General features: G+C 43.1%; 3 protein-coding genes and 1 long non-coding RNA gene across 24 annotated transcripts in view; 1 reads left to right on the forward strand and 3 right to left on the reverse strand.

Moving 5' to 3' along the window:
• Positions 1–3,012: 3,012 nt before the first annotated feature.
• LOC147200767 (ras and Rab interactor 2-like) lies at positions 3,013–42,465 on the forward strand. 3 transcript variants are annotated; one of them, XM_086119548.1, is made up of 14 exons: positions 3,013–3,209; positions 3,868–4,044; positions 16,375–16,518; positions 20,351–20,445; positions 20,600–20,810; positions 20,891–21,005; positions 23,678–23,750; positions 24,309–24,400; positions 29,277–30,656; positions 35,263–35,345; positions 36,625–36,850; positions 37,071–37,202; positions 37,803–37,966; positions 39,175–42,465. In XM_086119548.1, the coding sequence occupies exons 3-14, from the start codon at positions 16,450–16,452 to the stop codon at positions 39,493–39,495; spliced, it is 2,961 nt and encodes a 986-aa protein (XP_085975674.1). In that variant the 5' UTR covers positions 3,013–3,209; positions 3,868–4,044; positions 16,375–16,449; the 3' UTR covers positions 39,496–42,465. The 3 variants fall into 3 exon arrangements, with proteins under 3 accessions (XP_085975674.1, XP_085975673.1, XP_085975675.1); XM_086119547.1 differs by lacking the exon at positions 3,013–3,209 and having other exon boundaries at positions 3,733–4,044; XM_086119549.1 differs by lacking the exon at positions 3,013–3,209 and having other exon boundaries at positions 3,733–4,044; positions 37,803–37,993; positions 39,175–39,324.
• On the reverse strand, positions 24,802–26,094 carry LOC147200768 (uncharacterized). The gene is made up of 3 exons (XR_015101787.1): positions 25,500–26,094; positions 25,014–25,070; positions 24,802–24,941 (listed from the first exon to the last, which is right to left on the reverse strand). It is a non-coding gene; the product is annotated as an uncharacterized LOC147200768 (long non-coding RNA).
• A 3,602-nt stretch (positions 42,466–46,067) lies between the features above and the next one.
• On the reverse strand, positions 46,068–187,600 carry LOC147200769 (potassium voltage-gated channel subfamily KQT member 5-like). 2 transcript variants are annotated; one of them, XM_086120265.1, is made up of 15 exons: positions 187,208–187,600; positions 80,789–80,879; positions 79,306–79,432; positions 74,917–75,092; positions 74,312–74,437; positions 73,888–73,998; positions 73,174–73,269; positions 72,230–72,324; positions 67,938–67,964; positions 61,738–61,961; positions 59,807–59,912; positions 59,176–59,307; positions 58,183–58,290; positions 57,200–57,326; positions 46,068–50,643 (listed from the first exon to the last, which is right to left on the reverse strand). In XM_086120265.1, the coding sequence occupies exons 1-15, from the start codon at positions 187,549–187,551 to the stop codon at positions 49,390–49,392; spliced, it is 3,144 nt and encodes a 1,047-aa protein (XP_085976391.1). In that variant the 5' UTR covers positions 187,552–187,600; the 3' UTR covers positions 46,068–49,389. The 2 variants fall into 2 exon arrangements, with proteins under 2 accessions (XP_085976391.1, XP_085976390.1); XM_086120264.1 differs by having other exon boundaries at positions 59,807–59,915.
• Positions 187,601–199,192: 11,592 nt separating this feature from the next.
• The window catches only part of rims1b (regulating synaptic membrane exocytosis 1b), a 94,008-nt gene continuing 4,842 nt past the window's right edge, over positions 199,193–288,358 (reverse strand). The window contains exons 2-33 of one of the 18 annotated variants that reach the window (XM_086119056.1): positions 271,266–271,479; positions 261,246–261,266; positions 253,943–254,244; positions 249,759–250,573; positions 241,711–241,751; positions 241,405–241,515; positions 237,217–237,316; positions 236,888–237,011; positions 236,424–236,470; positions 235,771–235,886; positions 235,538–235,668; positions 234,948–235,119; positions 233,457–233,610; positions 231,574–231,727; positions 229,323–229,439; positions 228,847–228,909; positions 228,330–228,407; positions 226,003–226,122; positions 225,231–225,320; positions 218,276–218,353; positions 217,775–217,840; positions 217,360–217,473; positions 215,948–216,054; positions 211,778–211,881; positions 211,309–211,469; positions 209,682–209,834; positions 207,662–207,879; positions 206,136–206,280; positions 203,859–203,968; positions 203,492–203,593; positions 201,023–201,162; positions 199,193–200,897 (exon numbers count right to left, since the gene is read on the reverse strand). In XM_086119056.1, coding sequence (XP_085975182.1) covers positions 200,679–200,897; positions 201,023–201,162; positions 203,492–203,593; positions 203,859–203,968; positions 206,136–206,280; positions 207,662–207,879; positions 209,682–209,834; positions 211,309–211,469; positions 211,778–211,881; positions 215,948–216,054; positions 217,360–217,473; positions 217,775–217,840; positions 218,276–218,353; positions 225,231–225,320; positions 226,003–226,122; positions 228,330–228,407; positions 228,847–228,909; positions 229,323–229,439; positions 231,574–231,727; positions 233,457–233,610; positions 234,948–235,119; positions 235,538–235,668; positions 235,771–235,886; positions 236,424–236,470; positions 236,888–237,011; positions 237,217–237,316; positions 241,405–241,515; positions 241,711–241,751; positions 249,759–250,573; positions 253,943–254,244; positions 261,246–261,266; positions 271,266–271,479 — 4,687 coding nt within the window. In that variant the 3' untranslated portion in view covers positions 199,193–200,678. The other 17 variants (XM_086119039.1, XM_086119038.1, XM_086119040.1 and 14 more) reach the window with 17 other exon arrangements.

A 288,358-nucleotide genomic window follows, 5' to 3' on the forward strand; every position in this document is an offset into this window, starting at 1 on the left:
AGTCCTCCACAACCTCTATGGACGGTATTATCAGGAAAACCAAACTCCACTTCTGCCAAGGATCCGAGGTGCACCCATCAGTAAATGCCCCAGGGGGGCAAGAAGGCTCCCCACCCCTGCTCTTGTCGTCGAAAATATTGTATCCAAAGTGCGAGTCCAGCTGACTAATTGTATGGTTTGTTTTCCAGCAGAAAAAATACAGCACCTTTAACCTAGTCAGCAAGCAGAGGAGTGGCGGCGGAGAAGCAGGAGCAGACCAAAAAGTGTCCGCCTTCGCCAAGCAGAATCTTACCTTACCACTTGGATAAAAGGAACTCTTCATTTGCTAACCAACCGTCTCGTCGGAGGCTACAAATTTATATTGGCCACAAATTATATTTTGAGAATGTTATTTTTATAGTGCTTACACCCCCCCCCCCCCCCCCCACACACACATACACACACACAAATTCCATATTCTCCCTTTTGAACTTGCATGGCCCTCGTGCAGAGTACAATGAAATCTCAAAACCACCAAGGTTCTACAGTGTCAGAATGCTTGGTCTCATCACCTGTCGTGGGTCTTGCAGCAGGATAACTACCCAAAACACACAGCTAAAAACACCCAAGAATGACCAAAAGCAAAACATTGGACTACTCTGAAGTGGCCTTTGATGAGCCCTAATCTAAATTCTGTTGAACATCTGTGGAAAGAGCTGAAACACGGCATCTGGAGAAAGCAACCTCCAAACCTGGGACAGCTGGAGCAGTTTGCAAAATACCTGCTAAGAGGTTCAGAAGTACCACTGAAAGTTAAATTGTTGCAGCATTTGCCTCAAATGATTTGTAACAAAACATTAAGGCACTTAATTTAAGGGTACCATCATTTTCTGTCCAGGCCTGTTTAATTAATTAATTATTATTGGTATTATCCATCCATTTTCTAATTCGCTTATCCTCATTCGCGGGCGTGCTGGAGCCTTTCCCAGCTGTCTTCGGCCAGCATGCGCGAGACACCCTGAACCGGTTGGCAACCAATCGTAGGGCACGTAGAGACGAACAACCATCCGCGCTCACATTCACACCTAGGAACAATTTAGAGGAAACAATTAACCTACGGGGCATGTTTTTGGAATTTGGGAAGAAACCGGAGGATCTGGAGAAAACCCATGCAAGCATGAGAGAACACGCAAACTCCACACAGGAAGGCCGGAGCCTGAATCGAACCCTGCACCTCTGCAATGTGAGACAGACTAACGCACTGATGTCTGACATCAGGGATTTGGAATAAATGCTCAAATGGCTTGCCATACATAACAGACTGCTTACCAGTTGATCACCGTGCCGCCCGATTATTATTATTATTATTATTATTTTCCTTTTTTTTTAATCTGCTGAACCACAATTCAAAACAATGTCTGATTCTCATTGATTCATTTTAATTATTTCTTTGTTTACATTTAATTTTTTCCTTTATTTCAGTATTTTTATTTCATTTCATGTAATAGAGGGGTAGCAGCATTTTTCTCCACGCGTGTAGTTGGCGTTTCTGGAACTTAGGACTTTCAGAAATCATTACAGAACACAATATCGTCTTCAGACGCAACGCTATCGCCATCTCCTGGTCAGTATGGGAAAAGCTGTCGGTGACAACTTCCCAGACCCAAAACAAATACATACCTGTCAACTCATACGGTTTAGCCATAGTTCATACGGATTTTGTGGTGAATCTTACGTATATGGCCGTATCGTACAAATCATACGGATTCTAAAAATTTCCGCCCCCCCCCCCCCCCAGAATGGTGCTAGTCTACTCGAATGCTTTCATTTCCAAAGTAAATATGAATGGATGCTGTAACTTTGAGCCGATGGGTAAGCATTTGGAGTTGGTGAAAAAAGTAACGCAGGAATACAACTCTGAACACAGTAATGCCACTAAGTAGAATGATGATTAGACATTAACCAGACATTGTATTATGGAGATCTACAATAAATATCATTGAAAATTTCGTGGGGTTTTCTTTCTGCCGTTATTTTGACATATAAAATGCTTTGGTATGTTATAAGGATTTTTTGCTCTTTATAAGGATTTTTTTGGTAGTTTATACAGGTTGGCGCTCCGAAAAGTTGACAGGTATGCAAATATGCAAGTCCATGCACAGCGCCACACAGGGCCGAGTGTGCTGTAACAACATCAGAAATCTGACGGGCCTCCGTTCAGTATCCCCAGCAATTTATCCATCCATTAACCGAACCGCTTAGCCCCATGAGCGTCGCGAGGGTGCTGTGGTCTATCCCAGCAGTCTCAGGGTACATCCTGAACTGGTTGCCAGCCAATCGCAGGGCACACATAAATGAACAACCATTCACCTGCACTGTCACACCGATGGATAATTTGAGAGTGTTGAAGTCACCTTCCATGCATGTTTCAGGAATGTAGGAGGAAACCAGAGCAACTGGAGAAAGCGCACACAGCCGCAGGGAGAACTCAGCAGAGGAAGGCCGGAGCCTGGATTTGAATTCATGACCTTTCTGCACTGTGTGGCGGATGTGCTAACAAGTTGTCCACCACGCTGCCCACTCTTTATTTATTAATTTTAATCAATAAGTAAGTAAGTAAGTTGACTTAAATAAAGGAAGTAACTAAGTAATTAAAAAAAACATTAAAAAGTTCACAAGTATTCTGTTTTGTCCCAATACAATTCCTGTTCCCGTGTTTGTGCTACAACTGTAGCCTGTGGTTGCAAGGGCAGCATATTGTGGGTCTTTCAGTTACTCGCGCCATAGGTTTATAGTTACAGTAGTCATACCTGTCAACTCATACGGTTTAGCCATAGTTCATACGGATTTTGTGGTGAATCTTACGTATATGGCCGTATCGCACAAATCATACGGATTCTGAGAATTTCCGTTTTTTTTTCCCCCCCTGACAAGTAGTTCCGCTTGCTTTTGCCCAGAACGGTGCTCGTCTACTCGAACGCTTTCATTTCCGGAATACAACTCTGAACACAGTAGTATAAGTAGAATAAGGAAGTAAGTAGAATGATGATTAGACATTAACCAGACATTGTATTATGGAGATCTACAATAAATATCATTGAAAATTTCGTGGGTTTTTTTCTGTGCCGTTATTTTGACATAAAATGCTTTGGTATGTTATAAGGATTTTTTGCTCTTTATAAGGATTTTTTTGGTAGTTTATACAGGTTGACGCTCCGAAAAGTTGACAGGTATGAGTAGTACATTTTCGAACATATTTGCAAACACCTTTGAATGTATTGATTAAATTTTTACCATAATACCATGTGCAAATCAATACCCCGTGGGATTACGGGAAAAATGTCGTTCCGAAATCCTGTTCTTTTTAGCATTATTCTACACTTTTTCAATAAATTCGAACGCACTTTGCAAATATGTTCGAACAAGGTTGCTTGTCAAAATGTTTACTCCTCATTGGCAGTTCCCCGTTTCCGTACGAACATGCTTGTGGTGTGTATTCTACTTTTTATTACTATTTACAGAGAACCTCTCAAGTAAGTGAAGTATTTTTTTTCTCAGCCCCAACACATATCAGTCGAGCACTCTACACCTAAAGAGGAAAAATCTTGGCGCCGTGCCTGTACAAGCCATTTATCGATTTGTGTCTCGTTTTACATTTCAGTTGGCGTTTTAGAAATAACAATTGAAGCCATCTTTCTGTTCCTCCACCAGTAGAGGGTAGGATAGTACAAAACGTGGATCGGAAAAAATCTATTGGAGATGAAAAGTGAAGGGTGATGAGCGAGAAAAACATAATTTTCTTTGTGTGCAAGTAACGCGTGAATCACCACAGCCGTGAATCTTTACGGCACACCGACAAATCGCAACTGTTACTTCTGTTGTCGACAGGCAAAATGAGGACGTCTGCTGGAAAGTATGCAAGTGTGTGGGCCAGCGCGTGTGTAAACAGATCTGGTGAATTCCGCAGACGTCCGGCGTCTGCGTATTGAAAAGAGGGGACCCGAAAACATTCTGCACTGGCGGACGAATGTGGGGCAAATGGATGTTTGAGGACCCTTCGGAAAGGTGAGTAAACATTTTTGGTTGACACAATAAAGCCCAGTCACATTTATCATGCAATGTTTATTACAGTCGGTCGGATAAAGCTCAGAAAATGCATGTAGGCAATTTAGCCATGTCAGTTTGCATTAATTACAGCTGAGCACACTCATTTTGAATTTTTATTTATCACATAAAGTACAATTTTAGCGGGTGTCTTTGAGAAGAATGTTTGTGGCCATGGCGTGATTTAGCTGCTCCCTTTCGTTCCACTCCACGCCTGTCAGAACCTGTCTGAAGATTTTGCGAATGGCCCTTGTCTCTGGAAATCAGTAAGTCCGCTGATTTCTCATTTAAGTCTCTTTGGAATTTGTTATGTTTTTGGGTTGTTTTTTTTTTTTGGTATTGAATTACTTACCTGGGTGGCCCGGTAATGGAATGGTTACCGCGATGGCCTCATATTGCAGAGGTTCCAGGTTCGATTCCGATCTGGAGTTTGTATGTTCTCCCCGGGCCTGCGTGGGTTTTCTCCGGGTACTCCGGTTTCCTCCCACATTCCAAAAACATGCATGGCAGGCTGATTGAACACTCTAAATTGTCCCTAGGTATGAGTGTGGTTGGCTGGCAACCCGTTCAGGGTGTCCCCCGCCTCCGGAGACAGCTGGGGTAGGCTCCAGCACCCCCCACGACCCTTGTGAGGATAAATGGATGGATGGATGGATAGTTGTTCAAAAAGTATTGTAATTAGTCATTTTAAATATTTTTTGGAATTTATACAAGAAGAATTTAAAGTTGCTTAGCTGTTAGTTCTTATTACATTGCTTTTCTGATATTGTAAATGTTTGCCAGGGTATTGTTTCAGTGACGTTATCGAGTTACTTGCAGGAATAGTTTCAAAGTCTAAATTTTGGAATTGTAACAACACTAGGATACGACCCTTGTGAGGAAAAAGCGGATCAGAAAATGGATGGATATATATATATATATATATATATATTAGAGGTGTCAGTTTAGCGCATTTTTATTGGCATTAATTTAAATGAATTTTAACGGGATTAATTTTTTTCTCGCAAGATTAACGCGGCACATGTCACAGCGAATGTTACGTTTGTTTTGTTTGTTTATTGTTTATTGAACATATATAGAACATACAATAACAGATTGACAAAAGTGAAGGCAAGCAAAATGATAAAATAAAAAATTAAAAAAACGCTCTATAAATAAACCAGAAACAAAACAACAAGCGAGCTGCACAGGTCCACGCACGTTTGTTTTGCCAGCCACGGCAGCGCGAGACAGCGAAAACGGATACTTAAAGAGTTTATGAATGGAAAGCTTACTTTTAAAAAGTTGCCAGATTGTTCCACTGACAAGACCAAAGTTACCTGGATGTTTTGCAGTCGTAAACTGAGCTATCATCATCGCACGTCGAGTCTGAAATACCACTTAATGGCCAAGCACACAGCTGATGTGAGTACTCCGCCCCCTCGTCTAAGACAGACAGCTATAGATCATTTCAAAGCGAAGAAAATGGATGACACGACAAAGAACAAATTTGCTGAAGCCATAGCTAAATGTATGGCTACTGCATGCAAGCCTGTCAACATTGTCCACAGCTCGACTCAAGCTGAAATCATTCACATTGCATCTAATGACTCCACTACGGATTGCCAGCGAGAGCCTCCATTACAATCTGTGTACAGAGATTGTACATAGCGAAGAAGGCTATGGTACACCAAGAGGGAGAAGACACTGTTTCGGGAGAGAAATAAGAGACTAGGTTGATGAGCCTCTGGTGAATAAAGAGCAGGTAGCCTGTCGAATATGCCAATGACGCGATTGTTACTTGTTTGGAACTATTTTGTGTGGAAGGTTACCGTGTTCCGTGTCCATATAAATAATGGGGGTGGAGCTTCTCTGTGTTCGTCTGACAGCGACGGCGCGCTGAGGCACGTCGAGAGTTCAGCGGTGCAGTGGTAGCGACCTAGCGACCACACTGAAAATAAAACGTCTCCAGTGTTGTCATCGAACCAAGTGTAGTCATCCGAAATGATGTCCACACAAAACCATAGCGAGACTTCTGCGCAAGAAGGACCAACAGAATCAACATAGCCTGACTGCTGTGTTCAAAGCAAACTTGAGAAAAACAAAGTATGCAACCATGGCTTAAATCCACTATGGGCTGAGCACTAGTTTACCTTAAATGTGCACTTTATAATTTTATATTGCTCTGTTTTGATTCCATAAAAAGAGCCATTAATGCAGCTGTTGTGTGACAAAATATTTTTTTTCATGTTGTTGATGGACAGTAATATTGTGTGAGAGATTATGTGTGAATAACTGCTCCAAGTGAAAAATGTTCATGTAAAATTGAAAATTGAATTTGTTATTTCACTAAATATTTGCATTTTGCACATAGAAAACTGATTCATGATTCCATGTTGATGAGAGCATTAAAATGGGGAAAAATAGGACAAAAACATATCAAAGAAAATTCAGAACCGATAAAAAATGTGTGAGTATTCACAATTCATTTTTAGTGAATTTGAGTTAATTATGACAGTTGCATTTTTAATTAGATTAAATATTTTAATCATTTGACAGCTCTAATATACAGTATATACAGTACATACATACACACCTACATACATACATACACACACCATCAGTGGCCCACCATCACCCACTAAAACACAGCCACCTTAACTTAGATTCAACAAAATGGTCCCCCGTGACGTGGTTCGATAATGCGGAGCGCAACGGTGACCGTGCAGCTGGTCATTTTCGGCCGCATCGCGGTTACCCTACCCCCACCCCTTCCCATTACCCCCCTTATACATGTTGTCTTGTGACTTGTTGTAACTGTCTAATGCTTATTCATGTGCTAGGGTCTTTTTTATCCTGGACTTAAATTATCCTCGGAAGAGGATAGTTCGAGCGTGGTTTTTTTTCCCTCTCCCTACCCAGCGTTTTTCCTTTCTGAATTCTGATTGTAATTTCCCCATTGCGGGACAAATAAAGGATATCTTAATAAAGGATATTCATTCATTCATTCATCTTCCGTACCGCTTGATCCTCACTAGGGTCGCGGGGGGTGCTGGAGCCCATCCCAGCCGTCACCTGGGCAGTAGGCAGGGGACACCCTGAATCGGTTGCCAGCCAATCGCAGGGCACACAGAGACGAACAACCATCCGCGCTCACACTCACACCTAGGGACAATTTAGAGTGTTCAAACAGCCTGCCACGCATGTTTTTGGAATGTGGGAGGAAACCGGAGCACCCGGGGAAAACCCACGCAGGCCCGGGGAGAACATGCAAACTCCACACAGGGAGGCCGGAGCTGGAATCGAACCCGGTACCTCTGCACTGTGAAGCCGACGTGCTAACCACTGGACTACCGGGCCGCCCTAATAAAGGATATCTTAATCTTAATTTTTCATGTACAAGTTCATTCTATTGTTTTTTTTTTGAGGAAAATGAAACTGTCATTAATTGTTTATGATATCAATCATTTGTGGGGCAATCTGTAAATAAATCTTGAATGCCCCTTTTTCAGCACCAAAATCAATACATCCACATGTCTTGGTCTACACTACAGTGCTGTTGTGGACAAAGGCATGTGAGATGCTATGAAGCGGCATTATATATTTTATATATCGTTGCTGTCAGGCAGAATCCCCCCACCTCGAAAATGGCAACTTTTCAGGAAATACATACAAAAACCTTATAGTTTGAGTTTCCACACCCAATTTTGTACTATTTGGAGCTTGCTGCCCACTGTTGCCGCACACAATCGTTAAATTACTATCCTAAAAATTATGTGATTTATTAAGTTGTCATTGATGAAAATTAGCCGGAAGAATGAATGTGGGAGTTGTGGTCATTTTACTGTGTGTTGCCATTTGGTGCCACCAGATGACGTTGCACTTGGGTGACGAGCCGTCAATGTGACTTGCATGTTTCAGCACCCTTAAAAACGGGCTGGACACGCCTTTGAAATTAAGCGATATTGACTTGTAAAGGCGGACGTTGTATCAGTCTGTCGTGGTGAAGAAGGAGCTAAGCCAAAGGGCAAAGCTCTCAATTTACCGGTCGATCTACGTTCCAACCCTCATCTATGGTCACGAGCTATGGGACGTGACCGAAAGAACGAGATACAAGCGGCCGAAATGAGTTTTCTCCGAAGGGTGTTTGGGCTTTCCCTTAGAGATAAGGTGAGAAGCTCGGTCATCCGGGAGGGGCTCAGAGTTGAGCCGCTTCTCCTCCACATCGAGAGGAGCCAGATGAGGTGGCTTGGGCATTTGATTCGGTTGCCTCCTGAACGCCTCCCTGGTGAGGTGTTCCGGGCATTTCCCACTGGGAGGACACCCCGAGGACGACCCAGGACACGCTGGAGAGACTATGTCACCCAGCTGGCCTGGGAACGCCTCGTGATCCCCCAGGGAGAGCTGGAAGAAGTAGCGAGGGAGAGGGAAGTCTGGGCTTCCCTGCTAAAGCTGCTGCCCCCGCGACCCGACCCTGGATAAGCGGTAGAAGATGGATGGATGGATGGATGGATGGATGGATGACTTGTAAAGTAAATGCATACATGTCTGAATGCTGGCATGCTTCATTGAAATGTATAAATATTAATTCTAAACATGTTTGCTTTTCAATTGAAAGGTTTTCATGACGGTATGGCCTTCACTGAGGTATGGATAAAACATACATACTACATGGCTCTTATGAGCACCAAAAGTTGCCATTCTTGAATTAGAATTGAATTTGTCTCATCACAAACACACTGGATAAACCAGGTGCAGTGCTTTAAATTTTTTACTTTTAGGTTTAGGTATGAGTGTTTATCTTGCAACTGAAAGGTTGCATGTTCAATCCGCAGTTTCCCTCAGTTCTGTGATAATTTGGATACTGAAATTAGAAAGCGTGTGAGCGCTTTGAAGCCCTCCAAGGTGTCTATGAGAGCAGAAATGCAGTCAATTTATTGAGGGTGAACCATGAACATTTCAAGATGATGATCACGGGAATGCTGACATGTTATTCTTGTTCTTGAGGGAAGGAAGCAGTCAAATTCCTCTGCATTCCAAAAAAAAAACAACCCCAAAACATTCCTGTCTAACCAAAACAACGTGGGCCAGTCCGTTCAGCTGAAATCAGGCAAAACCACTGACCCAGATTCTGCTCTGTGGTCTCATACAGCGGTGCCGTAGCGAGGATTACTTTGCCATTTGTGCAGATGTGCTTCGTCAAACGTCATCTTGCTTTAAAGGCCTCTCTGACCTTCTCTTTCTCCCATGTTTGTCAATAGACGTAATGACAAAATCATACATCCAAGTCTGTCTTGAAATAAATGTTGTCTTTATGCTCAGAAGAGTCTATCACAAACTACTCTGACAGAAAATTACATGGTGTAGACCTAAAATTAAAGATAGTACATGATCGGTCCTGCTTGCTCTGTGTTTACAGCAAAGAACAGTAAAGTTTGTGTAAACGGGAGTGCGGTGTGACATTTCGCTGTATGCCTTCAAGCAATGAATAACAAGCCTCCGCTTTTAAACTTCACTCTACTATAGATTTAAAAGGTCTACACACCCCTGTTCAAATGCCAGATGTTTTTGTTTTATAAAACAAGCTAAATAATGTCAATACTTTTTACACCATTAATGTGACCTGTCACCTTCACAAGTCAATTAAAAAAAAAATCAGAGTAAAAATATCAAGTGAACTCATGCAACCAATTTTTTTTCACTTGCTTCTTTTACTTCCTCTCTCTATTTGAGTTGCACAGGTTATAGGTAATATTAATAGTGGAAAAGCTTTTGTCTTTTGGTCTTAGCCCTTTTTATACCTGCCATTTGGACAGGGGTGTGATCGACTTTATTTCTCCTATATCTAGTTTTAATAGGACTAGTATATTACTGTGTGTGTGTGTGTGTGTGTGTGTGTGTGTGTGTATATATATATATATATATATATATATAAGATGTGATCTCTTAACGTTATGAATTGATGAATGTAAACCAGGCCCATGGCATATTGAAGGACGGTCTGTTAAATTGACATTCTCTGGGTAGGTAGAAGAACTAGAGATGGGCACAATAAACAAAGAATTGGGTTTAAATAATTTGGTAGATTGTGTTGAATTGATTGTAGATGAATTGTGTCATGAAGCAGTTTTTATCAAAAATGGGACATACCTCCAGAGTTGGAGTGGGACTAATTTTCAGCCCTGGATTTACAGGGCTCAGACACATGCACCATGTTTTAATAAAGATACACAATTTTATAGATACGTGTATCAATATAAAATAGATTTCCCTTGCTTCCAATGATATTCATATTGCATTTGATCAAAATCTAAGTGACAAGAATGAGAACATAAGTAGTAACTGCCCGAAGACAGTCGGTATAGGCTCCAACATGCCCGCTACCTCGTGAGCATAAGTGGTTCAGATAATGGATGGATGCAAGATTAAGGCATTAACACTCCAGTTCCGACTAGTGCTCTTATTTTGAAACCTATTCACACCACTTCTGGTGCACTATCCAGCCGACTGACGCTAACTTTAAGACGACGATGGTATGCGGAGGAGGCTTTCCACTCATGCTTTGTTGCTATCACAACACTTGAGAACGTGTTATGCCTCTTTAACGTGTTATTTTTGTACAGACAGGGTGTACTATAAATAGCATATGGCTGTACAGTATACCATACTGCTACACGATGTTACGGCAGTGTCGCAAAGCAGTGGTTGAGTGACTGCACACACCTGTTACGGCAGTTACATAAAGACCGTTGACAAAGCAAGTCGTCTCCTCACGTTTTCGGACACAACAATATAATTACTGTGGTACTGTGGTCAGTGTTTATAGTCGTGTCTTAATTTTTTTTCTACTTTTCGTATTAAATTATTGTAACTCGGTGACACCCTTAAGGGCTATCTCACGTGTTGCGGCGAAGGTTTTCAAGTGTGTACGCACGTAGCGAATGTTGTTATTTTTCGTCACGGTCCTCTCAGGGCCAAAAACACGTTCCCCAACTATTTTAATGGTCTCAAACAGTTTTTCCATCCATCCATCCATCATCTACCGCTTATCCGGGGCCGGGTCGCGGGGGCAACAGCTTTAGCAGGGAAGCCCAGACTTCCCTCTCCCTAGCTACTTCTTCCAGCTCTCCCCGGGGGATCCCGAGACGTTCCCAGGCCAGCTGGGTGACATAGTCTCTCCAGTGTGTCCTGGGTCTTCCTCGGGGTCGCCTCCCGGTGGGACATGCCCGGAACACCTCACCAGGGAGGCGCTCAGGGGGCAACCGAATCAGATGCCCAAGCCACCTCATCTGGCTCCTCTCGATGTGGAGGAGAAGCGGCTCGACTCTGAGCCCCTCCCGGATGACCGAGCTTCTCACCTTATCTCTAAGGGAGAGCCCGGACACCCTGCGGAGAAAACTCATTTCGGCCGCTTGTAACCGGGATCTCGTTCTTTCGGTCACGACCCATAGCTCGTGACCATAGATGAGGGTTGGAACATAGATCGACCGGTAAATTGAGAGCTTCGCCCTTTGGCTCAGCTCCTTCTTCACCACGACAGACCAATACAACGTCCGCATCACAGCAGACGCTGCACCGATCCGCCTGTCGATCTCCCGCTCCCTCCTGCCCCCACTCGTGAACAAGACCCCAAGATACTTGAACTCCTCCACTTGGGGCAAGATCTCCTCCCCGACCCGGAGGGGACACTCCACCCTTTTCCGACTGAGGACCATGGTTTCAGATTTGGAGGTGCTGATCTTCATCCCAACCGCTTCACACTCGGCTGCGAAACGCTCCAGTGAGAGTTGGAGAGACCCGTTTGAAGGAGCCAACAGCACCACATCATCTGCAAAAAGCAGGGATGCAATACTGAGGCCCCCAAAACGGATCCCCTCAACGCTTCGGCTGCGCCTAGAAATTCTGTCCATAAAGGTTATGAACAGAATCGGCGACAAAGGGCAGCCTTGGCGGAGTCCTACCCCCACTGGAAACGATTCCGACTTACTGCCGGCAATGCGAACCAAACTCTGACATCGGTGGTATAGTGACCGAACAGCCCGTATCAGGGGGTTCGGTACCCCATACCCACGAAGCACCCCCCACAGAACTCCCCGAGGGACACGGTCAAACGCCTTCTCCAAGTCCACAAAACACATGTAGACTGGTTGGGCGAATTCTCACATACCCTCGAGGACCCTGCTAAGGGTGTAGAGCTGGTCCACTGTTCCACGGCCGGGACGAAAACCACACTGCTCCTCCTCAATCTGAGGCTCGACTTCCTGACGGACCCTCCTCTCCAGCACCCCTGAATAGACCTTACCAGGGAGGCTGAGGAGTGTGATCCCTCTGTAGTTGGAACACACCCTCCGGTCCCCCTTTTTAAAAAGAGGGACTACCACCCCGGTCTGCCAATCCAGAGGCACTCTCCCTGTTGACCACGCGATGTTGCAGAGGCGTGTCAACCAGGACAGCCCCACAACATCCAGAGCCTTGAGGAACTCCGGGCGGATCTCATCCACCCCCGGGGCCTTGCCACCGAGGAGCTTTTTAACCACATCGGTGACTTCAACCACAGAGATAGGAGAGCCCACCTCAGAGTCCCCAGGCTCTGCTTCCTCCAAGGAAGGCGTGTTGGTGGAGTTGAGGAGGTCTTCGAAGTACTCTGCCCACCGATTCACAACGTCCCGAGTCGAAGTCAGCAGCGCCCCATCCCCACTGTACACAGTGTTAGTGGTGCACTGCTTCCCCCTCCTGAGACGTCGGATGGTGGACCAGAATTTCCTCGAAGCCGTCCGGAAGTCGGCGTCCATGGCCTCACCGAACTCTTCCCACGCTCGGGTTTTTGCCTCGGCGACCACCGAAGCTGCCTTCCGCTTGGCCAGTCGATACCCGTCAGCTGCCTCTGGGGTCCCACAGGCCATAAAGGCTCGATAGGACTCCTTCTTCAGCTTGACGGCATCCCTTACTGCTGGTGTCCACCAGCGAGTACGGGGGTTGCCGCCACGACAGGCACCAACCACCTTACGGCCACAACTCAGATTGGCCGCCTCAACAATAGAGGCACGGAACATGGTCCACTCGGGCTCAATGTCCCCCGCCTCCCCCGGAACATGGGAAAAGCTCTGTCGGAGGTGGGAGTTGAAACTCCTTCTGACAGGGGATTCCGCCAGACGCTCCCAACAAACCCTCACAATACGTTTGGGTCTGCCAGGACGGACCGGCATCTTCCCCCACCATCGGAGCCTACTCACCACCAGGTGGTGATCAGTTGACAGCTCCGCCCCTCTCTTCACCCGAGTGTCCAGAACCTGCGGCCGCAAATCCGATGATACAACTACAAAGTCGATCATCGAACTGCGGCCTAGGGTGTCCTGGTGCCAAGTGCACATATGGACACCCTTATGCTTGAACAAGGTGGTCGTTATGGACAATCCGTGGCGAGCACAGAAGTCCAATAACAAAACACCACTCGAGTTCTGATCGGGGGGCCCGTTCCTCCCAATCACGCCCCTCCAGGTCTCACTGTCATTGCCCACGTGAGCATTGAAGTCCCCCAGCAGAACAAGGGAGTCCCCAGCAGGAGTACTCTCCAGCACACCCTCCAAGGACTCCAAAAAGGGTGGGTATGCTGAGCTGCTGTTTGGTGCATATGCACAAACAACAGTCAGGACCCGTCCGCCCACCCGAAGGCGGAGGGAGGCAACCCTCTCGTCTACCGGTGTGAACCCCAATGTACAGGCACTGAGCCGGGGGGCAATGAGTATGCCCACACCTGCTCTGCGCCTCTCACCTTGAGCAACTCCAGAGTGGAAGAGAGTCCAACCCCTCTCGAGAGAACTGGTACCAGAACCCAGGCTGTGTGTGGAGGCAAGTCCGACTATATCCAGTCGGAAATTCTCTGCCTCACACACCAGCTCGGGCTCCTTCCCTGCCAGAGAGGTGACATTCCATGTCCCAAGAGCTAGCTTCTGCAGCCGAGGATCGGACCGCCAGGGTCCCCGCCTTTGGCTGCCGCCCAGCTCACATTGCACCCGACCCCTTTGGCCCCTCTCATGGGTGGTGAGCCCATGGGAAGGGGGACCCACGTTGCCTCTTCGGGCTGTGCCCGGCCGGGCCCCATGGGTGTAGGCCCGGCCACCAGGCGCTTGCCAACGAGCCCCACCTCCAGGCCTGGCTCCAGAGGGGGGCCCCGGTGACCCGCGTCCGGGCAAGGGAAATCTTGGTCCATATATTTTTGTCATCATAAGGGGTCTTTGAGCCGTGCTTTGTCTGGCCCCTCACCTAGAACCTGTTTGCCATGGGTGACCCTGCCAGGGGCATAAAGCCCCAGACAACTTAGCTCCTAGGATCATTGGGACACACAAACCCCTCCACCACGGTAAGGTGACGACTCACGGAGATTATTTATTTCTCCTCGCAAATAAATTTTGAACAAAACACTCTCAGAAAATGCGTACTGTTAGGACATCACATAAATGTGTGGTTGCTCATAATGAGCATCTCAAGTATGTTGTTTTGATTGGAACCCAGAAAGTAAGACAAAGACATACAAGTGCCCCACAGGACATTCCTCTGAGGGATTGAATCTTCCCAAATTCCTTCTAATTGTTTTTTTTTTTGTAGCTTGTAGCAAAAGGCTTTCAAAGATGAACAACAGAAAAATCAGTCAATGTTCACATTTGAGAAGCTTTAGCCAGGTAACGAAGTTTTGTTTTGTGATTGTGCCAAGTTTTATGAGAAAACATGTGTTGCAACAGTGGAGGGGTTGGCCTCTTAGACTGTTTGTCTTCTTACTCTGACGACATGGACTTTTAAACAGACATCTTCATGTTGCTAAATTCGAATTTCCTATTGGTGAGCAACGAAATATACATCAATTCCTTTCCTTCAGCTCGGAATGGTAGGGGGTTGCTGGGGTGGGGGGTGCTCTTCCTGTGTGAGTCACGTGCATATCTGGTTCACAGAGATGTTTTTGCCATGAAGAGAAGGACTGACCTAATGATTTCAGCCTGGCTAGAGAGAAAGAGGTGGGGTGAGGCAGAAAAGAGGTGAAGGTTTCCCAAAACAGATGGGAGGTGGGGGAAGGCAAAAAAGAGGTGAGAGGATGGCAAAACACACACAAATTAATGCATTCAAAGGAGAAAAGAGGTATTTATACCTGGTTCCTGTCCACACCCAAATTATTTGAGTCGCAAAATGTATGCAGTGCAGTGGAAGATAACAATGTTCTCTTGCTAGCATTTCAGATTGGGGTGGATATCTCTTTTCTCCACTACTTCAATGACTTGTTGTCTTTGGGCAGTTGTTGGATAACAGTCACTTCATATTTGGTGCAAACTTTAATAATGCATAATTCATAGCTTCCATGTCTGTTTCAATCTCGGCCTGACCTTTACATGTTTGCATACGGCTTCACGCATGCCCCAGTTTCCTCCCACATTTCAAAAACATGCATGCCAGATGAAGACTTTCATGTGCACATTGCTCAGAATGAGGGTTTACATATGAGCCCTGTGATTGACTGGTGACCATTATTCTAATCGAGAGTGTTCCCTGGAAAGTTTACCAATGACCCTGAACTGTTATTATGGGTCTTCGGGGGGTTGAGTGCAATTTAATTATTCACATTTGGGAAAAATCACATATTGTTACCATTATCTGTATCATCTGTATCTGTGTCTGTATCTCACTCCAATTCATCGAGAAGTTGTGAGCGATGAGACAAAAGTGTTATTTGGAAGGGTCTTACATTTCACAAAAGAGCATCGCAGACTCACATACAGTTGCAATCCAAAAGAAAAAAAATGATCAAAGGCCGAAACGGTCTGATGTCAGGATCAAGATCACTTTTTCATCTGCTCTGAGAGTGTGCGATGCTGTTTTTTCCCTCGACATTTGCACCTCCTAGACAGTTTATGTGTGCGTTTGCCTCTTTTTTTCCGATTTGAAAGGGTCTTGCCAAAGCACATACTCTAAACACATTCAAGTGGCAAGACTGGGTGAAGAAAAGCAGCTGTGCAGGAAAAGGGGATTTCTATAAGGGAAAATCAATTAAAAATATGAGACAATCGAAACAAACTATTTTTGAAGTGCAAAAGGTACGAAAAAATGAATAAGCATCAGAAAACTTGAACAGGAAGTCGTGAATTCAGAGTGGCAGAACGGTTGGAGGCACGAAAGTGAAAGAAGCGGAATAATTAAAGGCAGTTAAGGAAAAAGGCCAACTCAGGCTGACTGATTCTTAAAAAGTGGAAAAGGTGGGAACCTTTTCCTTCTCCACCAGTAGTGAAATGTGTGTGTGTGTGTGTGTGTGTGGTGTGTGACCCACAGAGCTCCGGCCCGCCCATTGACGCAGATGTAAACACACAGCCATCAAGCGATTGTCCACATCAAAAGTAAAACAAAATGGACTCTAACACTCCAAGCGACAATCCTCAAGATGTCCCAATGATTCGAAGCGGCAGCTTCTTCAAGGTAAGGACACTGTGGCTGACAATGACTTGACTGAGAATGTATCCAAAGAACATTTCTAGCTCAGGAACATGTCACATTCGGAGTCGGAAGATGTTTCTGCAACCAAGAAATGTCAGTGTTGCTCTGCTTATCGTTTGGCTTTGACAACTTGTTTCAGACAGCGTTTCCCAGCTGGGGCTTGAAAGGGGACTTTCTTCCCCCAGCCTAGTTTTCAGGTCATGGAAAGTGCAATGTCTGGGTGGTTATTATGTAAATGAGACCAGTGTTGTGTCGTAGGGGGCCAATATTCACAACAACGCTCACAGACATACAGTATATTTGGAAATAGGCTGCTAACAAAAGCTTTACTTGGTTCTGTAATTTCACTCTTGGTGGGTAGGCATGCATTGCAGACACCCAACTATTGTAGCTTAAAGCATAACAATCATAACGTAATAATGGAACATACCTTGTGTCTATCTTACAAACCCGTATTGGGATCTGGCCTTCCTTAATTTGGTCTGCAATGTTGTGGCTACATCTCAACTCATTCACTCCCAAAGACACATTTATGTCTTTTCACACTCCACACATTCAACCCCAGATACTTTTTATTTTTCAAATTTTCCAAGACTTAGGGGGAAAAAAGGGTCTAGAATTGGTTGGTACTGAATGAGTTTTAATACACTGTGAGCAAGCAGCACTCACATGTCACTGACACATTCAGTAAAACATTTCAGGATTGATGGCGTTCAAACAACATTGAGCCTAATTCATCATTTTGTATGAATTTTCACTCATTGCTTCACAGAAAGGTTGAAAGGGAGTTTTTTGGAATTCATATTATCGACACCATTGAAATGTGCGGGAGTCAACTTGATGGAACTCTCCCCCTGAAAAATATAAAAGGACATCTTGGCAGAAGCTTTTATCAATTTTAGACACACACACACACAGACAGACAATTCATCCTGTTATGCAAATTCAGATTTATTCACTGAATGAACAAATCTGAATACGTCTCGTGATATTGCAGTATCAAGTCACAAGCTCCTATGGACACAAGTTGAAGCAAGCAATGCCGTGATGATTTCTTGCGGCTTAGGTGTGCTCCATACAAATATTTTCTGTAGGTTGGTGCTAGACTCTGATGCTTTATGACTTTCGAACAACATTCGGGTTCCGGTGGCACTGTAGGAACCCCCAGTCGTGCATTGTGTGGTTACTATCACCTTTAACAGACAAAACACGATTCACATAATAGTCCACTGGTTTTTGTTTGTTACATGAACGTCATATTGTGTTTTCATTGCACCACATGGATTGCACAATGTGGGGGCTTATTTGTATTATACACTCGTTTTTGACCTGAGTGCCAAGCCTTTGGGGAGGGTGGGACTTGTGAGGCATGAACAGAGTGGACTTTACCAAGAGGGTTGGGAAGCCTTTGTTGAATGAGCTGGTGCCGGATGTTGGAGAAAAGCACTGGAGAATACTGCACTCTGTTGGTCAAAATGGGTCATGTATTTTGTGAAACAAAAACCCTCAAAGGATTCATATTACCTCAACTGCACGGCTATATCACGAATGCAAAAACGAGAGGCACTTGAGTTAAATAGACTACAGCAACACCAATCAATCAATAGTTTATTCATACAGAATTTTCAAAGTCATGAAAGCGAGAGGACATAAGAGATATATAAAACTATTAAAACATGAGAAGTCTCTATTTCCTGCAATCGTATTGCTGTGCACTACACTTTTGTGGTTTTCAGGCCGGCACAATACAATAGGCCGTAGCTGCAAATTATTTTTACAGCCGACAACATTAAATGCCATAGTGTGGGAAATACATGCCAGTAATGTTAAGTTTAAGCATACCATCGACTCCTGCATATTGGTGGTGTGGCACCCACGGATTCACATATTGGCTGATTGTTTTTTGTTCCCAATTTTTCAAACTACACTTTTCTGGGGGTGCGTTTGGGGGGATTTATTTTTTTTAAACCCCAATTTCAGCATTTTTGTGGAACACGTATTGAATGTTTAACAGAATTTAATGAAGACATTTTAGGATTTGTAAAATAAATATAAAGCCTTTTTTTTCACCCAATGCATTTCATTGTGTGTCAATGACAATATACGCAGATTTTCACGATTTGTGTGCTGGCCGGGTCCCTATCACCCATGCATAGCTGGCTCAGCTGTAATGCGTTAACATTTTAATTAGATTTTAGAACCAACAATATTTTTAAGTGCAAAGAACCATGCATAGACATTGAGGGCTGGGCGATGAATCAAAATTTAAATCAGATTTTTTTGGGGAGGCTCCTCTCAATCACCAAAACGTCATACTGTAATCGATCGGGTCGCACAGCGCGTTGTATTTTTTTTATTTTTATAGTTTTTGATTTAGATTAGTTTCTTTGAGAAGGGACAGTGCAAATCCTGAGAACACATGAAAAATAAAGCCAGAATTAGCAAAGAGGCTATTTTTCATCTGTAGCCCCTTTGCGCATGGACATTTTGCATCTGTGACGTGCTATTCTGCCTTCTGGGCGTGTTTTAAGATGTTTATTGATAATCAAATTTAAAACTGTACACACAATGAGAATAATTATTCAAAATTAGTTATCAAAACACAACATATGCTTTGTTTTAGTTTCGTACCTGAAAACGCTTAATACTAACCTTGAATGTGAATCTTTATTCACAAGCTAGCAACAATTAACGTTAAAACTCACAAGAAGGATTTACGATCAAGGCACAAATAGTCCCACACACAAACGTTGGAGTAACACACACACACACACACACACACACACACACACACACACACACACACACACACACACACACACACACACACACACACAGGTAATATGATAATACGCGCAGACATATGTTTTCCTACTTTGTGAAAAACAAGGTACCGTAGATTAATAAAGTTAAATTGCGACATTCTTGCGCTGATCTTTTCATCCTAATGTATGTTTCTCCGTGCATGCACCACACTGCCCCACAGAGGCCAAGGTGCGCACAGCATTTCGGATCGATTCAAAGTTGACAGAAGAGAGCAGTGTTTCACTTCTCAAAAGGACGGCGAAATATGCTAAACTGGCGGCGTTTAGTACCGTCAAATCCCATGGCAGTATTGTGCGAATTTTGAGTTTCAAAATTCGCGCAATAGAGATATACTGTATTTACAATACAGTTACGTCCCTTGTAACGACACACGTATAATTAATTCACACCTACCACTGTAAAAGAGGCTGGTAGACCCCCCAAAATTATCACCAGAGGCATGCTGGGTACAATTAGAAAATTTTATTTTCAAGAGTATATAAACATGTCTGAACTGACTGGAAAATATGGAAATGACTAACTGAACGGCACACGCAAGTCTGATGCAAACTGAACAGGACAAGACAAGCTAACTGGAAACTATACAAAACACGTGCAATTGTGAACCATACTAAGTGCCCGCAAAACAAGAACAAAAATAACGATGACTGCTGCTGAACAAGGTGCAATGTAGAATGCAAGACATGGAAATATGAGAGACCAAAAAAAAAAAGGCCCAGAATCATCTGAGCGGTCCAAAAATTGAGTGGAAAGCAATACGTTTTCTCACACTTTGGATGTAGGTGTGCACAATGCTTTGTGTTTAGTTTCCTGCCGGTCGGAAATTAACACACACACACACAGGATGGCTGACGAACCCTTTCCCTTGTTGAAAGCCAGATCGGTATCAGTGTCTTCATCTGGTTTGAGAAATTCCTTTGGCTTGGTTGACTGCTGTTGCCACTCCTTACATTTATCTGTCAAAGCCTCTCATTCTTTATTCTTGCAGCTGATTGATGCATTTGCACTGGAGATTGGGGAGTTAAAGAAGGAGATGGTTCACACCTCTCCCACAGTGGACCAGGAGCCTGTGGACCTACAAGGGTATGGTTGTTGTCAACACCTATGCTGTCTAATTTTGTAAAAAAAAAAAAAAAGAAAAGAAAAAAAAACTTCATTGTGTTCAATTTGGGCTTGGCACTTGGGTCTTTTGGTACAGTAAGTGGATCAAATCTCTGTTCTGTCCCCGCTTTGTCAGGCCGGAGAGCGAAGTGTGTGGCGACGTGAGGGCCATTGATCTGGGGTCCCCCCAAAGTGGCAGCGCGAGATGTGAAAGGGATTATGGATATGACTCATTACGGAGGAGGATGAGCGTGTTGGACAGACTGACTCAAACCCACCCCGTGTGGCTGCTGCTGACAGTCAATGAAGAGGAGGCCACACACATCCTACTTAAACAGCCGCCAGGGGTGAGGACCATGATCTTGAATAATCACGCGTCATGCACATTTTCTACGAATGTATAATCTCCCACGGTATGGGGTTGCAGGTTTTCTTGGTAAGGAAGTCAGTCACACTGCAGAGGAAGGTCCTCTCTGTGCATCTGAAAGATGATCGGGCAGGGAGCTCCATCAGCCACTTCCCCATCAGAGAGAGCCAGTATAGTAAGTTTCATGCACTGATGATTTATATGAAGATTCAAATAAAATACAGTGGTGCCTTGAAATGTCAGTTTAAATCATTCCTTGGCTACACGTGTAACTCAAAATGTTTGTATCACAAATTTTAATTCCACTTCGAAATGAACGCAAAGGCCATTAATCTAGTCCAGCGTCCCCCCACAAAAATGTACTTTGAATGAGAAAAATATCTCTCCAAAATATTACTGTCATTAAATACAACTAAAAAGTATTAAACTGTTTTTTTCAGACTTTCTCCTTCAATTGCCTTGGTCACATGTGGGCAGTATAAGACAAACATACGGATATACTGTACTAGAGGCTTAGTTCCTCTCTCGGCTTCTCAGTATGGCAATATGGTAATGTTAGTCCTTCTTAGCAGAGGATAAAGATTATATGCCTGTTAGTATTGTTATATGTTGCGTCTCCATGCGTCTCTATGTGTTGCTGCACGTTTTATGTTCAGATATCCATTGTTTAATGCAATGGTTCTCAACTGCTGTCACTTTATGACACTTTATCCCTACTTTATGGAAGTAGGGATCAATAAAGGGTTTTTTTTGGTTTAAAATAGTCTTGAACATACATGTACATTATATGTTAAACGCTCTTTCAAATGAGTTGGATGCCAAAATAGGGCTCTATATTAGTCATTTTAGGGACAGCGGTTTCTACAGTGGATAGCTTATCATGTTATCAGGTAACAGGTTATCATTATTGGTGCACAAAAGCGTTCACTGTTGCGCTGATAGCACCAGCACAGACTTTTTCGGGGCGGTATAGCAGGACCATATTTGCTGATGTATGGCCGTCTCAATTGGCATACTGATCTCAAATCGGGCATATTAAACCTGTTGGACTGTTTAGGCCCCACCTTCTCACAGCGTGTGGTGGGGAGGAAGCAGGAAGTGGAGAATTTAGAATCAAAACAGTCATGACGCAACAGAAAATCTGTGCTCGCTCTGGCTTCGGTTCTTTGACCAACGTCTTTTCATTTTATGTCACTGCTTTCTGGTTAAATTAAAGTGCAAACTATCGCCACTGCCTCATTTTTGCTGCCACGCTTGTTGACTCTTAAGTCATTTTGAATCTTGAGAGGTTTTGCATGATTTTCTGTCCGACCCGGGAATTTCTATGAACATGATCAGTTCGTATGTAATGTGTTGACTGTCGTGTGGCTGCACACCGCACAATGTATGTATGTTAAAAACTGTTTCATCCGTGATTTTTTTTTACTCGTCATGTGTGGAAGTCTGCCAAACAATTTGAAATCTTGCCATGTGAATCAGGCTTCATATTTCCTGTCACTTGATACAGTATGTTCCATGTGGGAACGTGGTACACCACCTCAAAAATCTGAATACATGTACTCTACCTGTAAATTTCTACCAGCTGGCCTCAACCCACAAAAAACGGGGCCTTCAACCCGCTTTTTGGTACCTACCCATGTCACCAAGACACGTGAATGAGCAGCGCAATTGAAGAAGAAAGTGGGACAAAAACTGTTTCTTTTTATCCATCCATCCATTTTCCGAACCGCTTGATCCTCACTAGGGTCGCGGGGGGTGCTGGAGCCTATCCCAGCCATCTTCGGGCAGTAGGCGAGGGACACCCTGAATCAGTTGCCAGCCAATCGCAGGGCACACAGAGACGAACAACCATCCACGCCCACACTCACACCTAGGGACAATTTAGAGCGTCCAATCAACCTGCCATGCATGTTTTTGGAATGTGGGAGGAAACCGGAGCACCCGGAGAAAACACACGCAGGCCCGGGGAGAACATGCAAACTCCACACAGGGAGGCCGGAGCTGGAATCGAACCCGGTACCTCTGCACTGTGAAGCCGACGTGCTAACCACTGGACTACCAGGCCGCCTGTTTCTTTTTATTTGAATTTAATTATGTCTAGGGCTGCAACCAATGTTTTCTTTAATCAATTTCTTTTTCTGTTAATCGTCTTAGTGTTTTTTGAATCATAATGTGCAATTGCTATCTGTAGCTGAATCTGAGAAGTCTGAATCTAGTCAGTGCTTATTACGGCCCAATTTTCAACTCACGCGACCTTCGAGAATAATTTTTCTGTTGTGGAGACCATACACTAGAAGTAGTAGTCGTCGGAGCACAAAAATCTTTTTTTTTCCCCTTGGAAAAGCTTTTAGTGAGCAATGCTGCTTGCAATGTCACGGAAGTGAGGGAAGTATCTCCGTGTCAAACAATGAGCTCATAGCAGCTGTCACAATTCCTTGATATGACTGCACATATGCGAGGGCGTGTCTGTGTTGACATGTGGGTCATCTGCTCACCCGGTGGCTTTCCCAACCTGCACACATTGGAGTGGAAAATATTCAGTGAACACTGCATTCCATCCACATATTTTACAAGGTTGCACGAAGGCAAGATGACTTCTGGCAAAAGGCAGACAACTCCCTAGTCCTTGGCTGGTTGACAGTCAATCACAGGGTACATTGAAAGCAACCATTCACACTCACATTCACGCTATTACTGCAATGGGGAACACCACCTTTATGAAAGTTAGGGATGCTATGATATTTGGATGGCCATACTGTATATTACTGTATCGACTCTACAGTATATTGATTGTTATATTTATAGACAACATTTCATATCTACTGTATATGTTTGATTGCTTTCTAGCATTTTCTCTTGATGGATCTGGGATCAGCTTTGCAGATCTTTTCCGCCTGGTGGCTTTCTACTGTATAAGCAGGTACTTAGTACTTTCTCCAGTACTTAGTACTTTTTTTTGTCTTTATTCATTTGATACAATGCTGCTGGGGGATGTCGAAAAGCGATGTTTAGACTAATTTGTTGGTTTTTACTGCACTAGATGCAGATTACAGCACATTAGGTCATATGAAGGAATGTAAGGACAGAACCACACAATTTGTTGATTTGCATTCATCTTATGATAAAATAAGATGTCCTTTATTTGTCCCACACTGGGGAAATTTACAGTCTACAGCAGCAAGATTGTGGGTAGAAAGAAGAAAAACAAAGTGTTTACATTCACAAAATAAATGTTACAGTTTCAATGTTATATGACATATACTTTGATTAAAATAGTTATTCAAGATTCATATAATGGGATAATCAACATCATAACAACAAAGAGCACTGAGGAAAATGATTGACAAACTGCATCGTCATCAACTATAAATATAAATCATAGACATTAGTTTCAGATCTGTTCATAAGACATAAACCATGTCGTGTTTTGTTGCTTTATGAATAGGATTTCTTAATTTTGTGTTTCTCATCACATTAGGGATGTGTTGCCCATGCCTCTCAAACTACCCGAAGCCATTGCATCTGCCAAGACACAAAAAGATCTGGAAGAGGTGGCTCAACTTGGACCAGGTAACCTAATGCATTGCTTCGAAAAGGAGGCAGTTCTGAGTCAATAAAAATGTTTCCAGTATTTTGGATTCACATATTTTAGTGGACTGGTAACCAGCTACTGGTAGAGGACTGTTAGAAAATGTTCACGTTGCGGCACTGACGCTTTATGACCTTTAACTCATTGAATACCACCCCTTTTCACTGGAGCAACCCCCTCAATCCCTCACATTTTACTGAATTTTGGCAATCAGCATTAGAAAACTGCTAAATTTTATGGGAAAGGCCGATTTTCTGCAGAAATCCAGAGAAAATGAGCTTTTTGTAAAAGCATCATTTCAAGTTTTACACTATTTTTTGCTTTTGTGGCAGCTCAAATACCTCAATAATGTGTTCCTCCTACAAAAGAACATTACAAATAATGTTTTTGTAGCAAAATAATTTATTTGCACACAACAAAACTATTGAACTATGAACAAAAGTGCAGCTGTGGAGAAGATGGTTTTGGGCTTCCATCCAGTTTGTCACCATCGATTCATTCCACCACGTCCAGATGCACGACCTATAAATTATAGAAACATAAAAAGTTGCAAATATATCTTGCTGCAGAGTGAGGTACAATCATTTTATTTACCTTTCTTTCCACCACCAAAGCGAGGAGTCGTCATCTTTTGGCTTCTGGTTGGACAATCTGTAATTTATAGAAGTATGTACAATTACCACACTTTTATTTTTCTATTTTTTTTATTGTTGCTTTCCACATCTCTCCCACACACACATACATGCTCGCACACTGCTATTTACACCATTCATTCCACGTTGCTCAGCATCCAATTTGAAATGAAATGGAATATGAATTTAACACTAGTGGTTTTAGCAGAGCTGAGCGGACCAAATGTGCCCTGTTTTTTTTTGTTTGTTTTTTGAAAACCTATGGCGACATGCAAGTCAGCGCATATTTTCATCCACATCTACGAGACGCATCAACCGTACATAAATGATTAGTGTTACTGGCAACTTCATAGTATAGCGGGGAATGTAGCGGTGCATAAAAGTGACTGAGGAGGCATAAAAAGTGATGAAGTTTTGAATGGGAACTTGCAAGGTCGTCAGCAGTTACCTCCTCGTTCCAGCGGCTCTGGCGAGGACTCTCAGCTGCTTTCCGTTACGTCCGAAGGCACATATTCGCCCGACATCGGGATCCAAATCGCTCTCCAATTCATCGTTTTCGCCGTCGTCTTTACGAGACGATTCCAACGAATCGCTGACGTGTGCCCGGCGTCGGCCATGCGCAGCAATGCAGCCTCTTTGCCGTCATCGCTGGAAGTCGCCGGGGAGACGATTTGTGGGCGACGTGGGGCATCGGGAGGCACAAAATGCTCTGCCAAGCGATGATCGCTGACGTGGAGCAAGTTCATCTTCATCAGATGAACTCGAAACTCGGCGTGAGCTATGCGGGCTGCGTGTAGCACGCCATGTTTGTGCAGGCCGACGTTCGTTTGACGGGTGCCGCTTTCGATTAGTGACCGAAGCGTCATTTTCTCTTCCACACAAACACCATCTCCTTTGTTGTTTTGTTTCGAGGACGCTTTTATACCGAAAAAAAATCCTTTTTAGTTAGTTATTTCCTTTTCTCCATCGTTGCTAGTTGCTAATGTTCCAATCCACTATCCACATATGCCCCTCCTTCACTGTACGCCCTTTCTACTCCTTCTGCGGCGTGATCCTGGTTGATTTTTGCACCACTGCCACCCGATGGCCATTTTTTTGCTATTTAACATTGCCGTCAAGCCTAATCCTGTGGTGGGAAGTTGCATCGGACTGTCTTGCACCCTCCCCCATGAAAACACGTGATTGACGTATAAATACGTCATGGGGAGGGAACGGCTATGCGCAAATTGACATATTTATACATCAAAGGGTGTAAATGAGTTAATGAAAAATTTCCAAGGACGGCAAATCCGTGCTAGGGCTCCTGCTGGTCAGAAGCCTAATCATTTCCCCCCGCAAAATGGTGTTGGTGCTGAAACATTGTGTACTTTGACACTTTTATTATATTTGTGTTATCATTTGGATCAGAAATATTCAATAACATTTCATCTCTTACGCAAAAAAAAAAATCCACCAAGATCAGTCAAAAGGGTAAAATGACGATGACAAGGCAATTTTATTTCTATAGCACATTTACAACAAAAAGCAACTCAATGTGCTTCACACAACCAGCAGCCCAACACCTAAAAGCATTTACAAAAAGACATGTCTTGCTCTCATAAAGAAGTGTTCACATCATCGACAAAAAGTGTGACGATTTGGGAAATAAAGTGATCACTCGCTACTTAGCGATTCACTTATCGCGGATTCAGTGCATTGCATTTGTCAAAAATATGAAAAAAAAGCGAAAATACTGTAAAAGGTCTGCGAGAGGCAGCGAAAGTCAGCAAAACAACAGCAAGTCACATAGAGCAAGATATACAGTACTACATGTATATTTCATGTTTATGTTTACTGTATTTTGTTATTTATACACTAACCTAACCTAATTTATACATCTTATACATGTATATATCAGTGGCGGATGCTGGTCTGTCAAGGAGGGGAAGCTCAATTTCGGCCTACATCATGAAATGTGTCCGTTTATTTTTAACAAGGCGTCTTTTCCAGGGTAACTGTGGTGATATAAGTCAGTCTGCGAACACAGGCAATTACAATACAACCCACCATAAATAAAAGATTAATTTGTCGCGAGTCGTTTTCAACAAGGAGAGTGTCTTGAAGATGATTGGAAGAAGTCTCCAGTTCAACTCAGAACAGAATGAGAATTGAAAAATGCTCCCACGGACGCCGACACCAAAAGATCGGTGATTGGCTCATTTCACTGTCAATCAAAAGAGATTCCGCCTCAGACAGATCATCCAATCATCATGAAGAAAAGCTGTAAGTCCCGGCCTGCCCATAAACGCCCACTGTCCATAGACTCCCAGAGACGCTGAGCGTCCGATGGTGCAGGACTAAACCAGCATTTATCCAATGATTCGCCTTGTTTCAATGCATTGGGACTACTCTCTAGACGCCCAGCGTCCGCGCTGTAGACGCTCAGCGTCCACACAGTTTATAAAGCACAGTGAAGCTGCGGGAATGAATGAGAAGAGAGTTGCGTCGTAACCAGTAATAGGAAGCTGATTCGGAACAAAAGTTGAGTGCGTTGTATTTAGTCTCCAGTGTGCCTCGAACCCAGTGTAGTCATCCGAAATGATGTCTACACAAAACCATAAAGAGACTTCCGCGCAAGAAGGACCAACAGAATCAACATAGCCTGACTGCTGTGTTCAAAGCAAATTTGAGAAAAACGAAATATGCAACCATGGCTTAAATCCACTATAGGCTGAGTACTAGTTTACCTTAGATGTACACTTTATAATTTTATATTGCTCTGTTTTGATTCCCTAAAAAGAGCTGTTAAAGGAGCTCTTGTGTGACGAAATATTTTTTTCACTGTTGTTGATGGACAGTAATATTGTGTGAGAGATTATGTGTGAATAACTGCTCCAAGTGAAAAATGTTCATGTAAAATTGAAAATCGAAATTGTTGTTTCAGTAAATATTTGCATTTTGCACATAGAAAACGGATCCATGATTCCATGTTGATGAGAGCATTAAAACGGGGAAAAATAGGACAAAAGAAACATAAAAGGAAATTCAGAAATGATAAAAAAAATTGTGAATAATCATTATCAATCATTATCAATTTGAGTTAATTATGACAGTTGCGTTTTTAAATCGATTAAATATTTTAATTGTTTGACAGCTCTAATATACAGGTATATGTTAGTATATAGCATTCAGTAATGTTAATTACTCCAAACATTTACTTCTACATGAATGTATACCATTAAATTTGGCCTTATAAATATTATATATATTCATACACATGTGCACATCCATCGAGGGGGGGTACCTACTTTGCAGATTTTCCTCTTTCGCGGAGGGGTTCTGGTCCCCATTAACCGTAATAAGCGAGGAATCACTGTAAATGTTATTTTTTATAATACAAAAATGTCTATCTAGTAACATATAAATCCTGTAACATATGTAGTTTCACTTGCTTGCTTGAACGCATATGAATGCCACAGGCCTCAATCTGAAGACAGAAGGACAGACACATGACAGCAGCTGTGCAGTAATGTAACGGTCAACGTTTCCTTTTTTAGCCTCCCGACATGTCATCAAGAGGATTAAAATATATAAATGGTGCACACAAGCTTTTGCTCTTCTTTTTTACCTTTGTCAAAGTGTTATTTTTGAAGGACTTCTGCAACCTTAGTGAAGAATTGCTCTCTTCAAAGAGCAATGAAAGAGCATTGGGATCCAACAAGGCCGTTACAAACATTATTGTCATAGAAAATTACATACTGCATATTTTTAAGAGACATATATAGTACGAATATAACAATATATTTGATGCTAAGTCTTTCATGTCACAGAAGTGATAAATAATCCAGAAATGATACTGCATGCATTTGCGAGAGTACAAAGCTGAAAGGGCAATGGAGGAACTGGAAATGGGTGCACTTTGTTGTTTGTTGAGTGCCCGCCCACACCATGAATAACATTGGCGACTCCCTCTCTGTGGCTTTATGACGCACCAACTGGATCAGAGCAAAGAGACACAGGACTGAATCACTGTGTCTCAGCCACCAGCAAATAGAAGGGAACACATACTTAACAGGGGATTACTTCAAAACCCTGAAAGACAACCTTTGAATCTGTGGTGAGGAAGACATGAGAATGAGGCCGTGTGCTGATATTCTTACTGTGATGATCTGTGTGCAGAAAGTTTGCTGAATGAGTTAGCCCTACAGTATGCAAGTCAGTATATGTGTTCCTGTCTCTTTTACAGGCTTTTGGGACTCTGCCCTGTCCAGCCAGCGGGCGACCTCCCACCCTCCCCGTCGAACTTCAAGCCGAACTCTCAGCCCCCAACGGATAAGCAGGACCGGCGAGGACCAGGGGTCGGAGCAGTGTCATACTGGGCCCCAGTGTGACAGCGCACCACCAACATTACGCCACCGGACTCCTTCCTCCCGAAGTGACAAAAGGCATTCCAATACTACTCTCTGCTTTGTCAACCCACTGTTTTTTCAGACTCGGCAGCACCACCACTGTACAGAAGATCCAACTTCACACGAGTCTAACAACGTGCCTATGAAACCCACAAGTGGCGGCCAAGAGAGCAAGGAGCACTCAGACGAAATTCAAGTGAACCGCAAATCGCAACCCCCTCCTCGTCCTCCCCCACCTCGCTTGATGCTGCGCAAGCGACCGGCACCACCTCCACCTGGAGTTCCAGCTCTTACCACCAGACCCAAAAGCATGCCAATGGCCATTCCCGTGGCCCCAAGACAACAGCCTGCCCCCACCCGGCGCCCGGCCCCCCCTCGACCGACAATAGGTACAAAACACAGCAGCCCACTCAAAGGTTCACCAAGATCGCCAATCGCTGTGCCTTCAAACCCACCACCTCCAAGACCAAATAAGCCCGTTGTGGACCACCACTGCCACGTTGCCCTTGATGACGAGACCATTGCTCAAGCTTTGTCTCGAGTCAAGCTCCCCGCTTCCGTTCCGGATCATCTTCCACTGGAGGACAGCAGTGTGAGTCCATCGATCCAAAACGAGAGGAGACTTCAGCGGCTCAGTGACATGAGCATGTCGACTTCTTCCTCTGATTCATTGGAATATTCACAGTCTCCTGGGTTATCCCTGGCCCTGGGCTCCAGCCAGTCATGCCATCTTAACCATCAAGAGAATGTAGAGGACACGAGTGAGGATGATGATGATGATGATGACGAGGATGGTGAAGAGGAAATGGAGGAGGACTACGGTGTGGGCCTAGAGGCTGACTTGGAAATGCGTCTTCGTCCGTCCTTTAAAGCTAGAAGTCGCAGGGTGGGTGTGAGTCTAAGTGGGGGATCATTTATTCTTCCCCGGGCCTTGAAGGGACGCCTACGCAAGGTCAGCGGTATGCTCTCGTCTTTGATGACTCCAGAGAGACGGACAGTGAAAAAGATAGCTGAGCTGTCTCGGGATAAAAGTTCATATTTTGGCTCACTGGTGCAGGACTATATCAGCTTTGTTCAGGAGAATCGTGGTTGCCATACATCGGGAGAGGATTTTTTGCAGACACTCAGGCAGTTCATGACGCAGATGAAAGCTTACCTGTGCCAAAGCTCTGAGCTGGACCCTCCGATCGAATCGCTCATCCCTGAAGATGTGATTGGTAAGGCATTCATTCTATTAGATGTCTTTGAAAGCATTGTAACATCAAAAGAACCATTTGTGGTTGTAAAGGGATTGCGCATCGTGTTTTTTCGACGCAAGCGTGTGAGCGGTGGCTTAGTATCACTTCTCCATGATGTGAGATAATACCGTATAATTTAGGAAGTAAAAGCCAGTGGCAGCTCATCAGTAGTGGACACTTGGCACCGTCCTCCCACCCAGTTGAGTCAGAGTGAAAAGGACAAAAATACACAAATGAAGATGAAATACTCTAATAAAAATACTTGAAAATATTATCAGTTTTTAGACGAGCAGGATGAAAATAGGACAGTTACTGATTTTATTTATCTCTGGTGTCGCAAACGATGACAAACTCAGGGTTTTAGGCCGATAGACTCTGGTTGAAAGTATGGCACGCAGCTGGCAGCACCTACTGTACGTCATGCAATACCCACAGATTGGCCACTTTTGGGTGCAGAATTCCACTACTCACAGCCGAAAACGTTTAAGTGGAGTTATCATTAAAGCAGACAACATTTTCTGTCCGAATCCGAGTGGCTCCCGCCTGCGTCAAGAACTTAACTGTCAGATGGACGTGGTGACCACATTGGATGGGGCTCAGCCAGCCTTCTGCAGTGTATCATTTTCATTTCCTTGAAGTCACTTCAACGAGAGGAGAACGTGTAGTCAGGCCACATGGTTGATAACAGGTGTACTGGATTTATGGAGTTCAATTGTTCTCAACAAAATAACATACACAAAATAAATAAATATTTGTCGCTTTTGCCATGACCACACTCTTAGGCCATCTGAAGAAAAGCATTGGCTGGGTGTTGTATCGCGCGATTGGAGATGACCTTTTTAGAGCAAATAGCTTCAGCTGTGAAGGGTGATTATTTTTCTGGTCATACCCTCTCGAACTGAGCCGCACACTATCGAATCGAATCGCAATCCCACTGGATTGTTCCATTTATAAATCTAAGAGTCCTTGAATTTTTTTGCACCCCACTTAATGAAAACCGTGAAGCCTTTTTACCCTGGACATCATTTGTTGATGAAAAAGTGACGGTTCTAGTCCAGTCTTCTTCCTCTGAATCAAAACTATTTAAGTGCTTCAAAGCTCGTGTTGAGTTTCAGTGGGGGCAACGGCATGTGTCCATTTACTTCTTCTATTCTTAGACCCCACTTTTTTTTTCTCTGCCCATTGCTGAGATCTGAGGGTCATTTAAAAGGCAAGCATTATTGCATTAAATCTAAGTTCTTGGTGACATTTGTTGGAAAATACGTTAATTTAAACATACTTGAGGCCCATTATGTGACTAGAGCAACGCATGAATATGTGAATGATTTTTCAATTCACTCTTGTTCTTTGTCGACGATAACAGCAAAGCTTTGTTCCAAAAAGAAGTGATCCATTTTGTTTGTACAAACAGACACTTAAGCCCATGAAGTATCTGATGTCATAAACCAACCCCACCGAACATGCAGAAAGAGAAGCACAAGTGGAGCGAAGCTTTTTAAGGCAATCCCACTCACACAACAGAATTGACACAGATAGAGGATGCCATAGCTTGTTGTCATGAGCAGCAGCCCTGCTCCTGTCATCTTAAACGTGTGGTGGGAGGTCTACCACCAAACATTTCAGATTTATATTCACTTGAAATATTGAAAACTGTTGATCATTTTTGTTCCTCTTGACAACTAGGTATGTGCTGCTTTGTGTTGGTCTAGTATATACAATTAAGATAAGATATCCTTTTATTTGTCCCACACTGGGGAAATTTACAGCCTACAGCAGCAAGATTGTGGGTAGAAAGAAGAAAAAACAAACACCGTTCAATAAAGTGCAATATAAATACAAAATGGATAAATGGCAGTGCTATTTACAATTGTTTTTCACATCATTTAATTATTATTATTATTAGTGTTATTTTTATTCAGCAGCCTGACAGCAGTCGGTAGGAACGAGCGTCGGTATCTCTCCTTCTTGCAGCGCGGGTGTAACAGTCTCTGGCTGAAGGAGCTACCTAGTGCTGTCAGGGCGGGCTGGAGGGGGTGGGAGGGACTGTCCATCATAGCTTTTAGCTTAGTTATCATCCTTCTGTTGCCCACCTCCTCCAGAGTGTCAAGGGAGCAGCCCAGGACAGAACTGGCCTTCCTGACCAGTCGCTCCAGTCTCTTTCTGTCCCGGGCTGAGATGCTGCCTGACCAGCAGACAATGCCATAATGGATGGCCGAGGCCACCACCGAGTTATAGAAAGTCTTAAGGAGCGACCCCTGAACCCCAAAAGACCTCAGTTTCCTGAGCTGTCCTTTCCTAATCAGGGTGTCCGTGTTTGTAGACCAGTTCAGTTTGTTGTTCAGAAGAACACCTAGGTACTTGTAGGAGGTCACCCTCTCTATGTCCATACCCTGGATGTTCATCGGTGCTGGTGAGGACTGTTTCCTGCAGAAATCCACAACCAACTCCTTAGTTTTCCTAGGGTTGATCTGGAGGAGATTCTGCTGGCACCAGTCCACAAAGTCCTTCGTCAGTCCCTTGTACTCCCGATCGTCCCCCTGTGTAATGAGGCCAACAATTGCAGAGTCATCTGAGAACTTCTGAAGGTGGCAGTTTGGAGTGGCGTGTCTGAAGTCCGAGGTGTAGAGGATGAACAGGAATGGAGCCAGAACAGTCCCCTGCGGCGCTCCAGTGCTGCAGAGAAGCCTGTCCGACTCACAGCTCTGCAACCTCACGTACTGCGGCCGATTTGTGAGGTGGTCTATGATCCATGCTGTGAGATGGTGATGATGGTGTGTGATGGTGTCAGTGAGTGCATCAATGTCCTCCCCATGAACCTCGCTGAAGAGTTCCCACCTGGTTGTGTCGAAGCAGTCCCGCAGAGCATCTTCAGCTTCCGTGGACCATAACCTTACCATTCTGGTCACAGTTGGCTGCCTGTGCACCAGGGGTTTGTACACAGGCTCGAGAAATACCAAGTTGTGGTCTGCTCTTCCAAGAGGGGGGTGGGGAAGGGGTTTATATGCCTCCTTGGTATTGGCATAAAACAAGTCCAAAATCTTATTGCCTCTAGTGGCACAGGTTACATATTGCGTGAAGGTTGAAAGGGAGGACGACAGAGAGACATGGTTGAAGTCCCCAGAGATGATCAGCAGGGCGTTGGGGGACTGTGTTTGCAGCCTGTTCACGACAGTCATCAGGGCATCACACGCTGCATCACCATTAGCCGACGGGGGGACGTACACTGTCACAGCTATGACGTGTGAGAATTCCCTCGGGAGATAATGGGGCCTGAGGCTAATGGCTAGCAGTTCAATGTCCCGGCTGCAGAGTTTGTCGTTGATTGTGATATGCCCCGAATTGCACCATTTGTCGTTCACAAAAACAGCCAGTCCCCCACCTTTTCTCTTTCCACTCCCTTCATTCCTGTCCGCACGTATGAGTTGGAAGCCTTCAAACTCGGCATGTGTGTTCGCTGTTAGCCACGACTCCGTGAGTAGCATTAGGCGAGCCTCGCGGTACTCCCTTTGATGTCGCATTAGCGCCGCCAGCTCATCCATCTTGTTAGGGAGCGATCTTACATTCCCCATGATGACGGACGGGAGGACATGTCTGTACCTTCTCCTCCTTGTGCGGCGGTCCTTCCCGGCTCGACACCCTTGTCTCCTCCTCTTCAACTCGCGTGGGATATCCGGTTTGTCACCGGCCAGTAGCCCGCTGTTAGCCCGCCATGCTAACAGCTGGTCCTTACTGTAAACAATGGAGTTGCGTGTGCTATCGGGATCAATTGCAACATAATACATTCATGTTGGTGATTGTAACATCACAAAAGGTGGAATAAGTTCAAGGCATATGAGTACAGTTGTGCTGGTATCTAAACTTATGAGCACAAGTGTTGGAGAACTTTATTTTTAAAGTTATTTGTTTTGAAAAAGTAGCTGTTGATAGGCTACATCAAATACATTCTGGTCCTCATGATAGGGAACACAAATGTGCCAATTTTGTTAATTAATTTTCTTAACACTGACTGTCCAATGCTTTATCATTGCTGCATTTATATTTCTTAAACATGTCATTTTTGAGAAATTGATGAATCAAACCTGGTTTTGTCCTAACATTTTTTTTGAGCATGTCATTTTATGACGAGTTACTCAGCCACAATAGAATGTTGCTGATGTCAGGCCCAAACAGTGGCTCCAGTTACCTCAGATATTAATATTGGGCTCAATTTGCCGCTGTTGAAATAATCACAGCTACTTTGTCATCATGTGCCCACACAGACGCAGACACTGGTGTCTTAGTCATACAGCACAAACATCCTCCTTCAGGCGACGTTAGGACCACACCAACAAAAGGACATAAAGAACATGCACATCCAATAAGAACATTTGTGTGATGGCTTTTTTTTCCATCTTTTTGTCAACAGAATTCCATAAAGTGATCTTTGTGGATACAGTAATAAACCTTTTCCTCTGCCCCACGAGATGCAATGGCTCACTCTCAGTCATAATGAATTGTGTATCTGTTCACCCCATAGAGTTAGTATCCTGATAAATGAATGCATGTGCTTTAAAAAAATAAACGTGTGATGCTTAATATTCAACAGAACAGGTGCTGGAAAAGGCCATGCACAAGTGTGTGCTAAAGCCCCTGAAGACTTTCATCGACGTGGCCTTACATGATTTCCAGGTAAGAGAGCAGATCATCTTCCATATGCTCTCACAGTGTCACAGTATGATGACAAGGGCAAATGGAAACTCAACCGGAGGGTACTGTAAAATAAGATAACCTTTATTAGGGCCACAGCGGGGACATTTGCAAGTAATGCAAGTACAGTAAAAGGCTTTCTCTGTCAAATTAAATTTGGAATGGCGGTGTCGTCATGATGTTCCTTTCATAAAAAGTAAGCGACAAAGTACGCACTTAGGACTCATGACCAGCGCGGGTCTGGCTACTGAGTTGTGTAAATCTGCGCGGGAACCTGGCGCTGGTAATGTTTATGTTATGCTTCAACGCAGCTTTAGGACACCAAAGGGCACACATCTTCTTTTATTGATGCAAATAGACAAAGTCAAGTAGCATCAGCACATCAGACAGCATGGCAGGAAAGTCAGCAGCAAACTGCTGTGAGCAGCTCAGGCATTTGTAGTGGGGCTTTACACAGGTGCAGTTGAACACCCTGTTTGGCCACCACCAACCAGGCTGAGGGGCAGGCAATCAATTAAGTCTTGCCAGATCACCACAGTTTCAGATGTGCGGGCACAGGAACAAAAAGGGCAGTTTGAGCTGTTGTGGCCGTGAACACAGCTGACTTCTTTTGCCGGCAATCAAAATGTGGCGCACTCCCATCTCGCGTGGAGACATCTGTGTGTGGAAAGGGAACCAGTGATCAGTGTGTATCGGGAGCATTGTCATTAAGGGAGCAACAGACATGAAATACAAGATGAGCTGCTGGCAACTTGGATTTGTCCACCGACCCCATTTCTTTCGTCCCACCCAATCCCCAATTGGTAGTGTGCCACCCACAGAGCTATACTAATGTTGATAATGATAATAATGCCCACTGTTAGGAATGAAATACAATGACATCCACCAAATGTTCTGCGGGGCTGAACGTATCTGCCAGCACCTCGATCAAATCCACCAAAATCGTGTTTGACAAGCGACCTATCTTATCCCAAAAGTTAGACTTAGTCTTAGGAGACCTAAATTTAGACCAATCCTGAGCTATCAAATTGTCAGATGTGCTGGGTTCATGTCAAAGGACGTACCCTCGCTGTTAGAACCCCCATCAGATTATAATCGGAGCAGATACTGTTTTGGAATGTAAGAGCTTTCTTTTATGTAGTTCTTGTACACATAGAAATGTTGTTCTGGATCTTAATGGTGACATGTCATATGTTCTAAACTTAGTCTGGAGTAAAACAGAAGCTGGTTAAACTTATTTTTTTTTTTTTGTTCTTAATAGGTTCGCAGTGGAGATTGGCAGCAGATGAAAGAGAATTTGGCCTTGGCTAAATCCAAGAGGCCTCAGGAGCTGGGCGTGGATGGTGCGGTACCGCCTGACGCTGTGGCAATTGAGAAGATTCGACATAAGTTTCTTGACATGAGGAAGATGTACTCACCTGAGAAAAAGGTGTCGCTGCTGTTACGCGTGTGCAAGCTCATCTACACCATCATGCAGGACAACTCAGGTATAGAGTTTTCGCCGAAAATAAATTAGAGCACAGAAACATAATGGCAATTGAAGACTACACAATGGTGTCGCTACCCGTTTGTCTTTTTTTCAAGCTTTAACACATTGTGGGAATTTGTATTGCTTCGTTTCAAAGTAAATGTGCAGCCTCCAAGTCTGTTGCCCCCTCCCTGACCTGTATTCACACCACACATACCTCCACGTCTGCTTCCTTCCAGGGAGGATGTACGGCGCGGATGACTTCCTGCCCATGTTGACGTATGTGGTAGCGCAGTGTGACATGCCTCAGCTGGACATGGACATCCAGTACATGATGGAACTACTGGATCCATCTCTTCTTCAAGGAGAAGGTACTGCTTTGTATTCCTATTTTATGCATGGTAGGTTAGGTGAAGACTCGTAAGTCTTAAATATGATTTCTATTTTGCAGTCAAGAAACATCAAATTATTCTGCCTTTATAATGGCTGCCGCACAGTCTACACTGACGATTTTTACTCTTTCTTGCTGCTGAAAACTCTCTTGAGATTGTCTATCTGAAATTACACCCGGTTAGCTTTACCAAGCCAGCTGCATTTGGGGGCTCAGAGAGGCGGAAATTCCAGTCGCTTAGACTTGAATGGCCTGGAACAGTTTCAGAGGAAAAAGGTTTCAGAATGTCTGCCAGCCCGTCGGCCTTTCTTCAGTCAATTAGCTGGGAAATAACTGTGGTATGAATACCCCTTGTCAACCGCGGTGCCTTTGGGAGCATTTTTCAGCTGAGAAATGCTGCCTGGCTATCATGCAACATTTTCTGATGATTTGAAACCGATTCCTATCAATTAGACAGTGCTTTACTCGTAACGCTGAATTACAATAATCCGTCAATCTGTCAAACCAAACCACACTTTAATGATGCCATCGTTCCCAGTCTTTCATACAAAGTTTATATTTTCGATCTCTTTGATCCTAGGAGGTTACTACCTAACAAGTGCCTATGGGGCGATGGCCCTCATCAAGAATTTTCAGGAGGAGCAAGCAGCAAGGGTGCTGAGCTCTGAGGCCAGAAACACTTTACATCAATGGCACCGCCGTCGCACTGCTCAGCGTTCGGCACCCACAGTGGACGACTTTCAGGTAGCACACCTGACCTGATCCCAGGCTGTGAGTTGTACCAATTTCAAATAGATCCTAATTTCTTCTCTTTGAATGATGCAATCTGTAAAAAAAAAAAATGGCCAAAAGTAGTGGCACACCTGCCCATTAGATATAGTCAGGTCCATAAATATCTGGACAAGGACACCATTTTCAGTATTTCAGCTCTGTATAACACCACAGTTGATTTCAAATGACACCGTTTGGATTTGTTTGAGGTGAAGAACTGAGCTTGAGAGTGTTTACATCCAAATCAGGTGAACGGTGTAGGAATTATGACAGGGTGGTATCTCATTGAGCGGCGAATGCCTGCGAGGGCATCGAAAGTGTGATGGTCGGGGGGGGGGGGGGGGGTTATTCTTCAGGACCTGCACGACTGCGATTGCTGTGATGATTGAAGCAATGAATTGTGCTGTCTTAGAGAAAACATTGAATGCCCGGCCATCAGCACAAACATACCAAAAAAATTTCATCTCTAACGCAAAAAAAACAAAACAAAAAAACAAATACAGTTGAGGTCCCGTAGTGTGATCTTTAAATGGCTCGAACAATTCTGCCAAGAATAATGCGCCAATATTCCTCCATAGCAACGCGAAGAAGCCAGCTATTAGGTTCAGCGAGGTAATGACTTTTCTACATAAGACCAGATGGGTCTGCAATTTATTTTCCTTGTTCCTAAATATATTCATTTAAGCACTGCATTTTCCATTTGCATCGGTTGAAAAATACACTGACAAAAAAAAAAATCTGAAATCAGCAAAGCTGCAAATACTTTTTCAGTCACAGTAAAAAAGGGTATCTTGCCTCATGTATTTGAAATTACTTACCCTGTATATTCAGAATATCATTAATAATTTTAATAATTTGTGTGCCTTCTGCGAAATGTTTTCACATACTGTCAGTAAAAACAAAGAATGATGCAAATTTGAAAGTCTGGAGAGGACTACGCCTGGAACCCAAACGTTTTATTCAAAGATTCATAAAGGTGTTGCCAACTCATGTCCATTCAGTATACAGTATTTGAAGTTGTCACGATTAGAGCACATGACATTTCAGATCGGAATCTGTTTTCATTTACGTTATATGTGAACAATGAAAAATGTGCATGCCCAGAATGTATGCTTTTCCGCATGCTTGTTTGAACTTCCTGTTCAGAGTCCTAAAACCACATTTTTGCTCTTCTCCTTAAGAATTATCTACGTTTAGCCCTGCAAGATGTGGACACAGGCTGCACAGCCAAAACCTTACTCGTCCATTCATACACCACGACAGAAGAGGTCTGCTCACTTTGTGCTTCCAAATTCAAGCTTTCAGAGCCTGAGTGCTACGCTCTCTTTCTGGTCACCGAAGACACCTGCCAGCAACTGGCGCCCGACACGCACCCTCAGCAAATCAAAGCTGAGCTTCACAGCCGACCCCGTGCAAAGACCTTCAATTTTGTCTACAGAAGGGTGCCTCATCTAAACCTTTGTATACCGGCCTCCATTATTGATATTCAAGTTGAACAATGAGGGAATATTTCCCCAAATGGCCGTTACTTATATGCAACCAGTCACTGATATTCAACTAGTGTTCTCGTACTTTAACAAGATTGACTGATGATGCGTTTTAATGGTTCTGCCATGTGGGACGTTGGACTTCGGGAATGTGGTATGAGTCATAATGGGCCCTTAAACATGTATTATGACAACATATGACAACATTTTGTTCATGGCCTCATGTTAGCAAAGATACTGTACGTGGAAGGGGAAATTTGGAGGTTTGAGATGCAGAAGAAAGTTGGTTGTTTTTTGTTTGATTCTAAATATAAAGACTGTCTGAAAAAGCAGCGATGACATATGATAAAAGCCTTTTATGTATTTAACTTATCCATTAACTGCTGTAATTCCATTCTGCCTTCAAAAGGAAATCGAAATAGTGTCTGCTACTGCAAGCATTCGGATCACCAAGTGATGAGCTGTCTTCAATGAACATGAACTATGTAAAACCACGTCAGCTATTGTTACTATTAATGTTTCACTCCTGTTTCTTAGCAATTGCTGGTCAATTGTGACTTGTATGCAATATCACACGTTTTATAGTCAAATGATCCTTTTTATATATTATTATCTCTATTGTAGCGAAGATTGGTGCTGCCGTGGACTTGATACAGGACTTTCTTTTGTTATTTTTAAATGTTTTCTTATTCAATGCATTTGTGTACTGCCATAAAGTTTGCTCCAAACAAAAGAATATGACAAGATGTCACATTACATTTTAACATGACAAAACATTTATGCAGCGTTGTAGTCAGCACAGTGGTCACGGGGGTAAAATAAAATCTCATGGAATGCGAGGAAAGGCCACTGCAAAGAAGTACCGTATTTTCCGCACTATAAAGCGCACCTAAAAGCATTCAATTTTCTCAAAAGCCGACAGTGCACCTTATAATCTGATATGCCTTACATATGGATCAATATTCTGAAATTTTAAATCAAGCTGTATTGTCTTCCCTTTAGCGTGGCTCCATCTTATGGATGCATAACGCAACTGCAGGCACTACTGTAGCTTCTATGCACCTTATAATGTGGTGCGCCCTATATTCAGTATATGAAACCACCAGTTTTAAAATAGACCCTTAATTGAAGGTGTGCCGTATACTCCGGAGCACCTATTGTGCGGAAAATATGGTATTTTGCAGTAGTAAGCATCGCAATGAGGCGCCAATTGTTCTCAAAAGTGGATTGAAAAAATATCACGTCATGAGTAAATGTAAATATTACAAATATATGAAATTTAGTATTTTGAGGTTTACTCCACCTCTTACCTAAAGTCACCTGTGATACAATATGAGTGGCAGAAGAAATTAGATCCATAAGTAAAGGGGCATTGTGTAAATGAAAGTTGTTTTTTGGGTTTTTCCAAGTTTTGGTGATGTAAACTTGCACTGATCCTTTTACACCAGTTAAAATTATTGTATCTCATAATATAGACACATGGCCGTCAGCATGAATGCAGTAAGTACACCGTTTGGCAGCGGTGAGAGTACATGGTCAATGTGTGCCCACCCGTACACTCAGCACATCAGCTTGAGTCAGCCATAACGTGCAAAGTGTTTTACCCTCATGGTGCACTGGACTTAACTATAGCCTCTGGTATGTGCAAGAGGAATGGCGCTTGCATATGTGACAAGTGGATGGGTGTAGCTGAACAGCCAAAGTGCACAGCTGTGTCTTTTCCACCATAAACACACGGGATATTATGCCCCTTTGTCACTAACCAGTCATTTTCCCCCCTCATTTTAGTTAATGAACACTCAACCTTTGTTGAGTGTTTTCCCCTTGCCTGCCAGTCAGTGTCAGGGTAGCTGTTTTTCAAATAAAGCTTTGCTTTCTTCAGATGTGTCCAACCTGCTTCTGACACAATTTTGTCATGTCCACGCTCAAACCAAGCTTCATGGTTGAATATTTAATAAGGTTTAAAAAAGAACCTTATTTGAACTTTTTCGTTACAACATATAAGTGCACATCTTCAGTCCACTGTCTCCTGGTCATCCAGTCACTAGATCATAAAACAGCAAGATCTCACTACAGCGGATAATCCTTGCCTTTCACGTGAACTAGAGATCTTCAGTCATGTTTTGTGTAAAACCTGAGCACAAGAATATGTGTCTCTTGATGATGTCCTGTGTGTTCCTATTTCCATATCTGGTCACATAGCTTCAGCTTTTGATAAATGACCACTTGATTGAGTCAAGACTACGGTACGAGTATCTCTGAAATTCCTGTCCACAGAAAATCAACTTTCAAGGCGTGCAAACAGTTCTCCGCAGAATCAACACTTTCTCTTAATTCCTGGGTGTGACTAATTACACACACAACTCTATCAGTATGTTCAATATAAGTAGCAAGTACGTTGGCATTTAACCTTGCAACTTGATGGAATATTAGTAGTACTTAGTAGTATGTTTCTCATACTACACTATATTTTCTGCACTATAAGGCGCACCTAAAAGCGTTCAATTTTATCAAAAGCCGACAGTGTGCCCTATAATCCGATGCGCGTAATATGAAGAGCCTGTAACTCGTAGTTCCCCATTGAGTTGTTTCCCTGTGAGTGTTCTTATGCCATCTAGTGGTGATTATTAGCAGGAACCAATTGTAAAAGATTTTGCCCTACACTAATTGACATGTGCATTCGCCAACACACAATCAAACAGACAACTATTTTGTGAGATCTGCGCAGCCATTATGAAATGAAGATATTACCACTTGCATAGTTTACGACTGACTAAACGTAGAGGGGGACAAGCAAGACTTGGAAGGATGTTCAGCCCCTTGAGGATGTGAGCCCACGAAGTTTGTTTGCCTTTTTGTTGAATCAGTTGTCTTTATCACGTTTGTCTTTCATTTATTATTATCTGTGTTTGTGACCAGTTTTCATTGTTGAGCTGCAGCGGTTGTGAAGGCTCTATACATGTATATGAATAAATCTGTACTGTATTGTCTTGTAGTTCCTTGAGCATAGCACCATCTAGTGGATGCATAGCGCAACCGCAGCCACTATTGTAGCTTCTATTCTATGCGCCTTATTTTGCAGTGCGCCCTATATATAAAAACAGTTTTAAAATAGGCCATTCATTGAAGGTGCACCTTGTAGTGCAGACAATATGGTACTTCTGTATCAAATGTTGCTGTTACCGCTGGTGTTACCGCTGTCATTGGCAAATAGTAGGCGGCAAGTATTTCTCTGTAGCCCATGCAATATAAAGAGAATGTGCAAAGAAAACAAGCGCAACCAAAATATATCAATGTAAATAATCAATACTGGCTATTTGGTATTGATACAACACAGATTTAAGCCACGGATAACGAAAGACAGAAAACACATGTAAAAAGAAAAACAATTTATATAAATTGTTTTTAAAATTGAGAACTGAAGAAGCAGAAAAAAATATAAGACCTATAAAAATAAACGAGTAAAAATTATAAGAACCAGTAAAAGAGATCATTATCATGCACTATTAGAGCAGAATAAAAGTAACACACAAGAAATATGGAAAATACTTAATCAAGTAATCAGAAATAGTCCTAAAAAAGTGGATTATCCAGAGTATTTTATCAAAGACAAAAATACTATTCTGGAAAAAACTGCAGAAATAGCAACTGAATTTAATGAGTATTTTGTCAACATCGGCAGTAACCTAGCAAAACAAATTCCTGATCCAACAAACTTGTTTGAAATAGATAGATACGTAGAAAAAAAACTCCGCCACAATGTTCCTTACTGCTGTAAAACAAGAAGTATCACATATTGTGAAAACTTTTAAAAATAAAAAGTCAACTGATTGCTTTAATATTGATATGACAATAATAAAGCAGATTATAGAATATGTACACACATACATATGTTCACGCACATATGCAACCTGTCATTCAAAGCTGGTATCTTTCCATCAAAAATGAAAATTGCTAAAGTTATTCCAATTTATAAAAGTGGAGAAAGACATCTGTTTACAAATTATAGACCAATATCACTACTACCACAATTCTCAAAAATATTAGAAAAACTATTTTCTCACAGACTTGATAGCTTTATACAAAAACATGCGCTGTTAAGTGAGAATCAATATGGCTTCAGGAAAAAACGGACCACCTCAATGGCAGTTATGGAGTTTGTGGAAGCAATAGCCACTAATATAGACAACAAAGAATTTACTGTTGGGGTTTTCCTAGATCTAAAAAAAGCTTTTGACACAATAGATCACAGTATATTATTGAAAAAACTAGAAAGATATGGCATTAGAGGTGTAGCTTATAAATGGATAAAAAGTTATTTAGAAAACGGATATCAGTACGTGCAGCTCAACAATAAAAAAACGATTCAACTGAAAATCTCTCATGGAGTTCCTCAGGGGTCAGTGTTTGGCCCAAAACTATTCATCTTATATATAAATGATATTTGCAAGGTCTCAAAACAATTTAAATGTCTCCTATTTGCTGATGATACAACTTTCTACTGTTCTGGAATAAATCTGAAACAGCTCCTGACAACCGTAGAAAATGAATTAAACAAATTAAAAAACTGGTTCGACAGAAATAAATTGTCAATTAACCTGAAAAAATCGAAGTTAATTGTTTTTGGCACAGGACCAATCAAACACCAAGCTAAAATTATGGTAAACTCAATTGAGATAGAAAGAGCGTATGAAACCAAGTTTCTCGGATTAGTAATAGACTCAAAACTATGTTGGAAGCCACATATCGATAACGTAAAAAGAAAAATAGCCAAAACCGTAGGGATCCTCTACAAAACCAAGGAAGTGCTAAATAAGAGATCTTTGTACACATTATACACTTCATTATTATTACCATATATGACCTACTGTGTGGAAATATGGGGAAATGCCTGCAAAACAAACACACTCCCTATTCTAAAACTACAAAAAAAAAGCAATTCGAATTATTAATAGATCAAACTATACGGAACCCACAAATCCACTATTTATCAAATTAAATACGATGACATTTTATGACCTGGTTGACTTTAAAATCGCCCAATTAATGTACAAAGCACACAATAACCTGCTCTGCCAAAACATTCAGAAGTTTTTCGAAATTCGAGAAAGCAGCTATGATTTAAGAGGTACCAACTTATTCAAAAAACTCAAAACAAGAACAAACATCAAGCAAAGAAGTGTATCTATCAAAGGTGTTAATCTGTGGAATAATCTCGAAACGGACCTGAAAATGAGTAAATCGCTTGCTGAGTTCAAAAACAAATTCAAAAAAATAGTACAAACAACCTACATCACTCAGAGTTAAAATGATAAATTCTAAACATTAAATATAATGATAAATCAGAACTAAGTTGATAAATAGAGAAAGGTATTGAAATATTATTATGAATACAAGAGAAAATTGACACAAGAGTGCCAGGGTGTGGATGTATATAATCCCGATACAAACCAAAAGTTGTAAAAATATCACGGTTAAGGGTAAAGTATGAGCCTTAATGGAGACTTCTTTCTTCTTACTTTCTTTCTTTTCTGATTGATATAAAAATGATTTATTAGATATAAACACATAACACGGGGTAGGACTAGATACGTTCTTTACTTCTTCCTCCTCCCTTGAACATAATAACTGTGTTGAATGATGACTGATTTCTCTTTCCTTTTTACTATTTTATTTACGGTACCTTATTTTCTGTCAAATTATTACTGTATATGTCCATCCATCCATCCATCCAATTTCCGAACCGCTTGATCCTCATTAGGGTCGCGGGGGGGTGCTGGAGCCTATCCCAGCTGTCTTCGGGCAGTAGGCGGGGGACACCCCGAATCGGTTGCCAGCCAATCGCAGGGCACACAGAGACGAACAACCATCCACGCTCACATTCACACCTAGGGACAATTTAGAGCGTTCAATCAGCCTGCCATGCATGTTTTTGGAATGTGGGAGGAAACCGGAGTACCCGGAGAAAACCCACGCAGGCCCGGGGAGAACATGCAAACTCCACACAGGGAGGCCGGAGCTGGAATTGAACCCGGTACCTCTGCACTGTGAAGTCGACGTGCTAACCACTGGACTACCGGGCCGCCCTACTGTATATGTTTTATGTTCAATAAACAAACCAAACCAAACCAAACCAGATGCTCCCTTTAGAATCAATTCTCTTGATACTCGGAGCAATCTGTACAGCCTGCCTCTCTGGACTGTGCCCGACAACTGGGCGAGGGAAAAGAACATCCAAATATTTTATTGTCCATAGGTGGCTCAGTGCCATGCTTTGTGTGGTCTTTGAGCAAGGACCTATTTACCCTGAACCTACCAGGGGCCTAAATCCCTCGACAACTTAGCTCCTAGGATCCTCGGAACACAAAAACGACTCAACCACGGTAAGGCAATAGCTGAAGGAAGAGCCATCATATGATTTAATTTGTTTCCAAGAAGCGCTGATGAATGCTTCTGTTAAATTCATGCACCTGAAATCCGTTTGGTGTTGTGGGCTTCATTATTTGGTCGTAATGAAGCCTCAAGTCTTATTTGGCACACATGAACAACACAATCAAGTAAACGATTGCAACACGCAAAAACAAACCTAGATAGATGGTCTTTATTCAAGAGAGGAAAGGTTTTCCAGTACAAACCCAATTCCTAGACATTTCGTTAAACATAAATAAAAACAGAATAAAATGGTTTGCAAATCATGTTCAACCAATATTCAAATGAATACCACTTCAAAGATGCATTTAATGTTCAGGCTGATAAACGTTATTGTTTTTAGTAAACAATCATTAACTGAAAATTTTATGTCTGCAACATGTTCCAAAACAGCTGGAACAGGGTCACTGTGGTCCATCACCTTTTCTTTTAACAACATTCAATCAACATTTGGGACCTGAGAACTCTAATTGTTGAAGCTTTTGGAAGTGGAATTCTTTCCCATTCTTGCTATTTGTACAGCTTCAGCTGTTTAACAGTCCAGGGTCACCGCTGTCATATTTTATGTTTCATAATGCGCCACACGTGTTCAATGGGAGACAGGTCGGAAGTGCAGGCAGGCCATTCTAGTACCCACCCTCTTTTACGATGAAGCCATGCAGAATGTGTTTGGCATTGTCTTGATGAAATAAGCAGCTGTGTCCATGAAAAAGACTTTGCTTGGATGGATGTGTCTCCAAAATGTGTATGTACCTTTCAGCATGAATGGTGCCTTCACACGGGCATGTGGTGTAAGTTACCCATGGCATTGGCACAAACACAGCCCCATACCATTACAGATATTGGCTTTTGCACTCTGCGCCCCTAGCAGTCCGGTTGGTTCTTTTCCTCTTTGGCCTGAAGGACACGATGTCCACAGTTTTGAAATACGGACACGTCAAACCACAGAACACTTTGCAGTAGTCCATTTTAGAAGAGCTTGAGCCAAACTGTATTTACTGACAATGGTTTTCTGAAATCATTCCTGAGCCCATGTGGTGATATCCTTTCACGTTGATGTCGTTTTATTGATGCAGTGCCGCCTGTGGGATCAAAGGTCACGGGCATTCAATGTAGGTTGTCGGCCTTGCCGCTGAGACGGAGTGATTGATTCCTCTACATTCTCTGAATCTTTTGATATTATTTTTTGATGTTATTTTAATGATTGATGATGAAATCCCTCATATCCTTGATATTTTACATTGAGGAACATTGTCCTTAAACTCAACTATTTTTTCACACAGTTGTTGACGGCTCATTTTTGCTTGTGATTGACTGAGCAATTCAGGGAAGCTCCACCAAACCTGTTCCAGTGAGCCCGATCACCTGTGGGATCTTTCAAACAGGTGTTTGAGGAGCATTCCTCAACTTTCTCCATCTTTTTTGGCACCCGTAGCAACTTTTTTGGAATGTGTTGCTGCCATAGAATTCGAAGTTAATGATTAGTTGATAACAAAATAGTTTATCACTTTGAACATTAAATATCTCAGGGATGGCAATTTTCCGCGGATATGCGGAAATCCGCCGTTTTATTTCTTAAATTGATCATTTTTGTGAATCGTCTAAATCCGTTGAGAATATTTTAGGGGGGTCAGGTACCTTATCGTCGAGTTTTCACGAGCTCTCCCGATCAGTCTTTCCATCTTCCGATTGTAAACAGCCCTGCGATTGGACGTGTATGATGTCTTACTTGTTGTGATTGGTCGCCCCGTCCAGGCCACACCCCTCTCCGCTTTTTTCATCACTAGCCATTGCCATCCCTGATATCTTGTCTTTGTAGTATATTCAATCCAATATAGATTGAATAGGATTTGCAATTCATTCTGTTTTTATGTTTAACACAACTTGCCAACATCATTTGTATTTTCATGACATTGCAGTCGGTATAAATTGAACATTATTTCGTTTGTGAGAATACATGTACGTCATTTAAAAAATCAAAAGACAAAACACGATTAAGGCCCAGTGGGATGCTTTATAGCCAGTAACAAAATAATCAATGGGCGAAAGAAAATCTCTAGTTGGAAAGAAAATGCAAAATCTACAACAGTTAAGGAACTTCATGATTTTTTTTGGGGGGGGGGGGATCCCAAATTTGGAGAGAATGTTCCACAAAAGCAAGGCACCTGCATATGTACAGCACATTTTGTCTTGATGTCAGAGCTGGCATTTTACATTTAGCAGTCACATTTTACATACATTTGTCATATTAATTAGCTTTTTTTTTTTCTCACAAAACACGTCGGATATAGCAGCCAAGGCCGAAATTTGAAAAATACGAGCAGAAATCAACATCAATACTTAGCAAAATGAGTTTTCGCCCTTCCAAACACACACGCACACACACATTCTGGTCTTCGAGATGGTCTTCAATAAGGTAGCTTTTCATGCAATCATGTCCTACACTTTAGAGAAAAGAATCTCTTGGCATTCAAAAATGGACCCACTTTTGTTTCATGCAACAGGAAGAGGAGATTTACAAGTCCAATTAATGCAATAATTCAATATTAAACATCTTTATGGCACATGTTATCATTGGACGCTATGTCAAGAATATAAAGTTACAACAGCACAATTCTCTTTTTCTTGTCGTGGATGGGGGTGGGGCATCGCGTATTGCATAGCAGCAGGGTGAATTTGGAAGTGGACTGATTCCACTTGTCTTAACGTAATGGGTATAAATAGCTGGGTGTGCCGCAGGTGCTGCCAGTTCGTCGATGCCGAGATGAGTTGGGTAGCGCCATGCACTTGCTAGTAGTTACTCAGCCAAAAAATGCTAACGTAACAATTTATTTCTGAATGAGCTGAAACGGCCTTTTGGAGCTAATCAGTGCACGTTGTATGTTTGTGCAGGTACATTTTCATTGTATTCTTTTCATTTTATATTTTGTATTACATGTAAATTGTACGCCGGTTTATTTGCATTACAGCCGAGTGCGCCGATAAGGCCTTGTGGAGCTGACCAACACGCGTTGTGTGTTTATGTTGGTGGAAGTAAGCTAAGTGAGTCAAATAGTCATGTCTCTTTGAGCTCCACCACCAACAAAAAGGGTTACAATTGCGATGGGCATATGATATTAATATATATATATATATATAGAGAGAGAGAGAGAGAGAGAGAGAACTTGGCCACAGTCACAGTCCAGATTTACATTTTTGGAATGTACTGTAAACATTCTTGCCCATATCTTTAACACTCAATGAATACTTCAACCAAATATCTTCAAAGTCTAAAGTTTAGAATGACAAGTGGCTACTTCATGCAATGAAACAGTAAAACAGTATTGGTAAGATTCATCACCAGTATGAAAATATTGTGATTGTTATAAACTCAGATCAACAAAATAAAAAAAGGACACCACTCTATTCCACGTTCACACAAAAAAATGACAAAAAGCTATCCTTCTATGACGTGAGATTTCCATGCCCTCTGAACACGCACTATTTTAATCGAACACGCTGCATTTTCAGTAATTCAGTGCTGCTAGCAGATGGTGAGGATGAATGAGCAGCGACCAGGCTATGGTTGGACCCGCGGAATGCCCCTTTTGCCACAGACTCTGTTCTCAAGAGTTCTGAGGAATATGAGGGAGTCTCGACTGTCCCATGTGACAGGAAATCAAATCCCTGCATGTCCACTTCCCCGTCATTGATAAAAAGGTCACCTTCCCCCCAACCTTTGTCAGTTGCCCCTGCGCCTAGGTCTTGGCAGCTTCTTTGGAAGTCAGTGGAGGAGTTTCGACTGAATCCTGGGGATGAAATGTTGCAGTGGGTGCCTTGCATTTTGCCTTGGGCTGTCTGCATCAAGTCCTGCACTGACAAAGACTTTCCCAGACTGTGATTTACCTGGCTGGGACCTGAGCAGCAGCTTATGGTTGGTGGCACCAGGGGTTCCAGCTCAAGACTCATATGTCTCCTCCATGAGCCCTCCTCCTTGGCATTTAGTCGGCCCTTGTTGGTGGCGTTACCCCGTCGATGCTTTCCCAGTGTGCTGGGCCTCAAATCTGGACCGACTTCCTCCCCGATGCTGCCGTCTTTGATTTGGAATTCTAGACTTCCACAGAAGTCTTCACTTTCAGGTGAATTTTCATTGGAGGTTGCTCTCATCAAGTTGCTAAGACCTACATTCCTGTTTGGAGGAGGTGGTGGTGGGAGCCTTGCCAGAAGACAAAATCTCTCATCTGCTGCTCCTCCACCCCCACCGCTGCAGATACTGTTTGGTGTGAGGATGGGAGGAGAGGTCCCTAATGTTTCATCGTTGCCACTTTCAGGTGTAGTAGACTGATCCTGTGTGTGATGTTGGGGTTGACGATGGTGGTGGTGGGGAAGATGGTGGTGATGCGGCAATGGTGATGGGCTGAAAGATGAGGAAGCAGGGCCTGAGGGAGGTGTAGCGCTGGAGGTATTAAGGTCGAGATCATTCGGGGGCGCCAGGATGAGATGGAGTCCACCCTGGGACAGGTGGGGATTGGTTGAGGAGCGTGTGACGCAGCCGCCAGGGTGAGGCACTGTGCCACTGCTCACCTGGCTGGGGAAGGACAGATCCTTGCTGAAGACAGAGGACTGGTAGTCAGAAGTCTGTTCCAGCTCAAACAGTGGCAAAGATGAAAGCGTGAGAGCTGTGGATGAGCCCTTCCGCAGAACCTGCCGATAGATGTCGAGCAATGAGTCGAGCTTTGACTCGATTGACTGGACCTGTGATGCGAGAAAATAGTAAAACAACAGCAACAAGAATTTTAAATCCTCTGAGGTTTTTATGCAATTATATACAGTTGAATTAGGTTGGCCTGTGTCAGAAATCCTTCTGTATTTACAATTGTCTGATTACATTCACACTCTTGTTAAATATTTATCATGTATCTACATTGTTGCCTCGTATGCGGTCCACAAGATGCAGGAAATATATCATAGGAGTCAATCCGTACAAGGTTAGAAATCTTAGGTGTTGGTTGTACAATGGTGCGAAACTATCAACTAAAACACAGGTGTCAAAGTCAATGCCCGGGGGCCAGACCCGGCCCGCCACGTGATTTTATGTGGCCTGTGGGAGCAAATCATGTGCGTCAACTTTCATGATCCTTGTTGAAATCTGTACCGAAATGTCAAATTGTCTTGGGTAATAAATAACGTTGAGATTTTGCGTCGGCCCTCCGAGGGAAGCCGGAACTCCGAAGTGGCCCGGAACAAAAAATTAGTTTGACACCCCTGAACTAAAGGATGGCACAATTTCAACTTAACAATGAGCTGACTGAGCCTCCAAAATTCATCAAATTGCGTGATAGCCTTAAGGCCCTTTCGCGTATGAAACAATGGCCGCATTGCATCACCTTGCCGACACATTGTGTCGTGCAGCCTTGTCTGTGTTCCCTCTCCAACACATGTTGCACAAACGACAGAAATTGTTGCTGCACGTAGAATGCCGCACACATCTCTCCTGATTGATCCGTTTAGTCACGTGCTGTGATGACATTGTACTCAGCTTTCCCTGCCTAGGTTCCTAAATACACAAGGTCTCTGCCGCACCACGCAGCTTGTTGGTGCTGCTGCGAAGCAAGCTAACTTGGCGGCGGCGTAGGTGCTATGTGTGTTTGTAGAGAAGCCTATACACCAGTGGTCCTCAACTAGAAAGGCTGTAGGTCCACCTTTTTTTTTTTTTATAAGACCAAGGTCATGGGGAGCAGGGCTATATGCCCATTTAGTATGGTCAAGCCAAGCTTATACAAATCAACACTCCTCACAACCAACCAATAATGGGGTGCATGAAAATAACAATTATTCACTTTGCCAGTACACAGCAAATAATGAGAGGTATTGTGTTGAGGGTACGACGGGTACGACGTACCCTCAACACAGAGGGTATGTCCTGGGTACGACGTTAAACTGCATCCAACTGGTCCTCCAGGTTGGGGGTTGGGCGTGAGGTTAACAACCTCACCCCGTAAAACAAAACCTGTTACAGAAACGACGAGAGGAAGCCATTCCGGTAAACCACGGCGAAGAAGAGACGGCACATCCTTGGATGTATCTATGACGGGGCCGGGTGAAATCCAGCAGGAAGCCCGACCCCTGATGACCCCGATCTTTGGAACCAAAACCAACACCAGAGTAGGCACCTGGAATGTGCGCACAATGTTCCAGTCTGGTCGCATGGACCAGGTGCTGAAGAATATGAGGGACTATCGCCTGGACATCTTAGGCGTTAGTGAAATGAGGTGGACGGGGCAAGGGCGTCTCGTGGTTGATGGAGCAACTTTTCTGTACTCTGGGAAGCAAGACCACCATTCCCATGGAGTCGGCATCATCCTCTCCAATAGTGCAGCAAAAGTATTGATTGGATGGAAGCCGGTGAATGAACGGATTATTACAGCAAGGCTCTACACCAGATATGCCAAAGTAACCATCGTACAAGTCTATGCCCCAACCGAAGCTGCCTCAGCGGACGATAAAGACACCTTCTACAACCAGCTCCAGACCGTGCTTGAGGAAATCCCCAGACATGACATCAAAATGCTGATTGGAGACTTCAACGCAAAACTGGATAATGACAGAAGGGGCCTGAATGCCACAGTTGGACCACATGGGTCTGCAGGCTCCACGAACGACAACGGGGAGAGACTGTTGATGCTAACCAGTACCAACGGCCTCAGCATTGGCAACACCTTTTTTGAGCACAAGCGGATCCACAAAGTAACCTGGGTTTCACCTGGTGGCGGGACCCAGAACGAACTGGACTACATCTGCATCAACACAAGGTGGCGCTCGTCATTGCTCGACGTTCGCTCCCACAGAGGTGCAGATGTGGGTTCAGACCACTTCCTTGTGGTGAGTAAAATCAAGCTGAAGCTGAAGAAGGTGAAAAAGGTGCAGCCCAAGAGACCTTACGCAGTGGACAAGCTAAAGGATAACAACATCTCAGAAAGCTTCTGTGAGGAGTTGAGTAGGAAGCTCAAGGTATCACAACACCTTGCAAACATTGAGGAGCAGTGGAGTATGTTCTCTTGTGCCATTGCTGAAACTGCAGAAGCAGTCATCAGCAGAAAGAGGGGTACCAACAAAGAGAGATGGATAACAGACAACACCTGGAAGTTGATTGATGAAAGGAAAGTGGCCAAGATAAAAAGAGAACAAAAGAGGAGGCTCCGGAGCTGGAGGATGGAAGACGAGGAGTACAGGCGCTTGGACAGGGCAGTGAAGAAGAGTTGCAGGAAGGATAAAAGACAGTGGCTAGAAGAGAAAGCAAGAGAGGCACAGGAAGCAGCCGAGAACAACAACACGACGACCCTATACAAGATCGTGCGGGAGCTAACCAACTCCAGGAGCAGCTCTAGCGTGCCAATCAGGAGCAAGGATGGCAGGACACTTCTAAGCGACGAGGAGCAAGAAGCAAGATGGCTGGAACACTTCAGGGAGGTTCTCAACCAACCAATGCCTCCTGTGCTCTTCAATTTCGATCAAGAGACACCAGCTCCAGCTCTAAATATTACATCGAAAGAGATATCCGAGACTGAGGTTGCCAAAGCAATCAAGGGCCTTAAGAACAACAAGGCACCGGGACTCGATGAGGTAGCTGCCGAGATGTTGAAACACGGCCAAGACGCTGTTGTGGAGAGCCTTACCCACCTGTTCAACCTGATTTGGCATGCTGAAGAGGTTCCTGCCGACTGGAGACGTGGGGTCATTGTCACGCTTCCTAAGAAGGGAAACCTCGCAGACTGCAATAACTGGCGGGGCATTACACTGCTGTCAATCCCCAGCAAGGTATTCTGCAGTGTCCTGCTACATCGCCTTAAAGATGAAGTGGATAACATCTTGAGGGAAGAGCAAGCCGGTTTCAGGAAGGGAAGGTCTTGCGCCGAACAGATCTTTACCCTTCGAAACATCATAGAGCAGTGCCAAGAACTTCAGACACCACTCATGATCAACTATATCGATTTCAAGAAAGCCTTCGACAGCATCCACCGGGAGTCACTGTGGCAGATCGTCCAGCTGTATGGTGTACCCCTCAAGTACTTCAACATCTTCAGGTCATTGTACCACAACTCAACCTGTTGTGTCAAAACCAACAGTGGCACAACTGATGATTTTGACATTGTCACTGGTGTAAGACAGGGTTGCATTCTGTCACCCCTACTCTTCATCATCATAATTGACTGTGATGAGGAAGTCCATCACAGGGGAAAAAGTTGGTATCAAGTGGGGAGGGAGCAGACTAGCTGACCTGGAATTTGCAGATGATTTGGCTCTGTTAAGTCACACCCAGCCCGCACTCCAGGAGTTGACCAACAATCTGCATGAGCACGGAGTTAAGGTCGGTTTACGAATTAGCCAGGAAAAGACCAAGGCCATGGCCGTCGGAAAGCACCAGCACCTTCAACCACTCACTCTACACCAACATGACATAGAGTACATTGACAGCTTCACATATCTTGGGAGTAACATCTCAAATACAGGTGGTGTGGAGAAAGACGTCAACAGTAGACTTGGTAAAGCTGCGGGAGTGTTCCAACGCCTCCGCAACATCTGGTCATCGAAAGCCATCACTACGACCACCAAGCTAGGCCTCTATATGTCAGTGGTTATCCCAACAGCGATTTACGCCTGTGAGACATGGATGAAGACAGCCAACATTACCAACAAGTTAGATGTCTTTCATCGGCGTTGCCTGAGATCCATCCTGAGGATCTCATGGAGAGACCACATCACCAACGAGGAGGTGATGAAGAGGGCAGGAGTGGCTGAACTGTCAGACATTGTCTATGAAAGGAGAAGGAAAATGATCGGCCACGTACTCCGGCTGCCAAGAGAGAGACCGGCAAGTGTGGCCATGGACTGGATGCCAGAGGGTGGAAAGAGGAAGAGAGGTAGGCCAAAGAAGACGTGGAGACAGACTGCCAAAGAAGACCTCAGTGAGATGGGTGTCAGCTGGCATGGAGCAAGAAGGGTCGCCAGTGACCGGAACAAATGGAGGAGGCTCGTCGCCCAATGTTCCAAATAGGAGCGGGCGGAACTAACTAACTAACTAATTGTGTTGAGGCAGAGGAACTCTTTTATTTTGTTAAGTTGTGCCTGCTTAATAATAGAAATAGCCCTTTTAGGGAAATAAGACATTTTTACTTTAACTTTGTTAAACAGTAGTTGTCTTTTTTCCCCTTAATTTAACAAAAGCAAAACAAAATACTCATATTACCAAAATAAATACTAAACATGAAAACAAAAATATTATTTTCATTTGTACAATTCCCCTTTTCACATCCCCTCTGAAATCACTGAAAAATATATCAGAAGAGGAGTTAAGAACCATTTGAAATACTGACACAAGGGAGCACAGGAATGTGCAGTGCTGTTCTTCCACTAAAGGTGAATGCAATGTCTGAGGCATGCAAATATTATTTGAGGACGCCATTGGGATGTTCATTTACCATGTTGCGGTGTTCTGCTGTTAAACAGCTGCAAAGATCCCCGGGTAGACGGGAGCAAAACTGCACACAATCGAAACCTCCCGCGATTCGTCTTGTCTAATTGTCTGTGTGCGGCTCTCCTGGGCTGAAGCACACTGTGGCGTCGCGCATGCGTCTGTTTCCTGACACAATCATCCATTTTGAATGCGTGACGCTTATGTATGGGCGCACCTTAAGTTCAGAGGAGCCAATCAGCGCATCGTTATCGCCGACATGCCCTGTTCAGGCATTATACACACACAGTCGCGCTGCTGCGTCCTCTGCAATACATCTGTTCGTGCACGCAAATAATAAAACGGATAATTTTAACAAGCGATCGCGGTAATGCGCAGATTATAGTCCAAAAATATAAAATGTATAACGTAAAAATCACTTTATAATTTATTATTTTATACAATTTGCCGAGGGTCCGGACAGAGGAGGTCGGCGGTCCGGTCGTGGATCGCGGTCCGGCAGTTGAGGAAGACGGCTATACACACACATACTGCCTATGGCGCCGCCTCCTTGATCGATTGCGTAATACAAATAGATGCATTATTTAGTCCTCTAGGTCCCTTTGCTCTAGCAGGCAATGTTACATGGTCTCCATTATTGTAGCTTTGTTCCTTGTTCCGCAAAGTAAAAATGGTGACCAGAATTGGACATAAAACGCAGCGGAAAGTTTTTCAAAACAACGCATGCGGGTTGCATGCGAGTACAAAGATAGATTGCGTACGGCATTGCCGCAGCGTCGTCCGTGCGACTAAAGAGAAGCCCATCCATCCATCCATTTTCAACACCGCTTAATCTTACGAGAGCTGCTGGAGCCTATCCCAGATGACTTCAGGTGGAAGGTGATCTACACCCTGAACTGGTCGCAAGTCAGTTACAGGTGGGAACCGATCCCACGCTACCCGCACACAAGTCAGGCAAACGTACCACTACACCAGGCATGTCCAGCTCCGGGCCTGGAGGGCCACTGTCCTGCCTGTTTTCCAGCTCTCCCGGCTGCAACACACCTGATTCAGATGATCAGCTCATCAGCCAGCTCTGAAGCAGCATTAGAACTTTCCTGATGATTTGAATCAGGTGTGTTGCTCTTGGGAGAGCTGGAAAACAGGCAGGACAGCGGCCCTTGAAGACCGACTTTGGACACCCCTGCACTACACCATCGGTGACGGCACGATAAAGAAGCCTTCACTCTTAAAAGCTATGTTTCTTTTGATGGAACGTCAAAACCCCAAAGTTGGGCTGTACTTTGCATTTGCATATTGGTATTATTTGAATTTATAGGACATTTGAATACAGTTGTACATTCACATCAAACGCGAGTATAAAAGGCTTCTGATGAACCTGACACATTATTTATAATCAGAGGTGGGTATTTTGCAAAATGTTGTCGGTTTGTCATTCGTCGGCAGACTGGGAACCTGTCCATCATCATCGGTCAGTTTTTTTCATGCCGGACCAAACTTGTCTGCCAGTCTGTCAGTTAGTCAGTTCGTCCGTCACCCTCCACGAAGAAACCTACGAGACATGCGGTGGTTCTGTCAATCGTCAGCAAAACAGGCGTCTGTCGGTGACGGCCTGAGATTTCCATTGGTCCTCGAACCGGTTAGTGACAATTACACTGATAAAACTCCATCTCCGTCAGTGCCCAGTCCAACATTTTCAAAGTTTCCCATCATTTGTCAATTGTCAGCAAAATTGGTATCAGTCAACGGACCTTTCATTAGTCCTGACAAAATGCCCACCTGTGTTTATCATTACATTTACAATCAATTAAAGCGTAATAAAAAGAAGAAAACAAGCACCTGGCGCTCCACTTTACAAACGCGCCCCAACATGCTCATGTCCTCCAGTAGATCTCCATCAGACAGCAACTTGTCACGAATCTTCTTATCCAGGGGGATCTGTCCCTTCCCAAGGATTTGGTCCACCCTAAATATCACAATGGCACACCACAACACATTTATTATTATAATACATTGTAGTGGACTCATATATATATATATATATATATATACTGACATAATGATAGTCTGGGCTCACTTACGAGTTTACTGACTCAACATAAAATCTCTTCAGTTGAACACAAAGCTATGAATAGTTACAAGTAGACACACAGGTTAATTATATCTTCTGCCATCTAGTGGAAGGGCATTTACTTGTTTTGCCTGTCACTATTACTGTGTTCAAATTCGTAGGTGGCATCCTCCAAAGGCCCAAATTTGAAGGCTTCATGACGTAACTTCTGGCGTATCTTAACCGAACACCGGTGTGCAAATGCATGCGACTTTCAAATTTAGCCTTCAAATCTGGCCATTGTTTTCATGGACACGGGCCCTGAGCGAAGGCTGCACTGAAGAACACTTTTGTAGCCTACATTGCCCCACCCTTCTCCCCACGAGGCATGGTCTGTGTGTGTGTGTGTGTGTTTGTGTATGTACGTGTTTATCTGAATTTGGGGTATCTGATCATTTGACCAGTTGGTGGCGTATTTTGTTGATGTATGAATACAACAAAACAAAACAATCAAATCAAAAGCACCACAACTTGATTCATCCGAAGCGCTAAAAGAAAGCTCATCAAGATGGGGTATGACTACAGGATGGGAATTTCATCCGCTGAACAGTTGACAGATGGAAGCAAAGAGCAATGCATTTGGATGTGAGACCAAAGGCTGCGCTCAATTCTTTATATATTTTGCGTGAATCTTTCTGAGCATGCGTTGTATCGTGAATGAACAGAATGGAAAAGAAACGGAAACCCATTTGATGTGTTTGGGCACTCTGACCCTTGGGTGGAGTTCTTTCTGCCCTGGCTGTAATAGAGAGGCAGGAAGGGGGAGGAAAAAGTCTTGGCACGGCTGCTTAGGGGCTGTGGGCCTACAATCATGTCCAGTCTGTGAGGAAGCAAAATGAACACACATACACAAACGCACGTGCATGAAGTGCAGATGCAGATGCAAACATGCGTACACACACAAATACTCACATATAGATATAGATATGTATATACAGTTGTGCTCATGTGATGAATACACCGGCAGAAATTGTTTGAAACTGACTTTTTTTTTTTTTAACTGATGACTGACTGGGGATCATCTCATTTTCTTGTTGCTGCTGTTTTCCTCAATAATTGTGTAATTTGGAAATGCCATAATCGTTTTAGAAGAACTTTAAAAATGAAATAAATATATTTTGCTTGATCCCTTTTTTTTTTGAACGGTATTTTGAAGTTACAAATTCTGCCTGGGTATGTCAACTAATTAGCACAAGTGTACACTAGCCAGCCTCAACGTTTGACCTTTTGCACAAATAATGATATCCAATACAAGAGTTCAAATATTCTGCCTTTGCCATATAATAATGGTCGATTTTGATCAACCTCCACAGAGATTTATTTTCCTCTTTATTTGATTTGCAGTGCTGTAGAACTTCTCTACCTCATACTGAGAGTTGTTCTCACTATTTTTGACACTTTCAGGTAGCTGAGGCAACCAAAACATCAGGAGCAGCTCTCACGCTCCGCACACGATCTATGCCACTGCAAAATATAAGTAGAAAAATGAACATTTCAAATGACTCCCTTTGAAATCAAAACCGATGATTATGATTAACTTTGCATTCGCGAAGCATGTATACAGTTTTTGCATTGGATATCGTTACACTGGCTGTCATAATGTTGTGGCTGTCCAATGTATATATCTTTTTAAATGGAATAGAGAAATAAATATTTGGCCAATCATGCAGAATTGACTGAACATGGAATATATTGACGGTCCTACCGAGTTTGTAGGCTCTTAATGCGGCACAACATGTCCAAATGCCCTGCAGAGTACTGCTCAATCACATCCTTCACATCATAAGGACGCAGGGTCTCCTTAAACTTCTTCTTTGCAACATGGAACTTCATTATTCTGAGGGAAGAGGAGGTGTCTCACGGTCAACCACAAGAGAGAGTTCTGATTTTGTCAAAATTAAACTGAAGGGTTTTTAGGATCGATCAGCGATCAGGGAAAAACATTTCAATTTTAATTTTTTTTTACATTTTATTTCTATAGGCAACTGGAACCTCCGCATCTCAGCAACTGTGAATGCAACAAGACTGGTCTTTGTTGAACGCTACTTTAAACAAAGGACACAAAACTGAATGAAGAAAGCAACAAACATCATCAGGCTTACGATCAGTCAGAATTACTGTTGTAATATTGAGGATTGATTTCGGAATATTCAGGTAGTGGAGAGTACCATTTAACTTATCATTTTAAATAAAGATTTAAAAGATTTAACTGGAGCAATCGGCCACGGCCAAGATTTATTTGTATGAAGAAAGCTCCAAAGAAACTTGGACCAGTTCATTAAACATGATTTTTTTTGGGGGGGGGGGGGGGGGGGATATTGATATCTTTTGCTTACCTAATTGCTCTAATGGCAGACTTGACTGAAGGCAGCAAGTCCTCCACTGAGATCTCACAGTGACAGCCTTTCTCATCAAAACCATCGTCTGCTGCCATGTTAGAGTCTGCTGTTTTGGAAAGGGGGCAAAGAAAAAGACAAACATTTACATGTTCATTTGATTCATCAATATCCATCCATCCATTTTCTCCCACTTATCCATGGTCAGCTCGCGGGAGCAACAGCTTTTGCAGGGAAGCCCAGACTTCCCTCTCCCCAGTAACTTCTTCTAGCGCTTCCCAGGGGATCCCAAGGTGTTCCTAGGCCAGCTGAGAGACATAGTCTGTCCTGCGTGTCCCGGGGTCATCCTGCCGGTGGGATATGCCCGGAATAGGGAAGTGTCCAGTTGGCATCCTAATCAGATGATCAAGCCACCTCATCTGGCTCCTCTCAATGTGGAGAAGTGGATCGACTGTGATCCCTTCCCAGATGACCGAGCTTCTCAATTTATCTCTCAGGGAGAACCCGGACTCCTGCGGAGCAACCTCATTTCATCTGCTTGTATCCGGGATCTTGTTCTTTCGGTCATGGCCCATAGCTCGTGACCATAGGTGAGGCTAGGAACGTGGTTCGACGGGTAAAGAGCTTACAAAGTTTGCATCAGAGCAAAGCTGCACTGATCCGCCTGTCGATCTCCCACTCCATCCTAACCCTCACTCGTGAAGAGCCCAAGACACTTCAACTCCTCCACTTGGGGTAAGATGTCATGCCTGACACCCTCCAAGGTCTTACTGTCATTGCCCACCTGAGCATTGAAGTTCCCGAGCTGAACGATGGAGTCCCCAAGGAGAAGTACTCTCCTTGGGGACTCCAGCACACTCACCAAGAACTCCAAAAAGAGTGGGTACTCTGAGCTTGTGCTCCCGTCCACCGTTGTGAACCCCAATGTGCAGGCACTGAGCTGGGGGGCAATGAGTATGCCCACACCTGCTCTGCGCCTCTCACCGTGGGCAACTCCAGAGTGGAAGAGAGCCCAACCCCTCGAGAGAGAACTGGTACCAGAACCCAGGCTGTGTGTGGAGGAAAGTCCAGTCGGAACTTGTCTGACTCGCACACCAGCTCAGGCTCCTTCCCTGCAAGAGAGGTGACATTCCATGTCCCTTCTACGGCCATTAAAACTAATTTGTGCATACATTAGCCCCTTCGGACTAATCGTAGTTGGTCTTCACATTATTAAATGGACTATTATGTATGTTAAAACATCCATTAGATGCTTCTTTTTTCCCACGACAAACAATGCCCAACGCGGCTATAGTTACATACTTTTCTCAGACTGTCACACAAGATAAATTCACAGATGAGTTTAGGGTCGCACTGCTGAGATGGCTCTATGTATTGCACATGAACTCTTGGCTCAAATGAAACAAAATGTAAAGTACAGAGCCGCATGCCCCGCTCCTGTGTTTTTTCCCCCCGTCCTTCGAGGTTATTTTTCTCTCTCTCTCTCTCTCTCTCTCTCTCTCTCTCTCTTTCTGGCTCCTTCCACAGCTGTAAAATATATTTTTCTAACTGCAAATGAGTATTCAATATGAGGGCGCATAAATACGGTCCATTTAAAATTAACCCTGAAAGATCATGCATGATATCAATTGAAAAAGATCACAACAAAGGACATTTTTACTATAATTACACTGGTTCACAGGTTGAAAATGTTTGTCCTCACTGTTTTGAAAACAAGAGGAGACATTAGAGTTTAATGTCTCCTCTTGGTCTAATGATTAGACCAAAGTGCTGGATTGGGCCCTTGAAGCAAAATCTGAAGCTACTGCAATGGTTTTTCCACACAAACGCATCGTTTGAACCTTTGAGTGAAAATATGTCAAGAATGTGATGTGTATAAGAACAGTGGCAGCAATAGTCACTCAAGGGATCGAAACCCAATAGCCACTCACCATCAGTGGTGGATCGCGACTGGCTTTTAAGGCGCAGTGAGGGTCTGAAGCGCGTGCGATCATTGAAACTCCAGCTCTTCTGTACCTTGGCAGGGCTAGTGCCTTCGGTACCAGCCTCTGCCACTGGAGAACGACGGTCATTCACTGAGGATGTCTGCCTGTTCTTGATGCTCTGACCTCTTGGGCTAGCCATCCTCACCCGCTCCTTGAAGCTGAGTTTCTGGCTGTAAAACGAAAAAAAAAAAAAAAGACTGGTGAAACAGAGCAGCACAAGTCTGAAAACAACAATACAAAATGAAGTTCTATTAACTGTTTTAGGGAAAATATTTAAAAAAATAATGTCAGTGCTTGTTTGATCCATTGTTGTACATCGTCATTCATAATCAGTGACTACAAGGTAATAATGTTTAGGTGAAGAGCTACAATGGCAAAGACCAGCATGCACCACTGAAACATGGATGCGTGTGTGTGTGTGTGTGTGTGCGTGCATGTGTAAATACACAAAATACCATAAATCTGCCTAAATCTGTTCGTGCCCACTGACAGATTTTTCGGATTTGATGCTTTTTGATAAGACAGCATGATTATTGCACAGATGTGCCTTAGGCTGGCCACAACAAAAGACCCCACTGAAATATGTTGTAGATGATGAAAAAAAAAGCTGGGACAAGGGGCACAAAAACTGTAAGCTAGGGAATGCTTTAAAAAAAAAACACTGATTTGGAGAATTACACGATTTTTGGGGGGGGGGGCAGGTCAGTGTCACGATGGAGTAAAAGGGAAAAGCCAAACCAAGTCCACACTATGCAGGTGGAGTTTTTTTTTTTTTTTCCCCAGGAGCAACTCTGTTTCGCTTTGGGTTTTGGAAAGGGCTTTCCGCACTCCAAACAAATATGGAGGCAGGACATCCACTGCACTGTGCACTGTGCATGCTGTGATTGACTGGGTGGGTGCGTGTCAGCAGCTCTGAGCCCTGATAGAGCTAAACTGGATAGAATGTGCCCGAAAGACAATTTAAATCTTTCGGCTTTATGAGATCGTCAACATGTTCAAGTCTTTAAATGATCTTATATCGTCGTATCGTCCACCTCTATGTTAAAGGGAAAGGAACACAGTTGTCAACATCTCCCTGCCCCAGCTTTTTTAAAAACGTGTTGCAGGCATCAAAGTCAAAATGAGTCAATATTTGAAAACATTACAAATGTTTTATCTGTTTGAACATGAAATTGCTTGTCATTGCAGAATATTCCATTGAATATATAAGATACGCATATATGTTGAAAAGGACTATTATATTCTTTTTTTATTTACATTTTAGACAATGGTCCAACTTCATTGGAATTGGGAATTGTGTATTTAAATGTGAATTTTGGACACACAACTCAACATCACCATTTTTTGCATTTTGTGAGGTTTTTCCAAGCTTTCAACCACAGCCTCTTTCAGTTGTGATTTTGGGAGTTATTCCCTTCATTTTCTTCTTTAACAAGAAAAAACATCAGTGTTTAAATCTGAAGATTATATTGGCCAATCTCAAAAGCTTCTACTTCTTGCCCTCAGTGAACTCCTTTGTTCTTTTGGCAGTTTATTTTGGATCATCAACTTGACGTATGATCATCTCCTAATCAATTTGGTTGCATCTAGTTTTACAGTGACAGTCCAATTTGATGCTGTTACCATTTGTTGCATCAATGAAGCTTGATGAAGAATATTCAATGCAATGGGACACACCTGGGCAAAAAACCCCCCAGAAAAACCCCAACAACAACAAAAACATCGATCAATTTCTTGTTCCAATACTTTTGCTCAGTGGAAAATGGGTTGAGTCAAACAAAATATGCCGTTGTCTGATGTGTATCAGATTGAGAAGTAATTCCCTGATACATAAAAGTGGAATGTTCATCTCTTGCAGGAAAAAAATAAATAAATCTGGCTTCACTTTTGGGGCATAGTGTAAGCAGGCTACAACAATTCCTCTCACAGTTTCAATCAACAATTCTGTAATAAACTGCTGTCCAGTGTATCATCAAAGGAACCCGGGTGACAACATTTTTATTTCGACTTTTTGCTGCCCAGAAGTTGTAACGCGAATGTGCACCCCAGTAGTTTGGACCCGTGCCTTTTGTATCTTGAGGACAACTTATGCATGCGGCTGACACATCTGTCATGCAAATTTTGGGAAAAAAAAGGCATGGGTGCGGCTGAATGGACCATGCTTCCAACTCTTCAACAGTCCTTGTTTGGTTCACACTTGGAGGTCAGGAAATCGAGAAGCTCCAGTTAAGACGTGCAAATATTTTACCTCACTGTATTGGATGAGTCCGAATGTGATCAAATTGAGAATGGATGAGGAGGAGGACTGACATGTGCAGCCGCGTATTCAATCGAGGATCTCTTGTGCTGTATAAGACATGTGTGCAACTTGTGCTCTCAAGATACCGTACACAAAGTGCACACGCAACTTATATATCTTGGAAGTGCTTGTTTTAAGTCACGCACACATAAAAAAGGTCTCCCTGTTCCAGGTACCTAGCATTCATGATTATTCACTGATGGCTTTCCTCAGTCTTTGTTCAGTTCAAGAGTGCATGCAATATGAGTTCACAGGCAACGCTAAGAGAAGCTATGCAGAGAGGCTGAAAAACCAGTTCTCTGCTAACGACTCTGCATCTGTATGGAATGGCCTGAAAGCAATCACTAACTATAGAATGCCATCCCCCCAAACAGTGAACAATAAGGGTCTTGCTAATGAACTAAACATGTTTTTCTGCCAATTTGAAAAGGACACCCCCATTTCCCAGACACACCCACCTCTACCAGAAACGACTCTATCTACCCCCCCCCCCCCACCCTCTTTTTCTCCACTACAGATCCACGAACAGGACGTGAGACGGCTCTTCAAGCAGCAGAAGATCAAGAAAGCTGCGGGGCCCGACAAAGTGTCCCCCTCCTGCCTGAAAGTCTGCGCTGAGCAGCTGGCTCCGGTCTTCACACAAATCTTCAACAGATCCCTGGAGCTGTGTGAGGTCCCATCCTGCTTCAAACAGTCTACCATCATCCCAGTTCCCAAGAAATCGGCAACATCGGAACTGAACGACTATAGGCCTGTCGCCCTGACGTCTGTGGTCATGAAGTCCTTTGAATGCCTTGTGCTGAACCACCTAAAGAACGTCACCGGACCTCTGCTGGACCCTCTCCAGTTTGCCTACCGGGCAAACAGGTCTGTGGAAGACGCAGTCAATATAGGTCTGCACTACATCCTCGAGCACCTCGACAGCACAGGGACCTACGCAAGGATTCTGTTTGTGGATTTCAGCTCTGCGTTCAACACCATCATCCCGGAACTCCTCACCCCCAAACTTCTCCACCTCGTGTCCCCTACGATCTGCCAGTGGATCCTCAGCTTCCTGACGGGACGGACACAACAGGTGAGACTGGGAGCAACAACATCATCAACACGCACACCAGCACTGGAGCCCCACAGGGATGTGTCCTCTCTCCACTGCTCTTCTCCCTCTACACAAACGATTGCACCTCAACAAATCCAGCTGTCAAACTCATAAAGTTCGCAGACGACACCACGGTCATCTGTCTCATCAAAGACGGCGACAAGTCTGCGTACCGCCCTCAAGCGGAGCAGCTGGAGCTCTGGTGCAGCCGACACAACCTCGGGCTGAACACGCTGAAGACTGTAGAGATGATCGTGGACTTCAGGAAACATTCTTCTCCACAGTTGCCCCTCACACTATCCAACTGCCCTGTGTCAACCGTCGAGACCTTCAAGTTCCTGGGAATCACAGTCTCCCAGGACATGAAGTGGGAAGTCAACCCCATCTCCATCCTGAAAAGGGCCCAGCAGAGGATGTACTTCCTGAGGCTGCTGAGGAAGCATGGCCTGCCACAGGAGGTGCTACGACAGTTCTACACGGCAGTCATCGAATCAATCCTGTGTTCTTCCATCACGGTTTGGTTTGGGGCCGCCACAAAAAAGGACAAAATCAGACTTAAACGGACAGTTAGGACGGCGGAAAAAATCATTGGCACTGCCCTACCCACTCTTGAGGACTTGCACACTGCAAGAATCAAGACAAGGCCACGGAAAATCCTCCTGGATCCCCCGCACCCTGCCCACCACCTTTTCCAGCTACTCCCCTCAGGCAGACGCTACAGATCCATGCGCACCAAATCCAGTAGACACTTAAACAGCTTCCTCCCTCTAGCCATTAACTCCCTAAACAGTCACTGACGTAGTCACTCGTCTTGTACTACAAATACTGCTACTGGTCACTCTAAAATGGTTCAATGATTTTCTGCACCAACTGTACAAACTGTCATAGTATTGTATTCTACCACTGTTCACTTTAGCTCTGCTTGATACTTTGCACATTGTCTCACAGTTGTCACTGGGTGGTACCACCGCACTACGGTTCACTTACATTACGAAAATGTCCTTGCATACCGATTTGTCATGTCCTTGTTTACGATGATACTAATGCAGCGTGTTATACCGGAGACAAATGCCTTGTGTTCTACATACTTGTTATTTCATAAGTCATAGCCCTTTGCATGAATAAGTACCCAAGATGTAGCTCTCACTGACAAAACAATTAATGACCACTCTTTTAGATTGACGGGAATTTGTTTGTTTGTTTTTTAATGTAGCCTGCATCAATCAAAATGTAAACCTCAGCCCTTTTATTGCCATTTGAAATGCTTTGACCTCAATCTTGTGTGCTGTAACCCATTTGACTTATTATACAACGCTGAGAGTAACAACATGTGATTGTTCAGGTTGCATTGGCCTGAAACGACACACACAACAAAAACAACCCTAAAACAAACACAGTACAGCAAACGTAATGATGTTACATGGCTCTCACTTGCTCTGTATGATTTTTTTGTTCATTTATTTGTTAATTTATTCCATGTTTATTTGTCCAGGTAAGGCAACGGAGGATATTTTCATTTGCAGTGCCAATCTGGCTGCAGACAGCAGATGAGAAGAAAAGCTTCATAATTTTACTGAGTTATGTTTGTATTTCTTACCCATATCATTTAAAAAAAATATTTTTTAACGACGGAATGTGATGGACAAAAGGCTAACTCTTGAAAAGGTTCATTTGACTCGATAACAACAGAGGCAGCACTGCAGTGAGTTTTACACTGAATATATTCGATGTTCCATTTGGTTGACCGTTCGATGTCTTGTGTACGAGTGCGGATATACATGAAGTCCCAGGTGTCTCATGTTGACTTGAGTGTCCTGTCAACTTCACAAATTACTCACTGTTAATTTTCGTTTAACTTCTGCAGTTTCCCGACGTTGGTTCAACCACATGAAGTATCGACACCAACCATGTATGATTAAAACTGATGTTTAAAATCTGACAGCGCATAAAATAAAAAGGCTTTGGTCAAAAATTTCACAAGGGGATGCTTATGCAGGCTTTCGGATATAAAAAAAAAGTCGTCTTTGTTTTAGACTGACAACCAAAATAAGATTGTGATGATGATCGTGATTATCAGTTTAACCCTTTTGGGAACAGAGGTTACTACAGTGGACAGCTAATCATGTTATCAGGTTACAGGTTGCATGAAAAGGTTAAATTTGGCACAAATCAGTGATCGTGTATTACAGACAAAACATAAAGGACACAGTCTTATTGTTGTCATTCCGACCAAAATATGAATAGAATAGACAGGAAAAAGAAAAGAAGAGGTACGTACATCCCCAAGTGTGAATTGGCCTGAGCATTCCGTTCATGTGACATCACAAAGCAACGTAGAATTTGACACATGGGCTACAATGACACAATTCTTCACGTGTACGACAGGCATTGTATTGAAAGAACATTGACATTTTTATTAAATGTTGACTGCCTTGAGTTTTAGGCTCATCACAGCCAGAGACGCAAAGTAAAACGAGACAAAATTAGGAGGTGTTCCAAAATGGCTAATCAGGAAACTTGTTCACCAATGTAAACAATGCAACATTTATGTATGTAGCCACCTACATTTCTACCAGGGCATATATGATGACTTTGCATCTTGAAACTCGGTTGATTTGGAACACATATGCTGTGGAACTGGAAGGAACAGTATTAGGTACATCCAAGCCATGTTTTTCCTTTTTTTTTTTTCTGCGCGAAGCTAATTCTTTCCGAGGAGACGGCAAAAAAATAGTGTTTTTCATCACAAACCTTGTAGTTGGTTCTCCTTGGTCTTTTCTGGAGTTGTCAGTTGACCGTTGAGGAAAAAGACAGAAATTGTATTAGATATAATTGTGAGCATTGTGATGAATATTCATGAGTTAGAAAAATTATTTTTTCATATCCATTTCAGCAATTGCACTCACATTATCACATGCATTTCGGGTTTGACCCCCTTTAGTATTAAATCGACTTTTATTCATCATTTATTTCTAATGACATAAATAGAATTCAAAATATCATAACGCTTGTTTTAACACTGTACAGTTAGCAATGTATCGTACTTACATACATCAATACATGCACTACTGGTCCCCCCAGGTTTCCGCGATTACAGATTTTTACTTCAGATTTCAGTCCCCGGTGGACGAATGTATTCACATGTATTTTCCATCCCAGCCGCTAGATGTCGCAGTCAGATAGCCGGACGGCATCCAAGACTCAGAGCTCGGCTGCTTTAAATAAAATGCCTTGGTTATTTTTTTTAAACTAGATTATCGTCGGAACGTTTGTCTTCATTTTTTTTTTCTGATTGGATCGGTAATGTGCACAATACTGTATCCCCAAGTCAAGTGAATAGCTTACACTTCGACACTTCATCGTGTCCTTTAATGCTTGACACTTGGTTCTGTTAACTATGTTCCCAGATAGTTAAATGCAATGTGTTGCACTTTCGTTTTTTTCTGCTGTATACAGTATGTTTACGATATTCAGGTCAAGTGAATATTTTACACTTAAATCTTTGCTTTGATATCACTTGTTCTGCCTCAAACCCAGTATTGTGAAATGTTTTGCATTTTATTCATTCATTCATTCGTTCATTTTCCGAACCGCTTTATCCTCACGAGGGTCACGGGGTGGGCGGAGGGGGGGGGGGGGGCGTGCTGGAGCCGATTCCAGCTGTCTTCGGGCAGTACGCGGGGAAGACCCTGAACCGGTTGCCGGCCAATCGCAGGGCGCACAGAAACGAACAACCATTTGCACTCACACTCACACCTAGGGACAATTTGGAGTGTTCAATCAGCCTACCATGCATGTTTTCGGAATGTGGGAGGAAATCGGAGCACCCGGGGGAAACCCACGCAGGCATATAGTGAACATGCAAACTCCACACAGGAAGGCCGGAGCTGGAATTGAACCCCGTACCTCTGCACTGTGAAGTCAACGTGCTAACCACTCGACGGCTTTGCATTTTATAAGTAATGCAAATAAATCTGCCAAAGAAGAACAAAGAGAATATCGATGTTCATTGTTTGAAAACCACGTTTCCCCAATTTTATAGGGGTTTTTTTTTGGTTTTAAAAATAATTTCTTAAGAGAATTTTTACTTCTTTATTACATTAATTAGCTTTATTCCTGCTCATTTGAGGTTGTTTTATATAATGCCTTGGGAAAATCAACTTTCAAGCCGCAGGTTCAACAATTTTTCTGCGCAGAATCCCGATTCTTCCTTGCGGAATCACCTTTTTTTTCGATGCAGATTCCTGGGGAAACGAACAGACATACTGTAGATACCAACATATATATATATATATATATGTGTGCGTGTGTGTATATGCACACACTCACATGCATACATACCCTACTCACAAAAGTTAGTTCGCTTTTGGGTGAAATTCTATAATTACCCTAAATGTGCTACAGTCTTCCCAGGGGACCTTCTCCAAACTTTGCGATGAGCATGTCCAAATGTTCTGTGTTTCAGTACTTTGTGGACAGCTTGCTTCTTTTTGTTTTGTTTTGTTTGTTTAAAACGGAGCTGAAGCCAAAATTCACAAGAGGTGTTCTATATGCGAATCAATCAATAGACTTATTTCCTGCTTCACTCAGCATCAGTATTTGACCGATCCTCTTCACGATTCTGTTCACATTTTGACATCATGAACCCATGACGACACACAATCAACAGTACCTTGCCAAGGCTTTCAACAGAATGTTCTTAGACAAAAAAAGTCTCCACTGAGCTTAGAGTATCACACAGTGTCATCGGCAGGTTGTAACAGAGATGCAGATGCTGGAAGAGTCATAGGGAGGCAAAGAAGCAGAAATCCTTGGAAATGTCGGTCGATTCATAGCTGAAATCCCTCTTGTGAATTTTGTTCTTTGGGCTCCTTCTGAGAGAACAAGTTGTGCGAAATGTACTGAAATTTCAAAAATGTGCATTCGAAAGTTTACAGGTCAAATTAAGTTCACCTTTATAGCTTGTTCTGCCGTTTAAATGATTCTTAAATAAATCATTTCACCAAAAACCAAATATCCCGCACCGTCTTTTACTGACATTCATACATACATACATGAACAATGATCTTTACTATGTTTTGTCAAAGAGTGAATGTAAAAATGTAAAAGTACAATGTATGGATGTAACATATTATTAGGGATGGGCAAGTACTGAGACCAGTTATCAGTATCAGGCTAATACCAGTCTTATTTTTAAATTACAGAACATTCTGAACTGCATCAATGTCACTACGGTCCTTAAGTTGCAATTTCTGAAAGTATACTGTATATACGTTGATAAGCTATATATTCTTGCCTGGAATGCATTATTAGTGTCGTCTAAGTGTATGTGTTTATTTGTTGACTTAACATCCGCATGGCTACGCGAGTGCTCATCTCTTTTAAATTCCCTGCACGTCCATCCTCTCATATTCCCATTAAAATGCAATTTCTAGAAGTATGTGTATGTTTCGAATGTTAAGATTAATAGTTGGAGTGCAGTATTAGTGTGTTGGTTTGAAAATGAATATGTTTATTTATTAACTAAATTCCCGCATGGCTGAAAGAGAATTTTAATCTTTGAATTACATAGACGTTCATCCCTTCATATGCCCACTAAAATGTAATTTCTATAAGGTTGTTTATGTTTAAATGAATGCACATTTTACATGTATTTGCCAACTCAGTTTTGGTGGCATCATGACTTCCTCCGTTTCGGTATTTTAGACATTTTCCACTTATTTTAGACATTTACTTATTGTTATTGACATAGAAAATTATTATGATTATGATGATGATGATGATTATTATTACATTAATAAGGTCTATTTTTCCGACAGAATGCAATACAGGCAACATAGAACTTTGACTTACTCGTGTGCATTGTACAGTTGCCAACTTCATAGCGTACGCTTAACAGTTAACAGATGAACATTATTTTTCACACAATTTATTTTGAAGACCAAAACTCATTGAGTTGTCAAGTTTAATTTTGCAATTTTGTTCATTTATTACCAATACATCTTACATTCTGAGTAAGTTGTTTGTGTTTAACTTTGGCTTTTTATCTTGGACTCTTATTGCAGATTGACTGTTCTGCCTTTTTTGAACTAAAGGACGGGTGTTTCTTGATAATGATTGTCAAAAGTTCATGGGTGGTTGTTTAATAATTTTGGCACATACATCCAGGGTCTATAACTGGGTGAACCTTTGAAACAAAGCCACTCCTCAAACTGAAATTTACCAAAACATCCCCCACAAGACACCTTGTGAACTGAATTAGAATCAAAATGAAAACGAGGTTCAAATACAATTAATGTATGTTTTAAATCCGTGTTTTTCCTCTGCAATATAAAATGTGGTTACAGCTATTAAAAATCTAGAGCAGTGGTTCTTAACCTGGGTTTGATCGAACCCTTGGAGTTTGGTGAATCACTCTCAGGGGTTCGACAGAGCCTCTGCCATGGAAGTTAAGACACGCCGGACTCAACATGTCAATTAGTTCTGAGACGCCCGCTTGGCCATCACTGGCCAGTTCATTTTTGGGAAAAATAAAAAAATGTATACTACTTTTTTCTGTATTTAATAAATGCATTTTTTACGTCTTGAATTTTTATTTTTCACTAATGAAGGGTTTGGTGAATGCGCATATGAACTGGTTGGGCTCGGTCCCTCGAACAAGGTTAAGAACCACTAATCTAGAGGTAGCTGAGTCGTGAAGTCAAATGGCTGACTGCACTTAATTTAGTCGACTCATGCAGGTCAAGCCACGATCGCAATTGATCTCTGCATTACTCGCAACTCAGGGCCACCCGCTAAATGACGGAAAGTCTGATTGGCTTAATAATTGCATACATCATGGAAACGAAATGCTACAATTGCTGTTTTGATTCCAAAATTTTGTCTCTTCAGCTCTCATGTGACTGAATTTACATAGAAGCTGTAAATTGTGAGGGTTGAATAGGCAACTTTAAGGGCAGTTCTTTATTATTTTTTCTTACAGTACACATACAGAAATAGACAAGTGACCAAATACAGGCAACAGTTGCCGTAATTGTACCTACTTTGTAGGGCTGCAGGTATGCAACGCTTTCAAGTGAGGCTTCCAGGTAGCAATGGAAACCGAGTGCTCATCAGCTGCATAACTACGCCAAACACACTGCATGCAGAATACACAAAACCAAGAAGAAGAAGAAGTAGAAGAAGAAGGGAAAAGTACAAAGAGAGAAGACTCATAAATATAAAAGAACAGAATTTAAAAACAGGGAGTGGAGAGAAAAAAGATGAGGGAGATGGAAAAGACAAAAAAAAAACAAATAGAAAGCTGATTAGTGAAAACACTAACACAGGGGTGTCACACGTCTTGGCTTGGAGCGGAGGTCAGGCATGAATACATGCCTGTGGGAAGGCAGGAGGCTCTCATAGTGCCGCCATGTGGCCTCCAGGTATGGCCTGGCGCTGTCTGTGGAGTAATAACGCCACGCAGCCTGGTACAACATGTGAATGGACAGGATGACACAATGACGGCAGGAAAGGGAGGCATGAAACATGGCAGGAATATGGGATGGCAGAGAGGGGACGTGCAGCAGTGGAAGAGGATTGAAGAAGAAGCGGAAGGGCAAAGTCTGAGGTGTCGGATGAGAAAAGGGGGGAAATACTTTGTCATACTATGCAATGTGAAATTGTCAAAGAATACAGGCATGAAAATTAAATGCACGTTTGGGGAGGCTAGAAAAGGAGGAAATATGTGCAGCAGACAAGACAGGAAATGACAACGACATATTCCTCGATGCCAACGATGGGGGAAGAATGGAACGACCTCCCGGATTAATACAGCGACATGCCGGGAGATTTTTTTTTTCTTTTTACATCAAATTCTGTGATTAATTACACGAGTGCACAGGAGTTAAAGGGAGGATGGAAAATGATAATAGTGGTATGCTGTTTTGCATCACAGCAACATTCATGTTGGCAACATAGAGATGTGAGGTGCGCATCTTCAATTTACCTGAATAAGGTAAGCTGCAGGGTTTCTCCTCTTTTCAAAGTGCTTCTGTCTGTGCTGCTCTTGGACCTTCAGAGCAAAACCTGAGCCCAGAATACCCTAGTGTGGAAGGAAGGAATTTTGTGAACCGATGCTTTCACTTAAGTGTCACTATAATTTGTCACCATTTCAATAAAAGGGAGAACATGTGAAAGGTGCCCTGTCGAGTTTTTACGATCCCTTCAAGTGAGTGTCTCCTTTTGTTCTGTCCCCATTCAGTCACTTTGCAGGTGACAAGGCTAAACAGAGATTGACCTTGAACGGCTCACAATACAAGATTGCTTTAAAATGTGACCTTTGCCGAAAGCATGTGGATTATTAGTCTACTTCTCCTCATCAGCTTGTTACAATTAAATCAATGCCATGCCTTCACCTTGTAAATCTTGATTTATCGATAAAGAGATCCCCGCGGTGTAACATGTCATCAAAGGTGTGGATGTTTCCTCTCGGGCCAATTATGTGCCTGGACTGACCCCGTAAAGGCAGATGGACACTCAGGTGTTTTATCACCTTTTGAGGCACAAATATACATCCGTCCAAAGCGAATCAATCATTAGAAGCTCCTGCTTGAGGTACAGTGTACAGTGCCTTTCATGAGCTCATTAAAAAGGACACCCAAATCGATGGGATCCGTAGGAGCAGTCATTAAAAAGAATGTCTTGAAAAGTCTGTACTTACTGCAGGTAAGGCAAAGAAAGAAATCCCCAACAGTGCAAACCCAGCAGACAACATCCTTCCTGTCCATGTCTTTGGCGTCTTGTCCCCATAGCCAATGGTTGTCAGAGTGATCTGTGAAAAGAAGCTCCTGATTTACAAAAGAAATACAGTTCCAGCCTGAAAATTGGTTGTTACACAAAGTGGAATGCTTTGTAGTCCTTTTTTTCCAACAACAACAACAAAAAGCAATACAGTATGAGGACGTTCTAGTAAAATATCATGCTGGCATCTTGGTGAAAAGACTTACCGGTACTATACATTATCGAGTTGGGTAAAAAGCAAAGGCAAATGATTCAATATTTATGGGACTATTGATAGCCTGTTAGGAGTTTAAAAAATGCACGACATCATTCAACTCTGGCAACAGATAGTCCTCAGAACTCACCGTGCCCCACCACAAGGCATCCGCATATGTGGCAAACTCTTTGTTGAATTTATTCTCCACAAGGTAGACAAGGAATGAAGAGAAGATGAGAACCAAGAAACCAATGTACCAAGCAGTAACCAGTTCCTGTGGGCAAAGATGAACAAATTCAGAGCACAGTGGTACAATTTAGGGCTCTATTTTTATGCCCGGCGCAAGTGTAGCACAAATCGCAGTCGAACTGTATGCATGAGTGGCGTTTTGTTTCTTTTGGGATTGTGTGCGTGGTGCAACGTTGTGGGCGTGAACAAAGCCGGCCGGCTTTGCCACCAATGGAACCAGCTCTTCTCATTCCCTTTAAATCTAGTGCGCAAGTGGTGCATTGTCTTTGACGCTGCAGAAGCAAAAACGGACTCACTGGAGTCCATGTATGAGATCGAATTGCACAAAGTACATTTATAAGGTGCAAAAACATTTGGGGACCACTGGCCTAATGCATATACTGTACGGCAGTAGAACTCTGACTGTACTTGAATACCGCTGAATTGACATTGTTCTGTTATGATATACAGTCAAGGAAAAGTGTGCGTATGTGTTGATTAGTTTGTGGTTGTCCTCATGCTGACCTTGCTGTGTGCGTAGACCACAGAACCTAACAGCTTCCATGTACCCCCTCTTCGGTCCATTCGCACCATGCGCAGGATCTGTAGGAAACGAAGGCTACGCAGGACTGACGTGGCAAAGATGTTGCCCTGGCTTCCAGCCGACACCACAGCAACTGATGCAATCAGCACAATGATGTCTGCAAGGTTCACAAAAAAAAGAGATGTTTTGTACTTACGATACAAAAACACATTCGATAGTGTGCATTGTGCAGAAAAAAACTAAGCAAGGGAGTGTTCTTGTGCTCATCAAACAATTAGAATATATGAAAAAGTTGATTTATTTCAGTAATACTATTCAAAAAGTGAAACCTGTGAATGAATAATTCATTAAACGCAGACAGATACATTTCAAGTGTTAATCCGTTTTAATTTAGGTGATCCATCCATCCATTTTCAACACCGCTTATTCTGAACAGGTTCACGGGGAGTTGCTGGAGCCTATCCCAGCTGACTTTGGGCGGAAGGCAGACTATCCCCTCAACTGGTCGCCAGTCTAATACTGAAGGCTATACAAAGAAAGGACTTTGAGAAATGTTGGCCAAGCGAAAAGTATAAACATGGAAAGTATGTACATGTACATCCCTCAATACTGAGTTGGGGCGTCTTATTCCTGAATTACTACAGTCGATCAGTGTGTGGCACTGCTCACGTGTTATTAGAGCCCAGGTTGCTGTGATAGTGGCCTTCAGTTCTTTTGCAATGCTGGGTCTGGCATATCGTATCTTCCTCTTCACAAACCCCATCGATTTGCTATGGGGTTAAGGTCAGGTGAGTTTGCTGGCCAGTCAGGAATAGGATAATCCTTACACCAGGTACTGATAGCTTTGGCAACTGTGTGCAGGCGCCAAATCCTGTTGGAAAATGAAATCTACATCCCCATATAAGTGCTCAGCAGCGGGAAGCATCAAGTGCTCTAAAATGTCCTGGTAGACGGCAGCGTTGACTTTGGACTTCAGAAAGCACAAAGAACCAGCACCAGCAGATGACATGGCACTGCAAACCATGACTGACAGTGGAAATTTGACACTGGACCTCAAGCAAAATGGATTCTGTGACTTCCCTCGCTTGCTCCAGGCTCTGGGACCCTGGTTTCCAAAGCAAATGCAAAATTTGCTTTCATCAGAGAACATAACTTTGGACTATGCCTACTCAACAGCAGTACAGTGTGTCGCACAGGCTTCTGATGCGCTTTTGTTTTTCAAGAGGGGCTTGACACAAGGAATGAGACAGCTGAAACCCATGTCTCGCATACAATTTTCACAATATTGAAATTATCTGAGATAGTGAATTTGTTTTTTTTAAGTTAGTTTTCAATCTAAATTCAAATAAATTACCACTTGAAATGTATCAGTCTGTGTAGAATGAATATATGCATTACACAAGTTTCACTTTTTGCATCGTATTGCTGAAATAAATGAACTCTGTTCAAATATTCACATTTTTTGATGAGCACCTATATATCCATCCATCCATTTTCTGCTCCGCTTATTCTCACAAGGGTCGCGGAGCGTGCTGGAGCCTATCCTAGCCGTCTACGGGCAGCAGACCCTGAATTGATTGTCAGTCACTTGCAGGGCACACAGACAAACAACCATCCATGCTCACACTTTCACCTCGGGACAATTTAGAGTATTCAATCAGCCTGCCATGCATGTTTTTGGAATTTGGTGTACTTTGAGTACCCAGAGAAAACCCATGCAGGCATGGGGAGAACATGCAAACTCCACCAAGGAAGGCCGGAGCTGGAATCGAACCCTGCACCTCTGCAGGCCAAGGTGCTAACCAGTCAACCACCGGGCCGACCAGCACCTCTATAGGATTTCAGGATTTTTACTTGGACTGAACTCGAGCTGAATCACCTTTGTGTTTGACAGGAAGTGGACACAGCAAGAATTGAAGGCACAAATCAAGAGCGCTACATGATTTGTTTGAAATTTATTTCTCAAGAGTGGTGGAGTGTCATTCTTAACCGGTGCCCTAAACCGTACAATCTTTCATTTGTGGTTGACTCGCCAGACCAGAAAGTTTCAGGGAGAATCATTCATATCATGTGGCATGTTGCATTATTTCATGTTACGCAGACCACGAAAACTTCTTAGTGGTTAATTAACTACTGTAATATGTTTTGATCAGGCGCGCATGACTTCTTCCATCTTGATAACAGTGTCAAATGCCTCATTGTCGTTCGTAGCAGACTGCAGCTGTGATTCACCTTATTCTTCAAGTCACAGCCGTTAATGTAATTACGTATCATACATTTTGCCATGCTCTACTTCTGCCTCAACCAACAACTCTCAACACAAATAAAACAGAACCACTCCAAGAAATGTTTCAACCATTTAGTCCTCAAGAAAAGATTTGAATATTCAAATGTTAGTTTTTGACATTAGGTAGAGATGTTTTACATTCCTGTCATTTGTATTTGCCAAAGTAAACTAAGGAATTGTTGGCTTGGGTAACACGGGCAACAGCAGCACATGTCATCAAGAATTTATTGGTTGAAAGATTTGACAATCCCTGACCATATAAAGCCCAGACCTATATTTTAGGCACCCGGAAAGTATCCACAACGCTTCAATTTGTCCACATTTTACATGGCAGCCTCTGACTTAAATGTGCAATGCAGTGTTTACAGCACTTTCTCGCCTTTTTCCCCCAAAATTGATTCAATGAATGTTTACGTCCAAATTCTACACATAACACACCATAATGAGAATCAGACCTGTGACCAGGCGGAAAGAAAAAAGCTGGAACCTGGAGATGGTCTGAAGACACTTGAAGGATTCTCAGACCATGAGAGACAAAATTACCCGTATTTTTGGCAGATGTCATTTTTAGAATGAACCATACTTATCACCAAGCCAAACTAGGCTGGTGACAGTCGCGCTGATTTTCCAGAGACATTCAATATGAAATTTTGCTCGTACTAGGATGATGGGTCATCTTTTTTTGCAAGGCAATGGCTCCAAGCACACGGCCAAGATATCAGTGACAAACACATCCAACCCAACCACATTACTTTCGACATCCTGGTGAATCACACTGTCGAGAAGAAGGGGGCCAGCACTGTAGCGATACACACGACAGGGCGTCAGAAGACGGTTTTTACTGTTGTGCTTGGTTTCCATATTAATGGACAGAAATTGTCACCTCTGAGGATTTTTAAACCAAAATAAAAGTTTCCAGCGGGAGTCAAAGTGAAGTTGTGAGCGGCGTGGGAGGGATGGAGAGCACGGCTTTACTAAGACTGGGAGGCAGTGTCGGTAGAGTTATGCCACAATTTGCGAATGGATTCTGGATGCTTGGGGTAATGTGTCTGCTTGCACTGTTGTTCGAGCCTTCCCTCGGCAACGAGACTGACTCTGACAATGATGTGAGGGAATTAAACGTGTTTGATGGAGAACTTTCCCAGCTGTTCATTTCGGATACAGAAGATGAGGACTGTGATGGATTTATGGATGAGGATTGTTCAAAAGATAACATGAGTACATTGTTAAATACTTCAATAAAGTACAAACCAACTCAGTTTTGCTCCTGTTGCCTTTTTAAAAAATACACTAGCGTGCATGCATGCTTCTGTATTTTTTAAGGTAGCGTTCGTTTTATCATGCCAGTGTCCAATAATGCAGTGCACTTTGTGTTTGTGTTAAAAACAGAAGTAGCACCCATAACTGCCACTGCGCCTCTTAATACGGTGCACAGTATAGTTGTGAAAATCTAGTGTACATGCCTAAGTCAGCTCAACAGGGTGGCAAGCAATTCAGGCTGCCTCTTGCCCCAAATCAGCTGGGCTAAGCTCCAGCACACCCGCGACCCTTGTGAGGAGACGCAACAGCAGCAGTGTTGAAGTTAAACTTCCCCACTCTGTCTTGTTCAGTTGCACACTGCAATTTGCTGCTTGTCTGTTTCCACAATTCTCCAGAGATCAGCAACATCATAAACAAGCACATCGATGTTAGCGTGAACAAAGTGGGGTCAGATGTAACCCATGAGCCTTATTCCCCTTCCATCAGTCTTTCCAACTGTTCTTTCCAAGAGGCAGCAGTGGGATTCGTGTCTAAATATTGGAAAAATAAAAGGCCATTGATGCAAGCTCATTACGTAAATGAATTCTTGTCTTATGAGGTTTGACCACAGCTCTCAATGACACGTGCAAACGCTGGACAATCGCATGCAATGGAATATTACTTACGACCTAAAGTTATATTGCGAGCGTGCCACAGAACACAAAAATAAGGCTACTAAGCGATGCAACAGGCATCAAAAAATGGGAGAGGAAACAGTAAGACTGACTGAGAAATTACATTATTGTGGGAAGTGGAGGTGGGGGTGGGGGCTGTAATAACTCACCGATGACGCAGAATGGCTTTCTGGCAAAGCGGAGTCGTCCCTGCCATCCTCTATAGCGACAGCAGCATCCTGCCGACCAGATGCGGATGATGTACTCCAACCCAAACACCACAATCATGACAAACTCCTACAGGATGTTCAACAAATGATGTATTAGTCTTAGCAGAATGCACTGATGTGGTGTTCATATATTCAGAACGAATCAGAGCCTCTTAGGATCATGAAAAAAAATTATGACAAATCCTTACATTGGGCAATTTTAATGGCGGAGAGGACCACAATTGGGGCATAAGACCACGCACTTCCAAACCAGATGTATGACAAAAATGGCATTTTGAAAATGGACAAAATCCGCGCATATGTCTTTTTTCATAATAGCTATCGCAGGGCACATATAAAAGAGCCATCTTTCAGCAACAAAGTGGTTGAACAATTAAAAAAATAACCATGTGCTGTGATTTTTTTTCCAGTACAAAGGGCTCACATGCATTAAATTTACCATTCAAGGACGGCACAACCCTACCAAACAGCAAACCAACATGAAGTCATTTTGTGCATTTTTTCACAAAAATCAACTAAAATTTCAGACACGATTGTATGTCATTCCAAATCCGCATAAAATGATATGGCCTACTTACATTGTAGTTTAGAACAACATATGACTAAGCCATGTCTGCCATCTCGTGTTGAATGTTAACATTTCTAATTTAAAACTGTATCATGGAACCTCACTATTTGCGTGGGTAAAGCAAAAATAGCCCATAAATGGCCCATAAATAGCAAAAATCTGCATATACCTGACGTCCATTGAAATGCACTTTTTTTTTTTGTAAACTCAAAAAATTCTCCCCAAAACACTGATAATCCTCCAATCTACACCCCCCCCCCCAAAAGAATACTGAAACTATTACTGGGGGGGGGGGGGGATCCACAAATAAGTGAATCTGCAGGTGCCATGCTACGAGTCTGCAGGGCTCCACTGCAGGAGAGGAAACATGTTTATAATCCCGCAAACCCAACCGCAAAATCGCCCCTCCACCACCACACACACACTTTTTTTGTAATTAATCAAGGTGCCACTCAGAGTGTGTGCCCCCCAGTTGCCCATCCCTGATCTAAATCATAAGATCTTATGCACATTAAGCACTTAAATAGTGACTCAAAAATTGTGTTGGACAGATCGGTAATGTATCTGATCATGAATTTGAGAAGACATTGGTTAAAACACACACACTGCCTCCGCACGTTGCTCAAAATCAACACACTGCCTGGAATGTTATTTTCGCTCTAATTGCAACTCTTGCTGCATACACAATTACTTAGTTCCTTCAGAAAAAAAACACATTAAAGGTCTTTTTAAACTAAAAACGTTGCAATGATTTAAAACGTAAATACTACACGAGTCAAGGGTTTTAAAGACAAACTGTAATACTGATTTAGTGTGAAAGAGGAAAGTGTAGTAAAACTTGAAGAATGCTCATACCAGAATAAGCAGACAGTAAGAGGAGAAGTCCTGATGAGCTGGAATAGTAGAGAACACCGAGAGGACCAGGCAGCTGAAGACCAAGGTGAACCTGGACAGAAAAAAAAACAGAAAATGCCCAGCATCAATACAGTATTGTAAACAAACAACATTTTATTTATTTTTCAGACTGATAACACTGGCCAACAATCTGATGGGTTCTTTTCTACAGCGAGTCATGAACCTAACTATTATTCAATTTCCTCCTATATTAAATTATTCCTGTTGGTTTGCGCAACGTGCTTTTGCGAGGAACAAGCAGTGAAAGCGAGGCACTTTGCATCGTTTGCACCATTTGACATTCGAATAAAATAAAATTAATAACGAACCAACCATCTCTGTATTGAGAATAGTCTGAGAAATTTCAATTCAGGTAAAATATGGGCGTGTAAATAGGGACACGGTTGTTGGTATTTCATGAGACTAATCGACATGATTTAATGCAATGTTTTATTGAGTAACTTTATTTTGGCATCTTCATGGTACCAATAATCCAATCTGGAAAGTTTCTGTGCTGCCGGCGGCTCAGGCCACTGTGACGAAATGGGATGGGAGTGAGATAATGTGTGTGTGTGTGTGTGTGTGTGTGTGTGTGTGTGTGTGTGTGTGTGTGTGTGTACATGTGTGTGCGCGCGCGCCATGCTGGACGTGAATTTTAAGTGTCGAAATATGTGTGATCGCATGAGAAACGTAATTTAAAATTGAATGGGTGCATGCAACAAAAACCTGACGGTACGTCACAGGGCTTATCAAAATTTGCAGCAGGTCATCTCCGAGGGTACCCAAATGATGACAACACATCAGTAGAATTTTCTATTTATTTATTTTTGTCTTTGCTTGTTTTTGTCACATCTTTGATCTGCAGGGATGACATTTTTCCGCTTTTTGGCGGAATTCCGCTTTTTTCCAGTCAAAATGGACCTATTTTATATTGTTACAAATCCTTTAAAAAAATTCTGTGTGTTGTCCGGACTTGTCTTCGGCAGATTCGGGGTTCGTAACGTTTACAAGTAACGTTTGCAAGCATCCATTTTGAATCCCGTTTTTTATCGCGAAGCGTTAGTTTGTCGTTATTTCCTATATGGGCTAAAACTAACGTCTTACTTGTTGTGATTGGTCGCTATATCGGCAAATACAAATCACAACCAATCCGTGTTCGCCTTCCTAAACCCCTTTCTCGCGAATGCCGAATGTTATCGAGACTCGCGACGAAGCTAAAGTGGGTCAGATAGATGCGGATCTGAAAAACACGTTTCGATGGGACGGGTTGGATAGAAAGCTGACGGTGTCCCCAGTAGGAAACAGTAAAGAGGAACCATTGTGCTTGTGTCGGATTCGTGAAAAGGCTCGATGTTGCCGGTAAAGCTCTGTGTATAGTGTGTGACGATGTCATTCTATACGGATCGAGATGGAAAGCAGAGTCACGCAACCTCGGTGAAACACCAAAAACAGACCTTTCTACTGAAAAGTAACTACTCGATCTCAAGCGCTTTTCGACAGCCTGAAGCATGCGTAAAAACAAGAGGAGTTGGCTAAAAAGAGAGTGGAAAAAAGACGGAGAGGACCAATAAGCTTTTAGCGCTTGCTAAAAAGCTTAAAATGAAGATAAAATAAAGTATTCTACCTCATGAAACTGTATATTGTTGTATATACTGTAAATAGACTTTATATAATAAAATACATTCATAACCCATATATAGTAAACAGTGTGGGACTTCACTATCACCGTATGAGGTAAGAATCAACAGCTTTTTATCACATTTAAACAACACTTTATGAATACAAGTAATAAACACATCTTAAATATGGCAGGGAATGTGTTTCCCTTTTTAGTTTTGATTTTGAACTGCAAATTTGAAGTTACATGCTGGTGCTCACCAAGAATGCATAAGCAAAATTGCACAAGTTTTCACTTGAAAGAATAGTGAACAATCTTGGGATTTTTTTTCCGTTAAAGTTTCAATTAGTGTGTAAATTTAATACACTTCATCTTCATCATGTTTAGTGCCACTTTTGTAAGTGGCCCCGCCCCCCGTCCCGGCCACGCCCTTTCCGCTTTTTTCATCACTAACCAAATAGTGATCACTTTGTGGGGCCTGCACACAGCGGTCCCCAATAATTTTCTGCTCAAAGAGTCACGGTGAAAAGCAGTGAAATGTCAAGATGACTTTATAGACTGTGTCATTAAACTCGTGTGTTTTGTCCAAAGGGATGTCATACCGTATACAGTAGTGCTGAAGTATTTGCAGTTTTGCAGCCAAGCACAATTTGTTTCTTCCTGCAGTCACAGTCATTACACGTTATGTAATTTGTCTCCAAGTCTCCACAGCTGGATTGAAGTGGAGGCTGGGGACTCATTACCGTCAGCCCCTTGATGCAAAAAAAACATGTCGCAGAGTTGAGAGGAAGTCTTTCAATCTTGAAAATCCTTGGAAATCGGGTTTTCATTCAACATATGATTTGTAGCCGTGCGAAAATGGTGGGCGTACAATGGGTCACTGTCCCATTGCCAACAATATGGACACAGAAGAGGACAGCGCTGTTCTGACCCCAGTAAGACCTCGGCCCGCCTCCAGAAAAAGGTCACGATTTTTCCACAGCCACAAGCGGCATTATGCCATTTTTGACCCATCTGGTTTCATTGCAATGTGGCGTGAAAAGCTCCTGGTGCTTCCAAGTGAATTCAAAAGGAAAAAGGAAGTATCAAAAGTTTGTGAGACATTTCCAGACATTTGAATCATGTGAATTTGACTGGACGACAGTATTTAGTGACAAGTATTGTGGAGCTGTCAGATGAACAGCGAGTTCCTTGTCACGAGCACACCTACGCCCCTTGCACTCGGCACAAGGTTGTCAGAGCGAAAAATAGTAGTGACAATCAACCCCCTCCAACCGCAGCCTCACTCATGCTTTCATGCAGAATGTATTTAATAAAAAACAAAAAGAGGGCTGCCGAAAAGCACAGTGACAGTGTCATCAAGCACTCACTGAAATTCATCAATTAGTCCCATAAAGTAGCATTCTCTGTCGCCCTTGGTGTTGTGATGCGTCACTCTCACCAGAGTCTGCTTTCATGCTGAGTGTCTCGCTCTTCACTCCCGGCGCTCGTGATTGCTTTGAACTTTCAAATGAGCAATTTTGTATGAACGAAACTAACAGGCAACAATATGCAGACACACACAAAAGAGAGACATTCACCACACAATGTCCTGACACCAAATTCCAAATAGATAGACTTTTTTTTTTTTAATAGCAACTCCTCCACACGTGCATCACACCACACATCAAATGCCATCTTAAATGTCACATAACGATGTAATGAAACTACTCTTGTGTGATCCACTTTGAGGTCAGTGTAATGTGCGACCTAAAAAGTTGGGTTCAATACATCTGCGTTATTTCCCCCTGACAGCCCAAGAAGTTAGAAGTCAGTGTAACCTCAAGTCTTGCGGAGGGTAATGAAGCAGGTAAGGAAATGACTTTGATGCATCAGAGCTCACTGACAGACGCATGAGACATCATGATGACAACATCGAAATTTAGTTCTCCTATTTAATCCAAATGGGGAACCGGTTACTCACAGGGTGTGGGGATGCTGTCCATGGTCCTGAACTCAATCTGCACCCTTCTGGATTTCTGTTCCAATGTCAACAGATCATTACTTGAAATGACAAATATTTACCCCAATCAAGTGTGAATCCACAATAATGAATAATGAGAGTTACTATTCTGATCACCACTTTTGTCTTTGTGATCGAGTCACAATGAACCTATGCTGGCTCTCACGCAATGCTAATTGGTCCCTTCATTCTAATCTTGCACCATTCTCCCGAAAACATAAAAATACAAAAAAACCCCAAAACAAAACACTAGATACTTCATGTATTATTATCTCCAAATCTTTCATCATCCTCAACATACTACTGGTCAAGCTTTTTGTTCATCGACTGTAAGTTGTGTTTTATGTTGCACCAGAATTACTGGCAGGTCACAGATCCGTGGCTTTATGTTCATTCATTCATGAATTTATTCATCATGACCATTCGACGCATCGAGTTTCATTCTTGCCTGATTCCACAGACTGCAGCTCACTTGTGTTGGCTGTAGCTTGCTCTGTAATACAGTTTCATAGTTTTTGTCAACATTTGTCTGTACTCATTCCAAATAACAGTACAAGCCACAAGACATCCCAAAAGTTTTATTTCAAATCCAAATTACAAACTTTCCTCTGTGAAGTAATACCCCTGGGGTCTAATGCACTTCAACCAATTCAGGGTGCACCCCGCCTAGCACCTGAAGTCAGCTGGGATAGTGAGAATAAGCGCATCAGATAATGGATGGATGGATCTGATGCAGTGCCAGCCTTCTCAGCCATGCCTTCATGCACTCCTGGAAGGAGGCTGGCGATTGCTTCAGCACGGCGAGGTTTTTCTCAGTCCGGAACTGACAGAAGCTCAGGACCTTGTCCGAAGACATGTTGTCACGGCAAAACAGCCACAGCTTCTCCTGCCACATCTCTTGCCTCTTCTCAACACTGAATGAAGCAAATTCCACAAGATCTTTTTGTGCCTGATTTTCTATGACAGCTTTCTTTTATGATTGACATATTTTTAAAAAATAATCAATGTACAAAGTGCAATGGGTATCTATTGGGGCACAATTTCATTGAAAGCTCACTTTATGATGAACAACTTTTTAACAGCTTTCCTCCCCTCCTTCTTGTGCTTTGCTTTCAACAACCAAGTCCAGACAAACGTATGGATGTTGGTGGATGGCGAAATTGGCGAAATTTTATTTTGACTATAAGAATAATCAGTAAAAAAAAAAGGGCCGGATTAGAATATAAAATCACTCTGCAGTGTTTTGATGACCATGTGAGCTTTATGCAGACATGCACCCACAATCTGCGATGAACATAAAATCTCATACATTTCCACCCATCATTGGAAGCCCTTCTAAGAGATACATATGTCGTTATTAGGACACGGTTATCACGGATGAAATCATGATGAACGTTATAGTGCATAATATCACATTTTTTGTTAACTTTTCCTTTGATGGCGGCGCGAACACCCGCAGCGGCTCCTCTTGTTTTATGTTGAGAGGGAAGAAATTTCATCTGTGCTGTATGTTACACATACAAACAGCACATTTGACAATAAAGTTGTATTCAAATTCAAATTCAAACATCCGCACATTTTGTACTACCTACACAATTTTCCACTGTTCAGACTTACACATACATTATCGTTTCAAAATTATTTCTGTATTTGTAGCACTGAGGCATTCATCTTGCCTCTTTTTTCAAAATAGGTTTATGGTTTTTGTTTTTTTTTTTTTTTCCAGACAAAGTATTTCAGACAGCTTGAGAAGAAGAAATGTTAAACCTGTGCACTACTTCAGCTTTGCTGAATAATTTCTTTTGTACTTCTGGTGTTGCATTTGACTGGCAGCTTTGCACAGACAAACAAGTTCAATGAAATTCATCAATTTTACCTCTCCTTCTCGAATGTACAAGAAAAGCAAAAATCCCTACGAAGCCTTTTTTTTTTTTACCCAGGTCACAAATAAACAATCTGAGGAGGATTATCAGGGGGACACAGGGATTGCAGTGCTTGTGATGATCTCCACAGATGAACTATCGTCAAACCAAGAAAGGTAATTTTACGCCCTCCCGAAGCACTTTGGGTTTTATCCCTATTTATATGCAGGTTCCTGGCTCTGTACTAGTCCATTAATCTTGATGTATCAGACTCATGGTTCCTGCCGACAACAACAGGACTCAGATGGTCGCATCAACAGAAAACTTGATGATACAATTTAATCTGAATAGTCTGCATACTTCGGGATTAGCAGACTGAACCATAGATGACTGAACAAATTGTTATGCCAGATCCCAGTGCGATGGCATTTGAGGCCCAGTTTTATTATTGATGTTTGTGCAATATGCTAATGAGTTTCCTGTATGTGGGCCCTAATAGTAATTATGATGTTTGAGAAACATCACCCAAATATTTGCATAAGCAGCTGCCGTATGCTGCAGAGGGATGTGATCTTGTGTCTGTATGAAGAGTTTACTGGCTGCATCTCTGCAGCTTTAAGTACAAGAAGAGAAAAAAAAGAGATACCATTCAAGCAGACCTAATATTCACTTACTCCTTGGGTTGCCCGTGTGGATTTGTGCAGGTACTCTAACATCGCCAAAACCTGCTTCTTAAAGCATGCAAGAAGACCTAAACTGAGATTGAAATCCAGAACATCTTAACTGTGAAACAGTATATTCTGCAAAGTCTTTAATCTGCAGTATGCCTGGTCTGTTCTTAATTCAGTGGAGAGCGAGATATGATACCATATTTTCCGCACGATAAGGCGTGTCGGTGTATAAGGTGCAGCTTCAATTAATGGCCTATTTTAAAACGGTTTTGTTATGTAGGGTACACCACATTATAAGGCGCATAGAAGCTACAATAGTGGCTGAGGTTGCGTTATGCATCCACTTGATGAAGTTATGCCATAAACAGTAAACATTCTCTAGTACAGACTCGTGTTTGCGCTGTCCAATCTGTCCTGATAACAGAAATTCCTCATTTGGGAAATGAGCATGGTACATGTCCTTTATAGACCTGCAAGTATGTTGACAAAATGCACGCGTAACAATACAATCAATAAAATGCAAAAATATACTGTCCAAAAACAGTTTATGTAACAAAAACTGCAAGACAGTTGTAACCAAAAAAATCACAACAGTACAATACGTACAATATTTTAATGTTTATTTTTTTCTGTCTTGGGAAAAATGTGTCTATTTTGGATTGTTTTGTTGGATGCATTCTTTGGATTATGATAATGTTTGCCTGCGTGTCATACATTTTCTTGCTAGTTGCAAGTAACTGTCCCGTTGATCACCGATGTCTGGTGATTCTTGTGCATACTGAAGGAAGTGGCGTTCCGTCAGGGCCAGCAAGACCTTCTCTGCTGGCCTAAACATTCTCAGAAAAGTAAATTTATTAAATTTACTTTTACTTTACTTTTACTTACTTTTTTAAATTTATTAAATTTACTTTTCTGAGAATAACAAATTTAATTTGTTATTTTATTTTCATAAATATGTCAACAAAATTATTCTCTGTATTCTTTACCTCATATTATTTCCATTTAGTCGAGTGGCTTTCAATGTTATTTTAAATAACATTGAAAGCCACTCGATAAATAACTTATTTATTATGGTAGTTTTTAACCAATCATATTTCAGATAGCTTGTGTTGCCAGGTAAACTAAACTTGTTCTGGGCCTTCAGATTAAACAGAGCAGGCCCCTGTGCGCTGTAAATGAACGGGCACAGTCAGCTTGCAATAGCCAATCAGATCACAAGTCTGCGTACCAGGGCCAGCGAGAAGGGCTTACGTCACTGGACGTGCGCGTTCGGTGATTGGATTAGCACCTGCTAGAGGGAGTTGTTGCTGCATTTTGACCCAAAATGGCCGAAGGAGAAGACGTTGATCTGTTTGCAGAACTACCGATTTAAGTTGTTTTACCAAGGCAGCAATGAAACATTAGAGCACGGCTGGGCACTTACAAGCTACGGTGCGTTTAAAAATGTTTGGGGACACTCGCGTAGATCTGCAGCTCAGTGAACAGGCACTACATTGGTGAGTAAATGAATTTTATTTTGTTAGTATTAATGGTCACGAAATAAAATGACAAAGATACAAAAATGTATCAAATAAATCAGCTCACCTGCAATTTATAATGGCGCATTGTAGTCAGCTTCATGCACTAAAATTCGTTCAATCTCATCTGCTCAACATTTTCAGTTATTTGCTGTTGTATAGCCTATTCTCAAAATGCAAATGATCTGTTAATTTTATTTTCAAAGAATAGTTTGTTTTGTTATTGTGTGGTTGGTGTCTTATATGAAACTGCAACATTGCGCAATTTATTGGACAGACTTGTTTATGATCACACAGCGTAATTTGGGTGGCATTTTATTTAGTATTTTTAAAATCTTTTTAGTTTTGACAATATCTGTAAATTTAGTTTCCTGCTCTTAATTGTGAATGCATACTTGATGGTTTTAAATGCTCCTGAAATTAAGTGCTGCCTGACGAGCCTATATTGTGTTAATGTACTGTATGTGACGTCACTGAAGGCCTAAGGTTGAAATGCAGGGCCTGCCACTGACTGAAGGATTTTTGTTGCCATTTGCATTGCTTCCTTGCTGGATGGTGGCTTGTCATCAGGAGTTGAATCCATGCCTTGTTTTTTAAAGTTTCATAGATTTGCGTCTTTCCGACTCAAAGTGTCTCCTGGATGCTTTTTACTTTGTGTCCAGCCTCGCTCAAACGGATGCATTTCACTCACTCCCCTCCAGTCATTACAGTTCTTCTACGTTTCGATGCCATGATCTACACGACGTAAGTGAATAAAGTTAAAATCTTTCGCAATGACAGTAAAACGCACGCCAATAAAAAGTCACTTACACGTCGTCGTTTCGAATCTGATGAATGAAAATGGCGAAGCGAACACGTTTCTTCCGTCGTGTCGAGTGGGCGCTGCTTTTTAAGCTAGTGCCGCGATCTACGGCACGTAAGTGAATAAAGTTAAAATCATTCACAATTACAATAAAACGCACGCCAATAAAAACTCACTTATACATCGTCGTTTCGGATCTGATGAATGAAAACGGCGAAGTGAACACGTTTCTTCCGTCGTGTCGAGTGGGCGCTGCTTTTTAAGCTAGTGCCGCGATCTACGGGACGTAAGTGAAAAAGTTAAAATCTTTCGCAATTAGAGTAAAACGCACACCAATAAAAAGTCACTTACACGTCGTCGTTTTGGATCTGATGATAGAAAAAGGCAAAGTGAAAACCGTCGTGTCTTTCCGTCGCATCGGGTGGGCGTTGCGTGTATTTAAGCTGCCGCGGCCTCCCGTCTCCATTCGGGTTACGGCTAGTGGAATTTCCGCTTACGTAAGTTCCAATAACATGTCATATCGTAGTCAAAATGTTAATGCATAGGTTTTTATTCCGGGTGAAGGAAATTCCTTTTCATAGAATTCCGGGGATGGGAATGTTTACTGTACAATACAATACAGCCTTATTTATACAGCACTTTTGCAACTGCTGCAGCTGTAACAAAGTGCTTTACAGAACATTTCAAATCCTACATCAAAGAAATATTGATCCATATATCGGTCACATCAGATTATAAGGCGTACTATCGGCTTTTGAGAAAGTTGAATGCTTTCCGGTCCACCTTATAGTGCGGAAAAACGGTAAATATGCCCTGTTTATCCATGATGGGAGTCCTAAATAGGAATTGCTACTGTGAGTTACGGGCTGGACCTTGAAATGGCAGCACATGTTCACAAAGAAAAAAATGAAAGATCAGATTTGTTTGCACAGTGAAGATAGTTTTCACATTTTAAAATGTTTCAGATGCCATTGCTGATTCCTATTTGTAGGCTTACATACAGCAGGAGAACAGAGAGAGTCTGTGGACAGTTGTGCCTGCTCTTGTCATGCTCTGTTCTGTTTGTGTTTCAGTTTCCAGCGGATCGGAGGGTGTTCCCTCCAGAGCCGCACCTGTCATGTATTACTATCATCTACCTTTATAAGCTCAACCATGCCAACAAACTGCTATCGGATAATTCAGCCTGGCTCAGAACTCGTGTTCCAAGTGTTTGATTATCTAGACCAATGGTGGCCAACCCGCGGCTCGCGAGCCACATGCGGTTCTTTGGCTTGTTCAATGCAGCTCCCGGGCTTTCACACGAGAAGCGCCAAAAACACCTCGGCAGTGGCGCTGCCATTCAAACTAAGGTGCTAAATACACCGAACACCCTACATCAGGCTATCATCAATCCCATTACTTGATTGACATAGAGGCCAACCAATCAGATGACTGCATCACCCCTCACGCGCAAACAACGGCGCTAAGCGCTAAGCGCTAAGCTAGTCAGCGGATTGCCTCTGATTTTAAGGCAGGTGTGCCCAATACGTCGATTGCAATCGACCGGGAGCCAGGGGACTGGTCACAAGTCGACAGCAAGGGGTGGGGGGAGGAAATGGGTGGGGGAAAAAAAAAGATTTGTGTGTTTGTGTCTTTAGCTTTCATTCATGTTCGGGCCGTTCCGGCTGTTGCTCATCGTGGCGTGGGTGCATATGTGCGCGAGTGCATGATTGGGCACCCACGTGCGCGTGTGCATGCGTGCTTGTGTATGATTGCACGTGGGCGATCGGGTCGATCGTGGGAAGTTGGTCGCTTCAAAAGTCAATCTTTGGACAAAAAAGTGTGTGTGTGTGAGTGTGTGTGTGTGTATGTGTGTGTATGTGTGTGCGCGCGCGCGGACGGGATGCCCATGTGTAAGATTGGATTGGATTTTTGGATTGGATAAACTTTATTGTCAAATGTACTGTTTGTGTAACATATAGCACAGATAAAATTTCTTCCCTCTCAACATAAAACAAGAGGAGCCGATAAAACAAGATGTGGCTCTTTGCAGTCACACAGTAAAAAAATTGGCTCTTAGTCTCTGACTTGTTGGCCACCCTAGACGTTCTTGACCTCGTTTCACAGTGCTCTTGTTAATGTTTTGTACTTTTGGTGTAAGTAGTCTGCGATTGGCTGGCAACCGGTTCAGGGTGTCCCCCGCCTACTGCCCGAAGACGGCTGGGATAGGCTCCAGCACCCTCTGCGACCCTTGTGAGGATAAAGTGGATAGGAAAATGGATGGATGGTTTAAGTAGTGTTTTTGTCACTTTGTTTATCTTCCTGGTAATTAGATTATCGGTACCTTGTCTTTTTATGACAAGTGATTTTCGTTCTTTATTTCCGCTTGCCTTTTTACAAGCTATTTGTGTTCTCCTCGTGTTAGTTACTGGCGAACTTTGTTGTACATTGTCAGTTTTGCATTTTCTGTAGTAAAACGTTTTGTTCAATCTTTACCCGTGTCTATGTTTGCAGCGATCCACTTTGTTCCAGAGCAATCCGGAACCTGACAACTGTTGGGGATGGGTATGCGTCCTGGATTTTTTAACCATCGACAGTGCTGCACTGTAAAAGCACTACCAGAGTAAAATGTGATGTGCTTGGACAGCCTTACACATTTTCCCAATGTAAATCTTCATTTGAAAGAATAATGGGCAAATTCTGATTTAATTTCAATTGATGCCAGCAAATGTAGTGCAGTCATCTGTTGCTGCTCCTTGGGGTCTTGTGACTAAATCCTAGTCCTGAAATGGAGGTTATTTGGGGTTATTTTTGAAAATAAGTTATAAAGGACACAAAATGAGAACACAATATCAGAGAATGGGGCAGGAGGGTTGTTTGTGGGGGACCATGACAAAAGCTATGAAAAAAAATGGAATTAAATTGGAGTGTTTCTCACATCCAGTTGCCATGATCCACGTTATGGGTGTGAATTGTGTCAATAGCAGTCACTGTTGGGATTTATCTGTGTCATTTGCTAGCCTATTGATCCCTTTCCCCATTTTAAAACGCCCACGGTGGCTTTCTCATTCACTCTCATTTACTTGGCCGTGGTGTGGTCAGTTTAAATGGTGACCCACTTTTCAGAGAATCTTTCCATTGATTCACCCCATTTGTTAGATTTCTCTGTTCAGTAGCAGCTCATTTTGAAGCCTCGGGCAAACAAATATGTATGATGCCAGGTGAAGAAATAATCAAGCATTAAACAGTGGCATGGCCACAGCCATCACTGTTGGACTGAAGAAATTGACGTGTAGGCGAGTCAAGATGTCTCAAGATGGTAAGAAATGATTGATTTGGCCAGAATCGGCCAGACCAGATGATGTTCTGGTCACTACACTTATCAGCATGTGGTCAAAGGAACCCCCCCCCCCCCCCAAAAATAAAAATAAAAAATAAACAAGGACTTCGGTTCTTTGAGCACACAAAAGTCAAAATTCTATCTCGTAGTGCTTAGATGTAAAAACAGAATGATTTTCAAACACGCATGTAACCTTTGTACTGTCATGGAAAAGTAAAGTAGATTGAGGAAAGAGTTGTTGGTGGCATGTTTTGCTGATTACTGGTTTTTTTCTGAGCGTCTGACTTTTTCAAACCAAGCCATGGAATCACATTTTCTGGGCCAGCTCGTTGGGATCTGTTTCCACTTTGTTTTCCACGTCTGGCATATTTATATCTATGCTCCTCCGCCGAGCAATGCCTTTAAGAAGTACTTTCCGTTAAAAAGATGAATAAAGATACTTTTTGCCCATTTAAAAAAAAAAACTTTCAATATAAAATGTCAAATATAGTCTTTTAGATTTTAGGAACATAACATTACATGCCTAACAAGGCAGGATTATTTCTTATTTTATACATGGACTGTGAATAGGCGGCCCGATGGTCGAGTGGTTTGCACGTCGGCCTCACAGAACAGGGGCGCTGGATTTGATTCCAGCTCTACCCGTGCCTGCGTAGGTTTTCTGCGGGTCCTCCGGTTTCCTCCTACATTCCAAAAACATGCCTGGCAGGTTAATTGATCACCTTTTGGTGTGATTGTGAATATGAATTGTTGTTCGTCTCTGTGTGCCCTGCGATTGGCTGGCAACCAATTCTTGGTGTACCCTGCCTGAAGACAGCTGGGAGAGGCTGCAGCACGCCTTGTGAGGGTAAAGCGGATTGGATAATGGATGGATGGAAAATACCTGATTCCTAACACTATTCAATAAACAAGTACATTATGAAAAGGAAATTACAGTCTGAGGGAGTGACATCATCCTTTTCAGCACGAGTATTCATGTGTCCATAAACAGCAATGGAGTAAAGCGTCAGAGAGATTTACGCTCTCAAACTGGAAGGAGGGTCTCTATTTTGAGTTATTGTCAGCTAAAATAAAAAATGATGAGTTTTGTTGCACAGTCTGTGCACACCAAAAATTTAAAAAAAAAACATGGTTCAAAGCGGTCTATGCATTCAAGCTTAAGGAACATATTGTGAGTGCAACAGGTACCGGAATAATCATTATATTCATAAACAATGTAGATGTCCAATGTTCAATTTTGTCATAACATTCAAAGTAAATATGTCAAGTCAAACAGTCTTTATCTAAGATTTCATTTTAATATGTATTCATGTTCAGTGAGGTCTAGATAGACTCACTTTTTGAAATTAAAAATGTTTCTTTCAATTGAAATCATTATGTACAGTCAAAGGCTCGGGCTCGCCTGCGAAGATAAGCAGTTCAGATGACGGATGCATGGATAGATGTCAAGTCAAAAATATCTTTATTTTATTTGGAATAAAAACAAACTTTATTCTTAAATGTCAGCAGTGGTGCTGTTCGGCCAATTTTTTCATTTTTTGGGGGGGGGGGTGGCTCAAGCCTCATTAGCATAATCGTAACGCCCTCTAAACTATGTGATAGCATGTTAAATAAATAACTAAACAAAGAAATAAATACATATTTCAGCTCACAGCAGAAAGTCCCAAACTATAAGTAATAGGTAGTAGTCGACAATGCATGCAAGGCTCCTCTCTGTTTACATAAAGATGAAGCGGCTTTTAGAGCAAATGGTTGTCATCGGTGGATGATGATGATGATGATGATATTATTATTATTTTTATTAACAACAACAATACTAATCCGATCGGATCGGATCAACAACAACAATACTGTACTACTACTACTACTACTATGACTAATAATAATAATAATAATAATAATAATAATAACAACTCCCCAATGTCAAACCAGACAGATGAGTAGAGAGAGCGGAACAAGTGCGACTATGGCATCTACTGGAAACGTGAGTCACGGGGGGGGAATCAATTTTGTGATGCAGACAGTCTATAAATCATATAAAAGTCAACATGGATTTACTTTAATGAAAAGGGAAGGGTACTGAGCCTTGGAACTAAAATGGCCCCTGTATCGACAAGCTCCACCCTAACAGCTCTGTTCAGGGACTTTCAGAAATGACTCAAATCGATTTTTGATTGATTTTTGACAATATGAACATTATATTGCACATTCTATCACTCTGATCTGATTTTTGACCAAAAATAAAATATTTTCATCAAAGGTACATGTTCACAATCGGAGGGGAGCCATCTCGTCCCACCGCTTCGTGAACAGAAAATGTGCATCTCACCTCACAAGTGTTTTTGTTGTTGTTTTTTTTATTTTCATTTCAATTCATTTAGCTCAAATGAGCTAATGGTCACCTGTTTTCGATTAAGGTAAAAAGAGTAAACTAGGATTTATCAATCGCATCATAGCACTGAAACGGAAATGAAATCTACTTTTTTTCAATCTAAGTGGACCACTATCAAGAAAACACTAAAATTTAAAGTCCTTGTAGAATGACAATTAAAATGTATTTTATTTGACACAGCACAGAGAAGAGTGTTTCTAACAAGCTTGCCAAATTACACTGAATACAGAATGCACAGAAAACACGCCTCGCCTGACCTTTGCCTGTCACTCAAATACATTCACACAGTATGTGCTCTCATGTCTGTAGTGTGAGCCACTAGCTGAATGTGTGCTACTGTCTTTAACTTTTTCAGAAGTGTCTCCATTGCGAGGACCCACACGTGGCGCATGAAATGAGGCAGCAGTAAATTGGATACGCAACTGAAATTGAGTAGCCCAGATAACACAAAACACTTCAAAGTAAATATTGTTTTGTTTTTTTTCCGAGTTGGAACACATCCTGTCATTGTACAAGTGGGCTTTGCAATAAAAAACAAACAAACAAATAACTCACAATTGCTCCATATAGCCAGTGATGGAGTGAAAGCAGTCAGTACTTATATAGTGGGGGAACGCTGACACGCCAGAAAGTCCAAGAGCATTGCTTTTAGCCATACTCTAAGAATCCAAACAACTACCGGTATTAAGGTATATCTCAACAATTCAGTACAACCTCAGTTTTTGCGCGTTTGCAGTAGTTAGATTCTAACATACGGTATATAATGTAATCTCGGTATTCAATCTCCAAGGTCTTCTACACAATGATGCAAGGACAAGAATCTTGTCGTGTCATTGCTTCACTGATGTTTTCTTTTGACAAATGCAATTTGTAAGCATAAACAAAAAAAGGTTGCAGGGGTGAAGCAGTTTGAGGAATATACCGCGGCTAGGCCATGATCGAATAATACATTAAAATGCAAATCCACAGAAAGCGGTAGAGAATATGACACAGCATTCTTTCATCTTGGTGTCTCTGAAAATGGCAACATAAACTTGTTACATACAGAGTACAAGACTCAGCGGCCCAGTCCGATTTGAGGGAATTTGCACAATACCGTAACTCAGCATTTCAGGTCACTGAGTGTATAAGGGAAAGCATTTAGATCAATGTCAGTCTGAAGATCATTTCAATGAGAAAAATCTGGTTCCTCATTACTCAAGGACCTCAAGACAAATTCAGCAGAGTCAGAGAGGCATATTAATAGCATAGAACAGTAAAATCCTGCTTTTTTTTCCTGGTGATGGATTTCTTAACAGGATACCATCCATCCATCCATCCATCCATTTTCCGAACCGCTTGATCCTCACTAGGGTCGCGGGGGGTGCTGGAGCCTATCCCAGCCATCTCCGGGCAGTAGGCGGGGGACACCCTGAATCAGTTGCCAGCCAATCGCAGGGCAAGCAGAGACGAACATCCATCCACGCCCACACTCACAGTGTCCAATCAGCCTGACATGCATGTTTTTGGAATGTGGGAGGAAACCGGAGCACCCGGAGAAAAGCCACGCAGGCCCGGGGAGAACATGCAAACTCCACACAGGGAGGCCGGAGCTGGAATCGAACCCGGTACCTCTGCACTGTGAAGCCGACGTGCTAACCACTGGACTACCGGGCCGCCCTAACAGGATACCCTGACCAACAATCCGTTACCTCATTAAAAATAAGATATGTAAAACCTTTGACCCCTGTCTCCCCTAATTTGACAATACACCATGGTGGCATAATGGCCAAATTGTTTGCACATCTCTCTCACTGTTCTGAGGTTGGGCGTGGGGGGGTTGAATCCTGGCCCATGGCCTTTCTGTGATGTGTTGTGTGTGCATGCATTTTCTCCAGGTTCTCGGGCTTGCTCTGACAAAAACATTACTTTTGGGTAATTTTTAGACTCAAAATTGTCCTGATGTGTGAATGGTCGTTTGTCTATATGTGCCCTACAACGGGTTGGCTAGAAGTCGAGGGTGGACCTCGCCTCCCTCCCATAGTCAACTGGATTAGGCTACAGGAACCCGTGAGCCCATTTTCAGATTTTATTTATTTTTTGGTGTGTTAGACCATTGAGTTGCTGAGGTTGCACAAATATGTGCTTATGAGGACACACACTGATGTCAGATTAATGGGAGTCTAATTTCTCCCTTGAAAGAACAAACAGTATTGGTGCCTCGAATCCTTTGCACATGATTTGTCTTGGGCAAACTATTTTCTGCAGAAGTGTGTGTACTTTCAATTTCTTCAACAAGTGGTGAACAATAAATTCTTTGGCAGGCCCTCTGTGTTAAACGGATTTGTTATGTTGTTTATACAGAGTAGGTACACTTCTCGGATCAAGCATGTGACTGCTTGTGCTGTGGAATCACGGACAGAGGGCCCAGATATTCATGCACTGGTTGCTTTGAGTTTGTTCAGCATCGTTTCAGAAGATGTCAAGTAACATAGATGTAAATCAAAGGCAGAAAAAAATTGGGACAGAAAAACAGAATAACTTTAATTGAACTCAAGATCGTTTAGTAGTGAGCTAACCTTTAATAGAGGGCATTTCAAGGAGCGTCATGAGAGACATGGTTTTGTGGCAATTGGGGAAGATAAATACTTGAGTCATTTGGGTGGTGACAGCCTAAGACAGCCACACTGAAAATAAAATGGATGAAATTTACAAGCTGTAAATGTGATTCCAAAATGTTTTGGCATGATGGACTCCCCCCATCCATTAGGAGTGGAGCATACTGTATGATGCGCTCAGTCACATAGCTTATCTCAAACAAATTAACCAATCAAATCATAATTCACGCTCAAATGATATGTAATGTCAGTGAGACAGTTTGAAGCCTTAAAATGTAAACCGAGCTTTTTTTTATTCAGAGGACAGAAATGCACGCGCTACATTAGCTTAGCAGTCTGTGAGGTGAGATGGGGCTTGCCACACAAGTGCTCTAATTTCAGCAATGAAAAAAAAAAAACAGGAGGTGCAAAGTCTAATCTAATCAGCGGTGTCAAATCCAGGTCAAGAAAGTAAAAATCCCAGCCACAGTTTTTGCATCTATTCAACCGGCAGGTAAACGAGCTAGCTAGCAGTGTGGCGCCAACCGCCAAGGATATTTTTGACAAATATAAGGGCAAAGGGGATGCTCCATTTGAGAAACCAGAAACATTTCAACTAGTAAATGAAGCCTAAAATAACACGAAAGCATGCAGCGCCACGGTATTACTGAACTGCTTATACTGTATGCACGTGAGTTCAAAAGTATTATCACGATGAGACTTTTTTAGGATTTTGTTTTGAATACACCACCAAGCAGACAATAATGGAGAGGGGATGATGGTGCATTACATGAACTTTTGACTTTGAATCAAAAAGGAGACTTAAAGTAGAACATTTACAAGTGTCATAATTGTATTTCGGATGATATTTTGAATACTGCTGCAGTGCTGACAGTCGGAACAAAATGGACTGTGAGTTGGATGGAGCTTTGCTCTCTGATTCACTCAAATGGTCCATAACATCTTTCATCTTTGCTTTCATCACACTGCAAAATGTTTTTTTTCCCCTTTTTTTTGTTCTTATCAGTAAATATCCTCCGTCATAAATGGCACAAATCATACACTCCTTTGACTTGAAGCCAAAGGTCTATATTTCATCCATCCATCCATTTTCCGAACCGCTTGATCCTCACTAGGGTCACGGGGGGTGCTGGAGCCTATCCCAGCCGTCTTCGGGCAGTAGGCGGGGGACACCCTGAATCAGTTGCCAGCCAATCGCAGGGCACAAAGAGACGAACAACCATCCACGCCCACACTCACACCTAGGGACAATTTAGAGCGTCCAATCAGCCTGCCATGCATGTTTTTGGAATGTGGGAGGAAACCGGAGCACCCGGAGAAAACCCACGCAGGCCCGAGGAGAACATGCAAACTCCACACAGGGAGGCCGGAGCTGGAATCGAACCCGGTACCTCTGCACTGTGAAGCCGACGTGCTAACCACTGGACTACCGGGCCGCCCGTCTATATTTCAATTAAATCTAAAAACATTTCATTTCCAATCCGTTTGCGTAGATGTCCAAATACTTCTGAATCGAACTGTGCATGTTTGATCATGCACAATGTTGTGCGAAGAACCTCTTTTCTGCTGGAGATGATGAAATCCTCTTTTCTTATCTTCTGTACATTGACTTTGAGAGACAGTGAACCCATCAGACTGTCTGACCACTGTCTGTTACTATGGCGTCAGGTTTATGAAAGCAGTTAAGAAACAATGTTCCACAACAGACAAATTGAAAAAGAACAATATGAACGATGAGCCTTTTTTTCCCCCCTTGAAGTCCGGATTGCCAACTATGCAGACAGTCACCACAAACGCTCTAAAAGCTGTTCTATGTTTGCGGTATGATGGAATAGAAAAAAAAAAGCGTATTATACACTGGATAAAATAATCAAGAACAATTGCCTGTGGCAGAGAATGCTATTGCAATAATGTCATGCAATCATGTAAAAACTTCCATACGCAGAAAGATAACTCAGGCATTATGTACCGTTTGTCTGTCTGCCTTTCGCTTAGTATTTGCCATTTCACTCATTTGATGTTTTGATTCAAAGTCAAAACAAAAATATTCTTACACCTTTCTAAATTCAAATTTCCATCTTTTTCCATCAAGAAGGCGAACAGGTTGATGTGTATGCTTTTGTGCCTGCCACTGACCAATGAGTGTAAAGCGCAATCTCACATGGCGCATGCATTTTGGTTTGCTGGAATTATAAGCATGTGAAAGGAAACAAATTTAGGGACATCTCCTCCACAGATTCAGATCAGAGAGAGTGAACAAGGTGTGGAATCAAAGAAAAGGATTTCATAAATTATAGTGCTTTTTTTTTTTTTTTTTTAATCCAAACATGCTATGTATGGGTAATGCTTATGAGAACGGGCAGCTCGGCCTTGGACACGAATAGTTCACAATATCTCAGAAAAACGGAGCTCCGCTAGGCTGTACCTCATGTTTGAAGACTTCAACTGATAAGAGGATAACTACAGTGCATATAAAACATCAGCACATTAAAATTCCAGGATTTTGTCATGAAATTCAATTATCTCGGAACTGTTTGAAAAAATGTGAAAAAAATTGTCAATTTCAATCGTAAAAAATACTTTTCAAATACGTTGGCATTAAAAAATGCTTACCCTTGAACTACTGCTAATAATTTATTGCTACACCTACAGAAGACCTTATGTTAAATTACAAATTTGTCAGCTTAATACAACTTTCTTTGTGTATTATTTTCCCACATTTCCTCGTAAAAGTGCTTGAAGTCTGCCTTTCATAACCCTCCAGCCATGTCGGGGAGCCTTGTGGAGGTTTCACAACCCAGTCAGCTGTTTTTTTAGACACATCACAAGGAAGCGGTGCCATTGGCAACTCAAACGAAGGCTGCAGCGACAGCTGAAACTGTCAGCTCGGTAAGAGTTTTTTCCTTCACTAAAAAAAGAAACCTTAAACCCATTTCAACTAATAAGAAGACAAGATGAATGTCATAACACCTTCCATTCTCCACTTCACAAACCTCAACTACACCTTCAGCGTGTCCACTTCAAGAGTCTCGAGTGAACGCCCGTATGAGTCGCCTTCTACGCCACCAACGTAAACCGCTTTGTCTTTCTCAGAAGGCAATGTTGATGAATTACTGTATAAGGTTTTATGATTAAGCGTTAAGTAAATATGTGAACTGTTGTAATCTTTGTCTCAAATATCCATCCATGCATCCATTTTCTAATCCGCTTATCCCCACGGGGATCCTGGACGTGCTGGAGCCTATCCCAGCTGTCATCAAGGTACAACCTGAACTGGTTGCCAGCCAATCACAAGGCACACATAGACGAACAACCGTCCACGCTCACACTCACATTTGAGAGTGTTCCATTAACCTGCCATGCATGTTTTTTTAATGTGAGAGGAAACCGGAGTATCCGGAGAAAACCCACGCAGGCATCGTCTTTAAACACAGATGTGTTAACCCTTGAAGGCACCCTGTAATCTGATGACATGTTAAGCTGTCCACTGTAGTAACCATTGTCCCTGAAAGGTTTGAATGAGGTGAATAACATTTACCATTTGGTGGCCTAAACCTTCCGTCCAATAATTGCATGACGCCTGCGACCTATAGACTCTCCCAGACTCTTGCATTCTTCACTTGAAATACTTTTCCAGGCCTTTAGTGCACCCTCTTTCAGTTCTGATTTGTTTCTGAGGGGTTTTCCCTTCACTCTCCTCTAAAAGAGGTAAAATGCGGGCTCTAATGATTTAAAGTCCGGTGAATGACTTGGCCAGTCTAAGCCCTTTCACTTTTTCCCCGTGATGAAGTCCTTTGTTTTGCATCATAATCTTATTGCATGATGAAGCTTCTCATGGTTAGTTTGGATGCATTTTTCTGTTAATTGCCAGAAAAAAAAAAAGGTTTTGTAGACTTCAGAATTTATTGCGTCGCGACCATCATGAGTTCCATCATCAATAAAGATTTCAAAAGAAGAAATAGACTGCATATGCCATACCACGAGATGCAAACCACTCATCAGCAAAAAGAATCAGATAGCCAGATCGGATAATGCAAAGATATACAGAGACTAGCCACAAAGGTTTTGGAACAAAATTTTATGAACTGATGAGCCAAGATTAATCATTACCAAAATGAAGGAAAGGCCAAAGTATGGAAAAAGAAACGATCATCTTATGATCCAAAATACACAAGCTCATCTGTGAAGCATGGTGGAGGCCATGCCCTGGCTTGCACGGCTGCTTTGATTTGATTTGATTTGACTTTTTAGTAGGTCTCCCATAGGAGAAACTTCTGAAACGGGCTCAATAGTCTTCATTGATTGTGAATGGTTGTTGGTCGACATGTGTCATACAATTGACTGGTGACCAGTGCGGGGCGTACCCTGTCTCTCACCCAAAGTCAGCTGACATAGATTCCAGCTCCAACGAGACCCTAATGGAGGCAAATGGTATAGAAAATGGATGGATAGAAGGTGAGAATTCAGATTTTTTTTATCGAAAAAAAAAATTATTCAAACATGTTTCGTGTTAGTGTCAGATGTTTCGGATACATCACAACAACATTGATGTTGAACATCCATGGGTTTGGGTTCTCTAGTTCAACACTCATACACCGCTGCAATTTTTGTTGAGTGGTTGCCTTTTTCAGGGTCACTGTGCTCCAGTTGAACAAGACAAGCGGACATTGCTATCTTGGATTCCTCTCAGACAAGGAAACTTAAAAATCAAGGCCATCTCTTTGCTGCAGTTTATTTACAGCTGCACGGGCAGAGTCCCGTGGCATTGGGGGTTTGAATGAAACCTAACCTTGTGCATGTATTGCAAATATTGGCAATAACCGTCTCCAGACTTCAATCAGTCATGGCCGTCAATAATTGTCATCCAAGACCAATATCTGTTAAGGTTATATAAAACACTACTGAAACTGGAAATCAAGTCCGCAATTCTAAAAATGGAAAATGCCATAATATATAAACATCACACACTTTAATGTCATCTTCAGTTTACATTGATTATTATAATTGAATCCATTATGATGGGAAATAGAGGCATAATAATTCATCAAAAAAGCACTAACCAGTGGACCACGGTCAATCATTAATCGTTAATATTCCCTACTCATCAATCAAGACTTTCAAATGTTTTCACGCAGTCACGCATGCACACACATACATGCACAGAAACCCTGTGCACTCCTTGTTAATAGAACATATTTTTTGAATAATAAATGGGCTTCTAAAATGCTTGCTAACAGTCAGGCTACTTTTTATGTATTTATTTTTAGCATGTTGACAGCCAAGCGAGGAATTCCGAAAATACACTAGGAGGCATTAAATATTAAACTAACATCTGTTTTAATGTTTGTATGAGACATGGGCAAGCTGTTTCCAAACAGCATACTGATGTACTGTATAAAAGGAATATCACCACTTTTTTTTTGATGAAGTTATTTCTAAACAGGTACAGTACTTTTTTAAGGTAAAAAAAAAACAAAAAACAATATTGTCAAGAGACAAATGCCACCTGCAGCAGAACGCTGCTGGAACCAGCAAAACTAAAACCTTCGATGCAGGGACTGAAAATGAATTTGGAGAATGTCTGGTGCAATGTCTCGTGAAATTAAGTTCAGTGCTTAGATTGTCCATTCATAAAATGTCAAGAAGAATAAATCAAGTTGTCTTTTTTTTGTTGACAGGTTGGGGGTTTAGCCACAATTTACTCCTTTTAAATTTCAATTGACAAGTAACATAAACTTGGTACTGAGAGAGTTTTTCAAGTGAAGGTTGTTAGAAGGAAGAGGCTCTGCCAATATGGGAAATTCCATGGGAATTTCCATGGCCTTTATGTCCAATTACTTTTGGTGCCTGAAAAAGGTGGAGGCACATATAAAACGTGTTTTAATTCCAACACCGTTCACCTGATTTGGATGAAAATCCCCTCAAATTAAACCTCAGAGTCTGCCCTTAGAGTATTTTCTGCACTTCAAGGCGCTTCGGCGTGTCAGGCGCACCTTCAATGAATGGCCTATTTTAAAACCGTTTTCATATACAGGGCGCTCTGCGTTAGAAGGCGCATAGAATAGAAGCTACAATAGTGGCTGCGGTTGCATTACGCATCCACTAACAAACCAGTCGACACTGAATGTTTCCAATTATAATTTAATGTACTGTCACAATACATTCTTTTGTTATTTACATATAATATTTTTCTGAAACAATTAGACTTGTTTCTTTTCACTCTGTGCTGAGATTATGCCTGTTAATGTATTTTATTATTTGTATTTCATTCATTTATTTGGATTTTTTTTCCTTTTGTATTTTCTGTCTGTCGTACTGTTATGGATTGCCCTGTTTGTTGTATTTCTTGTGTGCTAGCTAGCGAGATGTTGCACCTCAAGGGATTTAGCCCACGCCAATAAAGAAAAATCAACACACTGTCCCTATGGACGTGTTTGCAATGTTTTGACAATTTCACAGTGTAAGAGAGCCATGGCCACTGTCTTTGACTCTCTTCCAAACACATTCTGTCCAGTCTGTGACTCATATGGACTTGTGGTATGTGACATTCCCCGCTGCACACCGGTGCTAATTGGGATTAGCATATTGCACAACAAAACAATACTGCGGTGTTAAGAGTCCGCCAGGTCCGGTGGCCTTTATGCACTAAAGGCCCAGTAATCCCTCTGTCTCTGAGAGCAAAGCTGATTAAATCTGACGGAATGGGGCCCATTATGACCATCCACAAACTCTGGCGCTTACTGCAAATCCAACCATGGTACAGATACTGGAGCTGAGCATCCGAGCCACGTCGGGTGAATTGTTGGGGCTCGTCGATTAACACTACTTGCTGATTCTTTACCCACTGAGTTCAAGCAAAGGATCATCAGAGCCCGGCTGCGGAGCAGCAGAGTGGAAACACACACGTCCGCACTCTGAAACTTAGATAAACACAGATAAAAAGATAGTTTTTTTCCACGCTTGCTTCCAAATAAGTGATATAAAACTAAATGAGAACAGTCGACCTTCAAATATCGTCGCCAATCATCAACAAGTGTGACAATATTACACCACAAAACAAAAGAGTTGGCAAAACAAACAATCTTACAACACACTTCTCAAGCACAGTTTACTGTTTGCTGTTTTAAGTTGTTCTTTTTCAAATATGTTGATTGTGTTTTAATGTGTTTCTTGCACGCTTTGCATGTCTGCAAGCCAAAGTTGTAAAATCTGAATGACAGTTGGCAAATGTGATCTACGGAACATCCTTTTAGAGATGCTCAGATGGGAAAGATAAATAGATTCATTTTATTATTTTTACTGCTCTCTGTGGTTTAGAAGTGTATTTACTTACGGTATCTCTTTGCTTGTGTGAATACTGAGAGGCAACCATTATCTTCACTGTGTCTAACATCACAATCACACAACAGATTCAAATGTGATCCAACTCCAGCCCACTATGGGTGTGGTGTATTAACCACCATAGTTATTTGTATGTTGTTTGGATGTATTGGCTTGCATAGACATCGACTGTGCATGCGTGATATGTTGTCTAATGAATGTCTAAGTCTCTTCCCCACGTTGTTAATGGTGGAACTCGACGGTCGAATACATGATAGAAAATGCGTGTGTGCGCCTCGTCATTCAAGACACAACATCTGGCGACGAGTAAAAGTCATTTTAGGGTAGGAGGCAATGCTCTAAAGCGTAGGAGGTAAGATGGCTTACTTTTCTCTGAGACCGGACGGGTTTAAACCCGAGAATGAATTGTGGTCTGCCGATGTGGAACGCATGGAACTGCTGTTCGAGGTGCATGGTGTCAGCGACGACAAAAAAGTTGCCGTTTTACTGAGCTCCTTGGGCGCATCAGCGTATGGACTTCTCCGTAATTTAGTGCAACCTGCCATGCCCAGAGACAAGACGTTTGCGAGAGCCGTGGAGCTTGCTGTCAACATGGAGACTGCCCACCGGGATGCACAGCAGTTGAGGAAAGGTGAAGATGTCACCACACCTGTACACAAGGTTAAGGAAAACCAAAGGAGAGGACGCTCACCCACAAACCAAAATGGATGCTACCCATGTAAAGGCATGAATCATAGTGCAAATGACTGCTTCTACAAGACTTCAAAATGCCATCAGTGTGGTAAAGTTGGTCACATTCAGAAAGCATGTCGGGCTCGGGCACCTGTATCTGACGATAAGAGCAAGAAAAGGGGGAAGAAGATAAGCAATGAGAGAAAATTTTGTAAAATGACTGGCTATGTGCAAACTGATGAAAAGAAAGATGATGATGTTCCCATGTTCCATGTCCACGTGTATAGTGCTAATGGCGGCCGTAGACCATATAGGGCCATTTTTTATGTAAATGGTAGGAAGGTTCCAATGGAAATTGACACGGGAGCAGGAGTCAGCATTATCTCTGAAAACGTGTATGAACGGTCATTCTGTCGTATACCACTACAGGGAAGTAGTGTAGCACTAAAAGGCTACTTAGGAGAGACAATTCATTTAAAAGGACAGTTCATGGCTTAAGTGAAGTATGAAAATCAGATTGTTGACTTGCCACTGATAGTTGTGGGAGTTGAGGGACCGTCACTCTGCAGACGAGAGTGGCTAGATAAAATAATGTTAAACTGGGAAATGATCAAAACAGTCACAGAAAACAAAATGCAAGCATCTCCAAGAGCCAAGTCAATCCAAGATGTACTCGCAAAACATGATGATGTTTTCACAGATGAGTTAGGGACATTAAAGGACATTAAGGCAACAATATCCATCAAGCCTGATGCGGTCCCTAAATTCCACAAAGCCCGTGTTTTGCCCTTTGCCATGAAAGAAAAAGTTGAAAAAGAACTGGAGCGCCTTGAGAAAGATGGCGTCATCACCCCTGTCAAGTACAGTGAGTGGGCTGCTCCAGTGGTTCCAGTACCCAAGCGGGATGGTGGACTTCGCTTGTGTGGTAATTACAAGATAACGGTGAACGAAGCTATTAACACAGAGATATATCCACTACCACGCATCGAGGAAGTGTTAGCCACACTACTTGGTGGGTAAATATTCTCAAAAATAGATTTGGCTGCAGTTTATCAACAAATTCTTCTCAATGACGACTCAAAGAAGTACACTACAATCAATACACACAAAGGACTGTTTGTGTACAATAGACTGTGTTTTGGTGTCAACTCTGCTATCAGTATTTTCCAAAGGATAATGGAGAATCTAAGGAAAGACCTCAACGTAGTGGTCTACCTCGATGACTTGCTCGTGATGGGCCGAGATGAATCCGAGCACCTAACGAACCTGGACAGAGTTCTTCAGCGGCTGAAAGAGAATGGTCTGAGAGTGAAGAGGATAAAGTGTGACTTTGGTAAGGAGTGGAAAAGGAGTCTACCCGTCCAAAGATAAGGTCAGGGCCATTCATGATGCTCCAGCACCCACAAACACTAAAGAGCTAAGAGCCTTCTTAGGTCTCGTGAACTACTATGGACGCTTTGTACCACGCCAAAGTACAGTTTTAGCTCCACCTTACAGACTGCTGAAGGAGAAAACAAAATGGAAATGGAGTAAAGATGAGGAGAGCGCGTTTGACAACTGTAAAGAACTGTTGACAAGTGAAAATATATTAACCCATTACAACCTGCGCCTGCCACTTACACTCGCATGTGATGCTTCTGCTTATGGGATCGGAGCTGTCATTCAGCACACGACACCTGATGGGAAAGAACATCCCATCGCTTTTGCTTCTTGAACGCTCTCTCCAGCGGAAAAGAACTACTCACAAATAGAAAAGGAGGCTTTGAGTCTGGTGTACGGAGTAAAGAAATTCCACCAATACCTTTGGGGGCAGAAGTTCGAATTGGTAACTGACCACAAGCCTCTGCTCGCGCTGTTCGGAGAATGCAAGGTACGGGAAGCCAATACATCCAAACAACATACAAATAACTATGGTGGTTAATACACCACAATGGGCTTTTCTTATCTTTTTCAATTTTTCACTTCTTTGTTTGAATTTATGAGCATCTGTGTTTATTTTTGTGCTGTCCGGGTACCAGCATAAATGGTTTGTACTGGCTCAGAGCCATGGCTCCTGCGTGTAGTGTGGATTAGCTATTAGCACTCAGTGCTAACACTACAACGATTGCTGGAGCGTGGCCTGACATTGCCCGATGGGCTGAGGAGGAAGAGACTGTGAAGACGTGCTGGGAAAGAGAGTTGCGTACGGAGGAGACAATAATAATAATACATTTTATTTATAAGCGCCTTTCAAGACACCCAAGGACACTTTACAATAACAAAAAACACAAAACAATACGGGTTGAGCAGCGGCAGCCAAAACGCGCCAGCGTTCACTCAACCCGAAAGTCAGAAAGAAACCACAAGGGAGGGAGAGGGGGAGAAAAAAAACCCACACTCGGACTACCCTCATTTTGAGGATCATTTGAGTGAGGCAAAAAACTCCTGCACAAGCATATGACAGTTACAACAGGTCACAAGACATAAACAATGAAGATGGTGAAACAAGGGAATGTATGAGGGAGTGGGTGATGGTGGGGGACTAGCTTCCGTGCATACTTTCATCAGGGGAAGGTCGAGATAGCAGATGTTGTTTTGGTAGCAGGCTGCCCAAGAATTTAAGACAGCCTTGAGTCCGTGGCTTATGTCTCTTTAGTGGCGTCGATCAGCCAAATCCGTGATTTCAGTCAATATTTGAGCACGGATTCCAGTTTCTCCAAGTTCTTGACCATCTTGCAGAGACGCTCCAAAACCGCAACAGTTTGTGGTTGAGCACAGTCTGAGTCTGAGTGTTGGACATCCGCGTTATGCCATCCTTAGACCGGCAGCCTCTTCACTTCCAATAGAGCCGCTCCCGTCGGTTGAATTTTGCGATAGATCAGGAAACTGCTAACACCAAACAGCAGCATACCTGTTATCGGAAGGCCGAAAATGTAGTTGTCATCCACATCCTCAACGGACAGTGTTGAGCAGGAGCAGAAAGCAAAAGCGTCCGCCTTTGTCGAGAGCCAAGCAAGAAGTCAATCTTGACCAGTCCTCGCTTCCGTTGTCATGGGGAACGTTGGATCTATCCCCTGTAGCTGGCAGAATGGGCCGGTGGCGCTGACATAGGTGGGACTTCCGGGATGTGAGTCTGCTGCTGTTTACGGAGATGTGGCTGTCAGTGCTGACATCCGAGTCGGTCATTTGTGAGGCATTACATGCATCTCTCTTCCCCCTGCAATGTGCGCATCCATCCATCCATCCATCCATCTTCTACCGCTTATCCGGGGCCGGGTCGCGGGGGCCATCGCTTTAGCAGGGAAGCCCAGACTTCCCTCTCCCTAGCTACTTCTTCCAGCTCTCCCCGGGGGATCCCGAGGTGTTCCCAGGCCAGCTGGGTGACATAGTCTCTCCAGCGTGTCCTGGGTCTTCCTCGGGGTCTTCTTCCGGTGGGACATGCCCGGAACACCTCACCAGGGAGGCGTTCAGGAGGCATCCGAATCAGATGCCCAAGCCACCTCATCTGGCTCCTCTCGATGTGGAGGAGAAGCGGCTCGACTCTGAGCCTCTCCCGGATGACCGAGCTTCTCACCTTATCTCTAAGGGAGAGCCCGGCCACCCTGCGGAGAAAACTCATTTCGGCCGCTTGTATCCGGGATCTCGTTCTTTCGGTCACGTCCCATAGCTCGTGACCATAGATGAGGGTTGGAACGTAGATCGACCGGTAAATTGAGAGCTTCACCCTTTGGCTCAGCTCCTTCTTTACCACGACAGACCGATACAACGTACGCATCACAGCAGACGCTGCACCGATCCGCCTGTCGATCTCTCGCTCCCTCCTGCCCTCACTTGTGAACAAGACCCCAAGATACTTAAACTCCTCCACTTGGGGCAAGATCTCCTCCCCGACCCGGAGGGGGCACTCCACCCTTTTCCGACTGAAGACCATGGTTTCAGATTTGGAGGTGCTGATTTTCATCCCAACCGCTTCACACTCGGCTGCGAAACGCTACAGTGAGAGTTGGAGAGCCCTGCTTGAAGGAGCCAACAGTACCACATCATCTGCAAAAAGCAGAGATGCAATACTGAGGCCACCAAAACGGACCCCCTCAACACTTCGGCTGCGCCTAGAAATTCTGTCCATAAAGGTTATGAACAGAATCGGCGACAAAGGGCAGCCTTGGCGGAGTCCTACCCTCACTGGAAACGATTCAGACTTACTGCCGGCAATGCGAACCAAACTCTGACATCGGTGGTATAGTGACCGAACAGCCCGTATCAGGGGGTTCGGTACCCCATACCCACGAAGCACCCCCCACAGAACACCCTGAGGGACACGGTCAAACGCCTTCTCCAAGTCCACAAAACACATGTAGACTGGTTGGGCGAATGCCCACATACCTTCGAGGACCCTGCTCAGGGTGTAGAGCTGGTCCACTGTTCCACGGCCGGGACGAAAACCACACTGCTCCTCCTCAATCTGAGGCTCGATTTCCTGACGGACCCTCCTCTCCAGCACCCCTAAATAGACCTTACCAGGGAGCCTGAGGAGTGTGATCCCTCTGTAGTTGGAACACACCCTCCGGTCCCCCTTTTTAAAAAGAGGGACTACCACCCCGGTCTGCTAATCCAGAGGCACTCTCCCCGTTGACCACGCGATGTTGCAGAGACGTGTCAACCAGGACAGCCCCACAACATCCAGAGTCTTGAGGAACTCCGGGCGGATCTCATCCACCCCTGGGGCCTTGCCACCGAGGAGCTTTTTAACCACATCGGTGACTTCAACCACAGAGATAGGAGAGCCCACCTCAGAGTCCCCAGGCTCTGCTTCCTCCAAGGAAGGCGTGTTGGTGGAGTTGAGGAGGTCTTCGAAGTACTCTGCCCACCGATTCACAACGTCCCGAGTCGAAGTCAGCAGCGCCCCATCCCCACTGTACACAGTGTTCGTGGTGCACTGCTTCCCTTTCCTGAGACGTCGGATGGTGGACCAGAATTTCCTCGAAGCCGTCCGGAAGTCGGCTTCCATGGCCTCACCGAACTCTTCCCACGCTTGGTTTTTTGCCTCGGCGACCACCGAAGCTGCGTTCCGCTTGGCCAGTCGATACCCATCAGCTGCCTCTGGGGTCCCACAGGCCAAAAAGGCTCGATAGGACTCCTTCTTTAGCTTGACGTCATCCCTTACTGCTGATGTCCACCAGCGAGTATGGGGGTTGCCGCTACGACAGGCACCAACCACCTTACGGCCACAACTCAGATTGGCCGCCTCAACAATAGAGGCACGGAACATGGTCCACCCGCCTCCACCGGAACATGGGAAAAGCTCTGTCGGAGGTGGGAGTTGAAACTCCTTCTGACAGGGGATTCCGCCAGACGCTCCCAACAAACCCTCACAATACGTTTGGGTCTGCCAGGACGGACCGGCATCTTCCCCCACCATCGGAGCCTACTCACCACCAGGTGGTGATCAGTTGACAGCTTCGCCCCTCTCTTCACCCGAGTGTCCAGAACATGCGGCCGCAAATCCGATGATACAACTACAAAGTCGATCATCGAACTGCGGCCTAGGGTGTCCTGGTGCCAAGTGCACATATGGACAACCTTATGTTTGAACAAGGTGTTCGTTATGGACAATCCGTGGCGAGCACAGAAGTCCAATAACAAAACACCACTCGAGTTCTGATCCTGGGGGCCGTTCCTCGCAATCACGCCCCTCCAGGTCTCACTGTCATTGCCCACGTGAGCATTGAAGTCCCCCAGCAGAACAAGGGAGTCCCCAGCAGGAGTACTCTCCAGCACACCCTCCAAGGACTCCAAAAAGGGTGGGCTGCTGTTTGGTGCATATGCACAAACAACAGTCAGGACCCGTCCACCCACCCGAAGGCGGAGGGAGGCAACCCTCTTGTCTACCGGTGTGAACCCCAATGTACAGGCACTGAGCCGGGGGGCAATGAGTATGCCCACACCTGCTCTGCGCTTCTCACCGTGAGCAACTCCAGAGTGGAAGAGAGTCCAACCCCTCTCGAGAGAACTGGTACCAGAACCCAGGCTGTGTGTGGAGGCAAGTCCGACTATATCCAGTCGGAAATTCTCTGCCTCACACACCAGCTCGGGCTCCTTCCCTGCCAGAGAGGTGACATTCCATGTCCCAAGAGCTAGCTTCTGCAGCCGAGGATCAGACCGCCAGGGTCCCCGCCTTTGGCTGCCGCCCAGCTCACATTGCACCCGACCCCTTTGGCCCCTCTCATGGGTGGTGAGCCCATGGGAAGGGGGACCCACGTTGCCTCTTCGGGCTGTGCCCGGCCGGGCCCCATGGGTGTAGGCCCGGCCACCAGGCGCTTGCCAACGAGCCCCAACTCCAGGCCTGGCTCCAGAGGGGGGCCCCGGTGACCCGCGTCCGGGCAAGGGAAACCTTGGTCCATATATTTTTCTCATCATAAGGGTCTTTGAGCCGTGCTTTGTCCGGCCCCTCACCTAGAACCTGTTTGCCATGGGTGACCCTGCCAGGGGCATAAAGCCCCAGACAACTTAGCTCCTAGGATCATTGGGACACACAAACCCCTCCACCACGGTAAGGTGACGACTCACGGAGGGGCCTCCGTGCTTGCATGTAAACAAATAGCATTTAATGCCTTTGTGATTGGAGCATTACTTGTTATGGTGCATGGAAGCATTAACTTAAATGTAGGAATAGAGTTGTTAAAAAAAGAGATCCTGGAACTGCTGATTAATGATGTTTGGATTACAAACAGGGCGGCCCGGTAGTCCAGTGGTTAGCACGTCGACTTCACAGTGCAGAGGTACCGGGTTCAATTCCAGCTCCGGCCTCCCTGTGTGGAGTTTGCATGTTCTCCCCGGGCCTGCGTGGGTTTTCTCCGGGTACTCCGGTTTCCTCCCACATTCCAATAACATGCATGGCAGGCTGATTGAACTCTCTAGAATTGTCCCTAGGTGTGAATGTGAGCGTGGATGGTTGTTTGTCTCTGTGTGCCCTGCGATTGGCTGGCAACCGATTCAGGGTGTCCCCCGCCTACTGCCCGAAGACAGCTGGGATAGGCTCCAGCATCCCCCGCGACCCTAGTGAGGATTAAGCGGTTCGGAAAATGGATGGATGGATGGATTACAAACATTCACTTGTGCTTTGCTAAGTGAAGTGTTCAGTTTTTCAGGATATTGACTGACCGTTGATGTTGATCAACGCGCTCGTGTTCGTGCGATGTTTGAGTTTGTGTTGGAGGACTACATCATAGTTTATTTAAACTTTTATTGGTTGCTATAACCATTGATATTGATAACGTGACTTTGGAGGTGAGGCAGCTGGTTACTGAGACATGCTAGCATCCTGTCGGCTGCAGTTTCCTGAGTTAGGATGCATTTTTTCTACTCAATATTAATTTTTTATAAACTTCCACTATAATTTTAACCTTTGCAGTGCTGGGGAATTAAAATAAAGACCGTATTGTTTTGTGCTTTTTGTTATTGTAAAGTGTCCTTGGGTGTCTTGAAAGGCGCTTATAAATAAAATGTATTATTATTATTATTATTATTACTTAATAATCTCAAAATTTACGTTTTTGACCAAACCATCTATATGTCTAATCTCTGTGACATCAACTTTATTTTGTGAAAAGACATCACTTACACACACATCTATCTATCTCTCTATCTATCTTTGTGTATGCACCCACACACACACACGTACACACACGCGCAGACGCACACGCACCCACACACACACAGGTAAATATCAGTGATGTGCCGTCTGGGCCGTCAAGGCCTTCACTGCAGGCAGAAACAGTATCAAAGGCACCTACCTGCATTTAAACTTTATATAAATATTGTATAAATGTATTTCCAACATTTCCAATGATTGTCTTTTGTCTTCATTCAATATCATGTGTCTTGGCAGCGTAGCTAAAAGTCGTTTGTGGGCTATTGTTGTTAGCTTTTTGGTCCAATCAGATTTGTGCTTGTCTATGTTGATACATTGGTGTAAACGTCACAAGGCCTTCAGACGCAGGACTGCCGACCCCTTACAATTGGAAAAAAAAATGTAGTATAGATATGTGTGTGTGTGTAAATACCATAAATACTTCATATTTTACTTGGCTGATTTTGACTTGAGTGCGATGCTGAGGGTCGGACATGACTCACACTGGCACTAGTACGTATAAGATAGAGAACTCCTTTATTTGTACATCCCTTCTCCATCCGGAGGTGTTTAGTCGGGTTAGTATGCACAACATCATCTTATTGCAAGAGTTGTGCTGAGTCAACTGGTCATTTATTTGAACAGGTTTACGGCCACATTTTCTCGGATTTTAGTTTAGTACCGTCCATCCATCCATTTTCTGATCCATTTTATCCTCACAAGGTCACAGGGGAAACCCTGAACCGGTTGCCAGCCAATCGCAGGGCACACAAAGACGAACAACCATCCACGCTCACACTCACACCTAGGGACAATTTAGAGTGTTCAATTAGCATGCCATGCATGTTTTTGGAATGTAGAAGGAAACCAGAGTACCCGGAGAAAACCCACGCAGGCACATGGGGAACATGCAAACTCCACACAGAAAAGCCAGAGCCAGGATCGAACCCTCTACCTCCCCACTGTGAGGCAGACGCGCTAACCACGGGGCCACCTGGTTCAATACCTCTGTAATGAATTTGCGTTTTCATTGTGGATGTGTATCTTTATCTGTGAACATTGGAGATGACACATTAACTCAAAGTGAAAAACAAGAAATGGAAAAAGTTGGATTTTTTTTTCCTGACGCTACAACGAACCAAGTTGTAGCGCAGGAAGCTGGTCTTTGTTTAAAATAAATAAAATAAAAAACTCCCCCTCAAAAAAACTTGAACTTCATCTGCTTATGACAAACCAAGTTATCAGAACAGAGTTGTAAAGAAACAAATCCTTAAATGAACAACAAAATACAAAAATATAAACAACAAAACAGGACAACAAATGCAAATGACACATTAACAGAGTCTTACTGACGTGCAACACTCAGCTCCTGGAGTGCTCTGCTGCGGCTTCTCTGCTTCAGTCACGCTGTTCAGGCAGGTTCATTAATCAAAATATGACGATGCGGAAACATGCAAGGAACAATTCAGGCTTGAAATGTGCTCAATTGTTTATATAAGTAAAGAACAAAAATGTGTGGCACATTGACCCAGATTGCAAGTGGAAATACAGCCTTGAGATTTCCTGTAGGCACCGAAAGAGCACTCTTGCAGAAACATCCATGTGTCCATTTTCAATCTGTCACCAGCCATTTTAAAGACATCCAAGGTTATGCTGACAACCAACAATGTCTAGGCATTTCACAATGCCATCAAGTCACTCCACAGCCCCAGCAAAATCGCTCGAGCAAGTCCGGATTGCTGACAGGAGCACGTTGATAAAGGACCACAAGTAAATCTGAAATCGATGCGCCAAAGCATTTCAACATCTTACTCAACAGAAGTAAACATTCAGATGCCTCGATTTTGAAAGCCCTGCTGTCCTTACCGGTCATCAGTGCTCTCCATCAGAGGTGCCCAAAAAAGCTACCGTACTCATAGAATGACCAAATCGAAAGAATTTCCCTACAATAAAAATGCAAAACACTTATTTACTTGTAAATATATTCAGATTGATTTTGATATACAATTACTGCCGACCTTGCTGTTTTGATGCAGTTCACATGTTAGGGTTTGGATGTGACCCCAATAGCACGACAACAGGCAGGTAAAGTTGAAGCCAACACTTGGCGTAGTTTATTGAAGAGTCTTAGAAAAGTCACTCAGGAAGAAGCACGAAGAAGCCACAGGGAAAATGTCCACAGGAAACGAAACCCTGACTCAGGGAGAAAACTGGGACTTACTTAAACGCTCAAGGGGAAGCACGAGGAGTCCACAAGGGAATGTCCACGCATGGAACAAGAAACTGAAGGTGATTCCAACAGAGCCCAGCCCACTGGTGTGGTGACAGCACAAAGTGCACTGAGGAATGGTCTGTGAGTCAATTTATACCAGTCCAAACGAGCAGATTGGCAACAGGTGGGTGATAAGCTGACGAGTTTCAGGTGTGAGGTGCAGAGCACCCTGGCTGAGGAGGCTGCCTGGCTGGCCCCTCCCTAACATCACATACGTTCAAGGAGAAACTAGTCAACTAATTTAATAGCTAAACAAAATAACAACATCGTCTTAAACTTAAACTTCTGCTTGGCTCTCGACGAAGGCGGACGCTTTTTTGCCCTGCTCCTGTCCCCCCCCCACCCCCCTCCTCCTTGCTCGCCACTCAGTCTATGTGCTGCCCTTGTGCTGTATTCTCCTAGCCTCCGCCATATTTTTCATCCTAAAAAACAAACCATGGAATTGGTTGGCTGGTCTCTTGATGCAATCGACAAGATTTTCTCGACGAGAAGAGCAGGCAGTGGGGAGCCTGCTTGCCCCTCGGGACATTTGCTGCTGGGCACACCCTAGATCCATGGAGGAAGCGGAGAATGGTGTGCCTGTCAATACTGTCCGTTGAGGAGGAGGAAGACATCTACATTATCGGCCTTCTGATAGCAGGTATGCTGCAGTTTGGTGTTAGCAGTTTCCTGTTCTATCGCAAAATCCAACCGACGGGAGCAGCTTTATTGGAAGTGAAGAAGCTGCCGGTCATTCTCGATGGTCTAGCGCGAATGTCCAACACTCAGACTCAAGCGGTGACTGAGCTCAACCGCAATTGCGGTTCTGTAGCGTCTCCATACGATCGACAACAACAGGGAGAAGTGGAATTCTCGCTTCGAAAAGGAATTGAGGATTTGGCTGATCGGCGCCAGTGAAGGGATACAGCCACGGACTCAAGGCCACCTGAAATTGTTGGCGGCCGTCCCTCCAAAACAAACAACGCTATTTGGACCCCTTTCCCCTGGATGGAAGGTATGCACGGAAGCTCGTGCCCCCACCATCACCCCCTCCTTCTCGGCCATGGACTGATAAGCCAGGACTGTCTTCATGAGCAGACCTTGACGAAGCAGCTGCGGCCTGTTCACGCATACCTATACACAACCAGACAATCACACGCGCATACACATCCTCATCCTCACCGTCTTCATCGTTCCTCATCTTTTCCCCCGCGACGTGGAATGATCTGCGGAGCGCATGGCGGACCGTGCAGCTGGTCGGACGGGCCGCGTCGCAGTCACCCCCCCCCCCCCCTTCCCATTCATCCTCCCCCTCATTACATGTTATGTCTTGTGACTTGTTGCAACTGTCATATGCTTATTTATGTGCTAGGGTCTTTTTTTTATCCTGGACTTAAATTATCCTCAGAAGAGGATAGTTCGAGCGTGTTTTTTTTTCCCTCTCCCTACCTTGTGGTTTACTTTCTGAACTCTGACTGTAAATTTCCCCATTGCGGGACAAATAAAGGATATCTTAATGCATCAGAAACTCTTATATCTCCATCCATCCATTATCCGAGTCGCCTCTCCTCACGAGGGTTGCGGGTGTGGTGGAGGCTATCCTGGCTGTCTTTGGGCAGCAGGCGGGGTACACTCTGAACTGGTTGTCAGCCAATCACAGGCCCCACACAAACAAACAACCATTCATACTCACAATCACACCTGGTGGCAATTTAGAGTGTTAAATTAAGCCACCATGCATGTTTTTGGAATATGGGAGGAGTACTCGCAGAAAACCCCACGCAGGCACAGGGAGGACATACAAACTCCAAAACAGAAAGTCCGGAACCTGGATACGAACTCACAACCTGTGGACTGTGGATGAGCAAACCAGCTGTACACCGTGCCGCCCACTTGGATGTACAGATTTAAGTAAAATCAAACATTCTAAAGTATTCCAAATACTTATATCAAATAGATAAATAGATTTGGCATTTGGTGTATGTAACAGGATGATAAGGAGAGGCAGGAGGAGCATGAGGAATGCGACTGTTCACTGGACCAGTTCCGGGTGATGCTCCCCCTGTCCTCTCAATTTAACAATGACAGGGCATCTATCTGGCCTAAATACACAATTATTTCATTATTCAACACTTTCCTTTCTTTACATGATACAGCACATACTTAGAAGATTTTATAGTTAAGAAATTTCTTCCGGAACCAATTATTTTCATAAGTAGAGGTACCACTAATTCCTCAATATGAACATTCACTCTGTCCGTTACAGTAGTCTTGATGCATTTCTTTTCTTTATTTGTAGCAACAAACGTTCACTTGACAATATAATTATGGGCACATATTATCCTGTCGACCTGCATTGTCCACTAACTTGATAGCTGTCTAATACAGGAGTCAGGAAAGTACTGTAACCTGATGCCAGTTAATGTAAGACTGGACTTCCGCTTTATCAGCATTGAGGATCATATTGCATCCGTAAATTGCCTTTTAACCCAGTAAATAAGATGAACATTTCAGATTCAGCTATGTGAACAGAGAAGAGAGCCAAAGAAAGATGAGATTGTGCATGCAATCAAAGCATTGTGACGAGACCACATCAAGGGGACACCGAGGACGATGGGGTCATTGTTACTGGTTGAAACAACCTAGCTCGAAGCATTTGAAAAATATATTTTTTCATCTGCAAATTGCACTAGGGGTTTTCATCCACATTTGTCCCTCTTACTTTTGTTATTGCAAGAAGCCATTGGAACATGCTGCCTTTCTGGGAAGGAAACAGGAGGGACTCTTCAACATACAGTTCATGAAATCATTAGCTTTTTACACATTAGCGATTAGCAAATTTGAATTTGTTGTCACTAAGATTATGAAAGCTAAGAAACCCATTCATCATTTCATTTGTTTTAGTTTATTTTTTACCATGAAAACTCTAAAAGTAGAAATATATGTCGTACATTTTCCTGTCACTGTCAACACTGTTCTGACCTAAGTTTTGCCCTGTGTCACAGCTAGCATGCTGCTGAACAGCAGTTGGATCAGCACATTTGGTGAATGAACCAGATTGGAATTCAAAGCAGTGATCATCACTCGGGCTTTTTAAAATGGAATGATGTAATTTGGGAAATCTGCTCTGCTATTTTAATGTATACTTTACATCAGCTGCCAGCAGCCGTGATGGCCAGGACTGGCCCGGAAATACACCGTCCGTTTGAGAAAATTAACATATTTTTCCGAGATGCCTGATGGCCATCTTGCCCCTGGCGTCAGTGTTTAAATGTTCCATAATCTCTTCAGCCTCATTTGGTAGCCCTCCTTACTGAAGACATGGTGGAGCATTTAAGATATCCTTTATTTGTCCCACACTAGCCGAATTGGGTTTAATGCACTCTTGGGGCCTTCCTGTGTTGTGTCACATTTGCATTTTCTCCTTTATGGGCATATGTTAATTGAAGACTCTTATGAGTGAATGTCATTGTGAATGGATGTGTATGTGCCCTGTGGTTAACAGGCGGCGAGAGTGTACACCACCTCTCGCTCCAAGTCAGTTGGGAAAAATTCTCTATTGTTACTGTTGTCTTGGTAATACAAAAAATTATCAAGTCAGAATATGAAGGTGTGAAGACTATTGATAATCCAATCTACTTCCTTGACACCGTTTTCAAGCTTACTGATCAATCACTTTTCAACAATGGTATATTTAACAAAAAGGTTCAATGAGATATGGTAAAAGAAAATCAGCACCTGTGGACATGAATTTTGGCGACACAGTCCATCATCATCAGGTCTGCCTGCAGTATGAACTCTGTAACTTTTGAGGCTGAGCAACAAATGGTTTGCACAATGCAACTGAAACCACAGTAATTGCAATGGAAAGAAGTTGAAAGTCAAATCCTGGCAATTAAGTCGGCTACTGAAGAATATTCCATTTCTTTCCTTTCAAAAATAGTTGAGTAGCTTTTAGAGTGTGCTTATCATAATTTTTTTTGTAGGATTCCACAGAATGAGAGCAATTCCCCTTGTTCCCTCTGTAAGCATTTTTTTACCATATATTTTGTTGCAAACCACACAGAGAGGCCAACAACACACAAAGTGGCATGCAAGGTGGACAGATGTCAGATTTTATGAGGGCAGGCACACTGATGTTGCGCCACCTAGAGCTAAGAGGCAGACTAGCATCTCACCATTTTTTTTATTTTTTATTTTATTTTTTGCGACAAGACTTGAATCATAATCCTCTAGTTCCAAAGCCCAAGTCCTTTTAGGTTGCTTCATTTGCCATTTCTAATTTGAAAGCAATGTATTTCAATTCATTCTCATATCTTCGCTGTTTCCAGATTACTTGGACTAAACTAGATTCCAAATTACATCACAAAGCATAGACTCACACCCTAGAGTCTGAATTGAAGAGGAAGGAGCCAAGGAAATGAGGCCAATTTCCCTGCAGGGCCTCAGTAACCAGGAGAGTCTAAACAAGTTCTACACAGAGGAGATATCAAACTGCTTCCTAATAGCTTTGACCCTCCTACATCCTGCTAGGTGTCCCCCTGGGTGTGCTACTAGACCCCCGATTTCCTGCTTTAGGTGTCCTCCTCTCAGTTAGCCTTTCTCTCTACATTTTTAGTTGGTCTGCATCTCAAGCCTACCCCTATTTTTAGACAAAAGACGCTACCCAAAAGATATGTTCTTTACAGTCAGAAGTCTGACTTAAAAGAAAGATATTGATATTTAGGAAAAGTGAATTTGCTGCTGAACAGCAGCAAGAGGAATTGATGCTTTGGGCCTCTAAGGGAAAGTTACTATGCATCGAGTGGAAGTAAAAAAGGAACAGTTCCATGCACAAATTGTGTAGTGCAGACTAGAAGTTTGAGAGTTTCCATCCAAACGGGATCGAAGGAGTAGGCTAGCGTCTGCCAGCAAGAGCAACACACTCTTTTTCCACAAGGAAGAAGTTATGGAGTGATTTGCTTGTCATCCAAAACCAACTTCATTGGGCAGGAAATGAGTGTGTGTATGAATGTGTGTCGACTGTTGAGTTAGTCGGGGCTACTTTGCTTGCAGAATACACACACATAACTCATTCTCCGAGGTTAACAAGTGTGATACTGGCGGAGGTAAGGTTGGGTGAAGCGTGGCAGTTCACAAAGCAGCACTTGACACATGCAGCTGCTACGGAGGTGAGGCACATACCATTGTGAACTGAACTCTCATGATAAATGCCTTGGCTCAAAATGAGCTCCGGAATCTTCATTGACTCAGCTCCAAAGTCTTATTTCATAATTTCACAGCTGGCCACTGTGGATCATTTGATTCACCAATAAAAACTTCCATTCATGCCTCACTTATTCTTGGCAGAGAGGGAGGAATTCAGGGGCACAGTGTCATAAGTCTGCAGTAAATGTTCAAACATCAAAATATACAAAGATAGCAGGGTGAGGTGGTTCATCCAAGCCCTAGAAGCTTTTGGCTGTTAGAATTAATGGATTAGAGCCAGTTGAGAGCTCTCTCACTGGCTGTAATAAGTCACTCAATCACAACTGACTCATTCTAAGGCCTTGTCTACACGTAGCCTGGCTTTTTACAAATTGAATATTTCAGCCTCTCAGTGTAGAATTTTTTTTTCCATCCACACTGCGTCTTTTTTTTTTTAATGCATCCACACCAAACCGTAAAAGTGCTTTTTTTTTTTACTGCATGTCAAGGAGAGACACCCACAACCCCGACCCATTTGACCGGACAGCAGAATGTCATCTCCGTGGGCCAACCATGCACACCACTTGGCTGGTGTCACTGAAGTTAAGACTTTTACCAGTTTTAAACTCTGAAAGTCTAAGAGTCAGCATGACAAAATAAGATAAAAACTAAGAATAATAGGGGATAAAATAAAATCCTATAGGATAAAAATTAATAGTAATGAAAAGCAATAGGTGAAATGGCCAACATATAATGAAAACAAAGAAATAGTTCAATTAAGGCGGTCGATTGGTTAGCACATGACCTCACAGTACCGAGGTCCAGGGTTCGAGTACAGGCTTCCTGTGTGTAGTTTGCATGCTCTACCCATGCTCATGCCTGCGTGGGCTTTCCCCAGCTACTCACACATTCCAAAAACATGCATGTCAGGTTAATGGAAAACTCTCAATTGCCCCTAGATGTGACAGTGAGTGTGAATGGTTTGTCTGTGTGCCCTGCGATTGGCTGGCAACCAGTTCAGGGTGTACCCTGCCTACTGCCCGAAGAAGGCAAAAGCACCTCAGATAATGGGTGGATGAATACAGTAGTTGAATGAATCAATAAGTGAAGTGCTGAAATATTAAAATAATCAAGAAATAGATCAGCTAGCTAAAATAAATAGGTCCTTTTGGGGTCTAATACCCTCATTGTTTTTTTAAAGCGCTTATCAATATTATGTACTCAAACAATATAAAATTGCTGGGTTTTTTCTCTCTTTTGTATTTAATAAAATGAATGAATCCAGCCCAATAGAGAACCCGGACACGTCGTCAATTTTCTCTCTCTCTCTCTCTCTGTCTCTATCGCTCTCGCGCAGAGGACGGACGCAACTGTGACGTGTTGAAACTCATGCTGGTGTGCGGGGAAAAAGGGTGTTGAGGCACAAGATCTCTAAGTTTCGTAAAAACGAATTATCGAGAAATATAAACAGCTACATTTCTGTGATGTCATGTGAATACCGAGTGCGGAGTTGGAAGCACACGTGTACGTTTGTCTAGAGGCGGTACAAAAAATAAATAAATAAAAAGAGAGGCAGCGAGGAAACAGTTTCCGCTACAGAGACAAGTGCGGATCATCCTGGAGCACAGAACAGTGTGACCGACTAACGATGACGGACTGGTTGACGGATAGTCCTAAAATACGTTCATCTCTGGTTACGATTGTCCACAGCTAAACGCAGATCTCTGCGAGATATCCACCGATCAGGCACGTGTGGATGACAGTGCAAACCGCTGGAAAAAAACTCCCGTTTGCAAAATACCGGGCGACGTGTAATGCCTCTACCTGCAGACGGGTGAGAAGGGAAAGAGTATAAAGTGAAGAAAATCTAAAAAATCTTTAAAGTTGAGAGAGTGTAAAAATGGCAGAGGCCAAGAAAATTAAGAGGCGCAAGCGTTTGTGCACAGCACAATGTTTCTCTTTCACCTCCCCCTCCTTATTTTCCATCTGAGTAACAAGGTCCTCTGGCGGTATGCCTGAGACCACCAGGGGGTTTCCATTAGGCTGTCTGGTTTTCTGTCATGCTGTTTATCAGTCTGTCTGCCTGACTACAGATCCACACTATCTTTTTCTTATCTTCCATTCGGTTTCAACCAGTCATGTTTGCTTGGCTGACAGCATCTCAATGTAAATCCAAGTAAAAGAAGAGGGCACCCTCACAAGATGGGCCAGACTAGACTCGGGAAAAAGAACTGCAGGTAGAACAGTTACAGTGTACTGTAAGCACTCCGTCATTTGGGCATATAGTTCTTAATTTCAGTTCTGGCACTATTTAGTGAAAATATTTGATTGAATCGTAATTATCTTGTTGACAGAACCAACACTAGAATTGAGAATAGTTTTGTTTGTAGGAGAAAAAGACAACCAGCTAAAAAGCTGCCTAACATTCACCTTTTTGAAACAAGGAAATAAAATTGAAGTGGGCTTTACAATGTATTTAATTCAAAGTTTTAACATCAGCAGATGAAAAGGAAAACATGAAATCGCAATCAAATGAAAACCAAATTTCTGTCTAAAAGTTTACACTCCATTTTTCAGGCAAAATGTGTTTGGTACAGGTATTAAAAAATTAATAGCACCTTGGAACCAGCCACGTGGCGCCAGTGCACATGACACACACGTCTGACTTGGTGGAAAAGTAAGGAATAGGAAAAATTGCCACCCGTCTGGAGTCAGCTATGTAGTCTCCATTAAGCTTTGATTGATAGGTGAAAGGGCAACTTGAAAAGCAACTCAAATGGAAACACTTTGGACATTCCATATTTCGCACATGATTACACTTAAAGGAGTGAGAATTCAGATTCTGAAGCCAAGAGAACAGTATGGGTGATACAACTAAAAGGAGGGAACAAAAATGTCATACATACAAGCCATGTAGCCTCTGGACTTCACCGTACACTGGTATATTTTGCCGCAGCAAAAAATGCAGTTTTGATTACTTTTTCGATTCAGAATCATGTGTTGTTGTTCTTTTACCATGCCCATTTGCCTGCATTCTGAAGCGAGATTAAATCAGAAACGATGCTAGAAAAAAAGAAAAAACAGTGGCTATTTCGGTTATTGTTGCTTTTAGAGTAAAGAAAATAAGTCAACCACAGAGTGCAAATATTTCTGTACACATGCAAAACAAGGTCAATAATAATGAAGTGGGGTTTTTTCGATCAAAATTGTCATTCTTTTTGGAAGAAATGATCCAACCATTGTTTTTTTTGTTTTTTTTATATGGCTTGCACTCATCAGAGTGTGAGCTGGAGCCTATCCCAGCAGATATCAGGTGAGAGACCAGGTATGCCCTAAACTAGTCAGCAGCCAATCACATGGCACACATCGTTTACACTCAGATTCACAACTGTCAATTTAGAGTAAATCTAACATATTTTTTGAATGTAAAAGGAACCCAGTATTTTTTTTTTTTCTGCTTGGCTCTCGACGAAGGCGGCCGCTTTTTGCTCAGCTCCTGCCCTCACCCCCACCCTCTCCTTGCTCGCCACTTAGTCTTTGTGCTGTCTTTGTCTAACTTTTCCTAGCCTCCTACCGTATTTTCATCCGAAGAACTAACCATGGAATTAGTTGGCTGGTCTCTCGATGCAATCAACAAAATTTTTTCGACGAAAAGAGCAGGCAGTGGGGAGCCTGCTTGCCCCCCAGGGACATTTGCTGCCGGATACGCCCTTGATCCATGGAGAAAGTGGAGAATGGCGTGCCCGTCAATACTGTCCGTTGAGGAGGTGGAAGACATCTACATTATCGGCCTTGTGATAACAGGTATGCTGCTGTTTGGTGTTGGCAGCTTTCTGTTCTATCGCAAAATTCAACCGACGGGAGCGGCTTTATTGGAAGGGAAGAAGCTGCCGGTCATTCTGGATGGTTTGGCGCGAGTGTCCAACACTCAGACTCAAGCGGTGACTGAGCTCAACCGCAATTTGATGCGGTTTTGGAGCGACTCCGTACGATCGACAGCAACATGGAGAAGTTGGAATCCGCGCTGCGGAAAGAGATTGCGGATTTGGCTGATTGGCGCCATCGAAGAGATACAGGCCACGGACTCAAGGCTGTCTGAAATTGTTGGCGGCCGTCCCTCCAAAACAAACAACGCTATCTGGCCCTTTCCCCTGGATGGAAGTACGCATGGAATCTAGGGCCCCCACCATCACCCCCCTCCTTCTCGGCCATGGACTGATAAGCCGGGACTGTCTTCATGAGCAGACCTCGACGAAGCAGCTATGACCTGTACACGCATACACATACACAACTGGACAACCACACGCGCATACACATCCTTATTATCACCGTCTTCATCGCTCCGATTCTTTTTCCCATGTGACGTGGTTCGATCTGCAGAGCGCTCGTGTTGTCCGTGCAGCTGGTCAGGACGGCCGCGTCGCGGTCACCCCCCCTTCCCATTCATCCTCCCCCTTATTACATGTTATGTCTTGTGACTTGTTGTAACTGTCATATGCTTATTTATGTGCTAGGGTCTTTTTTTATCCTGGACTTAAATTATCCTCAGAAGAGGATAGTTCGAGCGTGTTTTTTTTTTTTTTCCTCTCCCTACCCAGCGTTTTCCTTTCTGAACTCTGACTGTAATTTCCCCATTGCGGGACAAATAAAGGGATATCTTATCTTATCTTATCTCTTATACCTGGAGAAAACACAAACCAGTGCATACAAGTATGTACACTGCCAGTGTTAAAACAGAATGTCGGTGTTGCATTAACACCATTCAGTCATGAATTAGCTAAGATGTTAAAATGACACTGTTAAAATGGTCTGTCACGTGATGGATAAGATTGATTGGTGACTGATTGGTGTTTACCTAAAATTGAAACCATGCCCTTACGTAATGATTGGAATTCACTGGTTATAGCCAAAACAATTTTCTTTGGCAGCATATTCCTCCTTGCTTGCATGACTGAACCAAGCTTCCTGAGAGGAGACAAAATGCTCATATGATGGTATTGGATGGAAAAAAAAATTGCCTCAGAACTTGGATTCCACTTGAATTTTCTGTTTCATATTATTTACAATGGATAACATGAATTAGCCAATAATCAATTTTATTTAAAATATATATGTGTGTCAGTCACATGGGCCACTTGTATGTATGTATGTATATATATACAGTCAAACCTAGGTTTGCAAGTGTCTCTGTTCTCGACCAAATCGGTTTTTGACCCAATATTTCGAGTTTTTTATACCTCGGATTACGATGGAAAATCGGTTCTCGACCAAACTGAGCGCACTTGAATGCGCCACTTGGCTCCTCTCGCCTTCCTTACACGAGGAATTGACGCTTCCTCGGGTAGACGAGGAAGTGGCGCTTCCTCGTGTAGCGTTCCATTGTGAGCAGACATGTTCAAGAAAGATTTTTTTTTTTTAAATAGCGTGGTTTCCGTTTTCGAACAAATCGGTTTTCGAACAGCCTTCTGGAACGGATTATGGTCGAAAACCAAGGTATGTTTGTAGAATATAAAAAAAATTCCTCGTCTCACCCCTCGGGTAGTGTCCATCCTCCATTCAGCTCGGGTCCTCGACCAGAGGCCAGGAAGCTTGAGGGTTCTGTGCAGTTTCCTTGCTGTTCCCAGCACTGCGCTTTTCTGGACTGGGATGTCCGATGTTGTTCCCGGGATCTGTTGCAAGCACTCATCTAGTTTGGGGGTCACTGCCCGAGTGCTCCGACCACCACAGGCACGACTGTCACCTTTACCTTCCAGGCTCTCTTCAGCTCCTCTCTGAGCCCTTGGTATTTCTCTAGTTTCTCGTGTTCCTTCTTTCTGATGTTTCCATCACTTGGGACCGCTACATCCACTACAACGGCTTTCCTCTGCCCTTTATCTATGATCACGATATCTGGTTGGTTCGCCATTACCATCTTGTCAGTCTGGATCTGGAAGTCCCACAGGATCATTCTCCACCACCTTCGGAGGTGTTTCCCATTTTGACCTTGGCGTTTCCAGTCCATACTCCGCACAGATGTTTCGGTAGACTATGCCAGCCACCTGGTTATGGCGTTCCATGTCGGCTTTCCCTGCCAGCATCTTACACCCTGCAGTCATGTGTTGGATCGTCTCAGGTGCCTCTTTGCACAACCTACACCTTGGGTCTTGTCTGGTGTGGTATATCTGGGCCTCAATGGCTCTGGTGCTCAGGGCCTGCTCCTGAGCAGCCAGGATGAGTGCCTCTGTGCTGTCCTTCAGGCCAGCCCTCTCTGGCCACTGAAAGGACTTCTTGAAATCAGCCACTTCAGTGATGGTCCGGTGGTACATCCCGTGTAGGGGCTTGTCCTCCCATGATGGTCCCTCTTCCAGCACCTCATCCTCTGTTCCCCATTGTCTGAGACATTCTCTGAGTATGTCATCCATTGGAGCCTTCTCCTTGATGTATTCATGGAGCTTGGATGTTTCATCCTGGACAGTGGCTCTCACACTCACGAGTCCCCGGCCTCCTTCCTTTCGGCTTGCGTACAGTCTCAAGGTGCTGGATTTGGGATGGAACCCCCCATGCATGGTTCAGAGCTTTCAGGTCTTAACGTCCGTGGTCTGAATCTCTTCCTTTGGCCACCTTATTATTCCTGCAGGGTATCTGATCACTGGCAGGGCATAGCTGTTTATTGCCCGGGTCTTATTCTTGCCATTGAGCTGGCTTCTTAGGACTTGCCTCACTCGCTGGCGGTATTTGGCCGTAGCCGCTTTCCTTGTTGCCAGTTCGAGGTTGCCATTGGCTTGTGGTATACCGAGGTACTTGTAGCTGTCCTCAATGTCTGCTGTTGTTCCTTCAGGGAGTGAGACCCCTTCAGTGCGGACTACCTTTGCTCTCTTAGTCACCATCCGACTACATTTCTCAAGCCCGAATGACATCCCGATGTCGCTGCTGTAGATCCTGGTTGTGTGGATCAAGGAGTCTATGTCCCTTTCGCTCTTAGCATACAGCTTTATGTCATCCATGTAGAGGAGGTGACTGATCGTAGCTCCATTTCTGAGGCGGTATCCATCGCCTGTCTTGGTGATTACTTGGCTTCGGGGTTTCAGTCCTATGCAGAACAGCAGTGGGGAGAGTGCATCACCTTGGTATATGCCACATTTGATGGACACTTGGGTAATTGGCTTGCCATTGACTTCAAGTATACAGCGTGTATATATATATATGTGTATAAGATCTCTAAAATTGTTTAAAAATGTTTTATTCTCTTTGTGAATGCTTCAGCACTTTTAAAAATGGGATCGACACACCAATGCCATCGCCTATGACAGGGTGCCAGATCATTGCGCTTGGGCTGCTGCTGTTCATTATGCAGTCGAAGCTATGGAAGACGCAATTGGGTACAATTTAATAACAGGAAACATTTAGGATTGAAAACAAAAATTGTGATTTGTTCTATATTGTGATTTATATTAAATCAAATATATCATCGTGACAGTATTTTCCCCATATCGCCCAGCCCTAATGTCTTTGTATGAAAACAGTCCAAAAAGGTGCAAAAAAGATTATGGACCGCTGCCCATTCAGGTGATTGAGCATTCCCGTACTGTAAATCTGAATTCATCCAGTGAGGTTGGTGCGTTGAGCACCAACCTCTGGTGACCCGTTGAGTACCAGACCAAAACTGCTACTTGTACTCCAATTTATACAGTCTGTACCAACTGTCACACACAACAAGCTTTTTCACCACAGTTCCATTTGCTGGATCATAGCAAATTCATCGATGGACACTTTATAACATTATCTCTCAATTCAGATGTAAACATGGAAAGGAATGTTTAAGTGTCTGCTGGATTTGGTGCGCATGGATCTGTAGCGCCTGCCTGAGGGGAGTAGCTGGAAAAGGTGGTGGGCAGGGTGCGGGGGATCCAGGAGGATTCTCCGTGCCCTTGTCTTGATTCTTCTTTGTGGCGGCCCCAAACCAAACCGTGATGGAAGAACACAGGATTGATTCGATGACTGCCATGTAGAACTGACGTAGCACCTCCTGTGGCAGGCCATGCTTCCTCAGCAGCCTCAGGAAGTACATCCTCTGCTGGGCCCTTTTCAGGATGGAGATGGTGTTGACTTCCCACTTCATGTCCTGGGAGACTGTGATTCCCAGGAACTTGAAGGTCTCGACGATTGACACAGGGCAGTTGGATAGTGTGAGGGGCAACTGTGGAGAAGGATGTTTCCTGAAGTCCACGATCATCTCTACAGTCTTGAGTGTGTTCAGCCTGAGGTTGTGTCGGCTGCACCAGAGTTCCAGCTGCTCCACTTGTTGGCGGTACGCAGACTCGTCGCCTTCTTTGATGAGACCGATGACCGTGGTGTCGTCTGCGAACTTTATGAGTTTGACAGCTGGACTTGTTGAGGTGCAATTGTTTGTGTAGAGGGAGAAGAGCAGTGGAGAGAGGACACATCCCTGTGGGGCTCCAGTGCTGGTGGTGCATGTTGATGATGATGTTGCTCCCAGTCTCACCTGTCCGTCCCGTCAGGAAGCTGAGGATCCAATGGCAGATTGTAGGGGACACACCGAGGTGGAGAAGTTTGGGGGTGAGGAGTTCCGGGATGATGGTGTTGAACGCAGAGCTGAACTCCACAAACAGGATCCTTGCGTAGGTCCCTGTGCTGTCGAGGTGCTCAAGGATGTAGTGCAGACCTATGTTGACTGCGTCCTCCACAGACCTGTTTGCCCGGTAGGCAAACTGAAGAGGGTCCAGCAGGGGTCCGGTGACGTTCTTTAGGTGGTTCAGCACAAGGCATTCAAAGGACTTCATGACCACAGACGTCAGGGCGACAGGCCTATTGTCGTTCAGTTCCGATGTTGTCGATTTCTTGGGAACTGGGATGATGGTAGACTGTTTGAAGCAGGATGGGACCTCACACAGCTCCAATGATAACATATACCACATTTACAAAAGCAGTATCTTCCTAAAGGAGTAACATTTAATTGTCTTTTTTAAATACATCAAACTGATATGGACATTGTTCAGCATGTTGGAGTGGCCCTTAACAAATTTTCCAATGACTTGCTTGGTCCCATTGAAAACTGAATCGCTCAGCCCTTGTGTACAATGTATTGGACAAATAATATAATGATATGAAAAGCGGACCATCTGAAAATTGTGGCACACACAACAGCATTTATGAATTCCCCGAGCTGATCTGGGACACAGAGACCACAGAGAAAGGCTGGATCGCAAAACAGTGCAAGCCTTCATTAAAATGGCAACACCTGCCACTTCCCACCCACTGGAAGACTTACAGTATAATTTATCCATTAAAGTGGTGTGTTATGTGCGTTTGTGTGTCTATATATGCATGTCTGAGAGGTAGAGGGTGCATTTGCATGATCGCCATGGATAAGTCTCTTTACTTCACACTGCGGACGACGGAAGGGTAAAGCATATCTGTCTGGCTTGATGTTCTTTGGTGACTCGCTTCACTCCATCCAAAGGAAATAGTCAGATTTTACAGTTCAGTTGAACACAACACCTCCAATCTTGACTGAGGAGCCGCAGGGAGAACAAATAAAAACCGAATAAATACATTCACATCGACGGAAAAGTAAATGTTTCACCGGACCAAAGAGTACCACTGAGATTTATTTTTCTTTCTACAGTCAAGGATGAAGTGGTGTTTTCAATGTTAACAGTTTGTCATACAATCCCCTTCAGCTGCACAAGCAGCAAGGCAAGGCCAGGTTCATTTGTGAGCATTAGAAAAAAAACAATAAATAAACAACTCGTGAAGAAGCTTGAATGCACAGGCGGTAGGGCTCAGTGGCAAATTAACTCTTTTCAATAAAGTGCCCCCTCAGGAGACAACGGCATACTGAACAATGCCAGAGTGTGTCCAGGAGTGGGGAATGGCAAAGTGTTGTTTCAGGTGATTATACATGAATATGTACATCATATAAAGTAAGACACATCAACATGCCAGCTGAAGGAAGTGAAAAATTGCAGCCTTGCGTTCATAAAAATATTTCAAATAAAACGACTGGGAATGGGACTCAGGAGAGAGCGGCTCAGTATGTGAGAATTTAGCAATTAGGGCTTGGTGGGCCCAACCCCCCCCCCCCCACCCCCGACAAAAACAGAGAAAAAGAGTACTTGGACGAACGTTTCATCAAGCAAGAGCAATTTCAGATACAGTTGTACCTTGAACAATAAGTGTCCCAACTTGGATTGCAATTATGAGCTGTCACTAAGGTTATTTTTTTGCTTTGTTTTATGATCAAAACTCTTCCTTATAAGCAACCTTCAGTAGATTTCACTGCTCGAGTCAAATATAAAGACAATCACAAACGCAATTTCTTTCATTTATTGAATTAGTGAAACACATAAATACATAATGACGACACTGGCAAAGAGAATGGATTGGATACTAACACAAACTAACTACGTGACTTCAATTCTGCTGTCACTTACAGACCATGCCCTTAAAAATATACATAACACACAATACAAAATGAAAACACTTGCAAGAAGAATGGATCGCACACGAATACAAACTAACCACATGACTGCAATTCTGATGTCACTTATTGGCCATGCCCCCTAAAGGACATGGCCACACAAGGACACGACACACAAATGCAATGGGGCCATGGCAGACTCATGGTTCGGCACTTGCAAATTCATATCAACGATTGTGTACTGAAATGTTGCTAATATCCTTCGTATATAATTCCCCAGACGTCTTCTGATTTCTCTCCAGACATGGTGCTATTTGTACATATAGGTTGACTGTCAGCTGTCATCAATTACACCATCATCTCAAGGAAACTTAGGTGTTCGTGCTATTCCATCCATCTATCCATTCATCTACCCAGCCATTGTCTGAAATGCTTATTCTCACAAGGATTGCAGTCATGCTGGAGTAAACAGTAGTTGGGGTACACCCTGAATTGTTTGCGAGCCAATCGCAGGGCACACAGAGACAAACAACCATTCGCGCTCACAATCACACCTTGGGACAATTTGGAGTGCCTAATCAACCTGCTCTGCACATTTTTGGTATGGGGGAGGAAACCGGAGTACCCAAAGAAAACCCTTTTTCAAACCCTGTGCCGCGACACACTGGTGTGCCGCGAGATATTGTCAGGTGTGCCGCGGGAAATTACACTATACGTATGCCTGTGCGGTCGATCACCTGGAAGAGTAATCATGCAGTACTCTTCCATATCGGGAGGGAGCAGCAGCAGCTAGGAAATTGCGTTATGCTTCGAGACAAGCGAAGTTACCGATGCGAGGCAATACAATGAAAGGTATTCATTTAGATTTACGTTTAGTGGAAATACAACGGCACCAATGTTCCCTCTAAGCTACGAAGCTGGTCGCACACTCTCAGCGCACCAGAAAACCTATTCAACGCAGTGAACGCACTGCAAATGAATCAGATGAATAACGTTTTTTTTCTGTATCAATTTGCTGTGTAATTCAGTGAGTGACAGGTGGTGTCCAGCCAATCACATGATACGATGCAATGACGCTATGCAGCCAATCACGGCATTGACAGTACTTGTGCATGTTCTCTGCTCCATAAAAGTAACAGTGCAGCGGCGATAAGTGACGCTAATGCTAATCTTTTATCATGGCGAAACGTGATACCCTCGACTCCCCAAACCAAAATAAGAATGAACTGCAGTTCTTTTAAGTTGGAATGACTGTTGGAGTATGCGCAAATAAAAGAACAAGCAGTGAAACTGGGTGAGATATTTTCTTTTTCGAGTGCGAAAGGTCTGCTCTGCAAAACATGCAGCAAACCTTAAGCTGTAAGCACATTTTCCGATGGAAAAATACGGACAAAATGGAAACTGGCAGAAAACTCATTTGAATGATGTTGGAATTATACAAAGACTCAAGATGGGAAAAGGGATTGGTACAATATTGCAGGAGAGCGCAAACGACTGGGAGAAAAAGAACCGGCTGTCACACAGAAAAAAAAAAGTTAAAGTTCTAATTGACTATATTTTACTTGCCATTAAAACAAATGCACCAAATATTGCATTGCTATTGATTTGATTCCTCTTCAATGTGTTATAATATTGCGTTAATTTTCAATGTAACCCCCCCCCCCCCAAAAACGCTTATAGTAACAATATCACACTTAATTGTTAAAATAAGCTTTTTTTCACATTTTCAGGTAGTGGTGTGCCGCGGGATTTTTTTCAATGAAAGAAATGCGCCTTGGCACGAAAAAAGGTTGAAAAACACTCACTTAAAAGATAGTTGGCTAAGTTTACTTCATGCTTGACCTTTAAAAATGGTACGATAATTATCAGCACCAACTGGACAACCGTCATAGTATTTGAAGTACCGCACCACTGATCACTTTATCTGTGCTCGATAACTCTCCATATTGTCGCACGGCTCCCATTGGGTGGTCCGACTGCACAATGGTACTCTTACATTATGGAAAGTCTATACTTATAAGTCATGTCCTTGTTTATCGCAGTTGCTTGTTCCTGCAATACGAGTGTAACTCATACTCCAGGAGACACATTTCTTCTCTGTTTTACATGTGTGTTTACGTATTTACTTGGCCAATAAAGATGATTCTGATTCTGATTGAGGCATCCCCACTGCCCACTCCAGCCTAAAAACATCACTCCATTCCACCACCTCCTTGCTGATGCCACAGTGAAGGTTTCAACATGGTGGCCATAACTATCCAGAACTCCAATACAAATTAGACACATGAGTGTGTCCACAGCAGATGACACAGTATAATAAGTTTCAAGATTGTTCAGAGCAAAGGCGCGCGCACGCACACACTCAAAACACACACACACACACACACACACACACACACACACACACACACACACACTCTGCAACACAGTGTAATTATGCTTGAAATAAAGGATTTGGATGTTGAGAATATACATTTTATTTCATGCCTCAATCGCTCAATTTCTGTCTGTGCTTGAGACACTGTTAGTTTGCAAAAAAAATAAAAAAAAGATCTAAAGCGATTAAAAATGTATGCCTACAGTGCAGAATAACATTGAAATATTGCATAATCGGCAGCCCGGTAGTCCAGTGATGAGCATGTCGACTTCACAGTGAAGAGGTACCAGGTTCAATTCCAGCCCCAGCCTCCCTGTGTGGAGTTTGCATATTCTCCCTGGGCCCGCGTGGGTTTTCTCCGGGTACTCCGGTTTCCTCCCACATTCCAAAAACATGCATGGCAGGCTGATTGACCACTCTAAATTGTCCCTAGGTGTGAGTGTGGGCGTGGATGGTTGTTCGTCTCTGTGTGCCCTGCGATTGGCTGGCAACCGATTCAGGGTGTCCCCCGCCTACTGCCCAAAGACAGATGGGATAGGCTCCAGCACCCCCCGCGACCCTAGTGAGGACAAAGCGGTTCGGAAGATGAATGATTGAATGAATGAATATTACATAATCCACTGTATTTCCCTATCATCAAAGGACTGCATGCATGAAGCAAAATGAGAAATATGAAAATCCTACAGTAAATATAAGGATGTACGTCACGGTGGTTCTGTTTGAATTGCACATGAGATTGAGAGCTCTATTTTTGTGACCAATCCAAGTTTGGTGCAAAGTGCGTTCAAAATTTGCTCAAAGTCAGGCTTGACTGGCAAATGGCTTTGAAGTCAAGATGGCGCCCGAGTAGGCAGCTGTGGCCGTCGCCAAGCCTTGCTTTTTTTTTTTTTTTGTGTTTGTTTTGTCACTTTGTGTTTGTTGTTACGTCGTGTGCACCTGATGTGGACTTTTTTCAGCATTTTTTGGCCTTGACATTCATCAAGGAGGAGACTCTGTGCTTGGTGGTTGCGCCTTCTCTGCAGCATGGATTTTTTCACAGCCCCGCTTTGTTCAGCGGAGAGATCGGTGCTGTTGAACGGTCTGCGGCTGGAATTGGGAGTCGCGGCTTGGAGTTTGAAGCGGATTACGTGGGACAGGAGAAGTGAACTAATCTCTTTTCGTCAATGGACGCTACGGCTTCGTGTTTGCTTTCAAAACTTAGCTTGTAGCAGACGTGTGCACATTTTCAGCATGACGTCTCTGATCCACGGGTGAAAGGACACTTTGATCCTCTCCTCTTTCATCTATAACTGCTTCAGACAACAAAGTGTATGCAAAAGTGGTGAAGATTGCACGACTGTCTGTGTCCTATGTGTTGTGTTGTGATATTTTGTTATTTTGACTTCAAAATGGCGCCGCGAGAGTGGCTGCCTTTCCAGCAGCTCCTATATTTTGTTGTTCTACTTCTTCCTTTCATAACTTTGCTGCTGTGAATTGGGAATTTCTCCATTGCGAGACTAATAAAGGTTTTCTTATCTTAAATTCGCTCAAAGTCCAGCTTGACTGGCTTTTAGACAGAAGGTACGTCAGTCCGCCACTGACGGATGCCCGATTTGCTGATGACGAGAATGTAAAATAATAATAATAACTGACTACCAAGAAGTACCAAGAACTAAACTGAGGCTCAGAGGGGATCGAGCCTTTTCTGTTGCTGGTCCCTCTCTCTGGAATGACCTCCCACTAAACATTCGGCAAGCCTCCTCGCTGCCCATCTTCAAAACCCTCCTCAAAACTCACTTGTATTCTTTGGCATTCGACTCAGCATGACTTAGATTTGTTCTTGGTTTTACTGTTTGGTGCTTTCTACCGCCTTTATTACCGATTTGTCTTACTGTTTATTGTGCATGTTAAATTGCTCCATGTACAGCACTTTGTATGCAGCGATGGCTGTTTGAAAGTGCTCTATAAATACTGTTGACTTGACTTGACTTGACTTGACTTGACTAATCCAGTGGTTCATAACCTTGTCAGAGGGACCGAACCCAACCAGTTCACATGCACATTCACCGAACCCATCATTCAAAAATAAAATTAACATTTTTTACAAACTCAAAACATTTAAAGAACACATTTATTAAAAACAGAAAAAAAGGAAATAAATATTCAAGACATAAGTAGCTTTTTTATTTAATTGTATGGCAGAGGCTCCGACGAACCCCTGAGACCAATTCACCGAACCCCTAGGGTTTGATCAAACCCAGGTTAAGAACGACTGGCTAAGCGCTGATGGAAGTGTGTGAGTGTGTGTGTGTGCGTGTGTGTGTGTGTGTATATATATATATATATATACATGGCGGCCCGGTAGTCCAGTGGTTAGCACGTCGGCTTCACAGTGCAGAGGTACCGGGTTCGATTCCAGCTCCGGCCTCCCTGTGTGGAGTTTGCATGTTCTCCCCGGGCCTGCGTGGGTTTTCTCCAGGTGCTCCGGTTTCCTCCCACATTCCAAAAACATGCATGTCAGGCTGATTGGACGCTCTACATTGTCCCTAGGTGTGAGTGTGGGCGTGGATGGTTGTTCGTCTCTGTGTGCCCTGCGATTGGCTGGCAACCGAAGACGGCTGGGATAGGCTCCAGCACCCCCCGCGACCCTAGTGAGGATCAAGCAGTTCGGAAAATGGATGGATGGATATATATATATATATATATATATATATATATATATATATATATATAGGTGTGTATATATATAGGTGTGATGAAAAGGCCGATACCCGAGAGGTACATCCAGATGACCATACCTGAAGCACTCGAAACTGCCAAACAAAGGCTCCAAGCCTTGTCCAGCCGCCTAAAGCGGTACACGAAAGAGAATGAGGCCAGACGAATAAACAGGCTGTTCACAACACAACCCGCGAAAGTGTACGCTCAGTGGCAGGGTCCTAACAACAGAGCTGACCCACCAAGACTGGAAACTGAAAGGTACTGGAAAGGCATATGGGAGAAGGAGGTTGCACATAACAGCAGTGCACAATGGCTGGTGACCCTGAGAGAGGAGCACAGCAACCTCCCTGAACAGAACCCAGTTACCATAACAGTGGCAGACATACAGGAAAGAGTCTCAGATATGAAGAACTGGACAACACATGGTCCACACCTACTGGCTAAAGAAACTCACAGCACTCCATGAGCGCCTAGCAGCACAAATGAACCAGCTGCTGAGGGATGGGACTCAACCAGGATGGCTAACCGAAGGGCGAACGATCCTGATCATGAAGGATCCCTCAAAGGGTGCAGTCCCATCCAACTATCGGCCAATAACCTGTCTCTCCACAACATGGAAGCTCATGTCAGGCATCATTGCGGCTAAGATAAGTGGACACATGGATCAAGACATTAGCGAAGCACAGAAGGGCATTGGTAGAGATACCAGAGGAGCCAAACATCAGCTCCTGGTTGACAGAACAGTCGCACAAGACTGCAGGTCCCGACGTACCAACCTGTGCACAGCCTGGATTGATTACAAGAAAGCCTATGACTCGATGCCACATACATGGATCACTGAATGCTTGGAGTTGTATAAGGTGAACAGGACCCTAAGAGCCTTCATTGCGAACTCGATGAGGATGTGGAAAACTACACTTGAAGCCAATGGCAAACCACTTACCCAAGTGTCCATCAAATGTGGCATATACCAAGGTGACGCACTCTCCCCACTGCTGTTCTGCATAGGACTGAACCCCCTAAGCCAAGTAATCACCAAGACAGGCTATGGATACCGCCTCAGAAATGGAGCTACGATCAGTCACCTCCTCTACATGGATGACATAAAGCTGTATGCTAAGAGCGAAAGGGACATTGACTCCCTGATCCACACAACCAGGATCTACAGCAGCGACATCGGGATGTCATTCGGGCTTGAGAAATGTAGTCGGATGGTGACTAAGAGAGCAAAGGTAGTCCGCACTGAAGGGGTCTCACTCCCTGAAGGAACAACAGCAAACATTAAGGACAGCTACAAGTACCTCGGTATACCACAAGCCAATGGCAACCTCGAACTGGCAACAAGGAAAGCGGCTACGGCCAAATACCGCCAGCGAGTGAGGCAAGTCCTAAGAAGCCAGCTCAATGGCAAGAATAAGACCCGGGCAATAAACAGCTATGCCCTGCCAGTGATCAGATACCCTGCAGGAATAATAAGGTGGCCAAAGGAAGAGATTCAGACCACGGACGTTAAGACCCGAAAGCTCCTAACCATGCATGGAGGGTTCCATCCCAAATCCAGCACCCTGAGACTGTACGCAAGCCGAAAGGAAGGAGGCCGGGGACTCGTGAGTGTGAGAGCCACTGTCCAGGATGAAACATCCAAGCTCCATGAATACATCAAGGAGAAGGCTCCAACGGATGACATACTCAGAGAATGTCTCAGACAATGGGGAACAGAGGATGAGGCGCTGGAAGAGGGACCATCATGGGAGGACAAGCCCCTACACGGGATGTACCACCGGACCATAACTGAAGTGGCTGATCTCAAGAAGTCCTATCAGTGGCTAGAGAGGGCTGGCCTGAAGGACAGCACAGAGGCACTCATCCTGGCTGCTCAGGAGCAGGCCCTGAGCACCAGAGCCATTGAGGCACAGATATACCACACCAGACAAGACCCAAGGTGTAGGTTGTGCAAAGAGGCACCTGAGACGATCCAACACATAACTGCAGGGTGTAAGATGCTGGCAGGGAAAGCCTACATGGAACGCCATAACCAGGTGGCTGGCATAGTCTACCGAAACATCTGTGTGGAGTATGGACTGGAAACCCCAAGGTCAAAATGGGAAACACCTCCGAAGGTGGTGGAGAATGATCCTGTGGGACTTCCAGATCCAGACTGACAAGATGGTAATGGCGAACCAACCAGATATCGTGATCATAGATAAAGGGCAGAGGAAAGCCGTTGTAGTGGATGTAGCGGTCCCAAGTGATGGAAACATCAGAAAGAAGGAACACGAAAAACTAGAGAAATACCAAGGGCTCAGAGAGGAGCTGGAGAGAGCCTGGAAGGTAAAGGTGACAGTCGTGCCTGTGGTGGTCGGAGCACTCGGGGCAGTGACCCCCAAACTAGATGAGTGGTTGCAACAGATCCCGGGAACAACATCGGACATCTCAGTCCAGAAATGTGCAGTTCTGGGAACAGCATGGATACTGCGCAGAACCCTCAAGCTTCCTGGCCTCTGGTAGAGGACCGAGCTGAATGAGGGACGGACACCACCCGAGGGGTGAGACGAGGATTTTTTTTTTTTTAATATACACCTACAAGTACCTGGTGTTCTTCTAAACCAGATATGTCCAGCTCCGTGCCTGGAGGGCCACTGTCCTGCCTGTTTTCCAGCTCTCCCGCCTGCAACACACCTGATTCAGATGATCAGTTCATCAGCCAGCTCTGAAGCAGCATTAGAACGATCCTGATGATTTGAATCTGCGGTGTTGCTCCTGGGAGAGCTGGAAAACATGCAGGATAGCGGCCCTTGAGGACCGACTTTGGACACCCCTGTTCTAAACAATAAACTTGACTGGTCTACGAACACAGACGCCCTGATTAGGAAAGGACAGAGCCGACTCTTCCTACTCAGGAAACTGAGGATTTTTGGGGTTCAGGGGTCACTCCTTAAGAGTTTCTATAACTCGGTGTGGCTTTTTTAGAATAAAAAATAAAATGATGTGATGTGAAAAACAATTGTAAATGGCACAGCCACCTTATCCAGATCTATATTTATATTTCACTTAATTGAACGGTGTACATTGAAACTGTAACATTTATTTTGTGAATGCAAACACTTTGTTTTTCTTCTTTCTACCCACAATCTTGCTGCTGTAGACTGTAAATTTCCCCACTGTGGGTCAAATAAAAGATATCTTATCGGGCGCACCGCATTATAAGACGCAATCTACAATGCATCCACTAGATGGAGCTACACTCAAGGAAAAACCAACAGAACAATCAGATGTCAGTAAAACTTATTTAATAAAGCAGCAACACAGTTCACTTAACCAACAACAAGTTATAACATTGACTCGTTAACATTGAACTCTCTCGCTGCTGCTCTATTTCGGTGTTCAAGTGTGTAACCCGATCGCCTTAAGTTGGAACTCTGCGTTGTCAGCATGTCTCGAGCAAGGAGCCATTTTGGGGTCGAAATATTACCGTAATGACCAGACACAAGGCACATCCGATTTTAAGGCGCGCTGTGAGCGTTTAAGAGAATGAAAGGCTTTTTGGTGCTGAAAAACAAAAATTCCACAAATCATTGCCACAAATTTGTAAGATTTTTTTATCCAGTTTCAAGGTTGCATACCATGTTTGGATTTTGTCGATCAATTTAGTGCTTTTAAACCATACATACTAGTGAAGAAAGGCAAACCATTTTGGTGTACATCAAAACCTAAACAAGTTTTTTATTTTAGTTTTCTTCAGCACAATTCTTTTCTCCTCATTTTACTCATCTGATTTCACTGTCTTGTGCATTTAAAAAAAATGTTCGATACTTGAGATATGTGGAATACGTTTACACCTATTTATTTTTGTTTTTAAAGATACTTTTATAGTATCCAGAGTTCAAGTGGGCATAAAGTGGACACCAGTTGCTGGTTGCATTTGTAAATGCATTTCACATTTACAGCTAAAATGTTCAGGCCACTTTATTGCCTTCAATTTAAGTGGCCCATCATTTGTAAGCAATGCTGGTAAAAGCTGCGAAGTTTAATCAAAGTTGAATCTAGCATCATAATTGTTTTTATCATGAATATGGACATACATTAAAGAATTGAGGTTCTGGGATCATGCTGATTATGTCAAAGAAGCTGCTTGCTGGAGCAATTTGCTGCCATTTCCATTTGCTCTGATTAGTCCTGAATTAGAAATGGGTGTATATGCTATATGTTTGAGTGCACGTGGGTGCGTGCATTTGTGTGCGTGTGGAGCGTTCTAACTTCCACCCTCCCAACTGAACCTTCTGCAACCCCCTTGCCACCCCAGATAAAATTGTCCTGAACCGCTAGTGCTACTTTCAAGTTCCTTAAAGTTGAGAATTTAAAAATTGAAGGAATTTTACTCCCCCCCCCCCAAAAAAAAAAATCAAGGATATAAAAAGCCACAGACTTTTTTTTTTGCCATACCAACACACATTTCCACATGACACGGCATGAAATACAATTCCCAGGTTAGCCCACTAAGTCCCAAGACCTGTGAAAATACCATAAGAAAAAAATTAATGAGAACCACATAAGGGTAATGCTGAAGAATGAAAAGGAAGAATGAAAATGCACGAGGTTTGAATTTCATACGATGATCTTCACGAGGTCATTTTGTACTTGACAAAAAGAAGTTTTGAAATCAATTAGAAATCGCATTCTTTAATCTTGATTTCACTCTCCATCAAAATCATTGTGATGACTATTCTTTTCATAAATCTCCAGCCCTACCGGATGATGTTGCAGGCAGAATTACGCATCACCCACAGCATTTCCAGACTTTGTCATGTTGCTTACATCTGCTCAGTGTGAACCGGCTCTCATCCATGAAAAGCACAGGATGCCAATGGTGAATTTACCAATCTTAATGTTCTCTGGCAAATGCCAGTCGCACTGCATGGTGTTGGGCTGTAAACACAAGGCTCACTTGTGAACATCGGGCCCTCATATCCACCTCATGGATGGAGTCTGTTTCTGATGGTTTGAGCAGAAACATGCACATTAGCGGCCTGCTGAAGTTCATTTTGCAAGGCTCTGGCACTATTTTATTTTATTTATATTATGAGCAGCACTACCTGAGCAAATTCAATGGGTGGTAGCCGCCACCTGATTGTACCTCCAGGGTAGGGACACTGACAAAACATCATCCAGAAAGAATGAGAGTAGCGAAATGGTGGAAGGACACCTCCTCCAAAACCACTCAATTATCGGGGATTGTCTTGGAAATCACCTTTAATTTCGATCCGCTGCCTGTTCCATCTGCACAACAGCGGCTCAAATAGATTCAGAATCATCATTGCTTCCTAACTGGACAGGCGGATTTCACAGAAAAGTGATGGACTTGGAAATACATTGTGTTGTTTTGGTGTTCCCTATATTTGTTTTATTTTTATTTTAGCAGTATGTATATAATAAGGGCAGTGTTATTATTTATTTTGATTTGCATTTTATTTATATCATTTGTTGTCACGGTCATTTTTTTATTATTATGATTATTTTGAGTTTGAAAAGAAGACAATACCGAATAATTTAATATTAAAATTAAGGAGACGGAATCAAATGATTTTCATGTAATAATCAATTGTGCACCGTGAAAGGAAAAACTCTTCAAATCTCGTCATGCACAATATCATGACAATAGAGAGATAGATGTATAGAACTCTCTCTCTCTCTCTCTCTCTCTCTCTATGTATGTGTGTGTATATATATATATATATATATATATATATATATATATATATACATAAACATCGGATATCTCAGTCCAGAAATGTGCAGTGCTGGGAACAGCAAGGATACAGCGCAGAACCCTCAAGCTTCCTGGCCTCTGGTAGAGGACCCGAGCTGAATGAGGGACGGACACTACCCGAGGGGTGAGATGAGGATTATATACATACAGTATATATACCGTATTTTCACGACTATAAGGCACCATTAAAAGTCTTAAATTTTCTCCAAAATGGACAGGACGTCTTATAATGCGAAGCGTCTAGTGTATGAGCCGACTTCCAAAGCATGACTGAGAGCGCTTCGGGCCGACACGCTGTTTATATAGAGAAAAGGCGGAGTGAGTGACGACAGGCATTCGTAAGTCCGCCAATGAGTGAAGGGTGGGCGTTTAAGAGGACGCTAAAGGCACGTCCCTAGCAGGTACCAGTCGCCAATGAGTGAAGGGTGGGCGTGTAAGAGGACTCTAAAGGCACGCCCCGAGCCGGTACCAGTCGCCAATGAGTGAAGGGTGGGTGTGTATGAGGACGCTAAAGGAACGCCTCTCGCAGGTACCAGTCGCCATTGAGTGAAGGGTGAGCGTGTAAGAGGTGAATAGAAAAACGTGAGTACATTGTAAAATGGCTAAATAAAGTACAACCGAACTCAGTTCTGCTTCCGTTGCCTTTTTAAAGACGTGTTTTTAGCGTGCGTGCATGCATGCCGTATGTTTAAGCTGGCGTATGTTTTACCATGCCTGGCTGCGCCCGATAATACAGTGCGTTTTGTGTATGTGTCAAACAAAGAAATAGCACCCGTTACTGAGACTGCGCCCAACAATACGGTGCGCCGAATGGTCGTGAAAATACGGTGTGTATATATATATATATATAAAAAAGGCCCGGTTGTCGAGTGGTTAGCGCATTGACCTCACAGTGCAGAGGTCGTGGGTTCGATCCCACCTCCGGCCTGTGTGGAATTTGCATGTTCTCCCCGTGCCTGCGTGGGTCTTCTCCGGGTACTCCGATTTCCTTCCACATTCCAAAAACACGCATGGCAGGCTGGTTGAACACTCTAAATTGTCCGTGAGTGTGAGTGTGGATGGTTGTTCCTCTCTGTGTGCCCTGCGATTGGCTAGCAACCAGTTCAGGATGTCCCCCGCCTGCAACCCTTGTGAGGATAAAGCAGATCGGAAAATGTATGGATGATATATCCTCCTGACTACCAATAGTTCAAATTTGTCCTCTGTAGAGGACATTTGTGAACCTAAATATCTCCCACCCAGTGCATCCAATCGCATTAACTCCTTTTGTTACTTTAAAGAGGACATTCGGTGCTTTCCAATGATACCAAATTTGTTGGGGTTAGAAAAAGTAAGAAAATGGCTTCCCTCACTGTAAGCCCTTTTAATGGGAAGAGGAAAAGTAATCCTTTTATCAAACGCATTTTGTCTTGAAATGCTCTTATGAACACGTTAAAGTGTTGTTTGAGTTGTTTTAAGTGTATTTGAGCCGAGTATTCAAGCGTTTAAAAAATGTAGTGGAATTTCAAAAATTTATTTTGGAGTAGTCCAATTACTTCACATAGATTGGGGAATTTCAAAATAAATGTGATTGGACAACATTTTTTTTTCCTGGTAGTCAGGAGGATAAAAAATGAGTTAACTCAACTTTAGGTTTCTCTTTTTTATGCCATCTGACCATCACTTACACAAGGTTGGTTGAGGCTGAGTATGATGGCCAACTCCGGGTTTGCTAATCTACCAACAGTATATTTATACTGCCTGTACTCATCAGCCCCCCCCCCCTCCCCTGATGTGTGCATGAACACCAATCTTGTCATTGTTATTTGGTGAAAATACACACAAAGAGAGTGCATGCAAAGGGAACGGATGGATGAGAACTGGTGGATGAGTGGAGTGTGGACAGATGGATAGTTGGATCTGAATATGAGTTGGCTGTTGAGTGGGCTTAAGTATGTCTATGAGTGTTTATGCATGTGCCTCTGGCCGAGGGGAGCGTGGGCATATGCGTTGCCAAGAGTGTGACAGTGTATGAGTGGAGAAACGATCAAGGTTTTGTGGCCTTTCAGCCCAAGTACTTTCCATTCATTTTAAAAGCTTAGATACTTGACGAGCAAAGGCTCCTGTTGGACTTAAGCCAATTTTCAAAAATGGTTCAAAATGTGGGCGGCCCGGTGAGCCAGTGGTTAGGGCGTCAACCTCTCAGTGCAGAGGTTCAATTCCAGCTCCGGCCTCCCTGTGTGGAGTTTGCATGTTCTCCCCGGGCCTGCGTGGGTTTTCTCCGGGTACTCCACTTTCCTCCCATATTCCCAAAACATGCATGGCAGGCTGTTTAACACTCGAAATTGTCCCTAGGTGTGAGTGTGAGTGCGGATGGTCGTTCTTCTTTGTGTGCCCTGCGATTGGCTGGCAACCGATTCAGGGTGTCCCCCGCCTACTGCCTGAAGATGGCTGGGATACACTCCAGCACCCCCGCGACCCTTGTGAGGATAAGTGGATCGACAAATGATGAATGAATGAATGGTTCAAAATGTCCACACTGGATACTGATCACAGGCTGGGTGACTTTCAGCCATACATAAATACCCAATTTGTTTGTTCGGGTCAACATTAAATATATTCTGGTAAACTTACTGTACTGTGTTATTATGACACAAAATCTGTGAAATAATAAAGACCCGACTTTTTCTTTTAATATCTCCTCCTTGATCGAAGGGTGGAACAAACACTTTTATGTGTTACCCTACTTCAATAATGAAGTTGCCTCAATTAAGTTGAAGTCATGCCTTTGACTCTCCCCTTTTTCTCTTGATGGCCATCACTATAATTGACGGGAGGACATTGCTTTCTGAGACGATTAAATGCAGCCAACACAAGAAACCCTGCTCTGCGTTGTCACATGACGGACACATATTTCCATCTTCTTCCACTTATCCGGGATAGGGTCACGGAGGCATAAGCTTTTGCAGGGAAGCCCAGACTTCCCTCTCCCCAGGCACACAGCTCTTCTTTGACAAGCTGGAGACATACAGGAGTCTTTTCACTGTGTCTTGGGTTGTCCCCAGGGCCTCCTCCTGGTGAGATGTGCCCGGAACACTTCACCAGGGAGGCATCTGAATTAGATGCCCGAGCCACCTCATCTGGCTAATCTCCATGTGGAAGAGCAATTTAATGTTCTCTTTAAATCAGGGAAGACAATATTCACATTCCTTTAGCTATTTCCCACCATCGAACACAAAGGCAACCACAGCAGTTTCATTTGCCTCTCCTAATAATGATGAACAGCATCCACTAAAGCACAATTATAGACATGGACATACAACCAAAGGTATAGCTGCACCTATAATTCAAACTACTGATTCCATGGCGTAATTTATAACACTCTCTGTTAGGCAGACTATTGCATTTTCTGTTGCGATGGCTATTGTGGAGACCGCAATATTCACAAGCGAGAGTGTCAAGTCGGTGAATGTGTACACTTTAAAAGTCAACAGGCTTTGGTTATTTTTTAGTTTATTTTATTGTTTATTGAACATATTAAATATACAAAACAGCAACAAATTGGCAAAAAGTGAAGGCAAGCAAGATATAAAAAAGGAAAAGAAAATAATCATCATCACAGATTATATGTTCAAAGGAGTAGGAAGAAGTAAAAACGTATCTAGTCCTACTCCATGTTATATAATATATGAATTTATTATTTTTCAATACAGAAAAAAGGAAAAGTCTACAAATCAACAAATGCTTTTAACTATATGTGTGCTATACTTATCTATTTATACAACTTTCGGTTTGTTATACATACTCATTTTAGCACATTTATAGGTCGATTTTCTCATATTCATAACGGATACTGCATTTAATTTCGTTCGCTTGATTCAATCAAATAAATCGACACCTGCTAAATGACGCTAAACACAGTTCCAAGGAAAATGATTGTGAGTGTGAGCTTGTCCCATAAGGAGTCCAAACGCAATAAAGGATTAATTCTCAGATAGAAATGAATTGGTTCTGCAAATAGAGAGCAGGAATGACAACCTAATGACAGTTAATCAATCACGAGAAGGGTGCGGGTTGGGCAAACTTTGGCCTTTTCATCAAACGCATCAAGCCCAATAAGTGTCTAACCATGTACAGTATCAAGACGATATTTTGTGCAAGGCATTCAGTCTAAAATTACATTGTTGCCAAAGGCATTGGAAGCTGCCTCGTTGTTGGTCCTCTCAGTGATTTACAGTGTAGATAATGATATGGAGCAGATGTGGGTTGGACCCAGCTGAGCCTGAGGTTGTGCAGGGCATCGCAGTGAAAGAGGCAGACACACTGGATGTACTGTATGTGTCATTCCCATCATCCTCTACTCTCTACTATCTTTTCAAGCGCAAAAACTGAACCTCAGCTACATTAACTAACACCAAAATAAAATAGATTTCATTCGTACAGAAAAACACAACGACATACTAGACCCCAGTTTATTCTCAACGAATGGTTGTATGTGTGTTATGATTGGTGAGCAGTCACTCACGTGTGTAACCTCATCTTGCCCAAAATCAGTTCAGAAAGGTTCCAGTTACACTTGACCCTAATGGGGAAATTAATGGTTGGGCAGATGGGCGGATGGATGGACGGATTATTAAATGACATGATGTCAGTGGAATGAAGAACATCAATGTCATACAATATTTTTCTATTTTCATAATTTTATGGATTTACAGTTCATAAAAGATACATTGGTCCGCAACCATTGGGCCGGCCACTTTGGGTCGGGGTACGGCAGGCAACACAAATGAAAGAATAAAAACATTTACATGCAATAACCGAGGCTGAAAAAATTTTTGTTTGAAAAGTGACCCGGTTCTCTGCATTACGTCCGTCAATGACAGACTCTTGACGCATGTCGAGATGCTTATACTCTCGGCGGCGCAACACTAATATCAAACCCCAAAACTGGATTATTTTCACAATATATCAAATTTAGTTATGATCTTACTTTTTTACCGTCAGTTGTGGAAAGTTCCAAAGCACTCGGTGTTTAATTTTAGAATAGTACAAACTACTATTCAAGTGCAAACCTTTTGAACTTTTGCTTTAAAAAATAAAAATACAAAAAAAAGATGGATTATTTTCACAATATATTCATTTAGTTATTGTCTTGCTATTTTAACATACTCGTCACCGAAATTATCCTTTGAATCATTGCAGTGCAGTTGAAGCTCAGCGCCATGTCATCTGCATTCCCCTTTCACAATCATTCACGTTTTCTCTATTCTTTTCCACACATAAATATTTAATTGACTATCGTTGCCCTTAATGCCAGGGGGTTAAGAAATAATGTAAAATGTAAAGCTTTATTTTTACTTACTAAACATTTCAAATCTGATATTTGCATTTGCCAGGAGTCCCATTCTTTTACAAGTGATGTCAATTTTTGGAGGCGTTAATGGAGAAACGAGTGGTTTTCACGCGGCACTAAGGAAGATCAGCTGGTGTTTTATCGATGAAACACAAGTTTAAATGGGGATCTATTCTTCATCTTCATAAAATCCAGCTGGTCCAAAACGCCTCTGCTCGCATCATCACAAAAACATCTTCCCAGCAGCACATCACCCCCGTTCTCCAACAGCTTCACTGGCTCCCTGTTCAACATCGCATCAATTACAAACTGCTTCTATATACATATATGGCCATTCACAACCTGGCCCCTCCTTACCTATCCGACCTTCTCCAGGTGCATATCCCCTCTCGCTCCCTCAGATCCTCGTCCTCCCTCCGCCTGTCAGTGCCCCCTGCCCGACTGAGCACCATGGGAGCCAGAGCCTTCAGTCACGCTGCTCCAAAGCTCTGGAACAACCTACCTCCGGACCTCCAAAACTGCACACCTCTTTCCACTTTCAAGTCCCATCTAAAAACACACCTGTTCAGGATTGCCTACAACACATAGCTCTTCCATTTCCTATGTTTTTATGATTTTATGATTTTATGTCCTGTTTTTATATAATATCTCGTTTACTAATTTTTACATTGTATTTTCTTATTGTCTGTACAGTGTCCTTGGGTGGCATGAAAGGCGCTTTTAAATAAAATGCATTATTATTATTATTATTATTATTACACACAGAAAACAGATTCCAACGGATACTTTGTTTTTCGGATTGTAAACTACAACAAATCTACACTGATTTTTACTAATGTATATGAATACACTTTTAATTCAGGAAACATTCAATTATTCTGTGACATAGAAACTCACCTTCAGCGTTTGTCATCTAAACTTCTAAACGGACAAATTATAGCTGGCGGGGATTTCAATGCCGTTCACCACCCTACTGTTGACAGATGGCCACCTCGTGATAAAAACAGAAGCTCATACAGTACCTCAAGATTTGACTTAATTGATATATGGAGAGAGAAATTCCCACACATGAGAGCATTCACTTGGAGTAAAAGAAGTATCACTAACCTCTCTGGCATTGACTTTTGGCTAATATCCAATGCTTTTAATAAAGCAACACACTTCAATTAGCATTCGTCCATGCCTCTTCTGCGATCACAAAGCCACCTAACTCTCTATTAGTATACCTCCTTCCGAGAAAAATGATAAAGCAAGTTCTTGGAAGTTGAATGACTCACTTCTTGGACGTGCAGTAGTACAAACCAAAATATCACAATTAATTTCAGATTATTATAATGAACCGAAGATTGAAAAATAATTTGGTCCAAACTGGGAACTGTTTAAAATATGACTCAGGCAGTCAGATTAGTGAAATTGATTTAAAAAATATTATATTAGACATCTCTTTGCTCCCTCAACTTTTCCCTAATAATTGGACAGAAGACGATAAGACCAAAATGGCTGAGTTGCAAGAGAAATTAGATTGGCTTTATTTAAAAAAAAAAAAAAAAAGCAGAAGGAGCTTTTATTAGATCCCGAGAGCAATAGTTAAAAGAAGAACGGAACTCTGCTTATGTCTTTAAACGAGAAAAACATCATGCTAAAAACAAACCCCATTAACGAACTGAATATAAGTGGCTCTATAATTGATGACCAAAAACCTCTCTCTGAATATTGTTCTTCTTTTTACAAAAACCTTTACACTTCAGAATATTTTGACCATTGTGCTTCAAGCATTCCTTAACTCTACAGAATACCCATCAACTTCACGTCTCTGATAACAACACACATGACCTTCCTTTATCTTTAGTGGAGGTAACTCAATGTATACCATTGCTGAAGAACAATAAGACCCCCTAGAACAGATGCTCTTTCCTCCGCATTCTATAAATTGTTCTCCCAGCAGATAGCGCCCTTTCTTCTACGGGTGATGATAGAAAGCATATCTATCAATGCTCTTCCGTGTACTTTGACTCAAGGTTTGATTAGCTTAATATCTAAACAACATTAAAATGTCCTTTACATAGACAATTGGCGCCCAATTTGGCCTTTTAAATCATGATTACAACATTTTAGCTTCTACATTAGCCAAGAGAATCAAAACAGCATTGGATCCCATAATAGATGAAACAAGTTCAGGATTCATGCCCAACAAATGTATCTCCAATAACAGGAGGTTAGTTTCAGATCTACTTGATTACTCTACTTGATTATGCCAAGGAATAGCTTTTTATTCTTCTTCGACATTTTTGATGGATTCCACTATGGCTACCTTGAGGCTGCATTATATTTCACCCTTGAGCAAGTTGTCATACTTACTTTGTCAAGCAGTGATTAGCAGACTGCAATTACAGTGCTTAATAATGACCCTATTATTTTTAGAGGTCACAAGGTGCAAGGCAGAAACAGCCTGGTGCTGCAGGACTGAAGTTGATTGTGTCTAACCCGAAGGCTCAACACATTTTTCTCCATGAAAGGTGCATAACACACACAAAAAAAGTGTAGCGCTATTGCTGAATTAACTGTGCTTCAGATATTCAGCCACAGTGCACTCCCCACCAATTAAAGGGCAAAATGACAAAAAAACAGATACAATTCTAAAATTTAAAAAATTAACAGATTCTGATATTTAAATGAAACAAAACAAATGAATCCAAAAAAGGACAATATCAACAAAGGAGCAGGGGAGAAAAAAACCTCCATGGGACAAAATGGAAATTGTTTTCTTGCACAAATGAAATAAAAGCAGAAAAGTGCTGCTTTGTTGCAAAGTTGACATAGTCTGCCGTGTCTTTAGCAAAATCAGATGCTTTTTTTTAACTCGTCTTAGTTTGTGAGGAATATTCAAGAAGCCAGTGAGCTCCCAACCTCACACTTTGCTTTAAATTCACGTTTTCTGTGTCGCTAATCTTTTCAGTTAAAATGTCCACCTATTCCATCACTTACCCATTTCATGTTTACCAAACACAGAAATTTGTGAATGTGGGGGTGCAGTTGTTATGAGTTCAAAAATTGTGACAGGCAGTCGTGTGCCGAAAAATAGTCAGTCAGCGACAGGGCGCGGCCGTCACGAGCCGAAAAATAATCGTTGACGGTGGGGCCGACTGTTGGCAGCCTTGATGGCCAGCATCAATACACCAGCCGTTCGGGGAAATTAACATATTTCCCCAAAAAGGCGGCCTGCAATTCCCCGCCAAGGGGAGATCATGCATTTGACCCATATAAACACACTTTGCACAAGCCAAAATCATGCACAGACCCCCGTGAGTGAATTTCTGCCTTCCACAATGTCAAGTACAATGGGGAGCCGCTTTGATTGGCCAGGAACCAGCTACATTTGAGCGACAAAGGTTTTATCCCAACATGTCCACTTTTTTGCATTCACTCCGGGCGTCCGGATGAGTTTTATTAATTCATGAAAATGTTCGGCTTGAGCTGTTTTTCACAAGTCCAATTAATATATGTTTAACTTGACTGATGTTTTGTGGGACAAATGAGAGCTAGAGGGCCTTTTAAAAGACAATAATACCGTATTTTCCGCACTATATGGTGCACCTAAAAGCATTCAATTTTCTCAAAAGCCGACAGTGCGCCCTATAATCCGATGCACCTTATATGTGATGTTACCGTCTCTTTATATTCCCCATTGAGTTGTTTCTCTATTAGTGTTCCTATTCCATCTAGTGGTGATTATTAGCAGGAACCAATTTGTAACCTCAGAGGGTTCTGCCCGACACTAATTGACATGTGCAGTCATCAACACACACTCAAACAGACGGACAACTACTTTGTGAGGTCTGTGTCGCCATTATGAAATGAAAACAATACCAAAAGCATATTTAATTACTAGCTAAACGAAGGAAGAAGGACACAAGCAAGACTTCTAAGGATATTTAGCCCCTTGCGGATGTGAGCCCAGGAGGTTTTTGTGCGTTTTTGTTGAATCAATTGTATTTATAACTTTTGTTATACTTTTGTTAACTATTTATTGTTTTGTAATGCCATTTTTATGAATATGTTTCATGTCCGTGTTTTTTTAACAGTTCATTGAAGGTGTGCCTAATACCCCGGAGTGCCTTATAGCGCGGAAACTACGGTAATTATGAGAGGAGAAGTGCACCGTTACCTGCATGTGTAACATAGAAATTGGCGGGGGAAGAAAAAAGGCAGCAAATTTTAGGAAAAGTGTGTGAGCAGCAGGTGCACTGAGTTACAAACGTGAGTGCCATAGAAAAGTGCTTGCTGCTAAAATGGGATGGCATGAAACCTCAATTGGACAAGCAAACAATAAGACATCCCTTTAATTCGTCTGTGTTTCACCGCTGTGGTTGAAGTCACTGGACCGAGAGGTGCGTTACGATTACGAATCGGAGCTGAGGATAGTGACGACTGCACGTAAAAGGTACAGTGTGAAGTGAAGCTATGCAAAGTTGACTTGAGTTCCTTAATTGTTCCTTCCGGGGACACAGGATGGAGAAGAAAACAATTCGGAGGAAGAAAACTAAAGATTGAAGTGACTTTTTTTCTTTGTTAAATGAACATCCTTGTGAGTCTACTGTTTCATTAATTACATTATTCCACTGAAACAATACCATATTTTTTCAAAGTTGGATTTTCAACAGAAGAAATATTATGTACAAAAGTGTCAAGACTTCAAAAGAGAGCGACTATGATGTGTTTTCATTTTATTTTCCACCTATACAGAGTAGCCATCATTTAAATTAAGGCTGCACAACATATTGAAAAAAATAATGTCACTGTGAAAACAACACACGTCGTGCTGAATGCAAAAGATGTGCAATTAATTCATATGGATTTGTATACTTTCCCTTTGACCAATCAGATATAAGTTTTTTACTTCTTCCTACTCCCTTGAACATAATAACTGTGTTGAATGAAGATTGATTTCTTTCTTTTTACTTTTTTTATCTACCTTATTTTCTGTCAAATTATTACTGTATATATGTTTTATGTTCAATAAACAAACAAACAAGCTGCAAGCACAATTTGCATCACCATCCCATAGGAGAGCAGTTTCCACTAAAGAACTTCATTAGATCAGAATACATTCATATATTTTGAGTATCACTTCTGTATGTCGAGGCTGGGATGAGTGTCCTCTTTTTTTAGAGATCAAAATATGGTCACTCTAAACTACATTTCATTCCAAATGACGCAGAGTGGCGCAAATGCCCTCTTCTCTTCTTTGCGATAAGAAATCCGAATTTTGAAATAACGATGATCTTGTCTCAATTTGCTTAAAATTTTATTCATTGCGAAATCTCTGCCCGTTTAACTGAACACAAAGCTGATATACGGGCAAGAAGCAATGACTGATTCTGCTGTATGCATGGCAACCGAGACATCAAATGGAAACATTTACCGGTAATTATTCAGCCTTTCACTATACGTCACAGGCATAAATAGATGAAAAAAGACATATTTACAATTCATAAATAATTATCTGAAAAATTCTGTTAAACTGCAAGTGACTGCTTACAATGAGAATGTGTAACAGCAGGTAGTATTCATTGAATTACAGTAGTTAGGGGCAGAATGTGATGTCATTTCATTCATTAATGGCTGATAGATGTTCAGCTGGTGACGATTAGGAGGGGTAAACAGCAGCTGATGACTGAGGTAAACGTTGTTCCGCAATGGAAGGTCATAACTCTGTCGGCACGGGAGAAAATAGAGACTGCGGCTCAGGACCGGATGCATCTGATTCATTGAGAGAAACAGGATTCCCTGACCTAAATAGATCAATTAGGAGCATCCTGACACAAAGGGCTCTGTTCGCATGCTCAATGCAAGTCTGGAGCAAGGCAAATCTGCGCAGGGGCAAAACTGTGGCACATATTTATTTTTTTATTTTTTTAAAAAGCCACAGCCAACTTGATGCACCACCAATCGAAGCGGCTAGTTTCATTCCCTTTAAATGCCAGGTGGGGAAAGGTGCGCTGATTTCTTTCACAAGGAGGAAGAAGAAACTCGATTGGATGATTTGAAGTTAGCTTGGGAGAACAAAGAAATGTGAAGTGACCACCTTCCACCCCAATTTTTCATCTGTATATGACCCACCTTAGCTCTGGCATGGTCTGTGGGATGATTTCAAAAATATCTAATCAAGATCATGATGATTCAAGTTCGAGTTCAAATCAACTTTATTGTCAAATGTGCTCTATGTGCAACATAAAACACAGATGAAATTTCTTTCCTCTCAACCACAGGAGAGAGGAGCCGCTGCGGGTGCCTGGGCCGCCATCAAAAGAACAGTTAACATAAAATGACAAAATAATACAACACAACACATAAGACACAGACAGCCGTGCAATCTTAATTACTTTTCCTGCATACACTTTGTTGTTTGAAACAGTAATAGATGAAAGAGGACTCAGTGTCCTTTTCACCAGTGGATTGAAGACGTCATGCTGAAAATGTGCACACGTCTGCTACAAGCTAGGTTTGAAAGCAAACAAGAAGCTGTAGCGTCCATTGACGAAAAAAGAGATTGGCTCACATCTCCTTCCCATGTAAATCCGCTTCAATTCCAAGCTGTGACTCCCAGTTACACATACGCATCAGCGCTCTGTGCTGATGCTCCTTTCTTCTCATCGTCGGATCCACAAGCCATCCATCCATCCAGCCGCAGACTGTCCAACAGCACCAACATTTTCGCTGAACAAAGTGGGGCTGAGAAAAATGCTGCCCATGACATTCGTACTATGATTCGGACGGAATTGTGAATGAAGTACGATTATATCCAGCACGCATAGCTGCGGTAGCTCGGAATCTGTTCGCCTGTGCCTAATTCACCAAATTTGTGTGACACTAGCAAAACTGAGACACGGTCCCAGTGAGCGTCAAGGTAAGTCTAATGTCAGTCAACAAATCGTCTACTGCCCCAGGCACACGTCAAAGGAAACACCCTGTGGACAGCGGAACGGCCTGCATGGTGCAGAGAGCTGAACCAAATTACTAGACAAGCGCACTGAGGCTTGCATCAACGAAAATCAGGAAACACCTTTTTTTACGCTCGAGCGAAGCTGCACTATCTATGAATATAGAGCAAAGTGTCGTTCCCATCACATGCAGATCTTTTCTCATATCTGGAAGAATTTGTGTGATCTCATGTGCGATTGAACTGCAAAATGAGGAAACATCTTTGCCTGGGGTTCGCTCGATGAGTCCAACAGGTTGTCTGACAAGCAAATGAAGCAAGAACTGAGAAGTCTTTTTGCGTGGAGCAGAAGCAGATGGGTGGTGGGAAATCTGCTTCATATGCATTCATGTTTATACAGGTGCTAAGAGAGCAACAGAGCAGCCTTTTATTAGGTTTTTTCCCCCCCTTGCTGGGGTGCTCAATGCATGCATAGCCACTGCAGTCTGATCAAAAAGTCATTATATAGTCCTATTCATGAGTAGGAAGACAAGCCACAGCTGAGGCTGTCAGGCTCAGGCAAAGATTAATTGTGTTTAAGGAGGACTGGTTTTCTCTTTACACGTTGTTTGTGGTAATGAAAGACGAAACTAAGAAAAATGGTGTCAGTGGAGTCAAGAAGAATCTAAAGACAAAATCCGCAATAGTAACAATCATAATAATTTACTCAGCTACAAGCCTTTAATAATAGCTATAACTGCAATTTTTATAAGAGGTCTCAAGATAAATGATGAAATAAGCTGGAGCACTGGAGCATTATTTACAATTACTCAATTCGGAGAATGTATTCATTTAAATAGTCTAAATATGAAAGGAACCTCGGTTACAGTACCTTGTGTGCAATGAGTAAAACAGAGCCAAGAGTGCCAGAACAATATTGTTACAATGTAAAAAAAAAATTGGGAGAAACAGAGATTCCCTAAAATGTCATGTTAAGAATAGATAGTGTACATATTTTTCTGTAACCAACAAAAAGGTAGTTGGTTTTCCAGTTCCCTGCAAAATGCCAAGAGTCATAATTCTTCTTCATCATTTTCACAACCTGTCTCACCAAAATATAAATCAGACAAAATATCCATCCATCCATCCATTTTCTGATGTGTTTATCCTCACAAGGGTCGCGGGGCGAGCTGGGGCCTATCCCAGTTGTCTTCGGGCAGTAGGCGGGGGACACCCTGAACCGGTTGCCAGCCAATCACAGGGCACACAGACGAAAAACCATTCGTGCACACATGCACACCTAGGGACAATTTAGAGTGTTCAAACAGCCTGCCATGTATGTTTTTGAAATGTGGGAGGAAACCGGAGTACCCGGAGAAAACCCACGCAGACACGGGGAGAACAAGCAAACTCCACACAGGAAGGCCGGAGCCGGAATCGAACCCTGCACCTTTGCACTGTGAGGTCAACGTGCTAACCACTGGACCATTGTCCCACCCTCAGACAAAATATTTTTTCCCAAATCCTGACCAGCCACTTGTGGAATCGAGTGCTGCTGCAGCAGGAACATGGCTCAAACATTGCCACCCACGTAAGTCATTGGGATTGCAACTGGAAGCTGATTGATTCAATAAAATGTCACAAGCACTAAAATTCTACACAGAAACAGACTGACCCTTGAGGACTTTTTTTTTTTCTGGATGCAGTGTTCAAATATCTGACATTACATTTCCTTCTGGCTTTTTGCAAAACACGCAAGCTTGATATATTCTTCCATCAACATAACTTTTTAAACGCCTTCATCTATGTTATGTGATCAGGCTACTGTACCTCAAAACGAATCTTTTCTCACTGCAGTCAAGTTAGCTAGCCTATTAAAAGCCCAAGTGGGTAATATGAGCCATGTGGCGCTGTCATTTCAGTCTGTTATTTCAACAAGCAGCTGTTGAGTGTTCCTTCTCGGCTTGAGTTTTCAAATCCCTTCCTCCCTCACCTGACACACAGCCTTACATGCTCTCAGGTCAGGTTTATTTTGTCACAACCTGCAAATAAATGTACTGTGTAGCACAGGAAGAGCCCATTGAAGTGATTTGCATTGCTCGCAAACCTGCTTCAACCCTGTTGAGTCACTGGGAATCAGGGATCAAACGAAATCAAACGTATTTGGGGAGGTGTGGGGGGGGGGGGGGGGATAATACAAGCTTCATCAAAAAACACTTTGCTCAGTGGTATTAAGTAATCCACGCTTCAAAATGGAGTAGGAAAAAATGACCTATGTTGCAACATTCATTTTTTATGTTTATGGTCAATTATCATCATTATCATTCATGGTACAGCATTGGTAAAGCCACAACCGATATCGCTAATGTCTGAAATTCAAGTTTATGTGCAGTCTGATCACTTGGTGCTAAGTTTCACTTTTGAAAGTGTCACTGTCAATGTCAGGTACTGTTTTTCAGACCTCGGCCTTCAGTGGGGATTTAAGTGACCTAATCCTCCTTTTAATACCACAACTATTGTCGCAATTGTACAAAATTATCTTAAAAAAAGCACAATATAACCATGCATATAGAGACAGGGGGGGAGAGAGAGACAGAGAGAGAGACAGAAAGAGAGAAAGAGAGAGAGATTTTGCTTGTTTGGGATGAATGCTATTATTACTAAATCAAGAAATATTGTGAATCCTTTATTTTCCTCCAACCCTCTCCAATACAATATCAATTGGATCAGTTCACAATTTCGATTTATAGACCGTAATCTGTAGCACTCATCTATCCATTCTCTTTGCTCGCCAGAGCTCCTTAACTAACCGTAGTGTTAAAGCTGGCGAGTTAGCACCTTCATATTGTGCATGTTTCTCTTGAAGTGCCAAATAAATCCATTTGCAGGTTGAAAATAAGACAGCCACAATGGTTGGCAAACCTTTCTTCTCTCACAATGGCCATTTTTTTCTCCAATACTCCACCCTGAAAATGAACTTTGAATGTACAACATTCACCCTCCTGTGGCACCCATTGTGCAAATGAAGACTACTTATTTCTACCAGAGAACGGAAAATTGCCATAGTCACTGTAGGCCCTTGTGTCTAGTTTGGCGAACCTGAAGTCTGATTGGTTTATCAAAAAAAAAAAAACTGCCACTGCTTATAGTCCGTATGTGTCATGTTTCAGCATTCCTTGTTCTAAAGGCCCTTGGCAGATTTAATCGCCCGGAAGAGCTGGACAAAGTTGATGGGGAGAGGAAAGTCGGCTAAAATTGCTGCCCGTCAGAGATGTGTTCCTCGAGCCGGTCCTTGGCCTCAAGGACCGGCTCGAGGACCGAGGGGCAGTCCTTGGTCCTCGGCCTTGGCCTCGGAGTCAAATCCTTGGTCGTTGGCCTTGGCCTCGGAGTCAAGTCCTTGGCCTTGGCCTTGGCCTCGGATTGTCGGTCCTCGGACACAATGAGGGATTAAAGCCTCGAATCCCTTGTATAAGGACCACAAAAATCACGAAGGAATCTAATAAATTCCATCCAAGGAAACCCATATTGATGGATTAACTCTGGCGCTTTAAGAGGGGCGGGTCTGCCACTGACAGGTAACAGTTAGCGCAACGTATAAAGAGCGGCATCACAGTTAGTTTCAATCACGGTTTGCTGCGTTCGCGATTGGCAGTTTAAATAGCGTGTAAAGTCTTTCTGTAACAGTGGTGTCTTTTATTTAGTTATTTTTGTACAGTCGTCACGTTTGTGCGGTCACACTAGAATGTTTGTTTGAACCAAGTAATTTGCGTTACAGCTGAAGTCAATAATGTCGGCAGTTCACTTCTGGGTTTGGCCGTTGGGATTTGAAGTCCTTTTGCTCGATTCCAGTTAGGTTTGTTGAATGCTTTCTCATGTTTGGAATAATCCATCCATCCATTTTCCGAACCGCTTGATCCTCACTAGGGTCGCGGGGGGTGCTGGAGCCTATCCCAGCCATCTCCGGGCAGTAGGCGGGGGACACCCTGAATCAGTTGCCAGCCAATCGCAGGGCACACAGAGACGAACAACCATCCACGCCCACACTCACACCTAGGGACAATTTAGAGCGTCCAATCAGCCTGACATGCATGTTTTTGGAATGTGGGAGGAAACCGGAGCACCCGGAGAAAACCCACGCAGGCCCGGGGAGAACATGCAAACTCCACACAGGGAGGCCGGAGCTGGAATCGAACCCGGTACCTCTGCACTGTGAAGCCGACGTGCTAACCACTGGACTACCGGGCCGCCTGTTTGGAATAATGAATATTGATAATGCATAGTTTAAAATCATGGTTGATTTAATTATTTGTTATTATTATTGTGAATTGTTGTGACACAACAGATGACGTTATGTGCGCATGCGGGTTGTTATTTTAGTCCGCAAACTGAGGAATCGCGGTGATAAAAGTTTGAGATGGCGGCGAAAACCCCCCACCAAGGTCTACTAATTACGATATTTAAGAAATGGGAATGCTTGTCTGATTTTTCGTATGAATTGTCCAAAGGGCGTATCACTAAACTCACCTGTGACGTATGCACAGAACGCGAGAGCGAAATACGACGCGAGCCACGATTACGAGGCAAATTGGTCATTAGATTTGTAGGCTAATCGCTGTGAAAAATATTATGAAACAGTCTTGGTTATTCTATAATTTACTGGTTGTAGCATGGTAACTTTATGAATAAAACATTCGTCACAAGGTGTAGTAATGCTAATGTTAACTGTTGGTAGAACTCATGATGACGTGTATTAAATTCTTTCGTCAAATTGATCGTAGATTACACATGCATCGTCTTGGGAAGAGGATGTCAAGCCACATCAATACTTACCTGTATTAATGATTACCAGTAAATTAATCTTTGCAGTGTGAGATTGGAAAAAATACTCTGATGATGCCACATGAGTACACCAGTTTTTGATTCATTTATTTTTTGGAATAAACCTGGAGTACACAGCTGCTGATGTAATGTTCATTGTTAATGCATAGTTTTCAAACATTGACCCTTGAAACATACTTTTGAGTTTCGGAATTCTTGATTATCAATATCAGTCACAATAGAAAAATGGGTTCCCATGATGAACGTTTACGGAACCCAACATTTGTTATTGTGGTTTCCCATTGGGTAATCCGACGGAACCGAAAAACGGTTACCATGAATTTCCGAAATCCTCAGGCCTGCTCCTGAATTATTTAAATTTTTGCAGCATTTGTTTATCATTGTATGTATGTATATGTTGTTGTTTATGTTATTATCATATGCAATTGAATAAGTAGACCCTTTCAGAATTCGAAATTTGGGACTCTCTCAATCCATAATGGCACTCATACTTTTCTGATCAGCGAGTCCCTGGGACTCGCTGCCGGTAAACTGTAAAATTATCACTGAGAGATTACCGCTTTTTCTGCACTCAGTGATTGACTTTTATGCAAAGTCATTTCTCAACTTGTGTTCCGTGCCATGTCATGCCTGTTGAGTGTTGATTTACTTCATATTAAGAAACTACTGCACTAAAACATCCATCCATCCATTTTCCGAACCGCTTGATCCTCACTAGGGTCGCGGGGGGTGCTGGAGCCTATCCCAGCCGTCTTCGGGCAGTAGGCGGGGGACACCCTGAATCAGTTGCCAGCCAATCGCAGGCCACACAGAGACAAACAACCATCCACGCCCACACTCACACCTAGGGACAATTTAGAGCGTCCAATCAGCCTGCCATGCATGTTTTTGGAATGTGGGAGGAAACCGGAGCACCCGGAGAAAACCCACGCAGGCCCGGGGAGAACATGCAAACTCCACACAGGGAGGCCGTAGCTGGAATCGAACCCGGTACCTCTGCACTGTGAAGCCGACGTGCTAACCACTGGACTACCGGGCCACCCTGCACTAAAACATTAATTCATAAATGTATACCATATGATTTTATTTTTTTTTCTCAGTATAAATAACACGTAGTACACGTACCCTGACTGTTCTACTCTTTCAATAAAAACACTTCATTCAAGCGTTAGGGAGTGCAAAGGGTTATGATGGAGGGGTGTTGCAAATCATGAAGACCTGCCAAGTGGTATGATAGCATTGTTTTATACATGTCCTCGGCTGGGCCTCAGTTTCAAAATCAGTCCTTGGTCCTTGGCCTTGGCCTCGGAGGCAAGTCCTTGGTCCTTGGCCTTGGCCTCGGAAAATTTCTCAAGTCCTTGGCCTTGGCCTTGGGTTGCCGGTCCTTGGACACAACACTGCTGCCCGTGCAACCTGAGTCCAGATAAGCGGTAGAAAATGGATGGATGGATGGTACACATCGGTGCTGAAATGTGATTGGACAAAAAATATATATAACAAACACACTACAATAAGATAGGCGACCAAGACACACTTGTGAAAACAACTGCAGCAAATAAATGAATAAAAATAATAAATAACAATCATAAAAATTACGTAAATTGTAAATGTAGGTCAGCATTTCTGATCAAGTTTCGGCCAGCAGAGAAGGTCTTGCGGGCCCTGACTGTCCACCACTGCCTGGTCTACACTGTGCAGCTAAATAACCAATTAAAATATGCCGTATTGCATAAAAACAATTGGCTGCTCCATTTCTCACTACTCTGTCAGGAGCTATTAGATCATGGTTGCAATGTTTTGAGCAAATGCTTGAAAATAAAGATTAAGAAAGTCAATTTAGTATAGAAAGCATGCAATACTTTATGATGATGTAAAATATAAAGTGAAGGGCGGCCGGTGACTCAGTGGTTAGCGCGTCGACCTCACAGTGCAGAGGTTGTGGGTTCGATCCCAGCTCCGGCTTTCCTGTGTGGAGTTTGCATATTCTCCCCGTGCCTGCATGGGTTTTCTCCAGGGTTCCTCCCACGTTCCAAAACCAAGCGTGGCAGATTAATGGAACACTCTCGATTGTCCCTACGTGTGAGTGTGAGTGCGGATGGTTGTTCGTCAATGTGTGCCCTATGATTGGCTGGCAACCAGTTCAGGGTTTACGCTGCCAACTGCCCGAAGACTGCTGGGATATGCTCCAGCACCCCCCATGACCCTACTGAGGATAAAGCGGTTCGGAAAATGAAAAAAAAAAAAAAAAGAGTTTTTTTTTTTATACCTAGGATTACGACGGAAAATCGGTTCTCGAACAGAGTGCACTTGAATGCACCATTTGACTCCTCTCGCCTTCCTTACACAAGGAAGTGACACTTTCTCGGGTAGACGAGGAAGTGACGCTTCCTCGTGCTGCTTTCCATTGTGAGCAGATGTGTTCAGTAAACATTTTTATTTTAAAAAGAGCGTGGTTTCGGTTTTCGAACAATTTTGGTTTTCGAACAGCCTTCTAGAACGGATTATGGACGAAAACTGAGGTTTGACTACAGTATACATATATATATATATATATATATATATCACATGTAACATGCAGGAATGACTGTGAAAATGTGGATTTTATTTCTTTTTAAAATGTATCCATGACGTTCACATTCCTGCTTCCACACATCTTTATGGCAGCGACTGCCCGGATCCTTCCAAAAATCAGCACATATGCATTCATTTTCGCCACGGATGGGATCATGTCGTATTGGTCTTGCCTCTTGCATGGGAAGACAGAACAAATCAAGCTGACTTAACATTCATCAATTCAACACAGCGGCCATCCTGCTGCTTTGAAAAGAAGCACATAGAGCACTTTTTTGCACTGACAAAAAAAAAAACAGTACAAGAATGAAAATTCATTGTTGAGAAGTATGGACTCTATTTTCATTTCATGATAGACGTAAATCTAGCAGACTAGCTGTTTACGTTTCTCACCCTGCCATGCAAAGAGAGTTGGCTGTGAGCGTGTAGTCCTCCTTTCTGTTGACGATGACCCAAGCAGGGCTCCCAATTTTCTCTCTTGTGCAAACACTACGTTTCTCCACTTAATAAAAATGAAAATAGGCCCACTTTGCAACATCTTCCTTCCACTCTGTAATCCCATAAGGATTGGAAAATTGCTTTCCATAGATTTTTGAAGTCAATCCTTTACAGTTAGTCGGCTTGTAAACATATTAGCATACCTTGCCATTCTTCATGCGCCGACAATGCACATGTAACCTGATTACATCATCTTTGTTTACAAACTGAAAATGGTTCTATTCCTACTAATGACTGGTCCATGATGTATCGTGCCACTCAACCAAATTCGGCCAGGATAGACTCCAGCGCAGCTCCGACCCTCAAGAGGACAAGCAATGAAAACGGATGGATGGGTGGTCATTTGAAATGTCACCATGTGACATTTTGATTGCAGTCAAATATCAAATAATAAAAATTACTGAACTGAGTAAAAATCAAAGATCGATAGGTGAAAAATGTTTTGTGTAGAAGTCTGACCTTTCTAATTGTTGTGTAAATTACTACTACTACTACTGCTACATCTAACAACAATAATAATAATAATAATAACAATAATTATAATGTTGAGCAATTTATTTGGGGACGGTTGTTTTTGTCTTTGTTGTAAAACAGAAGTTAAGGGTGGCTGTGCTGTTGGTGATGTTTTCAGCCGTTCGCCATTCCAGTTCTGAGAGGCCGCTCTTTGAAATGAATGACAGGAGCAGGCTCTTGATTGGGAGCCAATTTGTTGTCGTTTTCTAATTTTTCTTTTCTGTTAAAGGTTTAACGAAGAAACGATGCGTTTTTAACCTTACTTCAGTCAAAATTTGGGGTATCTATATACCTTAATGGAGTCGTTATTTTTCAGCCTACTTTGTACTTCTACTCCTTATATTTTTATGCAAAAAGCTGCACAGTAATTTTAACTTCTTACACACACACACACACACACACACACACACACACACACACACACACACACACACACACACAAAAGCCTTGCAACTACTTTGTATTGGATTGTGTTCATTCCAGTTTATTATTGTTCAAATCACCAATCCGGAGAAATCGGGCTAGGATAGATTGTTTTTGATTGCGATTGGATGACAATTATAAACATATAACATTCGGACACTATTGGATTGTACATGCATTGCACCTGCACATGACACAAATCAACAAATCACTGACAGCTTGCCACACACAAACTAGTGCAGACCTCTAAATTAGCCGCTAAAATTTCCATCTGCCAAACGAGTACCAGCTAAAAGGCGGTTCGTAGCCAATGAGCTAAACATGGCACATCCCGGGTTGTACTTGGAGGAGTTATTCTAAAGCAACTCATTTCGTATGCACTGCAAACTTTATGAACCGGCTAATGGCTTTCAAAAACTCACCTTTGAACTTGAAAAGGCATATTGTGGTAAGGTGAAAGTTTATTATCAAGGGGCGTCAAGGGTGTGGGAGTGAATTAGACTTCAGACAAATGTGATCATGTGAGTTTGATTTATTGCTATATTTAATGCCAAGTAATGTACTAGCCCTAGCTAAAAGTACACATGCTGTTTGCTATATCTGGGTAGTTAGCAATACATGCCATGCTTTGCTGGCAAGCAAGAGACTGTGATTCAATATTGCAAGTTTTTGGGCGTTGTATGATATTTGAAATTTGACTTTGGCCAAATCTGAATTTATAGACATCTGTTCTTGTTATTTTAAGTTATATTATTGATCTGTGCAATATTTGGAAGTAACATTAATAATTTTTGGCCAGTTTTGTCATTGTCACAGGCGTGGGGGTGGAGGACCCCAAAAAGCATGCAGGAGGGAGGAGCAGGGTGAATTTGTCAAACCATATTAAGAAAACACAGAGAAAACCAAATCCAGAACAAACAAAGTCCTGAAAACAACAATAATCCAAAGTAACAAACAAAACCCATGGCAGACACAAAAAACAAGGTGAAAGCAATACAAACAAAAGTCCATGGAAGGCACAAAAACTAACCAACAGAAGCAGTGACAGCAACCGAAACAATGACCCGACACTGACTGGTCGGGCCGGGACTCCTTTTAACAGACTTCCCTCTCCCCAGCCACTTCTAGCTCTTCCCGGGGGTGTCACGGTTCTGGCCAGCAGGTGGCATGAGCGGACTTCGGTGCACACCTGCTGCCAATCTATGATTAGTAAACTCTGTATTTAAGGACCCCTCGGCTGTGCACCTGTTGTCGGAGTATTGCCTTTGCCTTGCTGCTTCCTTGCTCATAGACTGCTTTTGCTATAGACCTCGTCGTGTTTCGCTTTTGAACTCTCGGTACCAAGTATTTTGTAAGTATGGTTTTTATTTTGTGATTTGGCTTTCGCTTGCGTGTATTTGCTACGTTGTTTTTTGTTTGCCTTCACGGTTCTTATTTTCCCCCCTTGCCTTTTGTGCAAGCGCTTTTTGTTATTCGTTTTTGTGTCCTCTGGTCCTTGTTTTGACCAGCACTTTATGTTACTTCTTTGGCAGTGCGATTTTTGTATATTAAACCCTTTTTGCTACGGAGACCTTGTCTGGTGTCTACACTTCTGGGATCCCAACTTTATTCGGCTTGCCCGAAACGTGACAGGGGGATCCCGAGGTGTTCCCAGGCCAGCTGGGTGACACAGTCTCTCCTGCGTGTCCTGGGTCGTCCCAGGGAGGCGTTCAGGAGGCATCCTAATCATATGCCCGAGCCACTTCATCTGGCTCCGCTTGACGTGGAGGAGAAACGGCTTGACTCTGAGCCTTCCCGGATGACCGAGCTTCTCACCTTATCTAGAAAACTCATTTTGACCACTTGTATCTGGGATGGAAAGTGGATGAGGAAGATGCACACTAACCTAACAATAAAGGTTAGTCATAACACGACATTGAAGTTGGACTTATTGCACCACTGTAATACTTTAGGCAACTATCGGTAGTCATTATATCTACCACTCCACGTACCACACGGTAATGCTCAGTAGTACATTTTGCATATTAATGTATTTGCCCTGTCTTCTTCTTCTTCTCCTTTCAGCTTGTCCCTTTTCAGGGGTTGCCACAGCGAGTCATTAATTTCCATATTTCCCTGTTCTCTGCATCCTCTACTCTGACTCCAACTACCTGCATGTCTTCCCTCACAGCATCCATGAATCTCCTCTTTGGCCTTCCTCTCTGTCTCCTACCTGGTAGCTCCATCTCTAACATTCTCCTACCAATGTATCCACTGTCCCTCCTCTGTACATGTCCAAACCATTTCAGTCTGGCCTCTCTAACTTTTTCTCCAAACTTTAATGTATTTGCCCTGTAGGCCTACTAAATGTGATAACATTGAATGGGCATGCATCTGAAACCGGTAGACTTCTTTGAAACGGTCTAATACAGTATTAGAATCATTATGGCCTTTATAAAAATGTTTTGCACCTGTGATGCGGCCCAAGACTTTAGTCAAGTCAAAAATGTTGGTGTGGGAGGATTTATCTGGTTAATTATTATTCCGCAAGATTTAGCAGAAAACTGTTAAGACTATCAGGGCATGTACAACATATGAAGAAAATGTTTGACTTGACTTCTGCTTCACGATATTTTTTTCCTTGCATTACTTTTACTTTTATACTTTTTAAGTATTTTTGAAACCATTTTTGTTATACTTGAGTAAAAAGCTGGAATTGATACTTCATCTACTACATCTAAACCGAGGGCAACTTTGCCAAAAACGCCTATGGAAAGGTTGCCCCCTAAGTAAATTTGTAGCTGTTCTTGAACCATTTGGAGTATCAGCATAGTTTTGGTCTTTTTGAAATATTCAACATTTTATCATGATGAATATTTCCCCCTTACAGTAAGAATCTGTGTGAGTACTCCTGTCACTGAACTATGGATATTTGAAAACAGAAAAAAAATGGTGATTCTTATGTTCGTCTAATTTCTTTTCACAAAATCTGCCTTGAAAATGGATTTAGAATGTTGATTAGTACTTGAAAACACTACAGGATCAAAGTTTAAGTCTCCCCAAGCTTCGGTTCAAATTTGACAATTGCAACATGTAGGGTACCATTCGAATCTCCAGAAACTCAGCTTTTAAAAGACGTATAACATGTTCACACATGTGCTCAGCTGACGACGTGCATCAGCGATTTGTTTTAGCAGATGATGGAGGGCCCTTCAGTGGGCCCTCCTAATTTCAAGGGTTCTTGAGGAATGAACGTGAATACTTTTGACACTTCTATTTATAACCACATCCATCCATAAATGCATCCATTTTCTGCTCCGCTTATCCTCACAAGGGTCGCGGGGCATGCTGAAACTTATCCAGGTGCCTTTGGGAAGTAGGTGGGGGTCACCCCAAACTGGTTGCCAGCCAATCATCGAGCACACATAGACGAACAACCATCCGCGCTCACAATCACACCGAGGAACAATTTAGAGTGTTCCATTAAACTGCCCTGCATGTTTCTGGAATGTGGGAGGAAAACGAAGTACCTGGAGAAAACCCATGCAGGTATGGGGAGAACGTGCAAACTCCACACAGGAAGGCTGGCGCCGGAATCGAACCCTGCACCTCTGCACTGTGATGCGCTAACCAGTCGATCACCGGGCCGCCCATTTTAGCCAGATGTGATTCACCACTAATGTATCCATTAGCTGCATAGCCTCATCTTGCCCTTCACGGCTATTTGAATCCATTCTCATGTCACATTGCTAACACATTGCGACAAAAAGCTGGCAACACACTCAAAGTAAAATAGTCTTGATAAAAGTGGAGACATTCCAAAAAAAACGTTGTCAGCATTGTGGACAATCTATTCTTACTTCCATCTCATGACCCCCATCTCTTTGGTAATGCTCTATTTGGATGACAGGGGACTTTGCCTGTGATGACCTCAATTGTTAACCTTCCACTAATATGTTCTGACAAGTCAGCTATATCAAAGTGCTAACAAAGCTGAACAATGGTTAAGACATTCATATTTCAGCATTTCAACATGAGCACTAGAGTTCTCTCTGCGATATTCCAGTCCATATTATCCAGTTACCTCCTGGATTTAACCAAGCAAACCAATAAGAGCCTTGCGTAAGAAAATTACTGCAACAATTAAAAAGTGTCAGATGAATTCAGACCTTTGAACCACAACAAAGCTGTGAGTAGCTTCTCATTTATTTAACATCTATGTGTGGGGATTTTGCCACGGGTTGTAGAAAAGAAATCTTCAAAGGTCATAACAGCATATCTGAAGAGATATCCGCTCAGTGAGCCTTGTAAGAATTAACTCTCCAAGTATGTTTTGCTGTTTGTGTGATGAAAATAATCCAAAACAAAGAGGAAATTGTCACAGAAGCTTTACAGCAGCCCAGTGCAAGTCTAGTTCAAAGTGCTGTCTTAACCTGTGTGTTTGGGTGGGGGTTTCTTCCATTTGGCATTTCTGTTGAGGGGTGCAGTTAGAAATGGGCGTTTGCGCCGTTGTGGGATGATGTAATGTCAGCCACTGCGAATTGGGCACTTGGGTCTCCAAACTTCCACCCTCTGCCTTCCTCCACCAATCGCGCATCCTTGTGTGACAACCCCTTCCCACACACATCCTCGTTGTGCCACAGTTAGGGGGGTGCTTTTCAAAATTTATTTAATGATAATAATAATAATGCCTTCAATGAATTGATTTCTACAATCATTCAGAGGATTGATGCACGCTGATGTCATATTTATGAATGACATCCACCACACATACCAGCGGACCTCAGAATCGGACTGCCTGTGCCTGGATCAGATCCACTGTTATATCAAGGACAAACGTGTTTGAAGCATTATTGTCATCAGGTTTATATATTAGTCATTGCACAGCCAGGGAGGAAACCCTTCCACTGCTGTTTGGTTGTTTGAACACCTTGTTTTTATTTCACACCTTGCTCGACAAAATGACTTCATAGGATGCATTTTTGTGTCATTCACCTGACAACCATTGCAAATGGAAGAAACCAGATCATGTTGGTTGTGATCCTAGACATTTTCTCTTTTCCCTGTTGTCAAACCTGCGGTATGACTGAGACATACAGGTAGATATTGGCCGTACATAATAAGAACAATGACCAGCCCCTTCTCCCCTGACACAAGGTATATAAACAGTTCTTTGAGTTTCATCGCAAAATAGCTGAAAGATGAATGAAAACCACTGTACTGTTGGAAGTGAATTGCACCAAGCCTACTTGTCCACAGATCATATTTCACCTAGACATATTTGAACGAATTAGTTCAAATCTATGCTATCGGAAAGATTAAATAGTAGTAAAGGCATTTCTTCTGTATTATGTGCAACACATGAAGCCAATTCCAAAAACGATGCATACGCATTTGTCTTCGATATAATATGGCTGATGGATCATTTGATAGATCATGGCCTGGTTTTCCATTTCACATTTTTAATCTGAGCCTAAAATTTAAATATGAATAATCGGGCATTTATTTTGTGTCTTAAATAATGAGTCACTATTTACCGCCAATAAGGCGCTTCGGAGTATATGGTACACCTCCAATGAATGAATCCTCTTAATATTTGCAAAATGTTAACAAAAGGAAACAGGCATAGGTCCCATTTTCATTTTGCGCATTCTCACTAAATTTGCTTTGGATAGAAACATCATTTCTAAAAACAAAGATTCAAAAATTCAATTTTGACCTTATGTGAAACGGATGTTTCAGTGAAGGTGAAAATTGAAATATAGTCTATCTTCTATTGCAGTAGTGCCTCACCAGTCACGAACCTCACCGCACAACACAGTAGGTATAACATCGCTCTTGCGTTCGGGTGATTGCCTCCCCTTGATCGGGGAAGATGTGAATACCAATATAAAGGCTTAATTCAATGTGTGTGGATTTGATTTGAAAATCCAATAGAAAAATAAAAATTCATGAACAGTAAACTAAAATTTGAATTTTGGGAGCGGAAAAGACTGTAGAAAAGGTGCATCATTGTTTAAGCCACTGGGGAAAAGGCGCGGCTTCCAGTCAGACTTCATATTATATATATGGGTTGCCACAATATAAAGCTCCAGTGCACAGTATTCACCCTCACCAATTAGATGACATCGACATCATAAAAAGATGCAATGTAAAACTCTGGAAATACCACTATGCCAAGGATTTTCATTAAAATACATTAGCCCCCCCCCCTCACACACACACACACATTTTCTTTGTTACTGCTAAACTTGTGATCATCCATTACTTTTGAATCGTGTTACTGTATGCGGTACCTAAACAGGTGAATAAAGGCTTGGCAACACATAGACAAAACACATTGTGTTTTCTATTTGCGTCGGCGGTGAATGTGGTTGCCCTTCACAGAGGTTCCCACATTGAGCTTTTTATGTTCCTGCACAGAGGGGCTATGTGAGGCCTCACCCCTGCACGGGCTGATGGTTGCCCGAAGCAACCATTTTGCACGAGGAGAGGGAATCAGTGGTGATATATGTACATTACAAGCTCTTTTCAAAAACGCTATACATCCACTTTGTTTTTTCAGACAAAAATTACATTTATTTACTCAGACATGCGAATTTGACATGTTAATTGTAAAAAAAAAATAATAATAATAACTGGGTTAATTCGAACATAACCAAATACTTTAAAAAAATTTTTTAATTATGTTGACTTTTGGAAAAGAGCTCTTCAGTGTTGTAATATATTTGAACTGTTTTCATGTGCAGCATAAATCTAGCGCAAAGTGCAGAACACCTGTGAGCATGAGTGGAATATTCTCCTATTCTGCATTATTTTGCATGTACAGCACTTTGTATGCAGTGATGGCTGTTTGAAAGTGCTCTATAAATACAGTTGACTTGACTTGACTTTTCATAGACGGGGCACAGTTAGAAAGGGGTGTTTGCGTCGTTGTGAGTGTGAACACAGCCGACTTACTTCCTAGCCAGTGGAGGCGACTCCACTCATTCCTTTAAAGTCAGCGCTAGTATTGTATTGCTGAATGTCGAGACATGCTAAGTACGTGCATCACGAGGGTTGACGATAAAGTTGGCCAGGGTGATCACAGATCCCCGGTGTGAAGTGGGCACTTGGAGACAGCCTTCAACCCTAATTGTTCATGTCCATCTCCGACCTCTGCAAACACTAGCCAGTCCATGTCGTCTCAAAGTTTGGCATCCTCTGTCGTTTTTCAGGTCCTCCTGACCTGAAAATGTATCACCCCACATGTCATGATTTATTTTAAAAACTCATCATACAGACATGTTAAGGATCATTCGACATTGCTGACGGTCCAGCCTCTACTGAATGTCATCGGAGTTGTACATGGAACAGGAACTAGAATCAAATATCAAGGACATTATGACATTATCACCCAATACTAATATTTAATGTGAAGGATACTGACAATTGACAAAAACTAAGGATTCAAAATGACATGTCTCATCTCTTATTTCTCGTTCTTTACACTGACTCTCCTAAATAATTATGTCAAACCAATAGTTTTTCATTCTCTGTGTTATCTTATCAGTGCGGAGGAACATTGCACACCATAGCGGTACCATGGCCACGCTGGCTATCCAGCTGCAGCCCTGCCCCTGTGGGTAAGACAGGGAGGTCAGGGCCTCTGGCCTTCCACCCACGACACAGCGGTATGAACATGCTTGGACCAAGCGCACGGACCAGCGGCACGGCCTGATGCAGTCTCCCTGATGCGCAGCCAGTCAAGCCCATCCCTCCAGGACCAATCTCCAGGACGTATGCCTGACTTGGCTGTGAATGTGGATGGTGCATGTCCTTGTACACTCACCACTCTCATTATGACAACTGCGTGTAGCCTACGTCATACTAGAATGAGGGACGGTGAAGCTATTTCTGAACCAGGATTGTCTGTCCTGCGGTAATACTACACCATGGATATTTTGACTGCACCATACTAGAAGCCGTTTGAAGATACAATGGCTTATCAACATTCTGCAATGTCAGTGGCTTTCTCCCATTTTTACCAGTTACAATCATCATGTCGTCACACCTAAGTTAATACGGTATGGCTCCATATGCAAGCGAGAAAAAAAAGACCTGAAAATGTACAAATGAACGAATGTAATAATGACTACAGGTTTAAAAAGTATTATGTCAGATTTAAGGAAAATACATTTCCTTGCGCCTGCTGAGAAAGACCTTCTGTACATGATGTCTCTTAGACACTCTTAGTAATGAGAGCAGGGTGTTCTACCTCAAAAGATCACTTTGATGATGCAAACATTGAACTTATTTCATAGCTCTTTGTTTCAGGGACAGCGGTTACTATAGTGGACAGCCTATCAAGTTATCAGGTTACAGGTTATCATTATTGGTGCATGAAAGGGTTAAAATGGATGTCAGCAGTAAAGCTTCCGCTGCAAAATGACACACAAATGATATTCGGCTTGAAGGAAAGAAGGTGTCAACTTGATGACGTCGTCGAAGGAACAACGCGAACCTAATGCTGTTGTTGTCTTATTTGCCAGGTGTCATTTATTCCCTGGCGTGGCTTCTCACAGTTAAAGCCAGCCTTTCCTTTTTTTGACGCAAAAGCATCCTTGGGTATCTGTTAGGGTGCTTTATAAATCTCATTTATTATTTTTATTAGCAAATACAACCCTGCTTGATACAAAAAATATAGGCACCCCATTTGCTGATTTCCTCATTCTGTTACAAAGACTGGTTATTGTGAGGCTTATGGTTGTGATATTTTTAGAGGTTGGAGTGGGTCAAAAGTACAGATCCGCTTATAAATTTTGGTGAAAATTAAGCACAGTTTGGGGATTGTTCATTCATTGGTTTAGATTGTACAAATTGTGTCCAGTTCCTTTGATGATGTTACACAAAGGTATGGGGGGAAGAAGGGAGGGAGGCGTGTCCATACCGGAGAGCAGAAAGGGGGCGTTACAACAGTAATTAATTACTTACTGATTGCTCCAAAGCAAATTGATAGGATTGAAAATGCAAGCCAATTTAATTTTCCTGAGAAAAAAAGAATCCATAAATACTGGTTGCATCGTCCCTTTAAATTTGTTATTCCGGCAGGTAAAGAACAGAGGCTCAAAGACAACAAAGCAACATCCTGCATGCCTCGATATAGCATGCATGTTGTGGTCCAGCATGACCTTGATGACTCATGATTAACTTGGTGGCACAGCAATAAAATCCACCGACCTGGCTGCCACAATGAGGTGTTGACATGGCTACGCATGGACATTTTTTGTCTGTTTGATACAAACAATAAAGACACAAATTATTGTTTTCAGCAAGCTCAGGAAGGCAGCATCGGTCGCCATGGCAACTCCGCACCCTCATTCTGTGTGTCACAGGAGACTCACCTGAACAGCTAATGAATATGCCTTTATTGTTGTTATTATTCAATTGCAAAGACAAGGAGAGTGTGACTAAAGCAATGCTATGGGAATGGAGGTCTGTCATAAAAACATTCAGTCATTTGTTTTCTTTGAAATCTGGGGAACATAGAGCTTTTTACAGTTAGCTGACTAATGCATAGGTTTTTTTTTCCATTGCTCATGATATCCCTTGCTCCACTGACAAAACCAGGTGCTACAAAATACTACAGTACATCTGGTTCAAAATATGTCAACCCAAAATTAGACGTAAATCATTGCGGGTTGGCTGCTCATTAGTCTTGCAGTTTTGTCACTTACACACATTTGGGACTTTGATCGTACATGCATTGCAATAAACAAAATAGACCCATATGACAATGTTATCTTAAGCTGTACTGTTCCTTAGCTCTGAATGTTGCAGTATAACAATCATCTCTTTGCTTTCCTCAGTCTCCTTTTAAATGAAAATCTTCCCCTTACCATGGCCAGCAGCCAAATTCCCAGAAGTAAATATGGGAGACTGGCATGACCCTCCCATATGCACCAAGGTGATTCTGGTTCACAAAAACATTTTCTCTAACAAAATAAAAGATAAATGAGGGTGCTTAAAAAAATAAAATAAAATTCAAAAAACTAGAAACAAATTAAAACTAACTATAATCAAAGTGAAATTCACTTCTTTGCCAATTCATACGTGAGCTTTCCATGTTTTAAATGTGTTTATTTTGGTAATTGTCGATGGAACGGGAAGAAGAAAGGTTGAACATTCGAATTGTAGTTGACATGACTTTATCAAATACTTATTGTGACAATCCTTTTATCGCATCCATGCTAACATGCATCCTCGTGAATGACAAACAAAAAATATCATCGACACAGGGGGAGGGGATGTGGGACTGAGCTTCAGGGACGAGAGACAGTAAAATGAGTGCGAGTGCAGTGAAAGAGAAGCATGAGTGGAAAAAAGAGGTTAGGACTCATATTTCTCACTCTAAAGCTGACACACTTCGAACCTCGTGTGGCATAGCGACCTCTGAAAAGGCATGCAGCAACAAACGACAGTTTCATCAGAACATGAAACTTAAGAGTCACCCTGTTGCAGGGGCCTTCACTCAGCGTTATTATTATCTAACTGCGACGAGGAACTTAAGGGAAATCAAATATGCCCACTCCTTCATTTTAAAAAGGAGGAGGAAAGAAAAGGCATATGGAGGTTTCCACTCAGCCCAGTGTGTGTGTGTGTGTGTGTGTGTGCGTGTGTATGTGTGTGTTTATGTGTGTGTACTTTTTGAAACACGCAAGCTCCCGATTGCCAAATGGGTGAATTGGAATAAGACATTTTACTTGTATGTGCATGTTGAATGTGTAATGACTTTGGCGATACTGTACACTGTACTGTACAATATATCACGCTTTTAGAGCAGGCCCAATTCATAGGCCTTTTTTTCCCAGCACCCTACACTAAAAATTACGTTCAACTTGGGCTGAGCTAATTTTGGTGAACTGCTTCGCGTTCTGCCGCACAGTGCAGAGGTGCAGGGTTCGATTTTGGCTCCGGCCTTCCTGTGTGGAGTTTGCATGTTCTCCCTGTGCCTGCGTGGGTTTTCTCCTACTTAAAAATGTATCTCTATAATAATGTATCAATTTTATTTTGTGAAGTGCTTGCACACAATAAAATCATTTAGGACCAGATGTTTTGTAAAATAGATGATACAACTATTTAAATATGTATCTGGATTAAATAAAATTGAGTAAATTCAACAACATTTCTTTTTCCTTGTTGATGAATCCAACTACTGTCAATCAAAAAGATATCTACCGGTAACATTACATTCTGATTAGAAGCCACAACTTTTTTGCCCAGCTTTAATCCTTTGCGGCTTCAACAAACACGCAACATTGTCAGACTTTCACAATCTATTCTATGATTAGCTTCTCTTTACCTCACCAAAATTGTATTTTCTGTTCATTAATTTGATGCTGTCCTCAAAGAGAAGTGTTCGTTGTTCACTGCTCACATTGACCAAATCAGATCTGCTCTGCTCGACCCTATATTTACTCACATCATGTAAAAAAATAAAAAAAAAACATTTTGCTGTGGCATAACAGTAGTTGCACTTCTGTCTTACTTTCCACTCATTTATTTTTGGGAGAAAGCCCGACAGTTTTTGTTCTCTCTCAGACAGTATTTGTATACATTCAGACTGTGCAATGTTTACGTCAGTGGATAACAGTCTCCAAATGCAAGGCAAAGCGTTCCGGCAACAAAATGTTTATTTTTGTCATAAATGTTCATTCAAAGTACTTTCGGCACAAAGAGTAGACCGTACTCTGTATGTTTGTATTTTTTGTTTTACCTACAATGATATCATAGTTTTAGTGTGTTTACAACACATAGCTCGCAGCAAATGCCGCAAAATATTTTTGAGATCATTTAAATATCAATGGCTATTTGTAAGAGGGAAAACAATTTGCAATTCATGGTTCAAGTGACTCATTTTCATTTTCGACATGCGTTTTTTTGGGGGGCATTTGCATCGTTGTCTCAAGTGTTCAGTAAGTACAAAAGCAAGGATGCCGTATGTTTTTCAGTTGAAATGTCCATTTCTGCAGCATTGAAACCCTTTCCTGCACCCTGGAACCTGATCACATGATACGCTGTCCACTGTAGTAAGCGCTGTCCCTCAAAGGGTTAAATGGGACGTGCAACTCGTGTTGCTTGGAGTCTGCAAGTTTGAATCCCATCAGTGGTGAATCGTTTGTTTTTCGGGCCATATCATTCTGATATTGCTTTCTAGCAATACGCAAGATTCAAGATAATGTGTTGCCATTCAAATATCCTTCAAGGTTGAAATTGAGAGTGGGCGTTCTGTGTCAGTGTTCATCCTTGCGGTCATTCAGTTTGCGGTTCAAATCGGAAGCGCTGAAAAATGCCTTATTTTATCTCAGTCCATCATGAACTCTAATGGGCGGCGCAACCACGCACAGATGCGGCAAACTTTTTTTTTTTTGGAACATTCTTACTTGTCACACAAGTGTGAATATACTGTAAGTTAACCACTGCTAATCGAGGACACAAAACCAAGAATGGGAAGTTAAAGTCTGACCTCTTTGAAGTGGGCTTACTTTGTGCAAATTCTTTCTGGCTTTGGCTTCACTCGGTTTCAACGCCGAGGGGCTTTCTACGAAAACCTCAATCAGGTTATTGACCACAAACGGCTCAATTTACACAGCATAGCATATAGGGTGTTCCTTAACCCTAAACAGTAAGAATAACTGCAGAAATATGCATTGAATTTCCATTTGGGGATTAAAACTACCATAACCAATGGCATGAGATTCAAATTTGAGAGCAGCATGTTCACATTAGCCCTCCCTGCTCCCAAATTGTTCAGTCTGCCTGTACTGTATGGTGAAGGAACACTGTATTTGTTTCCCTCTCACACTTTTCTGCCCCTGAACATACTTTCAAGGATAAGAGTTTGTTAATCCAGAGGTGCGATGAATGGTACTACTGTGCGCGCGTATAAGTGTGTCTGTATGAGTGGGATTGTGGGCACGCCGGGTCCCAAGTCACAACTCAACTCAGCACAAAGAGCGGCTCAGTTCTGCTGCCTTCACACATAAGGAATTCATATATTCATGTCTGAGGTACCGGTGTGGAAAAACGGAACAGCAAATACGTGAGGTTGCTCTTTATACGTTTTTGAAGTCAAATGCACACACTGTATGCAGAATTTGGATTAGAATGTGTGTGTGTAGGTGTGTGTGTGTGTGTGTGTGCGCGCTCGCGTGAAATAAGTCATATTAAGTCCACTCATAAGTATAAACTGTATGCCCTTCTCCTAAAATATGGGAACATGAACTAGTCTTCCTGAGGTCTCTTACAAATTCATCACAGTCATTTACAGTCAATGTTTGAACACACGAAACAGAAAACAAATCAATCAATAAATGCAAGAATGAATGGTTGTTTGGTGGGACGGTGGACGACTGGTGAGCACGTCGGCCTAACAGTGCAAAAGTGCAGCGTTCACTTCCAGCGCGGGCCTTCTTGTGTGGAGTTTGCATGTTCTCCCCGTGTCTGCATGGGTTTTTCTCCCACATTCCCAAAACATGCATGGCAGGTGAATGGAACACTCTAAATTGTCCCTAGGTGTGAGTGTGAGCGCAGATGGTCGTTCGTCTCTGTGTGCCCTGCGATTGGCTGGACACCGGTTCAGGGTGTCCCCCGCCTACTGCCCGAAGATGGCTGGGATAGGCTCCAGCACGCCCGCGACCCTCGTGAGGATATTCGGATTAGAAAATGCTAGGATGGAAGAATAAATAGTTTGAACATTAACCTTTCAGTGACAGCGGTTACCACAGTGGACAGCTTATCATGTGATCAGATGACAGGTTATCATTATCGGTGCAATGTAAATAATGACCATGAGAAGAGAGTAGATTTAAGATGTCTTTTTTTTAGACTCATAAGAAGATGAACGTCATAGCGCGAGTGTGAGAAGAGAGAACAATCTGGTTCCAAAACGAAATTTACAAGATACTGTAGAATTAAGAAATGAACTAGTCACAATATTTTTCTAGTCTCACTGAAACTAGCCTTTTTTTCTGAGGGGCTGTCCTATCGCATGAAATGAGCCACTGCTCAACCTGCTCCACCAGAAAATGTTGAGCATGGTTTTCGTTACCCTGACAACCAGGATGGAGCTCGGGTGCTGCAATGAGATGAGAGGGTATTTGTTCTCAAGCAGCCCAGAGTGTGAAGAGAAAAGTGGGCCCCGGCCCCGATAAAAATGACATGAAAGCACAGTTTGCTATTTTCATTTGTGGAGGCAGTACTTCATCACCAAGATGCCACATTACACGGAGTTAATTCTATTCTTGTGAAGATCTACAGTTACTGATGTTGATATTTTGGATTTTACATGTGTCTATGTAGTCCTATGGCCAGACTCCGGCCGTTGTTGAAAGGGGGCAAATTTTCACACAGCCAACCTCACAAGTATGTAAACCTCTTTGTAATTTCACACTTGACAGGTAGGCTGTTACTCCAGGTCCCCACCTATTTGTACACAAGCAATTAAAAATCAGGTGGTTTTGTGTTGTGTGCATAATGTGTTGTTGGGAGTGCCCCCCCCCCCCACCCCAATCCTTGCCAGAATCAGAATCAGAATCATCTTTATTGGCCAAGTATGTAGAACACACGAAGAATTTGTCTCCGGTATAACACGCTGCATTAGTATCATCATAAACAAGGACATGACAAATAAGTATGGAAAAATAAGTATGGAAGGACATTTCGTAATGTAAGTGAACCGTAGTGCGGTGGTACCACCCAGTGAAAACTGTGAGACAATATGCAAAGTATCAAGCAGAGCTAAAGTGATCAGTGGTAGAATACAATACTATAACAGTTGTGCAGTTGGTGCAGAAAATAATTGAACCATTTTAAAGTGGCCAGTAGCAGTATTTGTAGGACAAGAAGTGTGCAATTGTGCAGATGTCCTTGAGCGCTTTGAAGTGTCTGGTGCGGTGGAGTATACGTCAGTGACTGTTTAGGGAGTTAATGGCTGGAGGGAAGAAACTGTTTAAGTGTCTGCTGGATTTGGTGCGCATGGATCGATACCATTTACACATGCTACACACAGATGCACAAATCGTCCAGAAAATGCTAAAATGGCTGTGCGCAACTTTCAAGACCCTTTGTGAATCGGCGACAGTGCATAGGTAATTCTGCTCTGACACAAAGACAACAAAAAGCGAGCGGTAGAATCCATGGCATGAGTAAACACTGGTAGTGATTTTGCAAGCGTGAGACTGACCCCCTTGTGCCGCTGGAATAACACTGTGTTAACATTTGTTTTTGTTTTTTTAAAAAACAGTCAAATGCCTTTCGTAATTCGCATGTCTTTATTTCGCATAACTTTATTCTTCTTCCCAGTTAACAAAAAACGCACTGTTACTGCCATACATAAATATCATAAGACAATGATTAAAACAATCATCCAATCACTCATCCATCCATTTTCTGTCCTGCTTTTTTTTTCCATGAGGTTTGCCGGTGTGTTGGAGCCTATCCCAAAATTATAATCAATAACAAAAAAAAAAAGTTTTCTAATTAAAATGTACAAGAGCTCCATTGTAACATACACAGCTGAAGACAGGAGGTGCAGTTCTTTCCTCTTGTTGGACATGATATGAAATAACTGATAACAATATTAGTAATATGAAAATAGAATGATAATGTTAATTCTGTTTATTCATTCATTCATTCATTCATTTATTCATTTATTTGTTCAAGCCCCTCCGGAAAAGGTTTGCCAGCAGTCACTGATTGAAACCGTAGAAAAGGGCCCAAACATGTTGATTATTCATGACCTTTACGCCAAGCTGTACCCTTTGCATAATTTAAAAAGGTGCACCACTTTTTTTGGCACACTTTGTACCATAGCACTTCATACCTGTCAACTTTTTGGAGCGCCAACCTGTATAAACCACCAAAAAAATCCTTATAAAGAGCAAAAAATCCTTATTACATACCAAAGCATTTTATATGTCAAAATAACGGCAGAAAAAAACCCACGAAAATTTCAATGATATTTATTGTAGATATCCATAATACAATGTCTGGTTAATGTCGATTCATCATTCTACTTAGTGGCATTACTGTGTTCAGAGTTGTATTCCTGCGTTACTTTTTTCACCAACTCCAAATGATTTGGAGTTGGTGAAAAAAAAACCCGGAAATGTTCAGAATCCGTATGATTTGTGCGATACGGCCATATACGTAAGATTCACCACAAAATCCGTATTAACTATGGCTAAACAGTATGAGTTGACAGGTATGGCACTTGTTCTGCCTGGCGATTTGTGAACAAAATAGTTTATTCCTTGTCCTGATGGGCATTGGGTGAGCATAAAACACAAGCTGGAATCAGGATTTTATGTTCCAGCTCAACTAAACTGTGATGCTTGTGGAAATGTTGTTTTCAGCCGCAACAATTATCATGTCAGCATGGTAAATTATACATTCAACATTCAATGCAGATGCACTAAAGTGCAGAATGGGAATTGGGAATTGGCCTGTCACTTACAGAGTGCTTTTCTACTTTGAGTACTCAAAGCGCATTACACTGTTACAACGTTCGCCTACTGATGACGCAGCATGAGGAGCGACTAGTTCAGTATCTTGCTCAAGTACACTTCGACATGGTCGCAACAGATGGGGGATCGAACCACCAAACTCTGGCTTGGGAAACGCCCACTCAAGCTCACTGCCACAGGGATGAAAGAAGCTATTCAAGCAGGGGCGGGGTGGCACTTGGGAAGCATTCCTGGCCTACCTGGCCAAATGTTCTTTTTGTATTCGTATTTATTTATTTAACTAAAATTGTAAACCAGTGTTCAACAAATCCTACGAATGGGGTAGCCTGCACAATGTCAAGAAAGTCATGAGACACCACCTTCGATTCGTCCTCATTTTGCCTGAGATTTGATTGGCTCAGTCTCATCTCACTTTCACTCTTCACAACTTGCTAATAAAGCAAGGTAGCACGGTGAGAATGTCGTGAAGAACAAAGGCAGGTGATAAGGAAATGTTGTGGGGCGAAAAAAATAAGATGGGGCGTGGGGAAAAAAATGTGAGAGCAAATTGTAGCCAAATGCTGACACATCTTTTCAGTGGAGGGAGATGCTGCTGATCCTGCCTCATCTTCCAAGCGGCACAGCGGCAGGTGGGCACGGTGCGAAAATGGTGAAACATTAGCAAGCCGCGTATTTGGTAGGCAACAAATGGTTAGGAAACACTATCCCGAATGATTAAAAAAATAAAAGAGAAATGCTTTATTCCTCGTCGATCAGAAAATGGGATGAGGTAACATTGCACTCGAAGCAGTTACGGGATATTTACATTTTTGTCGATATGTGAATAAAAAATGAGCTGGACTACTCTGACATTAAAAAAAAAGTGTCAACCCTCCAAAAAGGAGTACAGGTAAGTGTGTGTGTGTGTGTGTGTGTGTGTGTGTGTGTGTGTGTGTGTGTGTGTGTGTGTGTGTGTGTGTGTGTGTGTGTGTGTGTGTGCGTGCGTATGTGTGTGCGCATGTGTGTGAGGGAGTTCAAAATAGTTCGGTGGCCACAAATAGGCGGCTGTTGGGCCAGATAATGAGTACCCCTAATTTTGAGAGCAAACAAACTTGACATACTTTATAAAAGCGTCTCAAAAATTGTCTTCGCTGGTCTACGCTCATGTACCAAGATAACGTGGTCACAATCTTAGAAACAGTGTTATTGTATTATAGTTGTAAAAAGATTGTTTTCTGGTGAAGTTTACAGATGAGCAGAGATTTTTTTTACCAAACTTCCATGAGGAATGCGTATTCTATGATTGAATTATTTACGCTATCATTTTGCTATCATATCTTCCAGATTTAAATATTTGTGATATATTTTTGTTCACTCCAGTGAGAAAAATATTGACTGAAAAATGCACGTGTGTAGCGATAGCTGCACTGACTTTGTCCTCACTTAACACTGAGGCCGGTAAGGCTTTGGCCTGATGTCGGTACCATTCTCCTGTCACCTGTTGGGTGACGCTCACACTGTTCTGCATCCGTTCAGACTGCAGCCCATTTGCATGGGTTGTCACTTCATAAGACAACTCTGCATTACTGAAGGTCTGTTGATTTTATGATATCAAGAAGCCTATTTAGCCCATTACTGTTTGCTCAGGGTCAAATAAAAATCACATGGGCAGATATTGGATGTAAATATTGTTTATGTAGAAAGAACATGTACATTGGTACATTGTTTGTTAAATAAAAAACAGTTCAAAAAACAATTACACATAATTGCATATTTATGCATATACACCTGTAGGTTGGCCATGGCCTTTCTTTATTGAAGCATTTTTAAAAACTCGAGAAATAATTGCCTCCCACATCCAGCCTCTTTAGTGAGTGTGCATTCTGAGCGGAATATCGCTTAAAGGTGTGACGTACTTGTAATTTTGTGTCATGTTTGTAAATGCTGGTGACCATCGTAAATATTGCACCAGAGCTTGATTTCAAGAAAATCAAGGACCAAATCGAGTGGTTTTGCATTCGTGACTGAGGTCATGTCTTGTCTCATTTTAACTATTTAGCAGGGTTCCCTTGGGTATGAAATGTGCTATACAGTATACCGTAATTAAAGCTGCCTTGCCTTGGCGTGTTTACACTAGTGTCACTGCATAGAACATATGACTATAAACCCTTTTTCAGGTTGAACTGATGTCAAAATAGAAATGCCATTTTATTTTGCAAGTTTTTATTGTTGGGGTTAAAAAGGACATTATTTTTTTAATCTTACACTTGGTTTGCATGCGGACTGTGGCTTTTTGCAACCCATTGGGATATGCATTTGAGGACTTCTGCATGAAAATATATTAGAAAGGCTGGTTAAGTGTGCAGTTTGGAGACATTGCTGAAAATGTACCTTTTTTTTTTTAATTGTTTGGTGATAATTGTAAGATCAACACACATGTATTTAGCGCTGTGTAAAATGCTGAAACTCTGACAACAGCGGGTGCTCACTTCTATCCCCACTCTGGGCTGTACCTCTGCAAGGAGAATTGACTGCAGTGCACATTCGCCAGCGAGATGAGAAGAGCCGCCCACCAAGCAAAGTCTCACTTATAGCAAAGCTCCGGCTCCGCGCCCAGTCATCATGGTAACACACTATTGGCCCCGCAGGAGATGCGGCTGTCCTACTTGAATGAGACAGGCCCATTAAACATGAGCTGTTTCTTGCAAGATAACGGAAAGAGAATGTACTGTAAAGTTTGATAAAATGTAATTGTTAATCCTTGGGCTACTTCGATGTCAGCAATGGCAAAGGGAACAGTTTTAACCCTTTCATGCACCCTGTAACCTGATAACATGAAAGCAAGTAACCGCTGTCCCTGAAAGGGTTCAATTTCCTCCTTCCCTCTATCCAGCCGTTTTTCTGTAGCATTTACCCTGTCGAGGAGTCAGCTGAAATCTTTCCCAGCTGACTGTGGCCGAAAGGGAGGACTACATCCTCTGGACTTTTCAATGAATCTCAATGGCACAAAAAGGTTTCTGTTTTCATTGACGGTACAGTAATCCCTCGTTTATCGCGGTTAATGGGGACCAAAACCACCCGCGAGCAATGAAAATCTGCGAAGTAGTGTACATAATATTTATAAGGCCAAATTTAATGGTATACATGCATGTAGAAGTAAATTTTGAAGTAATTAACATGACTTAATGCTGTATACTAATAGATTTAAACATGTATAAGTTAGGTTAGTTTATGAATAACAAAATACAGTAAACATATACATGTAGTACTGTATATGTTGCTCTATGTGACTCGCTGTTGTTTTGCTGACTTTCGCTGCTTCTCGCGGACCTTTTGCGGACTTTTTGCGGACTTAAAAAAAAAAAAAATGAATATGTTTGAAAAAATCTGTGATGCACTGAAGCCGTGATAAACGAGCCACGAAATAGCGAGGGGTCGCTGTATATGCTAAAATGCTGGCATATCCTGATTTTCCGACAGGCGCAAGGCTCACTGGCCCTGTTTACCAATTTGGGGGACCAAGTTTCTCCTACGGGAGATCTAATAAAAAGTCAAATCAAGTCAATTCTGTGCCACGCTGGGAGAAGCGAGGATGTGTCCTTAACGCCATACCATAAATTAGATTCCAACACGGGTCTTTTAGATTAAAACAGCCCGTAGCCTGTCTACATTCTGATTGTCGTCACACCTTTAGGACATGCGGTGTACTAAAGGTTTAGGACATGGACCGCATTGCGGTCCATGACGGACACAGGTCAGGCTGACAATGAAATCGAAGAAAGGTGGTCTGCATTTTCAATGAAGCTCGGGGGTAGAAATTTACATTTTTCTTCATTACATTTTTCAAAGAAATGTTAATTTGTTTACTAAAACTTTCTGATCTGTTGCAATCAGGATAATAACCATTTCCTTGGAGAACCATTTCCTTATAGGGGAGGTTCATGCTAAATGAGTTTTTTTCTAATGGGCTATTTGTAATTTAAGTGAATTACAAGGGAACTATTGTGGATACAATTGCTTTGTCAAGAACAAATCTTTTAACAGTATTAAATATTTAGTGTTTAAGGTGACAGTGTGTTAAGATTTGTTGATTTTTCACTGTTCATTATGTCAAAAGCCCACTTTTACCGGTAATTTCAATAATATGCAAAAAAATATGATCTATCACATCCATTTTCGATCCATCCATTTTCCAATCCGCCTATCCTCACAAGGGGTGCTGGAGCATATCCCAGCTGTCTTCGGGCAGTAGGCGGGGGACACCCTGAACCGGTTGCCAGCCAATCCCAGGGCACACAGAGACGAATGAACCATCCGCGCTCACATCCACACCTTGAAACAATCTGGAGTGTAAAGATAGGCCATGCATGCTTTTTGGTATGTGGGAGGAAACCGGAGTACCCAGAGAAAACCCACGCAGGCCCGTGGAGAACATGCAAACTCCACACAGGAAGGCCGGAGCCGGGATCGAACCCACGACCTCTGCACTGAGGTCCACGCGCTAACCACTGAACCATCAGGCCGCCCAGGATCTATCACATGAAAGTAATTTTTTATGTAACTGTAGGTGAAGTAATCGTTAATTATAAAGGGTACACCTCCCCTTACAGGAGGCTGCTGCTATGTGTCACCACCATCTTTGTGCTATGGATACCCAAAGAATACAAACTTAGCGAACGAAGTAACTTCCATGCACTTTGGTACTTGAGGGAATATTAGAAGTCAATCAAAAAAACAAAACAAAAAAAACCTTCCTTTTCTGCAAGGAAGTCTGCAAGTAAACCAAATCTGAAAAATGCTCTTTAAATGATGAACAGAAATGGATTGTTAGTGTCAAAGATCTACATGTAACCCTAATAGCCGGAGGAGGACATCTTTTGATACAGCAGCTCCTCAACCTACCCATTGACGGTATGCATTTGTCTGCAATAAACCAGCCAACTATAAGTACAAAATTGCGTACCACTTTTTTTGAAAGCCAGTCTCACCCTTTTCTTCTCTTCCACTTATGAGTGGAATTAAGCAGGCAATAAATGATGGAGGGTGGCCCGGTGGACGACTGGTTAGCACATCGGCCTTACAGTGCAAAGGTGCAGGGTTTGATTTCGGCTCCGGCTCTCCTGCATGGAGTTTGTATGTTCTCCCGGGCCTGCGTGGGTTTTCTCCGGGTTCTCCGGTTTCCTCCCACATTCCAAAAACATGCATGGCATGTTAATGGAATACTCTAAATTGTCCCACGGTGTGAGTGTGAGCGCGGATGGCTGTACATCTCTGTCTGCCCTGCGACCCTAAACAATAAACCGAATACTAATACAGTATTTCTAGTCCTCTGCTTGTTCGGTCTGTGTCACTCCCTTTGTACCATCAACCAAAAGGCAGACAACTAAGCAGTGAGTTAAAATACTGGACATTAACCCTTTCGGGGACAGCGGTTACTACAGTGGCCGGCTTATCATGTGTAGCGCTCGCAGGTAAAGACGTTTCTCATCAGGACGACAAACTTTCTCATCGAAATGGGAAAACTTTTTCTCATTCGAACGAGAAACTTTGTCATTCTCCTTCTAATGAGAAACATATTTCAATTTTTTTTCCATGTCACGAGGTACTCTGTACGATCCCAAAGGAGGACACTTTGGGGGGGGGGGGTGCACAAATGTTAATTATTTCTTTTTTTTGCTGCATCCTTTTATTCCCAACTAGTTTGAGGTATCACTACACATGGAGTTCCAAAGTTTAATAAATTTGACATTGTTGCCATAAATGTAAAATAATAATAATAACAATAATAATGAAGTTGTTCCAAATTAAATTGCTGTTTTAGCCACGCACCCCCCAAAATACAAGTTGTGTTTTTATAGTGTAGGAGTACAGATTGGTAAAAGTAGAACTGACTTAACTTCTTGACTTCAAAGTAAACTCCAAACAATACTGAAGTAGAAAAACCAACAAGAATTCACAGTCTATTCTCAATGATGTACAATACTCGCGTTGAATACTTTGCACAACAAAAAAATGGACCACTAAATACTTTCCTTCCTTTCTGAAGTTATATCACCAACATGAACAGATGTTCTTAAGGACGATTTAGGGCTGGCTCAACGTTTATGCTATCACACTTGTCACCAAAGCATCGCTATGGCAGTGAACTTCAGAAAAAGAAATTGTCAATGAAAACATTGAAAGAAATACACTTGTGTTTGTTGAGTCAGAATTGTTGAACGTTACCACCCAGTGATAGGGTGGCATAAACACAAGGTGCATAAGTCACCAATCATTTTGGTGCAAAATAAACATCAACCCATTGAAGAAAGTGAATATTTTACTACTGCCCATCTGCTGCAGTTGCATCATTGCCGTGAATGCTTTCCGTTGCTGCTGTCTGTGGTTTTATTTCTTTTCTCTTCAGAACGAAGATCTCAACCGCAGTTGTTGTTAATGCTCTCTTTTACGTCTGTAAACAAGTGCGGTTTCAATGTATGATTTGGAGTTTTCTTTTCCTGTCCTTTTTGACTTACACCACCGAAAGAACTTTGGTTCAACGGGATTGTTTTAAATGTGCTATATATCAATAAAATGGTATGGTATGGTGGGCGGCCCGGTAGTCCAGTGGTTAGTCCAGTGGTTAGCACGTCGACTTCCAAAAAAAACATGCATGGCAGGCTGATTGAACTCTCTAGAATTGTCCCTAGGTGTGAATGTGAGCGTGGATGGTTGTTTGTCTCTGTGTGCCCTGCGATTGGCTGGCAACCGATTCAGGGTGTCCCCCGCCTACTGCCCGAAGACAGCTGGGATAGCCTCCAGCATCCCCCGCGACCCTAGTGAGGATTAAGCGGTTCGGAAAATGGATGGTATGGTATGGTTTTTAAAATAATCCTATTTTGACAAGATAAGGAGTAAAAGTAAAGATAAGTGTAAGGAGTGAAAGCAAAAAAAAAAACTCAAAAAATACTCAAATACAGATACTTCAAACATCTGTAAAGTCAAAAGTGGTCGTTATTTCTCACCACTGCACTACCATCTTGTCTTAAACACCCATAAAGTTGCTTGTGAAAACGTATTAATTATTATTAAATTATTCAGCGATGTACCATGTGAAGACGCAGCAAGTGTAAGAATCTATAAAAGCCAGTTCGGCCACCCAAATGCGGTTGCCTTTGTTCAGTATATTCTGTACAGTGTACAAGTACGCCTCATGTCTTATTCGCCTCACACGTGTTGTGCGTAGACCCAGACCTCAATCTCTCGACGCGCGCGCACACACACACACACACGCTCTCTCTCTCTCTCTTTCTCTCTCACACACACACACACACACACACACACGCTCACACACACGCGCTCGCAATGGAGCTTCACCCGCCGCGTGTGACAACTTCCTTCCTCTTAACAGTCGCGTCGCTCCGACCATCAGTTTCGCTCATTCACGGGAACTGCGAAGTTAAGAAAGACAGAAGGCACTCCAACAGTGATGGTTCTTCTACACTATGCATGACCCCACCCGTCAACACTTCATTACGACTTGAAAAAGTTTGCCATTTTTCGAAATGAGGTATGCATCAAATGCAACTGAATTAGAACGTCACTCATTTAGAGGAAGGAAGAAAATACAGCAGACGGCTTGCATTGGTTGCGAGGGCGCGATGTTGGTGCGATGTTGCCCATGCAGCGCAGTAGAAGCAGCATCTACAGGTGCGCATAAAAGAAGAAGAGAAACTTACACAAATGCATGGTAGATGAAGGCCCAGGTTCTCGGTCTCTCCAGCACGTTGTACAGGTAGTTTTGGAGCCGCCGGTAGCGCACATTCCTGCGCCCGCTTTGCGCGCTGTATATGAGCGGCTTGCCGAGCAAGCTGAGCCGGGCTCCTTGCTTCCCTCGCAAGCTGTCGGAACCGGCGGCGCCGACGGCGTTGCAGGCCGAGAGCAAGCCGTCTCCCGCGCTGTTCACCATCTTCCGCCCGGATTCGACATCTTTCATGCCGTAGCCTTCGGCGTGGTGGTGGCCCGGCGAGGTCCTCATCCAGAGCCCGGTGGCGCCTTCATCTCCGCTGTGTTTCCGTGGCATGGCATCACCGAAGCGGACTTCAAAATGCGCGAAGGTGTTGTTCGGGTGGGGGGGGGGGCGCAACACAGACTTCGCGTCCGACGCACAGCCGGGAATGAAACAGTCGACAGGGCGACAAAATCGCGTTTGCCGTCACGCTTTGATGACCGCCCTCCTCTGTTTCCTCGAGCAAGTTCAACCACTCCGCAGCAGGGCGCCGCCACCGACGCGCATATTGCCGAGCCTGACCAAAGTCATAAAATCACCACTCACATCCTCACAGTGCGTATGCGTTAACTCTCATCAAGGAAGGGACTTTGGTGTGGATTTTGTGCTCGCTCCAATTTTCTGTGCGCTCGTATCTGATTGGAAGATGCGCGTCCAGGCACACCCGAATTAACGCGCCGCAGTTTAATCTTATCAGGTGGGGGGGGGGGGGGGGGGGGGGTCTTAACTTCAAGACAGGAGCTTCAAACGTGCTTTTCGTGTAATGTGATTTTCCCTTCCAAAACTCCAGATTACAAGACGTTTTTATTTTTCATTTTACCATGCAAAGACTATCAGGTATCAGAGGTCCTGATGAATTTTCCACTTGCTTGCCTGGAAAAGTAACCACGGAGGAAGACTCAACATCTGCGGAAACCATCATGGGCAATGGAATGGATTTTGGTTGTAGTCATTCGAATTGCATTTAGTTAAAAAGGCCTCAAATCTCCTGCTTCCTCCTTTCACTCCATATCTTGAGTAATGTCGGAGATTTTTGGTGAACCCCTTCTGTTACGTTCCACTTTGCAAACCTAACGTTTGTTATTCTTGAAGAGTTATTTGATCTTGGCTAATGGGGACGACTTGAAAAACGAAAAACAAGCAATTAACATTTTGACATGGGCAGTCTGCCCTGTGCACATTGGAGTGATAATGCATCAGTGCACCTTTTTTAACCCAGGATCATGTGTCAGTTGCTTAATACTTGTGCGTGACTACCTAAATAGTTGCCTTACTATTCCTTGTTAGCACGTCCACCTCACAGTGCAGCGGTGCAGGGTTCAATTCTGGCGCCGGCCTTCCTGTGTGGAATTTGCGTGTTCTCCCCGTGCCTGCCTGGGTTTTCTCCAGGTAGCCCTGTGTCCTCTCACATTCCAAAAATATGCGTGGCAGGCTAATGGAATACTCTAAATTAAATTAAAATTAAAACTCTCCATTGTGAGACTAATAAAGGATTTCTTATCTTATCTTATCTTATATTGTCCCGAGTTCTCTTTGTGTGCCCTGCGATTGGCTGGCAACCAATTCAGGGTCTCCCCCGCCGACTGCCCAAAGACAGCTGGGATAGGCTCCAGCACGCCCCGCAACCCTTGAGGATAAGCGAATCAGAAAATGGATGGATGCACGGATGGACTATTCCTTGTTGTACAGCTAAAACACCATAAAGCATCATCATAAAGCATCAGTGATCTTTTTTTTCCAGCCAACGTCATGTGTCCGTTACTTAATGTTTGTGTGTTGCCTACCTAAATACTATACTGTCAAATAAATAAAAAAGTGGGGTGACTTCAATATTTCAAGGCACTCAATTTGAAGTTGGGATATTCACGTAGTTCAGGGGTGGCCAACCAGTCAGAGACTAAGAGCCAATTTTTTTACTGTGTTACTGCAAAGAGACACACACACACACACCAGTGATGTGTTCCTCGAGCCGGTCCTTGGCCTCGAGGACCGAAGGGCGGTCCTTGGTCCTTGGCCTTGGCCTTGGCCTTGGAGTCAAGTCCTTGGCCTTGGCCTTGGGTTGCCGGTCCTCGGACACAACGAGGGATTAGAGCCTCGAATCCTTCGTCCACAGGTATAAAGTGGGCCAGAGGACCACAAAAATCATAAAGAAATCAAACAAATCCATCCAGGGAAACCCATGTTGATGACTTTATTTAGCGCTTTAAGAGGGGCGGGGCTGCCACTGACAGGTGACAGTCAGTGCAACGTGTAAAGAGCGGCATCACAGTTAGTTTCAATCACGGTTCGTTCCGTTCGCGATCGGCAGTTTAAATAGTGTGTAAAGCCTTTCTGTAACAGTGGTGTCTTTTATTTAGTTATTTTTGCACAGTCGTCACATTTGTGCGGTGGCACTAGAATGTTTGTTTGAACCAAGTAATTTGCGTTCCAGCTGGAGTCATGACATGTCAACTTTTCGGAGCGCCAACCTGTATAAACTACCAAAAAAATCCTTATAAAGAGCAAATAATCCTTATAACATACCAAAGCATTTTATATGTCAAAATAACGGCAGAAAAAAACCCACGAAATTTTCAATTATATTTATTGTAGATATCCATAATACAATGTCTGGTTAATGTCGATTCATCATTCTACTTAGTGGCATTACTGTGTTCAGAGTTGTATTCCTGCGTTACTTTTTTCACCAATTACGTTACTTTTTGGCCGTTGGGATTTGGAGTCCTTTTGCTTGATTCCAGTTATGTTTGCTGAATGCTTTCTCATGTTTGGAATAATGAATATTGATAATACATAGTTTAAAACCCTGGTTGATTTAATTATTTATTATTATTGGGAAGTTGAAGGTATTAATTAATGTAGTATTAGTGGTAGTGGTAATAATAGTAGTACTCAGAGAATGTTTAGAGATCAGCCATCTCGTTACCTCTGCGTCCCGCGTCCTAGACGCATAATTAACCCACGGGACGCACAGTTCCAAATAATGTGCGTTTTTGGGACGCAAGGAAATTTCTCAGTCAAAACAAACAAACAAAAAAACTACGGCAAGCCTGAGGATTTCACGGTAACAATCGTTACCGGTAGCGTGTCGTTTCCGTGGCGTCATTTTAACGGTACCGAAAAATAGTTTAACCATAAAAGTCACCGCACACGAGTTGACTGTGTGATCAACGCGATTTCACTGCGCCTGTATGTGTGTTTGTGATGTAGGTTGGTGTGTGAGTGTGTTTCTTCTAATTTACTTTCGTTTTGTTTTGTTTTCAGTGTTGGGGGGGGGGGGGGGGGGGATGCAACAGATAACGTTATGTGCGCATGCGGGTTGCTATTTTAGTCCGCAAACTGAGGAACCGCGCGGATGAAAGTTTGAGATGGCGGTGAAAAAAACTCACAAAGGTCTATTAATTACGATATTTAAGAAATGGGAATGCTTGTCTGATTTTTCGTATGAATCGTCCAAAGGGCGTATCACTAAACTCACCTGTGATGTATGCACAGAACGCGAGAGCAAGATATGACGCGAGCCACGATTACGAGGCAAGTTGGTCATTAGATTTGTAGGCTAATCGTTATGAAAAATATTAGGAAACAGTATTGGTTATTCTATAATTTACTGGTTGTAGCATGGTAACTTTAGGAATAAAACATTTGTCACAAGGTGTAGTCATGCTAATGTTAACTGTTGGTAGAACTAATGATGACGTGTGTTAAATTCTTTCGTCAAATTGATCGTAGATTACACATGCATCGTCTTGGGAAGAGGATGTCAAGCCACATCAATACTTACCTGTATTAATGATTACCAGTCAATTAATCTTTGCAGTGTGAGATTGGAAAAAATACTCTGATGATGCCACATGAGTACACCAGTTTTTGATCCATTTATTTTTTGGAATAAACCTGGAGTACACAGCTACTGATGTAATGTTAATGCATCGTTTTCAAACATTGACCCTTAAAACATTATACTTTTGAGTGTCAGAATTCTTGATTATGAATATCAGTCAAAATAGAAAAATGGGTTCCCATGATGAAAGTTTATGGAACCCAACATTAGTTACCGTGGTTTCCCATTGGGTAATCCGACGGAACCGAAAAACTGTTACCATGAATTTCCAAAATCCTCAGGCCTGCTCCTGAATTATTTAAATGTTTGCAGCATTTGTTTATAATTTTATGTATATGTTGTTGTTTGTGTTATTATCATATGCAATTGAATAAGTAGACCATTTCAGAATTCGAAATTTGGGACTCTCTCAATCCATAATGGCACTCATACTTGTCTGATCAGCGAGTCCCTGGGACTCGCTGCCGGTAAACTGTAAAATTATCACTGCAGAGATTACCGCTTTTTCTGCACTCAGTGATTGACTTCTATGCAAAGTCATTTCTCAACTTGTCTTCTGTGCCATGTCATGCCTGTTGAGTGTTGATTTACTTCATATTAAGAAACTACTGCACTAAAACATTCATTCATAAATGTATATCATATGCTTTTATTTTTGTTTTTCTCAGTATAAATAACACGTACCCTGACTGTTCTACTCTTGGAATAAAAACACTTCATTCAAGCGTGAGGAAGTGCAAGGGGTTATGATGGAGGGGTGTTGCAAATGATGAAGACCTGCCAAGTGGTATGATAGCATTGTTTTATATATGTCCTCGGCTAGGCCTCAGCTTCAAAATCAGTCCTCGGAAAATTTTCCAAGTCCTTGGCCTTGGCCTCGGCCTCGGAGTCAAGTCCTTGGCCTTGGCCTTGGCCTCGGGTTGCCGGTCCTTGGACACAACACTGACACACACACACGACCACGCACTCGCGCACATATGCATGCACACCACGACGAGCAACAGCCGGAGCGCCCGAACATAAATAAAACCTTAAGACACAAACACACAAGTCCCCCCCGCCCCCCATTTCCTCCTCCCACCGCTCGCAGTCGACTTGGGTCCAGTCTGCTGCTTCTTGGTTAATTGCGATCGACGTATTGGGCACCCCTGCCCTAAAAACAGAGGTAATTCGCTGATTACTTTCGCACTTAGCGCCGTTGTCTGCGCATGGGCGGTGATTCAGTCACCTGATTGGTTGCCCACTATGTCAATCAAGTAACGGGATTGATGATAGGCTGACGTAGTACGTTCTGTGTATTAAGCACTCTTGTTTGAATGGCAGCGCCATCGTCGAGGCGTTTTCGACAATTGTCGTGTGAAAACCCGGGATCCGCATGGAACCAGCCAAAGAGCCGCATGCGGCTCGCGAGCCGCAAGTTGGCCACTCCTGAACTAGTTTAAGATTTGCTGTTGTGAAAATTGCCTTTCCTGTATTCACACCAAAGAAACAAAGAGTTCACACAACAGTTTTTTTTCTCCCTGATGTTGGACCCCAACTTAAAGACAAGTCAAAACAACTCAGCAAATAGTTCGGGAGCAAACAACTTGCTTCCTTTGTTGTGTGCATTTTTTTTTCTGTAAATGTCAATAATTCATATGTGAAAGTTGTTCCAACTTAAATTACCATTTTAGCGCCCCACCTTCCCAAAAAAATACAAGTTGTGTTTTTTACAATGTACACCGGTCTGTTGTACATACTGTATTAGCTAAAACAACCTAGGGTCAAATTGCAGCAAAAGAACAGATGCACGCAAAAACAATATGCACAGGCCAGGACAGACGATTACATCATGTTCATTTACGCTTATTCGGTTAACCAGCTGTCCTCATTAAATGAGGCAAAGCCATTCATCGTGAACAGGTAATTATAAATTTACAGGCGATAAACATTGAATGGAGCTAATGTGATCCCAAATATCACAACAGAAGCAAAGGTACCATCTATGGCAGCAAAGCTGACATTTAAATGAGCCAAGCCCACAAAATTGGGTCTGGTGTTTGGGTAGCCGTTGTATGGTGTGCAAGAGTTGTTTCCTTTTGGTTTGACTCATGATGACCCCAACTTTCTGAACTTCCCCTCTCACTGGCGCACCGTCATGAACTGTTCGATACTGACTGTTTAATTGTTCAAATATCTCCATCGTAATATGAAACCACTCGAGTAATTACGCGTGGAAACGTCTTGCTCCATGTGAACGATATGTGGCATTAATAGAGAGAGGAAGGGGCATATTTCATTCAAACCCACTCACATTTCAGAGCGTTCTTAACTTCGTTTTAACCTGGAAAGGCTTGACAGAATGTTCTGTCCAGTCAAACTAAGCACGCGCAAGTACGAAAAAAATAACAAAACTGCGCCACCTTTTGGATCAGAACGTTACTGCAGTGGTAAAAAAGGGCCACTTATGGAAATCTCTGTACGTGTAGTGTCAAATTGAAAGACTGTCACTTCATTTCAGTGCTTTTTTAAAGCTTGACATTAAGAGACTTTTTAATTCACATTATATTTTCGTTTTATTTATTTATTTTTGCTATGGTCAATTGTATTCATGCCACATTCAAGGAACAGTACTATGAAGTATTTTACAGCACATTTTACAGCAGTGGCTCATGATTTAGTCGGACTAAATTCTGTTTAAGTACCTTAATGTCATACAAATAGTTGACATTAGTATGAACATCAAACCAAATGTCCGTTTTTTTCCATCCACTTAACCACTGCAGACTCCACAATAATAATGGTGCCTACTAATGAAACCATTAGGCTGACCATGTGTGATGCTTGATTGCGGCTCTCTCTGAAGACAAGGGCAAACATACTGTAGGGTTTGAATGTCATGGATGCTCAGCACTTAGTCAGAATATTAGTTAGAATTATGTTGCTGTACCGTTGACAGCAATTATTGGATCACCCACGGGTCTAGATTTAAAATAATCAAGAGCCATGTGAGAGGAAAGACTGCACTCTTTTTTTTTTTTTTGTTTGGTCGAGGTTTCTTTTGCTTGTGTTTACTTGGATACAAGGCAGAATTAACTTTCAGGGAGCAATTTTGCTTATGAAAGACTTAATTTGAGGAGCAAATTCCAAATATGAAGGAACATTTTTTTCCTGGTTGATCCCAGGGACCTGAAGCAATGGTTTTATTAAACAGTAAAAACAAGACAATACAAGGGTGGTTGAATGTAGTGCTGCAGCGACTGAATTTTTCAGTATACAAGTCTCCTTGTGAAAATTCTATACAATAATCATAAATTCAGGTCAAGGATGTTTTAATTTAATACATGTCATTTAATAACAAACACCCAATTGATTTCCTTTTTTAAATATAGTCAACTGATTATATTTTTTAAATCCATATTGTGTATAGCTAAAAATTGTATATTATTGTCTCGAATCATTTTCTGCTTATTTTGAGCCTTGCCTGTATGCATAAAAAAACCTAGTGTGTTGTAGGTAGAGATGGGTATCGATAAGATGATAGACAATAACAAAATATGTTAGTGCAGTGCCGGAGAAAAGCAGACACAGGCCAAAAACTTTCATGAACGGGGAGAGGACGAGGAGCTCCTTGTCAAATATGCTGTACAGTGATCCCTCACTATTTCGCGGTTCGTTTATCGCGGATTTGGTGCATCGCAGATTTTTTCAAACATATTCATAAAAATGTTTTTTTTTTCATATACATGGAGTACAGTACTGTATGTGTTGCTCTATGTGACTCACTGTTGATTTGCAGCTTCTCACGGACTGTTTGTGGACTTTTTGCGGGAAAAGAAATTTAACCTGTATATGTTAATTGGTCGCTACTTCGCGGATTTTCATTTATCGCGGGTGGTTTTGGTCCCCATTAACCGCGATAAACGAGGGATTACTATATTTCCGTTCTCTGGGGTACAGCAGTGGACCAGTGGACCAGTGGTTAGCGCGTCGACCTCACAGTGCAGAGGTGCCGGGTTCAATTCCAGCTCCGGCCTCCCTGTGTGGAGTTTGCATGTTCTCCCTGCGCCTGCGTGGGTTTTCTCCGGGCACTCCGGTTTCCTCCCACATCCATGCACGGTCTCCACTTCTGCTGCCCACAGAATGGGTTGGTTGGAAAATTTGCTTTGCAGCGCCTCATACAAACTTGCATGACATGGGCCGTCTGGTGGATAAAACGGTGGTAGTGTCACCATCCCAAGAAACTCCCAGGGCGCTCGAGCAGTGGGTATACCAGAAAAAGCAGAGACCGCTTCCGCCCTTACCAGAAGAGGGGCACCCCAATCCTTGGTGATGAGTTGCCCCAGAAAGCGGATGGAGGGCAACCCCAAAAGGCATTTAGGCGGGTTAATGATCAGGCCATGCGCCGCGAGTCTCGTAAAGAGGTTAATAAGACGCACAAGGTGCTCATTCACGAGGAGCTGACAAGGATGTCTTCCAAATAAATGAAAATGGACATACCTCTGAGTGTCAGGTGTGCTGCCTCAGCAGCCTGAGGTGTGTATGTGTACCGGTGTGTGTGTGCGTGTGTGCCTTTGTGCTTGAAAGCTTTTTAAAGCTTTGGTGTGTTGGAGTTGTTGGGAGGTGAGTTCCATCTCCCTGATTAAGACACTCTGGGACCCATCATCAGATTGTCTGCACTTTACAAAAAGTTCGTAGTTACGGTTTATGTCATGTTTATGCGTGATAGAGGACCCAAAAGCAGGAAGGCAGGAGAAGCACGACTGAACTAAGTGTATTCATGAAAACAGATCCAGGGACATTCTGGAAAAACTCAATCGAAAGCAACAACAAAGTCCTGAAGAGACCAAAAACTCAGTCAGAACAAAACACCAGGAACTAAAACACACCACTACAAGAACCCAACCAGCACGACAGCAATGACAGCAAACAGTCGGCGTGGCATTCCTTAAGTAGGCAGGCGATAATGATGGCATGAACAAACAGCTGTGGCGCTGGGGGAAACACCCTCCAATCTTGCCCTCAAACAGAACCATGGCATTTTATCGCTGAGATCTCCCTTGAATACACATATTTTGATGTCTTACTCTCCGACGACAGATCAATCGTTGCTGTCATTTTCCCTCCCTGCCTACTTAAAGCCCCACAGCTGCAGACCACTTGCCACCCTGCACTCGACCCCTTGTTGCACTGGGCATTCAAATAAACATTTCTGAACACCAACTTGCCTTTGCCTATTTCTGCATTTGGGTCCTCTTGTTACCTCCGCAAACCCTGACAGTGAGCGGAATGTCCATCACCCTCTGAAATGTCTGGGCCGCGTTTTTCAGTCCAAAAGGCATTATTAACAATTCAAAATAGCAGAAAAGAAAGCACTACAGCCGTTTTGGGAATGCCTGGGTGATGCATCGGGACCTGGCGGTATCCACGTACAAGGTCCACCTTGAAGAATACCTGCTTGCCTGCCAAGTGCGCAGAGAAATCCTGTATGTGGGGATCGTGTGCGGATAACTGGAAGTACACTGTCGTGGTTGTTTTTCGGTCTGGCCAGCAGGTGGCATGAGCGGTCTTCGGGGTGCACACCTGCTGCCAATCTTTAATTATGAGACTCTGTATTTAAGGGCTCTTCTGCTGTGCACCTGTGTCGGAGTATTGTTTATTGCATTGCCACTTCCATGCTCGTTGACCTGTTGTTTGTTATCGTTCTCGTCGTGTTTCTCGCTCTAGCTTCTCGGTAATATTTTTCTCTGCTCGGCAGACTTTTATTTTACATATTGGATTTTTCTCGCGTGTGTTCCTATATGTTGTTTTTCTTTCGCATACTCGGTTCTATTTTTGTTCCCTTGCCTTTTGGATGCAAGCGCTTTTTGTTAGCCATTCTTATTATAAATATTAAACTATCTTGTTTGTCACGGAGATCTTGTTGACGTCTGCCATTATTGGGATCCAAAACCTGATTCGGCTCGCCCGCAAACGTGACATACACTCCTCATAGCGCCGGTGTCACAGAGAAAATTGAGGCTGGAGAGGGTCTCTCTGACGAACAACAGATGCTTTTTCACACCTGCACCCACTACCGTTGTTCGGCACAGGCTTCGGCGCTTCCCACCGTGACAAGTTGCAACAGAGATGGCACTTCATCGCCTTTGCACCGAAGCAAGCATAGAAGTTGCACATGCTCTGAGTGTCATGGTCGCTGGTAGCATGAGGGCTCCTGGCCGCCTGTGCATCACAAAATGTTGGGGCATCAGGAGAAAAATGCTGGGAGGAGAAAAAGAACGCATCCATACACATATAAACGCAAGCTGGTATATTTAAGAGGGAGGTCTGCGTCATTGTGGGCATGAACACACATGACCTGGGTACGTTTCTGTCATCGTTCCTCCATCCTTTTTCATATAATAATTGTCCTCTGTCCCACTCATCCTCATCCTTTTAAAGCACTTCCATCCCAGTCCGCCCCCGCCTCTGAAAAAAAAGTGTCCGTGCATGACCCCGTGATTGGCTGTTGCAGATAAGACTGACCATGAATGAAACAAAAATTATATTACTGTTTCTTTATATTTTTAATGTCTCAGTGATGAGCAACTAGGATTTCACAACACAAAAATGGTTACAATCATAAAATAAAATAATAATAACTTTACTTTTAGAAATCCTAGCCATCACCATGGTGGGCGGGTACTGAGAGACATACGACACAGCCAGCTCTCTTAACCGGCTGGGTTGATGGTTCGTGTAATGGGTGTTTGCAGGCACCTTAATGTTGTCTAACTGTACACTAGGTGGCATGTTGCTGTAAAAATACCGTTCAGATGAAATAGCCTGTTAAATAAATACTTTGTTTGGCTCCACTCTGGCCTGGTTATTTTGCCTCACCACACCACATAATTTAACCCGGTTAGGGACAAGTAAAGGGATGAACTAAAACCCACTTCCGTCCTTGCTTAATCCGTCCTTTTTAAATAACTTCTCGTCCTCCATCCCAAAAATGGACATCCGTCCAAGACGGACAGACAGACCATTCCGTCCCATGGACACGATGCCCATCTCTGGGAATAACAATGTTGGTTATTGTGTTGGAAAGATATATGTATTCACTGCATGTTAGAATCCACGCATTGCTAGCCAACAACACGGTCTGTCCAGGGTGACCTCGCAACTTGTCCAATCAACTTTGGCCTCGTCATAAGACTGCAGAGAAAGTAGTAAAATGAAGGGATGAAATTTTCTTCCACACATTCTTTTTATTTGTAAATAATAAAAATTAACCTTTTGAAATATAAAACATACACATCATTTCAGCCACAGCTGTTATACAAACAAGGAATGATGCAATCAATGCCTGACTTCTTTTTTCTCCAATTTTCTTTCAGTAGAACACATCAATCAATCAAAGTTTTCCTGGTAATACTGACAGCGAGAAGAAAAAAAGTTTCAAAATTGGACAGGACTGGACTGGGATTCATACAGAGTGTTTAAAGTTGAAGTGATCATTGTGAACATCTCATACAGACTTGCTTGTTTTCATGGTTTACAACTTGGCAAACCCAAGTCTATGACCTTGAGTTGTCCCACTGCATGACTGCATGGTCCCCAACAGCAGATGAATAAATCCTCATGAAATGACTTGGCCCCAAGGTCTGTTGAATTTTTACAGTGTATCACTGGTTCTGCATTTTTTTTTTTTTTTTTGCTTTTATACGTCATAAAATCCTATCTGACAACATTATGTTATAGTTCCATATAAGTAGATCTGATTTGCATTTGCACTGTACATGTTTATTGATACACCAGCTCCTCTGAGGTATACAATGATGTGGAATAACAGCAGGAAGGGTTGTGAGGTCTGCTTGCTCAGAAACTACAGTACTTCTGTTAGAGAGTATGAGGAACAACGTCAACGTAATCTTCCGATTCTGTTTGAGAGACGTTCAGCCCCTGACTGACGGACATGGCATAGACTTGCAGTTGGGATTTCCAATGCATTTGTGATGAGAATGGCTTCCGTTTCTTGGTTTTACTTCTTGAATATTCAATTACGAGCAAACTGTACAACTGCATGCAACATACAAGCGGCCCTACAGTAAGTTGAACCCCCCCCCCCCCCCCCCCCACACGTATCTAGTTCGGCATCTTTTTTTTTCATGTAGCTGATTTTACAAAAAAAAAACATTGCATGCAGGTCAAACAGGCCCCTTTCTTACAAGGTGAGAATAATGAGTTGTTGTCCTAACTCATCAGTCCGATGGGCGACTTTCGTATGAACAGTGTTGCACAATGAAAAGTGTGAGCAATTTATCTTTTCTGTTTTCTCCTAACTACACCAAAATGAACAGAACCAGTGTGTGAGTTTTAGTTTTATTTCTTTTTTCAAAACTACGTTTTCTTTTTTAAAAAGTTAAACTTTTATTTATAAAAAAATCAAGCTCTTGTGCTTGTGTTTAATTCCCCCAAAACATAAAGTAAAGGTTCAATAAAAAAATATTTAAACATGCTCGGGTGAGGGGAATTTGACTAATATCCAAGTCTTCCTTTGGTTGAAAAAAAAAAAGATTTCCCTTTTCATGTTTTAGAGTGATGGTGTATTTCTGTGACGTTGAATAGTCGTAACACAATTTTTTATTTCTTGGTCAACCTCCGGGGATGCCTAATACACACACATCTTTACAAGGACAACTTCATTTAATCGCATGTTTAAAAATCTAAGATGTGTCTTAATCACCAGTCCCCGATACCTGAACAAGACTTGCAGACAATAAATAGTTCCATCTCCCTTTTTTTTTTTTTTAATCGCATGTGTATTTTCTCTCCATGCACACACCGGACTGACAACATATCATAAGCATTGAACACACTCTAAAATCATTTTGTGCAAAAGTAACAGAGAAAAAAAAAGACAACAAAGCAACGCACAAAGACAAGTATGGCTTTCGGGCAGCCACGGTAAACATTTTGAAAAGAGGACCTTTCGACAGAGAGAGAGAGACAGAGAGATAGAGAGAGAGAGAGAGGGACCAGTGACGCGGCTTCAGGGTGTAGGCACCAGAAGAAGGCCCTGTGCTTCCAGACTAAATACCCATGTGGAAGCCCCCTGCTCGTGGGCAGAGGTGCTGGCAGTCTGATGGGGTTCTAGCTGAGGCCCCTGCAGATAGGATGCCACTACACTCACAACCCGCAGATGTGGGGGGAGGGGGAGGTGACCTCTGCCTTGAGTTCATACATTCCAATGCTTACGTACATTTCATTGCTTTACTAAAAGCCACCCTGCTTCGTTTGTCACTTGGCATTTATCGCGTATTCACCTCATCAGCTCAACTTGAAAGCTACCGCCTGTCGTCTGGAGACAGCCCCCGATCTTCAGCGTGCACAAAGGAAAAACGGAGACCTTTCTCGAAATTGTGATGGAACACTGAAAAACGGTTCTCCCCCGGAACAGACGGAATGAACCACAATTGGAGTGATTGTCAGATCTCAACAAAGCTCTTTTGTTGCGTGATTGTTGTTGCTCTACATGTCCTGCTGCAAGTTTGTCTCCCTTCTTACGGTGCAGGTCATGAGTTAGTAATTCGCAGAGTGGTCTTGAGCTATTGGCCCACTAGGATCGGACCCCGGGCGGTCCAGAGGAGCTGTCGAGTGACGACTGAGAAGCTCGCCGTGTGAGGGAAGCCAGAGTAGGATCCACCAAAGAGGAAGGTGGGAACAACTTGTACCAACCGATTACTGTGCTTGATAAGTCCAGTTCCTCCAGGAGGATTTGTGCAACTCCCATGAAGCTTTTATGGTCCATGCGGCCGTAGTCCCCCCATACGATCACCTGAAGGAGGCAAAAAAAAATCATTTGCTAGGCTGATCGACTTCCCCCGGCTAAACTGATTTGTATTTTCAACGTAGGAAAAGGAGAAATAACCATGAGGCTGAAATCCTATCTTTTCTACTCACCTGTAAGACTTTACCCTGTGGGCTTTCCTCAAACAGCAGCGCTTGCTGGTACAGTGGGTCAAGTGTTTTCCGTGCAATCTTGGTTTTCTTTTTGGCTACGTATGCTCCATTATTCAACAGGTAGACCTTGACATAAGGTGCTGAAGGCAGGGGCGAAACAGAAAAAAACAAGACTTAAAGGAGGTAAACAGCTAAGACGGTGAAGAATGTTGAAATGACATTTCTGCTCGTAAAAAAAGAAGAGAAGAACAAAACTTTTTCGTTTAAAAGGGACCCAAGAAAATCCCTCTGTCTACTTTTTCTAATCTGCTTGGCGTGCCCCACAGGACTTTGGGTGAGAAGCAGGGTCGACTATGTGGGAGGAAGCTGTCATACCCGGAGGAAACCCATGCATGTTCTCTGGGAGAAATGACAAACAGATGTACTAACCACTAATGCCACGTGCACTTTTTGCTCATGACATGAAACAATGATACCAGAAGTTTAAAATAAATAAATAAATAAATAAAACATTTGTCTGACCATTGTGCGCCCCAGGTTGGATTTGAACATTTAACTCTCCAGTTGAAAGCAAAGATTTTTGAGAAATACCTGTAGATATTCTTAACGGTGCACGTAAAAACATTGCCGTGATTCTTAAATGAGCACCAGAGTTTTTGTTGTTTGGTGCTTATTTTTTTTTTCCCCCAACCAACCAAGATCATTGATTAGCTGAAAGACTGAGGGCACATCTGGGCACGGTTTGTCACTAATAAGTGTAGATGTTCTGAAACAATGGTCCTCAGTCGGAAAAAGGTGGAGTGCTCCCTGTGGGTCAGGGAGGAGATCTTGCCCCAAGTGGAGGAGTTTAAGTATCTTGGGGTCTTGAACATGAGTGAGGGCAGAAGGGAGCGAGAGATCGACAGGCGGATCGGTGCAGCGTCTGCTGTGATGAGGACTTTGTATCGGTCTGTCGTGGTAAAGAAGGAGCTGAGCCAAAGGGTGAAGCTCTCAATTTACCGGTCGATCTACAGTATGTCCCAACCCTCATCTATGGTCATGAGCTATGGGTTGTGACCGAAAGAACGAGATCCCGGATGCAAGCGGCCGAAATGAGCTTTCTCCGCAGGGTGTCCGGGCTCTCCCTTAGAGATAAGGTGAGAAGCTCGGTCATCCGGGAGGGGCTCAGAGTGGAGCCGCTTCTCCTCCACATCGAGAGGAGCCAGATGAGGTGGCTTGGGCATCTGATTCGGATGCCTCCTGAACGCCTCCCTGGTGAGGTGGGCATGTCCCACTGGGAGGAGACCCCGAGGACGACCCAGGACATGCTGGAGAGACTATGTCACCCAGCTGGCCTGGGAACGCCTCGGAATCCCCCCCTGGAAGAGCTAGAAGAAGTGGCTGGGGAGAGGGAAGTCTGGGCTTCCCTGCCAAAGCGAGTGCCCCTGCGACCCGACCTCGGATAAGCGGTAGAAGATGGATGGATGGAGGGAAGTGTAGATGTGTCATTTTAATATAACTAAATAAGCTTTTTTTTTTCTAATTGCAACAACATCATTAGAGCAGCGCTACACAATGGCAGCTTATTAAAACAATACAATCTTACTGTTTTATAAAAAGAAATTCAATTTAACACATTTGAGTTGCATGACCCATTTCAAAAATGAATTGCCTTCCTCTGAATTTGCAATATGGAACCCTGTGATCAGCTTGCTGAATTAACACAGTTCTCGAGGGAGACTCTCTTTTTTTTTTTTGCACGACTGAGTGTTTTCACGTTTAGGACGTGTTTTGACAGACTGTTGAAGCAGCGGCCCTCCTGTGAGGGTCTCCCCACGAGTGCAGCCCCTTGTCTGGTCAGCCGCCACAACGGTTGTTCATAGGCTACTTTGCGACGCGCTGCGAGAGTTAACTTCAGAATAAAATCAAAACAAGTAATATCCTTCCATCCATTTTCAATAGCGCTGATCCTGAACACGGTCGTGAGGGGAGTTGTCGGAGCCTATCCCCGCTGACTTCGGGTGGAGGGCGGACAACACCCTGAACTGGTCGCCAGACAGTCATAGGGTACATACACACAGTCACTGAATGGGAACTGATCCCACGCTGCCCGCACACAAGTCCGGCAAGTGTACCACCACTAAGCCATCGGCGACAGCAAGTAATAATGTACAATGATATCAAAGCCTCTCTTAGCTTTTATTTTGAAGTTGGCCCTCGGAAGCACAATTATTGTGGAGGTCAACTTGATTAAATCTTTTTGTTCGCAAAAGTGCGTTGACAAACTTGAACTGGAGCGTATTATTCAATTTCCAGTGCTCATGCGCACTCATGTGCCCTTGCTATTGTTGCTCTCAATAGAAAAAAAACAATGTCAAGCACCAGGCTTTGTCACACGTCTCCAAACTGAGATTGTAAAAGATTGTCATGTCTTTGGAGGAAGAGTGTGATTCAACTCTTGTATTAATTCAATCAGGGGATAGGTTTTACCTGGGAGGGATTTCGATCCTGGTTTTTGTACAAGACCTCGTGCTCTGATAACTTCAACCTCCAGCTGACCCTTTTTTTCCATCATACCTATCTGGATATCACCTGCAAAACAAAGAAAGTTGGTGCTAAGATACGAAGGAGTCGTGTTTTGTTGGGAGCAGTGGATTTCAATGATGAACATGAAATTATGTGTACGAAATGCACCGGCTAAAGTCTCTGAAAAACCAGTGCTGGAATCAAACCAAAGGTATGCTAGAATAACGTATGGCAACGCAAACAATCCACAAACATCATCTCTTGATGCCATTTGCATGCAGTTGAAAGCGAACGATGCAACTCAACGATGTGACCATGTGCACAATCTCACCTATTGCAGGTGTCGCAAGTGTTTGCCTTCCCACCAACTGAGCCGGACCAAGGCCATCCAAAAAGTCGCTGAACTGGCTGCTTGCTCCCAGATTGACCCCGGAGAAGATACTAAGAGAAGCAATAAAACAACAAACAGAGAAAACACATTATTTTGGCCAAGGTACAAGTAGTTGCTTTTCTCCAACTGTGTTTTTTGAAAAGTCAGCATCCTGAAAACTCATTTTCTGTATTCAAAAGAATCGCATTGCCAGTTAGGCTGAACAAACACCAGAAGCATTGTTCATCCATCCATCCATTTTCTGATCCGCTTATCCTCACAAGGGTCATGGGGCGTACTGGAGCCTATCCCACCCATCTTTGGAAGTAGGAGTGGTACATCCCGAACTGGTTGACAGCCAATCGCAGGGCACACATAGACAAACAGCCATCTGTGCTCACACTCACACCTTGTGTTTGTCTTGCCACGTGTGACACATCCAATGTCGTTCGTTGATTTGTTCTTCAGCATTGCCCAAAAGGAAGACAGTGCCCTCCTAGTTCTAATGAGAGACTGAATGTGGCCCACCCAATCACAATGTTGTGTACAGGATTTAAAACGTGACTTAAAGCAAAGGGGAAATATTGGAATGTATACATAGCATCTCAACTCATGAAAGGTTTGCTAACTGCAAAGCTAGTAGTTAACTAGTAAACAGGGTGCGTTCAAACGCACACGTACATAATGCCTCCATCGGCATGATTTTGACAGCCTGTTGTTCGGTGAAGGACTTCGAGTGTGACGTCTCAACCGGTCCAAGACAGAACGATATTTGTCTGGTTGTCTGACAGCGCGACCGTCGTCAACGTCAAAAAAGCCGTGTCGTTTGAGATAAAATTCTTGCATGTTGTGTTCTCGTGTATCTCCAGCAATTGGCAGAGTAGGGCCTCTCCCCCGGGCCACACACCTGTTGCTCGTCGGCAAGCCGACTATTTAGATAAGAAACCTTTATTAGTCTCGCAAAGGAGAAATTCCCAATTCACAGCAGCAAAGTTATGAAAGGAAGAAGGAGAACAACAAAATATAGGAGCTGCTGGAAAGGCAGCCACTCTCGCGGCGCCATTTTGAAGTCAAAATAACAAAAATAACACAACACAACACATAGGACACAGAGAGTCGTGCAATCTTCACCACTTTTCTGCATACACTTTGTTGTCTGAAGCAGTTATAGATGAAAGAGGAGAGGATCAAAGTGTCCTTTCACCAGTGGGCCAGAGACGTCATGCTGAAAATGTGCACACGTCTGCTACAAGCTAAGTTTTGAAACCAAACACGAAGCTGTAGCGTCCATTGACGAAAAGAGATTAGTTCCCTTCTCCTGTCCCATGTAATCCGCTTCAAACTCCAAGCCGCGACTCCCAGTTTCAAATCCGCATCGGCGCTCCGCGCTAACGCTCCTTTCTTCTCATCGTCGGCTCCTCAAGCCTTATATCCATCCAGCCGCAGACCCTTCAACAGCACCGATCTCTCCGCTGAACAAAGCGGGGCTGTGAAAAATGCTGCCCATTACAGGCGCAAGACACAAGCGCCCCGGGACTGTCCAGCAACGACAGGCAAATGGCGCCGACATTCCTCCCAGTCAAAAACAGTGCTGGTATACATATAAAAGTCCACATCAGGTCCACACGACGTAACAACAAACACAAAGTGACAAAACAAACACAAAAACAACAAAAAAAGCAAGGCTCATGAGAGCACTTGCCGACGGCTGCCTACTCGGGCGCCATCTTGACTTCAAAACTATATTATTATTATTATTATATTTAAGGAGTTCTCTATCTTCATGTCTGTCAGAAAATTCACCTTGCCCACTGCTCTGCTTCCAAGCCACAAACTCTTCTCGACGTTCCACCGTTCATGTTTTCTAAAACTGCCTAGTTCTCTACCTAGTTGTTTTTTGTAGTTAATGTTAGTCATGGGTTTGATTATTGTACATGTTTTGGATTTTTCTTGTCTATTTTCTTGCAAGCATTTTTGGTTCACTTATTAGTCTGGTGTTGTACCAGCCATTATACTTTGTCGGTATTGTGACCTGATTTTTCTGGAAGAAATATTTTTGTTCATTCTTTCTGAATCCAATTCTATTTTTTCCGGAAGTCTGACAGGATGTGAGTTCACTGATTTTCTCTAACTGTTTGTGACTTTAAGTCTGAACACTAACAATGTCTGAACTTGTATAATGGTAAGGGTGCGCTGATTGTAAAGCGTGATAGAAAAATATGTCAAAAAGTTACTAACTTCCCCTCAGAGTTATAGCTGTTCATGCTGCCATTGTTGGACTCTCTGCTGGGCTGCCGGCTCATGTTTCTGGTCAGCTCCACTGCCATGCCAGTCTCTGTACTCCGCTGGATGGGTGCTCCTTTCTCCTTCTTAGTCTTTGCCTCTGGGAGGGGGATGAAAAGAAAGCAAGAGAGAAAGTAGAAACCTTTCGTACAAATCCTTTTAGCAGCCTCCAAATATGTTTTTTTTTTATTTCAAACATTATGCTTCCATTTAATGTTTAATACAGAACATTAGAAGATGAGGAAAAACAAATATATGTTTTCATCGTGTGGTTGCAAGAAAAGAGCAATTGTCGTATCCCAGACTCTGCCAGTGTAGACATATAGCAGTATCGCAGACTACAAAAGGAGTTCAGTATTCTGTTATGTGTACGTGTGATGCATTCCCAAAGTTGTACTCGTGTACATTTACCACCTCCATCCAGTAGTTAGGAGTAAACAGGAAATTGTTTAGTAGAAAAACACCCGAATGACGACATGCAGCATCTCGTCTGACTCCTTATATTGGTAGAAAGAGAAAAAAAAGGTAGAAAATGTTATCTTGTACCAAAACTGGGAAATTAATAGGAGATATTCCTTACCTGCCTTTGCTCTGATCCAAAATCCAACACGGACAGAATTCTTTTTTTTTTTTTGCAGTGAGCTACATACATCGCTCCATCTTTTAAAATCTCGACTTCCTATCTCTCCACTCTGCTTCAGTGACAGAAGACGAGATGCACCCCTCCAGGCCTAGTGCGCTCAAATAGCTTTTATGTCTGATCCAAAGAAAGAGAAGGCGGTGCTAGACTTTCATGATGAGTCTGTCCGAATGTGAGTTGGATTCAGAGTGGCAAGTCTAATGTGTGACTGGGAGCTGAGCTCTGAGGGCTCTCAGCTGTCCACAATGTTCCCTTAAGTTTCCAAACCACATCATTTTTGTGTTTGTTTTGTTTTTTTGATAATGTGCACCAGGACAAACCGGGATGAACAGAATAGAAGGGCATTTGCAATTATTGGTTCTTCACAGTACAGTCTGGTCCCCAGGACAAATCACTTTTGTTGTGCAACATGGTCTTTTTGTGTGGGCACAGATTTTTTGGGGTCTGAATGTTGGAATTGACCCAATAAAATGTGCATCGTGTATAATTAAAATGTGGCAGATGAAACGTACCAAACAGATCAGTTTGGACAGCTGAAACACAACAAAGTTCAGAAAAGTGGGAATTTCTCCATTTTGAGACAAATAAAAGTTTTCTTATCTTAAAAGCTCCTTAGCAATTGAATCACAACGTTTTAAATACTTGATGTCATTCTCTTTAAATCTTAAAATAAAGCGGGCTATTTATTTTCTTTTCTTTTATTTTTCAGTCCACCACCAAGAAGTGCATATTATTTTTTTGGTGGTGTTTGTTTGGTGGTGTCAAACATACATTAGAAACTATGTCATGAATAATTTAACATGCCATCATTTTTGAGTTAATATTTGCCGGGGCAACTCACCAGGACCACTTATCTGCGAAGTGCTACGACTGCGGCGGTTTCCAACAATGGCCACCACTCTTGCACTGAGGCTTGAGCGTCTCTTCTTGCTGCCTCCGCCCACTGTGCCAAGTGCTGTGTCTGACTGGCTGCCATCGGTGCGCTCCTGCGTGTAGATCTCCCCACTAACACTGGAGCTCTTCTGCATGTTGCGTCCCGCCGATGCTCTCATCTGCCGACTGAAGAAAAAAAAGACACTGAGTGTCCTTCATCTGGATGTCATGAGATGTTCCAAAGTATGACGTACTGTAGTATCTGTATTTTACTGTACCTTCACTGAAAAAAGTTAGTTGGCAGATATGCCGTGAGGACAAATGGAACAATTTAAAATTGGCAGACATGATGGGATAAGGCTTCTGCTTCCTTTTTGACCCTGAAGTCAAACAAGTACTATTTCGCCCTTCACCCCAAAAAAAAAAACAAAAAACTGATCATTGGCATATGCTACATGACAATTAAATCTGTCACCTGTTTTTGAGTATGCTATAACAGTAATGGTGCAGTCAGTTAAGACGTCAGAGGGCAAATACATAGTTTACCAGTTCACCGAAGTTGACACTGTCAATTGCACAGATTTTTTTTTATTGTGTGTTTAAATTCTGTCTGCTAAAACAAGCTTCTTTACATGGGCACAAGCAACGGAGTGCTTGATGCCGGGTTGGGATGAGCCACTGCAAGTCAATGCCCTCAGATGGACTCAGTGTGCTACAGGAAAGCCTGGACATGCTGCGCCCATCACCAACAGCATCTCTTCTGTCTGGACCTCTGGCTGATGTGATAGAATGGCTTTCAGGAAGTCCTGGAATACTGACTCTCAGTCTTTCTACTCTACTATGCATGGAGGTTAAGGCATGCTGTGTAGCCGAGGGAGTAGATGGAAGGGGATCTTGCTCTGGAGGATGGAGGGGGTCCGGGTTGTCACAGCACAGGACGCATGCAATGAAGGATCTGAGATGTGCGCTGAACAAACATACAGACACAAAAACAAAGTCTACTGGAACACAAAACATATAATGCATTGAACAAAATGGTTGATGAGATGGTTGCATGCAATGAACAGTGACGGATGCCAAACTGGGTCACGGAAGGCAAGGAAGCTGATTGTTATTAGTAGTTGATTCGTTGTTGTCATTATTTGTCATCAGTTGTAAAAAAAAAATAAAAAATGAGTGGTAATAGTTGCGGAAGACATGCATTTCTCGATGCATTTAGCCTTAATCTATTTTATTCTCTTGTATTAGTAAATCAGCACCACAAAATACATGTTGAATGTCTATTAAAGAAAACAATACACTGACATAAAAAGGGATGTTTAAGATACAACTGAAGCTCTGTCCAAAACCTTAATTGTGATTACTGTATTACAAATACTGCATGATTGCATGACAATCTCAAATGCAATCATGTAAAAATAGTCAAATCAGGCAATTTGTACCTGTATGAGAGAAGAAAAATAATCTGATAATGATCAGATACTGTGAACCAATATACTAGTTGAGAATATGTATGCCATAAAGATTGTGTTTTTCCATGATTTATAAAAGTGAATGTAGATGTTACGGGCCATTGATACTGTATAAGGTTTATCATTGTCAAACATACAACAGCTACTCATCTGAGAGAGAAAGAGAGAGCCCAAATCTGAGTATGTCAGACTGGATGAATTAAGAAATCACTTCAATACAGGGATGCCAGCATGGAATAATAAAAAAGAGGTCCTAACTAAATAAGTAATAGATAGATAGATAGTAACAATAGAGTGATATGCACTAAATGCATTTTAAAAGATTCTCATGATTTAAAATAAAGTAGTACTTAATTTTTAAGTTTTGGATCAATAATCTAAATACGAACCTTGAACAGAACACAACATAACATACCCATAATTCCATTGGAAATCAGGTCACTGGCTCCACCTGCCCTGCTTTCCACAGGCAGATAGTCAGGGAATTATTTTCATCTGAGATCTTTTTATTTTTACCTGGACTCCTCAGTTTCTCCAGCTACAGTGTGTCTCCTGCGCTTCAATTCTTCTGAGAAACGTCTCTTTCCTGCCGCCCTCTTCCTCTCCTCTTCTCTAGTCACCCCCCATGAGATCCTCCTGTCTTTTTTATCCTCTTCTAATGATTTAGATCTGAGTGAAGTTTGTTTTCACCCCGCCGTTAATTGAGTTATATATTTGTATGTGGCAGAGAGAGGTGCACATAGTTGGACAGAAACATGCAGCAATTGCCATGCAAAAAAGAAAAGATACACAGCCATTAGCATGCACATTACAAACAATACATCCTAGCACATGCTAATTCTATCAAAACATATTGACACGAACTTTCAAACGTGATACAGTGGTACCTCAAGTTACAAACCTCCGTGACCTTGTTTGTAACTCGAAATGTTTATAAATCGAAGTAAATGTTCCCATTCATATGAATGGTAATGCAATTAATCTGTTCCAGCCCCAACCATCAATCTATCAATCCAATCATTCTCTACCACTTATCCAGGGTCGGTTCATGGGGGCAACAACCTTAGCAGGGAAGCCCAAACTTCTGTCTCCCCTGCCACTTCTTCCAGCTCGACCCAGGGCATCCCAAGGCATTCCCAGGCCAGCCGGGAGACATAGTCTCTCCTGCGTGTCCTGGGTCATCCTCGAGGCCTCGAGGATCTAGGAGGCATCCTAATCAGATGCTCAAGCCACCTCACCTGGCTCCTACCTACATAAAGGAGAAGCGGCTTGACTCTGAGCACCCACTGGATGACCAAGTTTCTCACCTTACCTATAAGAAACAGCCCGGAAACCCTGTGGAGGTATCTCATTTCGGCCGCTTGTATCCGGGATCTCTTTCTTTCGGTCACGACCCACAGCTTGTGACCATAGGTGAGGGTAGCAATGTAGATTGACTGGTAAATCAAGAGTTACAACTTTTGGGTCAGCTCCTTCTTCACCACGACAGACCGAGACAAAGTCCGCATCACAGCAGACGCTGCACTGAACTGCCCCCATCCTGCCCTCCCTCGTGAACAAGACCCCAAGATACTTAAACTCCTTCACTTCGGGCAAGATCTCATCTCATCTCCGGAGAGGGCACTCCACGCTTTTCTGAGGACCATTGTTTCAGATTTGGAGATGCTGATTTGGAGATATGTGTGTGTGCGTGTGAGAGAGAGAGAGAGAGAGAGAGAGAGAGAGAGAGAGAGAGAATAAGCGGAACTTACGGCTGAACAAACAACAGCTTTATCTCAATCTGCGGTCACGCAGCGAACATCAAGTTTTTTTTATGTTTTTGGGGGGTGTTTAAAGACAACAGTAACCTGTTAGTCATTCTTAAGAGGAAAAAATACCCAGCATAATGATGATATCAATGACTTCCGCGCATCAAGAAATAGCGCAAGAAGCACTGCACTGATCCGTCTGTTCATCAATGATAAGTCAGTTCGTATGAAGAAACGTACTGTACATAAAAAGAGGCAGCTTTTCGACCAAAAAATGCTTGCGAAACTTGAAAAGTTCGGACAATGGGTTGTTTGTAACTCGAGGTTCCACTGTTCTGTCGTCGAACATAACTACGATTTGAAAAATGTAATCAATACATGACAAAGGGACTGACCTAAGACGTCCCCCCGGACGCTCTGACTGGATAGACATGTAGCTGGTGCTACTGAGGCGAGAGGCACTGCTGGCACGGGAGAGAGCCGACATATCACTCATATCACTGTCTGACGACCTTGCAGACATGTTGTCGCTGCTACGTCGCTGTTCTGCAAACATCTAAGAAAAGGAAGCATAGAGGTATAATTTCAAGGTGACTCTCTCGAGTGTAAACACAAGCTTGGGCGATCTCCGGCCCATTATACAAGTAGCTGTTGTTCGGTGTAATATTTAAAAGTAATGTAAAATACCGTACTTGTTAATGGTAAAATAAAACAATACAATCTGCATTACCTCACATGCTGAGGTGAATTACTGTATGTCTAGATAGATTTTTAAAAAAACATGTTGAAATTTGATTGTATTCTGTTTTAGAGATTGCACATTAATTGGATTTTCTCATGAAGATGAACAAAAAGCAGGATTACCTCCCGTTTATTCTTGAGGTCCGACTCAGAGTTATGGGAAGCTGAAGGCCGGTAGGAATGTACTTTCATATGCAGCTGTCGGGCTCGCTCTTCATCTGCTAGGGCTAAGATAAAATCAAGAATGAGAATTTTATTCAGCCAAGTAAAACATTAAGGTCTGCTTCTTGACTAAATGATATATAATCCATACATACATGTATATGACATCCTGTGAAGGACAAAGACATGCTAACAATTTCTTAAGATAGCAATATATTCACATCCATGCCGATATACCCCAAAGGACAGCATGTAGGTGGAATTGAGGAGGTCTTCCAGGTATTTTCCTCACCAATTCACAACATTGTGAGTCAAGGTCAGCAGTGCGCCATCTCCACTATATACAGCGTTAATGGTTCACTGCTTCCCATTCCTGAAATGCCGGATCATGGTCCAAAATGTCCTCAAAACCATGTGGAAGTTGTTGTCGTTCATCGGACAGCAGCCTTGGGTGTCCAGGTTTCTAGTGATCACATTTTTGAACATGGTGGTTGTTATGGACAATCCGTGACAAGCACAGAAGTCCAGTAACAAAACACAACTCAGGTTCTGATCGTGGGGGTCTGTTCCTCCCAATCATTACAAAACCAATGAAGTCCCTCGGCAAAACAATGGCGTCCCCACAAGGAGCACTCTCCAGCACCCCGTCCTAGGTCTCCAAAAAGGGTGGGTACTTTTAACTGTTGTTTGGTGCATAAACATAAACAACCGCCTGGACACATCTCCCGCCACAAGGCTACCCTCTTGTCCACTGTGGTGAACCCCAAAATACAGGTAGGGTTAGCCAGGGGGTAACAAGTATGCCCACACCTGCTTGACACTTCTCACTGTGGGCAGCTACAGAGTGGGAGAATCGAACTCCTCTCAAGAGGACTAGTAGCAGATCTGAAGCTCTGTGTCGACGCGAGCCTGCCTATATCTAATCAGAACTTTTCAAATTTGCACAGCAACTTGGGCTCCTTCTCTGCTCGAGAGGTGACATTCCACATCCCTAGAGCCAGCTTTTATAGCTATAGATCAGACCGCCAATGTCACTTTGGCTGCCGTCCAGCTCGTATCGCACCTTACTCCTATGGCCCCTCTTACAGATGGTGGTTCCATGAGAAGTTGTCCTTTTGGGCTGAACCCGACCGACCCCCATGGGTGCATGCCCAACAACCATAGGTTCGCCTTCAAGGCTCACCTATAGGCATTGTTCCAGAGAGCGGCCCTGGTGACCCATGACATTGAGAGTCCCAAATTTCGAATTCTGAAAGGGTCTACTTATTCAATTGCATATGATAATAACACAAACAACAACATATACTGTACATACAGTGATAAACAAATGCTGCAAAAATTTAAATAATTCAGGAGCAGGCCTGAGGATTTCGGAAATTCATGGTAACCGTTTTTCGGTTCCGTCGGATTACCCAATGGGAAACCACGATAACAAATGTTGGGTTCCGTAAATGTTCATCATGGGAACCCATTTTTCTATTTTGACTGATAATCAAGAATTTCGAAACTCAAAAGTATAATGTTTCAAGGGTCAATGTTTGAAAACTATACATTAACAATGAACATTACATCAGCAGCTGTGTACTCCAGGTTTATTCCAAAAAATAAATGGATCAAAAACTGGTGTACTCATGTGGCATCATCAGAGTATTTTTTCCAATCTCACACTGCAAAGATTAATTGACTGGTAATCATTAATACAGGTAAGTATTGATGTGGCTTGACATCCTCTTCCCAAGACGATGCATGTGTAATCTACTATCAATTTGAGGAAAGAATTTAACACAGGTCATCATGAGTTCTACCAACAGTTAACATTAGCATGACTACACCTTGTGACAAATGTTTTATTCATAAAGTTGCCATGCTACAACCAGTAAATTATAGAATAACCAATACTGTTTCATAATATTTTTCACAGCGATTAGCCTACAAATCTAATGACCAACTTCCCTCGTAATCGTGCCTCGCGTCGTATCTCGCTCTCGCGTTCTGTACATACGTCACAGGTGAGTTTAGTGATACGCCCTTTGGACGATTCATACGAAAAATCAGACTAGCATTCCCATTTCTTAAATATCATAATTAGTAGACCTTGGTGAGTTTTTTTCGCCGCCATCTCAAACTTTCATCTGCGCGATTCCTCAGTTTGCGGACTAAAATAGCAACCCGCATGCGCGCATAACGTCATCTGTTGCGTCCCCCCCAACACTGAAAACAAAACAAAACAAAAGTAAATTAGAAGAAACACACTCACACACCACACCACATCACAAGCACACATACAGGTGCAGTGAAATCGCGTTGATCACACAGTCAACTCGTGTGTGGTGACTTTTATAGTTAAACAATTTTTCGGTACCGTGAATATGACGCCACGGAAACGACACGCTACCGGTAACGATTGTTCCTGTGAAATCCTCAGGCTTGCCGTAGTTTTTTTGTTTGTTTGCTTGTTTTGACTGAGAAATTTCCTTGCGTCCCAAAAACGCACATTGTTTGGAACTGTGTAATTATGCGTCTCGGACGCGGGACGCAGAGGTAACGAGATGGCTGATCTCTAAACATTCTCTGAGTACTACTATTATTACCACTACCACTCATACTACATTAATTAATTTAATACCTTCAACTTCACAATAATAATAAAAAATAATTAAATCAATCATGATTTTAAACTATGTATTATCAATATTCATTATTCCAAACATGAGAAAGCATTCAGCAAACATAACTGGAATCGAGCAAAAGGACTCCAAATCCCAACGGCCAAACCCGAAAGTGAAGTGCCGTAATTATTGACTCCAGCTGTAACGCAAATTACTTGGTTCAAACAAACATTCTAGTGCCACCGCACAAACGTGACGACTGTGCAAAAATAACTACATAAAAGACACCACTGTTACAGAAAGACTTTACACGCTATTTAAACTGCCGATCGCGAACGGAACAAACCGTGATTGAAACTAACTGTGATGCCGCTCTTTATACGTTGCGCTAACTGTCACCTGTCAGTGGCAGACCCGCCCCTCTTAAAGCGCCAGATAAATCCATCAATTTGGGTTTCCCTGGATGGAATTTATTTGATTCCATCATGATTTTTGCGGTCCTTGGACCCACTTTAAACCTATGGACAAGGGATTCGAAGCTCTAATCCCTCATTGTGTCTGAGGACCGGCAACCCAAGGCCAAGGACTTGACTCCCGAGGCCAAGGACCAAGGACCGACCTTCGGTCCTCGAGGCCAAGGACAGGCTCGAGGACCACAACACTGCACACAGCGTAATTTGGGTGGCATTTTAATTAGTATTTTTTCAACCTTTTTATTTTTGACAATATCTGTAAATTTAGTTTCCTGCTCTTAATTGTGAATGCATATTTGATGGTTTTAAATGCTCCTGAAATTAAGTGCTGCCTGACGAGCCTACCGTATTTTCACGACCATTCGGCGCACCGTGTTGTTGGGCGCAGTCTCAGTAAGGGGTGCTATTTCTGTATTTGACACATACACAAAACGCACTGTATTATTGGGCGCAACCAGGTATGGTAAAACATACGCCAGCTTAAACATACGGCATGCATGCACGCACGCTAAAAACACGTTTTTAAAAAGGCAACGGAAGCAAAACTGAGTTTGGTTGTTCTTTATTTCACCATTTTACAATGTACTCACGCTACTGGTACCTGCTAGGGGCGTGCGTCCTCTTACACGCCCACCCTTCACTCATTGGCGGACTTCCGCATGCCTGTCGTCACTCACTCCGCCTTTTCTCTATATAAACAGCGTGTCGGCCGGAGGTGCTCTCAGTCAGGCTTTGGAACCCGGCGCATACACTAGACGCTCCGCATTATAAGGCGTCCTGTCCATTTTCGAGAAAATTTAAGACTTTTAATGGAGCCTTATAGTCTTGAAAATACGGTATATTGTGTTAATGTATGTGACGTCACTGAAGGCCTAAGGTTGAAATGCACGGTCCGCCACTGGGTGACAGTGTTGGGCATGAAGCAATAGACAACTTAGATCCTAATAGAGATGGTAGTTGTAGCAGTACAACAAACTTTGACTTGAATGGATACCTTTGTCCTCTGATCCAAGCAGACAGAGTACTGTAGTTGCATCTACATATCATACCTTGTTCGATGCTGCTGCTTTTAGCCGGGAGCTGTGGAAGCTGCCGGCCCCTGCGACCTGATGAGGGAGTCCCCATTGGGGAAGAAGGGCTACCATGAGGGTGTGTTCTGGCAGACAGAGACAAAAAAAGACAGCAAAAGATTAAGGAATGGGGAAATGCATATCTCATAAATATTTATTTTTTCAGGGGAGAAAACAAGATCAGACAGACAAAATAAAAGGTGATGATCTGGTAAAACGGGGAGAGTACAGGATATTAATCAGCAAACAGGCAGGGGAGAAGCAAGAGAGAGACAGCACTATTTTTCTGCTCAGAGTCTAGCGCAGAGCGTAGTCTAACAGAGCACATGGGTTGAGTGTTCTTTCTTTTGGCGTTTTTGCAGACGAGTGCAGGTAAAAATATCATTTGTGCCGTTGTGGGAATGAACACAGCTAACTTGATTCCAGGCTTTTAAATCCAGCGCAGGTGAGGCGCACGGCCTGGGGTGGCTAAGATTGGTATGCACAAAGTACGTTCAGAAGGAATTTACATGGTCTAAAGCAGTGGTTCTTAACCTTGTTAGAGGTAGCGAACCCAACCAGTTCATATGCATATTCACCGAACCCTTCTTTCGTGACAAATAAAAATATGACTTTTTACAAATTCAAGACATTAAAAAACACATTTCTTAAAAACAGACAGAAGTAAATAAAATTACATGGCCTCAGTATCGTTTTTTTTTTTTTTAATGATGTACAGTACTATCACGACAGTCAGCAAATTCTACCAAATTCCCAAACATGGTGAACTAGACTTGACCTGGCATGAAAATGAAAGTGCGGCAATTTTTAACGAAAAGCACATTGTCTACGAAGATAGGGCCTTGAGTGTGTGCATGTCCAATGTACATTATATATCCACATTTATACACACAGCTATTCAGAATTTACGTTAAGAGGAATTCTATTGAAGTCATTGATCGTGTCATGGTACACTCGCCTGACTTGTGTGCGGGCAGCGTGGGATCGGTTCCCACTCTGTGACGATGTGGATGTGGGTGTGAATGGTTGTTCGCCTCTGTATGTGTTTTGTGACTCACTGGTGACCAGTTCAGGGTGTAGTCTGCCCTCCGCCTGGCAGCTGGGAGAGGCTCCAGCAACTCCCATCAGCATAAGCGGTGTTAAAAATGGATGGATGGAATTCTATTGACAGTTTATGCATTATGCAAGAAATATTTGAAAGGTTTCACCAGTTGTGGGACATTCTGGAAGAGTCTGAGAATTTCAGACTCCACCCACCCAAGTCATTCAAAGATTCTACAGAATGCTAAAAAATGTCTGGTGTGATGATGTAATGGGGTTATTGTGCATACAAAGGGAGCAACAACAGGACCACACAGTAGGAGAGACCTCCTGCTGACAATAGCATGCACCTGTCTGTCTGCGGAGAGTTTGGAGAGGACTCAGCCACAGCTGTCTGGCCAAAGGGTCTCAGTGGCCAACCTTTGCCCCTACTGCCCCTGAGGATAGAGGTGGGCTGGATGCGACTGCCGTTTACAAAATAATAACAATTAAAAAGAGAATTTTTTTGCTAAATATATCTCAAATACACCATTACTGTATGTGTACTTTGCAAAAGACTGTAATATGCAGGTTTTATTCAAATTATGTGTGTATTCATAACCTCTAGATAGTGATGTTGGTTTGTTGAAAGCTGGAAGAGCTTTAGTTTAAGCTTTTTGGCCAACTGACAAATAGAAATACAAAACATTGGAAAGTTGATCAAGTGAATCAAAATAAAGAGTGAGGTAGGAGGAATATGGCGTGTGGGTGAATGAATGCTCTCACCTGTCACCCTCCAGGGTTTTTTTGCTGCCTTTTAGACAGTCTGGATTTGATGTATTGCTACACTCCCTGGTTCGGTAAACAGTAACAACCCAGAAAGAGAGGAGGAGAAACAAGCATGATATGGCAATGACAAGGATCAAACAAAAAAATGAATAATTGCTTATTATATTGACATCTCAGAGTGACGACTTTGCTCAGTCAGAAAGGAATATAGGCAATCATTTCACATTCCACCGCCATTGTATAAGAAAGTGCTTATAAGAAAAAATTGCAGATTCAGATCGAGTACATAGTAGTAAGCAGGGGGGAAAACGAATGGAAGATTACAACAGCTTCAGCCCACAAACGTTTAGAAGGGTCCAAAACAGTGCAGATCACTGCAACAGTGATATCCTGTTATAAATAAAAATGTCAGCATGTAGGGTCAGAAGGATAGAAGCAGGCAAGCAGAGCGGCAACATAATATTGGGACAGGGACAGCGGAAAAGTCAGGCCTGATACCTGTCTTCTTCAGAGGCCACATGTTCTACTAAGATCCGGGGATTTGAGGGGATCTTGCAGGGCAATGAATTGGAGCACCTGGAGATATGTGGAGTAGCGGAGGTCAAGAAACCAGATGCATGGAAAAGGTTTATGTTGAGGGGACAGTCAAGACTTTGCACCAACTGCACGACACGGGGAAAGCTAGTGTGGCTCAGTCAAACGGCACATAACCTACACAAGTTCATTGACACTTTCATGCACCCTGTAACCTGATAACATGCTAAGCTGTCCACTGTAGTAACCGCTGTCCCTGAAAGGGTTAAAATGCTTCACTGTAGAGTATACCAGGAATTGGTTCTCTGATCAAAACACAAAGTCAATTTGAGACTCAAAAGTGCGAACGGTTTATCAGCTGAGGTTTCTGTCTTTTGTATATGCCAGTGATTCTCAAAGTGAGCTCCCGCAAATGCTCTTGCACTGTTACAACCGGTAAATAAAATGTGCCAAGTGTGCCTCATGTTACCGATTTTGACATTTTTTGTTAAATTGTATTTAACTTTGAAGTACAATAAATTTGTGTCTTCTTTCAATTCCACTGGGTACAATTTGTGTTTAACTAAATGTCTGAATCAATATTTAAATGCACCCCCTCAACCTGTATATTTTCGCAGACTGGCAATGTTCAAACTGCATAATCTACCGATGAGCGCATTTCTTTCTGTGGTATTTGGCGTAAAAAGTTTGAGAACCCCTGGAAGACTATATACAGTATTGTCATGGGCAATTGCGGAGAACATAGTAGCTGTGGGTGATGGTCTACACTACTAGGAATTCAAAGACCCAAATGATTTGCATTGGCAAGATTGGTGAAACTAAAATCACTTGAAAACGTCGGTGGGTAGAAGTGCAGTGAAGTAGAAGACAAAATCTTGGAAAGAGGAGAAAGAAGTACTTTTTTAATAGTTTTGATGGGATGGGGGATTTATGCCTGAGTAATACCAATACTTCCTCCTTGTGGAGTTCTCTGGTTGTCTGTGTGGAGGTAGTTCGACTTCCCTTCACGCGAGCTGTTACTGATTCAACAGCTGTTTTTCATCAATTAGCCCTTTCGTGCACCCTGTAACCCAGGGGTCGGGAACCTATGGCTCGCGAGCCAGGTGTAGCTAATCCTTCGAAGAATAAGAGGGCGAAAAGAAAAAAAGATGACGAGTATGATCCACCTCAGAACAAATGGACCGATGGATTCGCCTTTGTGGAGAGAACAGGTTCTGCGGTGTGGCTAATTTGCAATGACAAAATACCATCGATGAGACGGTCGAATGTAAAGCGGCACTTTGACACGCGCCATGCTACGTTCGCATCAAAATACCCTGTGAGAGACAGCAGAAAGGAAGCATCCAAGCTACTGAGCAGGGTGCAAGCTAGCCAGCAGCAACTCTGCGTATGGACCCGGCAAGCTGACTATAATTCCGCTAGTTTTGCTGGAATTTTAGCAATCGCGAGGAACGGAAAAACATTCACATTAATGGTGAGTATTATCGCAAAATTATTTAAAAGAATACATTCAGAGGCTTATTATACTGACATTTTGTTAAATTCACTTTTAAAATACAGTTTTATATATATACATACCGTAAATTCCGGGCTACAGACCGCACCTGATGAAGAGCCGCATGCTCAGATTTATGAAGAAAAATCAATTTTGTAATTACATGCACCGTACTATAAACTACTGGCCAATGAGTAAGCGGGGCTTTGCTTCTGCGTCCCTGCCGCCGTGGAGCGCCTCCGGGTGAGGCCGCTGACGCGGTCCCCCGCTGAACCCCCGCACAAAAAAAACGAAAAATTTCTTAAGGTTAAAATAATCTCCATATTTTTATGAGCATGATAAATGCATTTGCACAACGAAATTACGCTGAAACACATAATAAGAGGCCAGACAAAGAGAGATCTTGATGTGCATTTGCGTAATTACGAGGAGAAATACTGCAGCCCACTAGGCTTTAAATGCAAATCATATAAATGGGAAAGGATATATGAAATTATTTCGATAGTCAGCCGCTTAAAAATGATCATCGTTGGCAGCTTTAGGCCCGATGCAGCGCGGCTCAAAACACAGGTAAAATGTGTTCTCTCGTGGCCAATTGTTTTCAGAATGACGGAGGAGTCATCTTTTTTAATTACAGTCCAAGTGAGAGGCAAATCAAATGTCAGAGGGTCTTTGTCCATATTTCTTATTTCATCTGGGCTGATGGAATTCTTCGCTATCTTTGTTTGTGTGAATGTGCGGAACGAAGCAAGTTGGTCCTCGTAATTGGGAGGGAGCTGCTGACACAACGTCGTGCGTGCCCAAATACACAGGCTTTTCCGTTTCATGAATCTATAATACCACGACGGCCCACCTTTAAAACCTTTAAAAGCGGAGCCTCCACCTTCACACCATCGACTCGTCTATGCCAAGATTACGGGCAGCAGCTTGATTTCCTTCTTTAGCTGCCAGAGTTATCGCTTTTAGTTTAAAAGCTGCATCATATGCTTTTCGTCTGGTATTCTCCATGTTGATCAGGGTTAGAAGAAAGACTGAAATAAGGAAGTTGTGATGACCGGTAATCATACAATTTCATTGGACCCCTGTGTACTACTCATTCATTTTATTGGTCGACTGTTGCCGGGTAACACATTTTTCCCCCGCTACGGCAAAAAGAGCGGAAGTTGCGATTAGTCATACAATCTCATTCGACCTCAGTGAAAGACTCATTCATTTTATTGGTCAATGTTTTTCCCGTGATGGAAATTTTTTTTTTTAAAGCCGCTTCATATTACACGCCGCAGTGTTGAAAGTGTGGAAAAAAAAGTAGCGGCTAGTAATCCGGAATTTACGGTTTATATACAGTATATATATAAATCCATGTCTCACACCTCGGGTGGTGTCCATCCCTCATTCAGCTCGGGTCCTCTACCAGAGGCCAGGAAGCTTGAGGGTTCTGTGCAGTATCCTTGCTGTTCCCAGCACTGCTGATTTCTGGACTGAGATGTCCGATGTTGTTCCCGGGATCTGTTGCCACCACTCATCTAGGTTGCTGGTCACTGCCACGAGTGCTCCGACCACCACAGGCACGACTGTCACCTTTACCTTCCAGGCTCTCTCCAGCTCCTCTCTGAGCCCTTGGTATTTCTCGAGTTTCTCGTGTTCCTTCTTTCAGATGTTTCCATCACTTGGGGCCGCTACATCCACGACAACGGCTTTCCTCTGCCATTTATCTATGATCACGATATCTGGTTGGTTCGCCATTACCATCTTGTCAGTCTGGATCTGGAAGTCCCACAGGATCTTTGCTCTGTCATTCTCCACCACCTTCGGAGGTGTTTCGCATTTTGACCTTGGGGTTTCCAGTCCATATTCCGCACAGATGTTTCGGTAGACTATGCCAGCCACCTGGTTATGGCGTTCCATGTAGGCTTTCCCTGCCAGCATCTTACACCTTGCAGTTATGTGTTGAATCGTCTCAGGTGCCTCTTTGCACAACCTACACCTTGGGTCTTGTCTGGTGTGGTATATCTGGGCCTCAATGGCTCTGGTGCTCAGGGCCTGCTCCCGAGCAGCCAGGATGAGTGCCTCTGTGCTGTCCTTCAGGCCAGCCCTCTCGAGTCACTGATAGGACTTCTTGAGATCAGCCACTTCAGTTATGGTCCAGTGGTACAGTACATCACGTGTAGGGGCTTGTCCTCCCATGATGGTCCCTCTTCCAGCGCCTCATCCTCTGTTCCCCATTGTCTGAGACATTCTCTGAGTACGTCATCCGTTGCAGCCTTCTCCTTGATGTATTCATGGAGCTTGGATGTTTCATCCTGGACAGTGGCTCTCACATTCACTAGTCCCCGGCGTCCTTCCTTTCAGCTTGCGTACAGTCTCAGGGTGCTGGATTTGGGATGGAACCCTCCATGCATGGTTAGGAGCTTTCGGGTCTTAACGTCCGTGGTCTTAATCTCTTCCTTTGGCCACCTTATTATTCCTGCAGGGTATCTGATCACTGGCAGGGCATAGCTGTTTATTGCCCGGGTCTTATTTTTGCCATTGAGCTGGCTTCTTAGGACTTGCCTCACTCGCTGGAGGTATTTGGTCGTAGCCGCTTTCCTTGTCGCCAGTTCGAGGTTGCCATTGGCTTGTGGTATACCGAGGTACTTGTAGCTGTCCTCAATGTCTGCTATTGTTCCTTCAGGGAGTGAGACCCCTTCAGTGCGGACTACCTTTCCTCTCTTAGTCACCATCCGACTACATTTCTCAAGCCCGAATGACATCCCGATGTCGTTGCTGTAGATCCTGGTTGTGTGGATCAGGGAGTCTATGTCCCTTTTGCTCTTAGCATACAGCTTTATGTCATCCATGTAGAGGAGGACATAAAGTCGCTCCATTTCTGAGGCGGTATCCATAGCCTATCTTGGTGATTACTTGGCTTAGGGGGTTCAGTCCTATGCAGAACAGCAGTGGGGAGAGTGCATCATCTTGGTATATGCCACATTTGATGGACACTTGGGTAAGTGGCTTGCCATTGGCTTCAAGTGTGGTTTTCCACATCCTCATCGAGTTCGCAACGAAGGCTCTTGGGGTCCTGTTCACCTTATACAACTCCAAGCATTCAGTGATCAACCGTGACTGTGGGTTTCGAAGTAACCATTTAGCCCACATTCTCTGCATGTAACCCCTCAGACTAGGGTTGCTTGAGTAGTAGCATTCAAACACAGCCATGTTATCGCATCTCGCCCCTCTTCGCTTTGTTCCAGTAGCCCATTTTTCATCAAGGTGCTCTGGTTCCCCAGCACCTGACGCAGACTTGTTTGGCCGGGCGACGTCTGAGCCGGATTTAACAGTGGATTTAACATGTCATTCGTTTTATTGTCGCTCATCATTGTATGAGGTCGGCATTAGCGTGAAGGAAATTGCCCAAGGACCCACACTGGATGGTGTTATGTGCTCATTTTTGCCCCAAGCGGGATTCCAACCACCGTCTCCCGTACGCCAAACCGATGCCTTACCAACTGAGCTATCCAGCCGCTATATATATATATATATATATATTAGAGCTGTCAAACGATTAAAATATTTAATCTAATTAAAAATGCAACTGTCATAATTAACTCAAATTCACTAAAAATTAATCGTGATTACTCACACATTTTTTATCGTTTCTGAATTTCTTTTCTATTTTTTTGTCCTATTTTTCCCCATTTTAATGCTCTCATCAACATGGAATCATGAATCCGTTTTCTATGTGCAAAATGCAAATATTTACTGAAATAACAATTTCGATTTTCAATTTTACATGAACATTTTTCACTTGGAGCAGTTATTCACACATAATCTCTCACACAATATTACTGTCCATCAACAACAGTGAAAAAAATATTTTGTAACACTGCTGCTTTAACAGCTCTTTTTATGGAATCAAAACAGAGCAATATAACATTATAAAGTGCACATCTAAGGTAAACTAGTACTCAGCCTATAGTGGATTTAAGCCATGGTTGCATACTTCGTTTTTCTCAAGTTTGCTTTGAACACAGCAGTCAGGCTGTTGATTCTGTTGGTCCTTCTTGCGCGGAAGTCTCTCTCCGGTTTTGTTTAGACATCATTTCGGATGACGACACTTGGTTCGATGACAACACTGGAGACGTTTTATTTTCGCTAGGTCGCTACCACTGCACCGCTGAACTTCACCGTCACTGTCAGACGAACAAAGAGAAGCTCCACACGCTCTATTTGTATGGACGCGGAACACTGTAACCTTCCACACAAAATAGTTCCAAACAAGTAACAATCGCGTCAGAGGCATACATCGTATAGCTGTATGATACAGGTAACTTTGGTCTTGTCAGTGGAACAATCTGGCAACTTTTTAAAAGTAAACTTTCCATTCATAAACTTTTTAAGTATCAGTTTTCGGTGTCTCGCGCTGCCGTGGCAGGCAAAACGAACGTGCGTGGACCTATGCAGCGCGCTTGTTGTTTTGTTTCTGGTTTATTTATAGAGCAACGTAACATCCGCTGTGACGTGTGCCGCATTAATCTCGCGAGAAATTTCTAATATATAAATCTAACACTAAAATATAAAAAATCTAATATATATATATATTTATTTATTTATATATATATATATATATATATATATATATTAGAGCCCGGTTGTCCAGTGGTTAGCACGTCGACTTCGCAGTGCAGAGGTACTGGGTTCGATTCCAGGCCTCCCTGTGTGGAGTTTGCATGTTCTCCCCGGGCCTGCGTGGGTTTTCTCCGGGTGCTCCTGTTTCCTCCCACATTCCAAAAACATGCATGGCAGGCGGATTGAACACTCTAAATTGTCCCTAGGTGTGAGTGCGGGCGTGCATGGTTGTTGGTCTCTGTGTGCCCTGCGATTGGCTGGCAACCAATTCGGGGTGTTCGGGGTGACAGCTGGGATAGGCTCCAGCACCCCCCGCGACCCTAATGAGGATGAAGCAGTTCGGAAGATGAATGAATGAATGAATATATATGGCTCTCACTGAAAAACATTTCCAAATATTTAGCTTTTATGGCTCTCTTAGTCACAAAATTTCCAGACCCCTGCTGTAACCTAATCATATGCTAAGCTGTCCACTGTAGTAACCGCTGTCCCTGAAAGGGTTAACATTCAATTCCACAAAATCGTCAGCATTTTTCACGATTAAATCATTCTCCCATTGTGCTGTGCAGAACTAGCTTGGCATGTCCCAGAATTAAGCAATGGGTAGAGTACTGTACATCTGAGACGAACACTTCAGCTGCAGTATGTCTCTTTGAAATGAAAACAATTTGGAAGATTCCACATTCCATATTGAAGGGTGAGTGATGCCAATGACAAATGAACTATGTATGGTTTGTAGCATGGCACAAACTAGAGTAGCAACATAAAATGATGTGAAGTAGGTGCGCGCACATGACCACTATTTATTCTTAATACCTGTCTCTGTCAGAAGAGTGAAAGTTGGTGTCTGGTCTCAAACATGTGGTGCTGGCACTCCTCACTCTATCCAACGATGGCTGCAGGTCACTGCACCACCACAGCATGGCAGAAGAGCGAAGTAAGGAAGAAATCAACGTGGCGACATGAAGGAGGAGAGGAGATAGGGTGGAAGTGATTACAAATAATGTCAAACAAATAAACAAACAAATCATACAGAATGGAAGAATTATGAGAGGTAAAGCAGAAAAACAAGCAGGAGACACAGACAGAATAAGGAAGGCCGTCAGACTGTGCAGTAACATGGAATGACTCGAAGGCTGTATCTCCATTTATCATAGCCATTCATTCTTCTATAGACCGTCAGACTACTCGGACAGAGCGTTGGTGGGTTTCCATGGGAACCAGGTCTAAGTGGAAAAGTGTCTGCATGTGAGAGAGGGATGAAAAGAGAGAAGCTAGCTTTCATCTTATCTGAAGCCTATGCCTGCCGCTGCTTTGTGTTATCATGTCATGGCACATTAGGACAACAGTTGTTTTCAACAATGGCTGGCATGACATTGCAAAAAAAATAAAAAATTATCAGGCCACGGGCCTCACATGGAGGATGACAAGGGTTTAAGATTTTAGTGCTCGTTTAATGCTCTACATTTGCAATTTCAAGTACAAGCTTAAGCCCCTCTCTGCTGTCACCCGCCAAAGGAAGGAAGGAAGGACATGTTGGGGGTAGTCAGAAGACAGGCGGAGGAACTGTGAAGGGGCATGTTCTTACCTAACTGTGACCTCATCAGTGAACCTGAGGACACGGTGTGCAAAGATACTACGGTGCACGCTGTTGCCTGCCTCTTGCCTTTCGGGCAGTTTGCTCCTTAGACATGCAGGGAGGGTGGAACTGTACACCATCCACACCCATGAAAGGCAAGAAAAAAAATACAAAGAAAGGCAAGAAAAAAGAAATTGAAACATGCACCTAAATGTGAAGAGAAACAAAACGTGTGAATGGAACACTAGTCTAAAAACGAGAAACCTTTGAGCACCACTCGCAATAATTGGTGACATCAAAACATGGTTTCCCTTCTCTGTTTATTGTAAAAGCAGTGATTCCAAAATGAATGGACAGAATGTATGGCAAACATCACAGTGAGAAATCATTCTGCAAGAATAGTCCATACTTTTCTCTTTCCCTCTCTATCGACTGACGAAGTACATGTAAAATCCCTGTTCACAATATAGTTGGGACATTGTCCAAAACGTGAATAAAAATAGACAACAATTATTTGCAAATCCTTTTCGACATACAGGTATGTCTGCATGTATTGTACTGTGTTGTATATGTTCAATGAAATACACTACAAAGACAAGACAACAAGACTTTTTTTCCCTTTCAAAAGTTCACTCATTTTGAATTTGGTGCCTGCAACACATTCCCCAAAATCTGTTACATCACCTTTCCTTTTAACAACACTCAATAAATGTTTGAGAACCAAGGACCCAATTTTTTGAAGATTGGTGGATTTTCTTTCCCATTCTTGCTTGACGTACAACCTAAGTTGCAGTCCAGGGTCTTCTTTTGTATTTTGTGCAATACATTTTCAAATGTAGACAGGTCTGGACTGCTGTAAGGCCACTGTAATATTCGCACAGTTCAACTTCATAGCCACACTTTTGTAACACATGCGACAACAGAGACTACGGACTGTTGAACAGCTGAAGCACATCAAGCAAGAATGGGAAAGAATTCCACCTACAAAGCTTAACAATTAGTGTCCTCAATTCCCAAATGTTTATTGAATGAATGAAATGTAACGCAGTGGTAAACATGACCCTGTCCAAGCTTTTTGGGATTGTGTTGCAGCCAACAAATGTAATTGTGAAGTTCATGATTATTTGCTCAAGACAATAAATTTGATCACTTTGAAGATTAAATATATTGTCTTTGTCGTGTATTCAAATAAATATAGGTTGAACATGATTTGCAAATCATTGTATTGTGTTTTTCTTTACGTTCCACACAATGTCCCAACTTCATTGGAATTGGGTTTGTGTGTGTGTGTGTGCGTGTACTGTATATACCCACGTATGTGTATAAATATATAGATAGAGAGAGAGAGAGAGATAGATAGAGAGTTTAGTTTCAAAGTTTATGTTGCATCACTTCCAGCACATATTGATAACATTAACGATCAAAGAACAGCTGCAATCAACACAGTGGACCGTGATACTCTGAGACGTTCGGCTTGTTGTGATCGGTGATGGCCACATTTAGCATTGGTAAAACATGAAATAAAAATGTGAAGCATTTTCTATTGTTTTGCACTTTTGAAATAGTATCACGTGACGCGTCTAATCAAAATAAGACATTTGTAACTGAGTAACCTTTCTAAAAGTATGGAGAGTACAACAATCCCTCTCTTGTGATATTGCTTAATTGTTGTTTTTAATCACTAAACAATACCAACTAAATGACAATAAACAGTAATCGGGAAAACAATGGTTCTGTCAAACCCATAAAATTGTATCCGATTCATTGAGAGTGACAGCCCCAGTATGAACTTGAAAAGACTTGAAAATTCGGTTACCTATTCGAGCGCACCAGTTAAACTGACCTAATATCTACTGGCTAAAATTGTGAACTGAGACTGGATACAGGAAAAATGAAAACTGTTAATACAATGGACCTGAAGTTTGTTTGGCTCTGAGGGTGAGTTTGAACAGAGTCCTTAGTTCACAACAGCTCAACCTCACGCCAAAACTTCAGCACAATGAAAATCCTTGCCATGGCCGACAAGTCTCCTTTCACATAGCTATAGGGTGTTTGGATGAAATCCACATCTGCATTTCTTACTTAAAAACACGAAGTCACATGGATACAAAGGGAAGGTCCACGGTACCATTTCTATTGGCAAAAGCAAGATGGCAAAACAAGCTGGCGCCATCACAAGCAGAGAGAGGGACATATGGGCATTTCATGTGCTGAGGCGAAGAAAAAAAAAAAGCTGCAATGACAAAATGGCTCACCAACAGCACAAATGAGTGCAGGGAAAAAAACTGGACAAGAAAGAAAAAAGGGAAGAATGACGGACGACCCTTCTTGCTTACCTGTACATGTCTTTATGGATACCATTTACTAACAGGGGCATTTTGGGAGGGAGTGTGTTGCTAAGTTTACATGCAGCCCTGGTTGTATGAGCGGAGGCCATGCACATAGAGACAAAAAAAAAGTATATAACTGCTGTGAGTGACATGATAAAATAGAAAAGTTAATCCCAAATAAATGTGCATTCTTTGGGGACAACTTGTGCAGCAATCTTTTCACACAGTGACTTTGTGTTGTTGAAACTGGCTAGTTATAATAGTTGTGCGTTGATATGAGTGCATTTAAACAATATTAGAACTTTGTGGTGAAGCACTTGCAGACACTCACACACCTTTTGAGATACCCCCCCCCCCGCCCACACACACACACACAAAATGCACATACAGTTTGCAACAATACCAACATGGAGTGTGTCAAATGTTGTTGTTAGGATATACTAAAGATGACAGTTGTTAGAAAGTAGAACATACCACAAAATAAAACTGGAGTATGATTATTTTTTTATTTTCATTTCTTTACCTGTTTGTGTGTAGGCACTCTGCACTTCCGCCTCGGATTGACCTGTGCATCTCCAGGGCCTCACTGTCATTGCCATGACGATGGGTGAAAAAACAGACACACAACAGAAGAGGATGGCACCTCAGACAAAAGCATGTGATTTTATGAATGAGAAAAATCATGAAATAAATAATTCTGCGCCGTCATTAAATCATCACTGAACAATATACAGTAGACTGACATTGAAACGGCATCGCTAGTTTCACGCTGTTGTTTGTAGTCGGAGAAGCTAGTTTGGAAATAAAATTAGACTGAATTTCGAAAACAATTAACAGTTACGGTACTTTATAGTAATAGTTGTGCTTTTTACAATGAAAAATGAAACGCAACAAACAAGAATCCCTAAACTATGTGCTTTTTTTTAGCAATATATTGTCAAAGAAATGTTTCGCACAGCCGCATCCCCAAAATCGGAATCCTTAAAATGGTTACGGTACCTGTCTTCAGAGCACTCGTAGTCAGAGTCACCGGAGTGTTGATGCTCTAAATGGGAATCGTGGTAATGGGAAGGGGACTGGGAGTGGTGGCGGTTCTGATGAATCTCATCCAGGCTCCTGGTATTCAAAAACACAAAATAAAAACCAAACAAAACCCCTAAATTACGAATACAAAACACAGGCACCTAATATTCGAGTATAATTAACTGAAATGTATTCCTGTTTGAATGTTTTTGATCAAAATGTTTAAATGTGGTTTGTACAAAGGTAAAACAAAAAAACAGAGGAGATGTCATGATGACATAAAATTATTAAATAATCCAACGGGAGGCTTGTCTGTGCAAATACTGAACTGTCCAAGCAGCTTCAAGCACAAATAATTGGTGGTTGTCAGACAATTAAATGTCACTGATACAGTTTTAAGGTTGTAACATCAGACTAAAACTGCTTGAGAAGCAATGTGCTTTATGTTGAGATCTAAATATAGTTTGAATATAAATCTATGGTCACGAGCTATGGGTCGTGACCGAAAGAACGAGATCCCGGATACAAGCGGCCGAAATGAGTTTTCTCCGCAGGGTGTCCGGGCTCTCCCTTAGAGATAAGGTGAGAAGCTCGGTCATCCGGGAGGGGCTCAGAGTCGAGCCGCTTCTCCTCCACATCGAGAGGAGCCAGATGAGGTGGCTTGGGCATCTGATTCGGATGCCTCCTGAACGCCTCCCTGGTGAGGTGTTCCGGGCATGTCCCACCGGGAGGAGACCCCGAGGAAGACCCAGGACACGCTGGAGTGACTATGTCACCCAGCTGGCCTGGGAACGCCTCGGGATCCCCCGGGGAGAGCTGGAAGAAGTAGCTAGGGAGAGGGAAGTCTGGGCTTCCCTGCTAAAGCTGTTGCCCCCGCGACCCGGCCCCGGATAAGCGGTAGAAGATGGATGGATGGATGGATATAATTCCCTTTTGATACAGTAAAGAAGTGTAAAACGCAATTGCCCAGGAGGGCACAACTCAAAGCACACTTCAGGTCACGGGAGGGAGAAACATTTTTGAACAGACTAACACTAAATGTTAATTTCATATAAATGTGGATTGAAACAGACAGGATACAATATTATTCAAAAATAAATCCACATATCGGTCCAAATTAGAGGGTGGCACGGGAGTGGATTTTCACTCCTGTGCCGTCCCATTTAAACAGGAAAAAATCCTGTGCCCTCCCAATCGCGGGCTCGTTTATAGAAAAAAAAAAAAGAAACACGTTTTGTTCCGCTCCCAGTGAAAACGACTCCTACTCCCATTCAGCTTCCATTTCGGAGGTCAGGTACAAAACTGGCTGTGTACCTGTCCGAGGCTTTTTTTTTTTTGTACTGGGTAATCCCGCTCCCTTTTGCTGTCGTGATTTTTTTTATCCTGTACCATCCCATTCCTGTGATTATAGGTAAAGTTGACTCCCAGTCTCTGTGAATCCCGAGGGATTTCCCAAAAAAATGTCACCCTCTAGCCAAAATAACACTGCTATACCGAACATACACATAAGATGAGGAAGCTGAAGCCAAATGAGAGGACGCAGAGAACAGAGCTTCTTCCACCGGTGGAAACATTTTTCAAACGCCGATGGTATGAAATGCCAGGTGACTCAGCAAAAATAAAGTGGTTATATTGGATACAACATCTCAGTTTCAAGGTTGGCGCCTTGCCTGGTTTGGTCAGGTTGCTGGCTTAACAAAATAATTTTGATACTCAATAATATGTGTGTTTGCTTCTCCCATGAACAAATCCATCACTTCAGATTTTCATTTTGCGTTTGCTCTGCTCTCTCAAATGCTCCATGGTGGAAAGCATCAGAACCAACTCATGAGCAAAACTCGTTTTTTAAATATGTCAGTCTCCACTTTTTTTACACCATTTGCAGATTGCGCTTCCAACCTATTATTGTGTGTGAACATGCAATTTAAGTGCTCGCTGTTTGTGGTCTTAGTAAAAGATCATGTGCAACACGTCCAGCAATAGCATGCACGGCTTATAAAAACGCAATGAAGCGTCTCCTGTGTGGGATCTCCGTAAGTCAGGCCCCATCTGATTCCGACTTTTATACACTTGCGACGTGGATCCCAGGACGTAAAAGCACACCGGGCCGAATGCGACCCACAGGTCAGGAATTTATAAAAATGATCCGCAACATATAAAACACTGGCTGATGCTTATATCACAGTGAATGTGATGTGACTCGGTTGTGGTGGCAGATGAAACTGACCTTTGCATGGGCACATGCGCAGGCCGCGACCTCGCCCGGCACGAATCCTCTCGGTGAGGAGATACAGAGCGAGAGCGATGCTGAAGGGCACGCTGCTGTTCAGGCACAGCCAACGTACTGCCTCGCTCTCTTTCCCTTGAAGTACGTTCCCCTCCTACAAGACCATTGAAACAAACACACACACACACACACTCACACACACACACACACACACACACACACACACACACACACACACACACACACACACACACACACACACACACACACACACACACACCAAGAGTGAGATGGACACATTAGTTCTGAGCATTGCACTGCTAACTAACCAAAAAATATGTGATGCTTTTGCAGAATATCAAGACCTTTCACAAGCAAACGGTTAATTTGCAGGCAAGCCTGAATAGCTCTTCGCAATTCTTTGTGATACTAGAGGTAGACTACTCAATACTTGCTGGAGTTATAAATGAATTTACATGCCACAGGAGTTGTCAAAGTCAGGAACCGCAAGCCTTTCCAAAGAGAACAAAAATTGGTTCACGTCTCCCCAGCTCAACCATGCCTGTTTTTTCCTGAATGATAGTTTGTGGAGGTTTATCTTCATCTCAAGACATCCGGTGACTGTCTTCTCTCTCAATTTATGGACTAAACATCAACCAAAATTTCATTTCAGATCACTGAAGTTAGCTTAGCAGGTGAAATGTTTTTTATGACTTTTCTCAAGCTGGTGAAATCTAAAGGTGTGCCTTGTTGAAGTTGACCAATGGTAGGCCTAGAACGTTTTGCTTCTTAACTCTGAGAAAACTCCTGTGGGAAGGCATCTTAACCCTTCCTATATCTACATGGTAAATGGATTGCACTTATACGTACAGGTATAGTGCTCTACAAAGCCTCATATTCCTACATTCAAACACCAATGGGTGGCTGCTGCCATGCAAGGCACTACTAGGCCCACTAGGAGCAAATTAGGGTTCAGTACACCTCGACAGCTAACAGACAGTCGAAGTTGGGATGCGAACCGGCGACCCTTCAGTCCCTGCGTGACCTGCTTGACAAACCGAGCCACTGCCATCCCACCCCATCCCCACACATATATGTACATATGATTGTTGCTTACACTTATATATATATATGTATATATATATATATATATACATATACAGTATATATATATAATGTACATATATAAAGAGACAGATACACGTGTATATATACACCCATTATATATATATATATATATATACATGTTAAAACTATTTCTGTCAGATATGCATGCAGATCAATGACAGAATACTGGCGGTGAACTAAAGCTACAGTTCCACGTGCACTCAATGTGACAAGGGATTTGACAGTCAGCAGTGGAGGAGAACTTTTTACTGTAGCCCCAGACATCCAGTAGAATGCACCACTTAAGTACAGCCGAAATAACATGTACCACCAGTGCAATAGAAACACATTGATATCTTCATGTAATTCAAGGTTTGGGTGCAAATTGTTGGATTTCAGAGCGTTAGGGGGCAATAATTTGTTCTCTCACCCAGTGCTGGGTGCCCATAGGCTGCTAGAAGGCAACATATAGTCACCATGCCCCCTACCCACCTTTAGTCACTATCATCAACCCATCATCAAATTCTGTATCAATGATGCGATGAGACCCTGCACTCACGCACACACATACAAAGGATGATCAGATCGTGAGGGTCTGCATCTTGGGCACCAAGGAACAAGTCATCAGTGTCATGTAAGAATCCCTAAGCCCCCTAACCGCCCTCCCACACACACACACACACACACACACACACACACACACGCACACACACGCACACACACACTCAAGCATACTGTTAGTTCTCAAGCTGACAGAATGCTGTGAAAATACATACTTTGGAGTTTCTTGCTGGGGCTGTCTCCATGGGCGTGTCTGCGTGGAAGGTATGGGGATGGCTGAGGCAAAGGTATCGAGGACACGTCATGTGTCTGGAGTTTATACCAGTGAGGGATGTCATCCAACAAGGCGGTCTCCAACTCTATCAGGATCTAAGAGAAGGAACACAGAATAAGTGAAGACACTATATTCCCTCCAAGTGCGATTGTACATATACAGTGATCCCTCACTATTTCGCGGTTCGTTTATCGCGGCTTCAGTGCATTGCGGATTTTTTCAAACATATTCATAAAAAATAAATAACTTTTTTTTTTTTTTTTGAAGTCCGCAAAAAGTCCGCAAACGGTCCGCGAGAAGCAGTGAAAGTCTGCAAAACAACAGTGAGTCACATAGAGCAGGGGTGCCCATTACGTCGATCCTGATCTACCGGTAGATCTAGGACAGGTCCCAAGTAGATCCGAGGAGTGTCGAGGAGAAAAAAAACAAACAAACAACTATTTGTGTATCTTTGTACATGTTAGTAATATATATTTTTTGTGTTAATGTACGCTGCACCCTAAGCATCCTATCAGTCTCATTTTCACCCCAAAAAAATAATTAAAAAATAAAATAAAGCAGGTAAATCTTGAATTATGGTGGCGCGTGATTACGTCACCGGGAGTTGTTTGCGCTCAGCAGTCTGCAATTGCAGCTTGTAATCAGAGCTGTTGCGCTCTATCTTTTATCGTCATTATTCTCATTCAGAGTTTGCTTCGTGTACAATTCACCGAGGGCACGGGCAAAGAATAGGAATCTAGGAGGGCCCAGGGAAGCACTTTAAAACGGTACGTGTGAGCTATGATAGTTAACAGGCTGCAAAAGTGCATCGCATGCCTCAGTTTCAGGCTGTTTCTCATCATGGCGTGCATGTGTGTGTGTGTGTGTGTGTGTGTGTGCGCGTGCGTGCACGTGCCGGTAAGGGTAGATCCCGGGAGGTTAGTTGATCGAAAAGTAGATCTTCGGTCCAAAAAGTTTGGGCACCCCTGACATAGAGCAGCATATACAGTACATGTGGGTTGAGGGGGGGCCGAGAAGATGTAAAGCCATGTTGATTGGCTGTGCATCTTCTTTCTGGCTTATCACGTGGGTTACTCTTTGATCTTTAATCAGTGTCTAAGTGTTGTTTACGATGCTGCTCGTGTGTGCATGCATGTGCGTGCGCGTGTCTGTGTGTGTGTGTGTGTGTGTGTGTGCGTGCGTGTGTGTTAGTGCGCTCTGCTCAAGCGCAAAGGCCCACATGGGGCAATTGTTGTTGTTTTTTTTTTATGTATATGTTAATTGGTCGCTACTTCGCGGATTTTCGTTTATCGCGGGTGGTTTTGGTCCCCATTAACCGCGATAAACGAGGGATTACTGTAATACAGTCTACATGGGCTACCTGTGTCTATGAAAGAGTTCAGTCAGGATTAAACCAGTTGAAAAGGACTTGGTTAGCGGGCCTCCAACCTACCTCACCAATGAATTCACTTTCCTCTTCCTGGACCCTGGGTTGGTCCCAGACGGTGATCTCTAGCATGTGTTCGCGAAAGTCTCGCCGGTGAACATGTGAATATATGAAGGTCTGATTCCACTTGGGCTCTGCGCTCTTTTTCACTGTTTTCGTCCGACGTTTACTCTTGTCACTGGAACACAAGTATTCATTTTATCATGGGGCACACATAATATGACAGAATAAGTTTTTGCTGCACAAACAATGGTGTTGTTTCTTTTTTTATTTTATTTTTTATTTTTTATTTTTTGTCGAACATGGACTCTTATTTAGCTGGAGCTTGCACCAGCATTCCTGACATGTTTATCAATGATGGTACAATTTAATTTGAAGGAGAGACTGTGGGCTAAACATTTTTAGCTGGAAAGCTTGAATGTGTTTTCAAATGGAACAAAGGACTGCTGCAAAAAAAAAGACAGCAGCAGAAGAAAAAGCCTAGAACACAGTTAGAAAAAGTAGATAAGACACTTCCATCCATCCATTTTCGATACTGCTTAAGAAAAAGGTTGGGGACCGCTGCCTGTATGAAATTGCGTCTGTGTAGTCCTTACCTTCTGTCAGGCAGGAAGTACATCTTGACATATGGGTTCCGAGGTCGTCCATCCGGTCGGGATGGCAGGTCTATGGCTTGAAGGACGTTGACGATGAGCTGATGGCCTACTTTGTCATACCACAGTTTCACCTGAAATGTTATTTGAAGGCATTTAACCCCTCTCTGTCTACATATATTTTAGCCATTCAAATGATGTATCAGTTGGTTTATGTCCCTGATGTCGGTACTTACTGACAGTTGTCCAGGCAGCACCAGAGGAAGTTCTCTGAGGGTTCCTGGGCTTGTTGGGGACATCACTGATATAGTTGGACGCTCCATTTTCTGTGACTCAAAGGAACTCGAACCTGCTAAAAGATGGTGAGTACAACACCAGGTGATGTAAAACAAAAAATGGAAACAACAGGCACTCCAAGATTAGAAATATTTTCAAAACAATTAAAAAATGTGTTCAGAATCTCAATAAAATAGACGAATCCATCCATGCATCCATCCATCCATTTTCCGATCCGCTTATCCTCACAAGAGTCGCGGGGGGTGCTGGAGCCGATCCCAGCTGTCATTGGGCAGTAGGCGGGGGACACCCTGAACCGGTCGCCAGCCAAACACAGCAAACACAGAGACGAACAACCATCCGCGCTCACACTCACACCTAGAGACAATGTTGAATGTTCAATCAGCTTGTCGTGCATGTTTTTGGAATGTGGGAGGAAACCGGAGTACCCGGAGAAAACCCACGCAGGCACGGGGAGAACATGCAAACTGCACACAGGAATGCCGGAGTGAGGTCGACGAGCTAACCACTCGAGCACCGAACCGCCCAAGACAAATGATTCAGCATCTAATTTGACTATTTCAAAAAAGAACTGCCACTTTTGAATACTTACTAGATTCGAGAGGAGGATGTGATGACTCTGGGATTCTAGGAATATCTCTGTAAAAAGTAAATATTCCCCAACATCCATCATCTTTCAAAGACCAAGTACCAAATTAATGCCAAGCAAAGGTTATAAAATAAAAAAAAGGATAATATTAAAAAGAATGTACAATATGTATGTGGCATGTATTTCCGTACAGTATGTATGTTAAACATGGTGGGGAAAAGCAGGAAAACAATGACAAAGGAAACTCTGTCATTTGAAGGATTTCAGGTCAGTTGTGAGGGACAGGGTCTACTAATTAAATTCAACACTACTTACTGATATGCTTTATATACTTTTCTCAAGAGGTTTTTGGACATAATTCGGTGAATAGAGCTTTTAGATAAAGGAAGGAGAAAACAAACGTATCTGTAAGAAATTTGTTTTCATCTGGAATAATTATTATAACACATTAATGAAGCCAATCTTACCCTATCGGTCTTGAAACAACTAGTTCCACTTGAGGCTCGGCTTTTGATTCAAGAATGATGTTGTAAACCTCTTTCTTGGTTGCTCCTGGCAATGACTTCCCATTCCACTGCAACACTTCATCACCTGAAACAAACGTGAAAAAATTGATTTTGCCATAACAGTTGTTAGAAGTGTAAATTTAGTAAAAACTACTTTGAGTCTACTATTGTTTATTACATACATATACTATACTTTTTTACATACATATACTATACTTTTTTCAACTATTTTTTTAAACTATTATAGATGAATTTGCAAATAGCCAAAGGATTACATTAAACCTGCTCACCTGCTCTTAGATGTCCCACGACATCTGCCAGGCTTCCTTTTTTTACTTTGGTGATGAAGGCCCCAAGTCTTCCAGTCTCTGTCAGCTTCCCACCTACAACCTACACAAATAAGAACACTGAAACTAAAGACATAACGTAGATTACAAATAACCCCACTCCCCATTGGTGAGATGTATTGTTTTGATTGTTGTTTGTTTGTATGCACACAGAATTTCAACCCAGCCAAGCCCCTCCAACACACACACACACACACACACACACACACACACACACACACACACACACACACACACACACACACACACACACACACACACACACACACACACACACACAATACTGTGTTGAGGGCACAATAACCAAGGTATGATTCTGTCCTGTTTGCTTTGTTTTTCCAGTCTGTAGCCGGAGATTGGCATTTCCTCATGAGCCGCACCCGCCTGTAATCATCCCCGTTATCCTGCTGCCTTTAAAAGAAGCTCTGCCACACTGACATCTGTCTGTCTGATTATTTCAGCCTTGCTCACAACTCTCGTCGCTAATGATGGTCTTTGAGCCCTGATATGTTTTGCCAACCAGGAAGGCTTATGTAAAAATGATCAAAAGGAGTAGTTATTTCCAATCTATTTAATCTCAAATTTAAATATTTTGCTTTACTTATAGTTTGACTTTGTCTAATTTTCAGATCATCACACAAAAGGCCAAAAAGTACAAGGAGGAACGGGAATAAGTGAAAATAGAAGTTCAGCAAGCTGTGGCAGTGAGTATAACAGCTGACATGTGGACATCTGTGAACATGGAGACGTACTGTACTTGGCTCTGACAGGCCCCGACATTAATGAGAATTGGCAATTGTGTACATCTGTGATGGGAGTACAATACCTTTCCCAGAGTCACACTGCAGACAATTTGTTCCAAGTCAAAAGGGGCATGATGGAGGAATGGGCCATAATCAATAAACTGAATAAAGTGTCTAGTGACTGATGCAGCACCAAACATGATTGCATCTAATGGACAGCTCCAAATTCGGCACTCCATTTGCATTGCACATAGTCTCAAGTAGTCTCTTTGTTAGAAAATCATGTGATCAGAGCCTCACACAGACATCAATCAGAGACAAAGGGAGGCACATTGTCACATACTTCAGATCAAACATTACAGCCAAAGAAAAGCGTGCTCAAGTGCAGCAACAAATGGGATGACCAACTTATCAATAAGATGGCAACCCAGTGGAATAGCTCATTAAGAAATGCTGTCAAGGCTACATAATGAGAGGGAACCAGTGTGGGTATCTCTGGCCAGATTGGATTTGATTTACAGCTCAAGAGCATAACATCCGAGGAGGAACACTACTTGTGCTTGCCCCTTTACATAAAGTGACAGTGAAGTTGTCTGAAGAGAGGCGAGTGTCTGAGTCGTCCCGATGATGAAAATGCTCTATCTGCAGGGTTACGTTTCAACCTTGCACACACACCATACACTAACATGAACACCTGAAGTGTGGAGTCAGACACTGCGTCCAATCCGGATTCAAGTGTGTTGACTCTACTAACACTTCTAGACCCCAGATTTAAACAACTTTCATCCATCCATCCATTTGCTGATCCACTTATTCTCACAAGGATGGTGGGTCATGCTGGAGCCTATCCCAGCCGTCTTCGGGCAGTAGGCGGGGGACACCCTGAACTGGTTGCCAGCAAATCGCAGGGCACACACAGACGAACAACCATCCGCACTCACACTCACACCAAGGGACAATTTAGAGTGTCCAACCAGCCTGCCATGCATGTTTTTATAATGGGAGGAAACCGGAGTACCCGGAGAAAACCCATGCAGGAATGGGGAGAAAATGCAAAGTCCACATAGGAAGGCCGGAGCTGGACCGAACCAACGACATCTGCACTGTGAGGTCGACGCGCTAACCACTCGACCAGGCCCCCTCACTTGGATTTCGTTTTTTAATATCTATTTTTTTCAACATTTTTTCTTTTAAATGACACAATACACGGACATCCATCCATTTTCCGAACCGCTTGATCCTCACTAGGGTCGCGGGGGGTGCTGGAGCCTATCCCAGCCATCTCCGGGCAGTAGGCGGGGGACACCCTGAATCAGTTGCCAGCCAATCGCAGGGCACACAGAGACAAACAACCATCCACGCCCACACTCACACCTAGGGACAATTTAGAGCGTCCAATCAGCCTACCATGCATGATTTTGGAATGTGGGAGGAAACCGGAGCACCCGGAGAAAACCCACGCAGGCCCGGGGAGAACATGCAAACTCCACACAGGGAGGCCAGAGCTGGAATCGAACCCGGTACCTCTGCACTGTGAAGCCGACGTGCTAACCACTGGACAACCGGGCCGCCCACAATACACGGACATGGTTCTGTTATTGTCTAAACTAGGTCAGTTGACTCTTGTCAAATAAATTGCATGTAGCGACGTATTAGGTCCAGCAGGTGTCAGTGTTCAGTGACAGTGGTTGGATGTGTTGAAATGACACATGACACCTCATTGACCCATCACTACTGAATTTTCTAGACCTTCAGAATTTTTGCCTTATAGCTTATTGACATGTTTAAGTAATTTCTTGGAAGTACCTCCATGTTATTTGTTCGTTTTTTTCATATTTTAAAATCTGTCAGCAAAATCACTGTGTGACTATGTCTCTCTCTCTCTCTCTCTCTCTCCCTCTCTCTCACTCCCTCGCTGAGAGATTCTCCAAATTCATGGTCCAGTTTGTGGTTTTGTGCTTACAAACTTCGGTTTGGTATGCATTAACCCTCAGAAAAAACTATGTGCGTGTGTATGTATATACCAGTGGTCCTCAACTAGAAATGCTGTCGGTCCACTTCTTTTTTTTTAATAAGACCAAGGTCCGGTCCCATGCACGGCGGTCATGGGGAGCAGGGCTATATGCCCATTTAGTATGGTCAAGCCAAGCTTATACAAATCAACACTCCTCACAACCAACCAATAATGGGGTGCATGAAAATAACAATTATTCACTTTGCCAGTACACAGCAAATAATGAGAGGTATTGTGTTGAGGCACAGGAACTCTTTTATTTTAAGTTGTGCCTGCTTAATAATAGAAATAGCCCTTTTAGGGAAATAAGTCATCTTTACTTTAACTTTGTTAAACAGTAGTTGTCTTTTTTCCCCTTAATTTAACAAAAACAAAACAAAATACTCATTTTACCAAAATAAATACTAAACATGAAAACAAAAACATCCTTTTCATGTGTACAATTCCCCTTTTCACATCCCCTCTGAAATCACTGAAAAATATATCAGAAGAGGAGTTAAGAACCATTTGAAATACTGACACAAGGGAGCACAGGAATGTGCAGTGCTGTTCTTCCACTAAAGGTGAATGCAATGTCTGAGGCATGCAAATATTATTTGAGGACGCCATTGGGATGTTCATTTACCATGTTGCGGTGTTCTGCTGTTAAACAGCTGCAAAGATCCCCGGGTAGACGGGAGCAAAACTGCACACAATCGAAACCTCCCGCGATTCGTCTTGTCTAATTGTCTGTGTGCGGCTCTCCTGTGCTGAAGCTGTGAGCACATTGTGGCGTCGCGCATGCGTCTGTTTCCTGACACAATCATCCATTTTGAATGTGTGTGTATTGGGATAGAAGCATAAAAACTTCGTTATTTGAGATTGTTCTGCCTTTTTCACATGAATTCAGTATTAGAACTCTTGATACTGAGTGCCACAAGTTATTTATAGTAACGGTATGTTTAAAGAAGAAATAGAAAATTGATCTGAATGCAAAATTAAGCTGTTTTATGTTGAACATTTGATTCTTCTAGCCAATAGCAAGCAAACGACATGGCTCGGAAGTCATTGTTTATCATACCATCCACAGTCATGGTTTCAATGAAATTAAATGTACATACTGTGTGTGTGTGTGTGTGTGTGTGTGTGTGTATATATATAACAATTTTACACGCACACACACACACACACACACACACACACACACACACACACACACACAGACTCATAATACGTGCAGGAAGGAGACAAAGTGAATAAAACAATGTTTAGAATTGTGAAGAATGAAAGAGATTTTGTGCCATTGTGCTTTTTAGGTATGATATGCATGAATGACCCATTGATCGATAGCAGTATGCAAAATGGCATCGATTGATGTGCAGCATCTTTGCTTACTTTTAGGCCCAGGAGTGACCCAGCTTCTCGTGGCATGGATGATCGCTTGCTCAGCGTGATGCGTCCTATCAGGTGATCGCCCTCTTTCGATGGCTGCCACGTGACAGGATGCTGAAGGAATCAGATGCAAAGATCATTACCCACTCTTAATTTTGGATTTTTTTTTTCAAAACAATGTGTGTTTTTCTCAAGAAATGAAGGTAATTCGACCCCCCACAGACAATTCGTTTATTTGATTGATAAATTCGTAATTTACAAATTGTCATGGAAACCTGAGACTAAAATGAATATTGTGCTGAAACTTACATGCCAAACTGTTGGATCAAGTGGATGACAGTCGAAGTCACCTGCACAAAGTAAAAAGATAAACAGATTTGCTCATATCAGAATCAGAATCTGAATCTGAATCATCTTTATTGGCCAAGTATGTAGAACACACAAGGAATTTGTCTCCGGTATAACACGCTGCATTCGTATCATCGTAAACAACAAATCATTGAACCATTTTAGAGTAACCAGTAGCAGTATTTGTAGTACAAGAAGAGTGACTACGTCAGTGACTGTTTAAGGAGTTAATGGCTAGAGGGAAGAAGCTGTTTAAGTGTCTACTGGATTTGGTGCGCATGGATCTGTAGCGTCTGCCTGAGGGGAGGAGCTGGAAAAGGTGGTGGGCAGGGTGCAGGGGATCCAGGAGGATTTTCCGTGCCCTTGTCTTGATTCTTGCAGTGTGCAAGTCCTCAAGAGTGGGTAGGGCGGTGCCAACGATTTTTTCCGCCGTCCTAACTGTCCGTTGAAGTCGGATTTTGTCCTTTTTTGTGGCGGCCCCAAACCAAACCGTGATGGAAGAACACAGGATTGATTCGATGACTGTCGTGTAGAACTGTTTTAATATCTACAATTAAAAGCAAAATATACAAAACATGTTGAAGAACTATAAGCTGTGGATGATCGAGTAGTCCGGTGATTATGCCCACAAGCAGGATGCCTGACGAAAAGCATTGCCACCAACATAATATTAGGGACACTAGATAAACCTTTTTTTGACAAACAATTGCCAGCCAGTTTGGCCGGTGATGCATGAGGCAAGTGTGTCAGTCAGGCACATACTTTGAGTGGAGCATCGAGTATTGAGAATCGATTGGAGCCGGTATTATTCTGCCAGAGTCATTCACATTTTAAATTTCCAGTTCCTCATAACGTAATCCCATTTGCCGACTGGAAAAACTTGCTGAGACCGACAAAGTTCGCACTACCATGTGTCACGTGGGTGCACCATGCGACTATCACGTGTGATATAACTTTGTTGAACTAATGAAGAGTCTCTTCAGTGCAACATTTAGAATAAGATGATATTGTGCAAAGGAGGTTGCATGACGTGCATAAGTTAACAGAGTGCCGTGTTTGGCTAGCTTGGTGCTCCCTCCCACTCCTAGCCTCAGCCTACAGCATGCTGAGCTTTCGTGTCATAATCAGGTGAGTTAAACAATAAAATACTTCTATTGTCAATATTTAAATTTAATGACGCATTTTAAAATTTAATGATGGGTCAATTCAAAGGCAACTAACCAGCTAACATCAGCATATGCACAGTATGTTCTATACAAGGTGAGCGTATGCACATTGTATGGCAAAGCAAAGAATTTAACCTGGATTTAAAAGCATTGACACTTGGTGCTGACTTTACTTCTGCTGGCACTTTATTTCATTGGTGTGCAACATAACAGCTAAATGCAGCTTCACCATGTTTACTTTGATCTCTGGGCTCCATTTAGAGACCCAACTCTGTAAATCTTATATTCAATCAGCATTGATTTAATGTATTCAGGACAAAAACTATTCGGTGATTTACAGACCAGTTGCTGAATTTTTAAATCTACTCAACAGCTAATTAGGTGCAAGTACAGTAGGACTGGAATAGTATGTTGTGATCACTTTGTTCAGTAGGAACCTGAGCTGCAGCTGTTTGGTGCTCTATTGAGGGAGTCCAGAAAGAAGTTACAATAATCAAGTCGACTGAAGCATGGATACATTTCTCCTGGTCTGTTTGGAGTGGGTGTGGGTGTAAGCTATCGTAATATCCATCCAACCATCCATTTTTAACCAATTTATCCTCACGGGGGTCGTGGGCGTGCTGGAGCCAATCTTTAGGCAATAGGCGGAAGACACCCTGAACTGGTTGCCACCATATCGCAGGGCACACATAGACGAACAACCATCTGCGCTCATACTCACACCTAGGGACAATTTAGAGTGTTCCATTAACCTGCCATGAATTTTTTGTGGGGGAATGTGGGAATAAATCCATGCAGGCATGGGGAGAACATGAAAAACTCCACACAGGAAGGCCGGAGCCGGAATCGAACCTTGAACCTCTGCACTATGAGGTTGACGTGATAACCAGTAGTCCACTGTGCCACTCGCTACAATAATAATAACAATAATAATAATAATAATAATAATAATGATTGGGAGAAGAGGACGCACAAAACAGGGTTAGATGGAGGCAACTGATTCGCTGTGGCTACTCCTGAGGGGAAAAGCCGAAAGGAAAATAATAATAATAACAATAATAATAATGATAAGTTGGGGCGGCCCGGTAGTCCAGTGGTTAGCACGTCGACTTCACAGTGCAGAGTTACGGGGTTCAATTCCAGCTCCGGCCTCCCTGTGTGGAGTTTGCATGTTCTTCCCGGGCCTGTGTGGGTTTTCTCCAGGTACTCCGGTTTCCTCCCACATTCCAAAAAACAAAAACAAAACATGCATGGCAGGCTGATTGAACTCTCTAAATTGTCCCTTGGTGTGAATGTGAGCGTTGGTGGTTGTTCGTCTCTGTGTGCCCTGCGATTGGCTGGCAACCGATTCAGGGTGTCCCCCGCCTACTGCCCGAAGACAGCTGGGATAGGCTCCAGCACCCCCCACGACCCTAGTGAGGATCAAGCGGTTCGGAAAATGGATGGATAGATGGATGATAAGTTGTCAGAGAGTTTATGCCCCAGGAAAGGTGAACCATTGGAAACAGGTCCGAAGTGAACAACCAGACAAAGCATGGCTCGCAGATACCTGATGATGACCAATATAATTGGATTATGTTTCCCTTGCCCACTCTGGAGCCAGGCCTGGAGGTGGAGCTCGCTGACGAGTGCCTGGTGGACAGGTATGCAAGGAGGAAAGCCCCACCCACTACCCCAATTCAGAACCCGGGTGGCGTTCTGGTCCTGGACTTCTTTACTTGTCACGGATTGTCCATAACAAGCACCATGTTCAAACATAAGGGGGTCCATATGTGCACTGAGCAAAGCCCTGAGGATTGATGAGATTCACTTGGAGTTACTAAAGGCTATGAATGTTGCGGGGCTGGCCTGGTTACAGCATCGGGGACAGTGCCAGTTGGGCCGGAGGGTGTGTTCCAACAACAGAGGGTTCACACTCGTCAGCCTCCCCGAGAAAGCTCTATCAGGGGTGCTGGAGAGGACGGTCCGTCAGGAAGTCAAATCTCAGATTTTGGAGGAATAGTGTGGTTTTGTTTTATTCATCTCTGGGCATAAATATTTCCCCAATATGCCTCTTCGGAGATATCCTAACCTATCATGTTTTCTATATGTAGAAAACGTGACCAGGTCAAGGAAGAATGTGAAAAGATGCTTCCTTTGGAACACAGCGCTGTTTAAAATACCTTTAACTCCACTTTTCCAAAACGTCATTCGTGAGTGTGAGTGTTGTTGACGTAACACAATAGCGTGCTTTCTTTCCTCCTTTTTCTCTCTCTCTCACTTTAGCTCCTGACCCATCTATTGAAGCATTTTATATTTTTAATGTTTACACGGTTTTCTTTACGGATGGTAAAATTAGTCAGACAATTTCATACCTTTTTTTTCTTAAGTCTTGGACATTCTTCGAGTAGAGAAAACTGCTTCGGTGGCATGTTGTTTTAAATGTTACTGGCGTAAAGGATTATGGGTATATCTCCTGTCCATCCATAACGGTTTGTCAGGAGTAATATGATAAAGAGGGGTTAAAGGTTGCATTATGTCTCTGAGGCATTTTTAACATTCAAATAACCTTCCCTCCAAGTACTTCTGGGTTATTTCAGTTGGAATAGAAAAGAAAGTTTCTCAGCAAAAATGACATTCCGAAAAGGCCAAATGAATGTCGCGAATAGTTTGACATGCACAGTAGCTTCTCTTCAATAAAAGAGGTATGACCAAGTTGGTTCGCTACATTCCAGCAATCAGCAACAGCCACATGATGGGAGCGTCATGATAAGAAACCAACTTTCGATTGAGAAGTTGAACTTTGGTTGTGGGGACAATTGGAAAATGGAGTAGACATGAAGTAATTCAGTGAGGTTACTTAAGACAGCACCTTTTGATAGGGAAACGTACCAGCCGATTAGCAGAACTTTGACGGGAAAGGGGTCAGACATAACACAGCCCTCCATAGACAGAGGAGAGTGAGACCAACCAAGAAACACTTTCTTGGGAAGCTAGCGGTTTACTCTGCTTAGCTCCCCATTTTTTAGGGGTCAGGCTCTGACCCAGTATGGATTAAGACAGGTATGACCTAATTATATTCAGGATGCATCGAAATGAAAACTCTTAAATAAATAAATAAATAAAACGGTTCCTCGGCTGTATAATTCACTACAATTCACCAAATTTGTGTGAGCTCTCTCATTCCTTCTGACCAAATAATGTGCACGCTTTGACGGGCCAACAGAGAGGCAGCCATTGGTGGCCTCCTCACCTGGGGCCAATAGCTTGGTACTGCGGAAGGGAATTTTGGGGTGATTTCTCCACCACCCACCTCCCCTCATTTCAGCAGGCTTTGGAAATAGCCTGCTAGTGTGGCAGTGTAAGGCTCACCATAGGTGGCCTCAGCGACGTGAAGCACCAATCCAACCCACCCCCCAAGCTATTTTCAGATTACACCAAGATCCCTCAAACTGGCATACTTTTCTGCTTGGCTCTCGACGAAGGCGGACGCTTTCTGCACAGCTCCCTGCCCTCCCACCTTTTTTTTCCCCTGCTTGCCACTTAGTCTTTTTGTGCTGTCTTTTGTCTAACTTTTTTTTTTTTCCCTAGCCTCCTACCGTGTTGTCATCCGAAGAACTAACCATGGAATTAGTTGGCTGGTCTCTCGATGTAATCGACAAAAATTTTTCGACGGAAAGAGCGGGCAGTGGGGAGCCTGCTTGCCCTCCGGGGACACTTGCTGCCGGATACGCCCTGGATCCATGGAGAAAGTGGAGAGCGGTGTGCCTGACAGTACTGTCCGTGGAGGACGTGGAAGACATCTACATTATTGGCCTTTTGATAACAGGTATGCTGCTGTTTGGTGTTGGCAGCTTGCTGTTCTATCGCAAAGTTCAACCGACGGGAGCGGCTCTATTGGAAGTGAAGAAGCTGCCTGTCACTCTGGATGGCTTGGCGCGAATGTCCAACACTCAGACTCAAGCGGTGACTGAGCTCAATCGCAATATTGTTGTGATTTTGGAGCGACTCCGCGCGATCGATAATACCATGGAGACGTTGGAATCCACGCTGCGGAAAGAATTTCTGGATCAGACTGATCGGCGCCACTGAGGAGATACAGACCAAGGACTCAAGGCTGTCTGGAATTGTTGGCGGCCGTCTCTCCAAAACAAACAACGCTATCTGGCCTTTCCCCTGGATGGAAATACGCACGGAGTCTAGGGCCCCCACCACCACCCCCCTCCTTCTCGGCCATGGACTGATAAGCCGGGACTGTCTTCATGATGAGCAGACCTCGACGATGCAGCTATGACCTGTACATGCATACACATACACAACTGGACAACCACACGCGCATACACATCCTTGTTATAACCGTCTTCATCGCTCCGATTCTTTTTCCCCCGTGACGTGGTTCGATAATGCGGAGCGCAACGGTGGACCGTGCGGCTGGTCATTTTGGCTGCGTCGCGGTTACCCCCCTCTCCCCCCCCCCCCCCTTCCCATTCATCCTCCCCCTTATTACATGTTATGTCTTGTGACTTGTTGTAACTGTCATATGCTTATTTTATGTGCTAGGGTCTTTTTTTTATCCTGGACTTAAACTATCCTCGGAAGAGGATAGTTCGAGTGTGGGGTTTTTTTTCCTCTCCCTACCCAGCGTTTTTCCTTTCTGAATTCTGATTGTAATTTCCCCATTGCGGGACAAATAAAGGATATCTTATCTTATCTTATGTTGAATTATATGTAGAATTTTTAAGTGAAATGAATGACTGCGAAAAATTGCACATCTCACTTTTGCATGGAATGACTGCTCTGTAATGGTGACAAAATGCGCACCTCATGCGAGCTTCATGTTAATTCTTTCCCGTCACTATTCTCTATTCTAATGCAGGCATGAGAATGGAAAGCAGTCTCCGCGGGAAGATGCACCAGCAACAGTATACAGAAAATGTGTTGTAATGGACCACTTTGTATTACAACAGTGGTACAAAGTCATTGACGAAGTACGACAGTGTGCAAAGCAATCTATGTTGTGTCAATATAATGGTAATAAGACTAACATGTCAGCTCATCTGTGGAGACTTTTAATCCTCGCACGTTATAAAGGGCTTTGCGGTGATGAGCCAAGCAGGGTATACTCAATACTCACCTCCTTGATGGCCCATTACATTATGATTTGCAAATCATTCTGTCTTTATGTTTAACACGTACCAACTTCAGTGGCGAAGGTAGGAAAATACACGTTTGCATCAGGGTTCGTTCAATGTCGCAAACGTTTGCCAAACGTTCTCCAGACGTTCACCAACCGTTTTTATGTTTTTCTTGTTGCAAGGAAATTTCAGACAACTGGAGAACATTTTACGAACGTCTAGTGACCTTAAACGAACCCTGATGAGAACATTTGCTCCCTTCACAAATGCTCGCAAATATTCGTCCCTCAGTGGGATCGGGGCATACATGTTTTTGATATGACTTTTGATCGCGGCGCGGACACCCGCAGCGGCTCCTCTTGTTTTATGTTGAGAGGGAAGAAATTTCATCTGTGCTGTATGTTACATGTTACACATACAGTACATTTGACAATAAAGATTTATCCAATCCAATCCAATCCAATATTTTAGTTTTGTGTTTGACAAAAAAGGCCAAATCGGAAATAGACAACGGTTTTCTTTTGTTAACGGTTTTACAAAATGGTTTGGTGTGTTTTGATTCATAATATATTCAAAGTTGTAGCAGTCGCAATACATTTTACCGAGTTGATATCAAGTCATAGGTGAGAGGTACAGACAGAGGAGGGTAAATGTTTGAGACAAGACACGAGTGTTTAAAAACAGGTAAGAATCACAATCCACAACCATCAACCCATTACCAGTCCCTGAGTCATAGTAATCTGGATTAAAACATCTGGAACCTAACCCGACCGACAGCAGTGAGAGAAATAAGCTTTTCGAGCACATTTATCTCGACCATTGCCTGACACAGTCAAACATCATTTACACAGGTGTGAGCTGGTGAATACTATAAAAAGATTCTACAACATGTGACCGTGCCTTCACTTTAGCTTTTGCATCTGGCAGTTCATAAAGCATTACATAGCAATAGAAACACTGACCTAATTCCATAAATCTGCTGGCCTAAATCACAGGGTCTCTCCAAATAAAGGAGCGCTGTGCTTAGAGCCGCAGTAGCCATGCCACATAGGTGTAAATGACACTGTAATACAATGTGCTGTCTGCAGAATCTATCCTGTGAGGATGTGGTGATTTCTTCTTTTTTTTTTTTTGCAAAATCCTGACGTACTCTGCACGCTACACACAAACATGCCAGGAGAAGATACAGGATTTGCTATTGGAGTTCTACTGCACAAAGTTTTCATGCTTTCGCTTCAACCACCCAAAATGGGCCGGTTGCATCAGAAAGGACATTGAACATAAAAATGGAGCCAGTCAAAAGTTATTCAGTGTGGCAACCCGAAAACATGAAAGGTGCAAACGACAATTTTACTCGGTTTAAAAACGTGTCCCTGTGTCAATCGTGTAACTAATCAGCCTTCAAATTCCTTGTCATGCCACTACCATACACAATGGGATACAGGAATCACCTCAATGTTCTCATGAAGATTATAAGAATTCAACAAATGAGACATTTTTTTGGTGAGGAGAGATTGCAAGATGACAAAAAAAATCATGTGAGTTTGGTAAAAGCCGAAACCACACAACACCAAGTTTTGGCGACAACAAAATGAGGCTATAAATTGAGTGTTGTTATTGTATTTTAAAAGAACAATAAAGGTCTGACGGGACAAGGATGAAAGTAAATGTTAAATGAATTCCTATAGCATTTTATAAAACTGGTAGAGAGCACATCTGTGTGACTGACCTTTCTCGCTAACGCTTTCCATGTCAACGTCCTCACAGCTGGTGTACTCAGGCGTGGAGCCGCCCTCCTCCTCTGAGCTGCTGATGGACATCTGCCTCTTGTTTACTCCGCGCTTGCTCTTGTACGACCGCGAAGGGGGCGGACGCAAAGACTCAGACTGTTCCGAACTTTGTGAGTCTTTCCTCAACAAGTTGTCCCTACCTTTTTCTCTTGCCATTTGTGTTAAACCTGGCTCAAAGCAGTCCTTCTTTTCTGGAGGCAACGGTCCTCCTGGTTCCCCCGCGGTCCTTTCAACAGAGTAAGCTCGATAAGTTTCTAATTGGGCTTTGCGAGTTCCTCTCCTGCTCAGACGGTTTTCAGAGACCTGGACTTCACAGCCTCCCCCTTCACCGGGCCCTAGTCCGACCTCGTTGATTGCAAGATCACTGTGTCTACGTTCATGACGGACCTTGGATACCTTGGCGTGCATGCGCATCTCCTGTTCCTCCTTCTGTGGCTTCACAGGGTATCGGGCAAGGTTGGGATCACTACGGTAACGGTTCTGGAACTCCTCCTCACGTCGCTGCCGCTCCCTTTGTTCATCATCGACTGGTCGTCTCCGATTTCTTTCTAAGTGACCCAAGTTGTCCTCCCCATCATCGTAGTCCTGAGAATGTATCTTTTCCAGCCTGTGACCATCTCTTGGCCGTCTCTCTCTTCGGTCCCCAGGGCCAACCCTCTCATCTAAAGAAGACTGAGTTGGTAGCTTTCCAGCAGGTCTCCGGCCAGTACCATGCCCCTTACCATTCTGTTCATGGTATGACACTGGCCTTTTTCTACGGTGAAAAAAGGATAATTAGATAATACAGTGTGGTGCATTGACATACAAACATCAACACCTATGCCTTCAAGAAACTCATACATCTTTAAGTCTTTAAACAGGATTATAGTGGCATCACTAAGCAACTTTCCATTTAGCTTGAGGGTCTAGGAATGGATAAACAGAGAATTGAATTTATTCATTTCTTTTTTTCCAAGATGGCGCCCAAGTAGGCAGCCGCCGGCAAGTGCTTTTGTCTTTTGTTTTGTCACATGGTGTTGTTGTTTCGTCATGTGGACCTGATGTGGTTTGTTTCAGCATTTTTGGCCACGGCATTCGTCAAAGAAGAAGAATCTGTGCTTGGTGGTTGCACCTTCTTGGCAGCACGCATGTAACAGCTTTTGATTGGGAGGAATGTCGGTGCCATTTAACTGTCGTTGCTGGACCGCCCCGGGGCGATTGTGTTTTGCGCCTGTAATGGGCAGCATTTTCACAGCCCCGCTTTCTTCAGCAGAAAGGTTAGTGCTGTTGGACAGTCTACGGCTGCGATGATGAGAAGAAAGGAGCGTCAGCGCAGAGCGCCGATGCGTATGTGGAACTGGGAGACGCGGCTTGGAATTGAAGCGGATTTACATGTGATAGGAGATGAGAGCCAATCTCTTTTTCGTTAATTGGCGCTATAGCTTATTGTTGCTTTCAAACTTAGCTTGTAGCAGACGTGTGCACATTTTCAGCATGTCGTCTTTGATCCACTGGTGAAAAGGACACTTTGATTCGCTTCTCTTTCGTCTATAACTGCTTCAAACAAAAAAGTGTATGTAGGAAAAGTGGTTAAGATTTCACGACTGTCTGTTTCTTATGTGTTGTGTTGTATTATTTGGAATTTTATGTTAACTGTTCTTTTGATGGCAGTGTGGGCACCCACAGCGGCCCCTCTTGTTGTCTTGTCTGTTTGAGAGGGAGGAAATTTCATCTGTGCTGTATGTTGCACATACAGCGCATTTGACAATAAAAGTGTACTTGACTTGAAAAATAATGGTGATGCATCACAAGTGGAGTAGAGTTACTGGTAATAAGCTTGAATATTATATTGTGATTTCCACGTTAAAAACTTTTACTACTTAAACCAAGTGGGCAGTACTGACAGAAAGGTCATCAGTCCATCACTGATGGACTGTCATTTCGTGAGTGGACTGACGGAAAAAGTTTAAATACTATTGGAATAAGCACCAACGGAAGCAAATATCGGCTGTTGTCCAAACTGACCTGAAAGACAAAGACGACCTTCGGCAAATAGTGTTTTGCGTAGCACGTAGGGGTTATTAGCCCCGTACACACTACAGAATTGTCTGTGTGACCGCACGGCGTAGTATCAGTAGCCTGCTGGCTTCTGAAATGAAAAGTTGTCTTTGGTGAAATTTCAGGTTCTGCGGTGCGGTTTTAACTTGTAACAAAATAAATGTCTCTCGTGTGTCTTCAACCCCTGTTTGATCAAGTGTTTGCTAAATTATTTTTCGCCGCATTTCTCGACTTTTATAGATCATGCATAGATATCTACTGATGGTGGTAGACCTAACTGTAGAGCCAGTAAACCTCTAATTGACAGAGACAGTGAAATGAACCAGACACAACACAATGACGTGTTTGTGTGATGTTACCCTTATAAATAGTTTTTTTACTGAGAATCCTAAAATAGTGGTAACAAAATGTTTAATAGTGTAATGATGAAAGCATGGTTAAAATAATGATGACTGAGTGACAGACTGACAATTAACGAATTGGTCTGGCCTGAAATAATGGCAGACTAATGATGACGGACTGGCAAGCTAGTGAATGATGAATAATGTACCAGCAAAATGTATTTGGTGCACCCATCTCTGCTGAAGCATTTTGTCTCCAAATAAATCCATCCATCGATTCTCTGAACTGCTTTTCCTCACTAGGGATGCGAGTGCTGAAGCCTATTCCACTCGTCCTCGTGCAAGAAGCAGGGCACATTCTGAACTGGTCACCAGCCAAACACAGCAAATAAATACATTCTAGATCTATTAATTGTAGATATTTAAGTGACAGTTTTGGTTTTGGTTTTTACAATACACTTTGACAGGACAGTCAGAATTCAGAGTTGTGAGCATTCAGCTTAGTACCTGGTTGTGTCTTAACATGCCAGGCAGCAATGGACTTGCCTATAATTTTCATTGTTGTCTCCTCAGAGAACTCTCTCCTTCGCTTCCTCTGGTCATGTTTAGTGTGTCTACACACCATGTCACTAAACAGCACACAGACTACTTGTCACCCTTTAAATAGGCCAAATGACTGCTTACAAGCTTATAGTACTTGTGAAGCTAATTAGAGGACACACCTTTGTTGAACATGACCTTATCGTCAAATTATATTTGTTTTCTGGGCGTACCGTCATTTTTGCCCAGGTCTTTTTCATGATTTGTGTTTTTTAAAAATAATCATGTCTTATTTTCACTGCTTAATTTTCACATTTGGATTTTATTCGTATTTTTTTTTTCGTTATTAACAGTGAGGGACCAACAAATCTGTCCAAGTGTGTGCTTGACATTACTGTGAACACTCTGCTTATATGCATTTCTCCGCCATGTGTGTTAATGTAGTCGTTCTTTGAAAATTTACAATTCCCTCAAAATGTATGATAGTTTTTGGAAGGTAGAATTATATGGTTTGGTTGAAAATGTTTGTTTAAATATGCAATGTTTGATTGTCTTTCATTGTATGGGTCATTTTTACAGTACACTTCAACTGAGAATGACAAAAAACCTTGAAACAAGCACCATTTGTCTCTTTACTAATGTGGACAAGCCAGTCTTCTTTCTACAATTTGCACTGTAGGATCAAAGAGGAATCCGCCAAATATATTTCCAATGAACTGTCCACTGAAGAAGTCGGTTTCAATTACAAGTACGCCTCTCACCAATAATCACTTCTCCGTCCTTCACCATCTGTGTCTGCACATCAACTTCTCACTAATGGTCAATTACAGTACGTACTACTGAGGTGCATGTTGACATAATTCTGCCATGGAATAAATAGTTTTGGGGTCTGTGTGCCTGACTTCTGGTTGACTTTCATATTCATTTTCAAACACACCAATGACGTGAATTTTCTTCGGCAGCACACGACAGAAATTTCTTTTCTTAATGGCCTCAAATGGCAGTTCTAGTTTGAAATTTAATGTGTTCCGATTTAAAAACAATTGAGCTTTCGACCAGCTTCTTGGAACCCATTGTGTTAGTTCCTGTTCCTTTTTGCTGTAATTGTTTTGCTTCAAAGATAAAAAAAACATTCAACAATCAATTCCACACAAGACGCAGTTTATGTACAATTACAATACATTGTAATGGGGATTGAATCGTACTTTTCTCGAGGTGGTACACTTTGAGAGCGAGTACCAGGCATGTTGTCTGGAGCCTTCGGGGAAGTACCACCAGCGGGTCCTTGCGTCCTGGGTGGCAGCTCAGTATTGCTGGTAGTTGTAGATGACGGGACTTGAGACTTGGAGCGGAACAGCTTCCTATCCCGTTGGGCTTCGCCCACCCTGGTTGGGTCATTCAAGGTGGAGCCCAGGCTCCCAGGCTGCACCCCTGACTCTGAAAACCATTCTCCTGATTTGGTGAGAATCTCTTGCTGCTTACGGCACAGGTTGCATACCCACATTACCTGTAGGGGTTAAATGGGCAAACACGTTTGACAGGGTAATTCAATAAAGAACATCATTCTTTCAAAAAGTGTTTAGTTCAATTTTTTTGTCGCGAATACACTGTCACTGAATGAAAAAGTGAGGACAAGCACAGGAAAGAAGACCTCCGTTTCTCTGAGGTAATTGAAATACAGCACTGTCTTTGATGCAGTGAATGTAACTCACATAAAGCATAAAGCATTTCATTATGATAATGTGAATGTTGTTGACGCAACAAAATATTGAGGGAGTCTGTCGGTTTCAACTCAATAGACAGATAATTAAAATTATGTTATATATGCACTTTTACTGTGATTCAGCCCTGCTGCAGCACCACATACCATCACAAATGATGATTGCTTGTCATGGACAGTGAAAATGATCACATTTAATTCCTCATCCTCTAAATCAGACCGAAAGACAAAATCACATACTCACATGGAAGCATTGTTACAGGTTATCGCCTCACTCCGACAGCACAAAAGCAGGATTTATCTCCCTCTGTATTTCTAATCCAAACATTTATTTCTCAGAAACAAATCCGGAGCACCAGTGAAACAGGGTGATCACTTGTATTCCACTTTAGAGCCATAAGTTAAAATCAGGGCACTGCGATGAAATAAATCTGCAACCCATTGGATGATGTTTCCCAAGCAACAGTCATCTTCGTAGTTACTATCAAGCTTGCCAAAGCACAATTGTCCTGAATCGTAGATGGCGGATGTCCCGACTAATCTAAAATCAGCTGGCAACAAGGCCCAGAAGGAACAAGCAGCCACCCAGCCACACACCACAGTCCCGCTCTCATATCTTTCCCCACCTCTTTACGTCAGAAGAGAGGCTGCAGATTATCAGTGGCCAGTAATCCTCTCAGCTCCTCACTATTTTCTAACTCATCATCAAATGACAATAAAAGCTTCTCGTTCTCACTTTCACATACAGCCCCAGTTTCCACCATGATTCCTTTTGGCACAATGACAATGAATGGAGATGAAACCGAAAGGCACCGTAATGTGTTGACAAGATTTAAAAATAATAATAACTATCTCATCTTTGTAGCATAGTCATTTAATAGTTTGCAAATCATTGTATTCTGCTTTTATTTATGTTTAACACAACATCCAAACTTTATTGCAGTTGAGTTTGTACAATCTGCCCCTTTAAGGAGTCAGTTCACTACCATTAAATAATGTCAGGCAGGCGCTTGCGCTTAAATATGACTCACTGCACTGTACTGTACCGTACTTTGTTCTTCAAGAGCAATATTAAAACACTAAATGAGATGAATGAAGCTACAGGCCTGGATCAGAGAGGAAGACATCTACTGCAACAATATGGGCATTGAATTTTACATGGAGCAGAATGATGACAAAGCACTGGGTCATTCATTTGGTAAAAATACATAAGATCTGAACGATGAATGGCATTTTGCATTGCTAATATCACAGTATGATAACATAGAATTTACTAGGCGAAATTGTATGTGATTACAACGTGGTCATCTGATGTGCATGCCAGAATAGAGCATCTGGTGCCATCAATTTCTCACGCTACACACTATGAGCTTGAACATGACAGAGAGAGGGGGGGGGGGGGGGGGGGAACTTATTTTAGCCATTAGCCATACAGTAATTTCCCTTTTTATTTTTGTTCATTGATTGTATTCTAATAAAGAGTCTGGACAAAATTACATGAGGTAATTATGGCATTGCTAATGGAATACTTTTGCTTAGGATAGTGTATGTATCTATACAATGTTTTGTCCCCAACCCCTGGGCTGTGGACCGGTCCTGGTCCGTGGGTCATTTGGTACCGGGCTGCACAGACAGAATAAATAAATTACATTAATTCCATTTTATTTATTTCGGAATCTAAAAGATTCTCTGTTACATCCGTCTAACACAGGTCAAGGCACGCTTCCCGATCACGTGCTAAAAAGAAACGCAGCAGCTAGCAAAATGAGTAAAAAACTAACGTCTGTGGAAAGCTTCTTTGGGAAGGGGAAAAGGCCCAGCCAGGAGACAGAAGAGGAACCTATGACTTAAAAAAGGCTACATTTAATAGAAAGAAGCAGGAATCCTACTTCAAATACGGATTTATCTCAGCGGGAGATTCCCACGCACCAAGCCCGCTGTGCATAATATGCGGCCATGGTGAGTCGTATTTTTCATGCACTTTGTATTTGCGGTGTATGTTATTTTGATAACACATTTAAATGTTACCATAAAGACCAGAGAGTGTTGCGGTCAGATAAGACGTTCCTCTTGTCATGATTCCTGTTTATTATTTTTTTTAGAAAATAACACCGTTTTCATGCAGGTCATATGAAATTATTTTGTTGTATTTATCTGCCACACCTTAAAGGCTGGTTGGTCCCTGAAAATATTTTCGGACATTAAACCGGTCCGTGGGGCAAAAATGTTTGGGGACGGCTGATGTAGGATACATGCAACAATGCAGTTGCTAAAAATGAATGATAAAGTGATATGATGTAGAAAATCTTCCAGAATTTATATGTACAGCAATGTAACAATTTTTAAGCAAACTTTAACTTGGCCAATAGGTGCCAGCTCTAATATAAAATGGCTTGGCTTGACTTTCATCAACAGAAGTGGAAAAGATAATTGAGCTATGATTAAATGTGTTGATGACGCTTCCAAAAATGTTTTACTGCATGCATGTGTGTACGTGTGTTTACAGTCATGTGTGTTTCAGGAACCAGTGGCTGACTGCTCTCCACTGGGAGGCAGTGCTCCTCTAAAAAGACGACAGACAGACTGTCAGTGTTGACAGGAAAATACATGAATAATCACTCACCACTAACAAGCTTGAGCACAAGCAACAGCAGAGTGAGTAGCTTGTCAGAGAAATGTTCTGCTTCAATGTCCAGAAATTAATTTGATTTTTTTTTTAAATCAACACATTTGTCGAAAAGTTTACATGTATACAGTGATGCAATTGGAAGGGATCAGTCAAGAGAGGGCTGACATAATTACGGGAATAGCTGCTCTATGTTGTAAGATCAACATGGCTTTTTGTGGATTACGCTTTCACACAGCAGGGTTTCCCCTTCTACTGTCTGACTCATATACCCTGAATAGTAAGGTTCACTCCAAGGGACAAACCAACCCTTGAGGCAGACTCGTGAAGCCCCCTGAAGCTGTGAGGCGAATATTAGGACCATTCCACTCACCCACAGGCATGCAGATGGGGCCACGGCTGATGACTGTTTTAGGTGCATTGTTTGATTCCTGTTCCGGCTTTCCTGTGTGGAGTTTGCCCGTGCCTGCGTGGGTTTTCTCTGGGTACTCAGGTTTCCAAATACATCCCCAAATCGTGCATGGTAGGTTGATTGAATGCCCTAAAATTGTCCCTAGGTGTGAGTGTGAGCGTGTGTGTGTCCTGCGATTGGCTGGAAAAAGCAGGTGTCCCCACCCTGCTGCCGGAAGACACCTGGGATAGGCTCCAGCACGCCCGCGAACCGTGTAAGGACAAACAGATTAGATAATGGATGGATGGATAGTATAATTTAAAAACATCCATTGTGCCGTCTAACCCTTTAGTTTTTATAATGTTATTTAGATGTGTGGGATTGGTATTTTTATAATGTGGCAGAGACTACCTACTTCGGCCCCGAAATCGCGTGTCACCGACTTGGGTTGGAGAACAGGCCTCAAAGTCAGCTCCCAGCAGTGAGGTTTTAATATTGTACACTCATGTTTTTTTAAACATAATGTCCTGTATGGGCAAATCACAAGGTTTGTATTTTATATTTGTCTATTGATGATTTATTATTTTTTATGGCTTTAAAACAGGAAAAAACAATCAAATTGATTCAAGATAAAAATTAAATTAAACACAACTATCAAGAGGGAACAAAACCAGTCAAAATATTTGGTAGTAAAGCATGCTTTTGTGCTCCAAATTTCCTCTTGGGTGCTTGTAACTCCATAAAACACAGACACACACACACACACTTTTTCTCTTTCTCTCTCTCTCTCTCTCTCTCTGTTTATGTGTTTTAGGGATACATGTGTCTGTATCGAATTGCTCGATACTGTGGTCATGGTTTGGTGAGCAGTGTATCAAACTGTAGTCTCTTTTTAAAAAATAAATAGTGCTGTATTAGTCCATTTAAAATCAGCAAAGAAAGCTGCCTGTCATCATTTCGGCTGTCCTTTTCACTCCAAGTACAGCCCAACAATACCCTTGTGACGATATTAGACACTGCCTGTACAGACGCTGGCACAATTAGTAACAATTAGTTACCACGTGCCTCACATCAGAAAAGTCCCATGCTACTCCTCGATAGCTTGTTAATTACTGGTACCGGGACTGTAGTCTGAAATGCATTGTGAAACTCCTGGCTGTTTACATGAGGATGAAAGAGGTGCGAGAGTGAACTTAATGCACCATGAAACATAGCTGAGCTCGTTCACTTATGATTGTCATCGGTGGATAATAATAACAATAACAACAATGGACTAATGATGTCACTCCACAGTCCATATTGAACTGCAGTATAGGAATCAGGGCATTAATTGAGATCGCAACTAAAACAGTGACATCTTTATAATATATGAGCATAAAGGATTTCACATAATAAATCCATTAGTGATGCAGAAAGTCTAGAAATCATATCGAACTCAACGTGGATGTGAAATATGAAGCATTTCAGGCAAAGTGCATCCTATACGACTTATATTACATGACAATTTATTTGGGAAAGTAATGATTTGAAGGTGGAGAGAGCCAAGAGATAAATATAGGATGAATGATCCCATCCAAGATATGACTAGGACATTAATAATACTTTTATTCAATTTAAATTTCGTTCAGTAAAGTTTTCCTTCAACCTTTTAGGGACACATGCACCGAAATGTAATCTCTGCAACTTCAAAAGTATTACAGAGCAAAGTCAAGTCATGAGCCTCGATGCACTTAATGCCAACAGAGTAATCGACGAATTTGCCACCCTTAAAAAAAATTAGTGCATTCTTAAATGCTTCCATCCACCAACTCGGTGGCAATTGCAGCTGTTAATTCAATTTTCATTACATGATGAACTCCTCAAAGGGAAAGTGTTTTCTGTATTATTTGTTTATTGAAAAATGATGGGCTTTGCTTACTTTTTGACAACACATACAATTTTGCATGCACTATCACAATGTGTACATATTTTCTCTTTTTTTGTGTGGTTAATACTACACACATACTTCCTATGTTTGACTGAAAGAGCACTTCAAATCTATTGTTCACGTGAAACTTGAACATTGTATGATCCATTTTCATTCGATGATTGCAAAAAAAAAACAATAATAATAATAAAAAAAATTCTTGCATGTTGCACTCACTCAGATACTGTGCATCTCTTGGAAGGAAAACAATTTGACTTTGTAAAAATTACTAAGGCAATTTTATCGTGTACCATCCAACCATCCATTTACCGATCAGCTTATCCTCACAAGGGTTGCGGGGGGTGCTGGAGCCTCTCTCAGCTGTCTTCGGGCAGTAGACGGGGGACATCCTGAACCAGTTGCAAGCCAATCGCAGGGCACACAGAGACGAACAACCATCCAGGCTCACACTCACACCTAGGGATAATTTTGAGTGTTCAATCAGCTTGCTATGCATGTTTTTCAGGCCTAAGGATTTCACGGTAACGATCGTTACCGGTAGCGTATTGTTTCTGTGGCGTCATTTTGACGGTACCGAAAAATCGTTTCCCATAAAAGTCACCGCACACGAGTTGACTGTACGCGATCGAATCTCTCATGCGTGTTTGTCGTGTGGTTTGTGAGTGTGTTTCTTCTGATTTACTTTTGTTTTGTTTTTTTCAGTGTTGGGGGCGTCGGACCAGATAACGTTATGTGAGCATGCGGGTTGCTATTTTAGTCCGCGAATGGAGAAAGCACGTGAATGACAGTTTGAGATGGCGGCGAAAAAAACACAAAAAGGTCTACTAATTACGACATTTAAGAAATGGGAATGGCAGTCAGATTTTTCGTATGAATCGTCCGAAGGGCGTATCACTAAACTCACCTGTGATGTATGCACAGAACACGAGAATACTCGGAATCGTGCCTCCCGTTGTAGGAGTAGGCCTGTTTTTGGAATGTGGGAGGAAACCGGAGTACCCAGAGAAAACCCACGCAGGCCTGGGGAAAACATGAAAACTCCACACAGGGAGGCTGTGGATGGAATTGAACCCGGTACCTCTGCACTGTGAGGTCAATGCGCTAACCACTGGACCTTCCGGGCCGTCTTTATCATGTACCATTTATCACGATTTTCTGGGAAAATATATCATTCCAGTTTAAAAAAAAAAAGGTTTTAAAAACTAAGGCTTGTGATGCAGTTGAAAATTGGAGTGCACCTAGCTTGTATGTTGCGCACCAAGTCATATAAAATGTGGACACACCATTGCAAACCAATGCAAAAAGTTATTATTGTTCTTATTATTGATCTTAAATAGCAACATGTACAGTACCATAGATATTATACACACTGTCCAATTCAAAGCAGAGCTGGTTTCAAAAACAAGCAGGGGCAGCATGCACAGGCATGAGTGGTCATTGCATTAATATACATCATTAATATCAAAGTTTAGTTCCATGCCAGGAAAATGTTAATCTCCCAACCCAATATTTTAAAAGATGTATACATTTATCAAAATTCCCTCAAACCTCGCACCGTGGGACTGTCATGCCTGCGGCCGTTGGAAAGGGTCAGGATTTGTCAGAAGAGTCACTGCCCCGGCAGACATCCTATGTCAGTGCTCATGCTCACTTTGCCAATTGAAATTTCAGGGTCTGCATTCATTCTCAGAATGAGATCAATGATGGGACAACTTGACCTTCCATTTCTTAAAGACAGTTGGATTGGATTCTTATCCACACATCTGTGAATGAATACAGAGCCAAATGTGAAGGAGGGAAATCATGAAAGTCATGCATCAAGTCCATCACCCAGGAGGCCTTACCCTATCCTTCACTATGATACACTTTGCAGGGGGAGGAGACAAACAATAAATGAAGTATTAGTCATGGGTTAAATTTCTGAATTGTGAGAGCAGGAGTCTTCACTCCTGACAAACCAACACTGACAAAACTACATGGAGTGACGCAATAAGAGTAAAGCATCACACTGTCCACATAGCAACCCTCCAAACACACATCTCTTGCCTTTGCTACTATTTTTTAATAAGAGTAAAAGAAGAGTGAAAAATCAAATGTGAATCCTAGAGTGAATGTGCTCTTGGTCTACATTTAATGCCAGCAGTGGTTTCACTTTGAAGTAATAAAACATTCCAGTCACATCACACAGAGAACACAAAAAAAGATGCTAACCACTTTGTCCTCCTTTGTGGCATGCGGTCCAGGTTGCAGTGAGAATTGGGAGAAGTGAATAGGGTAGTGGAGCGAGAGAAAAAAGGAGGAATCCAATAAACATGAAAAGAAAAGGACATATAGACATTGAATTTGTGAATTATACAGTGGACAGATACGGGGAGAAGAAAGCAAAGCAAGAGGTAGAAAAGGTGCTGCAAACATTTGGCAATGACATTCTCCAGATTAGAGCTCCCTTAAAATTGAGTGAAAGACAGATGAAAGTGGATGGCATAGTATGTGAACATTGACAGGAATGGCTGCAGTGATGTGCTTGTCATGACCTTCTACTTGGAAAAGGATCAATCAAATCAATTTGTCAGGAGAAATTGTTTTTAGCTATTTTACTACACTCTAATTCAAAGTCTCTCCCACACGCTGATCTGCACTGCTTCCACGAACAAGATGGCTGCGAACAGAGTGGAGCTTAAACAGAGCAAGTGTTGTCACATTTGGGACTAATGCATTAATTTAAGAAAAATAAACTCGGAAGTTTGATTTGTGGTGAGAAAAACACATCGTGAGCCGAATGGTTTTCACATCATTTTATGTAGGAAAAAAACGAGTCTTTGAGGAATTCAGATACCTCGGTTCGAAAAGGCTTTTTTTCTGCTTCGATGACCCACTTATTTACAGTACTGGCAACCCAATACAGGCAAACTGGTACCAGGCCAAGGCCCATTTGGTACCGGGCAGCAGAGACACAGACCTGCGAGCTGTGAGCAAATTTACTCCTTCAGAAGTGGCGGAAATGTGCATGACGCTATGCAGTCAGAGTCCTCCTCCTAACATCGGTTTGCATGTTGAAATAAACAGAATTCGCCAATACAGAAGCAGAAGCAATAAACAGAAAGTAATGATAACAAATTGAGCAAACATACAGCAAAACACGCAGCTGAAGGGCAGGCATGACTTCCAAAGATGAAGCTATTTTGACATGAGAAGTTCCTCCCCTAGCGGTTTCTCGAGAGGTGCGTGAAGGAGTATGTGCATGGTATACAGTATGTCCGAGTTTTTCTCTGACAAAGTTAAAGAAATGACTTGGCACACAGGGAAAATTGTTTTCTATATCGGCGGGAGGAATCTCTGAGGGCGAACGACGGTTGTTGCCCCGGCATTCACACTCAGAGCCCACCCCCCCTCCGCGAGTTCGACCTTTTATTGTAACATATGCAAAATACAAGATAAACACTGCCCCCAATATCTGCATACCGCACCCCCGGTCCGGCCCCTCGGTAGTGATTGGTCACCTGGGTTTAAGCTTTGAATCACCGGTACGTTGGCGCCTTTCTGTCTGGTCTACATTGAATCAGCATGTTGCAGCCTTTGCGGACGATAAATGTCGCCTGGGCGCGACGGGTGTTCTCAAATCCTCTTTTGTTGTTCAACCGCTGTTCCCGAATTATTCATTCCCCCTTTGTGACCAAGTCTAGCCCTCTCTCCTCTGATCGCCCACCTGCATTGATATGCTAATTGTGGACTTCAACAGCCCTCCGGCCAGGTGGCCGGCGCCTTTGTGCACAGGCATTTGGGGGTGCTGGATACGCAACCAAACGTTTAGACGTGCCCAAATTATATGAAACTTTAAACATGATACAATTTTGCTCATAGATTCCTCTCACAGTATGTCATCAAAAACAAGGAATTACGAAAAACCTGTTGAATCATTTGAAGAAGTAGCACCCAAAAGATCAAGTGGAAAGCAGAAAAATGCAACCACATCATCTTTCCACGTAAAGATTAGCAGTTTAGTCGCTAATAACTAGGCGGCAGCCACCGGATGAAAGCAGCAATCAATCGTGTCGTTTGATAAGTCACATTTGCAAGTAGCAATGACGCTAATGCCGAATGTAGGATCATCCATCTCTTTGTAGTTCACTGAGTTATTTTATTTTTGTCATGGTTCTGTTTGTTTTTTTCTTGTAGTTCGCAGGATCGGAGGGCGTTTCTTCCAAGCACGCACCTGATCATCATCATCATCATCATCCGTCATGCTGTGGAGTTGAACCTGGTCTATGTCAGTGCAGTCTCATTTTTGACCAGCAACCCTCCATGTATAACCATGATAGCGCCAAAGTTGCATTTTTCTTTTTTTTTATGAGTCTCTTGATTGACCAGGCTAGTTCTTGGGTTATGACCGTGAGCAACACATGACCGGCTTTCTGGTCCTCTATCCCAGACTTCATTGCTGAGTTTCCACGACCCGGGTTCCACTCCCAACTCCTTGACTGTGTTCAGGGGAATCAATCTGTCGCTGACTAGTCTATCAGGTTTCGCATACTTGCGATGGAGAGTGGCTTCAATGACTACGCGCTACGCAGCATTTTCCGCCATGGTTGGAGTTCCCCTATTCAAGACAAGCTGGCCATCCGAGACGATTCTTCTCACTTGGAGGAACTCATCAGTTTGGCCATACGTCTAGACAATCAAGTGAGAGAGAGAGAGAGAGAGATACACTGGGAGCGTGTAATGGGGCACCCCCGGATGACGTACCCCCACATTGATCGTGAACCCCCCATCCAGAACGCCAGCAAAGCCTTGTGCCTACCACCCCAGTGGAGGAACCAATGCAATTGGGAGTTGGTCGACTGAGTCTGGAGGAGAGATGTGACGAGTCTAAACGGGTGCCTGCTTCTACGCCAGCCCACCCAGCTCGGCAACTGTAAGTCGGATAGTGACTGATGATTTCCAAAACCTGTTTAAGTTCGACCTGATACTGTCGGAATCGAACCGAGTGATTGACAATATTCGACGTTCTAACAGGCTGGAGATAGTGAGTGTGATAGCTGATCACACCAACAAAATTACACTAGGGCTTTCATCAATTCTGGGAAACCGTCATACTCACCGTTGTTGATAAGTTTTCTAAGCTAGCCCATTTCTTGGCTCTGCCCAAACTCCTTTCAGCTCTTGAAACCGCCAAGCTCCTGATTACCCACATGTTTCAGATTCACAGGATCCCAGTGGACCTTGTGTTCTAACAGGGCCCCAATTTGTGTCAAAGGTTTGGAAACATTTTTGTCAAGCCTTGGGAGCCACGGCTCGTCGATGCTTTGGTCATCACCAACGGACTAATGGCCAGAATAAATGAGCCAACCAGGACCTAGAAGCTGCTCTACATTGTGTGTGTCTCCACCAACCCACTTCCTGGTACATCTATCGAGCCTTTGTGGAGTGCCCGCACAACATGCTCATCTCTTCAGTTTCAGGTCAGTCTCCCTTCATGACCGTTTGTTAAATCAGTTTCCTTGATTAATTCACTCATCAATTGATTCTCTCGTAACAGAGTGTCTGTTCTAAGAACTGTATCAAAGATTTCAGAAACGAAGCCAAACGTAATTATCTCCTGTTCTGACTCGCCTTCCAGTTCAGCCTACATTTGGTCACAGTGTGAGTCAAGGCTCGCTGGCTTGGTTGAATCCTGAGCAGATTGGGCACCAGCAGGCACAGTGGTAATAGTTTCTTGGCCAACGACACCCCAGGAGGAGTCCTCTCTCTTGGTTTGGAGGAAAGCTCACAGATTGGATGGAAGAAGCGGGTCTTAAAATAGCACTAACATGTATGCTGTGAGGATTGATGAGCAATGAACAATAGTAGCTGTGTTTTTAGTTCTGCTTTGTCATTTCATGATCCCATAATGATACCTATGTAAACGACTATAGAGGTGTTCACACGGCAACATTTGCTCCGGTGCTACGCCAGTGCTGTGCCAGTGGAGCGGTCACACGTGCAAATTTGCTCCGAGGTAGCCCCGGAAAACAGCTTACACCGGAGCAAATTTGATCCACCTTAGGGAGGTGGTTTAAAAATTTGCTCCAGAGCAAATGCTCGTTTGCGGAGCAGCACCGATGTAAATTTGCACGTGTGAACTCTCCATTTTGCTCCAGAGCAAATGCTCGAGAAGAGTTGATTACGTACGGCGAGAATGCGTTGCTTTCGTGCTCTGTCGGACTTCCGTCATGTGTTTGTTTAATAACGACACAAGGCTTGGCTGGTAACAGTAGCAAGCACCTCTTGGGTTATACCATCTCAACTAGAACAGGGGGGGGGGGGGGGGGGATAGTCCCCAAACGTCATCTTTCCTTTTGTAGGAGACTGGACTGTCTCGGAGTTGTTTGTGTAGTTTGTTCCTTTGTTGTGTGTTCAAAACCCCCCGCCCCTCATAGAATTTATTTTGTGATTTCCTCTCTTGATTTTCTGTTTGGCGCATTACATGTTTGCTTTTCTGAGTGTCATTGAAGTCCATCCATCCATCCATCATCTACCGCTTATCCGTGGCCGGGTCGCGGGGGCAACAGCTTTAGCAGGGAAGCCCAGACTTCCTCTCCCTAGCTACTTCTTCCAGCTCTAGTCTCTCCAGCGTGTCTTGGGTCTTCCTCGGGGTCTCCTCCCGGTGGGACATGCCCGGAACACCTCACCAGGGAGGCGCTCAGGGGGCATCCGAATCAGATGCCCAAGCCACCTCATCTGGCTCCTCTCGATGTGGAGGAGAAGCGGCTCAACTCTGAGCCCCTCCCGGATGACCAAGCTTCTCACCTTATCTCTAAGGGAGAGCCCGGACACCCTGTGAAGAAAACTCATTTCGGCCGCTTGTAACCGGGATCTCGTTCTTTCGGTCACGACCCATAGCTCGTGACCATAGATGAGGGTTGGAACGTAGATCGACCGGTAAATTGAGAGCTTCGCCCTTTGGCTCAGCTCCTTCTTCACCACGACAGACCGATACAACGTCCGCATCACAGCAGACGCTGCACCGATCCGCCTGTCGATCTCCCGCTCCCTCCTGCCCCCACTTGTGAACAAGACCCCAAGATACTTGAACTCCTCCACTTGGGACAAGATCTCCTCCCCGACCCGGAGGGGACACTCCACCCTTTTCCGACTGAGGACCATGGTTTCAGATTTGGAGGTGCTGATCTTCATCCCAACCGCTTCACACTCGGCTGCGAAACGCTCCAGTGAGAGTTGGAGAGCCCTGTTTGAAGGAGCTAACGGCACCACATCATCTGCAAAAAGCAGGGATGCAATTCTGAGGCCCCCAAAACGGACCCCCTCAACGCTTCGGCTGCGCCTAGAAATTCTGTCCATAAAGGTTACGAACAGAATCTGCGACAAAGGGCAGCCTTGGCGGAGTCCTACCCCCACTGGAAACGATTCCGACTTACTGCCGGCAATGCGAACCAAACTCTGACATCGGTGGTATAGTGACCGAACAGCCCGTATCAGGGGGTTCGGTACCCCATACCCACGAAGCACCCCCCACAGAACTCCCCGAGGGACACGGTCAAACGCCTTCTCCAAGTCCACAAAACACATGTAGACTGGTTGGGCGAATTCCCACATACCCTCGAGGACCCTGCTAAGGGTGTAGAGCTGGTCCACTGTTCCACGGCCGGGACGAAAACCACACTGCTCCTCCTCAATCTGAGGCTCGACTTCCTGACGGACCCTCCTCTCCAGCACCCCTGAATCGACCTTACCAGGGAGGCTGAGGAGTGTGATCCCTCTGTAGTTGGAACACACCCTCCGGTCCCCCTTTTTAAAAAGAGGGACTACCACCCCGGTCTGCCAATCCAGAGGCACTCTCCCTGTTGACCACGCGATGTTGCAGAGGCCTGTCAGCCAGGACAGCCCCACAACATCCAGAGCCTTGAGGAACTCCGGGCGGATCTCATCCACCCCTGGGGCCTTGCCACCGAGGAGCTTTTTAACCACATCGGTGACTTAAACCACAGAGATAGGAGAGCCCACCTCAGAGTCCCCAGGCTCTGCTTCCTCCAAGGAAGGCGTGTTGGTGGAGTTGAGGAGGTATTCGAAGTACTCTGCCCACCGGTTCACAACGTCCCGAGTCGAAGTCAGCAGCGCCCCATCCCCACTGTACACAGTGTTAGTGGTGCACTGCTTCCCCCTCCTGAGGCGTCGGATGGTGGACCAGAATTTCCTCGAAGCCGTCCGGAAGTCGGCTTCCATGGCCTCACCGAACTCTTCCCACGCTCGGGTTTTTGCCTCGGCGACCACCGAAGCTGCGTTCCGCTTGGCCAGTCGATACCCGTCAGCTGCCTCTGGGGTCCCACAGGCCATAAAGGCTCGATAGGACTCCTTCTTCAGCTTGACGGCATCCCTTACTGCTGGTGTCCACCAGCGAGTACGGGAGTTGCCGCCACGACAGGCACCAACCAACTTACGGCCACAACTCAGATTGGCCGCCTCAACAATAGAGGCACGGAACATGGTCCACTCGGGCTCAATGTCCCCCGCCTCCCCCGGAACATGGGAAAAGCTCTGTCGGAGGTGGGAGTTGAAACTCCTTCTGACAGGGGATTCCGCCAGACGCTCCCAACAAACCCTCACAATACGTTTGGGTCTGCCAGGACGGACCGGCATCTTCCCCCACCATCGGAGCCTACTCACCACCAGGTGGTGATCAGTTGACAGCTCCGCCCCTCTCTTCACCCGAGTGTCCAGAACATGCGGCCGCAAATCCGATGATACAACTACAAAGTCGATCATCGAACTGCGGCCTAGGGTGTCCTGGTGCCAAGTGCACATATGGACACCCTTATGTTTGAACAAGGTGTTCGTTATGGACAATCCGTGGCGAGCACAGAAGTCCAATAACAAAACACCACTCGAGTTCTGATCGGGGGGGCCGTTCCTCCCAATCATGCCCCTCCAGGTCTCACTGTCATTGCCCACGTGAGCATTGAAGTCCCCCAGCAGAACAAGGGAGTCCCCAGCAGGAGTACTCTCCAGCACACCCTCCAAGGACTCCAAAAAGGGTGGGTATGCTGAGCTGCTGTTTGGTGCATATGCACAAACAACAGTCAGGACCCGTCCACCCACCCGAAGGCGGAGGGAGGCAACCCTCTCGTCTACCGGTGTGAACCCCAATGTACAGGCACTGAGCCGGGGGGCAATGAGTATGTCCACACCTGCTCTGCGCCTCTCACCGTGAGCAGCTCCAGAGTGGAAGAGAGTCCAACCCCTCTCGAGAGAACTGGTACCAGAACCCAGGCTGTGTGTGGAGGCAAGTCCGACTATATCCAGTCGGAAATTCTCTGCCTCACACACCAGCTCGGGCTCCTTCCCTGCCAGAGAGGTGACATTCCATGTCCCAAGAGCTAGCTTCTGCAGCCGAGGATCGGACCGCCAGGGTCCCCGCCTTTGGCTGCCGCCCAGCTCACATTGCACCCGACCCCTTTGGCCCCTCTCATGGGTGGTGAGCCCATGGGAAGGGGGACCCACGTTGCCTCTTCGGGCTGTGCCCGTGTGCCCATGGGTGTAGGCCCGCCCACCAGGCGCTTGCCAACGAGCCCCACCTCCAGGCCTGGCTCCAGAGGGGGGCCCCGGTGACCCGCGTCCGGGCAAGGGAAACCTTGGTCCATATATTTTTATCATCATAAGGGGTCTTTGAGCCGTGCTTTGTCTGGCCCCTCACCTAGAACCTGTTTGCCATGGGTGACCCTGCCAGGGGCATAAAGCCCCAGACAACTTAGCTCCTAGGATCATTGGGACACACAAACCCCTCCACCACGGTAAGGTGACGACTCACGGAGTCATTGAAGTCATCGTTGATTTACGTTTTCGGGGGCAGTCACTCTCGAGCTGAAGGCACGGAGACCGAGAAGGAGAAGGACGTGCCTGTACAGTAGTTGCTTGAGTTGTGTAAAAGTTTTAAAAAGAACCAACACGACAGCTCATTTGTTTTCTGTCATTTTGCTCCGCTGCAGAAACTGCCGTGTGACCGCAAGTGGAGCTGCACTGACGCTGCGCCGGTGCTGACACGCTCAACGGATTTGTACGTGTGACCGCTCCACAAAATTTGCTCCGGTGTAAAATATATCACAACAAAATACATCGGTGTGGCGCCGGAGCAAATTTGTGCCGTGTGGACACCCCTTATGAGTCTATCGAGGTCCAGATCTCTATTATTATTGTCCCTCTGACTTTAATGTTTACATGTTGTGTGGATGCGAAAAGACAACAAAACTATGCAATGCGATGAGGTGTAGCCGAATTTCTTCAGATAATATACTCAGTGGCGTGTGCATCTTTCCAATCCAATACAACTAGATATGGATCTTGATAAGTTTTCAAATTGAATGATTCGGTTTGCTTTGATTCACTGGAGTTACGATTCATTTCAATATGGTATGGCTATAGCTTTTGTCATGGTTATTTACATGCAAAATCTCTCCAAAGAGCAAACAATTGAAGTTAATCAAATTAAAACCAATTTGTACCTTGTGTGCAGCACTCCTTAAAGATGATCCAATCTCGATTTATGGGCTGTGATACGTTTCAAGGACGCCACATTTTAAAACGATTTGATTCAATTTGGTTGAATCGAAACCACGTTTCTGATTCAAATCGGTTTTTCGCGACACCCTTCATATTCAGTTGTTTCTAAAGTTAAGAAGTCTGATCAAAAGAAATGGTTAGTGGTCTTAAATTACATTGGAAATTTTCAAAAGCGAAACATCAAAACTAACTGGATTGGTATCCCAAAGCACCTGTCCAAATAACATGTTTTTGTAAAAATTTGCAGCCATCACTCTCCTGGATTTGGTTTAGACCAGTGGTTTTTAACCTGGGTTCGATCGAACCCCGGGGGTTCGGTGAATCAGTCTCAGGGGTTCGACTGAGACTCTGCCATGGAGGTTAAGATACACCCAACTCAACATGTCAATTAGTTATTACACGCCCACTTGGCCATCACTGGCTGCAGTTGATCACATTACATTGCTTGTCCAATCAGTGCTGCTGGAAATTTAGTTTGCTCAGTTGTCAAAGTGTGACTGCCGTGATAGTAAAAAAAAAGTTTTAAGACATGCTATGTCGAGCAAAAAAAGAAAGTGGTCAGACGAATATGTACAACATGGATTCACATCCATCACGGAACGTGAAGGGACTCAGCGTCCTATCTATAAGTTGAGCAACTTCATATCTATAAGGCTCGCACCGGCAAAACTGAAGGAACACTTCTCGAATCATGTTTTTATTTTTCACTAAAGGTTCGGTGGATGTGCATAGAAACTGGTTGGGTTCGGTACCTGTAACAAGGTTAAGAACCACTGGTTTCGACACAGTAATTTGTGGGATGAGCCACTGCCTTGAATGCTTGCATGATGGGAAAACGCAAGACAGAAAAAGACACATGTAATACAATAAAAAGTGAGGTTCAGTGTTCAATTTTTTTAAACCATTCCACAACACTCCACCTTTAAAAAAAAGGAATTAGTCTAAAGCCCGTACCCCAATGAGGGGCCAACATTTGTGAGTGTATGAACAAGTTTCCTTACAACATAACAAAACCATCAAGACTGATGGCAAACATTTGGTGAATATTTGTGACCTAGAAGGATCGATGATGAGAACTCAACATCCACTACCTCCGACAACATTCACAAACCTCCGGCCCTCAGTGGCATACGGGCTTAAGGGCCAATTGGAGTGGTCCCAAGACATACTTCCAACACGCTTTGGTTTACCAAAGTGTGACCAGGAAACAAAGAAGCAGAGGATAAATTGATGGTTGTCGAGCAGCAAAAGCAGAAATGATGAATATATGAATGGCAGTCAAAAGTGGCAGAAGAGATGTTTAGTATTCTCACATTGTTGGAGCGCAGGGAGACTCGGCCTCCACAACGGGCACAGAATTTGGTTTGGCAGTAGGAGCACAAGTGACCGCAGCCATCTGCAAACTTGGTCTTACGGCAAATGCCGCAGGTGGGTGCGTCGTCCTTTTGCTGGGTCTGCTGACGCCGTGTCTCCGCCCCGATGCGACGCACCTCCTGTTTATAGCTCTCAAACTGCTGGTGCAGTGTTCTGTGAGAAAAGGAGAGGAACTTTTTATCAAGTTGACAAACTTCATAGATCCTTTTTAAACATCCTCATAAATAAAAGTGACAAATATTTTAGGAATAGATGAATGACGTACCAAAAAAACAAACAAAAAAATACAATTAACTGAGACTTTGGCTCAGTTTAACTCTTTAGTAGGGCTTCAGGAGTTCAGTTTCTTACTCAAGGACACGACGACATGGTCCCAAGCGCAGATGATCGAACCCACAACCTCTGGGTTCAATCCGGACGACCACTATACCACTGAAGCATACTGCCCATTACGACGTTGTCACCCTCACAGTGAAAAGCGTCTCTGATGAGGCACTTAGGTGATGGAGGGGTATTTGCAGCCTAAATTCTTCAACCATGGGAAGTAGACTTCATGCTGCCCAACGTTTTGCGAACATTTGCGACCTTGAAAACAAACCCAGATGAACTCTGACGTAAATGCGCATTTTTCTACATTCGCCAACAGTTGCAGTTGTTCGCCTCTCAGTGGGATAGAGGCTTTAGTAAAGAAGCTTCTCTCTTTTAGCCGCCCTGTCTTTAAAACAGTGTGTGTCAGAAGGCTACAGAAGCCACGAAAGGGAAGAAATGCATTTTTTGTGACACCTGCCCCTTCAAAAACAAACAAACAAACAAACAAACAAACAACAATTTAGAGGTTAAATTGATTAATGTCCCAGTCCTACAAGTACCAGTTCTTTGCTCAAAAATAGTGGATTTTCCCTCAGGCAAGCAAATATGTCATGGGCAGAGAAACTCAGTGTGGGCAGCAGCATTTCGTCAATTGGCCAAAGTGTTCCAAACATATTTGAATCAGCTTCTCACTCACATTTATGGGAAATGGGCAGCTTTCAATGTAAACATTTCCATGGTTGTGTAATTTCACCACATGGGTGGGAAGGCACTCCAGAGACCAAACTATTCATATTCAAGGTAATTAAGATGTATTTATTTTTCTATAATATGTACCCTGTTCAGGGATCTGGTTTGGACGTAATTGACGTAATTGAAATGGTAGCTACGTCATTAACATGACCTTTGACCGCAGGCAGTTATCTATCCTGCCAATGGGAATCCAGGGCTCAGCCAAGTCCAGGCTCCATGGGAACAGCTGTCAGAAACAGAGGGTTCACGGCCGGTTGTCATGGTAACATTGTGGCGTCAACTGCTCGGTGTCAGCGGGTGTCGGTGTACCAGCTGTTGCCGTTCTTAGAGACACATTTTCCTCATGCTTTTATACTGCTTACAGCACATAAAGCTGCATGAAGCACTTTTTTGTAAGATAAATAAATTACAGCATCATTTATATATACCGTATTTTCACGACTATAAGGCGCCATTAAAAGTCTAAAATTTTCTCCAAAATGGACAGGACGCCTTATGATGCGGAGCGTCTTGTCTATGCGCTGAGTTCCAAAACCTGACTGACAGCCGACACGCTGTTTATATAGAGAAAAGGCGGAAGTGACTGTGGACAGGCATGCGGCAAAGAAGTCGGCCAATCAGTGAAGGGTGGGCGTGTATATATACATAAATGGAGAGAAAGAGCGAGAAAAGGCAGACGTGAGTGACAGGCATGCGGGGAAGAAGTCCGCCAATCAGTGAAGGGTGGGCGTGAAAGTGGACGCTAAAGGGACGCGACAAGCAGGTACCAACACCTGTATAGAGTGTGGCTATGTGCATTGTTGCAAAACAACTTCGGTTTTGGTTTCTAAGAACCCCCGAAAATAAATTCTACAAAGAGACACGCCTACGAAGCTCAGTTCAAACTTCAAGCCATCGGTTATGCTTTTGGCATGCGTGCCCATCTCACAGCAGCGGTGAAAAACCAAGTCAAGCAAATGAACTCTGAGCTTGCCGTTATTCCCGGAGGCTTGACTAAAGAACTCCAACCGCTGGACATCGGCATCAACCGGGCGTTCAAAGTAAAGTTGCGAACGGCATGGGAACAATGAATGATTGATGGCAAACACAACTTTACAAAGAGTGAGAGGCAGCGCCGGGCGCCGGGCGAGTTACGCCACGCCTGCTTGGACGAACGTGTCTGCTTGCACTGAGTTTTTGGCAAAGCCGGCATCATTTCTGTGGAGCCACATGGAAATGAGAGTGACTGACAACGAGAGGGAACACGGCGTTTTTGATGGATTACCGGTACTTGCACAATTGTTCAATTCTGATACAGAGGATGAGGACTTTGATGGATTTCTGGGTGATGATTGATCGAAAAACGTGAGTACATTGTACGATGGCTAAATAAAATACAACGGAACTCAGTTTTCCGTTGCCTTTTCAAAAACGTGTTTTTAGCTTGTATCTGTATGTCTTGGCATGCTCCCGTATGCTACAAGCTAACGTGTTTTTAGCGTGCGCGCATGCATGCCGTATGTTTAAGCTGGCGTATGTTTTACCACTTTAAAATTGCGCCCAATAATACAGTGCGTTTTGTCTATGTGCAAAATACAGAAATAGCACCCATTAATGAGACTGCGCCCAACCATACGGTGCGTCGAATGGTCGTGAAAATACGGTATATAGGTTGCACATAACAGCAGTGCACAATGGCTGGTGACCCTGAGAGAGGAGCACAGCAACCTCCCTGAACAGAACCCAGTTACCATAACAGTGGCAGACATACAGGAAAGAGTCTCAGATATGAAGAACTGGACAGCACCAGGCCCGGACATGGTCCACACCTACTGGCTAAAGAAACTCACAGCACTCCATGAGCGCCTAGCAGCACAAATGAACCAGCTGCTGAGGGATGGGACTCACCCAAGATGGCTAACCGAAGGGCGAACGATCCTGATCATGAAGGATCCCTCAAAGGGTGCAGTCCCATCCAACTATCGGCCAATAACCTGTCTCTCCACAACATGGAAGCTCATGTCAGGCATCATTGCGGCTAAGATAAGTGGACACATGGATCAATACATGAGCGAAGCACAGAAGGGCATTGGTAGAGATACCAGAGGAGCCAAACATCAGCTCCTGGTTGACAGAACAGTCGCACAAGACTGCAGGTCCCGACATACCAACCTGTGCACAGCCTGGATTGATTACAAGAAAGCCTATGACTCGATGCCACATACATGGATCACTGAATGCTTGGAGTTGTACAAGGTGAACAGGACCCTAAGAGCCTTCGTTGCGAACTCGATGAGGATGTGGAAAACCACACTTGAAGCCAATGGCAAGCCACTTACCCAAGTGTCCATCAAATGTGGCATATACCAAGGTGATGCACTCTCCCCACTGCTGTTCTGCATAGGACTGAACGCCCTAAGCCAAGTAATCACCAAGACAGGCTATGGATACCGCCTCAGAAATGGAGCTACGATCACTCACCTCCTCTACATGGATGACATAAAGCTATATGCTAAGAGCGAAAGGGACATAGACTCCCTGATCCACACAACCAGGATCTATAGCAGCGACATCGGGATGTCATTCGGGCTTGAGAAATGTAGTCGGATGGTGACTAAGAGAGGAAAGGTAGTCCGCACTGAAGGGGTCTCGCTCCCTGAAGGAACAATAGCAGACATTGAGGACAGCTACAAGTACCTCGGTAAACCACAAGTCAATGGCAACCTCGAACTGGCAACAAGGAAAGCGGCTACGGCCAAATACCTCCAGCGAGTGAGGCAAGTCCTAAGAAGCCAGCTCAATGGCAAGAATAAGACCCGGGCAATAAACAGCTATGCCCTGCTAGTGATCAGATACCCTGCAGGAATAATAAGGTGGCCAAAGGAAGAGATTCAGACCACGGACGTTAAGACCCGAAAGCTCCTAACCATGCTCCTAACGCAAGCCGAAAGGAAGGAGGCCGGGGACTCGTGAGTGTGAGAGCCACTGTCCAGGATGAAACATCCAAGCTCCATGAATACATCAAGGAGAAGGCTCCAACGGATGACGTACTCAGAGAATGTCTCAGACAATGGGGAACAGAGGATGAGGTGCTGGAAGAGGGACCATCATGGGAAGACAAGCCCCTACACGGGATGTACCACCGGACCATAACTGAAGTGGCTGATCTCAAGAAGTCCTATCAGTGGCTAGAGAGGGCTGGCCTGAAGGACAGCACAGAGGCACTCATCCTGGCTGCTCAGGAGCAGGCCCTGAGCACCAGAGCCATTGAGGCCCAGATATACCACACCAGACAAGACCCAAGGTGTAGGTTGTGCAAAGAGGCACCTGAGACGATCTAACACATAACTGCAGGGTGTAAGATACTGGCAGGGAAAGCCTACATGGAACGCCATAACCAGGTGGCTGGCATAGTCTACCGAAACATCTGTGCGGAGTATGGACTGGAAACCCCAAGGTCAGAATGGGAAACACCTCCGAAGGTGGTGGAGAATGACAGAGCGAAGATCCTGTGGGACTTCCAGATCCAGACTGACAAGATGGTAATGGCGAACCAATCAGATATCATGATCATAGATAAAGGACAGAGGAAAGCCGTTGTAGTGGATGTAGCGGCCCCAAGTGATGGAAACATCACAAAGAAGGAACACGAGAAACTCGAGAAATACCAAGGGCTCAGAGAGGAGCTGGAGAGAGCCTGGAAGGTAAAGGTGACAGTCGTGCCTGTAGTGGTCGGAGCACTCGGGGCAGTGACCCCCAAACTAGATGAGTGGTTGCAACAGATCCCGGAAACAACATCGGACATCTCCAGAAATGTGCAGTGCTGGTAACAGCAAGGATACTGCGCAGAACCCTCAAGCTTCCTGGCCTCTGGTAGAGGACCTGAGCTGAATGAGGGACGGACACCACCCGTGGGGTGAGACGAGGATTTTTATATATATATGTATAAAACAATGTCGACTGATATAAAAATCTGTCTCAAAACACTGAAAAGCTATTTTTCAGTCTGTAGCTGTTGGTAAAATATTGGGCTTGCACCGTCCCCTTTCAAGTTCAAGTTCAAGTCAACTTTATTGTCAAATGTGCTTCATGTGCAACATACACCACAGATGAAATGTCTTCCCTCAGTAGAGAGAGGAGCGACTGTGGGTGCCCACGCTGCCATCAAAAGAACAATTAACATAAAATGACAAAATAATACAACGCAACACATAAGACACGGTCAGTCGTGCAATCTTAACCACTTTTTCTGCATACACTTTGTTGTTTGAAGCAGTTATAGATGAAAGAGGAGTGATTCAAGGTGTCCTTTCTCCAGTGGATCAAAGACATCATGAAAATGTGCGCGCTACAAGCTAAGTTTGAAAGCAAAAAGAAGCTGTCGCGTCCATTAACGAAAAAGAGATTGGGATGGAAAAAGAGATTGGGATGGAAAAAGAGATTGGCTTACATGGGACAGGAGATCATCTCCTGTCCCATGTAAATCCGCTTCAACTCCAAGCCGCAACTCCCAGTTTCACATATGCATCAGCGCTCTGCGCTGACGCTCCTTTTGTTCTCATTGTCGGCTCCTCAAGCCTTGCATCCATCCACCCGCAGACCGTCCAATAGTGCCGACCTTTCCGCTGAACAAAGCGGGGCTGATAGGTTGATTATTTTTAGATATCATACATTCGCTTATCATTAATGTTATTATTAAAGTTATATTGATATTGAGTGATTGATTGATTAATTATGCTTGCAAAGAAGAACGCTTATGCCTGCAATCATTAATTGACTATGCCTGCAATGACGAACGCTTCTGCTTTTAATAAAGATATATTCTTCATTATATACTCACATTTATAATTAAGAATGCTTGGTGCACTGTGTGGAAGTTTAGGGACGCAACCACCTTTCCGAGGACGTGGTTGGGAAGAGATAAGTGTTAAGACGAAACAGTGAGCAAGGTTGGACAGTGAATGGAGCCATCAACACCAGCTGCAACGTGATGTTTTTGTCACAATTGCACACATGTACGTAATTTACACTCACATACACACACATAGTCAAACAAGTTCAGTGTGTGTTCAACAGCCCCCACCCTTTAGGTTGGACACATCTATGTAGTAGATTTCCCAATAAATGAGGGCGTGAAGGAGGAGATCGTTAGGGTGACGTGCCGAGGACTGAAACCGAACGCTTCTCCTCGTTCCCTCCTGGTACCAGAATTGAGTCTCCTGTCTCCTCCTTCTGTTTTATTCCTGAGTGTCAAATTGGACCAACCTGACAGGGGCTGTGAAAAATGCTGCCCCTTTCAGGTGCAAAAAACACAACCTGTTTTCGTCTCGTCAAACCGCGTCTACGGTGGGCCAAGCCCCGTCCGCGTCCACGTTGAGCCGAGGCTCATCACGTGTCTGTTCGAGCAGAGTCACATTCACGTCGACGACGAGCCGTGCCACGTCAGGCCGAGCCCCAGTTCACGTCCGGCTGTCCCATGTCCCCCGTTACGTCGAGCTCCGTCCACGTCAGGCCACGCCCAGCCAAAGGATTGCCGTCGCTTTTGTTCCTGTTCCCTGGCGAGGTGAAGGTCACTGTCGCTTTTGTTCCAGTTCTCCGACGAGGCGAAGGTCGCCGTCGCTTTTAATTCCCGTTCCCCGGCGAGGCAAGCCTTCTGGACAACTTTGGGACGTCTGTGATCCGTCCCTTGAGGTTGGGGTACTGTCATGTTTTGGTTTGTGACCAACAGGTGGCACTGTGGGGCTTTTCCCTGCAGCTGCACACCTGTTGGTCGTTAGATAATCAGTGGCTTTAAAAGGACTCCCAGCCCAACCACTCATTGTCGGGTCATTGTTGCTGTTTGCTTGCAACTGTCATGTTTGTTGCTGTCATGGTTCTGTTCTTGGTTTTTTTTTTGCTGCAGTCATGGTCTTGTTTTGCTACTTTGGATTAGTTTTGGTTGTTAGCACTTTGTTTGTTTTGGATTCAGTTTTCTCTGTTTTATTAAATATAATTCGTCAAGTTCACCCTGCTCCTCCCTCCTGCCTGCTCTTTGGGGTCCACCACCACCTCGCAACGTGACAACAGCAGGTCCACACGATGTAACAACAAACACAATGTGACAAAACAAAACACAAAAACAACAAAAAAGCAGGACTCTTGAAGAGCACTTGCTCACGGCTGCCTCCTAAGGCACCATCTTGGAAAAAAAGTTTTACACATATCCTGCAACTCTGGGGGCGGGGCCTCCTTGCCACAAAAGATGAACATTCCAAAGGTTTTTTACAGCAAGTGGAGAAAGAGTCGAAATAGAAAACGTGAGCCAGAGACCCGTGGAAGTCAAAATCCGGACCGTCTATAAATAACACTTGAGAAAAAGAGGAGATGATGGAAAGACGACAGAAATGGGATGATAGTTTTTTCCCCTCCTCTTTCTTATGGTTTTCTTTTCACATCTAAAATATTGGGGCGCTTACCAGCAAACCGCCAGGTTTCCCATTTTGTCTCCCTCTGTTGGTCATTGTTTTGTTTATGTTCCTCTGGACGGGTTGTAATTGGGAAAGTAAATTCTTTGTGTGTTTTACATACTTGGCCAATAAATTGGATTCTGATTCTGAAGATCATACTCCTGTAATCTTGTTTTATTACTTTTATTGAAGACCAAGAGATGTTTGATGAAGCAAATGACAAGCTCATTTTTTGTGTGTTTTCTTTTCAGCCATGATGCTATGGTGACGTTCACATATCTGGCCCTCTCTTCTGTTTAAAGGATTTAAAATGTTAACCTCAGACTGCAAGCAGAATTAAAGCTCCCAGATGGCCCTTCTGTGTTTATCTGGCAGGCAAGAGTTTCTTAAACATTCTGTTCTTTCCTCCCTCTCTTGATTGGGCTTGATTCTTAAACAACCCAACTACAAGTAATCATCTACTCATAAAAAAAACCTTCTCCCACTCAAATCTTTGTTAACTTGATGATAGCATAAGAGAAGGTCACCAACTGCTCATCTAAACGACACTGAGTATGAGACCACATTCGTTTATACTTGACCTTTCATCCACAACTAAGTTTTTGATTACAAAAGTTGATGGGAGGCAAGGGGGGGGGGGGCGTTGGCGGGGTACCGTTGTCTTATTGCCAGCTAATCGTAGAGACACAATCGTAGACAAAAGATTAGTTACACTTTGCATCCACACATCATCGATAAGGTAAAACAAACCTGCACACATCACTAAGCTGCCTCACAATGGGCTGATTTCAGCTTTTGTTCCCTCTTAGTGGGTGAACAATCCCAACGCTTGTTGGATTCTTCTTTACAATGAGAGGAAGAGCCACATCGAAGGGTAAAAGCAATGAAATCGTGTTCACCACGAGCCTGTCATGAAATTGAGAGGCTTCATTTAATTAGCTTTTGGGAATGTGGCAGTCAGCCGTAGTACCTGGAGGAAAAGCCACTCAAAAAGGGTCAAGAAGCAAACTTTGCATCGAAGGGTCGGAACCGACATTCGAACCACAAATATCACCCACGAGGACACAATGGCTGTCTTGTGGTAAGTAAATACAATGTAAAAATACTAATAAATACAGTCAGTCAGATTTACCAAGGTCTATGTTGAAAAGTGCATTTTTTGGGATGAGTTTCTGTCACATTTATTGCCCCCTCACTTTCATTTTTTGGTTTGTTTCTTTCTTTCTTTCTTTCTTTTTTTACCATTCACATTGCCCCTCCTCAACCATCCATCCATAATCTGAGCCGCTTATCCTCACCGGTCCTCTTCAACCAACATTATTTATCAGCCCTTTAACCATCAAGTTAAAAAATAAAACGGACAACAACAACAGTATTTTAAAGCCTAGTAATTGGTAAATAACATATCATTGACACAGTGTCTGATTAAAATGTTGCCATATAATTCCCTTACATGCAAACACACATGGACACAGAAATATATCATTTTAACATACAAAACCTCTGATCTCACACAGCCAGCTGGGGAGTGCTTGTGGAGTAATCACGAGCACTGTATAATCCCCTCACTCAATCTCAGAAACCTCAGCGAGCTTTGTTGAAAGAAGACATACAAACGCAGATGCATGCACGGCTGTACAGGCGCAAGCAGGCACACACACACACACAAACTCAACCACCCACTTCCACTTATATTTCTCCCCCTCTTCAGTTCATAATCTGCAGCTATGGCATTAAATGTATCCATCATTGTGCAGAAAACAATATAGGCTTTCTAACTACCCCAGAGCAAAAGTAAAATGTTTGCCTTTCACTACAGCGTACACAAATCAGATAAATAAGAGTGCTTTTATAACAAAGACAGTTATGACTTTTTCTGATAAATTGAGCACTGAGTTCAGAGAGAAGGAGAATTTGTGATTGCCAGTCTGGCCGAAGTAAATGAAAGCCATTGTCACGAACCTACAGTATGGTTTAAGCCACATGTGCCCCACCAGCCAATATATATATATATATATATATATATATATATATATATACGTATATATACAGCATATGTACTTTATATTAGAGCTGTCAGTTTAGCGCGTTTTTATTGGCATTAATTTAAATGAATTTTAACGGGATAAAAAATTTTCTCGCGAGATTAAGGCGGCACACGTCACAGCGGATGTTACGTTGCTCAATAAATAAACCAGAAACAAAACAACAAGCGCGCTGTACAGGTCCACGCACGTTTGTTTTGCCAGCCACGGCAGCGCGAGACACCGAAAACGGATACTTAAAGAGTTTATGAATGGAAAGTTTACTTTTAAAAAGTTGCCAGATTGTTCCACTGACAAGACCAAAGTTACCTGTATGTTTTGCAGTCGTAAACTGAGCTATCATCATCGCACGTCGAGTCTGAAATACCACTTAATGGCCAAGCACACAGCTGATGTGAGTACTCCGCCCCCTCGTCTAAGACAGACAGCTATAGATCATTTCAAAGCGAAGAAAATGGATAACACGACAAAGAACAAATTTGCTGAAGCCATAGCTAAATGTATGGCTACTGCATGCGAGCCTGTCAACATTGTCCACGCTCGACTCAAGCTGAAATCATTCGCATTGCATCTAATGACTCCACTACGGATTGCCAGCGAGAGCCTCCATTATAAGCTATGAACAGAAATTGTACGTAGCAGAGAAGGCTAAGGTACACCAAGCGGGAGAAGACACTGTTTCGGGAGAGAAATAAGAGACTAGGTTGATGAGCCTCTGGTGAATAAAGAGCAGGTAGCCTGTCGAATATGCCAATGACGCGATTGTTACTTGTTTGGAACTATTTTGTGTGGAAGGTTACCGTGTTCCGTGTCCATATAAATAATAGGGGTGGAGCTTCTCTGTGTTCGTCTGACAGCGACGGTGTGCTGAGGCACGTCGAGAGTTCAGCAGTGCAGTGGTCGCGACCTTGCAACCACACTGAAAATAAAACGTCTCCAGTGTTGTCATCGAACCAAGTGAAGTCATCCGAAATGATGTCCACACAAAACCATAGAGAGACTTCCGTGTAAGAAGGACCAACAGAATCAACATAGCCTGACTGCTGTGTTCAAAGCAAACTTGAGAAAAACAAAGTATGCAACCATGGCTTAAATCCACTATAGGCTGAGCACTAGTTTACCTTAGATGTGCACTTTATAATGGTATATTGCTCTGTTTTGACTCCATAAAAAGAGTTGTTAAAGCAGCTGTTGTGTGACAAAATATTTTTTTCACTGTTGTTTATGGACAGTAATATTATGTGAGAGATTATGTGTGAATAACTGCTCCAAGTGAAAATGTTCATGTAAAATTGAAAATCGAAATTGTTATTTCAGTAAATATTTGCATTTTGCACATAGAAAACTGATTCATGATTCCATGTTGATGAGAGCTTTGATGGGGGAAATGGGACAAAAAAATATATAAAAGGAAATTCAGAAACGACAAAAACTGTGTGAGTATTCACGATTATTTTTTAGTTAATTTGAGTTAATTATGACAGTTGCCTTTTTAATTAGATTAAATATTTTAATCGTTTGACAGCTCTACTTTATATACATACGCATATATTTATTTATGTATTTTATTTATTTATTTATTTGTGTGTGTGTGCATGTGTGTGTGAGCATACACACTACAGCTTGTTCACCCTATCAACCTCACATCTGCAATTTTTTTAAAGAGAAAAAAAAGTACCTTTGTACATAAAAGCTCACTTCCTGTCCCTTCAAATACAGTGCTGAGTTGTGGCGACGGAGTGGTGGGAGCAGGGGTTTCATCCCTGAGTTGGGTGGCCGCCACAACTCCCCCTCCCCCACCCCACTCCAGTCAACAAAAAAAAGGTGCTTGATGGGAGGGTCACTGCTTGAAAAGTAGATCTTAGGCTAAAAAAGGTTGGCACCCCTGGTGTAAGCTAAACTTGTTGTGCTGGGTTAAATTATTCTGGTTCAATTCGGTGTTCCTGCTGTGCAACATCAATTTTCGATCCATCCATCCATTTTCTGATCCGCTTTTCCGCTGTCTTCGGGCAGCAGGCGGGGGACCCCCTGAATTGGTTGGCAGGCAATTGCAGGGCACACATAGCCAAGCAACCATTCGCACTCACACTCACACCGAGGGACAAGTTAGCATGTATGTTTTTGGAAGGTGGGAGGAGCTCGGAATACCTGGAGAAAACCCACGCAGGCACGGAGAGAACATGCAAACTCCACACAGGAAGGCCGGAGCTGGAATCGAACCCTGTACCTCTGCACTGTGAGACCTACGCGCTAACCAGTCAAGCACCGGGCCGCCCATAGATGTTATTTATTTTAAAGTAAAATAATAAAGATTTGGAAAAGAATACCTATTTGCATCTAAAAGGAATTTGATCATATAAAATTTCTAAAAACAAAGGCATTACAGTGATATCAGTGTTATGTCACTATAAAACCAGTTGTTTGACAGTAACGTCGATCTGGTTTAGACACTGCACTCTTTTTGCAACAGAACAAATGTAACTGGCCGTAATGATCGAAAGGTGTTGCATAATGTGCTTTCCATCCCATTAGTTTTTTTTAAAATCAACTAAGTAGTAATATAATTGAGTTCAAAATCAGTTATTTTATTTTATGATGGTCAATTGGGACACGTAAATTTAGCGACTTCTAATCTAACCCATCACTACCCCTGACCACGCAAAGAATGAGATGGGAGGCGAGGTAGAAAAATTGTCTAGTCCAGGGGTGGGCAACCCGCAGCTCTTTGGCTGGTTCAATGCGGCTCCCGGGCTCTCACACAACAAGCATCGAAAACGCCTCGGCAGTGGCGATGCCATTCAAACAGGGCGCTAACTTCACAGAGCGTACTACGTCAGCCTATCATCAATCCCATTACTTGATTGACATAGAGGGAAACCAATCAGATGACTGCATCACCGCTCATGCGCAAACAACGCCGTTAAGAGCTCAGCTAGTCCGCCTATCATCAATCTCATGACTTGATTGACATAGAGGGCAACAAATCAGATGACTGCATCACCGCTCATGCACAAACAAGGAAGCTAAACTAGTCAGCGAATTACCTCTGATTTTAAGGCAGGGGTGCCCAATCCGTCGATCAGAATCGACCGGAAGCCAGCGAACTTGTCCCATGTCAACCGCAAGGGGCGGGAGGAGGAGATGGGTGGAAAAAAAAGATTTGTTTGTTTGTATCTTCAGCTTTCATTCATTTTCGGCCTGCTCCGACTGTTGCTCATCGTGGTGTGCGTGCATACGTGCGCAAGTGCACTGGTGGGCACCCGCGTGAGTGCGTGCGTGCGAGCGCGTGTGTGTATGCTTGCACGTGCGCGATCGGGTCGTTCGTGATAGGTTGGTCGCTTCAAAAGTCGATCTTTGGCCAAAAAAGTGTGTGTGTGTGTGTGTGTGTGTGTGTGTGTGTGTGTGTGTGTGTGTGTGTGTGTGTGTGTGTGTGTGTGTGCACTCGCGTGCGCGAGGAAGGGTATGATGTGGCTCTTTGCAGTAACACAGTAAAAAAGGCTCTTCGTCTCTGACTGGTTGGCCACCCCTAGTCTAGTCAGTCCACTCACGATTAGTTCATGCCGCTGATGTCTGGGAGCATTTGAATGTTCTGCTCACTCTCTTTCTCTCTCCTTTTGAAATTGCTTTGATTTGGAACATTGATCGGTACACGTTTGATCTGATCTTCATGTAAATCGCAACAGTCTATCGACAGGCAGTTGCCTTAAATTAATACAAGAATGTAGATGTAGTTTTCATATATTCATTGGGCATTTACAGTAAATATTCACAGTACAGTGTGGTAAGTATGTGATTTTTTTATTTATTTATTGTTTTGCATAGTGCGTCTTACGGTGGCCCTACAATATGATTCTAGACATTCACCAGGACGATCGCGTGGAATGCCTATGTTCCTGTGTTTCTGATTGACTTAAGCAAAGGAATAGAATACAAAACTATACAATGACTGTTAGTAAGCAGTATCATATTTCTCATGTTATATGCAAGAAATATATGGCAAATACAGTCAAATTAGTGAACAGATAAGTACTCAATGGACAATTTTGTGACTGTGAGCATAATTAATTACAGCTGCAGAGGTTGGTAAGGTGTGCCCAACCTTTTTTGACCGAAGATCTACTTTTCGATCAACCAACCTCCCGCGGTCAACCGCACACACATCCATATGCACAAATTTACACGCGCATGCCATGGTGAGCAACAGCCATATTGGCCCCTAAGATGAACAAAACTGAAAAATTAAGTAGCCACAAGAGTTTGTGGGTTTGTGAAAAGCAAATCACTGCCTACCTTCGTTGAGACATGACGTAGAGGCATGGAATGCACTTTTGCAGCGTGTTAAGCTCACGTGTACTGTTTTAAAATTCTTCTCTCGACACTCCAGATGCCCATTCTTTGCCAGTGCCCTAGGTGAATTGTTCATGAAACAAACTTTTAATGAGAATCATAATAACAATAAAAGACATAGCGCAACAGCTCTGATCATAAGATGCAATTGCAGACTGCTTACCGCTAACAACTTCCACCATGGGTTAAAGGTGACCTGCTTTATTTTTTTTATTTTATTCTGCATTTTTTAAATACTTTTTGTGAAAGTGAGACTGATAGGATGCTGAAGGTGAAGTGCACACAGACACAAACGTTTTGGGTTGGGGGGGGGGGGGGGGGGGTTCCTTCTACACACCTCGCGATTGACTTGGGACCAGCCCGCGAGATACCGGTCGATCGCGACAGACATTTTGGGCACCCCTGCTCTAGATACGTAAATAAAGCTGTATTGTATTGAATTGCATTCCCTTTAGCGTAGCTCCATCTGGTGGATCCACAATGCAACCGCAGCCACTATTGTAGCTTTTATTCTATGCACCTTATAATGCAGTGTGCCCTATATATGATGAACAGTTTTAAAATAGGTCATTCATTGAAGGTGTGCCTTATAGTGCAGAAAACGGTACATGAATGTAAGAGTACATGGTTTTCTGTCTCTATGGGTGACCTGTAATTGACTGACTATCAGTCCAGTGTGTAATCTCTCTTTTGTCAGATGTGAGTTGGGATGGGATCTAGCTTGACGAGGAACGGAACAGGATAGACACGAGAGAAAATGGATGGATGGAATACACGGTAGCATTGTTAATATGACAACTTTAATTGTGGCTTTTTCACAGTAATGTGCTATGTATTGTACAGAAATCCAGGTGAAAGTAGTTTTTGGTAGCATGTAATATTGTCTGCTTTTATTTGTCTTCCTTCCAGTTACACGCTGATTTACAGGTGTGAAGTGAAAAAAAAACGGTTAACAAGATTGAGCGCAAGAACAGCAACCAGTGGACTGAATATTTAAATATTTCAGGAGACACTTCCAAGCGGGGGCTATTTTTACAACTTGATCCATAATTCAGCATTAACATTTTTCTCCTAGAAACCTCGAACCACTTAGGTTAACTTGAGAAATACGTTTTCTTCATCTCGGTTGTGACACAGAGATGAGTTCGGCGGAGACTTGATGTCTTTTCACACTTTTTTATATAGCTTGGAATCAATACAGCACATATCAATAAGAAGTGGACCAAATGAAAGTCTCGGGCATGTATTTTGTATTTGTCTCATTTTTACATTTTGTGTCAATGCAGAGGTGTCCATTCGTCCAACCATTTTCTTATCCGCTGATGCTCACAAGGGTTGCGAGAATGCAAAGGTGTGAGCAATCAAATGGCGACTGAACATGTGACATGTTGCCCAAACATCGGGTAAGTTGTCTCATTATTACTTTAGAATAAAACAAGGACAAAATGAATGCTGTTATTTTGTTTTGTTTTTACGTGAAAGTCATCATTGTCGTCAGCCAAAGAATGTTAACAGTGAGCTTGAAAAAAAAATTGAAAATAGCCACTGAACAAACTTTAACAGAAAATATTGTGCAACATGCACTGAATTAAAAGTCTTGGTAGTTGCTGACACACAGGCCATGGTGCTCAGCCACAAATGCTGACATCTTCTTGTGGTAAATGCACAACCAGGTCGGAAACGGAATCAATCGCAACAAATAATGTGTCATGCCTTACCAGCCTCAAGAAGAAACACTGTGACAGTGAGGCTGGGTTCATCTGTGTTCTTACACGTCTGCAATGTTGCTCTCTGGATGCATCCTGTCTGATGTCAAACAGCCCACCATGAGCGATTGAAAATATTCGCTGACACACTTTACAATTAGCCTTATGGCCTCATCATCTCCACTCAGACTGTCTAACCAAGGATGAGCCTCTTCCCCCGTCATGACTGACAAGACAATTTTGCTGACCTGAATATTTCCCGCGTGGGATTTTTGCTCTTCATTGTCAGATTTTGTGTCTGATGGACATTTTTATTGATGAAAATACGGAACTAATCTCGTCCCGTATTACTTCAATACAGGACATACCATCTACAGTATTTACCAAATAAGGAACGATTCCGTATTTTACTGGACGGTTGGCAGCACTATGTATATACGTGCGGAGTGCGCATGCGTCAAAGCTGCGTACTCACATGTGTAACTGCTGTGGCTGTATTCAAATTTAAAGCTCACATATGCTAAAACAGAACTGCAAACACAATCGAGCCAGCTGTGACAATAAAATGTTTGAAATGAAATAAAAAAGCCACTTACTGCAAATATTTAAACTGAATAAAACAATTGCAGTGTATGAACAGAAAACTCACGATACATCAATGACATTGTAAAGCTGCAATCAATAATTTTCTGAATTACCATAGAATAATTGACGATTCAGTTGAGGATACCTGTTAAAGGTTGGGCTTATGGATTGGAGCGGACTGGTTCTATTAAAAGCAATCTGACAGTCATTTTGGCCTGGATCAGACTTGTTGATTGAATTGGACATCACATTATATAAGCTTTTTATGAATGTGTTTCACATATTCTGCGGGCATCACCAACTTGCAAATATTTTCGAACGAAACGAAAACAAACTTTCAAATACGGTTCAATCTATTTTTAGGTGGCGGCCCGGTGGACGAGTGGTTAGCGAGTCGACCTCACAGTGCAGAGATACCTGGTTCAATTCCAACTCCGGCCTTCCTGTGTGGAGTTTGTATGTTATCCACGTGCCTGCGTGGGTTTTCTCCGGGTACTCTGGTTTCCTCCCACATTCCAAAAACATGCATGGCAAGTTGATGGAGCACTCAAAATTGTCCCACGGTGTGAGCGTGCCAAGTCTGTGATGCATACGTCAATATGCCGAGGCATTATTGGCAAACAAATGCCAAACACTGCAGACATAATAAAACCATTTAATAAAAATAGACAATATTTACTTACCGGTACTTAATTTTTCGAACCTATTAGTATCATGTCCCCAATGTTAAAAAAATAGCTTCTTTTTTTCCTTTACTCGTACCTACGCAAGTCAATATCCTGTAGCATTACAGGATAAAATGCTAAATTCTTAGCATTTAGTCTACAATTACAATGGAACATATTTCCAAGTACAGTACGTT

This window comes from Hippocampus guttulatus, chromosome 9, assembly GCF_054856545.1.
Source record: "Hippocampus guttulatus isolate MCC_2025c chromosome 9, RoL_Hgut_1.0, whole genome shotgun sequence".
Classification (NCBI taxonomy): Eukaryota; Metazoa; Chordata; class Actinopteri; order Syngnathiformes; family Syngnathidae; genus Hippocampus; species Hippocampus guttulatus.

Excerpts from the sequence above, each read along its gene's own strand:
- LOC147200767 (XM_086119548.1), top strand. The coding sequence starts at position 16,450 with ATGGACTCTAACACTCCAAGCGACAATCCTCAAGATGTCCCAATGATT. Across the intron at positions 35,346-36,624 it reads TGGCCTTACATGATTTCCAG|GTTCGCAGTGGAGATTGGCA; the intron begins GTAAGAGAGCAG and ends TGTTCTTAATAG. Across the intron at positions 37,967-39,174 it reads CCACAGTGGACGACTTTCAG|AATTATCTACGTTTAGCCCT; the intron begins GTAGCACACCTG and ends CTTCTCCTTAAG.
- LOC147200769 (XM_086120264.1), bottom strand. The coding sequence starts at position 187,551 with ATGCCACGGAAACACAGCGGAGATGAAGGCGCCACCGGGCTCTGGATG. Across the intron at positions 75,093-79,305 it reads AAAGCCATTCTGCGTCATCG|ACATCATTGTGCTGATTGCA; the intron begins GTGAGTTATTAC and ends TGAACCTTGCAG. Across the intron at positions 73,270-73,887 it reads CTTTCTTTGCCTTACCTGCA|GGTATTCTGGGCTCAGGTTT; the intron begins GTAAGTACAGAC and ends CTTCCACACTAG.